Below are 242,982 nucleotides of genomic sequence, written 5' to 3' on the forward strand. Positions count from 1 at the left end.
CTGGGTCTAAGCCCCCCCAGGTTGAAGCAGTCGGGTAGAAGATATAGTCCAGAAGCATCTACAGAACTTCTGCTCTAGGTGACACCAGAACCAAAGCTACGGGACATTTCCCAATGGAAAAACCTAAATCCCACAGTAAATGATAAAATCCATAGTAATAAAAAGACCCGGCAAGAGAAAAGAAAACATTAGGGCACTGCCAGTTATCCCGAGCCCTGCGGGAACAAACTATTCATTAAGGAGAACTCCTAGGAAGCACTAGAGAGGAGGACAGAAAAACAGCTATTAAAAAAAGTTATTTCTAAACCTGTTTTTCCAGACTCCAGATCTGGCAATCTGTTCATCCCTGAGGACTGAGCAGTCCTTGCCCCCGTGTCTCAGATACTTTACCATCATTAGGAGCGTGGGCAGACTCTGGTGTCCGTATCGCTGATGGATCAGTGGGGCTTTGTAGGAAGCGGATGCCTCCCCCTCCTCACCCCCTGGCACACATCAGAAGGGCTGACTCTGAGCTTTCCCCCTTACTTTTGTAACGGTGTGTTGTCATAATATTGAATCTCAAGCCTTAACTTTTGTAACAGATGTTTTAAAGGACAATTTATATTGTCCAAAGTGTTTGCTTTTAGAAAACTTGGGTAACTCTCGGGAAGCTTTTTCCTAGTGCACAGAAGGAGCCTGCTAAGGCTTCTAGCTTTGTTTTGTATCTGACTGGATTCTCTGTATTTCTCCAGCTGCCCTCTAGTTTACTTTGTGGTTTACTGAAATATTTTTTCCTCTTTTTATAATGGTCTCTCTCCTCTGGTGCTCTGTGTAGGAGTCAGGCAGACAGAGAAACTGATTAAACGGAGAAATGCTGAAAATAATTCCGTATAAAGCATTTCAAGATGTACGCGAGGACTCTCTCCCCCTCAGTTCTTCTGATTTTACTGCTAGGTGATGCTCGTGATGAAGGAAGTCGGCGAGAAGCACACTCTTTAAAGTGTTAATATTCTGTGCTTTTACAGCGCTCGGCTCAGCAGCTGAACAGACTTTGTATCCGTCATGCCTTTGCGTGAGAAATGATACTGCATTAAACAACTATGGCAAAGCTTGAGTGTTTTTAGTAACAAATTTTACTGTACACACAGTCTGATGCCACTTAAATGGAACATACCCTTGGTGTTTAAAGACTTTGATTCATTATTGTTAAGTTTTCTTTGGCTTTTGTTATTCAGCTCAGGTACTCAAGTTTCCTCATAAAAGCATCTCGGGCACTTTTTCCTGCGTGGCTATTGCAGCACACTTGGAAGCAAGTTGATGTTAACTGGAATACATTTATTTTTCTAATCATAGATTTTATTTTCTTGTACCTGTTGTTACACGGTGGGATTCCTCTTTCTTACATTAGCTGCCATGGAGGAGAAAAAGAGAGAGATTGGGTAGCCAGAACTGATGTGTCCCACTTTTCCCCACTTCTTTCATGCACAGCACCCACCCAGCGTCTAAATCCAGTAGCCACCCCAATGCAGAGAGACAATTCCAATGGCTAAGGACCTGGTTAACGGACCTTGCCCTGGGGTCTTAGCATCTCCTTCCAAAAAATAGCCTTAGCCGGGGCAGGGTTGTGCCGGCAGGATGGGTAGCTCCTTCTGGAGCACCCAGAAGACCCGACCCTTAGACATCTCCCTGCACGCTGCTTGGCCCCGGCGTAGCTTTTTGTATGGGAGTGCTGCGGCTCCTTGAGCCACAGCTCTTGACTCCCTGTTTCCAGTAGGGAACTCTACAAAGACATGTCTAGCGCTGTCTAAGGCCTTGGTCCACGAGTCTTTTGGGAGATGCTCTTCCAGCAGCGTAGGCTTCTGGGGATGCTCACGGCACTCCGCAGTGGTACACGAATGCACAGCGCCTGTAGTGTCTGTGAGAGGTGGGAGCTCAGACAAGAACATGTGGAGCTGGGGCATCACCTCCTCCTCCATGCTGGGGCTCGCCGTGGTGGAGCAGCTCCTCCGTGCTGGGGCTCGCCGTGGTGGAGCAGCTCTGTGCTGGGGCTCACCGTGGTGGAGCAGCTCCTCCGTGCTGGGGCTCGCCGTGGTGGAGCAGCTCTGTGCTGGGGCTCGCCGTGGTGGAGCAGCTCCTCCGTGCTGGGGCTCGCCGTGGTGGAGCAGCTCCTCCGTGCTGGGGCTCACCGTGGTGGAGCAGCTCTGTGCTGGGGCTCACCGTGGTGGAGCAGCTCCTCCGTGCTGGGGCTCGCCGTGGTGGAGCAGCTCCTCCGTGCTGGGGCTCGCCGTGGTGGAGCAGCTCTGTGCTGGGGCTCGCCGTGGTGGAGCAGCTCCTCCGTGCTGGGGCTCACCGTGGTGGAGCAGCTCCGTGCTGGGGCTCGCCGTGGTGGAGCAGCTCCGTGCTGGGGCTCGCTGTGGTGGAGCAGCTCCGTGCCGGGGCTCACTGTGGTGGAGCAGCTCTGTGCCAGGGCTCGCCGTGGTGGAGCAGCTCCTCTGTGCTGGGGCTTGCCGTGGTGGAGCAGCTCCATGCTGGGGCTCGCCGTGGTGGAGCAGCTCCGTGCCGGGGCTCACCGTGGTGGAGCAGCTCTGTGCCAGGGCTCGCCGTGGTGGAGCAGCTCCGTGCTGGGGCTCGCCGTTGTGGAGCAGCTCCTGCCCGTTTGTTGTTCTTCCATGGCAGCGCACCAGAGGCAGGTGGACTAGGCTCGTTCTGGGGCCATCTTTCCTACCCACTCGTCCCCTCCAGCCAGCAGTCGAGAGGAAATGAATGTTTTGGCCTGTAGGATAGGTGCTCCAGTAACCCCGTAAATTTGCCTCCAAGAAGTGGTTTTGTTCAGTGGTGGGTCATGCGGGGAGTTTCCGTGCCCATCCCATATGGCAGGAGATGCTAACCCAGAGTCCCAGGTTTTGTGAACAAATCCGCCTTACTTTGGCACCATATGGCCTCCCGGCCACGTCCCCTTGTCTGAATAAACGTACGCCAGGGAGGAATGCGGCTGTCGGGCAATCCCAATTGTTTCACAGTGCAAGCCAAATTTCGGATCAGATGCTTCCTCTCATGAGCTCCAGAGTTCAATGTCCTTTCACTGCGAGCATTTATGCTCTGAATGAAAAATGCCGGTACGCTGCTTTGCATCTCGTTATCTGGTAACGGCATGTGCCCAGACAGCGTGTAAGCGATTCTTTCTACAGGGCCGGGGACCAGATTTGGATCTGTCTGCGTCTCCGTCGGTGGGATTGCATTCCGTGTACTGGGGCAACTCTAGCTTTATACTCCTTCACGATTGACATATCCCAAAATACATAATTTTTAAGAATGCTTTACGAGAGTGGCTCCTGCTTTTCAGAGCTGTGGCTGCAGATAGTCAGAACTCTGTGCTGGGTAACAAGACTGCACGTTATTTTGGGATACTCATCCTAACACAAGACTGAGTATCCAGACGTACTGTGCCTTGAACCGTATAATTAACGAGACAGTCTAGAGTATGCAAATGTACATTTTTAATTAGTTCTGAATACATACAACCACCTGTATGGATGTTCAAGTAGGGGAGAGGACAGAGCACCACAGCTACACCCCAGACAGTCAGTCGTTGTGTCAGAGACACCTACACCGTCGTGTACATTTAATTGTGTGCTCAGCAATCAGCTGATTTCAGATTACAAAACGCGTCCGGTTTGTGCTGCCCGTCTTGTTCCAGTTCTTCAACAGCAAAACAGAACAAATGAAAACAGAACCATGTCAAAAAGAGACTCGGGAGGTCATGAGACGCATTAGCAAGCTTGACAAAATTAACCCCTGCAGGTAATGAGCAACACAGGTTAAAATTAAATGTGTCAAAAAAAGTGGATGGAGTGGGAAGTAAAAGAAATCCATAAATTAAGCACTGGATTATGCCCTTCAGATATGATTTACAAATCCAGACTAACTCTCGTCAGCAGGATCCTGAGTGCGACCTCAACAGGGTCTGCTGGAGCAGGGCTGTGCAGGGAGGGTGAAATAGTTGTGTCCACGCAGCCGGGACTTACGGTGAGGGCGGCAGGAGCACCGTCAGCAACGGTTCCCGCTTCTTCACTGGGTAAGGGCTTTTCTCCCTGCCAGAGTGGTGTGCAATATTGTTGGCAATTCAGAGTTTCACCTGAAATATGGGACTTGCTGTACTATTTTGAAGTGTTGCCCCATCAGCTCTTTTCCTCCCCTAAATGGTACCAAATACCCGTTTTTTTCTAACGACAAGGTGATTAAAGTAGGAGATACTTGAAGAATTGCACAGTCCTTGCCCCAATCCCAGCACCTATGGTTTATTTAAAAGCAGAGGCACCTGAAGCTCTGCAGCTGGAGCGCAGGGCTCGAGGATGGATCGAGAAGCACCTCTGGAGAGGAAGACTCAAAGACAAGAGATGCTCCTGGGACTGACAGCAAAAGCGTGACAGAGGAGAGGCCCGTGCATCCAGGGGCATTGGCTAGGACCAGGCTAGCAGCCGGCCTCACAGGGGGATGCCAGAGGAGCCCCTGGTCCTGCTCCCTGCTCCCTCACCCCTCTGGCTGCGAGCAGCTTGCCTTTTGGGGTGTTTTCTAGAGAATTCTGCTTCCTCTGGGATTAACCTCCAAAGGGGTTAACGGTGCCTTTGGGAGTGATCAGAGGCAGAAACGTCCTTTGCTCCCAGGCGTGTGTCCCACTCACAGCGGATCCTGTTTTACTTCTACGTGTAAGAGCAGAGGTTTGCCCTGGTACCCAAATGTGATACCAGGATGCTCCTGCCTCAGGATCACTGACGCTATGTTGGTATGGTTTGCAATTAACACTGCATCGGAGAAGATTGCCTGAATTTCCCGTTTTAACAGTGTCTTTAAGAAAATGTTTCCTTCGGTTTTCCTTGTCTTGCTTTTTTTGTATGTGTTTCAAATCTGCCACAGTATGACTTAAAGCAAATTCCCCAAACGGTAAGGAAGCGTCCTCTCCCGTGCAAACCTGGGCAAGCTCTGTTTCTGATTACACACTTGTTGGACAAGTAGGATAGGATAGGCCCTGCATGGGTGTTTTGTGGCTTCACTCATGTTTATTAACTACTCTGAGATCTTCAGATGAAAAAGGATTTACGAGTGCAAAACAATAAGTTGCCAAACTGTTTCTAGCCTCATAAACAGATAATTTTAAATTCGAGGAGACACCGAGGAGGGCAAGATTGCACAAGTGGGCTGGGAGCAGTTTCCATCACCCGTCCTGGGAGCTCAAAATGCAGAATTCCCTCCATTGCTGTAAACCCAGGTAGTGTTTTATCATAAATTGAGAAAAACCTGTCTAAATTTATTTTCTAAGTTTTAGAAATGGAAAACTCATTGGTTTTTAGCTGGCCTCCTCCTTCTTTTGTTTCTCTATTTGTGCTGTATTCACATGGCATTAGAACAAAGCTGCCTGTAAATATTAACTGAAATACGGGAATCAGTTCAGCTCAGTTTGTTCCTCTATTTCACATAAACTACAGCAAACGGGTTTGTTGTGGGGCCACTCACCGAAACAGCTAATTCAAACAATTGTGCAAGCTGAGCTGGGATCCCGCGTCTTCACTCCTCCTCCCGCTTACAGTCTTGCAGTCGGAAAGCCGAAATCGGTGGGCAGGCAGCGTGCGAGCCGCCCGGGGCAGAGCCAGCCCCTGCCAGCCACGCACGGTACTTAGCAAACGATGAACATGTTGGGGAAGTTTATGAGTTATTCATGGGCCATTTTACAAACAGAGCGAGCTGATCAATAATTAACCGGAGGCAGCGGTGGGCACGTGGGCTGGACCAGTATGTGGCTCGGTGGCCACGAGCTGCTTGCCCGACCACCCTGGGCTTCCCTCTCCTGGGGAGCGCTCGTCCTCAGCCCCCCTGATTCCTTCAAGGATGCGTGTCCCCTCCCTGGGCCGATGCTTTCTGAGTTTTTCTGCCTGCAAAGGCAGAAGCTGCCCCCGGCCCCGAGTAGAGCAAATCTCCAGGCAGAGCGTTTCCCCGCAGAGCGTTTCGGAGGCTCCTTCCAGCAGGTACAGCAAAGCTTTCGCAATCAGTGGGAGTCCAGCGTGCCCACGGGGAGGCACCTGCCCCTGGGTGCTCCTCACCGGGGCCAAAGACGGAGGATGGGGAGCCTCCACGCAAGCCACGGTGCTCCTCGGGCGCTCGGGTGGACGACTGGCAGCAGAGCTCCCTTCCAGAAACAGGCTGTTCTCCGTGCGATGGAGGCTGCGCTATTTAATATTTTAACAGAAGGCTTACATAATTACAGCTTAATCTAATTAATGAATCCTGATAAGAGCCGTTGTAATATTTCCCGTTCAATACTTGCACTGCAGTTGGTGTTGGGCGCTCGGCACAGAGCAATGAGTTGGCAAGGCAAAACTGGTCACCCATGGCAAGGGACACTGCGCACATGCGGACGCTGCGGCCAAATGGGGGAAAATGCAAAATAAACAGCGTGGACGACCATCTGCCACTTCCGAAGCAGCAGCCAGCGCTAACACCCCATTAGGACACGGACCAAAAGCACAAATCTGGTGGTTTGGCCACTGGCAATTTTCATTTTTCTACAGAAAAGGCTTCTGGCATTTGTTAAAAAAGAAAAAAAAGAAAAAGGAAGAGAGCCAAGGCATTTGAGGACTTGTTTAAATAATAGAAAGGCGGCTGCTGCCCATTTTGTTTATGTCATCAAAAAAGGTTACAGCTTTGAACTTACTCATGGGCAACCACAGCTCTGACTTAAAAATGCAGCAGAGCTGCGATGCTGCTGGTTTGCTCGCCTTTCCGGAGCGGAGCCTCTCCCGGGGTGACTGCATCCGAGCAGGCTGGTTGCTCCCTCCCCTGTGTCTGAACCAGGGCTGCTGACCTCAGAACTAGCTGATTATTTTTAATATAGAAAAAGGAGAGGGCAAGAATCGTAACATTTCCCTTCCCCAAAACGTTTGATGTGCTACAGCCGACTCCTCTGTCTATGAAATGCCACTGGAAATCCAATAAAGCACAAACCAGGGGTGAGTGTCACCCGTCCGGGCTATAACCGAAGCACATCCTCCTGGTCTGAGACCTCCTCCACATACCGGGGCTGACTAACTGATTTTTAAAAACATTTTACTCTGTTTTGTAACATTAAACCCTCAGGTGATTCTGTTATAATTCTATAAATCACAAATCTTTTCTTATGATAGAGTTATTTCTGTTACTGAGCTATCCTACATTCTCCCAGTTCCAATCTCCAGCCAGTGAGAAACTCCAAGAAAATGCATTCATGCAGTCCATCTTGTGTTTTACCTTTATTTCTAAATAAATCCAGGCAGGATTATATACGTAGGATAAATGTGTGTGAAATAGCGCAGTGACATAGCCAGCCTGGTTTCCACGAGATAGTGATTTATCAGGAGTTATTTAATTAACAGAAGCAGCATCGTTTCTGCCGGCATAACCTCCGCTTTGCCAGGTCCGGCCAGGTAAGGGTTTCGCCTGCTGCAGTCCTGCGACGGCGATGAGGCCAGGCCAGGGAGAGGGGAGGAAGGCTTCCCCGTGCTGTCATTACCAGAGAAGCACGTGGATGTGTAAATGCCTGATCTTGACGTGTTGGTATTGTCGAATAATTCCTGTTTAACCACTTCTAACTCGCTGCATTTCCCCATCAAATACTGGATGGGTCATTTGAATACGTTTTCTCGCATCTCCCTGTCTCTTATTTGTGTTGAAACTCAAACTATTCTCCCTTGCCAGAATCTCGAAAAATGAGTATAATGAGGAAATGAGTGTATGAGTTGAAATACTGCGTCACACGAGTTTTCTTCATGTTTAAAAAGACGTTATTTCATTGCTGCTCCAGAAATAGACTTGCATGACGTTTTCTGCTGGACACGGTGTGGGTTTGGCCGGCTTGGCTGGGGAGGAGAGCAGGCGCTGGGGTGGCTGCTGGGCCGTACGGGATCTAGTGTGCATTTAGTAACTACCCAAAAATGAACGTCCTCTTGTCCGAAAGGTTGTGCTTAAAATAGCTCTGCGGTTAAAGCACTACAGGTCCTCTTTCGGTTGCACCGCCACTACTTCAAAGTCCCACCGGGGGCTTCAGCTGAACTACTCCAGGTTTACACTCTGGGCAGGAGCTGGCCCTGTCCGCTCACCAAACCGTGGTTCGCATCGGTACGGGGCAACTGAGCTCATGAGAAGATGCCGTAACGGCTTGAACGGCTCCATCGCTCCTGCTTCTAACTCAGGAACAAAGGCTCAGCAGAGCTTACTGCAACGCCTTAGCGCAGGAGTGTGAACAACCGTGGGGTTCTCGGGGTTGTTAGTATTATTACTTTTATCCTTATTATTGCAATTATTGATGTTAATGTATCACAGAAGGTTGCTGGAAGGACTCCACTATTACAGCGGGGTTTTCTAGTAGCGTCACTAATACTAGTGCTAATGTGCAGGAGTGATTTGTATGATTGACAGTTCAGGCAATAAAGTTGACCTTGTTTCAGTGTGGGGCTTGATGGGTTCATGACGGGACGGGGCTCTGGCTCTGGTGACCAGGCAGGTCCCACCAGTGCCACCTCCCAAAGTCCAGGAGGACGGCGGTGCCGTGTTCCGCTGCTGGGCACCACTGCCGTGCTTGGGAAAGAACTGCTCCATCACGGGGGATGCCTGCTCTGAAGATCATCCCGGTCGGAGGGAACAGACGTTAACCGTTGCTGCTTCTTACGTATTTTAGAGGAAAGAAAACTCAGTTAAAAAAGCTGGAGGAATGTCACTGACTGCATTCTACATCTGTTACATCTCAGAATCATTTATTTTAACCTCTGAAGATACAAGGGAAAATATTTGAAGGAGATGGAGACTTGCCAGTATTTCCAGTTCATTATAATCAAAGAACTGTTGCTTATAGCACTTTTTTGGAGCAGAGAGTAGTCTGGTTTTAAATCCCTCAAGCAATGAGGAATCATGTACTTGCCAATGGAAACTGTTCTCCAGTAAAGAATTTACTAATTAAAAAAGTCTAATTTTTAAATTCAGCCTAAATTTCCTCCCTGCACATGAATGTGCTGTCTGCTTTCTACGGGCATTGCTGGGTCCCTGCTCACCTCAGCTGGGGTTCACTCAAATGTCTTGCCCGGTCTCGGCACGCAGGCTCGCGCAGCGGGGCCGGCTCCCCGCAGGGAGCAAAACCCCGGGCTTGGGTGTGCTCAGGGCCGGAGGGCTGCAGGAAGCGGGGCAGGGGCAGCTGCAATTGTAATTGTCTCGAAAGATGCTAAAACTCTCTAAACGTTGCAGTCAAGAGGCAGAGGTGAGGCCAAGGACAAGTGATGGAGCTGCATTTCGGCCCCGTTGGGGACCGGCAGACCGCGTGTCACCCATCCCCGGTGGCAGCGGTGGGTGCTGCTGAGCAAGGCGTGCTCCACACAAGAGGTGGCAGACGTGGCCCCTCCGCAGCCCCCTCCGTGACCAGCCCACGCAGCCCTGGCTCTGCCAACAACAAAGTGCAAATTAGCTAAAGACGGCTATTTTCCAGCTGCAGACTTTGCTTGTTCAGTAGCGCCTGGCGCAGGACCGCGAGCACGGCCCTGTGAACCGGGGTGCACAACCAGGCAGCTTCTCCCCGCTCTGTTTGTGTGGGAGAGGAGTAAAGCATCTGGGGGACAGAGGGACTTGCTCAAGCAGGATCATCGCCAGCTGGGCTGTGTGAGAAGATGCGAGCAGGCTTGATGATGAGTGGCCAGCCAACTGAATCGAGAAGACCCAGAGACATAAATAGTGAAGCAGCTTTGCTTGAAGATGACACTGTATAAGCAGATATGTATGAGTGTTACCAAGATTAAAGTTTAATTAAATTCCTGCAAGATTTTTGGGTCTTCATAAATTTCCTTTGAGCTTTCTGCCAACTAGGATATGCTCGCTGGCTTCAGAATATAAAAGCAAGTGTTGTTGTGTTTTGCAAATATGTTTTATAATGCATGCAAGTGCTGACTATGCAAAAGTCTCACTGGTTTCCACGATTAACAAAATTACAAAAGCACAAAGGGTAGCAGTTCTTCTTGTTTTTGAGTATCCTTTAAAAACAAGAGATGGATCAAAGTATCCTGTGATTAAGTTCATTAATCACACCCACATCATGAAAAACCATTGACTCTTCTGAACCCGCTTTTCACAGAGGGAGGACGTGAGGAGTTGCCCAGAGTGGATTCTGGTGTGGGTTGGTTGTTTATTTACTTGTTTTTCCCAAACGAGGACCTGGATGGGTTGGCACGTCCAGGAGGCGGGGATGTCTCTGGCCGGGAGCAGCCGGGTGGGCGAGCAGCGGCCAACTCCCTGCCCGGCCCTCGGGGATGGGGGTGCACAAAAAGCTCTGCTGCTTTTAGCCCGTTTCTGGGTAATCCCAGAAGGGAGGGACTGAGCTGCAGGGGCAAGGGTTCAGCGGGCAGGATGGGCGCAGAGATGTCCGTCCTGAACACGGCAGGAGTGGACTGACGGACAGCGATGCACTGGAAACCCACCCCAGGAGCGGGATTCCCCTGCCCTGTTGTGCCACTCCCGTAAGGCTTGTATCTTCATTGCTTCTAATCCAGTGCTTGTCCTTGTCAACACAGCAACGGCTTATCTAACGTAAAGACCTTTTATCTGGTGTATCTGGTAACTGAGTGCTACACAAGCCTTCGCGAGAGGGACATGCAGATCGTCACCTCTGGGCTCAGTCGTGTGTGTGTCCCATGCTCATTTAAAAGGCTGCTGTAAATGTGCTCTCTCTGGGACGCCACAGCAATCTTGCTAGACGCGTGTTAAAGCACTTGGAAAATTCAACAGCAAACTGACAGTAACGTTCCCAAGCTTGCAGATAAGCAAGAAAGGGATTTCACGTGAATTCAAGGGAGGACCACAGCTCCGTTCCTACAAGCGGCATCTGACTGCAGGAGGTACGTTTGTGCTTCTCCGAGTGATGGAGTCGGAGGAGCTTCCAACCAGCCGGGAAATCACAGCAACCCACGTAGGATGTAAATGTCACCTGCTATGTTTAGCATAAACCCAAAGCTTTTATAGATGCCTTTTGAAGCCTGACAATTAAGTGGACACTGAGAAGGACGTGTACTTATGAAGGTCCTCCCTGTCGTGCAAACATAAACCGACTGGCTCTGGGTTCTGGCCAAAGACATCCCTGTACGAACTGCGCATCCCAGCACAGACCAGGCAGTGACCTGTGCTACATCCTGCCCCTTCTAAAACTAGCCCACGGATGCGTTTTTTGATCAAATCCTACCTTTCTGCCCTCAAAAGCAAATCTGCGTCAGCGTCGGTGGGGCAAGGGTCCAGGTCTGCCGCTTACGTTGGCTGCAGAGACCCGCGGGAGCGATACGAGGGGGGCTGGCTGGGGGAAGAAGGGAACATTTTCTCCCCCCACCCTCCAAAAATGTTTTAAAGTGCTTTACCACTTCTGCGGCTGGCTGATAGAGACACCCTCTTTTTAATTCTGAGTTTCATTGAATTACAAATAATAGTAACGGAACTTGTTTGCTGGTAAATGGTGATGTCGAGGTCTTTCCCTAGCCCAGCTGCTTTTGGGTCCAGCCCCTCTGAAATGGCCGGCAGGGTCCCACCCGGCAGCCACGGCAAGGAAGGGCACGCGCGGTGACAGAGCTCAGCGCTGTCTGACCTGACGGCGTGGGCTGCGTTCTCTGTCCACGCTTACGATCTGGGGATTTCAGCTGGAAAAGAGATTAAGATTTAAAAGACGGGCGAACCAAAGGTCCAGCTAGCTTTCTGTCTCTGGGAATGGCCGGCAGAGGATATATTGGGAAATGTATAACCAAGAGGGATATTCTTCCCCTGGTGATTTGCCGTCTCGAGCATCCTCCAGTCCAGGGATGGGACCTTCTCACTCTGAGGTTGCACCTGCACTGCTCCGCTCAATAACCCTTCTCCTCCATGAATTAAGCCAGTTTGGCATCCCACAATTTAATAATTTTTGAGAATTAGTGAGCAACCTCCCATGATCGTACAGACTTCTATCACGCGCCCTCTTCGTCATCTCCCCGCGTGGAGATGTCCCACCTTCTACAATCTCTCTGCCCCAAGCCTTTCACCATCCTCCTGTCCCTCTGCCTCCATCTCTCGCGCTGGCCTCCCCGACACGGAGCCAAGCCGGGGTCCCCTGCAGCCCACGGAGAGACGAAGGTGTCCGATATCGGATATCCAGGAAAGCTGCTTGCCCAGCAAACAGCAGCCCAGGTTGAGCAAGAGAAAACAAGGAGGGCAAGGTTTGACTTTAACCCTTCTCCAGGGTTTAAGTGCCTAAATCCGGAGTGCCGAGCACTGTGTGGGATTCACCGCCCTGAATGCTTTGCTGGAACTGAGCTCACCAAGGAGAGAGCTGAGCGCGTCCCATGCACCGCAGTAAGTGATCTGCTACCGAGACACTGGATAAAATACCCAATACGCTTCGCCCCTGGCTGCTTTCTGGAGGGGACCAGGCCCAGCGATTGTGAAGATTGTGAAGACTGTAATTTTGTACACGTTAAAAAAATTCCTTCAGCCCACACCCATAGATTAAGCCGCAACCAGAGATGAAAACACCTGATTCTGGGTGGATTTGTGGGTGGATTTGCACCAAACTGTGAATACTCCGCACACGGAGGATGAGTTGTTTTCAGTGAGTGGCATTGCACCACCCTGTCATCCCACTTGATCTGCCATTTGCAAGGTGCAAAATAAGCCTTTACATGATGCCGCTATTTTTTTAAATCTAAATTAACGATAGGGCAGGGACTGCAGAGTTTAAATCTCGGGTGCAGCATCGAAGGGGTTATACTGATAAGCCAGCAGCTCCACGTGGAACAAAGCTGGCATTTCAGGGAGAAGACAATGGATTGTATTTTCTGTGTTCATTTTAGTCATCCATTTGGCATTGAGACTGAGGTCACCCGCCCAATCGTGCACTGCAGCATCGCTGTTCTAGCTAGCAAGGAGAAGCAAAACAAAGAGGAGCTGAGTCGGCAGGAATCGGATAGCAATCATGTATGGAAAAGTGCTCCGTTAAATGGCTTTTAGATAACGTTGTTGCAGTCCATTTCAGGACACTGTTTAAAATCCTTCTGAATAAGCATTTTCTCTGACACACATCTTAGCACTTTGCATGGCCACTGGTCACACTCAATTCCCGTTTCACATCCCAAGCAATAATTACTAGCTTGGCCTGGTTTTGTGGCTGAATGATACGATTTGCAATGCAAGCATTCAAACACCAGCCAAAAGGATGTAGCGACTGCTATCCATCTGTAAATATTTTCTCTAGCAACAGCTTCATTTCCTTTGAAACATTAAAAAGGTTGTAGTTCAAACATGCATGCATATGCAGGCACGTGTCTTAAAAAATATACAACAGGCACGCACATACACACGTCTTGGTTTAGCCTGAGTTTTGCACCATGCAAAGAGGAGGCTCAATTCGTGACCCCGTCCTGTTTTCTGGGCAATGTGCTTTAATTATGTTACCAACAACTCGGAAACCTGCATTCTCCGTCGTATGGCTTTATCCCCAGGGAGGCGGCGCTGCGAGCTCCTCCGCCTCGTCAGCCGAAAGTGCAGACAGTCAAGGACGAGGTGCAATCCTTCTGGCTGTGCAACTGCTGCTGGTAAGCAGAGGAGAGCATGCAACGGGCTCCAAAGCAGTGCTTTAGCATTTGTTCCTCGCTTTACTCTGAAACAAATCAGGTGTGAGCCGGTACGGGACTACTCCAACACCATCCTTTTCGAAGCTCACCGAAGCAGGTATCTTGGTGCAGGCTGGGTGCAGCTGCACACACAGAGAAGTGCCCTGAGGTAGGGGATGCCTCGAGACTTTCCGTGAACCCCGGCCAACCAACATCACAGGCATCCCTCCAGATGCAGGAGGGTTTGGGGTGCGCCTTTCCAAGGCTATGCTGGTACCCACGGCGGTGTTATGGCGCACGCACAACCGTAACCATCAGACATAGCTGTACAGTGGGCCAGAAAGCGATGGCGACTTTGAAAGTCATATCAGCTGGTATCTCCAAACCCTCACAGCTGGTTTCTTAAAAAAGCTATTAAAGATGCAGCAAGTCTTCTTCACGCTCCCTGCATCTAACATCGTTTCACTCTTGTCTGGGTTCAGCCAAAGCGAGCCAGTCTGCCTTCAGTCCCCTGTTTCACTGAGGTAGTAAATAATTCAGCGTGAACTTCTGTTATCCTTGTCTTATAACAGAAGCGGAGATGTTTAGAATTGGTTGGAAAGGGGAAATTTTTGTTTTATGGGAAAACCTGCATTGTTGACCTTTCATTTAATTTAGCATCGGAACAAAACCTGGCACTGTGGGACCTGGAGGGAAAGGGACCCGTTCACATCCCAGCCCGCCGTGCCCCTGCCTGCCTGCCAGCCATGGGTCAGGAGCAAAGCAATGACTTGTCCAAGTGTCCAGCTCCCAGCAAGCTCACCGGGCAGCTGAGGAACTCCAGGTTCATGTACCTGAGCTCGCATGGCATTGCTTTTTGCTCCCCTGAGAAGCCATCAGATGAGAGATTGATTAATCTCAGGCCAGTATCCACTACAAATAGGCCCTTAGAGGTGAAGGCAGCCATACCAGTTTGGTGAAAATCAGACCCGTTGAAGCCTGTGACACCCCTTATCCTCCTAACGACCCTACACACACCGTGCGACCAGGTGGGACCTCACAGGCTACAGCAACGCGCAGAGACCCCATACCCCGGCTTTACATGATCATCTCTTTAGCGAGCAATGGGAAGCATTCCCAGCAGAGCTCACACCCCACACTTTTCGAGCTGCCAGGGACGCGGACATGGATGCAGGCAACTCTCTCACTTGGGAAATGCAGAAGAGTCCCTAAATTTAAAACAAAAGCAAAAAGAGGGCCACAGTGCCGCCCGCCCTGCCTTGCCCTGGTGTCTGCGGAGCACCCCGGGGGCACCGGCTACATGGGAAGGAGGGGGCTGAGGCAGGGGTCATGCCCAGCGCAGCCCCGGCGAGGGGAGCTCGGCGCTGCCGGGAGCTTCGACCGCAGTGATACGACAATAAAGAGAGAGCTGGTGAGATTAGAAAACGCGCTTTAAAACGCAAGGTCTGGAAAAGGTGCTTCCAGTGACTGCAGAACTCCGGCTCTGGCAAATCCTCCCCCTCCCCCTGCCTTGCTGGGAGACGAATGTTATTAATCAGTCCTGTAAATTGAAATCCATATTTTTCTCATGAGTTCTGAAACCCATTTAAGGCCTCTAAACAGCTTCTATCAGCTGAAAAAACTAAATTAATTTTATTCCTAACCATCCTCGGGAGTTCTTTGTCAAGACCCTTTGGTGGAAAAACAATGGAAACTTGTGCGGCATTTCTGTCCGAAGCCTGCGTGGAAGCACACCGAGCTTTTCTCCTGCCGCGGGTACAATGGCCGGCATTGTCCCACGGCTGTCGTTTGGAGCGACGAGCCAGCTGAGGGCTGAGGAGCCGACTGAACGACAGCCCCTCCATTCCACACGCTGGTAACTCTTCCGGGGACAAAAAAAAAGAGAGAAAAATCTTTTTGCGATTAGTAACAACAGTCCACAAAGGTTAGAAGATGTCCCCGTCTTAAAAAACGATTCTGATGCTTCTGTCCTAGCTATGGTTTTTCCAGCCAGTTTAAAGCTGACAGATAGGCACACAGACACACATCTAGTCTAGCCTCTGTCTCCGAGTTCAGAAAGTGCTGCTTTACACTCAGATATAAGCTTTATTAAATATTGACTCATTCCCTACCATTATTTTCGGCTCCATTATCTCAGCTTCATTAGCATTTACAATCCTTCACCTTTCTGGGAATTCAGAAGTTGTGTTTCGTCTGCTTGCCTTCCTGCCAATAAATCATGACCGAGCTCCCGGCCAGGGCGCATCATACCAGAAAACAACACTCGTGTGACATTTGCTCACGAGCGAGATGGCGTGAGACTGAACACGGAGATCCCATGCCTCGCTCCGGAGCGTCACCGTCGCGGGCTCTTCGCACCACCCCAGTCTGGAAGGGCACGTGCTGGGGGGCTCCTCTGGGGAGCACTGCCTGCGGGCTGGAGGCTCCCGACGCTGGCAAGGGCTCCGAGGTGCACGGGCTGCTCTGCGCTCTCCAGCCCTAGGTGCACGTCTTCACTCTCCGGTGCTCTTCTGGGGGATTCTCCACCTCAGCCTTTGCACCCTGTTTTAAAGTGCAATGCTCAAAATTATTTGCAAAGGTGGGAGGGAGCGGGATGGAGGAGGCGAGGTGTGTAGGTTGTGTGCTGGCTGGGGTCCTCATGCTGGGGAGACCCCCCGTGTCCCCTTAGCTCAGCTTTGCTGGCTTGCTATTTGCTTTTATTTGAGCAAGTTTGCAGGCTCTGAGCCACCTGCCAGAGTCCAGACCCTGCTCAACAGCTCACCTCCTCCATCAGGCAGCCCAGCCCAGCAGCAAACCTTCCGTGTGCTGTCCGAGCGCCTCCCAGTCAGTGCACGTCCTGGGAGCCTCTCTGGTGTGCACAGATACAGGCTGAGTGAGGATCACAAATCTGTATCCTCTCGTTTTCAGTGCACGGAAAATTTTAGCCTTGAATTGCATTAATTTCTTGAAGAAGTGTAACAGATGAGCGAGCACCCCGTGTTTGTTAGTGCCTCTCTCAGGGACACGTTTTAAAAGCAGACACTCTCTGTACTCCATCCCACAGAACAAATGCTTGTGCTGTTTTCTGTAACTGATTTTTTTCTCCAAACTGTAGCAAATCCTTCAGACTAGCTGTCCGGAGGAGAAGAATAATCTGAGCTTTGCTAAAAATAAATTGGACTGGGTCCTCAGCAGCCCGTGGTGCCGGGCAGCTTTGCACTTGACTGAGGAGAACAATCCCAGTTTTGCTGAAACAGAGTGGCCTCACCTTTAAAAATGAACGGGATCCTGGGGTCGTGATCCAGCAGGGTGGAGGGGGGTGGCCTGCAGCACCCCTCTTCTGCTGCTTGCTCGGAGGCAGAGGGAGCCGGGCTTGCCGGAGGTGTTTTCCCAGAAGCCATTCCAGCACTGATCTGGGGCTGGAGTGCTGCTGGTCTGTGCCGGACTATAGACAGGGAAAGGTGAGGGTCCCATGCGCATCCTTCCCCGAGGTCCACCTCAACCGTATGGTGCCACCGAGGGCACCTGGGTCTGCAGGCAAGAGATGTGTTCCCTCAAATGCAGCTCTCAACCTCTGCAGCCACAGGGCATTTGCGAAGGTGGAAGGTGCTGTAAGACAGAGCGTCCAGGCAGGACTGATGAAAAAGCTGCTGCAAAAATCAGACGACCTCCATCGTGGTCTTGTGATCCTGCACCCGCTCTTCCTACCAGGCTTCCCTCCATAGGAGAGGGAAAGGGTCACAGACTGCTCGCCCCTTCCCTCGCATAGGGGGAAAAAAGAGAAAAGGAGGAGGAAAGAAAAAAGACCACTCTCCCACAGGGCTGCCCACCGGCCTCCCCGCTGGTTTTAACAGATGGCAGCAGCATGGACCAGGACCAGGACGAGGCACGAGCATTTAAGGACAGCATCAGGCTCTGGGTCCCCGCCTGAAGCAATCAGATAAGGCCTGTGGTCCAAGCCCAGCCCTTGAGTCGGCCAGGCGGGACGGGCTGACTCCGCAGCTCTGCCTTCCACCTAGGGAGCGGGCAGAAAACCAGGCGTGTGCCCCACGGAGAAATGGCCAACAAGTTTGGGGGCAGTACTTTGCATCTCAGAAATCCAGGTCAGTAAACCGGCAGTGGCAGAAACAGGGCTGCTGTTTGCCATTACTGCAGCTTTTCTGCTACACGCATCTGCTCAAGCTTCCTCTGAAAATCACACTCTCCAGACTAGCGAGAGCTCTCACTGCTGAGCCCTGACCCGCCCTCCTGGTGCCACGCTGCCCTCGCACACATGGCCCTCGCTTACCGATTAAGCCTGTATATTTTTAAGGAACAAATCAAAAGTCAGAAGAAAGATGCAAAATCATTGTGCTAAATATTTCCACGTGGTGCTTCTCCTCAAAGCTGAGAAAAAGCGACATCCCGTAGGTACCGTCAGGGTTGCAGTAAACCCTCTTGCGTGTTGCTGTGTGTCATCAGACGCTCGGTGCTGGGCTCGCACATAGCCGAGCTTCAGGCTCGTCAGCCCAGTACCACGGGCTGGGAGGTGTCCTCGCGCCTCGGAAAGAAGCAGCAAGACTGAAAGGATCGATTGGTCTTGGATTAAGCAGGCGTAACTCTATGCACCCTCCTGTAGGAGATCTGGATGTGCTATTTAGTGCTTGGTGCTGGTAGAGGAGTGGTCCTGAGCAGAAAGCGGGGGCTGATCTCATCGCTATTGACATCACAGTTTGCTTTGATGAAGCTGCATCTGATCTACACAAACAAGTGTTGGAAGTAAGGCTGAGGACGTCAGCACAGTTAAACCAGAGCATAGCTGCTGCAAGTAAATCAGATTCAAAGTTAATAATTTAATTTCTAGCAGACAGAGAAAAATCAGAGGGCTAATAAGATATGAACCTAATAACTCGGTGTGCTGGGACTGAGCATTTCCATCTGTTATCACAAGCTCAGATCTCAGTACAAGACGCAGAAAGAGCAATTGCGCAATGAGGATGTGGACGCAGGCGTGAAGTGTGAGAGTAGAAGACAGGCAGACATGCCCACCTGCATGGCAGCAGGTAGGATCAAAGCCGACGAGGCTTTATGTGCTGACGTACAGGTGGTTGTAGAAAATGTAGAAATCGATACGGCAATCGGTAAGGTCCTTCGGAATGACTGCGAACTTTTCAGGTTCCAGGTGGTTTTTAGATTTGTATTTAATTAATTCACAAACAAAATATGTGCTGTTCTAACGTAACCCACAATAACACTAAGGCTAACGGGCCTGACCATTATTTTGCAACTTATTTGTACAATCTGTTGAGGCTAAATAAGGCAGGTTTCTGGTACTTGTAGGAAATTGCTATAAATAAAAGACTAATAGGTACTGAAGTAGATAGCAGATATGTTGTACTAGGTAAAACATGATGAACCGAAGTGAAACCGCCTCTTCTTTAACAGTGGATGTCCACGAGGATAAAGACTATCAAGTATTTATTTCCCATCGTCAGGAAATCCCTGCAGAAGCTGATTTTCCTTGAGAAGACTGCTCTCAGAAAGCAGCCTATTATTTTTTTTTTTTGCGTTTATTACAGAAAAAGTCCTCTGTAGTCTTCTAGGCAAGGTCAGCTGTTCGTGTGCTGCAATCAATAATCTCTTCTTAAGTGTACACCGCTCAGCTCTCGCAATGGAGTTTACGGTTGCACTACATCTTTATTATGAATGAATACTACCTTTGCCACTGCTGAGCTGGGATCTAGCTATTTATTAAAGCCTGACGCTGACCCTCCAGCTTTAAGAACATTATATCAGATCACCTGGAACTCCACGGAAATGTCAGCTCAGGATCTATCTGGAAATGCTGAGCACTGGGCGAAAATGAGGGTTCATAAAACAATCTTCTTTTCCCTTCAGAGTTTCTTCCATAGATAGATAAGTAGACACTGGTTCAGGGGAATTTAAGAAAGACTTGGCCCCAAACTTCCACCTTTGTTTTAATGTGGAGATTTTGGTGACAAACAGAGCTACCAGTTAGCTTCAGTAAAGGCTGAGAAGTATTTGTCTCATTTTCCAGTGAAATTCCACACACGCTCGTGGCACAGAGCCCTTGCAGAGCTGGTATGGCCATTAATCCCGGTGCAGACAATGACTTCCCCGGTGGCATCACCCAGTGTGAATCGCCCAGGTGCCTGGCATGAGCTCTGCAAATTATGCATTGTGTAGCTCGGTATTTAATTTAAATAAATAAATGTAAAAACGAAGGTCTTGTTTATTAATTTTTATCCCAGAATAATTTCTTTAGCTTAAGTGTGAGCCAGCTAAGTAGCTTTTTTATTTAGCAATGCTGCCACACTAATTTTGACATTTGCAAATGTCGACATCCCAGTTACAGACTACAATAAATTGCTCAAAACTCATCTTGTTCTCTTAAAAGAATTCCTTTCCTTTGCACTACTGCATTGATGTTAAACAGTCACCATACGTATGGATGGTTAGTTTCATTACAAATTTTGCAAGTCTGGTTTTGAACTGAATATGCCTTATATCGTGATTTAGAGCTGCCTTTGGCTTCTTGCCTAAATATAAGCCAAAGAATCCAGTTTGTCCTGCAATTATCCTAACCTTTCCCAGGTATGTGTGGCTAGCAGCGGCTGCCAGTCCCCGAACGTCTCCCTTCGTCCAGAGGGACTTAAAAATGCTGAAATGATTTCCCGTTGATTCAGAAAACTAAGGCTGCTGAGTGCTTCCATGGTGGGAGTTACTGACTGGGAAAATGCTGGGACTCCTCATATTGGAGTAAGTTTGTCGTCATAGGTAATTAACAGCGACACTCAGGTTTATTTGTAAAGCTGTGTCATGTTCACTTTCCTTTATGCAATATAAGGCAGGTTACACTTCCCTACACCACACAACTGTTGTGTCTGGGATACTTAAGCACCACGTTTTCTGCTGGGTTTGAAAGGGAGCTGAGGGTAACGGTGGGTGAGTTCTGACTTGCAGTGCTCAGCTTCAGGCACCTGGGACCCCTTCGGGGTGTCGGTGAGGTCCTGCTCCCCAACACGAGCCCGGGGAGTGGCGGGCGCTCAGCACAGCTGGCAATCCGCTGCTGGGAGAGGGAAGGATCCTTGGCTAGAGACTGTCTGCAGCGCCCTGTACCCTGACCCTCATCTGTTCTCTGCGATAGTCTAATGCTCCCTTATCTCACAGCAGTGTTGTGAAGCTTAATTAACTAATTAATCTTTCAAAGAATTGTGATAGTCTTAGATAAAAGACATCAGGCAAAGTATCTGTTACTATTTCCTTCACTATCGACAGTAACATCATTATTAACTCCCAAGAACTGTCTAGGGTTTTAAAACTTTGTTTATTAAGGATATTGCAAGAATTTTAGGCTTTTAACAAAGCAGTTGTATGAAATTCTGACCTGTCCCTGGGGTAACACCCGCCCCGGCGCCTGCGGAGCAGGAATCCACACCTTCAGCATCGCTCGGGGTCCCGGGCCAAGTCCTGCACTGGCTGACGCTCCATGGGCAAGGTGCCCCGGTGGGGTGTAAGCCAGGACAGGGTGTGTCACTCACCGTCCCAGTCGTGAACGTATTACATCTTTTTTTAATTAGAATGAGCACATTTAATTAGCAGTGGGTTTAGAGCACACACAGAGAAAATCTTACTGTCACTTCCTTGGGTTTCGACTGCAGGATTGCGTGTGTTGCAGCGCATGACTCCCAACGCGTTGCTTTTGTGGCAGCTTTCTAAGCTGTGACTCTAGCACAATTGTCATCCTAGATAATGTAAATTAAGAAATGGTCATTTTCTAAACAGTAACGCTTATCTTCTTGCTTTTTTACCCCCAAATTAATCTCCATGTGGATAGTTACCATCTCCTACCAGGCAAAGCCAGAAATGCTCCCACATCCCAGCAGAAATTTACGGATCCGGTCAAATCCCATTGCAGAGCCTGCTGGTACATTTACTGCCAGCCACCAGGTACCAGCGTTAGTAAATCATTGTGTAGCTTGATTCACGAGATTTGCTGAATTTCCTCAACTAGCTGGCAGCAAAAGGCAGAACTTCACAGATAATCACTGAAAGCCTTTAACGATGTTTGTAATTTTATCCGTAATTGTGAGCTGGCACAATGCAGAGCACTAAAGCGGTGCACGCACACACTCCTGCGCTGGGACGCCAAAGCGAGGATGCACTGAAGGCAGCAATGACCAGGAGGAGAAACAGCAGTAGGAGTGTCGTCGTGAAGGTGAAAGCTGAGTGAAAATCGTTCTTCCCTGGAAGCCTAATCGAATGTTAATATAAGACAGTGGGATATGGATTAGCGGGGTGTGACAGAAAGGGAATTAGGTCTTGGACTGGGGAATAAAACAGATATAAATGCAATACGGCACAGTCACCAAATGGGTCAATACCATCTCAAGCTGAGCTGCAGAATTTTCTTCGAACTGGAGGGAGGTACCGAGGTACCGTGCCGCTGGGGCTGGTGTTTCTAACACGGCCCCTGCACAACGGCCCAGATTAAAACATTAATGGGGTCTGGGTTTGACCACCACAATGCTTAAACACTGTGTTGGAGAGAACTTGCAGGAAATGATAAAGAAATGGAAAATAACATCTGAAGAGCAGGCAGCTTTGATACGCTTGGGAGAAGGATGATCCTCCCGATTACACCGAGGCGGCGTTGTCTCGATTACGGATCTGTTTGGGTGGCGTCACCCTGAACCTACGGAGATTTATCATCCCGTTGTTCCGACTGCAGGACACCAAGATGGGGGCCGTGGGGTCGGTAAGTGGGGCCGCGACTCCTTGAAAGCCCCTCAGCGCGGCAGAAACCTTCCCCGCCATTCGAAGCCAACAGGCCCCGGAGCCGCAGAGGCAGCGTCTGTCAGCCCAACTACCGACACCACTTCAGGTATCTGGAGATACGCACCCCGCGCCCTACTAGCCCCGGCACACGCAGACCCCCAGGACTCCTGCCCGGGGGTCGCCGGTGCCACTCTGGATGAGGAAGGCCGCAAGGGCGGGCACAGCCCGCTGAGGTAAAATGGACGCCGAAGGGTCGCCACCAGCTCCCGCCCGCCCCCGGCGGGTCCGTAGCCGGCCCCTTCCCCCGCCGGCCCTCCCCCAGACGGCGGCGGGACTACGAGTCCCAGCGCGCCCCGGGCCGGGGGCGGAGCGGGGCTTTGTGCGGGCCGTGCCGGCCGCGGGGCGGCATGCGGGGGAGCCGCCGCCGAGCCGGAGCCGGAGCCGTAGCGAGCCCGCCCCGGGGGGAGGGCGAGGGCGGCGAGCCATGACGGGCGGCGGCGCGGCGTTCCGCCGTCGGTGCTAGAGGGCGACCGCGGGGCGCGGAGCCCGCCTGGCTCGGCGGCGCGGAGCGCGGAGGCAGCGCGGAGGGGCCGCCGCCGCCGCCGCCGCCATGGGCAACGCGGGGAGCGTGGACTCGCAGCAGACGGAGTTCAGGGCGCACAGCGTGCCCCTCAAGCTGCCCATGCCCGAGCCCGGTGAGCTGGAGGAGCGCTTCGCCGTCGTCCTGGTAAGTGCCGGCCCCCATTGTCTGTGGGGAGCGGGTCGGGCCGCCGGGGAGGGGGCGCCGCGTTCCGCCGGCCGGCCGCCGCCCGCGGGCCTCCGCGGAGAGCGGAGGGGCCGAGGAGGAGTTGCGGGGCCCCGCGCCTGGCCCGGGGGCGTGCGCGGGGGGCGGCTGGTGCGCGGCTGGGAATCGGGGAAAAGTTGGAGACCGAGACGGGAGCTGCCCCGCCGCCCTCTCCCCTCAGCGGCGGCCGCCCCAGCACCCGCCGGCGGCCGGCGGCACAGGTGGGCTCGGCGGGGCGGTGCCGCCCGCACCTCGCGGCCCGGCCGGAGGCGGCGGGACGGGGGCGGGAGGGGAGCGGAGAAGGGGGTAAGGCGTGTGTGCCGGCGGCGGTTCTTTGTCTCGGGAACCCCCCCAAAGAGCCGCCTTCCCCCGAGGCGAGGCGGTTCCCCCCACGCCGGGATCTGCCCCTCCTCGCGGGCCAACCTGTGAGGAACCGCCGGGAGAGAAAAGCCCGCGGCGGCTCGTTGGCGGTGCCGGTCCCGGCCGTCGGCGGAGAGGAGTCCGCGGGGAGCCTTGGTGCGGCCTCGCCTCGGCCTGGCGGCTTTCAGGAGCCCGGGCTGGAAAGGGGCCCGCACCTTTCGGCCGGCTGTGGGGCGGTGGGCCCCCTCGGGACACGCCGGTCCTACCGTCCCCACGTCCCCGGCGTGTGTGTGCGCGGTTCACCTGGGGCTGGTTCTGGGCTGCCAGCGTTTCTGTCGGGCTCTGGTTTTTGTGTCGCTCTTTTCCCCTCACCTGAGTAGCACGATGGACTCGGTGTTTGAGATCACCTTCCCAGGAGAACTTCCCAAGGAAGGGCAGTGGTTCCCTTGGCGCTGCATGGGAGTGTTTTGGGCAAACGTCCTGTTTTCTTTCAGGTATCTAAGTAGTGCGAGCAGATTATCACAACCTGTCTATTCTTCCATGTCCTTTTTTCTTTTGAGCAACATTTACCTGAAAAACAGAAGCTAGGGGAGGAGAACGAATAAAACCCATGTGCGTGCCATGCCCTGCGTTCCCCGTAATGCCGTGTGAAACACAGCAAGGCGAGCTGTTGCGAGAGTAATTCCCATATCAGATACTAGAGCAGCCCCCCCGGTATTTGAAATATTCCTGGTGCTGAGCGAGGATTCGCAAACTGGTGTGTGTTGGGGATTATTTCTGGTTAGACCCAATTAGATTATCATGTCTAAGAAAAGAATAAGCCTCTTCAGTCAGGAACCCCCACTGATGAGCCAAATGGCAAGTGAGATGTTACGATTATTAGGCACAGTGGAAAAAGCCTGATGTCGCATTGCTCTTGTCGGGGAAACCCATGGTCAAACGTGATGCCCCCACAAGCAGCGCATGGCTCGGAATCAAGTCTTGATTCATCTTAACCTACCAAAAGGGTGCCTGGCTTAATTCGTGTGCGTGGTCTGTGGGAGAAAATTAGTGGTTTTGAGTTAGGACCGATTGATTAGATCAGTAAAAGGAAGAGACATCATTTAGGAAAATGGAGTGCGTTAGGTATGTATAACGTAAATATGGGAGATAACAGGACCACGCCTGTAATTTCTTGAGGTACTTGAAAGGAGTAGATGGCATCTGTTTTTAGAAGATGGACTTAAAATTAAGGGTCAGAGGACGAGTGCTGTAGCTTTGCTGGAGGGAGCAGCAGGCTGTGCAGATGCATGTCGGTACAAATGGGGTGTTGGATGGTCTGCTCCCATCGGGAGGAGCTGCAAGATGGGGCCCAAGCACCACTGCTGGAACAGCCAAAAATCGCCTTCAGCCTGTTCTCGAAGCCAGCTGGGGATGGCTGGTGTTTGTTGCAGCTTCCAGGAAATATCTGACCAGTTTATGAAAGAATAAACTCCTAGGCTGTTATTATTTTGTTTTCTCTGTGGCTCTGAGGGGAAGATGACTGTGCCACTGGTCAAACCCCAGAACAGAGTAGGCAGTAGAACAGCAGAGATTAATGAGAAAGGAATGGTGGTCAGGCGAAAAAAAGATGAGGAATATTTTCTGTAGGGAGAGAGGATTAGTCAGCAGATGAGAGTATGAAGAAGGAGATGCTGAAGGTTATAGGGCTAAATCTCACCTTCTTTACACGCTGTCTTAAGAAATTAGCCTGGCACAAGCATCGCTCGTGCACTCGGAGAGCCCTGGTGAGGTCCCGAAGGGCTTTGCTGACAATAGCAATTTTCATACCGCTAATGAACTTTCCAAGACTGTTTTTGACGTTGATGAACATGCAGCTCAGTTGAGTTGCAGCTGCATACAGGTATACAGTCATCACGCTGAGCGGTTCGTTTCCGTTTCTGTATGTAAAGAGTGGGGCCGTGTGAGAAAGGTTCCTCCTGTGCAGCCTCACAAAAGTATTTTGAAGTTTTATTCTTCTCTCCTTGTGCAGAACCAGCACAGTGAGCCATAGCCCTCTAAAACATGTGTGTGTCCATGAGGAGAGCACAGATTGGCCACATTTTTACCGCAAGTGCCGTGACATTGACTGTTGTTTTATTTTTTTCCGCTTTGAACATACTCTCCTGATCTTCTCCAGGAGCTCTGTGGTCTCTTCAGCAAGGGGATGGATGAGCAGCGATGCGCCTGGAGGTGATGCATATGTGCGCTAGCTTGCGTTTGCTGGGTTGTTAGCAGCCTTAGTCTTGAGGAAGGTCCCTGGTGAAGTAGTTTGTCCACTTCAAACGTACATAGTCACCTTACTGCCTCCTTGGTTAGCCTCGCTCTTTGAGGTTTGAGGTGCATAAATTGCAGGAGATGAGGGGAAGTGCTCCAGGTCACGCTTTTCTGGTGAAGCTCTCAAATCTAACTGTGCTAACACGCTCCTCCAGTCTGTAACAGTGCCATCGGCATTACTGAGGATGCGCCGAGCACGTGTGCGGCAGTGCCCGACCGAGGTGAAGGACAGCGATGCTGGGTCTGGCTGCGTCACACCTCTTGGTCTGCTGGGCAAATAACATGAGAGGATTTTCCCTGTGGGTCTGTGTCTCCTGGTACTGTTTTTGGGACTGGTGTAGTAAATGTGCTTCCCTGGCTTGTTTGTTGCATTGAGATTTGTACTCATGTCCACTAGTGAGGACCAGGGTCTGTCTGTGTGTTTCAGGAAGACGTGGTATTTGATGGGATGTACTTTGAGGAGAAAAATGTGGAGGGTAGCCCAAGAGAGATCCAGGTTTCTGTCTGTAAGCTAAGTGTTGTTTTTTCTATCCCCTCAAACTGATGTGAAGTCTCCCCTTTTGGTAGGACATGTGAAATAATTCCCTTAGTTTCAGGTTTACGCAAGAGTGTAAAGTCCAGGGAAGCGGCGGCTTGTTATTGCCACCAAGTTCCCAGTTTGCCCGTGAGGGGTGCAGGGTAAACTGAGAGCCAGCTCCCAGCTCTGGCACTGACTGTGAGCTTGCCAGCACTGGCACAGCCCCTCGGGTGCAAGTCTGCAGGAACCTCCTGCCGTTATCCCTTCCCCAACATGCTCACTTTTCCTCCTCAGCTGTGTTGGATTTTTTTCCTGGCTTTATCGTATGGACACATGGGGCAAGTGTGCATAAATCTTGAATTCTGGTAACCAATCCTAGTTTATTGCATAGGAAACCATTGTTCAGCGTGTGTGAGCGCCGTTGCAAACCAAGTGCGCTGAATGCGTCTGTAGACATTATGGCACCGCTATCCGATGCAGTGAGTTGTGAGGTTGGAGATGTGGGGGTAAAAGCCAGGCTTCCAGCTCCTGCAGCAGGGTGGTCTTTCTCTGAACCGGTAACGGGGTTGCACGTTTGCAAATGACACGTGGTTTGGAGGAAGCAGCCAGGACAGAGTTGGCAGGGTAAATTGTTGCCTAATGAGCTGTGATTGACATAATTTGACTGCTGGATTACAAATCTGCGGTGAGGTTAACAGGAAATATCCTCTTACCCCCACCAAGTGGTGTTTCATTTTACAAAGGAGTCTTCTGTGCCCGGTCCTGTAGGACGGAGGGAAGCGTCTGAAGGGTGAGGGGAGCATGGAGGGAGGAGGTGTTTCTGCCATCCCGCTCCCGGCCCTGCTGTGCTCTGTCCTCAGTTGAATGTGACGGTACCTACCTGGAGGCAGGGCATCAGCTCTGCTTTTGTTGAATACACGCGAGGCTTTGCCAATAGGAACTTCTTCGTTCCACTAGAATTTCCTTCTTCACAGTGGATTTTGTCTGAGCATCGTTTTCCATACCAGTCAAGGGAGTTTTAGTGTCTATTGCTAAAGAATTTGAAAGCTCAGTGTGAAAACTCTGTAACGTTTCCCAGCTGTTTTCCATTCCTCTTCCTAATCCTCTATCAAATATATTATGCATTGTTTTATAATATATACGGTTTAGAGTCTGCAAATCATTAAAGAGCATGACATGGTTGCAGGAGATATCTGCGAGGTAGTATTAGTTCCCTCGCTTTGGTGGAGTTGGTGGGGCACTGGATTCCTTGTTGTAATTCCTAAATTTAACAGAACTCTTGTGGGACGAATTTCAATTGAGATCCTGGACTCTCATATCAGGTGTAATTTGTATTGGTTTTGTGGCATTTGAAAGCAATACTATGGAAGTTGAGAGACACTAAATTAGATTTAGGAACCACCTTCAGGAAAGGGAGATTTCTGAAATTCAGATATTGAAAAGACCTGTTGTGTTTTGTTGTTCAGACCTCGTCTCTGACAAGCTTCTGCTGCTGGGCTCTTCCTTCAAGGTCTCGTGTAAATGATTCAAGCAATGACACCTTTTGCTTGAAGAAACAATCTAATAAATCGCATTGTTAAATGTATGTATTTCTGACGGATTAAATTCACAGAGTGAAGTAGTACTTGGTGGTGGCACATCTATCAAGCTGCCTTTTAAATCAGTAAACGGCATTTGTAAGTTTTTCCACCTAGACATCGCAGGAGAACATTTTTGTAAAACTATTTTTTTTTTTTTTTTTTTTTGAGTGTCTGGAATACAAGGATACCATGGTGGGTATTTAGCTACTAGAAAGTTAGTCACATTCCTAAAATTGATTTCAGATCCTGGAAACCTGGAAGACTTAAAAAATGGCTAAGCTGATGTAGACGCATATATTCTTCTGTGTACCATCTTTCTATATAAAATAATCTCCTTAATTTATTGGGCTATAATGATGGAGGTATGAACTCATTCTGTCAAACTGCGTGTGTCACTTGTTCATAAGCTCCGAGTAGCCTGAGAGAAAGTAGTAGGCTTTTTGTCAAAAGACCCAGGTGAAAGGGATTGATTGCTGTTTGATGCCCACACAGCAGGGCTGGATCCGCGCCTCGCCTCTCCCTCTCCCCAAAGGGCGTGGGCTGTCCCAGGAGGGGGCTGTGTCTGGGGGTGCTCGGCAGGGGCATCGTGGGTGGGTGTGAAAGCCTGAATCTGGAAATCCAGTTATGGTAATGATGGCAAAGAGGTTTCCTAATTGTTTTTGTGCTGTGTGCTGTATAAACCCATCATCATGTCGTGTTTCCTTCCAAATTACACTGCGCTTTTGTCTAAGGCGAATAACAACAGGTCGATCAACTTCTTAAAGTGGAAAACAAAATGGGGTGAGAAATGTGTGCATCTATGAACTTGGCAAGGTTGTTACTTTTCTTTCCTTTAGGTGTGCACAGCTTTTTTTTGCAGTACAGACCCTGCTTCCCACCTGCAGCTCCCATGCTGTGCAGGGCTCTGGGGAGGACCCCATAGCCGCTGTGTGTGGTGGCCAAAGTCCCGTGTTTCTTCTGGGGAGGGGACAGGCCTCTGCACGGCGCTGGTGGGGTTAGCTGATGGTGGGGTAAGGTCCTTGCCCTGGCTGTGCCTGCGTCTGGGGTGGCTTGTGTGCAGTGACCCTTGGACTCACCGGGAGATCGCTCCTGCGGGTGCTGAATTCCTCCTGCTGAGCACGAGCTAGCAGACCCCTTGCCTTTACCCTTAACCTGCACCATCATCTTTCCACCGGTGCACTGAAGCTTTATCAAGCATCTCTATCAACTTCCTTAACCTTGTGTGCAAGATAAAGTGGGGTTTTTTTGTTTTGTTTTTTTTATTTTGTCTTCACAAGCAAGGTCATGCAAAACTTGGCCCCGAGGTGTTAAATGGTCTCTTCAGCGGTACTGTATGTAGTGGGTGATGCTTGGGAAAGAATTTGAGACACAAAATGAAACTCAGAGTTTACAAGATGATCTGAAAAAAAACAGTAGCTGTTGAATTGTTTTCGATTGCTGATTGAATGACTTGGAGCCACTGGAGTCTGCCTTTAGTCTTTAATTTAAAAAAAAAAAAAATCACTTTAGCTTTTCACGCTGCGTGAAACGGTATTAAAGTCTACAGAAACTCCTCCCCCTCCCCCCCCCCCCCCCCCCCGAATAGCAAAAGTCAGCAGAAACACAAAACTAAACAAAAATGTTTGATTTCCCCTATGTGTTCATTTGAAAGTACGTGGTGGTACTTGTTATTGTATTTTTGCATCATTCGGCAAAGTTTGTAAATTATTCAAGCAACTTTTTAAAGAGTCCATATCCTTTTTGAAATAAAAGAGCTGTCTGAAGGTATGCATGCTAATTATCAACCCATGTCCTTTACTTGTATGGCTACTTAAGAGAAGAAGGGGAGTAGTTTTCCCTGCTGGGGTTTGGGTACTGGGTGCTCTTTACAGTTGCAAAAGAGACCAGTCTGGTGCTTCGTCTCAGATAAACACCGCCTCTGTTTTTAACAGGGTCCTGGCAGTCTTTTGCTCTTATTTTTGAGGCCTGCACCTGCTGAATAAAAGAATTTTTTTTTTTTTCCAGTCTGTTAGAAAAGGTGGTTTAAATCTGTCGTCTTGGTCTGTGAGTTCTTATGCTAAGGGAGTGAAAGACCCTACAGGAGTAGCTGGTTTTTTTTCCTCATTATTTGTAGCTTGGAACATATCCTGAAGTGAAACCAAGCTTTGACATTCACTTTCTGATCTTTTGTTTGGTCATTGGGGTGTTACTAAAAGACAAACCTAGTGCCAGTTCCTGCCTCTTCCCCCAAATACCTTTTTAGTCTTGAGCTTTCAGCACTTCGGCTCGTTTTTCGGTGTTGTTGCTGTTCTTCTTCCAACTCGGTAACAGAGAATTGAGAATGAATACAGCCTACTGTTCATTTTTAGGAGTGGAAAATCCCTGTGATTGATTTCAGTTTTGCTTTTGCTTTTCTTTGCTGACCCAACTACTGGTCTTTCTACAATGTGTGTCACTTGCTTTTGAGCAGCAGCTTCTTGAGTGGGTGTGAGTGGGAGGTGGCCGGGGAAGGGTCTCACGGGGCAGGTTTATGCTCCAGTGGCACCATCTCTGCTTATGTCCAGATGAAATGGTGCCACGTCGCCACTGATGCTCAGTGCTGAGTTGTAGCATGGGGAAGTTAAATCGACCGCTTCGTTTTTGCTGTAGATTCTGCTGCAGAAGTTGTTGTCAGGAGTCGGTGATGTCCCTCGGTAGAGTTTAGTGCTGTTGACACCACAGCTTGCCGGTGTGCTTTGGCGTGCGAGGGGACATGTCTGCCAGATGTTGGTGAGCTGACTTGTGCCTAACCAAATGTGAAGCTTCCTGTGAAAGGGCGTCATCAACTTGACTCTTTTTTGCGCTCCTTTTAAATCAAGGTGCTAACAGGGTACTCCTAAATAGAGTGTTCTTAGATAACAGAAACTGCAAATTTGAAATTATTTAAAAAATGCTAAGTTCTTTGTCCTGCTTATAGTTTTCAAGGGTGGTCTTGCAGGAGAGATAGTGAAACAGGCCTGGAAATCATGCCAGCACTCCCGCAGCCGCCCCCTGCCTCGCTTGCAGACCTCCTCCTCGGCTTGATTCGGTCGGGCAGGGAAGGCTGACACCCGGCTCTGCCCCAAGGAAGTCGTGGAGGAGCACGTGCTTGTGCTGCCATCGTGACCTTGCACGGAGCGGGAACTGAAGAGCTCTCCACAGCACGATGAAATGAATTATGCAAAACATGCTAATGCAGCAACGCTCTTCGGCACCGGTTTATTTTTAAGCATCTGGGCTGCCTCTTGAGTTTGAATTAAGCACATTATGATCAGGATCAAAATACTTTCCAGTTCAGGAAGCCATAAAGAAAACCTCAAGAGAAGCGGCTGTTTTTCCTGGTCGCTTTCGGTTGCTGTGTCCTCGGGAGGTGTGCGTGACAGCAGAAGGCACGGCTGTTTCAGACAGGCTTTGCAGGGTGGCAGTCGGTGCCCCGGGAGCACTTGTGGATGGAGTGTGCCCCACTCCGGAGTGTTTTCTCACTGCTGGGAGAGGTAAACATGATTTTCTTTGGTAAGCAGAAGATTAGACCTTAAAACTAGCTGAGGAGCAAAGCCGTACGTTGCCTGTTGTGAGAGGAACAGTTTGAAATGCAGTTCCAGGCAGCGGCAGTGAAGCAGCCATTCCAGCCACTGGAAGACGTCCGCAGTGAGCAGTGTGCAGCCGCATTTTAGACAAAATGAGCTGAATTATTGTTTGTTTTCTTCTTTGTTTGTTTGAAAGAGTCCGTTTGGGAATTTGGTATGGGAAATAAGTGACACCAACTCATTCAATTTGATTTATAATTGTGTTAAGAAAAAAAAAAATATCTAGCCCAAGCCTCCAACAGTCAGGAGCTGCAGCATCACTGGAACCAAAGGCCTCTGCCTGCTAGTCAGGTAAAAGCACTTTCAGCTTCCGTTGCTTAAAAAGCAGTAATTTCCCATTTATCACATCCTGCCAATTTCAATTCTGAAGGGTCAGTGTAGTAAACGAGCAAGTTTTTAGTGCTTGGACTTCATATGATCGCATCAGTTGAAACTGAAGGGCTGCGCTCTTACCCACATAGCATTGTCGCTGGGAAATGCCGTGTTCCCAGTTACTTCTGCAAAGGGCTCCTAGTTTGTAGGTGGTGAAGGGTATGTGACGTGCACCCCTGTTTTAATTGAATATTGTTTCACTTGCGCTGATTATTTTGACCTTGATGGTCTGCTTTGTAGTTTTAATAAGTCCAGATGCACATTATATATAGATATATTGGAAAATGTAAGCATTAATTTGTCCCAGGCTTTGTCTCTTCCTGAAATAATGTCTTACTGCCTTTCACAAGTGTTTCATTGCATAAAGACTTGGATAATGTATAACTTGCCCATACTCTGTTATAACTAACTTACTGTAGAAATTCAACGTGTGTTCATTTTCAATTTACCATGGGATCTCCAACAAAACAAGTGTTTGTCTTCTGTAACTGTGCAGCGTTAAACATATATTTGGGGAGGATATTCATAAAGGAACATAATAGTCGTATTGTATTGGAAATGAATGGTCTTCAGATGAGTGCTGCGCGATGCGTGGACCTCCAGGACTCTGCATTGCAACTCTCGAGAGCAACTGCGTGTACTTGATCATGAGCTGGAAACATGCCCAACCGCTTCCCAGCTGAAGCGCTGGAGAGGCAAGCGGGGACGCCTCCGCACGGGCACCCTGTGGCCGTTTGCCCTGGGAATTGTCCTGCAATGTGCTGGGACTGCTTGGGTGACGGCAGCCAGTGTAGCCTGGTCTGTGCCCCAGAGAAAACTCCCATGTTAGAAGGATCCTCGGGAAAACCCTTAGCAGATGTGACTTCTCTTGTCATGTTGGCTGGACAGTGCAGAGAGAGCAGTATGAACTGCCTCCTGCCCTTTCAGAAGTCGTATCCTGGTCCAGCAGGCAGAAGTGCTTGGTGATGGCAGCAGGAGCCCACAGAGCTGCCCTTGCCTTTTCCAATGTTTGTGGTCTGTTCTGGCCGCTCTCCTCCATACGGATGTTGGCTGAGGGCAGAAGTTGCTCCTGGGCAGAAGATCCTTGAGGCCTCCAGGAGCATACGAAGAAGTCTTAGGTTTTTTTAGTGTGTGTTTGGGTGTTGTGGGAGATATCTTAAAATACACGAATTAGTGAATTAGTGGGGTGGTTTTTGTGTTTGGTTTTTTTTTTTTTTTAAATATACATTATTTGGCCAGAAGTCATTTTACTATAAAAGGACTTGGGGTGAATATAGATTGTACATCTGTTACTTGTTTGTCTGCGAAATGACTGTGCAGTTGAGGCCAAAAGTGAAGAATAGAGGGTTGCACAAATTGGCAAAGTCTTTCAGAAGCCGGTAATTAAAATGAAGAAGCAAATTGTTCAATCCAGAAATTCTGGTTGTTCATCCATCTAATGCTCTGGCATGTCCCTGTACTGACTCCTCTCATCCTGCTTTCCATCTTGTAAGAGAGGCAAATGAATTGACACATGTCTACCTCCGGCAGTTTTGAAGCCTGCTGTTCCGGCAGAGGTAGGTGGCACTGTTATCGGAAGGGTCTGTGAAGCGATGGTGATAGCTTGGCGGAGTCTATACAGCAGTTTTCTGACAAATGTTTCCAATAATTTAGTGTGTTTGGGAGTGCTTCAAAAGGCTTTCTGCCCAGCTCTGTCAGCCTTGCAAATACAGAAGATCAAATAAATTAACTATCACAAATATTTAACTTCAAGCGCGGTCAGATAGGAGCTTTGATGTTTTATGCATATATGAGAGCCTCTGTGTATCTGTACACTCTCACAGATATGTTAGGTCAACGTTGTATTTGTCTCTTCTCTCAGATATAATAACCCTAGTGCTGCAAATCTAAATAATTATGTTCTGCCCTCATAGGGAGGCATGTTACCTGGTGTCAAAACGAAATACGGTGTACAGAGTTTTACTGGGGAGCTGATGGTAAGCAAATTATTGCCTGGTGTAGTCATACTTTTGAGGATTGTGGGGTTGGTTGGCATGTCACCCCTACAAAAGGCATTGGCTCGTAGGTTATCTTGCATTGCATTTGCATAAGGTGTTGCATGATGGCCAGCAACACTCTTCAGGTAAAATGAATAAGTCAGTTTGACGTAGTGATAATTATTAAAGCACACCATGGATTGAGTCAGGAAGCGTTTGATAATAACTTTAATCCTTTTGTGATAGCATCTAGCTTACAGGTAACTCTGATGAATTGTTGTGAATCTTGTTCTCTAAAAATTGCAGCTTCTTAAAATAGTCTAGGAGTTGTCATGTCTTCTCAGTGATCCTTTCCCAGCGCACAGGGAAGCGACAGTGTGTCTGCGAAAACGCAGTTCTGCTCCGTGTCAGAGCTTCAAGTACAAATGCCTGTTCTCTTGATCATGTAAATGAATATCTAAATGTGGCAAATGTACAATATTCTTTTTGGTAAATAAGAACTTTTGTACTTTACGCCATTTTTTTATCCATGAATCTTTCACAAGCCTCACAGTGCTGCAGAGGAAGACGAAGAGTGAGAGTTACACTTGTTACCTCTTGAAAAAGGAAGCCTGAATTGCTGTGAGCCCCCCAAAACTGAGCAACAGGACAGAGATTAGAAATAATGTCTCCCAACTTCCCAGCACTTGCCGTAACCCCTGGGAACAGAAAATGGGAATGTTGGCTGCCTCCCACTGTGAACATGTGTTTGACACATTGGGAAGCCTGCTGTGTCTCTCTCCAGCTAGCGTGGGGATCTGGGACTTGGCAGCTGGCATTTGGCTCTTTGAAGTCACCTTTGCAGATCGATGTCAGCTTTCCTTTAAAGTCTTTCATTTGTGTAGCTCAGTTACACAGAAGCTGAAGAGCAGCATTTTAGTTTGTTTATTTTCTGGTGTTTCAGGGCATCTTTTCTCTTTGATGTATTTTAAAAAATCTCATTTTGTACTGGTTTTGGCTGGGACAAAGTTAATGGCTTTGTTTGCTTCTCGCCTTCTCTTCCAGTTTTTAATTTTCTGTTGTATTCTGGAGGCGAGATGAGGTTTTTGTCCCTCTGTGTATGCACATGTGTATGAATTGAAACATGGTGTGGTGGTTTTTTTTTTTTTTTTTTGATGACCGCGAGGCTTATTTCCAAAGATAATTGGCCTGTGGGTCCAAATGAAGGTGGTAGAGGTTATATTCATCCACAGATGCTCCAGTCTGAAAAAGCTGGTTGGTACTGCAGTCCGTTCAGCACACCCTGTGAAGTGCTACGGCACCAGTGCCACGTAGAAGACCTCTCTTTTGGAGAAGTAAAGGCAGTATAAAAGCTGTGGTGGAGCTTGTTTCAGGAGAGAAAACGAGGATGAAAGGAGGCTGTGAGGGTCTGAAGAATCATCTTGACTTGGAAATTAATTCTGTGCTTTCTATCAGTAGAAAACAAATTTCTTCTTTAATGTAGAACTGTGTGAGCAGATGAATGATGTACACAAAACACTGAGGGGGAAATGCTTTTCTCTTTAATTTTTTTTTTAAATTATTTTATTTGAGAACCTGTAATACTTGGGATAGATAGTTAACAGTGTTTTCCTTGTGCGTGTTTACCGTGCTGAATGCATTCATGAAAAGTAAGAGATTCAGCTGACTGGGATCAAATGGCAAAAGAATGGGAGAAGAGGGATGTAGGAAGGTAAGTCTCAGACTTTGTACGGTTTAAAATGAAATGACCTTTCAGATCAGCACACGTGAAGGTTTACGTGATCAGGTATGTGACCGATGAGCTTTCCTCCTAAGTGAGGCATCTCTCGCGCACAGTGAGTCTGCAAAAGCTTTGTACAGCAAATCATTGGTACTGTACCATATCGTTACCACAGTTGTCCAGCTCTCTGTTTGTAGGCCATCACTTGGTTTGTGAGCAACAGAGATGTTTTCCAGAAATAAAGCTGTGCATACGCCTGTAAATCCAGACTGGTGTTCAGACCAGAAGGCAGGTGGGCTTTCGCTGTCCTAGAGAAGGATTTTGGCAGAAGGTTAAATGCTTCAATTAGAATATAAAAGAAATTGTGCAAGAGTTTACATGAGCTGAGTCCTTCCGTGTTCAGCAGCAGCATCCTTCATCAGCAAGTGTGATGCAAATGAATTCATCATTTCACGGAGCAGGGCAGGAAAACCCACTCACAGTTTTCACGTGCTGATACTGCTCCTGCAGCCTCAGATACTGCAGTAATTACAGAGGGCAGTCAGTGCATCGTGAGCATGCTGGATTTTCAGTTAAGATGAGGAACTCGAATACCTACAAATGTGAGTGAGGCAAAAATTGATTAAGCATGAAATTCTTCTCTGGCAGTGAATTCTTGGTTGGCTCAGAGACAAAAGGTTGCACAACTGAAAGGGAAAAGTACTTTTACTTAGAAAGCTCAAAGCTATTGTTTGTTTGGTTTTGCTAATGTTTATTTTATGTCTGATGGCAAATCTTTCTTAAAGGTGAATTATCCCTTCTCTTTAGCAAGTGGAGTGAAAACTACCCAGATGCACTTGTAAGGCATTCAGTCAATTGTTAAAACCGGATCCATTTTAGGTGCTCTGAGGAAGTGGTCATCCTTGAGGTGCAATAGCCCATGTAGACCGGAGTATTACTTGTGTTTCTAGTACAAAGCACAGCACTGAATCAACCCAGGCAATATACATAAATAAGCATATAGATGTATAGATGCATTGAAACAGAAAAAAGAATACCTGTTATAATATTTTTAAGGTTAATCTACAAGCTTATTTGGGTACATTCTCCCAATTGCTACAGCTGTGCCGAAACGTATTCCACAGAAAAGACGTGTAAGGAGAAAACCACCTCCTCATAACACGGAAAAAATCCCTATTGAGAAATGGTGGGTTTAGGAATTACTTGTTAAGAAGATACTCCTCATGCGAGAGCTCTGCATTGGCACTGCATGCGTTGCATCTGCCCAAGTCCACCCTTCCCGGCAGGGCTGGTGGCTCACAGAAGAGCTGTGTTTTAACTCTTTGGTAGAACCGTAAGCACCGTGGTTTACTGCAGCGAAAACTTTTCTCAGAAAGATACTAGTGAAAAACAGGGAATCTTTTGCTGAACTGTAAAGCAGTGTAGCCAAAACACTGATTAAGGCCTTGAATGTGGCTGCTCTTATCCTGCTGAGCTTTTAGCGTGGCTGACCTTGTGCTCTGTGATACCACGTCCATGGACACATGTCTGCCGTTCTTCTGTGGAAGCTGTATACACTGACTCTCTGGCGCTTAGTAATGACCTAGTTTTGGTTTCCAAGTTGCTGCTACTTACTCAAGGTGCCGGGGGCCTGGCTGTGGGCTGCTTCCTCCTCTTTCAATTAGTAGAGATTTTTAGTTTTCTGCTTATTCCCTTGATTAGCAATTTTTGGGTTGAAACTTTCCTCACAGGAGCGCGAATCAGCAACTATTGCAGCATCTCAGTGCACTATAATAATAAAGGCTTTAGTGGTTAAAAGAGAACAGATCAGTAGATTTATGGATTTTTCTGGCCAAACTCCATCCTTGGAGATGTCTGTGCAGGTCCTCCTGCAGGGACTTCTCGGAAGTTGTGCACAGCTGAGAGTGGAGTTTGGTCCTCAGCAAAGGCTGTGTTTGCATCGCTGTTACTGCCACGTTAACTGCCAGCACAGGACAGAGACTTTTTAAAATGATGGAGATCTTAAAGTCTTTGCGTTTCCATCTTACACTCCAGGAGTTTTACCAGATGGCATCTTCTAGCTACCAAGCAGTCCTTTCTGGTGGGGTGGCCTTCGCTCCTGTTGAACTGCCAGGCCTGTGGGGCAGGAGAGACCTAACAGGGCTCTTGGAGGGGTTGCAAGCGTTATTTATTACCTGCGTGGGTACCTTAAAGGCATTTTAGTACTTTCATGAGTACATGTGCTTTTTTTGTGGATCCATGCAGTGATGTGGGAAGGGTTGTGGTCTTGCATGGAAAAGTTAGGAGGAGCTGGGCGGCAAGTTGGCACATTCAGTATGTTTATTAGAAAAGCGAAGGGCACCCTAGCTTCATTGCCGGCATAGATTTCACATTAACAGGACACTTCAAATGCGGCTGAGGAACTAACTTAGCTGCCTGCTCCGTCTCCCCTCAGTTATCTTGGAGGCATTTCTAACTTTGTGGGAGGGAATGTGGCTGAAGAAATATCAACATGCCATGAGCAAGTACACTTCATTAGGCAACAGAGTTTAAAATGTTTTGCATTAGTAGGAGGCTGAACTGTGTTGTTTTTGTCTTGTTTGTGTACTTGGTGGCGGATGGTGGATGGAGGGAAGGATCTTGCATACTGTGCGTTTGAGCAGCAGGGAGCAATTTGACAATATATAATAAAAATCCATCATAATGATAAAGTTTAAAAAAAAAAAAAGAAAAAAAATTTGGGTTTGCTGTCCCACAGCCATGCCAGCCCCTGACTTGCTGGAGCAACTGTCCCTCGCTGGGCACCCTGAGATGCGCAGGAGGCTGGCACGGCTGTGGGAAGCAATGGTCCTCTTCAGGGGATGCTGGGGTTTAAGGAAGTGGTGTTTAACCGTGACTTCACTGATGCTGTTATCTTGTCTGTCAGCTGAGGATGTGTGTCCTGTGATAGGCCATGTGATCTGTTACGCCACATTTTTATCACGTTAGGATTACTTGTACTCTCTTCATTCTCTTTATTTTTGATCGGAGCAGCCTGTAGCTTACAAAACAGCTAAGCTTTTTGAGCACTATCCCTGTGTTTTTTGTCATGAGAACCCGGTGGTGTTTGCACATCGTCTTCATAGCATGCATTTGTGCAGCATATGTTTTTGCAAATCTCATGTAACTGTGATGGCATTTTTTTCTACTTTTATGTCACGTTATGATCTCTGGAAAATGTCACCAAGTGTTTCAGCTGAATAAGAAATCAAAAGACAAGTCCTTTCTTTTTAGGATAATTGCCTGCCTTTGCTGCTCCATCCCCAGGGAGTAAAAGCACTTGTACGGCTGTGGGCTCTGCCTCGTGCAGGTCTGTATCCCGCAGGCTTATCCGGGTGTTAAAATAGTCCCTCAGGTCCCCTGCAAGTGACCAAAGGCACAGGTGTGGGCTAACACTGAAGTGTATTTGTCTTAAAAACAGGATTTGTGTCTCCTGAATGCTTCCTCCGACCCCAGTGGGCGCAGGTCTGAGCGGAGGTCAGGCAGGGCTGAGTGGCTGGTTATCAGGCCGTGCCGTGTCAGACCGGTGAGCAGATGCAGCCCGGAGTGTAGGAGATAGCGGCAGGGAGAGGGGACAGCCTTGGCCCCCGGCAGTGAGGACGCCCTCGCCTTCCTGACCTGGCATGGCCGCAGACGAGGTCGACTCAATCAAAGGTGATACTCATCAAAAAAATTAGCCTTGTACAGGTGCCCTGATGCACTAATGAGTTGGGTTTTTTTTAATTACTGGGAGGCTGTGTGTATCTGAGCACTCCATGTGTAAGCAAGAAGGTCAGCTGAAGCAAATGTCATTCCCCTGACCTGATGGTATTTGCCATCTGAAACGTATGGCTTGCTTGTAACATCTGGTGGATATCTCTTTTAATTTGAATGCCACTGATGTTTCTGAAAGATGCTTTTCATTACATTCATGGGGCCTGATTTTGCTGGTGTTAAAGGCTCTTCCACTTCTAGAGGGATACACGGGCGTGTTGAGGAGATAAGAATTGGGCTCTTAGTTTATTTAAAATTATGCCATCTGGTTGTGCTGGGGGCGAGAAGCAACAGCAGCTAAAAGGGACTAACTTGCAAGAAGTCTTTGTATCTAGCTTGGTGAGGACTGTTGGTGGTTGTGTGTCTGTAGATGCAAATCTAATCTGTTGTCCTAATCTGACAAATTTAGGAGGAGTTGATGGACTCCAGAGGTGATCTCTGCTCCTCCTTCTCGGTGAAAAATACAGTCTTTCTTGCAAGTGTGGTAATTCTCTGCATTATGAGATGGGACAAATGGTTTTTGTTCTCTTGTCTGGATGCGTAAGATGAAATTAATACGCGCAGTTCTCTCAGAGAGCTTTACTGATGCAGGTGAGGGCTGAATTTGGCCTGTGTTTTCTTAGTTTTGATCTACAACAGTCTGCATTCCTAAATTAGAGAAGATTTGCACTAGAAATATACACCGTGAGCATTTTGAAATACCCCGAGCCTGGGATGGGGAGCAGGGGGTGTCACGGGGTGGGTGGCTGGTTTAAGTCCCTCCATCCCACGCAGCAGGCAAGCATTACTGCCCTCCTTGTCTGGTAGTGTCAGGTAAAGCACCAATTCCCTGTTCTTCTCTTTTTCTCCTACCGTCAGGTTTCATCTGAAGGGGTTTGTGCATTTTACTATCCCCAAAGCACTTTTGATGGGGTGTAAAACAACTCAGTTTTCCTTGCCTGGCTCTTGTAAGAAACAGAAAAGTCTTGGGTTGAATATTCAGCCTGAGACAGACCCAACATAGAGACCTCAATGAACTAGTCAATGCACGTCACAGTTAAAAGCATCTGGAGATGGGCTGGCAAGAAGGACAGAATAATAAATTGTGTTATTAGCCTAGCGATATAGACTTCTGTGTAACTATAAGTACAAATTTAATTGGAAATTTAGGAGTGAAACCAACTCCTGGCTGTTTACAATGTTATCTCCTTCCGTAATGGGAAAAGCATGTATTTATTTTTGAATATAGCATATTATATATGAGCTCCTGTAAAATGAAAAGGTTTTATTTTACTTTAGATAAAACAATAACCATACTTATAAACCTCTATGAGTGGACTTCTTTGGATAGTGTTTTACACTGGATTCTTTACTTCCTTCTTTCTGTTAAGTGCTCAAACCCTCAGATTACATGAAAATATAAAACTTTCATTTTAACATGCAACATCTTTTCTGAAGATTTCCCAGAGTCTGTGGCTTGTGGTAGCACCATATTGTGCAGAGGTTATGTTACACGAATAACCATTTCACTTGTAATCTTAGTCATACACGATTTAGGATCTATAGAGTTTTTTACTGTTCTTTTACTTAATAGTTGAATCATCTGGAAAACATATTTAAATTTTTACATCGTGTATTTTTTTCTGATGTTAAACCAGTCTAAAAGTCAGCGTAAGTTTTCTTCAGCACGCAGCCCGGAGCACTCAGGAATGATGTCCCGCCTCAGCAGAGCATCTGCGGTCAGCACGGGATACATCAGAAACAGCTTAATAGGTTTTAAAATCTGGTGCACAAGTTCCAGGTGATGAGAAATTCTCTTTACCTGGTAAGCTTTCAGACTGCTCTGCCTGAGTGTAGTTGCTCTAAGCTTCCTTTCTAAAGACTGTAATATTATTATAGTACGAAGAATAAGCCCACAGCACAGGTTTTTCTCTTTCTTTCTAAATAGATGTTGTAACTGAGAACCAGGTAGAAGCAGATGTTATTTCAGGAGCACAGAAATAAAAAAATCCTAGCCTTTTATTTTAAAGCTCATGTGCCAGGGAATAGTAATTTACATGAGGATGCAGAAGCGCTGTTCCAGTCTGACACGTCCCCTGGCACTCGGCTCTGCCTCCACAGCGGACTTGCCCTGCTCAGAGATAATGGCACACGGGGTTTCGCCCCTGCCTTTCCTTTGCTGTCCTGGAAGGCAGGCAGGGAGTTAGCTGGATGGTGTGAACAGAAGATGCTAAAAGGCTGCTGGGATGCAGTGACTTTGGTACCAGCGGGTGTTCGGGGTCCGTTTCGGTACCAGTCTGGTACCAAAACAGTCTCGTAACTGTGAATGCAGTTTTTCAGGCTGTCCCCCGCCTGTGCAAGCGGTGACAAAGCAGAAACTGTGTGCTGAGGTCATGTGAACGCTCTTACTGCTGCCAGCCTGAGCTGCTGCCCTCCTGCATGCCGTAGTCCATGCTGCATCACGAGCCTTCGAGGCTTCACCGTGACTTGGTGCCTGTGACGCTTACGTCAAGAGCTTGTGTTGATTCACATAAGGGCTTGGGGTTTTGGTAAATTGCACTGTGGTTTTTCTCCTCCGTTAGTTCATATTGTTAGTGAAATCAGTATCGTATTGCCGGGGGGGTTGGGAGACTGGGCAGGCTAATGCATAGGAGAGGCACTGATGGGCCTGGGAATGGCTGACCTGACCTCTGTTGCTAGAGTTTCTGTGCCAGGATCGCGTTTTCTGTTAGAAATAAGGAGTTGAAGTGCCCACACTCTCTGTGCATCCCTAACAGCCTCCGCCCTGCTCATGCTTCCATTTTGACGGCATATGGTATAAATGTCATTGCTTGCGTTCTGTAAGCAGGGGCCAGCAGTGACTTGGGACGGAGATGACAGACTTACCATTTTAGCTTCTCATTAAAATACACTGGTGTAATTCTTAAAGTGAAGGCAAAACCTAAGGTCTTTAATACAAGGAAGTTCACTTCAAAAGGAAATTGACGGGTACTGTAGCAAGTCCATTGCTGCTCCATCATAGGTATTATTGAAGTACTGTGTATGGTGGTCACACTCCTGGTATTATTGTATAGTTGAAAAATGCAAGAGAAGAGCAGTCTGGATGCACAGCCCAAGGGCATTTAATACTCAGAAGCAGTTACCAGTAGAAGAGATTTCTAAATAATGGTGAAACCATTTACTTATATCGGAATTTTAGTTTAAATTACTTAGAATCAGAGTTTCTGGCCATCCTGTTAGAAAAGTTCATGTACTGGCATACACATCATACCCAAGTTCAGCGCAGTCACGGCAGTAACTTGGTTTTGGTTGTCAATAGATTGATTATACATGTTGCAAATAGGTACTTTAGCACTTTGTGTGTGAACTTCACCTTTCCTTAGAACTACCTCACAGCCAAAGATACGTTGTTATCAAATTTCGTACATTGAATCCTCAAAAGCTGTTCTTTTAAACATCAAGTAATTTTTGTTAATTTATGAATTGTGAAGCCAGGAAAACCTCAAATGAGATTTGATAAATGCTATTACCAGTATATATGCATAAGATGAATTGAATAATAGAAAAAAACCAAAGAGTTTTGTTCATGTATTCCCTTTCTTCTTAGTATCCTGAAAATGAGTTAGGAGGGCCGAGTGCGATGGAGACAGTGCTTCGAACAGAAGAATTTATGCTAATTGACAGCTAATGGATCAGCTACTTTCCAAATAAAGACTGGGAACAGGCAGCCTTACATTCTGCTAGGTCAAGTTTAATAATCATTTGGAGTAGAAATCCAGGGAGAAGTAAAGCACTCTCACATTCAAATATAGCACTAGAGTGCTAAAAAATGCAAGAAGTTTGTAGGTTTTGGTAATTTGACAGTAATGTGCAAGCCATTTGGGATGGTCAGTCCCAAGTCAGTCACATTTCTCACCAGACCAAATGAGATTTTGTCTCTGAAAATGTGTAATTTAAAGAGTGACTTCCAGCTCTCCAAGTAGAGTATTATTTTCATCTTAACATATGAATATTAGAACTGAAAATCCACCAAAGGTGCAGCCAATTGTTTAGATTCATGAGGGACAGATGCCTGGAAGAAGTGCTGGGTATTAAATGAAAAGGCTTTATGTTAAATGTCGGTATTTAGGAGAGGGTTCTGCAATCTGTTTTCTAGGAGGTAATCCAGGAAAAGGAATCCGGTCCTGCGGAAGGAGCTGGGAGTGAAACGAGGCTGTCTTGATATGGGGAGCTAATGGGAGCTAGGGAAGAGCAAGTCTCTTCATCGGATGCTCTTTGCCAGGTTTTGTGCTCTGGAGGGCTGCAAAATGCAGGTCAGAGTAACTGCAGATTGGGTGTAAGCGTTACCTGTTGCTCTAGGAAGGACTGAAAAGGTGGTTCCTAAATACAGATATGGCCAGGTAGTTCTGCATTTTTCATGTGCTTTTTTAATTTAATAGGATTATTAATTTTCATTAGGATTTTAACATTTATCCCAGAGAACAAGGGGGGCTGAGGGACAGCCCTGCGGTGGCCCTTTCCCGGTACGACCTCCGCAGAGGAGCCTTGCGCCAGTCTCCAGCTGTGGGCTTATTGCCAGCTCGAGCACTGGAGAAATGAATCTATTCCCCAGCCTGGGGGCAAGGGAGCATTGAGGAACACTGTTGTATGTATGAGGGAGATGCTGTTTAATTACATAGCACATTTCTCCATGAAATTATCCAGTGGTGATTATCATTACCAGTATAGGTGTGCATCAGTGGTATATTTTTTTCCTCCTTAACTGCTTCTCAGGATATTCTAAAGCTCTTAAAAACAAGGAAAAAAGGGAATGCCGTTGTTTCCAAACAGTAAATAACCTGTGAGTAAGTAGACCTGTTACATATTATTTAATACTCATGTTGTTCATCACTTGCAGCAACAACTTTAGCAGTTTATTTTAAGGTTTGGGCAGTCTAGGAAGAGATTGCTTTTGTCTGTTCCTTTTGTTGAATTTCTCAGGTACATTGGTCTTAGATACCCCCTTTTCTTTCTGTTTCTTTGGTGACTGTGCAAGGGTATCTCTCTCTTCCTTTTTTTCCCATTTGGAGCCTGGTGTCACAGTCCATCCCTACCTCTCCTCTTCCAGGAGAATGCAGTTTTTCTTAACCTTTTAAAATGAGTAGGACTCCGGAACTGTGAGTATTCTGATGCCATCTACCATCTCTAGCTTTGTAAAATCCTTCCTGATGATGAAATGACTTGGTTTTACTATTGCGTGTGGCATTTCTTGTCTCCTCATTTTCTGCATCCCAGCGGTTTACAGACTTCTGTTCTTCCTTTATGCTTTGCTCAAACCTTAATCTGAAGATTGGGGAGTTTAATTCATCAAATCTCAGTTTCATTTGCTCTTAGGTGGTTGGTAAGCCTAACATGGTTTCTGAAAATGCTCCTTTACTTTGTATATTCTCTTCCCTTGACTGACTCGCCACCTGCCTTCCAGTGGTCCTCTCCCTCTCCACCCCAGACTAGTTCTCCTGCACTTCCCGCATGCTCATGCCCAGCTGTGAGTCTCACAGCTTGTTATTCCTTCTGCAGGTTTTTATGTTGTATCTGACTCCTTTTGTCTGGGCTGAGCTACAAGAGCTACTTTTCCATATCTTAATCCTCATCTGTCTAAATCAGCCCTTTTTTTTTTTGCTTGCAGATGATATTATCCCCTGGTTGTCCCTGTTGAATACTCTGCAGGTTTACTTGCATGTCCCTTAAGCAGCTTACATATAAAAATGAGGATAATTTTCTAGTAATTTCCTGGGTTACCCAATTAAAATTTAGTTGTTCCCGTAATTCAGTGAAAGAGTTATTCATAGCACAATCAATCGTGGAGTCTCGGAGTAGCCTGGAGTGCTCAAGCTCGCTCAGCTCCACAACACCCTGGCCAGGGAAGGAGCGACCGCACGCACCCGGCAGGAACGTGCTGCCCGTGCAGGCACCACTGTGACTTGCTTGGCTTCTTGCAAGTGCATCTGGGCGAACGGGCAGAAAATGCAATATATCTTCTCCGTTTATAGGAATGCCTTAGCCTGTATTTTCATAGCGGAGCACGTTGCAGAGAGGGATTAGTGGGCTGCAGCATGGCTGGCAATGTGTTGGGAGTTAGCAGGGAGCACTGCAGCGAGGCAAACTGTTCTCAGCTGCGCCGTTCCCGCTGGATGAAGCGCTGGGGCTGGCTGTCATTCCCCTTTTGCCAAGAGACCTGGTTGGAAACCAACTTAAACACAGCCTAATGTAAAGAAGCGTGGCTCTGGCCCACAGATGTTTAAAATGAATCATGCTGCTTGTCTTTATTTCTCAGCTGGGGTTAACTCCTGGACTATGGAAAATAAAAATGGTCTTTTTATTGCTTTGGAGGCTGCATTGTTGAGCTAATGCCGTGGATGCTTGGTGATGAATACTGTAGCACCAAACAGCTGTCTGTGAGAGCAATACAATTGTGAGGCAATATGCAGCGAGATGATGTGATTGAATCGCAAATAGATAAACAGAGCTTTGTTTTCTCCGTGTATTTTCTGAACAGGGGCTTCTCTTCCCCATGATTTCCAAAAGATTAAAACTTACAGAAATAAGTAATATTTTAGCTAAGCAGCACAACACTCCCAGCAATACTCTTCCCTGCTAGATTTCTTATAATAAATCTCCATAAATTTCTTTGAAGGCAGTAGCATTAATGACATATGACTACTCAAAAGCAGTAATAATAATCTTTCTGGTCATTAATTTAGGACATGGATTGGAAAGGCTTAGGAGTCCTAAAAGCTAGGATGTTTCTAGGCTCTGTCAGCCCTCCCGTTTGCCTGATGCTTTTGGCTCTCACCCAGGTATCTAACAACACCTGGCCTTTAAGGTAGTGTGCTTTGACAGACCTTGACTGATGGAGGAATATATGCATAAATATAAGCATACATGATTCAGAGTTGATTGACTAATACTTTTATTATGGCATTAGTTGAGAATACTAGTAGAGGCGGATAGTTAATACAATTGAATGGATGTTCTTATGAAAATCATTCTAGTAAATGTTTTTAATGTAGGCTAAAACATATTAAAATACATGAAATTCATTTTAACTTTAAAATTTAACTTTCTCGACAGCAAACCCAGATCTAGGCTTATCAGTGCAAAATGATCCTTACTGAGAGCTGTTTATCGACTCAGCACTGTAATAAATCTTTCTTCGTAGTTTTTGGCAATCATTGCCTAGACTCAGCTGTACAGCAGGGAGTTAGGACCACAGTCTTGTTTCTGAAAGCAGTTGTTAGGGAAGATGGGACACAAGTGGTTAAGGGCAACTTACGAAAAATTAAGGATTGAAGATGGATGAGATGCAGTGAAAAGAGAAGACATTATTTTAAATACTACCCACACTTTCACCAATATGAAGCTTTATCTGGTTTGGCCTGTTTGTAGAAATTGCCCAGTGGAGCTGATGGAGTGGAGCACTGTGAGAGAGACTTTACTGCAAGATGCTTATTGTTGAATGTGGAAGGTGTTAATCAGGAAAATGGGATGTTCTCATAAAGTAAATTAATTTAATTGCAGTTCAGATTTTCTGTGCAAAGAGGGAGTAATCAAAGTAATTTCACTCAACTGGAGCACAGCATGGATAGACATCTCTTTTTGGTAGGCAGTGTATTAGTGATAGTTACCGCGAGAGCACTGTAGTTCAAAGAGTTTCTGTAATCTGGTGCATATTTTGCTGTGCTTCAGCCATTAACACTTTGGGACAAAAATTTCACCCTAATTAGGCCTTATTTCTCAACTGGCCATCTGTTCATTGAACTCTCTCTAAATCTTCCTCTGCTGCAAACTGTCCTCTGGCTGCATTGAGATCCTGGCTGTCTCGGCTGCTTTTGTAAAGCGAAACAGACTGAGCTGAAACAAGTTGATGTTGAGTCTTCGTACCCTGAACCTGTGAGTAGCTTGCACTGCAGAACTGTTTTTGGATGGACTTAATAAATGAGTCTATCTGGACAAGAAAAGACCCAAAAGACACACATGACAGCGAGTTAATAAACAGCTATTGAAGACAATGGCCTTTTCCCCAGCCTCAGACTGCATGTCTCTCTGGCTCCCTTTTCTTTTTGTGAAATGCCAGGGTTCTTTTCTCTTCCTCTGCCCCCCTTTTAAACTCCGGTTTTCTCTCCAAAACCTTCATTTAACTCTCATAAGACTAGTGCTTTTGGGATGTCTACTGCAGTATTTTTTTGCAGGCGGTGCGTGCACTAGAGATTAGTCCAGTTGATCGGCTTTCCCTAAGCGCAGTGGGAAATGTCTTTGCTGTTATGGCTTAACAAAGAGAAACGAGAAATCTGGGAAGGTTTCACCTTCCTAATCTGTGTTTTGTGTGACAGCCCCCTAAACTGTGCTCTGTTTGGGTAGATAGCCTGAGGTTATATACCGAGGTACAGGTACACCTGCAAATTCCCTGCCTGACCAGGTCTCAGAAACCTTCCTGTCTAGCTGGCATATTAGATCTGAATATGCCTGCAATCTTCTGGCCTCAGGGGGCTCGAGATGTATTTAATAATAACAATTATTCTTTTTTAACCTGTGTAGTTCCCTTTGCCAATGAATGCTTTACAGTGCTAGTGTTAATACACCTTAAGGAGTGAATCCTCCCTGCAAAGGCAGCCCAGGCAGTTGCATATGGTGCTGAGTTCAGCTCTGCTGCTTTGGGGGTGAATTTTGTTGTGAGCGCTCCCCCTGTCTTTAAGGGAGCTTTCACAACTTGAAGGATAATACCACACTGGCAGTGATACTTATTCCCCCCCCCCCCCCTTTTCAGTTTGTTTCATAATCACTGCAGATAGAAAAGGAAAGCAAAGAACAAGAAAAGTAGTTGAGTACCAAAAGGTTTGCAGATCATTAGACATAGTGATAGTAATAGCTGGTGTTACCTTCTCTCATAAAATAGAACAGAGAGAGGAAATACAGATCTGACAAAGAAACAAAACCCTAAATAAAGCTTTTTTGACATTGGATTAGAAGACACATTTCTATCTAGTGATGTTTGTTTTACATAGCATTTATTCAGTTGAGACAAATGTAGGTGCACAGCGAGAAGCAACGTTCCCGTGCCCCGAACAGAGCACCTTCCTCTCTCCTCACGGTCACGCCATGCCCTGTGCGATGCTGCTGTGCAGCTTTGTGTGGAGCACGGCGGCCCCTCTCTTTTTCATGGAAATGTACACCATAACGGTTGAGGGAGTCCATGCTGCTCCTGTGCTGTTAACCCACCTCCGCGCACCAGTGTGGCACATCTTTTCTTTTCGTGGCATCCTTGGGTGAAATTTGTGGATCGTGTCCCAAAAATCCCTTGTAGCCATGTAGGCTCTGCATCTGCTGTCTTGGGAAGAGCTTGGACGAGTCGCTGTGCCAGCCCTGTGACTTTCAAAATTGACATTACATGGAAAGACTCTCAGGGTCAGTGGTCGAGCTGTCTTCCTGCTGACTTGGTAGTGGGCACCAGCTGGAGCAGCCACCTGCTCTTTCTTTGCAGCCAGTTTTGTAATTATCAGCCATCTATACAGACACATTCCTGGGGGTCCTCATTTGGTGCCCTGGGGTCCTGTCAGCGCTGCGAAGGACAGGGGCTCGGAAGTAAAGGTGGTGGTGCAATCCCAGAGCATAAGCAAGCTGCAAAAGAATGAGTTATTTCCAATTTTCAGGAGTAGTAGTGGGATTTGGTGTCAGTAGGTAATAAAAAGTGCTTACCCTAAGTGAGTTATCTCTGAAAATATGTTAGTAATATCAGTTTAGACTGTTGGGGATTTTTCTTCTTGCTAACACTCAACAAGAGAGTGAAAGGCATTTGCCATTTCTGTTAAGTAAATGTGAGCCTGAGTTTAGTGATCCTTTATCTGGGAATAGTTTTACAATGGGATGAGCTGTGCTTTGGTCAGTTTTGCCACGTTTTGTTTTTGACCATCAAGGCGTAAGTTAACACTGCTCAGGGGATCCAGGCACGCTTTATTTTATTTTTGGGGGGGTCTCTCAGCAATGGTTTGAGGTTAGCCTCTCTCTTTTCCCAGGCTGTTGCAACATGCTATCCCATTCTTTAGGACATGATAGATGATGGCATAACGTAATACTTCGTTCATAATATCATTGTGTATCTTATAACTGTAGAACTATATAATAAGTTTAGGGATACATATGAAAGGTTTCTATTTTCTAGCCATTGCATAAGAGTTAGATTTGTGTATATGCAATTTATGATTTATTTTCAGGAAGGATGGAAATTTTGTCCCTGTGGTAGCTTCTCTTGAGTAATCAGTTTCATCCTTCATATTTCCTGTGTTTTCTTTTTCAGCAGAATACAGTCTCTTTAGAAGAGTTCAATTTACATTTAATTCATGTTCATTTCTGTATATATTCATGGTCAAATTCTGGTTTTAGTTAACTTATAGACAACTTCATTGACGTCAAGAGAAGCTGGATGCATGTAACAGTATGGCTCTCCATGATTTTATGCATTTATTGCTTTCGTTTTGGCTCACAGATGCAGATCTCTGGTGTCTGCCATTACAAAGAACAGATGCCCCTCATTTCAGACCCAAATTTATTCCTATCCCACACAGATCTGGTTAGTGTTCTTGCCCTGTTATTGTTGTACGCCGCGCAAATGCATTTGAAGTTGGAGGTCAAGGAATAGAGTACAAACAATGCTATATGTTTAAATTTTGCAATCTTATAATATTAAGTTTCTTGCTTTGCTCTTTCCACATTCTTTGTTTGGGGTTCTTTCGCTTGGGAGAAAGCTAGGGACTTGGTTCACATTTGTGTATTTGTATGTGTTTGCGTTTGTTGTCCTGTATTTAGTGACGTGTTTTTGGGTGCTGGGATACACATTTGTCACTTTCAAAATGAAGTGGCTTTAAAAGCATGGACCAAATTCTGTTCCCTGGCTAGGTACAGATTTGCAGACTTGCATAGATGTAAATGAATTTGGAATTGCACCTTTCAGCTTTGATGCTGTCCCACTTCTTTGATATCTTATTTTCAAAGCAGAGTGACCTGTGAGCACTGCCTGTGTGCCCCGAAGGTATTGCATGTGCACTGGGCAGGGCCAGGAGCAGCGGGACCCTTCCCTTCGTGCTGGAATTGCTCTTGCAGATGTGCAGTGTCCGAACCTGCTGGCACATGGCGGGGGTGCAAGCTGAAAACGGGCTGTTGGTTCTCCTGGTGGGATGCTCTGAACTGTGAAGTGGAAGCCCAAAAGGAATAGCTCTTTAGTTGGCATGAGGGTAACACCTTCTGAATCAAGTATGGCTGGATTAAGTATCAGCCCTCCAAAAAAAAAAAAACAAACCCCCAAACAAAACCAAACCTTTTTAACACTTAAAAAAAATTAAATAATACTTTGCATCTGAGTTCCTGGAGAAGAGCAGGAGGGGATTTGCAGCAGTTGTGACGTGGTTCCTGTTTGACCACAGAAAATCTGTCCAAGCTGCTGGGCTCTGTCCTCACTCAACCCTTGCCTGCGTGGGCCATGCCTGATGGATGCGGTGGGCCTTTCGATTCTTGGCATCTGCAGAAGGTGCTGGCAAAGATGGCATTAGTGCCGTCTGTCACGCCGATTTCAACACAAATGCTTGCAGGCTGCTGTACTGGAGCACGCTGTGTGCACCCTCGCGGCAGTTGTCGGTGCTGGCACGGGGATCTTCACCAGTCGTGCCACTTCGTGCCCTTGAAGCACCTCTCTGCTTTTGCCTTTAGATGAGTAAAATGGGGGTCTCAGAGAAAGCAGCAGAAATCTCATCTTGGGAGCCATTAGGCGTTAGGATGGGCGTAGCCACTTCAGACAGTCTTGCATCCCTTTAGTGTGATGAACGTGAAGATTTGGCAAGGCTTCTGCAAGAGATGGGCTGGGGTCTGGGGAAAGTGGCAGAACCGTAGCACTGCAGGGCCGTGGTGGCGGTGGGATGGTGGCAGGACAGCCGGGGCTGCCTGCAGCCACCTTGTGCCTGCGCCTGTTCCACTCCGGACATGCGTGCTTGCAACGGGATCACGGGAATGGCGGGGGGGGGGACTGGAGCAAGGCAGAAATCGGCTGTCTCCTTCCCTTCTTCTCTTTATTACTAGGGGTAATTTATAGATGCTGATACAAAAGCTCCCTGTTGAAGCCTCATTGAGTTTAATGAAGTGAGTTTGCTGTGCTTGGAAATGAAATAAAAACCCTAACAAGTCAGTAACCTTCAAATGAACAAGAGGGTGATTAAAATGCTTTATTCTGAACTGCCTGGGATTCTGAGCCATTTACCAGATATACTTACTGATTAAATAGAGTCCTAACTAAAAATTAAGGATCAGCAAAAGATTGTATTTCAAAAAATAATAAAAAAGGATACTGATACCAGGGGAGTAACATCTTTCCTGAACCACTTTTCCAGAATCGCACCATAAACCCGTTGGTGCTTCCAAGTCAGACCACATGTCTGAACATATACTTTTTGCATTTTTTGCGCTGGGATAACTGTAAATACCCGCCTGCATTCACGGAAAGGCGTTTCACAGGAGCTGCTTCCTTCTGTGAAATTACAACTTCAGCACTGGACTTGCCTAAACATATTCTTGTCCCCAGAGCTGCTTGTGTCTTGCTGTCCCGCTGGCAGGGGAGCCCCGGTGCCGAGTCTCGGGAAGGGGGATGCCGCGTGACTGGGGGTGCCGGCAGGGCTGCCGTGGTACGGCGGCACGGCTTGGCCAAAACCGCGGGGGGGGGGGGGGGGGGAACCGAAGGGGCACGGAGCAGGTTGGAAATCCGGGCTCTGTATCTGGATATCTGCTTTGGGAGGTGAATGCTGTAATACCCCGGCCTCGGTTACAGCTGAGGACCTTTACAAAGTCTGGAGCATTAACATATTAATAAATCTCAGCTGTAAAGATAAAACAAGCTTAACTTTCCCTGGTTCCCCTCAAATTCAGAAAATATTGTAATGCACATATCCATCTTAATAAAACATTTAGAGATCTGAGGATGAAAAGTAAAATGTGAGTGCAAAATCATTATTGTAAAGTAAAATCTCAGTGGAAAACCTTACTACTGTAAGGTAGGTGTAGTCCTTTCAAAAAATAATGTATTTTGTGGAGCCATTAACAGTGAACTCAGGAATGTTAATTTCTGTATGATTGTCATAGGCAAGGGATATTATCTGTAATAATTATGTGGATTACACATAATAGCAGAAATAATATTAGCCTGAATTCAGCCAAGCACACTCTGATTTAACTTGATGAGAATGACATAGATTTAAAGTCTGAAATCAGGCCTTTGCGAAATGGGCAGCTGGGCTCATGTTCAAGTCTCCGCCTGCATCAGAGCTTCTGTAGAGATTGCTAATTCTGGTTTTATTTAAGCAGCGTAAAAATGCATCAAAGGTGCCTTTTTGAAAAGAGGCAGTGAATTCTGACTCGGGTGTTTGGTTGAAGCATGAGCTGCTTTTGAAGATGTGTTGTAAGAGAATGCAGGACTTCTAAGTGACTTGAAGAAACGTAAACCACTTCAAATTGTAGTGACTTGAAAACAGTTTTGTGAATTCTTGAGATGTTGCGTTGCTGGATTTTTGGGTGTTTTTATATGCAAAGTGCTCCACTCCGATGCCGAGAGGATGAGGCTCTGACAGGCTTTGATGTGGTTGCACGAACACGCGCTCTCGTGTTCGGTTGCATAGCTGTTTGCTTTTCTAGCAGATGAAGTGAAAGGAGGAAAGCGAGCCTGGACTTCTTCAACCCCTTACATTTAGAGGAGACGTGTAGTCAGTTCGGTTTTTATTTCCTATTGGACATCTGGAAAAACCCTTTTAAATGCGTTTCTGATTCGTCACTAAATGTCCCCTTTGTGGAGAGGAGCCTGTAGATTACCTGGCATGGGGCTGGCCCCGGGGTGGAGGCTCCAGGAGATGTTGCTTTGGCTCCTGGCCCAAGGCAGTTGATGCATAAGCTCTTGATCCAAAACCAGTAGGGAGATTTGCAGCGGCAGGCTGGGAAACTAAAAGTGAAAGAAAACCGCAAGCCCTTCTCATCTATAGACAAAACTCCCCTGTGCGGGGATCCGGGCAGAGAGGAGTTGGGTGGCGAGGGAGCTGCAGGGAGCGCCGGCGAGGAGGATCTCCTGGGCTTTGTGATCCTTGTGAGCACTTTAAAAGACCTTGGTCACGGGGCAGCATGTTGCTGGATGCTCACCTTGGAAAGAAGGTGTATACCAGCCTCACGTTTTCCCTCCTTTCCTTTGCTTGATTATCTGAGGGAGCTGGAGTTTGAGGAAGCATTTTTTTTCTTTTGCTCGGCCTCTGTCCCCTGTGAGATTGGGTGGGAGCAGGCTCTGCTTGCTGGGGAGCACCAGGAGCTGCCTCCTGTGCCACCCTCCTACCAGCACACCCTATGGTCCCCTCCCTGGGGCTCGGTGGGTGACAGATGCAGAGTGGCCAAAAGAAGACAAGGAAGAGGGGGAAAACTCATGAATCTTCAGCATCACCAACACTTTCCCTCCACATTTTTGAGATCTCTGTCTTCCAGTCAGGAGTAATTTTTAGACCAGCACAATGTTGTGTCAGGAGCCCGCTGACAGCTGATGGATGAGGCACGAGACCAGAGTCCCTAGGTGGGAAAATGTGGTGCTGCACCATAGGGGAGGGATTTCAACGGGTCAAGAAAGTTACTTTTTTGGTGGAAATCTGTTGGTGTTTAGAGGTTGCTGCAGTGAAAAAGTCCCCCTTGCTGCTTGGGATGACAGTTAGTGAGTGACTACATTACCTTGCTTGCAGGTTTCATTGAACTGTTCGATGCAGTCATTATCTGTGTCTTTGCAGCTCGCGGTAAACTGGGCTCCCAAGGGAGGGTGGGCGCTCCAGTGAATGTGGAGTGGATTTGCCACATCATACGATAACTGTGGGCCAGAATTACTCATTATTCCTTAATTAGCTATACAGCCAGGGAAACTTTGTTACCTTTAAATTTACCATTTATGCTGCCATTGATGGCAGTGACACAACTCCGTCCCAGTTGTTTCCTCTTGTACCTTCCAGTCCCCAAGTGATGTGGCTCTGGGTTTTGACTTCCCCTTGTCTGAAGGCAGAGCAGAGAGACAGCAAAGTGGAAGGTCTTCTCACAGCGTGTGCCAAACAGCCCGTGTATTGCTGCACCAGCTGCGTGTTACGTTTCAGACAACATGATGGGCCAAACCCTGGGTTCAGCTGTGATCCTGCACCCTCTCTAGAGCTGGCAGGAGATGCTGGCACTATTGGAGTATCAGTAGACACAGAACTGGCGTGAGGGAGAGGCCAGAGTGGGAGCCCTGTTGGGTTGCTATGTTGGTGCTCACCAGAAGCGCTGCAGGTCTGAGCCGCTTCTGAGCCGCTGAGACTATTTTCCTGCATGTCTCTGGATAAGATGGAGGCAAGGGAAGAGGCACAACATGAACTTCCTCCCCCAAATTTTCCATAAGGCTTCAGCAATGCTTTAAAGTCAACCCAGAGCTGCAGTCAGTGGGTGTAACTGCAGTGGCTTCAGGAGGGCTTCCCGGAGATAGCAGAAAGGAGGTTTTAAGGGGGTAACTGAGGGGTGCGGGTTTTGTGCACGTTTCAGAGACACCCCTACCCACTCACGCTGCGAAACGTCGGACCGGCCAAGTACGAAACAGCAGAAGCACGCCTGGATTTTCTTGTTTCAGAGATTATGTTAAGTGTTGCTTAAATGAAAAGGCTTTATTTTCTTACACCCACGTGTGTGTTTACTTCCTTCATACCTTCTGGAGTTGAAAGGGCTCTTTCATTAAAAAAAATTCCCCTGCAAACCAACACTTTTGTTGTGGTTTTGTATGATGATGGACCAGTGAGTGTGTGTCTGCGTTTCCACTAAGAGCTCGGCGGATCCTGGGATCCATGGGCTCCTTTCTGTCCCTGTGCCATTGAGTCAACATGTGCCGGTGACTTGATGATGGTTCCTATGGGAACGGGTTATGGATCCTCCTAACGAGGGGAGGAGGAGTGGGCAGAGGGACGAGGGCTTCTGCTGAAACGTGGCCAGGATTTCAAGGAAAACATGATGGCACGAGTACTTGAGCATGTGTTTGTGCTCTATTGAGCACTGCTGCTCCTGGTTTTCTATGGGCTATCACTAATATTGCTGTTTTTAAGTAAGATGAGAGGGGGGACAGACAGACGGAGCAGTGATGCCAGCTCCTTGCTGGGTCTGGTGCAGGCTATAAAATGAGGTCAAACTCGCCTTACAATTTGGTTTCCAGAAGCAGTGTGTAACATGGGAACAGTGTTTTGTGTTGTCTGTCAAACTTGTCCCCCGGAAGCCTGTGCCAGGTTTGGGTTGTGTAAAAATGCTTTGTTACAACCTGACAATAAGTGCTGCTGTCACCCGCAGGGGACTTTGCAAGCAGGCACTACACCTATCGGGCTGCTCCTGTCAAGGTGCCTTGATTAAATTTTTATCCCTTCCTTCTTTCCTTCCTAAGTGCCCGAGGAAACACAGGGACAGCATCCACTGCAGGGTCGGAGCTCAGGCATGCTCAGCACCTCGTGCCACCTCAGCATTGCTACTAACACTGTTAGTGTTTTGCTGGACCACCTCGGGCCTGCCTCATCGGGGGACACCTCTCGGTGTCTTCATAGGTCATCGTCTTGGCAAGCGCTTTGGTCCATTTCCGTGCAGTTGATTTTTTGGCAAATAAGAAAATTGTGACTTTAATAATAAAGATGTAACCCCTCAGAAATACAAGACCCTTCCTGGTAGTACTTGAATGTTTGCTTCTATATTGTTTCAGAGAAATTAAAATAACCTCCGGTCAGTTGGGAGGGTTTGCAGTGAAAGGCCTGTGTCTATAAGATTTGCTCCTGGAATTTTTCATCATAAAATGTAAGAAAAAAATCAAAGGCATAAAGTGTGCATCTGTGCTTGTGATGCAAATAAATTAGTGTAAGAAAATAAGAGAGAAAACAGGTTAGTGTTGATACTATTCTGGAAACAGTTTTGTCATTATATATGTGGGTGCGTCTGTTTTTATTATGAACAAGTCTCCTATTTTAAAGATTATGCCAGTAAATAAAGGGAAATGTCATTGTCTCAGATCGATAAAGACCAAGTACCCAAACCTCGCTAACATCCTGCACAGGCCAGATACTCAGTAGTGCTCAGTGAGGATTGCAACGCAATAATCAAATTTAGGATGGGAGCTGAACAGTTAGGACCCATGCCTGACATCTCTCTCAAATCAGATAGGTAATTTAAGCTCCAGTGATGCAGTGAACCCCTTGTGTCCTTGTGCCAGTAATTCTGGTGATGTGTAGAAGGATGCGAATCCCAGCCCGTGACATTTGCTGTGTGTTAGGAGACTGTCGAGGCTCAGGGACTTGCAGTGGCACTGGGGCTGGAAGGGACCTGAGGATGTCTCTGGTCCTCCTGCTCAAAGTGGGGTCAAGACTAAAATCAGACCATGAGATATTATTGAGCATGAGAAGAACACTGCCTTTCTGCTGCTGCTGTATTTGATGATCTTGAGGAAAGAATGCAAACAGGGAGGGCTTTTCTAAAACTTTATACTTACTTTTTTCCCCTTTGGCCCAGCTGCACATACAGCTTTTGGGGCTTGGTGATGCTTGTTCTCCTGGAGTTGTGACTGGGTGGTTTACAGTGCTGCAGAGCATTGCTTGTATGAAAACCTTTACTGCAAATGAGCCAGCAAACACGTTTCCTTTTAAACATTAAAAGTGTGTGTGGGTAAACAACTTTGGAATATGGCTCCAGTAGACAGAAACATTTTTTTTTTTTTTCCCTGTCTTCTGGTTACGTTGCAGGAGTCCCTTTCCCAGAGTACAGGAGCATTAGCCAACGCAGCCTCTCCTGATTCATCTCTCGGTTTTACCTGTGGGAGCACCTTACGTGCTCCTTTAAGAGGTCTGGTGTCGCTGGAGGTGCTTGTCTCATGTCAGCGCTGGGGCTGCACGTGCCTGCAGTTAGTGTGTTACTGGGTTAGTGGCACATCTATATCCTCAGCTGGCACCGAGCGCTGCGTTGCAGAGGTTTAAGATAATTTTGGACAAGCTGCGTGGCATCATGCCATGTTTTTTCCAGGCTCACCATCGCTCAGTGTCAAGAAGCTCTTTCTGAGCACTAATAACTTCCTGCGGTACGTGCAGAAGGACCGGGGAGGCGTTGGTGGCATGGGTGGGACAGGGACGCTTCCCTGGGTTCACCTGTGCTCATCCCTTGATATACCTGTGTACATCGCAGCTGTGGATGCGGTACGTGGGCATGAAGGAGTCCTGCAGCAGGCGAGCGTGCTGGAGGTGGCAGGGAGGGCAGAGCAAAAGTCTGTACGACTATAAACATCCGAAGAGGGCAAGCCGTCTTGCAGAAAGCTGGAAGAATGGGCCAGATGTTAATGCTCCTGCCATTAAATGTTGCTCAGAGTACCTGGGGAGAAAATTTCAGCCTAGCACTTCCACAAAGTGAGCGACGCCTTTGTTCAGCTACCTCTGTGCCCAAACAGCCTTCTCGGGTTTGTTTGTAGAGGGTTTCTAGATGTCTGCCTGGGAAATGCTCGGCCCTCAAGGGTATAACAGAAAAATTAAAGGTTTTCATTTGAGCTGTACGCCTCTCCTCCTTGCTTGTAAATTGCTGGCGATGCACTTTCTTATGGCTTTTAAGCCTTTGGGATAAAACGGGAAACAATCAGAGGTCAAGTGAAAAAAGAAATAGTTTTGCTGGGGAAGTAAAGAATGAGGCCGGGATGTAGGTCAGATGCACACAGTACAGGACTTCAAGAGCTATTTTCTACAGCTAAATTGTATTTAGAGACTTTTTGAAGTTCACATCTGGTGAGCAGATTTAAGGTACAAGCCTCTAGTGTTTGCATAGTAGTTTCTTTGCTTGCTTTCTAAAAATATGACCTGGAGACCTCCCTTTTGGTGAAAATGTTGAGAATCTTGCTGGGCTTCTCTCCCTTGCACATTGCAGAAGTGACTGTGGAGGCTCCAGAAATGCAGCAGGCAGATTAAGGCTTCCTGTTTTCAGATTACCAACCACCTGCCGCTCAGATTTTGTAAGTCCAGCCCTGGACGAGGGAGCAGAGAGCCTCCGGGAGCATCCTCAGAGACCTTCGGCATGTCGGATGGTACAGTGTTATCTCCCCATGACCCAGCCACCCGGGAGGGCTGTGGGGCTGCCCGCTGGCAGCCTGGTGAGAGAGGCAAAGGGATTTGGGTGAAGCCTTTGGGAGGAGAGGAGTGGTAGGAGATCATATGCGTGGGTTATGCCCGATTCTTCCCTCGCTCCGGTGTTGCTGTCGTGTTTGATCTCGCTGGAGTTGCTCCAGGCTTGCATCAGAGTCAGCCCCAGCTCTCCTTTCCTCCAACAGAAATCTGGAAGAGCTCTGTTAAAGGCAGCAGAGCAGCAGAAAAATATTTATAGACAGGAAGGGAATCTGGTCTCCCCCCACCCTTTGGCAGAGTAACTATCAGTTTCCTTAAGATACATGCTTGGCAGCAGGGAAATGTAATTCATCCCAGTGAGTATACTTCTCCTCAGCATTCATCAGATGTAAAATGTCATGGATTTGTCATGTAATTTAATTTCTTCCATTCGGATATATGTTAGGAATGAAGTCAGCTGAGGAGATTACAAAAGGAGTATTGATGCTGTGGTCCCCACACATATTTGATGGGAGGAATGAAATGCCAGTCAGCTGGCAGTGCGTGCTGCGCCGCAGCCCGGGGACCGCCTGCCACGTCTGCCCGTCCCCAATGCCTGGGACTAGCGAGTTGGACCAAGAGATGCGATGGATGCAATGTGGACATCCCAAGAAACTGGGAGGTGCAGGTGTTTATTGAGCTCCTGTGCAGGGCTGGGTGCAGGCTCTCTCCAGGCAGCCCAGGCAGAGCTGCGTGGAAAGCCCCTCGCTGTCCCAGGCAAGCATCCCTACTTGTAGGCTGCAAATGCTGGTTTAAAAAATGTTTGAAAGAATCAATAAAAGCATCTTATGAGTTTACTGGGTATTTTGGAAACTGTCACATTCCTCCTGTAAACCGTAGCTGTAGGTTCATGTTTTATTCTGCCTTTGCTTTTAAGACAAGACAGGCTACGACTTGATGGTGGTTCTGTCACCACTTGTAACATTTGAGGAAAAACCCTGCATTGTTTCTTCACTTTTAATAGGAATATTATTCACCTTGAAGCAATGGCAATAATCACTCCTTTCGAAATAGATGAGAACTGAAGTGACTTTATGGGAAGAATTAGAGCAGTGAAAATACTGTTTTATATGTAACGAGGATCTGGTTTGAGAAGGGGGATGCTATTGCCTTCATGCAGAGAAATTCTTGGCCAGATCTGCGGTGCCATCAAGCCTACGGGGAGCTGGTTGCGGTGCCTTCCATCAGCTGAGATCTGTATGGCGCCAGAGGCAATTTTATCTTTTGGCTGCTAGGACTGGGAAGGAGGCTTAGTCCCGCTCCTCCTCCGGCTTGTCTCAGCCTCAGTGAGTGCGTGGAGTACCAGCTCTGCTTCACAGGAGAGCAGTCAGGTTTCCGAGCCGCCCAGCAGAAAAGTGCCTGGTGCGAGCCCTTGAGGAGTGGATGATGCTTCAGAGAATGAGATTTGAGGCATAAGCACCCTGGGGAGGAAGGCACAGAGGAGTGAAGCAGGACACAAAGCTGTGATTTGGGTGTATGGCTTACGGGGAGCCCCATCCTGCACCACTGCTGTGGGTGCCAATAGCTGCGGTGGGTGCTGGGCTGGCCCTGAGCTGGAGGTTGCAAACCAGACCTCAGTGGGCACTGCAGGCTTCCTGATTGCGTGGGGCTAATCCCAAACAGATGCAGAGGCAGCAGAAGAGGGCTCTTCCCCGCGTTGGTTGCACTTGGCAGGGACGGCTTTGCGGGACCCTGCCCGGGGCAGTGCCACGCATTCCTGGTGTTCCTGTGGAGAGCCCCAGTTCCTGCCGGGGCTGGCTGATGCCCTGGAAGTGCCTGTGCCAAACAATAGTTATCCCCATGAAACGCTCCGTTGATGGTTTTCCACGCCTGCTGCGGCTGACCAAACAGCACGTATGTTATTCCTCCGTGCGGGGAGCCTGGCAGCAGGGGCAGGCTGAGCAGACCGGGGTCAATCCTGGAGGTGTGCGCCAGCCCCAGAGAGACCTGCCTTGCTGTGGATCAGAAAATAGATGATTAAGGGGACGAGTATGGGTTAACGTGGACATGCAAGGATGCACTAAGTACTTAGTCATAGCAGGAACAAGCAGTATCTCAGGGAGGGGTCAACAAGTGTGCAGTGTTTTCTATGGAAAACTCAAAGGAAGTTATTTGCTTTCGTGACTCACAGGAGGGGAAACAAAAGTTGTGAAAGACGGGGACCGGTGCTGGCTGAAGCATGGGACAACCTTGGCAGGCTGGTGGCTGCCAGCCGCAAGGCAGAGGATGAGCCAAGGATATATATCCATTTATTTATGTTTTTAATGCAATTCAGTGTTTGGCTTAAAGTTATGTTTTTATATAAACAGCTTTAGTGGGCTTCACATGAAGCAGAATCCACTTAATCATTGCAGTCTCCTCCGTGCCTGCTTGCTGCTCAGCTTTATTTTCAGGAGTCGCTGCTCTGTGGAGCTGGGGCTTGGGCACCGCCTGGATGGGGAGTTTCAAAGATGGGAGTGGGCTGCAAAGGTGCAAAGCTGATCCCTCAGTGTGCATTGTATTTGCTAAGGCAAAATATGGGTTACCCTTCTAGAACAGGTCGTCATTTGGTGGGAATCGGTGTGGCTGCGTTCATTCCAGTGCATCATTACCTCTTTACACCAGATGGGGATCTGGATATGATGGTCACACGCTGCATATTTAATTGGTGTAGCTGTAGCACTGTAACAGTTAATTAATTACTAGTTTGTGACCCCCTTGAGTTGCCCCAGCTCCTGGCTTTGATCCATCATGTTACTGTTCCTGGTGTGGGGTTTTCCTGGGGTTGGGGACCTGCTGGGGCAGCAGCGGGGATGTGTGATCAGGGTCAACTTCTGCAGCAGGAGAAGGTCCTGTGCCTGAGGAGTTGCTCAGCGCCCAGAGGGAGGATATGGTACTTAAGGTAAGAAAAGGGTGACAGGAAAGATCTACACTTTACGAGAACACCCAGCTGTGGGAGTCTTGCGACAGCAACCTCTGCTGAGGGCTGCCGGCGGAGCCCATCTCGGGGGAAAGTGATTTCAGTGCTGTGGCTCCTGCCAAGTGGATGTGGTCACTGCTGACAACAACGGCGGCAGTCTTCCCCCAGACAAGTGCACAACCTTCAGTCAGAGGCGCCTTTTCACATGCTGGTAGGCTAGCTGTGTGTGTATTTCTGTTTGTTTATCATTTCTTCTTTTTCTAGTTAAAATATGTAGCGATTTTTATGCCTGTGAAAGTGAAAGACTGTGCGCGTTGGTGCAGGTGACCTTGCATGACTGCGCTGTGGGATCCAGGGCTAACCAGTCTGCCCAGTCCCTCCTCCCTCCCCCATCCCTGCTTTTTCCTGCACAGCTCTTCTGTGCCAGAACGTGCAGGGATTTTGTGCTTGGGATGCATATCCCTCCTGGGATTAATTTAAGGCTTGTTTTATTAGTGACCTAATCCATATCTGCATCCATTTCCCTGGTCAGTGGATGCACTAGTCAGGCCTCCTAACTCAGCTGTGGTTTCTCCTCCCTGCAGCTCTGGTGTAGGAGACTGCTGGACAACTGGTGTGACCATCTGTGACCACCACCAGCAGATATAGATAGACCTTCTCCTGTTCCCTGTCTGTTGGACACGATGAGGAGTTGAGGGAATACTGTGGGAAAGGGGATGAGAAGACTCTTACCCTGCTGCCTATGGTCTTACTGCGCAATGGCCATGAAATGAGAGTTGTCCTGTAGATAACAATGATATGCTTTCTGTTGTGGGGTATGCCCCATGGCTTTCTTCTTGGGGAGCATACGTTTTCTGAGCAATGCCATTGTATGTATCACTGAAGATAATACTTGCACAATCCTTCCTAGGAAGGGAAACTGAGTGCAGTTTGCCTGACAGAGCCCCGGTGGAGGAGGTTTATATATTAAATACCTTTTAATTAAAGGTGAGGAAACCAAGATGTGGAGAGATTAAGGACCAGTTTTCTAAAGAAGCTCAGTGGCTAGTCAGGACTAGATTTTCAAAAGAGCTCAGCTCCTATTGAAGTAGTAAATGAACAACCGGATTTTCAAAGCACCCGATCATGTTAGATGCTGAGCCCTTCCAGCTGGGCTGTAATTGCCGGTGGGAGCTGCCCACCCCGGGCGAAGGGAGGGTGTTCCTCTCCTGCTGTAGTCAGTAATGGAGTTGTTTACATCTGAACTAGCCCCTTGTAGCATGGGGAGAAACAGGCACTCAGGGCTGTGAGAGTTTTGACTGTATTAGTTTTGCATGGAGGAGGTGGATGCTGGACGTGCTCGTTCCTCTGCGTTGGCCACAAAGGACCAGGACCTCAGAGGTACATGTCTGTATGGAGAGGCCATGTCTATAGGGGAGGTGAACCCCCATCCTTTCTGTTGCGCTCTGTCAGCCTCAGCATCATCTACGTTGAAGCTCAATGTCATCTACATTGAAGGTCCTAAGTGCTTCGTGAGCGAGAGGGCTGTGTGGGTAGTTGTAAGCAGATGCTTAAACCAAGCATCTACGAAAGAAGACATTAAAATTATTGAAGACACTGTAATCTAGTTTGGTGCCTTTATTGAATTAGTACTGGAAATGTTTTCTGTTTTCCCTGAAAGCCATTGAATTCTATGAAAAATAAAAGGACATGAAATAGTCTGTAAGCAGTATGCTGGATTATGGCCGTTAAAAATACTGAATCTGAAGAACAGAAAGTGACCGAGACATCACGAAAGCTTTTCTTTTCCAGTAATTACCTAGTTTTGAGTGGAGACCCCAGTGCGGCAGAACTGCCCAAGGAAGGAAGGAGGAATGTGGTGTGTATTGTCCCTTTATATATAAATTAAAGAAGATGTATTTTCCTGTGGAGATGCTTAAACCCATGCTGTGTATGCCTGAAAGGCTGCTGCAGGAAGCTCCATGTCAAAGGGGAATGACAAATAAGGAAAATTTTGCCATTATGCTCAGAACTTGCATCCATATCCTGCGTTTATTGCCGGGTGGGAGGGGGACGTGGTCGTCTCTGCCTCTCCCTTGCCTCCGTCGTTCAGAGCAGCCCTGTGGCACGTGTGGCTGCTCTGCGTGAGGTTGGGCCACTAGTCACGGCGCAGCTTGGGTAACTCCATCGTGCCCGAGTGCGCTGCCCCAGTAGTGGGAAGCGAAGTTTCCTCGTCTTAATTCTTCTGGCCCTTTCCCGTGGCTCTGCTGTGGACTCCGCCAGCTGCAGCCATCCTCGCTTGATGTGGCTGCCTTCAGATGGCTTCCATCAGCTCCACTAATGAGCAGTGCAGCTTTTTTATTAAAAAGCACATGAAAGATGCCCGCGGAAGTTGCTGATTTCCCTCCCTGGCCTCTTCTAAAATCATAAAATGAAATCTTGGGTTGTCTGTCGTGGCACAGATGCCAGCAGTAGTTCTGCTACGCAGCTCCAGCGCTTTTGAGAGAGTGCTTTTTTCTTTTTTTTTCTTTTTCTTTTTTCTCTTCTTTTTTTTTCCTCTTTTCCTTTTTCTTTTTTCTTTTTTTTTTTTTTCGTTTTCTGTTTTTCCTGTTTGTGTGGTTTTTTTCCCCTGGATTTTTTTTCTCCTGTTTTTTGTGGTGGGTTTTGGTTTGTTTTGTTTTTTTTTCCTTTTCTGTATATACCTCCTAAATAATAAGAAATTGAGGAGAACGTAGCACAGAGGAAGCCTGTGTTATTCTCCTAGTTTCCATCCTGAGGGACATCATGTGCTGCGTTTTACATCCGTGGAGCAGAGTCCGTGGCCTGCAGCTCTGCCGCGTGCAAGTTGTCACCAGCCCAAGTGCAGCAAAACTTCTCCTGCTCTGAAAATTGGTTCCCTTGAGTGGAAGTGGGCAGGACTGTCTCCACTGGCAGCTCATCCTTTGACAGAGACATGGTGCAGTGTTCTGTGCTCATGTAATTAATTAGGCAAACTGAAAAACAGAGCTGCCTCGTTTCATCCAGGTAGCTCTTGATGCCGCTTTGCACAGTGGGGTGTTGTAGCTGTGAGAAATGGCATCATTGCCCCTCAGTTTTCAACCAAGAAGGAGACGTACATGGTACTTGTGGAAGGCTAGTTTTTGGGGTTTGACAGTTCCACAGCAGAGGGGGTTTGGGTAAAGTGGTGTCCGGACGAGCCGAGCTCCTCTGGTGGAAAGCACGGCCATCGTGTGCTGCTGAAGGAGAGCTGCTGTGTTTGGCTGTCCGCAGCCAGCCTAAGGCTAGGGAAGCCGAGGTAACCCGCCACATCATTTCCCATATGTTTCCAATCAATATTTTTTTGGCCGCCTCCGAGAATTAGCTGGTCTGACCTCACTGTGGCGCGAGGGCTGCGAGGAACAACGCCGCCTTCACCCTGCAGCAGCGTCCAGCCCGGGGGGCCGGGGCCGGGGGCGAGCACGGCGTGCCAGCCCCCGCGGTGCCCTGCTCTGAAGAAGGGGGACCTTTTCCCTGTGTTGCATAATGCACAAAAAACCTCGCTGAAGAAATTACTTTTTTTTTTTTTTTTTATAATTTCTGTTTTACTACCTGGAGGAGATGTATCTCCCCAAGGCAGTACATTACAGCTGAGAGCGTTGCTATTTTGAGGGGCACGGTACCATAGATCGTTGCTGCTGAAGGGCCCAGTGAACGGGCTGGTTTGCTCCCGAACAGGCATAACCCACTTCTCTGGGTAAGTGACAGAATGAACTAGATGGTGATCTTAGCAAATCCTCCGAAAAGGGGAGTGGGCAAGGGAAAGAGGAAAAACTCAAACAGATTAGAAGTTAATAGCAAGTTATTGTAAATTTGTCAGAAGCAAGATCAGGAAGGAAAACCTTTTTCATGCATTTTTTTTCCTCTCCTAAACTCACAGATGCCAATCTTTTATTTTACACGGGTGCACAACCAGCAGGAGCCCAGCACAAAGGGGTAGAAGGGATCTGAACCCCCAAAATGGAGCTGGGTTAAAGAAAACACCAATATGACAATAATTCCCTTTGTAATTAGAGACCAGCTTTTTCTGCAGGGCAGATCTTAAACTGACTTGCACAGTCACTTGAGCAGGTTCAGCAGTGCAATACCGTTTTCATCAGTCCAGATTAGGAGCTGGGGGAAGCAAAGGACCTGAGTTAGCCCGTGCGGGGTGAGAGCCGGCAGCCTGCCTTGGAGGTTGGTTGCATGAACCACTGTGGCCGAGCGGCCAGTGGAGCACCGTGCGTGCCGGTGGGGTGCCGGCGGGACGAGGCTTGCCGTGGGAGAGTGGAGGATATGTGTGTGGGCAGCTGGAGCGGCAGGAGCAGGAGACCGCAGGGAGTCTGCCTCCTTTGGGGAAAGGAACCTGGTCAAACTTGTGATGGGCTTGTGCAGAATCACTCCCAGGTCCATTTCAGCCAGGTTTTTAGCTGGCAGAATATTTGAACGTGCATGTAGGGACTCTTAGAAAGATGGAAGTGAAAGCAATGGTATAGTCATGAAATTACGGACTCCTTTTGCTTGTACTTCGTCCTGGATAGGCTTGTTGTTAGATGCATTTGGTTCGCAGGTGCAGACAATAATCATGTTTCTCACTGAGGAGAGCATTGCATGTGTTTTTTTTTTTTTAATATATTACAGCTTTTAAATGTCACAGCAATAAGATTTTAAACAATTAATATGTGAAGCAAATCAATAGGAACCGTTTTCATCAGTCTGGATTGGGAGATGAGGGAAACGGGGGACCTGAGGGAGAGTGGGACAGATGCTGTTTGGTTATTCACAGCAGTGCTGTTGGAAGGGTGGCTAGATGCACAGCTGCAACGTGCTTTAGGAGTAGATCCAGCATGCAGGATCTGGCCTTTCTGAAGGTGGGTGGAAGCCCCACTGCATCCAAAAGCTGCCCAGCCCCATGGCTGTGCCTGCAGCACGTGGCTGGGACTCGTGCCAACCCGGCCGTGCTATTAAATCTAACTAATTAGTTTCTGCTTAAAGTACCTGTAGCCAGAGTGATACATCTGGAAAACACACAGAGTATCAGTGGGAAAGGCTGAAAATCCCTTCACTACTGCCTGCTCTTGCCTTTATGTGAGGAGGGAAAGGGTGACTTGCTGGCTTCAAGCATTAAGGTTATATATTATAAAACTGCTCGTCGGGAGTGTCAGATTCGGTGTTGTTGGCGAAAGCTCATCCCCCGTCCGCTCACCACCCCTCTGCACAGGGCTGCAGCTGTGGGTGCTGCTGCTGGAGGAGAGCTGCTCTGGGATGGTTTCACGCCAGACGTGTTAGCGTGGGCCAAACCAGTCTGACTGGCTGCGGTGCATAAGGCAGATCCTGCTCTTGCTCTGTCCCCTTTGCTCTGATTTAGACTAGTCCCTCCAGTCCACAGTGCAGAACTGGTAGCCACCACCTTTCCAGGCACCCTCTAAATGAAGTAGGTGGCCACCACAGCTTTGTTTAACCTCCGCTCTGGCCGCCACAACTTGTGCTGTCTCTGCAGCATCCCCAGGTCTCCAGCAGTGCACCAGCTTCCATGTGCCTGATCTTGCCTTCCTCCATTGCGCTGTGACCCGAAGGGGAGCTGTGTACAGCTCTGTGCCTTTTTAAAAGTGCTTTTTAGCATGAAACACTTACTGTTTTCTTGTTCTCCTGGGCTAGATACTGTGCACAGTCCTCGCCTGCGTTATAGCTGCAGTTACGGAAAGGGTTCTTGGGCTGAACTCATGACCCAAAGCTCTTGTGGGTGTAGGATGGCCTTGTGTGAATTGGAGCGTACAGCAGCGGCAGCGTCCAGCTTCCTGCTCTCCAGTGGTTATTTGTCTTTGCTTTATATACAATCACTGGCTGAACACTCTTTTTCAGGTTTTAAATTGGAGGAGGATTTCTGAAGGTAGTGTGTGTTTTGAAGGCAGAGCTGACGTGTCCAAGAGTTAAATGATGGCCTGGAGTATTGAAGCATTGAGAATTTTCCATAGATAATAAAGGAGACGTTATCGCAAAAATAGCTGTTATTAAAAACAGTCACAAAACAAACTGTCGGGAGATTTTTTTGTATCTCATAAGGAAAGTAAGAAGATAAAATGTTAGATCCAGGCAGTGAAATCTTAGCTTAATTTAAGCTCAGAGGGATTTTTGCTGTTTTCTTCTCAATGGCCACGATTTCAGTTCTCTACTCAGACTTTTTCCAAATTTCCAGGCTTGGTTTATAATTTAAGGGCCACTTCCCATCTTGCGTCAGACCAGTCATAACTTCACGGAGCAGTTCCTGCATCTGTGTGAGCTGGACGGCCTCTTGCAGGAAGAGGGCCCATTCGGCGACGAGCCTGACTTGCAGTCCCACACAGGGAAAATTCCCAGTGACATCAAAAGGAAGTATATGGAGAGCAGGGAACACAGCATCAAACCCAAGAGATTATAATTTTTTATGTAAATCTGTTCTGATGAGCCACTGAAACACCTAAAAGCAACAAGCTGGCTAAATAGTCTTTTTGCATATTGCATTTATTTATCTTGTAGGTGGCTCACCAGTTTGGAAGGAGGGCCGTGTTTCATATTAATTTGTGCAAGAGCCTAAGGTTGCTCCAGTTGCTCCCTAGCCTCTCCTCACCTTTTGTCGTCCTAGATGGCAGTTTAATTGGGTCAAGAACAGTATTTTTGTCTTAGCTGGGGAAACAATGAGCTCAAGCAGCAACAGCAGCCATAATAAAAAGCCAAATTAATTCCTGATGAATTTGCATCACTTTGCATCGGTTGTGGTTCTGGCAGTTTGGTTCTTGCAGAGCACAAATTACATATATGGATGAGTAAAGCTGCTCAGCTGCAAGCTGCTTTGGAGCTTTTTCAGCCTTGAGCTCCCAGGAACACGAGCATCGCCTGTCCTGCTCGCGGGGTTGTGCCCCTTCTTTACTGAATGCACGCAGAGAGTTTTGAGCTCCCTAGATGAAAAATGCTCTTGTGAGTGCCATGTGTTGTGATAGTCACTGGCAGGGCAGCAGAGCACCTGGAGCAAGATTCGGTGGAGCCAAGGTAGCACGGAAAAGTGAACAGTATCTTGCTGAGACCTTGGTCTTGTGTCGTGAGTTGAGAGGTTTTGCAGTGCTCTGTGCTGGGAGAGGCATGACCGAACAGCTTGGCATCAGGCCTGTTCTCTGCTTCAGCAGGCAGAAAGTAACGGCAGGGTGACCGCTGCAGGCTACTCGATTTCTTTAAATAGCAGTAATGCAGCAATAGGATTTTAGGGTAACGTTTATAAAGCATGTAACCAACGCAACCTAGTCGGGCGTCTTCAGGTGCTACTAGAAAAATACAATACCTTGCCACTGAAGAGAGTTCACAGGTACAAGCGTGCGGTGGGCAGAGCTCAGGATTTGTATGCAATATTCTTAATATTGCAAGAACAGGTTTACTTAAAAGAGCTTTTATTACCTTTTTCTAGTTGTGTTCGGTTTTCATTTCCACAGTAATTTTTTAACCACAGATTTGTATTTTTGCTGCATGAATAGCTAACTAAAAGAATGCCAAAAGCCTAACTTTAAGTTGTTATTCTGATTTCTGTCCAAAAAGTAATTGTTTACTTTACCATTGCAAATATGTACACATGGCACCAGCAGCTGGCTGAAATTATTTTGGGCCAGATTCTGCTTTCATTGAAAGTGGTGTAATTTCAAAATAGTCCCTTCATCTGGATTCTCACTGGGCAAAGGCTCTGAACCCAGGAGGGTTGCGGGTATGTGTGTTGTGTGTGTATATACAAAATTTTTGTGTTAGTACATGGTAAACCAGCAAAATATTTTGTTGACACTTTAAAATGGGTTTGTCAGCATTTTCCTGATATTTTATTGCAAAATAGAACAAAGTAAGAGCCCTGTAGTCAGACACAAAAAAACCCCCCTCTGTCTTCTCTTTCACCCAGATGCCTGGATCAAACGGGTTTGCTTTTTGGGCTGCCAAGGAGGGTCAGAAAGTTTACAGGACTTATCTAATGGAGCAGCTGGGACACAGCACACGTACTCTGTGTACTCCGTACACACGGCATGTAGGAAGTAACGGCATGAAAATTGAAATACTTTTCTTGTGCTTCTCTTTCACAGGGTAGAAACAAAATGATCGGAGTTAGTTGTGATGGGAATGAGAAAATGCATTCTGTGAGTGAAAGCTGATGTTGGATCGGAGTACTACAGAATAGCAGTTTTGGTTTTTTCCGACTTATCGGGAATGCTTTTCTCCTGAGCACATTTACATGCATGCCAGGCACTACTCTTCGAACCCAGGTATATTCCAGAGTTGGATAAATGGTGCTGTAGTAGTTAGTATCTGAGGTAAACTGTGGGCACGCCACAGCCGGCCAACAAGTGCTAGTCCCGTTGCCTTCAAAGGAGACTATTTCTTAGAAGACCACACAAGAATACAGAGAGTGTATATTTACAGTGCTTGTTTTTTTGATTTCCCCCCCCCCAAGGTCCCTACAGTTTTCATTGACTTATGCATTGGTGGAGGTGCGGGATGCTGTGGTCAGGTTTTCCAGTGCTGTTCTTGCAGTTGGGACTGCAGGTGGGGAAGCGTCAGGCACCGGCAGTGGCCGAGCAGAGGCAGTCAGCGATCATCACCTGGGCCGCGCGTTGGAGCTGGCGGTGCCGTGATGCCCCACGTGCAGCTCATAGCATCCAGAAGCGACTCAGCGCTGCTTTACAGCGGAGCCATCCTAATGCGTTAGCTTTTAAAGCTCTTTTCAGAGCCTTAAGGATTGTTAAACTTTGAAGGCAACAAAACTAGTGTGGTAATTAGTTATGCAAATAGAGTTAAGGAGAGGGTCAAACTATGGGAAAGAAATTGAGAGAAATACACCTTCCCTGGATGGTGTCAGGGCATGAGGCTGTATTGCAAGTATATCCTGTGTTTTCACAGTTTTCAATATAAACTTATGACTTTTTGAAACATCCTATAGAACTTGCAGTGATCCTGAATAACTAAATAATCTTCAAAGGAACATTAGTGTGTCTCCTCTCAAACTCAGTTTGGCAGAAAGCTCTGCTTGAAGAAATATTAATAAAATGGTGCGTGATTCACATAGGCTTTGTGAAGCTTAATTGATTCAGGTTTATAAAGAACTTTGATCCAAGAATGAAAGGCATTCAACAGATGTGAACAATTTCAAGTGACAATTATCCTTTATTTGGAGGTACTCCCTTGTTTTGCTGTAATTAGTTTGTATTCTTCATACACAAGCAGTGATGGGGATGATTTTTCCCAGTTCACAGATGACTCCTGTTGAGTTCAGGCTCTCGGGGTGAGTCTGGAACGAGTGTCTGCCCTTGCTGCACCTCTCCCCTACACCCACACCGTCTGCTCGCCTGGGCTCACTAAGCATGTTAAAGCTTGACATCACCGTTCAGTCCCATCCTGATTTCGCAATAATAAAAAGCAGAATTTGGAGAGCGAGCTGCTACTTTTAATAAGCACTGAAACACACCCAGCCAAGTTTACTTTATTGTTCTTGGGATACACAAAAAAAAATTTGTTTTTACAATAACATATTTTGGAGGGTTTGGCTGATTCCAGCCTTTCCTGCCTCCTCCTTTGTTTTCCGGATGCATCAGCAGATGTCCATGAAAGTGCTAAATCTGCACCCTGCCTGACCTTTACCACTGAGGAAGGTAAATCACTTCTGGCAGGAGGCTTCCCAGAATATCTCCAGAACGATACTATTGCTATTGTAAACAAATCTAATTAAAGAGCAATCTTAAGAAGGTTTGGTTTTTTTTTTTTTTTTTCTTTTTTCCTGCTAATGTTTTAATTAGTAACCTACATTGTCGCAGTGCCTACGTGAAATTTTACACTTTGGTGCTTTCTCAAGAGGTGAAAAATTTGCTAATGATTTGAATTTTAGGGTTTTTGGCTGTTGTTTCTTTAAAGACATTTTTTTGGGGCAGAGAATAACTTAGAGATTAGGCCACCAAAATGAGAAATGATACTAGAAATATTAAGTCTGCATTTGGCACATGTGGTAGTGGTGAACTCCTCTGGGCTCTCCTAACCTGGTCCCTGGTGCTTCAGGACTAGAGGACTTTAGCCGGAAGGAGCAGAGGATGGGAGCAGTTATCCAAGCACCCAGCCTCAAAGCAGTGGATGTTGAGTCTCTGGATACATCTCGTCAGATGGATCTTCTGCTATTGCTGTATGTCCACGGATCGTTCTTCTGTCAGTCCTGTCACTCTTATTAACAATTTGGCCACTTCTTCATCAGTGATTAAGAAAGCTTTCTGGGATCTAAAGATAGGTTCCTAAATCTGTATGTGATCACATAAATAAGCATATTCCTTTCCCAAGGGTGTGTCTTTAGGTTCTTAAGTACAGATCTGGTCAGCTGCCAACTTTGAAAGCTGGGCTCAGCCCTTCTTTGAGGATGTCCTGGTCCTTGTCTTGCTCCTAGTCCTGTCCCTGGAGCACGTTCAAGTGAGTTTTGCAAAGTTCCCCGAGCAGGAAGAGAGGGGGAGCCCCAAGTCCCCAGGTCCTGTCTTCTGCAGGTGTGACCCTGGGAGTGGCTGCGTTGATCTCCAAGAGGGTTCATCTGGAATATCTTACAAGTCAAATCTTCCAACGTATGTGTGTATGTCGGTTTAGAAAGTGAATTACAGCAGAATGAGTGGTTATATGTAAGGGTAGGGAATGGTGTTCATCTAAAGTGCTGGTTGGGAAAATGACCAGGATGACAAAGGCTTCCTGCTGACTTTCATGGGAGTTTTTGGCACGTACTGTTTGCCAGATAGCTCTTGACCCTAAGAAATGTAATCAAATTATTCTGTTGGTTTTTTTTTTTTTTGGTTAATAAAAATAAACCCACTATTTTTAAATTGTGACATGAACATATTAGCAACATGAACCTCAGCGCGACTATGAGACTTTGTACTTCGGCTTAAAACAACTCATACAGGAAGCTAATACCAACGCCCATTTCAACAGATGTCGTGTGCCAGGAAATCAATATAATACGTTTCTAAATAAGAGCCATGTTCTGCATGAGAATTGAGTAATGAAGTATGACTTAACACACGGATAGTGTCAGAGCCCTTCAAAAGTGTGAATTATTTGCCATGGGGAAGAGCAGCGCATGCAGGTACGTGCACGGAGGGTGTTGAAGATGACGGGCTTCATGTTTGGTCCCCACCTCCCCTAAATGCTGTGTCATATTGCTCCCACAACTGGCATTTTGTCTGAACGTGCAATTCCCTGCCCCGGGATGGGGAGGAAGACTGTGCCTGGGGGAGCGTTGGATGTATCTTCTCCTATGGATCATCCAGGCCAGAGAACAGTCTTATTGTTGATCAGATAAATTGCACTTAAATATCCGCAGGGCGCTGGGTGGCAGTCCTCTTTCTTGACCCAGGATTGTTACAAATATCGTCTATGCTCACCTTAGTCTCAGCACGACCTAATGCCAGATTTTCGCCGGCTGCCAGGAGCTCCTGGGCTGTAGTACTGCAGCAACACATTTTCAGGAATAGGAACTCCCGCTTTGGGCTTCCATTGAAGCAGCTGTGCAGTCCTGTGCTTAACCCCCAAGAACAAAAATGGTCCCACTGGATTTTGGAGCTCAAGTGGGGTTTTTGGTGCGAGGAATGTCCGTTCCCCCTCTGTGTTTGTAGATGCTCCAACTCCATAGGTACGGGACCGAGAAGGAAGGGTGTGTAGGCACATGGGTGCTTTGCATGTCCCTTCCCCGGGGTGAGCTTGGCAGTGGCTCTGCAAAGCAGGGGTTCATTGAGCAATGTAGCAATCGCTTCTGTGAAAGATGAGCTGCGCTAGAGGGCTTTGGGGAAAAGCAAGCGAAAGCTTTGAAATGCAAACTGAAGGGGATAAAGATGTCAGGGTGCGGTACGGTGGTTGGAAATTTGGGGTGCGATAGGCACCTTGTTTATGCTTTGCAGGGGTGGAGGGCAGTAAGGGGAGCGCTTCCCGGGCATGTTGAGGCGTCTGTGCGGTTTTGGCTCCGGATCCCCTCTTATGGAGCAGCCGAAACAGGGGAGATACAATCAAGATGCTGTGCCTTTTTTTAGTTGGTAAGACTGGCCAAGTTTATGAAGATAAATATACATGAAATTTGCATAACTGGCAAAAGAAGACTGTTTACTGAATCCTGAGAAAATTGCCTGTCTTTTTATTAGTAATGCATTAAAATAACTGAACGCACAGCCGGAGCTCCCTCCGGGTTGGTTCTGGCGTACAGGATGGGTCCCTGGGATGCGGTCCCTCCCCACGCTGAGCCCCACCTCAGGACCCCTCTGGGCATCGTCCTTGCGTTGTCCTTCCTCCAGAGGCCGAGGATCACTGAGCCTGGCTGCAGAACTCAGGACATCAGAGAACCCCAAAAATGCAAAGAGCGGCTGGATGGAGATTGAAATGTCATAGAAGAGGATTATGGAGCTTGTTTTACTGCTGCATTTTGAGGGTGCGTTTGCACCCTATTGCTGCTGCTCTGCCTCCGTGTCGGGAGCTGTGCTGATGTTTGCCTGTGCAACCGCCTGAACACCCGTGCTGCTTGTGCTCCAGTCACTGGTTGTGTCATTCATCGCCACAGGCACGATGTCTGCTTTGCTGTCACACCGCTTGGCTTTTTTTCACAATTTGCGTCATCAGTATCTAGCATGTTTTTTGGACAGAGATTCACCTGATAAATAGGTGCTGTAAGAGTTTGGCTGATGTAGCTTGGATTGAGAAATTAGAAGAGGAACATGCTGAAATGGATTCCGATCTTTAAAATACTTTGGATTTGAGGTGGGATGGGTGGCTGTCCCGTCTGTATGTACCAATAATGAGGCTAAAAGAGTCAGTAAGGCTGTCAGACTTCGGTAGGAACAAAAGTAAGCTAAATACTGATAAATACATCTCCCTTAAGACTGTGTTGAAATCAAGTGACAATAAAGACGATATGAATTAGTTTTAAAATCTGCTTGGTAACGCCATTAGGAGTGTCTTCTGACTTGGGAAGAAATCAGAGTCCTGTTGTGTCCTGACCTCATTTATATGCTGCATCCTCAAGGACATTTGCCATTTTAGTAATTTTTACTGAGGTACCATCAGAAATGGTCCTTAACATACCCGAGATGTGGAAGCAAGGAGCATCCTGTGCTCTGACACATTTACGTGCAGAATAACTACAGTCGTTCCTTGTACGGGGCAGAAACAGCCGTGGCTGCCAGTGTGGAGTCAAACTCCGTGAGCTTGTTATGCTTGATTGAATAGCACAGGGTGGGAAGGAGTTTTTGTTTTAATAACAGGCAGAATGGTTCCCATTTTCTGCTAAATGAAATTGTAACAGGCCTTGATCAATGCTAATATCTCTGCATTATTCATAATTCTCTAGTATTCCTCCCTTAACAGCCTTTGCCAAGCACCCGCATAGGTGTTTGGTACAGAAGCCAGCCATCTCCCTCCCTGGGCAGCTCTGAGGAGCCAGAGATTTTTATACCTCTCGGAGCAGAAAATGTCCATGGCAGAGCTCGTATATGGAAAGTTGCAACAGAAGAAAATCCTGGGATGAAATAGAGTAATGAAGTTTTAAACATACCTAAATGGGGAAATGGCATGACTTGGATAACAAGGGGCTATAATTAATTAAATGCACTTAGGCAGGCTTCACGGGGTTCTGATGACAGTGTTGCAGCCAGGAGAAGAAAGGACCCACGGCTTGAGATAGTATCTGTAAAACCCCGATAACGCGTGTCAAGCTTTATTAATGGCTTTGCTGTGTTGTGTTGCATGTTTTGATGGATATCACAAGGTCCTAATTGGTAAAACATGTTTTATTAAAATAGCCCTCTGCCCTCATGCTTGGCTTTCTGCAGAGACAGTGTTTGTCAGAGAAGATGGGAAGCGCAGGAACGCTGAAATCCCCGCAGGGCTACGCCTGGATTTCACTGGCGTGAGGTTTGCATGGGTGTATCTGCGAGGAGCTCAGGTCCAGCTGGACTCCGGGCTGCAGTCCCAGCCGGCCGCCGCACAGCTCGCCCCGCTTCGTTTGCAAGCCACAAGCTGTCTTAGCTAATAGGCTGTGAAAACTCCACCGGGTTTTTCTCACACTTGCAAAGTCACGTCCTTCGCGGCAGGGCTGGCAGCGCCGGGAGGTGCAGCAGGTACCTAGGCAGAGGCTGGAGCCTTGGCTACGCCGGGAGCTGCCGGGGAGCTGCCGTATCCCTCAAACACACTAATGACCTCGTCTCTGCCTGGTCCTGCTTGACTGGCAGAATAAGCATCTTCCTGGGTACCTGGTGTAACACCACAGGCTGGGGCTTTCCTTGCTCTTTGTATTTTTATAGCATGTTCTGGAGGTCCTCAGCCTCTTGCCCTTTAGGCATCCCATAATGACGGTTTAAGTGTGCCAGCAGTCACGCTGCCTGTTGGTGGTCTGTGGTGGGGAAGGGAAAACAATGTCAGATTTAGAGATTCAAATGCAATTCCGTTGTTTATGTTATTTCTCATAGAAGTATTTTTTCTAGTGCAGCAGTTGTCTTTATAGACATAAGTACTCAGGATCCTACTTTTGGAGTGGTTTGTAGCAGTAAGTGTCACAGTCAGTTCGTATTTGGTGCTTTTTAGCGTAAAGGTGTTTTCTCTGGTTTTTCTTTCCATGGAAGGTATCGGGGGGTAGCATAACTCCCACTGTCAGCTCAGCCTCTGCTTGTTGGGAAACTATGTCTCGCTGGTAGAAGTATTGTCAAACTGCGGAAAACACTGCATAAATCCCTCTCTGGGCTTTTTCATTCATTAGTTTTCGGGCATCTCAGCCTGCTTTTGATGAAGACATCCATCCCTGACTTCTGCTGCTTGCTTACCCTTTCTCTTTTTTAAGTAGTTGAGTGATGTTCAATTTTGGGTGGTTCTGTTTTTCTTCTGACATATGTTTTTGGACAAAGGCGTGTGTTTCTCAGAGTGGCGGAGAACTCGATTGCACAAGCTGATTAATCACCACCGGCAGCAGGGGCCCAAAGAGCCAGATCGGGGTGCGGGGCTGTGGTTTCTCAGGGTTGATGTCTGCTGGGGCAGGCAGTACCCGATTCCTGCTTTCCAGTTAAACTGAGAGTGATCTGAAGCAGTGTTCCTGGTGCTGTGTGTCCAGAAGTGATCTGATCACTTCTTTTCTGGTATCAATAATAATGATTACATTTAACCTGGAAAGTCAGAGCACTTGCTAAAAATGTATTAATGAAACACTATGAGAGGTGTTTTCACAGCCCTGTTACAGAGGCACAAAGGCAGATGCAAGAAATACATTACAGTGTTGTATTGTTCTCCTCTTTCACAGATGGTTATTTTTTTTGTCCAGCATGACCTTTTGTGTCTGATCCTGTGTGTTTTCTGGTATTTCTTTGTCATTTTAGGGAATACAGGGTCTTCTTTTGCATGTAGATGCTCTTCTTCAGCTGCAAGCACGGCTTTCTGACTGCAGGGTGAAAGATGGGAAGCTGTTGTTTCTCAGCGTACCTTCTCCAGTTTGCTGTGCTCCTGCTCTAGCAGAAGGAATTTGCAAGTGCAAATGAGCATAGCCACATCTGTGATAATATTATGAATGCCATCAGAGAACTGGAGGTTCCCCTGCTCAGGAGGGCGCTGCTCGGGGATCCCTGCTGCTGCTCCAAAAGTCGTTTGCTGCAGACGGTTGACCATCAGCTCCCTGATGTCTTGGGAGTGAATGTGTCTGCCTGGAAGAAGCATTAATTATGATGTTTTGAGTGATGTGATTTGGGAGTTGATCATCTTTTCTAATCCCGCAGCGCTGTAACGTATCTGGTTGCTTTGTGTTTTTCTTGGCAAAGTGTTAGGATGGGCATTACCCAGCCAGATCCTGCATTTGCTCCTGCGGAGAGGAATTAAGATGGATGTGGTGTTCAGAGGGTTTCACACTGGCTTTATAATAGTCTCTTTCTGTCTCATTTTAAACCAACAGCCCATAATTTTAACTGGTATTAATTGTGTAACTGATGAGTAAGACTACCCATTTTAATGGTATGAATATTTGCTGTGAAATCATAACGTTTACCTCCAAACATTTACATTCCCTTTTCCTAATGACCTGGCTAGTGGGCATTTTGGGGAAAGCAATAGTCAGGAATTCCTTCTTGGCTGGCCCAAGGACATTTCAGGGTTAGCTGGAATGAGCAAATGGCTTGAAATCAGTGCGCCTTCAGGCAAAGAGGTAGTAAGGTGCCATTTGTTTGCAGAGGATGGGTGGTATTCTTGTTTAGCTGCCTGGTACTCGGTGTCTACACAGCCTGGTAGCACGGACCCAGTTTTGCAAGGGAACCGCTGCAGCCTGCACAGAGGTGAGCATGCCCTGCAGCTCCAGCTCCACTGGGAAATAAAGCCGAGCCAAGAAATTGAGAAAAGCGTTAGTTTTCACGGCACTGCCAGTTTTGATGTCACGAGGGGATTGAAGCAGCGACAGTGTTTGTCCTTCTGGGAGAACTACTGAGGCAGGAGGGGATCCCATGCCCCGCTGGTGTTTTTAAGGACTGGTGGAGGTCTGTGCTAGAGAATTGCTGCTTCACCTCAGGGCTCCAAGCTTTGCCCCTGGTCATACCTTTGCTGATCATATCAGTTCATTTGAGAAACTGTGAACTAGGAGAAGCTGACCCCGATGCCTGTGAAGAAGTGTATGTTTGTCCATGGCCAGTAGTGGTGGGTGTTTAACGAGCGTTGGGTGTTTAATATCAGTGCACAAACTGGCCTGGAAGTGGGGTAAACCTGATCGGTGCTGATGTCTCTCTCTTCCCATCCTCTTTTCCTGCAGAGAAGGAGGACCTGACTCATGCGCCTATTTTAGAAGCTGATTTTTAAAATGTTCTCTAACAGGCATTCAGAAAGCAGGATTTCATGTTGTTCTTTTCCATTACCATTTTTTCTGGGATGGTCTTGCCTCTCCTAACCCTGACGGTGCTGGCCATGCTTCTGCACTTGTGGCTGTCTCTGGTGTTGGTGTGGTAACCCTGGTTCTTCAAGGTTTTGAAGCTTGGCCCTGTTGGCTTGCTCCTGGCTGAAAGCTGATGGGCAAGGTATGAGCCTGGGAGGGGATTTTTGTCGTGTAAAATTAAATTAAGCCTTATGAGCATCGAGCACATTTTTGTATTCCTGCAAATCCCAGAACTTCTGTGTTCTGTGTTTGTGGAGTGAAACAAGGTAATCTGCAGCCTGACTGTGCCCTGGCAGCTCTGAGCCCATGGCAGCCCCGTGCACAGCATCGTCTGTGGGGTGAGCCGAGGCCGCTCGGCATCCCGGGGTGCTGGGGACAGTCCTGGCTGGCGTCACCCCACAGCAGCATCCAGGGCCTCGCTCAGGCTTGTTTTGGGAATGGAGTTGGTGTTGGAGACTGCTCCCAGATAAAGCATACCAGGATGAGGAGAAACACAGTGTTCTGGAGACAGTCAAGGTCCTGCATGCGTGGGCGAGTGGACGGCATGGCAGCCAGTGGCACGGGTTTCTTGGGGTTTGCCGGCATCCTCCGACTGCCCTGGATGCGGTACCCGAGCGCTGCTGTCACGTCGATGTGGCCTCCTGCTCCGTGATGGTCCGGCGGAGCCATGCGTCCATCTGGGGTGAGGGTGTTCCCATCTGCCTCGCAAAGGGTGCTGGCTGCGGCCAAGCACAGCAGCACTCCGGCCACCCACCTGCCTCTGAACCGACACAGAGCGGTTTCGCCACTCCTTTTTCTCTGTCCTAATTTTTTCTTTTATCTGTGCTTGTTTTCCTGTCTGTGTTTGGACAGAGAAGCTGGTTCAGCGTCCGCTTTTTGCTTTTAACTTGTTTACGGAGAGTTTGCATTTCAGCGTATGGTGCGTGCGGCGCTCCAGTTGTTTGGGTTTCAAGTGCTACAAGGGAATCTTTAGCAACAGGTTTCGATTGTCACTTTCTAGGAGGAAAAAAATGTTTTGAGTATTTCCGTTGTTATTAGGCTTTGCAAATATTTATAAAAATAACATTTTGGCCCCAGTCTTCCCTGAAGTGAAACCTCCCGGTCTGTTAGCCTGAAGCAAGGAGCGATTCCCCTGGCCCTGTCCCAGGAGGGGTGCTTGTTTTCCTTCCCAAAGCGTGAGCTGGGGAGGAGGACGGGGAAGCCAAGAAGCAGGTGAGGAGGCAGAGCAGAGCCTCGGCATGCCCGGACTGCAGAGGTCCTCCAGCAGCCGGGCAGAGGGCCTGCCGCCGGCTCTGCCGGGGCGGCCGTGGCTTCGTTCCCCCCTCCGCAGCACCTGTACCTGCTGGCGGTGGGCTGGGGCCATGAGCGGCGGTGGAGGGTGGGCACCAAAGAGCAAAAAGGAACCAGTTTTTTCTAAATACTGGATTTGTTTTAGCTATTTTGCTGCACTAAAGAAAAAAGTGGCCAGGTATTTAGGCTCCAGACACTCTGTCTTGATTATATTATGATCTTATAGGCAAAACCAAAATGTTAGAGACATCTGCAGAATGAAGACTGCATTAACTGATGGGAGTGCAGGTACAGTATGCCGAAGGTACTCCCTTACGGGTGCTACAGTACAGATCAGCCTGGATGCATGCTAAGCCCCTAGCACATGCAGTATTTTATCTTTTATCCATGCAAAATTTTCTCACTTCCCATTGAAAACAGCCTTGTTCATAAGTTGGCATGGTGTAGAAGTAAATATGTGTGCCAGCTGCGGGGAGAAATTCCTGTGTGGGGGAATGCTGGGGTCAGTGCTCAGACTCCTGCTGCTCCTGTGAGCTGGTATTTCTTTCAGGGGATGTAAATCTTGTTTCAAGGCATGAGCCAAACTCCTGACTTATGACTGTGAGGTGTAAACATTGCCTGGGGGCGAGGGCTTCTGTCTGCCTTCTGCAAAGTGCCGTACATCCACCTCTGCTGCCCCTGGTGAAGGTGGGTGTCGGAGGGAGGACCTCCAGCAGCTGAAGCTCGCGGGGCGGTGAAGGTGTTTCCTGGTCTTCGAGGTGGTTGGGTCCCATCAGCAGCACACGTGCCAAATTATTTTCTGATTGCAGGCATGAGTTCTGCTCATCTTCTGCCTTGCTGGCAGGAAAGGTGGCTGCTCTGCAGTTAGGCAGCTACTGCTGGTGGTTTCTACCCTTCCGAGGAGACTGATTAATGCAGGGGTTTTAATTGTGAACTAAGGCCTGTTTCGGTGACCCATTTCCCAGCTGGAGCAGTCCCAACCGCTCTTCTTGTTCCTCTGTGGATCCTTAGTAGACTGACAGCTCTTGTGTCAAGCGAGCATGGATTTGTATACATCACCGTTTCACTTTTGGGGTTGGATCAAAACTTGCTTTTTAAGCATTTGCAGGAGTTGTGGCAGAGTCCTTTGTATTGCTGGTTCCCTGGCTTTCCCTGCGCTCAGCCTGGGAGCCTTAGCAGAGTCGGTGTCAGACGACAGTACAGAAAATTGCATATTCTGGTGTGTGACATTTGGGAAGATGGGCCTGTGGTGTAACTTTTAGGACTCAACCATTTCTTTAGTTGATTATTTTTAAATCACAACACTTTAGTTCGTTAGAGAAATAAAGGATGACCAGTGCGTTTGGAGATGGAGCCGAACTTCCCCAGTGTTTAGGTGACTTTGAGTCTGAGGTTTTGGGTTGAATTCCCTGAATTCTGCATAGATTTGAAAGGCAGAGAGTTCTGACCATCCCTTGTCAGAATGTGCTGTGCTGGTGATTTGAGCTGCTGCCCGGTGCCCCCTCTTCCTTGGTACACCTGCATCCTCAGCAGCAACATCCATTCATCCCACCAAACTTAGCTGTCTATATATTTTTACTGGAATCTATTGTGTGAATCAGTTTCCACTATTTTGCTCAAATTTAAGGATTTGTTCTCACTTTGAACTGTGAGGAGTTCCTGGCATAAATCCTGGTCCATCAAATCAACCTTGTACCTTAGCAATATAAGATAAACTGCTGTTTAAGTCCAGTGTATGAGCTCAGATCCCCCAAATAGCTGCTGAAAGTACAGGAAAAGGCCATGTCCTGGTCCTGGCCTAATTCGACAATCATTATTCGTGCAAAGTCAGTGTTGATGCCACGTAATTTTCAAATAAAGTTCAAAGAAAGCCTGTGGAAACCAGGCTTTCTGCTTGCTGCCTTTCCTTTCATCTGTCCATCCTGGATTCCTACTTCTCTAACGTCTTTTATGGGTGACATTTGAAATAAAGGTGCCCTGGGGCTGCCCTGCGCTCTCCTGGTTGCTCTGGCTGAGGGTTGTCCACCTGTGAAGCAGCTGTGCACTCGTATCATACGCACCAGCATGAGCTCCTTTGAAATGCAGACATTTAAGAGGGATTAAAGGTGTGGCTTTATCTTACATTATTTAGAAGGCTAAAGTACAATCAGAGAAACATGGAAATAAAATGGGTTATGCAAAAGCGTATTAGGATTGAGCCACTGGCCTTTTAAAGCTAGCAGAGACTTCACCGACCAAAGGAAATATGAAGATGTGTGTTATAAAATTGACTGCTGCTTTTATGTGAGGTTTGGTTGGTGAGGTTTGGTTTGGCTGTGCGTAATAGATTTCGTTACTGATAGCCCCAAATGCGCTCACTGTGCACCATTTGTCTGTAGGAAAATCATCTCGATTGGGCATCCATCCGTGCACGGTAAAGAAGAAATGATGTCTCTAATTCAGGACTTTTTGTCCCTGCTGGGGTCAAGCGATCCTCTATGTGTGTAAGGGCAGCATGTTTAATTGCTCTTCAGTACTGTCATCCTTTGAAACACGGAGAGAGGTTTGCTTCTCTCCCACGCCTGCCCGTGGAGGTGTGAGGACCTGTCCCCTGTCGCCGTGCAGAACAAACTTATCCCAGTCCTTTACTCAGCCGAGCAGCTCAAGCCGGGAAAACTTTCACATCAGCCGTCCTGAAATACAGACATCACAGTGACAGTGCAGTGCTCGTTTCCCACCCTCATTAGCTTAGCAGAAAAGGAAGACTAATTAGCCTGTGCTGTGCTCAGTGTGGGTCTGCTGTGTGCTGTTCCTAGGAGCGGAGCCAGCCTCCCTCGTTGGCGTTGCCCTCTGCTGCCTGGCTGTCTGGGTGTGTTCAGGCAGGCTGCCCTGAGCTGCCCGGACACCCATCCTGCGCGAGTGCGGGGCTGTAGCTGCCATCGAGCGTGCTCTCTCTGCTTTGTGGCGGTCCCACATTCCCCCCACCCCACCCCAATTTCACCCTGCAGGTAGTCCCCCTGTGCATTTACGGAGGCTGGCTGGCGTAGGTGCTTTCCTGAGCAGGGAGTCAGCAGCCCAGCGCAATGCAGCAGTTGTGGGGCTGCAGGCACTCAAAGGCTCTCTCTGCACTTCCAAATTTCAAGCAGTATCTGTCGAGCACGTGGGAAGGGCTGCACTGGGGGTTAAGAAAGGGTTTTCCTTTACACTTGTCTGTATGACATGCCTCCACACCCTTCTTGTAATGTTAATGAAAATAGTCAAGATACTGAGTGACCTGGTAGGTCCTGCTGCTTCTCATGAGGACCAGGAGTTGTTATCTTTTATAAAAATACACAGTTATTATTTGAAGCATACTTTATGATGCTTGCTTGAGTTTCCAGTGCCATGCATAATGTGGAAAGTAACTTGACCACAGGATGACTGCAATTTGTGTTAGCAACATACAGCCCAAACTCATTCCTGTAACGTATGAATTTCAATTGATGCATAAATAAATGTACAGAGTGGATAGGCGGGAGACCGCACGATCAGGAAAGCTGAGGTTCCTTTTGTAGTTGTTTTCCCCAATGTGTCGGCCTCAGCTTCATTCTCTGCTGGTGTTATTTCTGAATACTTGGTCGATTAAACATTAGGGTGGTATTTGTCTCGCCTCTCTTTAGTTTTAAAGTTAGGTATTTGGCCTCAGCTCTCCATACCTCTGTGTGCAGTCAGCGTAGCAAGACAGTCATGAATTACCTATCCTGTCGCGCCTCTGAAAGTTTAGGCCACTAAAACCTGAATTTAGGTGCTTAATTTTAAGTAGGTAAGGTTTTGAAAACTTTCACCCCAGTCTTTCTGTGCCTATTTTGTACTTTCCGTAGTAGAGGCGTGAGGATGCAGAAGTCCCGAGGATGCCGTGGCGTACTGCTGTGCAGCACCCCCAGTGCCTCTGATGAAATGCAGTGTTTCACATCAGGAGTGTGAAATCCCGTTTGTGGGACTGCTGCTGGTACTGTTCTGCTTCGTCTGCTTTCAAAGCCTACTTTGTATTTAATGACAGAAGGCTGAGCATATGTTCAGAAGGGGCGTTATTAGGAGCAATTGGTTGCAACCTTGGTAATACTGGGATTTACAGTCTTCCAGTAATCTCTGGTGCCCATCAGGGTTGAGAAGACGCTCCCCAAGGCGGCTGAGGGCTTGAAGCCTTCTGAAAGGTTGTGTCTGGCTGATGCCCGGCCATCTCCGGGGATGGGGCTGCTGGTGGCACCCCACCGGCTAGGAGTCTGGCAGGGGGCTGGTGGTGCCACCCCGCCGTGGGCTCTGTATCCTGCCACCCTGCTGAAACGCCATCCAAGAGAGCCGTCGCCGTCTGTGATTGCATCTGCATTTATTACGAAGGCTGTCGCCATGCCGGCTGTGCCGTCACTCCCCCAGTCCTGCGGGATGTCAGCGTCGCTGCCCCAAAGAGTTGGCTGTGTGGGCTGGTGGGTGCCGGCCAGACCACGGCTCCGTGTTTGTTTCTGGTGCTCTCTTCTTTCCTGTGACTTTGTGCTACAAAAATTAACCCGCAAGTCATGCTGGCCATCCCTTAGAGGTTCCCAAAGAGCTGGAAGGGCAGGTGAGGAGCGTGGGGGAGGCTGGGGAGGAGGGAAGCACTGGGGCGAGATTTCCGAAAGCTCTGGGTGCGCGCCACATCGCATTGCATGAGGCCCAAAATTTGGGTCCCATAGGAATACTTCAAACAAGGGTTCCAGACACCGTCACTTGGTTTTAAGAGCTGCAAAGGTCACGGGCCGGTCTTGTGTTGAAGCACTGGAGCTGACACACCACCCCGATGGAAGCACGGCAGCTCCAGGGAGCACACGGCTCCCAGGCAGGAATCGTCTCCATCGCGGCCCAGGAGCTTTTGTTGGCAGTGGGACCTGTGCCGAGGCTTGGAAAGGGAGCTGGCCTGGCTGCTTTCCAATACTCCATATAAAGCAAGTACATCTGAACTCATACATGTGAATTTGACTCTTTTTTTTTTTTTTTGACATTTCTTCCCTGAAGCGTCGTCAGCCACGGCAGCGCGTAGTAGGGACCTGGCCGATAGCATCTCTGAGTTTTTGCAGATAAGGATAATGAAGCGTGAGTATGATAAGGAGGTACGATTGCTGGGAAGAATATATTTTTCCTTGCCAACTCCAACTAAGGGTAAAGGCTGTTTGTGATCTGGAGCACAAAACTTCCTCTTGGTCTGTCTGTCAGAGGAAATGTGCTTTGCTGTGGGGTTGGTGCTGCTTCTCCCATCACCGGCAGATCCTGTGAGCTTTCCTGTGGTGGTTCACTCAAGTCAATGATGGGCTGAGGTGGTCCCAGCCCCGGTGCAAGGCAGGTTGCTCAGGACTGGGTCCCGTTTGGCCTCCGAGGATGGGGGCTGCACAGCCTCTCTGGGCAGCCTGTGCCAGTGTTGGGTCATACTTACTGTATAAAAGGTTTGTTTGTTTGGTTGGGTTTTTTAAATGTTTAAGTGGAATTTGAGGTATTTCAGCCTGTGCCCATTGCTTCTTGTCCCGATGCCGGGTTGGAGGCTGGTTGCTGTCGGTGCCAGTGTGGGATTAATTCTGCTGGTCATCTCGGTCATATGACGGCTGAGAGCTTTTGCTTGCGTGCAGGCTCGTTTTCATTCAGTGCCATGCTCTGCTTCGGCGTGAGCCCATGAGCTGTTTAACCTAATTACCATCCCAGGGATGGCCTGAGCTCCCGCGTGGGAAGCTGAGGAAAGCCGGAGCTCGATTTAACAAAGATATCTTCATTTCAGCAATTCTGAAGAGCTCTGACTGCAGTGCGTGCTCAAGTGACTTAGACATTAAAAAAACAGACTTTCACTCATGCGTGATGATGCCTTGCATGTAGGTGCCACTTGGGGTGTGTAGCAGGCTGTACCGGTAAATAAATAAACATGCCTCCAGGTGAAGGAATTATGCAGCATGCAACAGGGGCTAAAATATGCTTGTTACCAGAAAAGAGTCTCCTTATAAATAGCTGTTTTCAGATGTTTCTTTCTCTTGGTATTGTTAAGCTCAAATCTATTCAGTTTACTGATTTTGCTGACAGCCAGCCCAGCTCCTTCTGCCTGGGATCTGCAAGTCAAGGTCCTTGGTTATTTAGTCAAAGACTGTGAAGCGTAATTGAATCCAGCTTCCTCCTCTGTAACCATCCTGACTCTCTAAGTAATTAAGAGGCAGTTTATAGTCAGCAATTAAGGACAGCAGCTCTGGCTTAAAGAAGCCGAGGAAGAGCATGTATGCAGAGTAAGTTTCCCATTTCTGTGCCATGGGCTGGGGCTGCGATGGAGCGTGGGGTGCTGCCGAGCCTTCCAGCTCAGGCTTCCACGTGACAGTACCGTCCCTGCTCCCTGCCGGTACTTCAGTGAAAGGCGTGGAAACGGCGAGTTAGGAAACGTGCTCAAGCTATTTTAAAAACTGGGGTTTCTCCATTCAGTAGCCAGATTCACAGGCTGATAGCCACAAACCCAGGCAACCTCCTCATGCGGAGCGCAGCTTTTTAATCGCTTGTGGAGCGCCTGGAGGCTTGTTTGCTGCTCCATAAGCATTGGGCTGTTAAATGGTGACAGCTAGGTTGGCTTGAGGTCTCTGCTGGTAGACCTCATCCTGGCAATGCTGTACTGGATAACTGATTTTAGGGATGATTTAGGGAGGAAATGCTGGTGACGTGTTGGAGATAAGGACAGGAGAGGCATTAGCCTGGGTTTGCCTGCCTTGTTTGAAGTGTGCTGCTGCTGCGTAATGATCGCAGCTGCGTGACTGCTGCACAGAAGATGCAGGCGAGGAGATCTGCTAAAAAGATGAGAAGTTGTTTTTCTAGGAGTAATGATTTTGCTGAGTCTGTGTGCTTGGGTGTGTGTTGCATGGACAGCACAAAACCGATGGGCTGGGGAGAACCTGCAGACCCCCCCCAGCCCCTTTTGCAAAAAGCAATAATGCAGATACCTTGGCAGTAAAATCGAAACCCGTTTGCACAGTGAGCAGGTCTGTGACTCCTCTCTGATTAGGGGCACTGCTGAACTAAGGCCCTGTCCTAAAAGGGAGGCCCGATTCAGGCCAGCGATAACTGGATGTTACTTGCTGTCAAGCAGCATCTGAAGATGCTAGCTGTGCCCCTGTGCATAAATAAAACCCCGCAGACGTGCTGCTTCGCGCTGCCCTGGCAGCTCCTTCTGCACACTGTTGAAGTTGTTAGGGTTCACATACTGGTGCGGTCACTGCTTAAATAAATCCAAACCCTTGTATAAAGGAAATGGGCAGTGCTTTTGGTTTTCCAGCAATTTTCTGAGCCAGCCTAGTAGGTTGGCATTTCAATGAGAGAGCAAGTGGTCAGGAGTCAGCTGCCCTCTCCCTGGGCTTGGGCGCAGCGAGGGTCGGTAGGCATGGTTCAGCCCATTCCCCTCCTCCTTCCTTTGCTGTCCTTGGGTTTAGAGACACTTAAAAACCTCTTGCAAATGGCCTTCTCTTGTTAATGGGGGTTAATCAGAAGAACCTTACTGCTTAATTTGGGGCTCTTAAAGAGGAGCAGAGCCTTCTGGAAAGGCATTAGATAGCTTAGCCACCTCTTTTTTTTCCTGTTCTTTTGTTGATATTTACAGTGTCAAGGTCATAAAAAGAGAATTACAGGTGGGGCATGGGAGGGCTGTGTGCTCTGAGCTTTCTTGCATAGGGGTGAGATATTTGCCATTTGTGCGAGAGTATTTCCCAGGAAACCCAGTCTGGTTCTCCTGGGATGTCCTGTCTGGATGGTTGTGCAACAGCCTCCCACTCGCTGTTACCCAATTTAAGTTTCACTGCAATGACAAAGCATGAAGGGCTTAATAACGCAGTGGGTCGGATTTTCAGCCGGTGTGAACTGATGCTGTATCTTGCCAGAGCTGAGAGCCTGGAGGAGCAGAGCTGTAGTGCTTGCTGGGAGCTTGCAGGGAGAGAGCTTTTCCAGGTGATGTTGGGAGCTGGTAACGTTGCCACGTGCTGTAGGGAGCCCAGACAAAGCTCACCTACGGCTCCATCCTCGCGAAGGGAAGGTGGTTGGTTTGTAGGGCTAGGGTGGTAGGTGCTGGCCTTTGCTGAGCACTGAGCTCCGCACTGAGGGTTTGTACCAGCCGGGCTGCCTCCCCGTGCTCCTGCGCTGCAGCAGCGGGAAGGACCACTGAATCCATGTGCTTTTGATCAGAGCGTAGGCTTTACAGCTTCTTTCCCGGTTAAATGGCAAGTATTATGATTAACTCAGGGAGAGACGCTTGTGGTCAAGTAGGAGGCAGCTTCCAAAGCATAAGCTAGACAATGATAAAATTTGTATATTTTCTTCTAATATCAATATGACCTGAGTTTTGTGAACACCTGTGGATTTTCTCCATCTCTTTGGCAGTGAGGGAGGGATTTTAGGAGGATTCAGAGGTTCGGTCACCTAAACGTCTTTTTAAGCACCATGGGTAACCTGCTTGCCTTCCAGCTCCTGCTCCACAAGTGCACAGTGAGTCCTGTTTCCTACCTGCCCACCCTGTGCTGGTGCCCTGGGAACTCCAGGATATCCTTAACAGACATCGTCAGAGAGACACCGATATTTAGGCAATTGAATCCTGCCCTTGACAGCCAGCATCCTTGGTGTGCTCCAGGCAGGAGATGTAAGTGTGCGGCGTTGCAGTGTAATGCTCTGTCACGTTTCCGGTTGCTCTATAGTTTATAAACATTCATCAAAGGGATTTTTGATGAAATACAAGTTTCCTCTGTTTACAGTCTTCATGCACTGGGAGAATCACGAGGTGGATATCTGGGAGGGTGAGCAGGTGAAGTATCTCCAAGATGAAAAGATTAAATTAGAAACATATTTGTGGGTAAACAAAGGCCATTGTAGTACATGTGTTATCATCAGGTGAGAAATCCTGTGGGAATCGGTAATAAAGACGACCCTGCGAACATGACTGGAGCTAGAGAGAAATCCACCAGCTGGCATGTTGGAGTAAGCCCTTTGGGCAGTGGCTTTTCTCCTTGTGTCCTGGCACATCCTATCTATCGATGAGGAATCAGATGATAACTTTTGTCCTGCAGTAAGGAGTGAAGCAAAGAAAAACAAAAAAAGAAATATATCCATTGCGGTGGGTGTGCCGTGGATTTAATTTGTGTACAGCACCTGCCCAGGGTTAAGCCCTGATGGAACACACAAAGCGGTTTTAGCTATTTGTACATAGCATATATAAAGAATTAAGCCTGTATTTCTGTGTATAGGTATCCATGTATGTGTGGTACAGATGGGAAATTTCCAGAAATTTGGTATTCGTCTTCTTGCAGAGATTAAAAATAGCATCCAGAATTGCCTCATCATTTTCCAACATATGCATTTTAAGCAAGTTAACTTTAGCACACGAGTGTCTGCATTAACAACACTTTATTCGGTTCATGTCTGAGTGTGGCGTTAGGTAACATGTATCGTAGATGACTTGCTGACTTACTGTGAAAGTTTATTAGAAGTGAATTAGAAACCATGCGAGGAAAGCTGAGGTCTATGAAGTGTCAGTGACTCTGGTGCGCACTGGAAACTTCAGCATGCTGATCATAAGCAGGAGCCCAGAAAATGCGGTTAGGGCTTTATTTGGAAAAAGTAACCTAGTAGAAACTTTTACGGGAGAGTTCAAACATTTATTGGTCTAGCATCTACCTTTAGGACTGGTTTTGGGATGGCCGCAGTAAAAGTGCTTAAAGAATAACCAAATTGTGTTTACCGAAGTGGAGCTTTTCTGAGGAGGGTTTTGTCCCACGCCTGGGAGCTCAGCAGGCTTTCTGTAAGGCTGCGACCCTCTGGGTACCGCACGGCCAGCTCAGCGTGCCAGACTGCGGGTCTTTGATCCCAGGTTTTGGGGAGGAGAACAAATGAAGCACCTCTAGGATGAGGGGGATCAGCTGTGTCCACACTGGTCCTTAATGCTGCTTATATTAAGAGCAGCATCCTGAGGCTTCAGGCTTAAAACCCATGCGGGATGAGTGAGGAAAGTTTACACTTGTAAAAATTGATTTTAGTTAACCAAAGAGCTGGTGGCTTTGTAGCATCTTGGGTCACACTGTGAACTCTGCTTGCCTGCTACGGGAGCTATTAGTATGGCAATAAATACTTGTAGAAAAAATGATGGAGACTGATGTAATGCACGTGTCTGAATTCCCAATGCACTTTCGGTTGGTTTAGTACAAAATAACGTGTACTGTGACCGGGTCGCAATAGTGAATTCTGTTTCTGCGAGAGGCAGGGGAATATTTTTGCAGCACACGTGCCGTGTTGTGGTTGCATGTAGGACAGCGTTGTGTGTGCCCTCGTGCAAGGAGCCGCGCGCAGCAAGTCGGCGTTTCAGCAAACCTGTGCGCAGCGCTTGAGGCCATTTCCCCGCTTGCAGCAACTCTTCATTTATATTTCATGTCAAGTTGTCTGGCAGGGTGTGCGCTACATAAACGCTAATGTATTGTTCAGTTTGACATCCGTAGTGCTGTAAAATATCTGTCTCGAGCAGGGAGGATGAGGAGGAGGGAGCGGGAGCTTGGCGACGAGGGCTACCCAGGCGAGACATGTGGACACGTTCGGGATTAGGACACAGCAAGGGCACCCGGTGCCCATCAAGCACGGGTTTTCTAGGAAGGGAGCAAAGGGAGCAAAGACAGAGGTGTTTGCTCAGCGGCCACGTGTGATTGTTCAGTCAAATCCTGATGCCTCATACTTGGCAAATACTTGGAGCTTAACACTTGAACACTGAAAGGCAATGAGAAAAAAAATGCTTCAAGAAGGTTACATGAAAGTGTGAGTGGTGAAACAGCAAATATCAGGGCTGGTAGTTTGAAGATGCATAATTTTTAGGCACTTAAAATTATTCATATGATGTGCATGCGTATATGTGTGCGCTTGTGTGTCATACATTTTTACTGACTCTTTTGTTGTCAACCCAGGCAGACATAATGTAAGGGAGCCTGGGGGGTCAGTTATAACGGAGTAAAAGACAAAGCAATCTTGCTCTATGAAGTGTTTCTCATTATGGCTAGAAGGTCACACGTTTGTGGTTTACTTTGGCTTCCCGTACACCTCTTCTGTTGGGTTGCGGTGGTGCCTGCAGTATTTAGACCTGTAAATATTTCCAATATAAACCAAAGTTTATAACGTGCTTTTAAAAATTCAGTTGGGATTGAAGCTTGGCATATGAGAGCCTTTTCTTGTGTTTACATTTTTACGTGTAACAAACTTTCAGATAAATTCCTTTCACTGTTCATCAGGTACTTGAGTGTAGAAAAGAGGGACGTAAATAATTTGCAATTTTCAAAAAGTGCTTATCACTTATCTACTCCTTTCTGGGCAGCGTGAAGCAAGCCGCAGAGACCTGGACTCGCTGGCAATATGGGAGGACTGTCAGGCAGAGAAGAGAGCTCAGCTATGTACAGGGAAAATTAAAAATAGGCACTGAAGGCTACTTTTGCTTAAGTGAACTCTGAGCACCTGATCAGTGAGTTCACGTCTGCTTCAGAAGCAGAGTTTTGTCTGAGACGTGGTTTTGCAAGGAGGGCTTGTGCTGACATCCGTCAGAGACATAAAACCTGGGACCGGGACGGGGGCCAGGCTTTTTATCCCTGAGTTCATTTATTTTTCTTGGTTTATTCAGCCCTTAATATTATTCAAATGAAGATTTCATTTCTAGACCAACATAAATCAGGGAAGCTGCCAACCTACACTGTTTCCTCTGTGTCCTAGGACTAAAACGCGGTGGCCGTGTGGGTTTTATTTGCATTTAGTTTTTATTTGTTGTCCATTTTGAATGTGTATCAACTTAAGCAGGAGCAGAAGGATGGGCAAGCAGCCTTTCTATTGCACTTACGGGTACCTATGTGCTCGCCCATGCGAGGGGTGCGGAGCGAGTGTGCATCCCCACGGGGCCCTTGTCCCAGCCTGCGGGTGACGATGAAGTGGAGGAGATGGAGGCGGCCGGGTCCATCGCCCCGCCGGAGCGACCGGCTGCCTGCCCGCCCGCCCTCTGCGTGAAATAGTCTGTTCTTAGCTTTTAAGTGGAATCTCCTGTATTTCAGTTTGTGCCCACCGTATGTGTCGCTGTATTTTATTTTTGTTTGGGGGGGCTTTTATGCATATGTTTGTGTGTTGATGGTGTTTGGATTTTGCCGTCTGTTTTTTTTGTGGGCAATTTAAAATAGAATAGTTTAAATATCAATATGCATTTGCATAAGAAACTCACTCTGAATAAATTACATATATTTATATCCATATGTGTATAGCGGAAAAGGTGCATTCATATGTATATGAAACTGTTCAAACTTTCACTGAATTCAGGCTTTTTTGTGCTACCATACTAATCTAGCTGTGCAATTATAATCTTCAATGTGATATATATTCTTAAATGGTAGGTTGAGAAAGGGAGTGCTTTCTTTTTTTGTTTAATGTACACTAACGTGAAAAATAAAAGCTCTTCTGTGTTTTGGAAACATTCTTACGGATTCCTGATAGAAATAGCTATGTTTTTCCTTCCTATATAGACGTTCAGTGGAGCGATAATACAAGGGCATGAGAGGAAAAGAAGGTGCATGTGATAACACAAAGCCCACTTTTTGTTAGTTTTGTCATCTAATTCCAGAGCACTTCTTCCACTGTATTTTTGCAGGGAAGAAGCTTCAGTGATGTTGGAGTATGTTTTTGCTGAACGCCTTTAGCGCAGGCCCGGTGCTAAATTGAAGAGTTTCTGGGCAGCAGCTTGAACGTGTGGGGACAGTGATACCCGCCCGGGCAGCGTGGGCTTTGCCGTTTCACCCGTCTCTGCTGAAATAGCAGGATCGCTGCTTTCACCGGAGAAGTTTCCTGCTTGTACGTGTGTGCACGACCAGTGTGAAAAGTGCCAAGCTCTGGACTCGAGGCACAGGCGAGCGCGGGCATGATTGCTCCTTCTCTTGTTTCCCATTGTTTCTGCATAAGGGAGTTGTCCCTCTGTTGCTGTTGAAGCGGCGTATTGTGGCTCTTTGAAACATGTGGGCTTACCCTACATCACCTGTGTATTTATGTGGGAAAAGACTTGTTTTTTCTATGGAAGAAGTGCATGTAGGATAATTTGTGATCATCAGCTGCTTTTAAAATAGCAGTTAGATGAAGTTTAACTGCTGTTTTCATGAGAGCTTGCAGCTTTTCCCCAACGAGGTTGACTTTGCGGACTGTCTGTGACCAGGTCATTGCTTTAGGTGGTGGGGAAGTTAGGAGTCCTCCGTGCGGGAGGGGAGGTCAGAGGTATTGCATTCCACCCACCCTCTGCAAATCACTTCTCTCGTCCTCAGGGATGTAATGTAAAATGGTGCTCCAAAATGTTCAGGATGTGTATGGGTAGCATCCTTCTCACCCCGTTACCCTGCTGACTGGGTCATCCTGGTTGACTCCTGCCCCGAGGCATCCCCTCACCACCCAAGCTTTTCCTGCAGGGTGCTCGGGGCTGACTCTCCTCTTGAAATCAAGGGGCTGTTACGCAGCACCGCTTTATTTCGTAGACAAGATTTACACCATTGGAAAGAACGTGGCCTTTGAACTGGCTGTTCTTTGCAGCTGCTTTTACGCTGAGATGCTGCAGTCGTCTTGCGTGCACAGATGGCAGATGGTTTTTGGCAGCTGCTGATAGGTGCTGCTGCCCTTAATTTTCGTTTTTCTTTTCAACAGAGTGATTGATGAACAGCAGTTCAGTTACACATGTAGCTCTGCAACATTTGCTCTTATTTCCATAGGGTTTGTAGTGAACAACGTCACAAGGAGATGGGATCCTCTGATTTATGGTGAAGCTTTTTTTCAATGAGATCCAGATAGAAGTTTAAGACGACAACCAAAACCCATCAGCATGTTTGGGATAACTGTTGAGATGCTCAGGCTTCACCCCTCTGTACTGCTGTGTGCCAGTGCAGCGTCAGAAAAAGTGTCAAAATCGCTGAAAACCCTTGTCTGTATGTCTTCCACTGTTTCCCTGTCCTGCAGCATCCAGCAGCCGGGGTGAGTGCGTGGTGCCGTGGTCGGCTGCCCGCAGTGAGGACACCTCTCGCCCCGAGCCGCTGGGATCATGCAGACTGACCACAATCTGTGCAAGTCCAAGCACAGCCTTTGAGGTATATATTTTGGTTCTTTGGAAGACACTTTCTCAGACATTTCACTAAAACAGCTTTAATTTTGGATTTTGTGGTTTGCCTTATCAGCAGCGAGTGCCTTTGAATGATTTAATAAAGCCGTGGGGCTTGCTTGGAGCAATCTTCCAGGCTGGGTGAGTCAGTGGTGAGTTGGGCTTTGAAGCTTTTGTAGCATGAAACTATTTTTCAGTGGTGAATTAATGAGGTTTCAGCTTTTCCAAAATGTGAAACGCACTAGGCCGAGTCTGAATTTTCGAAAGGAACCAACAGCTCTGTGGGAGCAGCAGCCGTCCTTGGCCACCAAAACCTTCGAGAGGTTTCCCAGATGAAGTTTCAGCAGCGCCGTCAGAGGCATCGTGACTGCCCAGCGAGACCCCACTCGCCGTGTGCTCCCACGCAGAGGCAAAGGGGTTTTGACCCAGGGCACGAGCTGTGGCTGTGTTTGCTTGGGGACGAGCCCACAGCGGCAGGGGGGAAATGCCAAGATTCCCGCTCGCACCTGCAGCTTTGTGTGCAGCAGCATTAAACGTCTCCGTGTTGGTGCTTTCATCTGTACAATGCTCGTGCTACTATTTATATGTGTGGGGATGAACCTCTGTGAAGAGCTTTGAAGTTAAATGCTAATTTATCATAAATCTGCAAATGATAATGCTGATAAAGCAGAGAAATGAAGTGAACAGCAGCAGCGCGTGGAAGGTCAGAGGAGGGGTGATGAGCGTGGCCAGACGTGGAGGGGCTCGGGGAAGTCGTGGAGAACCGCAGTGATGGTAAAACACAGGCATCGAAACAAGCCTCTTGGCATCTGAGTGTCAGCCTTGCACGTGGATGTCGTCCGCTGCCGCTGCGTGGGGCAGGGACCCCTCAGCTCTCTTGCTTGGAATGTCTCCGGGCTGTGCTCCGTCAGGATTCAGGGCTGATGTGCTGCCAGCAGAACTGCTGCTAGCAGGGCCGTTTGTCTGTAAACACCCAGGAGGTGGCTAACCTCCCAAGAAGTATTTACCCTTCCCTGCCGCTGGATTTCTGCATGGTTTAGTCCTTCCTTGTCTGCTGGGGAACAGCAGGTACTCACAGCAGTTTTCTGGATCCCACCTTTCTCCTTCGATGTGTAAAGTAGACGTTGCTGGACGACCTCATCAGGCCCACTGAGATGTGTGTGGGGAATCACGGATCCAGAGTTAAAGAGTGTCCCTTGTTTTTTTCCAATGGTGTTTCTGAGGATGAGCTCCGTGCGAGTGTCCCCACCGCAGCCCCGGCCTGTGATGACCCCCCATGTGCCGTGTCCTCGGAGCGGGCACGCTGCAGCCCTCAGTAAGTCACCCCGTGCTGGTGAGTCTGATCCTGCTCTTCGCAGTGCTCTCCCTGCAGAACCGGGGTGTGTTTAGGAGGAGAAAGGACTCATGCAGCGAGACCATTGGTATTTTTAGATCAAAGACCAGTTTGATAAAAAAAAAAAGAAAAAAAGAAGAAGGAGGATTAGAACAATAAGTACATTTAATTTTAGCCTAGCTTGGATTCCTCATAAAGTCAACGAACTTTGAGATTGCTTGACTTGCCTCTAGCTTTCCTAAATAAACACACCATAGCAGGACTGAGAAGTTAAGTAGCACAGCAAATGGCACAAAGTTAAATTTTAATATTGTAGAAGAATATTAAGGGCTGTTTTACAGGCCAGGTCCTGGAATTAAATTTTAATACTGTACAAAAATATCGAGGGTTGTTTTAGTAGGCAGCTACTGAAGTTAGCAATAGACTTTTTTCTTCCTTTCCCTTGCAGAAAGGGTCAGAGTTAGGGGCAGGGTGAGGGATGGGACGAGGAGGTCTCCTCCTGGGCAGCACGATGCGGCAGTGCTGCGAGCTGACCTTCTCCAGCGATGGCAAGTGAGGCGGGTTTTGGGGCCAGAGTCTAGTTCTTACGGAGTTTTACCCCAGGTTAAACAGACCAGATTGCAACCAACCTCTTGCATCGCAGTGTTGGGTGATCTGGTCGGTGTGTGTTTCGCTTGGGGAGTGTTTTGAGATGAAGAATGCTGTACCAAGGCTTTAGATGTCGTAGACCTTTAGTAGACGTCAAGTCAGGAGTAACTTAAGTGAGTGGGATGAGTAAGGAGGTCTCACTTGTGATGGCTTTATGGCCCTGAGTCAACATCAAACAGTCACTGTCTCCTCTGGAGTTGGTTATCCCATCAGAGGACAAGAGCTGAGTAGGTGCGAGTCATCCTTCATCACTCAAGCCTTAAAGGATGAGTACAAAACCCTGGCCTGCCACAGCTGCCTGTGCATCCTCTGTTCAGTAAAGAAGATGTCTCTTTGTAACATTACAAACTGCTTTCTTTTCACACCGACTAAATTTAGAAAATGTGGAGGAACATTTACAAACTCAAAAATCATACATATCTGACAACAAAGGGTGACAATGTCAATGTCTTTGTGAATATACATGAACAGATCTGAACTGCATGTTATGTTGCTTTCCATTCTCTTTTTATTGTTTTTGGAATTTGCTTACTTTTGGATGCTGGTTTCTGGGAAGACGTAGGCACCTCACAGTGCCAAGAAGTAAACCTGGATCCACTCAGGAGCCGGTGTTTCATTCTCAGGCTTGCTCCAGCCAGGGAAGGGGGCTGCTCTTTCTCAGTTTTATGAAGGTGGGAGGTATGGATTTGACTTATGAACCAATTTTGGATTTACTTTGTAAGAACTCACTAGATATTAATAAAAGCTTAAAATAGTCCAGGCTCTGCCTTAAAACAGCCCTGACTGTAATGCAGAAAAAATTAAGATTGTAGCTCATCGTGGTGGAGAAAGTGGAGATAAAACCAGGAGAGCTGGAGGCAAAATGCAATAGACATAGCTGTTATGAAACTCTGTGAGGAATTGAGAAGTTTAACTGATGAGCTGGAGAATAAGCTCAGATTAGGAAATTCCAGGTGAGGACAGGGGGTCCTTGAAGTCTGCAATTGCTGGAGTAACAAGCAGAGCTTTGATGTCGGTATGTAAATCTGAATCTAATTTACAAGGGCCAAGAATATTATTTTAAATGTATTAAAGCCCTGATCTTTTTCATCAATGCTGTGGTGAAGCCAAAAACTACCCAGGTTTGTTTTTCTATCTCTCTGGTAGTAGTGCAAGTCAGGAATAGTCCCAATCAGGGGAAGGGTGGGAGGAGAAAGCGAGCTGGGAATTAAGTCTCAGGAATATAAGCTACTCTGCCGTGTCTCATAGAGGAGTGGGTATTAACCTGCACCCTTCCCTGCCACACTGGAGATGCTGTAGTTGCACATAACGTTTTCTTGGGATACCTTTATTTCATTTAAAGTTAACAGTGCCATTATGGAAGTGGGAAATTTAACTCTTTGCTGAAACGGCTTTTAAATTTTGCCTTCCTCCAGCTCTGAAATTCGCAGCATTGGCTGACTCGCCTTGCCTTGCCAGGCTGAGCTTTGCTGCCGTACCAGCGCCTGGAGTGATGCAGGGCTGGCTTTATCCATCACCATCTGGCAGATAGGAGTAGGCTGGTGGAAACATCTCATATTTTAGGGGTACACGTGCTCCAATTGTCTTACTAACGCATGCAGGGCCGTTCATAGGAACAAATGGCTCAGGAGGACGCTGTCATGTTTGTTGCTAGCACATTAATGTCGTGATTCATAAATAAAAGGGATTTAGACTTAAAGACGATAAGATTAATAAGAAAGAGCGGCAGCCTAATGCTATTAATTAGCAATGCTTATGCTTTTGAGTCAGTGAAGTTGCTGCTACACTTGTTTTCCAAAACATTGAGCCTTTTAATTCTCATTAAAACGAGGAATAAGTTAGAAAAAATACAGCTCAGTCGTCCCACCACCAGCATCTAGCGTGCGGTTCTGATGCTGGTGGGACCTAGTCTGCAGTTCAAATCTGTATTTATGTGCTGGTCCTTTCCTTAGCGAAACCACAAATCGTGCTGAACGTTTTGATATTTCTGTAATGTGAATAAACTCAGCCAGTTGGGCGCTTTATCGCTCTGCAGCGTGTGGGCTACTATTTTAGCATTTTCTCTGCATGATGCTGATAATACGTGGTGCTACGGGAGCGCTTTGCCCCCGAGGCTTGGGGCCACCACGCGTGGCCACCGGCGCCTGCGTGGGCCGAGCTGGTGCCTCCCTTTTCCATGGAAGGGGACGGCATGCAGATCCCCAAGGGCCAAGTTCGAGGTCAAGGGCGAAGCCAAGCATCGTGGCGGTGGTGCCCAACTCCTGCAAATCGGTCTACAAAAATAGATTTTAGTGCCAAAAAGTGGAAATGGAGGCTACGCAATTTCTGTAGTAAATTCAGATGCTCTGTCGACTCAAAACCTAGTTTGAAACCGCTTTTCTATGGACACTTCTGGAGGACAGAGGTAAGAGGGTTACAACCAGCAAGCCAGCCGGTCATAGCAAACGGCACAAAATTTGTTCAGTTTTGAACAAGGCAGCCAAGTGCAACTCACAGCTTTTACCTTGAGTTACGGAGGAGTTTGGCTCTCAGCAACGAAGCTGTATTTACAGTCGCTCTCTTTCTCAGGGGTGGCAGGTGAAGTGCAAAGCTGAGATGCCTGCACTAGCGTCCTGCTTTCCTCCGGCTGCTCGCGGCCAGAAGATAACGCTGCTGTGTGGGAAACAGAGAGTGTTTTCCTGCCCCGTGCTGGACCGCTGCTCTCGCTGTCACACTGAGACGGGTGAAATCATCTCCTCGAGATGAGGCTAAATCTCGACGCGTCCCGGTACACAGCGCTGTTACAGAGTCATCTGGCCCCGTGCTTCAGAGACGCTGTCGGGGCTGCCAGTTTGGACGGAGCTGGGCTTTGTTTCATAGGTTAAAAATACATATATTTCCTTGATGCGCTATTGGTTTTATTTTTAACTCTTAAGCAATTTAGTATTTTGTAGGTCTGCTAGTATTTCCCTCAGTTTTCCATCTGCTACTGTGATTAATTTAAGTTCTAGCTTTATAATGCCAACCCAGAGCAAACGGAATGGAAACCTTACCTATATTATTTGGCAAGTAGCAGTAGACATGAATAACTTTGGAATTTGTGGGGAAAAAGAGAAGTTATGTGTTTTTGGAGCCAAAACATGATTGGAAACGGGCCCTCGCAGACAGCACGATGCCGTGTAGGATCTAGCTGCAGTTACTTTTGAGTGCAGTGCTCCAGATTTGTGTTTGTAGGTGTTTCTGAGGAGTCGGAAACCTCACTCGGAGGCTGTAAAGCAGCGGTGCGCACCGATTTCCTATTGCCTCGCAGACATTGAGGGAGAATGACGTGCCAGAGGTTTGCTTTTTTTTCTCTTCAGTCCTAGAAGCGGTGTGATGTAATGGAAATTTGCAGTGTGGTGAGGAAGGTGGGACTGATTTCCGAAGGCTGTGAATCTGTGGGAGGAAGGAGTGGAGGAAAGCTGCAGAGCTCACCTGGGCGCAGATGCTCGGCCAGGACCGGTGGGCGTCAGCGTTTTACACAGGGCTGCGTGACCCGGGGTAATGACAGGGTGCAAGAGGCAAAAACCCAAACATAGGGAGGTTGTATCATGGCTACTACGCGGTCCAGCATGGGAGCTGTGGCATGGCCCCGGCAGCCTCTCAGTTCGTGCAACCGTGCAGCTTGTTGGACTCATGGTAGTGACTTGAATTAAAAATAGCTTGACCAGAAACGGTTATTTTTAATCTAGACCGTGTTCAGTATGAGCCATGCAGGCGCGTGCACGGGGCCAGTTGGGGATGGGGATGCAGAGCAGTGGGGTACAAGACAGTGGGGCTGCTTCAACTGCTGTTGCCACTAAAAGAAATGGTGTTTTAGGGCCCAAGATAGCATCTTAATGGAAGATGGGTATCCACTATAAAGGTGCAGTTCTTCTTCCTGAGCTGATCAAAGTCTGCTCTGCTGGCAAAGGGCCTCCAGCTGCATAAGTGCTGGTGGTGACACAGGGGATGATAAGGGATGACCTGGCTGGGGACACGGGCAGGAGAGGAGAGAGTAGGGCCATCCCTTCTGGCAGCAGCAGGGATTTAGATTGTATCAGGAGCGGAATAATTACGTTATCAAAAGCCTTCAGAGCATGAACTGTAGGGTAAAGATGGAAAGAGAAATCACGGGTCATAGACCTGTAGTTAACTAAAAAATGCTGGTATGTGTGAAGCCCATAGTCATAAGAGCTAGAAGTGGCCAGGAGACATTTGTGAGTCATTTCACTGGTCCACAGAGAACAAGAAATCCAGACTATTAATGCATCTGGTAAAGTTGTGACTAGAGTCAAAACTATTGCAACCAGTAAGGTCAAGCCAGCCAATTCAGTAGCCTTCTTTGCCATAGTTACTGATGCAACAGCTAAAGGTTATGCAATTAGATATAGCACACTTGGATTTCAGAAAGCTGATTGGTATAGTGCCATACATAAACATAAAGAAAATATACTGCTTCCTATTTAAGTAAAAATATCATGGTTTAGAAACTAGTTTTCCAGCAGGGAATGGTTGTTAACAGTAAGACCAACTGAAGAACAGCATTAGTCCAGGTTTTAGAGAAGGTGTGATCTACACCTGTGTTATTCTGTACAAAGAAACAAGGGTTATTTGGTACAGCCGCTGAGGGGCTTGACGAAGGCATACGTTGAGCGGGGTCAGGTGTGCTGGGGCACCGGCCTGGAGGCTGCAGGAGAGCCGAGCCGAAGGACAGGGAGCTCCGGGGGATCAGGAGATCCAATTCAGCAGATGTCTCCTAGATGGGGAGAAGGGAATAAACCTGCACGACAAGCAGAGAGCTTCAGGTTGTGAGGGAGAACGTCTTGCGATTAGTTTCCAGTAAATGAGTGCAATTTGATCCAGTTGCCAAGAAAGCCATTCAAACTGATTTATGTATAAAACATAAAAGTTAATGTCAAACTGACTCTGCCAGCGTGAAAAGCCCTGGTCCAAGTGCATTCCCTCCTTCCCGCGTGAGTGATGAGGCCAGAGGGGCAGCAGACAACAGAAGTAGTAGTTTCCTTCCCAGTTGCCTCCAGAAGAGACGAAGGAAGGGGCTAGAGGGGCTGCTGGGGTTGACCCGCCTCAGCAAAGTGTCCTGTTTATAGCATGGTAATGGACTTGTGCACAAGCAGGTTTCAAAAGTGCTTTAAATCTCTTACTGAGAAGTGAGTAGGTGCAAATCATCCACTGCTTACACGCAGGGATTTGAACCTGGTTGCACATGATGTGTTCATAAATAATTTCACCTGTCAGACCAGGGCAGGGGTATCTGAAGTGAGTTGCAGTATATGTTGAAATACATGAAATGGTTGTGTACAGCAAAAAGACGCGGAGCGAAGGAGTTCACATTTCAGAATGAGATCAGATTTAATTCATTTTGAAATGAGATCACTGGAACCTGCTGCCTGCATCTTGTTTTCCCTGTTTCAGGCTTTCATCCATGCTGAACTCTTGCCATGGCTGAATTCTGCAAAGGTTTCCAGGCAGGTTTCTTGTCCAAGCACCAGCCTGGTTGGCTAAACTGATTAGCTATAAGATCAGAGTTTGACAAGGGCTGTTTTGCAGGTAAACAGTGAAGCTTTTCCTACAGCTGAGATTTAGCATAGCTATGAAATATGTTTGCATCCTCAGAGGTAAGGAATGGTGCTTGAAGAAGCCCCAGGAAAAATACCAAGAAGTGCATTAAAATGATAAGTAGAACTGATAAGGTACATGGTGAAAGACTGAGAGGAGAATCAAGCGCAGATATGATCACAGCCTATAAATACTGTCAACATGACAGCACAGATGAGCAAAAGGAAGAGTATTTGTTATCTGATGGAAAACAAGCTTTAGGAAGAGCAGTCATCACAGCAGCAGGGTGGTGGAGGGGATCCCCAGGAGCGGGTGACACTTGTCAGCCATGATGGAGGGAGATAAGGTCCTGTGGGACAATAGTAAATATGTCTGCAACATGCAGATGGTGAGATCGGCTGGAGACCCACGCTGTCCTTGCCTCCCTCGGTGGTCGTGCATGGACCAGGAGGTACAAGTGCACCAGAGGGGTCCCTCAGGGGTCCGCAGTATTCCCGGTAAGGAGAGACATTTGCTGTCACACCAAAGATGTGGAAGGACCGCGTTCGGGGCATGAGCCTCTCTCTCTGTTCCTGCCTGTGCTCCTGTGCTTTCAGGCTCCGGCAGAGTGGTGGAAGGGGAGGTGGTGGCTGCATCGCGCCGGGATGCCCTTGGGCGAGGGGGACCCCTGTGCCGAGCCTCATGGAGGGGCTGCTTCCTCCGGGCATGGGGAAGGCAGATGGCTGCAGCAGCCTCTGCTCCTCTGCCCTGCCTCCTCGCAGCTACTGCCTGCGGGCAGGAATGCCACATCTGCTCCTGGATCACATCCGAGTCCTCCTGGTTTCCAGCCCGGGCTGCACAAGTAAACCCAAGGAGAGGGAAATCTGAAACTGCAGCTTTGAGGGAGCTGGGTCAGGAGCATCCCCGGCGCTGCGCCTGCCTCCCCCCAGGGCTGGGCTGGGCTGAGCTGGGCTGAGCCAAGCTGGGCTGGGAGCAGGCTGACAGTCAGCCTGGCCTGTGAGTTAGCAAGGCAACCAAGGCATGAAAGCCTTGGGGAAGTGTAGGGGAAGGTAGTCCTGCGTTGCACCCGAGTGCTGGAATACAAGCGGGGAAAGCCTTGTCTTTGTGACGGGGATGTAGCACTCAGCAAGCCAGAAAAGGTGCTGGAAAGCTTTGCCATGGATGGCCAGCCACTGCCAGTTAACTTCTTGGCTCTCCTTCAAAGCCCGTCATCCCCCAAAGCTCGCCCGGTTGTTGCGCTGCCCGTCGGTGCAGTCAGTGCTATACTCACCGTCCCAGCAGCATGGGGATTGCCCTTAGCACCTGCGGTCCCGTCCGGGGACTTACTTAAATATTGATTTTATAGTGTGCCACTCAGGGTAAGCAGACTGGGGAATCAGCAGGCTGGGCTGGTCAGAACAGATGCTCTTGTTGGTGTTTGTGGCAGCTTGGGCTATCTGCATCCCTCCTCTTTTGTTACCTGGGACAGGGTTTGTGTGAGGAAATGGAGGAGGTCTGGGCCCCAGGCTGTGCGAGTCCGGCTGTAGCAGAGTATGGGTCCGGGAGTGTTTCTGAGGATCCCCAGGACAGCCTGCTTTTAATAAATCTGTAAAACTGCCTATTGCACAGGTTGTGAAGATGGGTGCTTCTAGAGCAGAGTGTTACGGTATCTAAACACCGGTTCATTGATTACCGCTTTGCTGCGGGATTATTTAACAGCCTTTGGTTCTGGCCTCTTTTTGTGCCTCCCGCAGCCTTTTTAAAATTAAATGTGGAAGGGTAGTGCCTGCCGGCGCTGGAGATGTGTACAGCACCGGCCTGACTGGCCTCTGGTGTGCGGTGCTGCAGGGACCGCCTGGCACTTCGCTCCCATCCCAGCAGCAGTCCGGGATGGACCGCCAGAGGCTTGTGGTCCTGAAGGGTTAATTGGGGATAACTTGGCAGGTCTGGGAATGCGAGCTGGAGACCAAGAGGTGCTGGAGACCAAGAGGTGCTTAGCGGGTTTTTCATTTAGCCACTTCACCTTGCTGCGCGCCGCTGGGCTGATAGGGAGGCTCTCCAGACCTGGTGTTTGCGAAGCTCTTGAGGCATTCTTCGTTCTCCGGGAGCGTAAGCATGACAGTTATGCTGCGCATTTAGAGACATAGCTCTTAGGAAAACTGCCTTGGGAGCGAGTAGCCAGCCTGTGCCGCCCTACCCCAGACAGCTGGCCATGGAAAGATATCTCAACTGACATCAAAGGAGCCAGCAAATGATAGGCATCATCTAATTGCTGCCTCTCCCCTGCCTTCTGACTCGGTACTGCAGGTTGTCATTCACAGTCTCGGGATCGTTATCTTTGAGTGTGCGAGTAGCACAACGTCATGATGGGCAGCAGCAGTCCTACCTCCGGGATCCATATTATCCAGATAAGGTTGCATGCAGTGACATTTAAAAACCTGAACAGCGTCCCGCTGTTGAAATAAAATGAAATGGCATTTCAAAATCTTGTTTGGAGAGAACTGGCCTTCTGCAGTCCCCAGCCCGCAGCTGGAGTATGTGTTTCCCTTATGAGTGTGCTCAGGCGGGGGCAGGCGAAGGGAAGAGGGGATGTGGTGTACCACACGGACCCGTCTGGAGTGGAAGGTGGCTCCTGTGCTGTGGCAGCATGGGGAAGCCCTGTCCTCTCCCCCGGACAGAGGTGGCTGGTCCTGAGCTCCAGTTGCTCGCCTCCTCCTGTGTCGCAGCATGGCCCAGCACTGAGCCCTGCCCTTCAGTGCCTTGTGATTCGCTGGCACTTTTGGGGCCAAAGATGACATTTAGAGGGAATGTTTCTGAATAACCCTGTCAACAGGAATTCACATAAAACAATTAAGGCAACCGCAGCCACGTTGTCTCGGTTTGCTCGTGTCTGACTCCATCGGAGCCTGAGCCCTCTGTGGTCCCTCACGTTTGCTTTCTCTTTCTCTGCAGAATGCGATGAACTTGCCGCCCGACAAAGCCCGGCTGCTGCGGCAGTACGACAACGAGAAGAAGTGGGAGCTCATCTGTGACCAGGTAAGGGAGGTCTGGAGGGCTTTTGGCAGACATCTCGTTGAGAGCACCAACTGGGTTTCATCAGCAATATCCGTAGACTTAGAAAGGGACCTTGCAGAGAACAAGTATTTGAATAGTTTCAAACACTCATTTTCTTTGGCCTTATGCTCCATTATTGGTAACAACTCGTAGAAGCCTTGCAATAATAATTCCCTTTTTTGCCACAGAGCAATATTTCTTTCCCCTCTGATCTTACCATCACTGCTGTGCCTGTTTTCTCTGGGCAGTGAAGGCTGCTTATTTTGCGTGGCACAGACTCGAAGAGACTGACCTTCAGCCACCTCTCAGCGAGTGCTTTGAGTTTGGTCTGTCTTGACCTGTGTAACGTGAACGAATGGTCTCGATCCAGTGTGTATTTGGCTTTCCACATCACGAGCCGTTGTCGCAGTTGGCCTTCAGGGAGAGACGAATGGTGATGCAGCCTGAACTCCTCTTCGCCTCCAGAGGTTGAACAACAACCTCGGATTAAGCAGCACCATATGCTGAGGCATCTTTTGTGTATGAGCTCTGCTGTGGCATGCAGACTTGGCAGCAATATAGAACAATTAACAGGTTGGCTCTGCCGTGACGAATGAACAGAAACGGCATCATTTAGAGAAAGTGAAGCATGCAAAAGGTAGGACGTGCGTTTGTGAGCCAACAGCAAAATCAGGTTCTGCCATAAACTTCAGAAGTAATTGCTAATGAAAATAATTGATCCAGGACTGAAAAAGTGGGATGTTTCCTTGAAATGTAAACACAGTGGTACCAGGATGAGAGTTTGGCGGAAGGTACAGTCATGCTGTGAGGTCAGGAACATTTTAATAAATAGATTTGTGGGACATTTCCTATTTAGCTGTTACAGTGGTGGAGCCTCTGATAAAATCCAGCTACCTTAAAGTAAAGCTGAATAAAGAGTTACTTGCTTTTTTCCATGAGATTTCTGTGCAGAGAATATAAAGCATTGAGCTATTTTAAGTTTCAGTTTAGTGAGACACTGAACAAATTGCTTAATCTACTGTAAGCGATTTGTTTCATGGATATTTGCTTAGAGCATGCACGCTCAGAGCATGGACGTATAAGTGTGAGCTTTGTGCTGGAGTCTGCATGCTGTCTTTGCACTGAATTGGCAGCGGGGCAGGCAGAAGCAGTTAGATCATAGCCTCGATGTGCAAACTCCCACCTCAGAGCTGATCCACCCTTTGCAACGTGCAGCTGCTGCTGATTCACTCCTGAGCTCTACAGCAGGATAGGAGGGATGAGCAGATGGAAACGCAGTGAAGGAAATTTGCAATCTGGAGTAATCGCCTATCTTAATAGCTCCTTGCACAACACCGAGTCCACCCCCGGGATGCTTCCCATCGCTTGGAGAGGGTAGGCAGAGAAGCAGTGCAGGACTGTTGTAACCAGCGCTGCGGAGCCCAGTACTGTGAGGATCCCGAAGGGGACGGGAGGGGACGGTGTGCCACCCTTCCAGGGTCCGGCCATCCAAGGGGACATGCAATAAGGGGCTGCGTATCTGTGATCTGTCACAACTGCCCGGCTGCCCTGGCATCCCTGGTGGGTGCTTGCCAGCCTCTGTAAATTAGAGCAACGTGAAGCAGGTGTCTGTAAAAGCACCATAATACAGCATATGGGGTGTGAAATATTTATATCTGTCCACATAATTGTGGTGTGTGGCTAAAAGTACTTTCAGGAATGGATTTTGTACAGAATGTATGTTTTTAGTGTGGATGCAAATTTTGACCACTATTTTCTATTCGTGTCACCCATTGCACCATTTTCACCCGTTTTTGCTTAGGGAAGGACTGAGGATGTAAATTAATGTAACAGCTTGAGGAAATTAACTCTTACCCTGCTGTGCTGGTTTTCAACTCTATGTGTGAAAGGAAAAAGTGTCCAGAGGTTGCTCTTAAATGATATTTTCCAAACAGTCTGTAAAGCAGACCCTGGCCATTTGTCTGTGAAATATTTTGAGAATGTTAGGGGAGAGAGTTGGGCCCCAAAAGGAACTCTCACTTTTGCAGAAGTGAGATTAACAGAAGTGGAGAGCCACCAGTCTCATCATGATGATGATGATGGTAATAATAATAATAACAACAACAACAATAATAATAATCTGCCGTGAGTAGGATTGTGCATGTTGTAGTGAATCATTGTAAGGGTTCCTGGGCTGGTTGTGGAGGACTCATCCCATGTGGTATTTTCTGTTCCTTTGTCTATAAACCTTGCAAGTCATCTAAGCGTTGCTGCTGGTGTCCTGAAATCTTGCTCCCTACCTCTCTGGCTTGGTGTACAAGGAGGAGGAGAAGAGCAGCAAAGCCAGTAAACCTGTTGCCCATCCTGGAGAGGGCCGAGCGATGGTCGTCTGCGGGGTGAGCGTTGGGAAGGGTCCCGACGGGGAAGACGATACCGTTTCCTGGCATGGCGAGCCACCCTTTTGGTGTACTGTAGGCCTCTTTATCCGGCCGTGTGCCATGAGGCGTTACAGAGGGGGCACGGATCTTGAGGGAAGAGGTTGGGGACATCTTACAAAGTTCTTCGTTGCCCTCTAATGGCAAATTGTGGCAGGGGCATCACCATGTCCTCACCTTTGGAGACACTGGAGGTGTGTGTGGGGAATAACGAATTAAGAGACCTAAGATGAAAGTCGTGTGGTTTACATCCAAAATATCCTCACTGAGGTATTTGTAGAACTCTCTCCCTTTCCGGATGAAACTCCAAATGAAGGCAGCTGCCGGCTGTTTCGGAGGCTGGTGGCCGGTGTGGAGCTCACTGGGATGGCGGTGGGTTTCTCCAGCAACCTCCCAGGCAGGTGGTCCTCCGCCATCCCTCAGCTTTGCTTCCAGGGGGCTCGGGCCCCTCCATGCCTGTGTCAGGGGTAATTTCACCTGAAACAAGGCCACATGTGTTGCGTTGGCGGGGCACCATGTTCCGCTTTAGGGCTTATTTGTGACTAAAAAAGTGGAGGTACAGGCCCTGTTGGAAACACGACCCCAGGTGAGAAGGTTGTGCTGTGACAGTCCCCAAGCCCTCCAGCTCTCTGGGTGAAACCCTGGCTCTCCCAAGACCGGAGTGGCGTTCCCCTGGGAGGGCAGGGTGACCTGGGCTCACTGCCTGGTGGAGCATCGTGGTGGAGGGGGAGCCCGAGCACAGAAATCTGGTGGTGTGAGGTTAGGCTGTCAAAAATAGACAGCGTTCAAGATAGCCTGGAGAAAGAGAACATCTGAAACCACAGAGGGACCCTCGGACTTGTGTTCATTCACGCTTAGGTTCAACAGGCATTGACTGTAGCCGTTAGATCCCTTCTCTAAATGAGGCAAAAATGTTAATCACTAAGCTCTCTGTTATATCGTAAGAGGTCAGTGCACACTAGCGTGTGCCACACACCCGCACGCCCTTTAAGCCAGGCTTGCTTCTGTGCCCCTTCCTCCTCTGCCACTGTTCATCAAGCTCTGCAAAGGGAAAATGGCATGCAGCCTTCCCAGCCTTCCCCTCCATAAACCAGGTCTGGGAGGGGCAGGTTCTTGATATTGTTTTTATTTTTGGGTTTTTTTTGTGAGAGTGTGCACTATGGACTGGTTGAGAGTGTGACCACACCGACCGTGGTGGTCCGTGCCTGCTGCTTTAAAGTCCAGAGCACCGGGGTGTGCTGACAAATACCTGCATGTCCTTTGGATTCGGGCTGGGAGTTACTTTAAAGGCATACTGGGCCATGTCCAGGCTGCAGGCAGTGGAGTGGTGCAGGCAGCCCTCCTGTGTGCTGCCTGTGGGTCTCGGTGGATGGCTGATGAAGAAGGGGGCAGGCAGTGACCGCTGGATGGGACTGAGCGAGGATCAGGGTTTCGTGGGGATGCTGTGCTATTTGTTGTTTGACACAAATATCTCGGGTGAGCCCCAAACGTCTCCTCAGAAATGTGTTGAAGGGACGGTGATTGAAAAGTGGCACCTCATGCTGTGTGTTACCGTATGGTGCCGTTGACCCTTTTGCAGCAGAGATCTGGATTTTTTTGACAGCATTCAACCAAGCATTTTCCCTATCTTTGCACATGCTTCAGTAGCCATTTACAGCTGTGTTTTGAGAGCCTTTGCATAAAAACAATGCTTTGTATACCATTGAATCTCTCCTGTTGTGGGTAAAGTACAGGCTAGAATGTCCAGTGTTTTATTGAACTCACGAGCATTTGGATGGTAGAGATGCTCATGGCTTCATTTATCTGACTTGCTGGCTCTGAGAGAGGTGGCTCACTGGAAATCAGACAGTGAGTGATGGAGCAGTTGGAGGTACGTGCACGGGGCACGAGGGATCCAAGGCTCAGCAGCGCGGGGCTGGGCAGGGGTCAGCATCTCCGGCCTCGGAGGGAGCATCTGCGGCTCTCACGCCTCTTGGCCAGGTCCCTTACAGAAGCGCTGGTGATGTGGTTTTGCAGAAAATTAATAGTGGTGGAAGCAGATCCCTCTGCCCCCTAATTAGTGCAGAGATGAACGGCTGCTGTCATTTCATTCCATAATAAGACATATAAAGTGACATACTGTCCTGCTGGTGGGCTTGGCTGGATTGCTGGGGCCAGGGCTGAGCCACCCTCCAGGTCTGTGTGGGATGGGGGACGGGTGGTGGACATGTACACCATGTTTACAACATGTTTGTGCCTTGGGAGTGAGAAGACGCTGGTCTCCAGCCCTGCTTGTCCACCTCCTTTCACCAGCATTCACCATCCATGTGCTTTATGCACTCCTAGCAGTGACTGCCTGCCTGCTGGGGTTTCTGACAAGCCTGGGTACCGAGTCGGGTGCGCTGTGTGCTTACCTAACATATATGAATCCTAAGAGTGAAACAAGTTAGCGAGGGTAATAATAATAATAACATATGTCACTAATGCAGAAATGTCCTGAATGTTTTTGGAAGCAAAAGATCTCTGGAAAAGCCACAATTTCCTGGTTACGGAATTAATATGTTTTCCAGATTTGGGTGAACAAGATATGTGTCGAGTTCTTTGTAGGATCACATGGAAGAGGAAATGCAGAAATCGGGCAGTTCCTCTTTGCTGCTGAAGTAAAGCCCCCCCCAGCCCCCTTTTTTTTGGTACCCATCAGAAAAGAAAGTGCTAATTCTGGAGATTGCTGGTAAAAGAAGCACAGGAGTGGTTGTTGTGCTCCCTGTCCAAGCTTTTCCCCTGAATTCTCATCATTTATTACCCTAAAGGGAGGTGCTAGGGACCAGGTCATCTCACTGCTCTCCGGTCTGGTGCCACTGCCAGTGGCTCTTTGCATGTGCTTTTCTGCGCTTGTCTGTCGTTCTGGCTTGTAGCACCACTCCTCAGCAATTTTTCAAGTAAGAAAGAGCCTTTTATCCTTGGGAAATTAAGTTAGTTTGCTTTCTAGGTGGCTGACAAAGGCAGGGTTGAGTTATTGCTAGTCTGCGCCTTTCTCCTTTCAGGGCTGTAGACAGTGTTGGTGCTTATATGAGTCACGTAGTGGAGATAAAATAGGTTTAATCGGGATTTATTAACTTTGTTGTGTCTGAATGGCCCAGTCCTGGGGCGACCGGGAGGGGAAGCCACCATGTCCCAGTCGTGATGTCACCCACTGGCTTACGCTTTTTGCTCAGCGAAGTTTGGAGACTCAAATAGGGATTTTAAACTTTATACGTGTGTGGTAAAAATCCCCAACCTCCTCGTTCAAATAGCGTTAAACCCCTTGCAGTATAAGTTCTTATTTTGAAAGCAGATTTGGCCAGTGAGCAATTGCCGATTGCCAAAAGTAGAGAGGAGGAGCAAACAGGAAAAAGCAACAATTTTTAACTCATTATTTACGGTATCGAAGGCAAGTGGATTACGTGTGAACAGCAGTGCCTCAGTGTTAGCCGGGAAGTGTGTTTGTCTCTACAGGGAAGTAAATGCTCTCAAGAAGGACCAGAAGGACCTTGAGAGGACCCTGGGCTGGCCAACCTGCACAGTCACGTACAACATTCATGGCAAGTGAAATACCAGACTGCAATCACGCTGGTCCGACGAGCACCGGGCCTTCCCACCCTGTGTGAGCTCTGGCAGAGCCTCAGTTTTTTTGGGAGGGCGATGGCTGCAAGCAGACGTTCAGGGTGTCCCAGAGGCGTCAGGGAGCCTCGGGCTGCCGTCGCTGCACAGCACCGAGCCCTGGTTCTTGCAGCTTGCGACGTATCAGCCTCTAATATAAACCAGTCAAAGCTGAATAAACCGAGACAGTGATCATAGTCCAGAAAGGGCAATTTTAAAGGGTAATCCCTCATGGCTTTCGAAAGCAGAAAAAACAGTTTAAGGGGCTATAAAAATGTTTCCAGGACTAGTAGATGTTTGCCACAAGTGGTTCTTGGTCACTTGTTAGAGACGAGCATTGCTGGTATCTGCTGTTCATGGATAATGTCTTTAAAATCCTTCAACCCAAATAATTCCACTATACAGTAATGAGCAGCATCTTTTTTAATGAAGTCGCTGTAGAGATTATTACATAAATACATAATTACAGCTAGGTTTTAAGAAAACAAACAAAAACATATAGTATCTGCATCGCAGACTATGAAATGTGCTCGTTGAGTCTCTTTGAGCATTTAATTTTGAAGACTTGAGATATTAAAACTGGCAGTTAGGAAAAGCTCCTGTCACTTTAGCAGATGATGGCTGATTAGTTAGTGAGAGAAATAAATCCATAAGGGTAAAATAGCTTCTCTGGAGGATTAGACTAAACACAGCCGAGCTACATTGGCATGAGAGAACCCCCCAAAAAGGGGAGGAATAAATAGGAGAGCTAACGTGGAGCCTTGTTAGTCTGGGACTGTGCTGTCAGGAGGAGCAGGCTCCTGCCGTGCCTGCTGCTTGCTGGCGCTCTCACGTCGCCCACCGTTCTTCAGGAGTGGACCTTCAGCTTGGTGCTCCACCACTTCGCTCCGTCCCTTGCAGATGCAAAGAATAATATTTGGACATGGTTATCAAGTGGCACAGTGAAAACACTTCTACCTTCGTAGTTTTTTGTAGAGAAGGACATGGTTATTCAAATGCTATAGTGTCTCTGGAGCTGATATAAAACTGTTGAGGGAAAATGAGAAATGGTGGTGGTCTCCAAGGTCCAGATACCTCTATTAACTCTTTACTAGTCTACAGAGGGCCAGATTCTCATTTACAGCAAAGTGTGCTTTTTTGTCTGTCTGCCAGTGTGAAGAAGTTCTAAAATGGGTTAATGGATGGAAATCACTTCTAAATAACTTATATTTATGCCCGCTGTAAAGCCACAGTATCCTGAGGGGGCTGTAAGTCTGACTGAGAAACTGGCCTAACAGTGTCCTGTAAAAAGTGCAAAAATTAAGCAAGCAGTTAGGGTAGTTTGAATATTGACATCTTATTCTTTTGACTGATTTATTTTATGTGCTTTTATATTTTTGTTTTTAATTTTTCCACTTCCTTTAAAGCCCCTGTCAAGGTCTGTGGGTGTTCCTGCTTCCATTTTCCGGAGAGCTGGATGCTAGGGCTTACCATTGCACACCTCTCGGGATGTGGCAGATGATTTCTGCTTGTGCCGCTGGAGCTGTGTGATGGAGCCCTGGCACATCGTGCCAAACCCTGTCTGTAGCTCCGTGCATCTGTCTCGTGCATCTGTCTTTCCCGACACACTGGTAGCAGTTCCAGTTAGCAGCAAATTTAACTACAAGGGTGTGAAAAGGACTGTCTGACCCGTGGGGGCCGGCTGAGACGAGACTGGCTGCAAGCGTCTGTGCCTGTAGAGCCGAGAGGAAGCCATGGCGGTGGGCATGGTGCTGGGGGAGGATGGAGCAGGACAGACACTGTTGGCATCACTTTGGCCAGAGAGGAACTGGCAACGAAGAACTTTGCATTTTCTGAACTGTTTTTTAGATAAAAAGGAAATGCCAATTCCAGGACTGTGTTTGGCCTGTACACGTGAAGGTGCATGGAAAAAAAATTCTGGTTGTAAAAGAGGAAAGAAATGTCTGCTCTGTGTCTTACAGAGCTCTCGCCCAGGGCTGATGGACCACAGAGCAGACTTTTTAGTTCATTTTTTCCTGCTGACCATGATGACTTAGTTTTTTTTACAGCATGCAGCAAGATAATAACAGGAACAACTTTTGGTGTTCAGACAGTACGTTCTGGTGACTGGGCAGCAGTGTCCTATTCATTATGAAATAACTTTCAGATAATGTAGTCAAAATTGCATCCTGACCTAATAAAGGGAGGTTTCAGATATCAGTTATTAAATGTGAAATTTCAGGAGGAAATTGGTATGAGATCTTTCCTCAAGGGAAAGGGCAGAATAGTTTAAAATTCTTCCAAGATACAAATAGTATCAGAACTTTTGGTAATGCTCTTAACAGGTTTGAACACAGCATACTCCTCGCAGAACAATTCGTGTTTCACAGCAGCTTTGTAGGATAAATTTCAAGCTGGCCGTGCAACTGGTAAAAAAGCAAGCAAAAATCAAGCTGCTCTCAGAATACAAACCTTGCAGACCTTGTATTTCTCATCAAAATCTTTAATTTAGTTCTGAATGTGGCTGATGCTGGATTGCAGATCAAGTGTCCCCCTGTAAGGTTAGGCGTTGGGAAACCTTCAGAGGGAAATGGGTCTCGAAGGCAGGTCGGAATTTCTTGGCACTGGACTAGCAGCAGGTGAGTGAGATGTGGAGGGGAAATCAGGCACGCTGCTGGTGTACGACAGAAAGCAGGAAAGCAGGCATGGGTAGTGAGATGTTTTACACGGGTAAAGCCCACAATCACAGGAACCTGCCTTCCTCCATGTCCTGAGGTTGGTAAGACTCCAGCCTTAGCGGGGAGGAGAGGCACGTGGTGGTTCCCAGGCTTTCCCAGTGGGATGGGGATGGGCGTCTGGTCCATAATTTCTCTGGTAAGTGTAACGGTGGCCTCGGTAGCACTTGCTGGCTTGCTTCCCACCACGCTGGAGATCCCTCCGCTCTGCCCTCGTGTGACACAGGGGCGGAAGAAAACCCTCCAAATCGCTGGGAGCCCTGGGTGGCTGGGACAGGCTCAACCACCAGTGCTCTCCCCATGCGAGCGGTGCTGGTAGAAAATGGTGCAGGGAGCGGATCGCAAGGCATGATGAGCGTGTTGGTGCTCAAGCGTTGTGTTGATGTAGGAAGCGGGATGCCACTGTGATTGGGTGTATTTACGTAGAATAAACAAGCCCTCCTGTGTGGTGGCTGGGTAGGGCTGGTAACGAAGTCTGCATCGTTACTGCCAGGAGAGGTGGCCAGCCTTGTGCGTGCTTTGTAATGGAAATAAAGACCAGGACGAGCTGAACTCACCATGGCCCAAATACTGTGTAATCACTTTGTGCCGGTGGCGGGGAGGCTTTGCCTGTGCCCGTGTGGCACTCCTGCCTCGCCGGTCCAGTGCCTGTCCCTGTAAACGGGAACCTGCAGTAAGGGATGGGCTGGGAGCTGGTGGGCCGCTTACAAAGACAATCCAATTTAATATCATGGAGTTAAAATATTACCTGTTTATTGCTAACATACTACTCTTGCATTCATTTTTCTGGAATTGGAACAATGAAATGATGAGAATTCTCCCATGACTAGACCATGCGGTGTTTTTAGGCTTGTTCCAAGTGATAAAAAAGGTGTCTTGGCTTTTGCAGTGATGGCTTTCAGTCAAACATGGACATATGTCCGCTCTTCTAAGGCTTCTCTTTCCTCTCAGTACTCCTGGCTGGCAGAAACCCTGTTATTTCAGATGCGTGTGTTTGTATGTGCAACTAAAATTCAAAATTGTCATTGAATATGTAACGTATATTTTTGTGTCCTATATAAATATCAAATTTCAGAATATCAAGATACATGTAAATATATTTTATTTGCATGCATATTGTATATGCATAGATTATATACTTATGAATATAAGGTGTGTACATATAAAACTATATTATAAATATATACTGTTTAAATATATATGTGTGTGCATCCATTTTATATATATAGTAAGTAAATATAGAAGATGTTATAAAATGGCTGATGTTTATTCTTGTATCCTTTGCAGGAAAGATTTCAAGTGAAGAATCCTCCACATACATACATCCAGAAGTTGAAAGGCTATCTGGACCCGGCTGTAACCAGGAAGGTGAGGAGCGTCCTGTTTCCTCTCACTCGTTCCTCGGCGAGGATGGTCCCGGGGTCCGGGTTCCTTCCTGCCTTTGTGTAAAAGGCCCCGTAAAAGTCTCTGAGAAGAGTCTCGGAGATGTAACAAAGTGCAGAGAGAAGCAAAGAGACATTGGAAAGACGCTGCGGTTTTCGCAGCTCAGAAAGGAGAACAGATGTTGCAAAGAAAAGGACCATCTGACACATGAAACAACTTGTTTTAATAACTTTAGCTTCAAGAAATAGTCTGACAGATTATCACTGAGCTGTACTCTAGGCCTGACTTTTCATGTGGGCAGTGCTGGTGGTGAATAAAACCTCTGTCAGATGGCACTTTTCTCACCCATGTGAAGGGGATGTTGAACTTTTGAGTCCTTTTCTCTGAGCGTTTGCATGACAGACGTTCAGTACAGCTGGCACAGTTCACCTCTCGCTTGCAGTCTCATCTGAGGTTTCACAGTTGTGAAGTAAAGACGTAACCTGGGGTGTATTTACATGGCAGAGCCTCATCCCTCCTTCCGCATATTATTTTGTCCAAAATAGTGTGGTAATCACTCATGAAAGACTCAGGCACTTCACTTGGCCTTTCATGTGAACATCATGCATCCCTGAATGTGGCTTGTGTACCGGCATGTATTTGTGGCTGGTTCTGATATTTCTGCACCGTTCTGATGGGCTTAGTAACAGCCTCCAGGATTTTAGAATAACAGTAAACCTACATCCCATTTAGAGGACTGTCGCTGGACCTTTGGTATTTAACCGATTTGGATATCGGCTCATATCCTGTGTTGCTAGTTATAATAGCCTTTAAAACAAAACAAAACAAAAAAAGGCAGCGAGAGCATAGCAGATCCTGCCGTTGACTGGCTCTGCCTTGTCCTCAACAATCGCTGCTTTGTGTTGCCGTACAATTAGCTGAGGTTGGTGCCCTGTGGTAAAATACGTATCCTGACACAGGGCTTCCAGGCCGGGGCCGGCTCCAGCCGCAGCAGAGGTGTACCTCTGTCCCTGCAAAAGGCGAGGGGCAAACACTGGGTACCCTGTGCTTCCAGCGCGCCGTTGCTAGCTCGTGTCTTCAAGGCTGCAGTAATATCTTCTGACAGTGCTTCTCTTGTTGGAGGCTCTGACAAGGAGTAGGAAACCATTTAGTAGGAAACCTTTAAATTTGCCTGTAGCTGATTATAGGTTTTTTTTAAAAAAATGGTGAACAGGGGTCTTTGTGTTTTTCTCCTGAAGGGTTTTTGAAATTCGTTTAGTGTTTGGCTTTGCTCTGTGGTTACTCCGTGGGCACACATTGAAGCCTTTCTTATCCTAATACCACTATAAGAGTCCCATGACAAATGACAAAACTGAAGGAGCCTAAAAATAACTCCATTGAGTTCCTCTCTTTTGTTGCGTTATTCTGTATCACCAGCAGCCTTTCCTCAGCTTGGGCTGCGAGGCGGAAAGATTTACAAATCGGCTTCTGGACGGACGTGCGATATTGTGGGGAGAGCTCATCTTACCAGGATTATTGCTATAATTGAGGTGGTGTCAGCGTTTTTGCTGATGATCCCCAGTGTGGCCAAGAGAAGGTGGCTCCAAACGCTGCTGCAAAATGTGTGGTTCCGCTTGTAATTGGAGTCATAATAGCTCTTCCCGGGAAAACAATTGCTTTTCGTCTGAGCTGAATTTTGAAACAGGAAAATGAAAGTGTTGAAATTACACATTTTTAAAGAAATTGCAGTTTGGTGGCTCCTAGAGCCCAGCAAAGCACCGAGCTGGTTCATTGCTCTCTGCCGTGGTTGCAAAGAGCAGCCTGGCCTCGCTGGGGGATGACGGTCCCGTGTGGGGCATGTGGGAAAGTGCTGCCTATTTCTGCCATGCCCTCCCACCCCAGTCTCCTCTCTGCCTCTTGCTACATCAGTATTTTACCTTTACTTCTAGAGAGGCGAAGTTTTATATTGCTTGCATTTATATTGTGTAAACTCTCTCGGGAGAGAAGGCACTGTGTTTTTGTACTCTGAGCTAATTAACTGAGGTCCAAAGAAACTGTATATCTGATCTCAACTAGCTGTTTCAAAGTAAAAATTAATAGTGCCTTGTGTCTACTAGGACTTTACAGTGAGACATCTATTTCAGTCTGCCAGTGGCTTTCTGAGCTGGGATTTAGTCTTACCTCAGGTAAGCCAGTGGTGCTAACCAGCATGTGATAAAACCCTGGTGAAAAAGGCAGCTGATAATTTTCACATAGGTCAGCAAGGCAAGGTAAATCCTATCCTTTCATCATCTTTGCCTCAATAAATAAACTCATGAGAATTATTAACTGCCAAGTAGTCCCCTTGATTTCATTGTGGGTTTATTGTGGTGCACTGAGAACAAACCCTTTTCCCCCTAGTATTCAGAGCATAGTCCTACTTGCAGCAGCATTGCTTGCGTCCTGAACACTTATAAGCCCTTTCCAAACACATCAAGTCTGTGTGTGTGATAAGTGATGACCAAGCTGGTTGTTAAGTACTGCAATTCCAAGATGATTATCGTTGTCCATCCACTTCTGCTCTCATTTACCTTGTTCACAAATGAGAATTTACCAAAACAACTGCTCCAGAGTAATTTATCCAGCTGTTTTAGTACATTTCCATGGGCAGGGAGCAGCAGGCAGGAGAGAAGACGACAGTCTTTCTCCAGCTGGGAGAGGAGGAGGCATCGCTGGCTCGCTCTGTCTGCACACTGAAGGTAGCCTTGGTGTAAGCTGGTTTTGCAGAGGATGGAGAGGAGCTGCTTGACTGGACTCGAGACGCGTCAGTGTGCATTTAGAGGTCTTCTGCCGTGACCGGTGCCTGCTTTGAGCCGTGAAGTGGGGCTCTCACTGCGTCCCAGTGAGGTTTTGCCAGGTCGGCCTTTCTCCTCCCATATGGAGATGACACAAAACCTCATCTCCTTTCTGCTGCAGTGTTTTACTTCTGCCATTTTATGGCCTTTTCCTAGCATCTAATTTTGCAGATACAATTTAGCATGCACAAATTATTAAAGCGTGCAGATGGCAGCACATGCGTATTTCATTATTGGCTCATGTCCACAGGTTTGGTAATTATACAGAAATCATGGCAGGTTTTTTGGTGTGGGTGTAAAGTCGCGAAAGCGAGATTAAGGCACCAGGCTGAGAATGAAGCCCAAATGCTGTAGTTCTCAATGGAGAGTTTGATACTAAAACAAAGCTTGTATTGTAAAGAAATGTTTATTTATCTACAGGCTTTTAATGTTCTTAATCCTGGAAACTCAAAAATGTGCATGGGAACAGAAGCTGTTTTTCTGAGTATGTTTTTGTTGACTGCTGGACTATTGTTGTTGCATTCCTCAGGATTTAGAGGGATTCTCAGTTTACCTTAATGTTTTATTTATTCATTCTGCACTGCGTGAGATGTTGATTTTTTTAATAGCATCACATGAGTCTAATTGTTATTTTTGCCTGCTCACTCAATTACAGAAATTCAGAAGACGAGTCCAAGAGTCTACTCAAGTACTCAGAGAACTGGAAATTTCTTTAAGAACAAATCACATTGGGTAAGAATTTTTATGACCTCTGGTCTAAGATTTTTTTTTTTACATCTACTGATGGATGTCTTTGAGAAAATATCTCTTTGCGTGTCAAGCAGTGATACCACTTGATTGATCGTTAAAGCCTGAAGAGCTCAGTTAAGGGATAGCTGGGCATCTCAGGAGAATAATTCAGCTTTAATCCTTTCATGATAGGGTTCATCCACATCTCTGTGAAGGCTGCGAAAAGATTGCAGTCAACTTCTGCTCACCCTAAGTCAATCAGAGCTGGAGTGAGCATGATTATATCTAGAATAGTAATAGTATTGCAGCTATAAATATATATATTAAAAAATCCCATGCTGTTTTATAGCTTTAACACGATGCAGTTCATGAAGCCTGGCTGTGAGTAACGTTACCAGGATTTTACTTCCACAAAGCAGAAAATTCCTCTCAAATAGCAAAAGTAAAGGAATCACCAGAGACTTAGTTTTTTTATTGAACATGCTGTTCCCATCCGTGTTTCCACTGGTCTCACCTCTCTGCTTTGGGTCTCGGGACCAGAAGCCGGTTCAGCACTGGTACATCAGCCAGGAAGTTTTCTTCAGCGTTTTGTTTCATGATCACACACGGTGTCCAGCTCAATTACATCGATTTTACAGGATGCTGCTCTTATTTTGAGGAAACAAGGGTGTTTTTAACTGTGGGAGGAATAGCCGTTCTCTCTCTCTGGGAGCTGGCTCCCCAGCGTGGCATGCATGGACAGCGTGCATGGCAGTGGGGGACCCTCCTGCAAGCTGCACCGTCGCAAATATTTCCAACAAACTTCTCCCATACCCCTGCTCTGCCTCCTGCTATGTCTTCCCTCGTTTTCCAACACAAAGGATTCCCCACCAAAGACTTAGGCCATCCGAAGCATGACACTCTGCAGATTTATGATGGCTCACGAGTGCGCAGAAGGAACCGTGATGGTGCACCAGCTAAATAAAAGAGGCTGACAAGACCAATGTTTATTTATTTGGTTCACTTGGCTGAACGATGTGTTTCAAAATACGTTTTATAAAAATGCCAGGTTGTTTATTTTAGCAGGTAAACAGCAAAAGGTTTAAAGCCTGAAGACTAGAATAACTCAGACGTAATGAATTCCCGCTCTGCTGAGAGCAGGGGAACCATAGCTGTGAGGCCCCAGAGGCAGAGGAGCCCGGAGCCCCAGTTCCCTCCCTGGGTCCCCACTCGTTCCAGTGGCACCTAACCCACTCCGGGTGGGGTTTCGGCTGCCCCAGTTGGAGTTGGGAGGAGAGCTGAGCTGGGGCTGTGCTGAGGCTCCTTGCTTGCCTGGGTTTGCTGCCAGATGGATGGATTTTCAAACTTTACTTGGCATTTTTGAGTTTTTGAAAGCTTTGGAAGATAATAGACTTTTCTGAATTGCAGATTATTTTGCATAACTCTCAGGGGCCAAAATTCACAGTAGCAGGTTAACACCTTTTAAAAAGAGAAGGCAAAATTACTGTTAAATGTACATCCAGGATGTCAGATTACCCTTTTGCTGGTCTATATGCTTTTAAAGACTGCTAGAGACCAGGATGTGACAAAAAATTAACCAGGTCCCTGCGACTCGTGTTAGAAGGCGGCTGTAACCACTGCTTGGTGGTTTGCGCAGCAGTGTGTGCCAGAGAGGAGATGGGCCTGGGTTGGGAGCGAAGCCGGGCGGCAGCCGAGCTCCCCAGCGCACCCGTGGCCCTCTTGCAGCAACGCCGCTATGGTGGGAAAGGCACTTGCCAACTCCGGAGCTCAGTACTTAGAAGAGCAAACGTCTAGTTTCTGAGCAATGCAGAGTGCGCATAGCCGTTTTTACACTTTTTTTTTTTTTTGGTGGAATGTTTTTCCCATCATAGTGCTGCAAAAAAGCTCGTCTCAGTACATTTGTAAAGTCCTCTAAAGGACTGTTTTAAAGTCCTCTACATAATAAAGTGCATTTTTAAAAAGTCCTCTTTTCCTGAGTGAGAAAGCAAAATTTTGCTCAGCAGTGCTGCCTTTCCTGCAATGGATCTGTCTCTAGTTTATCTGACAAGAATTCCAGTAACTGCACAAAGCCCATGAAATGCTCTGATGTCTAATGATTTTTCTAACAGATGGGTCAGGGAGTTCCTGAATGAAGAAAACAAAGGCCTGGATGTTCTGGTGGAGTACTTGTCGTTTGCACAGTATGCAGTCACGTAAGTAAGACATGCCTGGTACTCTCTGGGCTTGCAAGGCAAAGCAAGAATCCTGCCATCTCTGCAGAGCAAGAGAGGGAAATGCCAGGGCAGATGCTCAGCTTTCCCTGTAGCAGAGCCTTCCTGCTAGTAGCTTGGTACAGTACTATGCACGTACCTTAGAGCAGAGAAAATGGTAACGTTAGTCCAAAACTATTGTATCGTAATGTTTTGCAGAGAAAAAAAAAGCCTAAGTTTAAGCCTTGAGATTCTTTATCTCTAAGAGTGTACTGACATATTTTTTAGCTTTGGCCTGTAACCATCTTAGGGGTACCGTGCAAAAAACATTCAACAAATGTGTGGAAGCATGCAGGCTTCGTTAGAAATAGGCTTGCAATTAGTGCCCAACCCCAAGGCATTATAATACTGCCTACCATGTTCAAAGCAACATCCACACATGAGCCGCTTCTCACAAGGCTCCTGGCAAACAAAGTTGTCCGCATCCTGTGCAGTAGATCTGCTGCAAGACAACAGTAGGAATTTCAAGGTGATTTTGCAAGTTGGGAAGACTACAAAACAAGCTTTTTCAATTCTGACGTCTGGTTAGTTGGGAGTCAGATGTAGTCGTTTATTTAATAAATCATTAAAGGTACTCTATTAAAACAAATTGGGAAAAAATCAGCTTCTATTAGTCATTATATCACACAATTTGAAATAGATGTTCAGCTGAGGATTTTTTGTATATCCACAGGCTTTCATCCAGGATATTGTAGCAGTAGATTTGTGTATAAAAGTGTATGAAAAGAAGCGGTAGGTTAAAGATACTGTTGTAGTTAGGAACTCAAGCTGAGTAGAGTTGATATTTTATTTTTAGAGAAGATGCCATCAGATGTATGTATATCGTCGCACAGAAAAGAGATTTTTGGTGGGGTTGCAGTAAAATTAATGAAGGAAAATTATATGTTTTAAGATGTTACTAACACTGGAAAAAACGGTGCACAGCAAAAAGAAGTGTTTGTATAAAGACTTTCTTCCTAAAATTATACAAATGTACGCAAGTTAGGTTGCTGGGTTTTTCCCCTCTCTAACGTGGTAAACATGAGTAATAACCTCAAAAGCTGTAAGGGGAACAAGCAATTTTTGCTTGAAAGAGCAGTACAATGGGCAATGAGTCAGAAATCAAAGAAAATCTGTAATGATTATGGTAATATATTACATATGCTGGGAGATTCATGAGGGCCAACAAGGCAGTATAAATACTCGGTCACATATTGATGGAGGAAACTGAATTAGTACTTGCACAAGATACTTATTGAAATAAAATGGAGACAGCTTTAAGCATTCCCCCTCTTTCCTTCAAGGCAGGGTTATTCATCAGCAAAGCAGCCAATGTTGTATTTACTGTACGCTGAAGTAGAATAATACGTAGCTGTTTGATCCTTCTGAAATTGTACGCTCGTGTGGTCAGTTGCTCCCTTTGTCAAGGCCCAAATTTGCTGGAGTATGCATTTGAAGCTCGCACCGAATTGCAGCCGAAGGGAAGTTAGCCTGCATTGCTTTCTTCCTTTCTTTTTTGTAATCTTTTGGGACCTACTGAAATCTGCAGATGTTGAACAGAAAGGAAAATGCTATGTGCATCTTTTCTGTCTAACCTGGCGTTGGAATTTCTATTTCCTTTCAGGTTTGACTTTGAAAGTTTGGAGAACAATGTGGAAAACTCGATGGACAAGTCCAAACCTTGGAGCCGATCTATTGAGGACCTGCACAGAGGCAGTAATTTACCCTCGCCTGTTGGCAACAGCATTTCCCGCTCTGGCAGACATTCGACTTTACGGTAAGGCATTTAATCAGGCAGTGGGTGACCTGCAAACAGCGAGTGCCCAAGTGAGAAGAGTCAGTATGGTTTTCCAATTAGAATATTTTTCATCTTCCCTCTTTCCGCAGTGTAAACTTGACATATATAGGAAATGTGTCATTGTACTGATGGTTTTGAGGTGGAAAGAAGTGCTAAGCTAGTAACACGGGGCAGCATTACACAGCAATTGAGGAAGAGACAAGAATAACTCTGCCTCCCTTTCCAATGGCAGAATGATCTAAGGATGCATGATACGTTTCCATCAGGTACAATGTGGCTTGCACAGAGGAAGCAATTCCTCTTCTCCAAAATGTATCTCAGGATTTCCATGGACCCAGCCAGTCTGGGGCTCTGATCTGGTGTCTCATCCAAAAAGGTCTCTTCTAGCAGCACATTCCTTCCATGCTGCTGTGAACAAGATTTTTTTTTTTTTTTTGAAAGGCCACTGCTGTTAATTCTAGCACCGTCCTGGGCTTTACTATGAAGTCTCTCTTTCCAAATACTGGGTTTTTTGGTTTTTGGTTTTTTTTGTTTTGTTTTGTTTGTGGAAAAGGCAACTCTGTTACATTCCTTTGATGCTTCACAATTATAAAACGTACTAAACACCATCTTTAGACTAGCAGTACTGTTACCTCGGGGCACAGCTCAGAGTGCTGAATGCTTTTTGACTTGTTTTGGCTTTTATGGAGTTTTGTTACATAGTACTGTGAGCACAGAAGAGTCCAAAAAAGATGGAGCCAGTGAGGACTTGCAGCTTTTTCCTACATCTTCCAGCAGAGGTTCAGTTTTGGTTTGTCAGTCAAAGGTAATGTTGGCTCTTTAGTTGATGGTAAGTGAGTGCCGTCCACCTACAGCCTGAGTGATAGCGGATGTCATACCTGGAGGATGTAGTTCACAGACATCAGGCAGTGGAGAGGAGGAGACAGACACACAGTTCTGGTAAAGAAATACAGGCTGTGGAATGCAGCAAAATCACTTGACCAGTTGATTTTTTTTTTTTTTTTTTAAATGTTGCAAATGTGTTCTTAGTGTTTTTGGTTTTCTTTGATCTTTAACTACTATGGCAGAGAAATGGTAGAGTCTTGTGCTTGCAGGAGGATGTCTGATTCTGCTCTCTGTCTTTGGGAGGCATGCTTATGGTTAGTTACACTAGAAATGCAGAATTCAGGTATATATGACATGTCTCTTACATTTTTTCTCTTCATTTCCTTCCATCCTTTTTCCTTTTTCACATCCCCCTTTATTCCTTACCTTTTTTATTTTCCATTTCAATGTCTCCTTCCTTGCATCCTTCATTCCCCGCCCTCTTTTAAACGCTCTTCTCCAATTCTCTCGCATCCTTCCCTCCTCTGCTCTCATCCGCCTTTCACATACCATCAGATTGGTTTCTCTGCCTGAGCAACTTCAGTTCAAACGCTGCCAGAGCTGCTTTTCAGCCAACTGCCTCTGGAGCGGCTTCACTTTGCGCTCTGCTGATGAGGCTTCGAGCCGGAAGATCTCGTAAGTCCCAGGTGCAAGGTTACACGCAGCACGGGCTGTTGCAGGGCATGGGAGCCGCGTGGCTAGCACTGCTCCTCATGCCTTATAATCTGGTAATCATACGTCTTGGTAAAGCGACCGCCTGAGCATCGGGGGAGTTTTCAGCCTCCAAAACGCGTGGTTATCACATTATAACTTCAAAGTGTAGTTTGCTTCCGTAGAGTGGGATTTTCTGAAAGAAAATAAAATGTGTTTTACTTTGAAACAAGATACTAGTTTTCTTGATCGTATTGCAAATAGTATTATTAGTTTCATACCTAAGACATAGAGCCCTTAGTCATTGTCCATGTTATTTCATCTTTTTTATTACAAATAGAGACTTCACTCATGTCCAAAACTGGCACAGAAATGTAACCTAGTACAGTGTTTTTCAGCCAATGCCCCCTCCTGCCTGCAGAGCCATCTTTGTACCGGGGCAGCTTCGGCAGAAACTGTCCAGCATTTAAGTGGAATTAGCATCTTTGGTTTGTGTTTCATAAAAAAAAAAAATATTCTGTGTTTTAAAATGTGTATTTTTTCAATAGCTGGGGACTATGTGTATTAAAAAAAGCAAAAGCTAAAAGTGCATGGGAAGTTTTTAAGAAAGTTTCTTTTGTATAATTAGTAAATATTGGTTAACTGAAACAGAATCTTTTCCTGCGAACAAGCTAGGTGCTGATCAGATGAGGAGGGTGTGCAGGATGGCGTTTCTGGTCAAAACCAGGAGATTCCTGCCCCGTCGCTGGGTAGACAATGTGTCTGGGACATGCAGAGACCCAGGCCGTAGGTTCTTCTGTGTGGAAGCTCCTCTTCTGTCTTTGTTATGGAAACCATTAAAATGGAGAGAAAGGAAGAAGCGGTCCTCCCTCTTGGATGAAAAAGGAGAAGTCTGACAATCTTAACAGGGTAATTTAAAATTCAGGAGCTGGACTCATCCCTGCAATGCCATAGCAGTATGAAAAATGAGAAGATTTGGCCTGGATTCCTTTTTATTAAAACAGCAAGAAGGTTTGGGGAGATGGTGTTTCGTGCCAGCTTTAACACCGTTTTTTCTCATTTTTGGTGCCTGTATGGCAGTGTCGTGGCACCAGCTCTCCTGCCTGTCCTCAGGGTTCAAGAGCAGTAAACCTGCGGTAGCCCTCAGAACCCTGTACGGTCCCAGCTGATGTGTGCTGCACACATTTAATGATAGCAAAAGGAATAGGAGGTAAGCACAAAGCAACACTAGGAAGTACTGGCAGGGTCATACCCCTTGCAGGCTTGCAAACGATGCGGCTCCATCGTAGTGAGCAGTTCCCTTGCAACCAGCCAGGGCAAGCTTGCTGCGGTGTGAACTCACCCGGCGGTGACGTGGGCGCGGAGGCTTTCTGTCTGCTCGTTTGCGTGGCTGAGGCTATCCATTTCTAACTGTGACTTTAACTGGCTTCCCGTAGCTCTTTTTAGTAGTGCTAAACCCTGCCAATTCCCTGCTCACTGGGTTTCCTTGGCAACTGAGGTTTTTTTTTTTTTTTAAGAGGAGGCACAGGGATTTGGGAAGCAAACACCAAAATGAGGGCAGAAGGATAAAAACGAGGATGAACCTTTGGGGATTTTATTGCTGCTTTTTTGGGGAGAAAGAGCATTACTTTCACATGAGAGTCATACTCTCCTGTCAGATAAATATTAATGCAGACTTTGTAGTGTCCCAGCCCATTAGAAATTCCCTTTCTTCCGAGTCAAATACTTCAGTTTTTATGTGGATTGAACTGAGAAACTTCATTTCTTTCTTCAAAATCTGTGGAGTCCGTAATGAGAGAGCGATTCAGGCAAAAGTATCTTAATCCATAAATGGACTTTGAATACATTCAATAATTGGACTCAAATTTAATGCTGCTTTGTATGCTACAATGATTTAATTTGGACTTTGTCATTAACACTCTCACTGCTCAGGGACCAGCTGACTTTGTCATCATAATTTTTGTCATAAACTTGCTAATTTAATGGAGTATATTTTTGAGCAGCCAGTTGTCGATCTTGTGATTCTTCTGGTTTCTCTGCCTGAAGACCATGATTTTTACAAACCTCGGACAGGCATTAGTCAGGCAGTGGTGTGTCTGGCAGCTGAGGGTAGCTCCAGTGCAGCGTGCACCCGTTTTCATGTAGCCTGCTTGGTGGTGTTTGTAGGTAACTGTCCTGGTCGAACTGGGTGAGAATCCCCTACAGCACCTAGCTGTGTTTGCGTACAGAGGTGAAGAAACACGCTCATTCCCTTGCTGGAAGTTACGTGGGATGTGCACGGCATGGCAGAGCTGAGCTCCACCTGGGTGTGCATTTCCATCTGTAGTCACGCACTGGCTGCGTAGCCTGGGAGGAGGGAGGGGAGACCAAAACCAGCTGTTTCGGTTTCTTTTCTCGCCTTTTTTAAGCAGCAAATACCTCCTCAGCTTTATGGAGTAATAATTTTCCCAGATTCTGTCAGATGAAAACAAAACAAGCAGGCTCAAAGTCATTTATTTTCTTGACATTTGTGGCACAAACCAGCTTTGTCACCCCTGTTTGACCTGGCAGAAAGGAGACATTTTCGGGCAGCACAGCTACCTGCTCGGCCTTCCCTTGCACGAGCGGAGGAGCTGATTGCACCTCACTGGTTTTAATGCTTATGGGGGCCACCACTGAGCACAGGCTCGTGGTCTTTCCCTCTCTGGGCCTCGTCCCCTGCAGAAGGGTGCAAGTTCAGGGTCCCCACATCCAGCAGACCCAGCTTGTAACTTGCTCTAAGAGATCAGAGAAATCCAAAGTTAGTAGGAAGCACCAAGACCTTCCTCTTCCAAAGTCCCTTTCTGTTGTCGGAAGGACATTCATAATACAAACACCACGACCTCCAAAGCAACAACAAAATTGCAGAAATGCAATCCAAAAACCACCAAACCCCAATGAAAACCAGCAGTCCCAGCCCACGCGGAGCTGGGCGAGCTGCCACGGGAGTGGTGAGGTTCACCCTGGGCTGTCCTCTGCTCTCCTTGCTCCTACTCTGAGGGAGCCAGTGTAGACAAATGAGGGCATGATATTCTTTAGCAGATAATAAGATAAAAATGATAGGAGAAACCAGTTGTAATTTGTATTCATTATTAACGCGGTGCATTAGAAGTCTACACCATTGGACTGGGCACACGTCCTCCTTTTAAGCATGAAAGTCCTCCCATTGCAGTTGGTGGAGATGGCGGGAGTTTGCGTTGAGGTTTGTGCTCACTTACCATGGTGGAAAGGGCTTTTATTTACTTTGAGTATCCCAATTTGTTGTGTAGGTGTTCTTATTATCCATCTGTGGGTCTTCAGTGTCAGTGTGAGCTGTTTTGCACCAGAAGACGCCCTTGCGTGTTGCATTTTCTAGGTCTTGGTTGTACAAAGTGCTGGATGAGTCCGGGACACACGGAACATTTTCAGCAGTTCTGGCTGATCACGTTAACAAAGTAACGTGGACGTGGGGGCGGGAGTAGTTTAGCAAAATTAATTTCTTCAGGCTGGCTGGGCTGAGTGGTCCTTTTCACCTTTCTGTAGGAGGCTGGTGGGTGAAAGCACAGCCTGGTCTCCAGAGACATCATGGCAGTGCCTTTACAAGCACCGAATTAACTAAATTGTTAACAAATTGAATAAAAATGATGAATGAGTTATTCTTGAACAGAAATGTCCTTCTGTTAGATCTGGGTGAGAAAAAACCTTAAACCGTACTGTGTATTTCAGTACAAGTTTAGCCTCGGTTTTAACGGTTGTTGGTTTTCCCACGTGGGTGCAGTGTCCCGGCTGTGGAAATGCCGGATCCTGTGTGCCTCCCCCCAGCCTCCAGCAGCAAAGGCATGAAGCTGTGGAGTAGCTCCCTCCCCACGTGTGACATCCCGTACCCACCGCTGGTGGCTGGGAGGAGGAAAGCATTACACGCTGCAGGAGCTTGCACATGGTCAGGTTTTCTGTTTCTGCTTTTTTCAGAAGTAAGGTTTTATAGTTCTTCTTTAAAGGAGGGGCAGAGGAAATAAAAGAGGAACCATCTGAATTTAATTACCAGGATAAATATACTCTTGGTGACATAATCTTTGACCTGCAGCAGACAGGAAATCAAAACCAACCATTCGTCCAGATGCTCGGATCAGCCTAATGTTTAGTAACAAGAAATGAAATAAAAGCAAAAGAAGATCATCCATTCTGGCTTGGCTCATGTTGCATAAAGGGAGGTGTTAGAGCTACTGCCAGTCTGCCCTGCCTTTAGGAAGGAAACAAATAACATCAGGGGTTGTTGCAGTTGCCACTAATACAGAGAAAGCATCTTGAGCCTTAGTTCCAGTATGCAGAGTCATCGTGAAAGAGTTTCTGTACAAAAATTCCTCATTAATTCTTGGCATTCATGTCTGTGTGAAGAAATTTGCATCTGTTGAAGGGAAGCGATCTAAATCTAGGGCAGAATCCCATCTGTGCTGGAGATATTTTCTCTGCACTGCAGCTCTTGATTGCATATTCTGTACCAGTTTCTCAGCCTAATCGTAAACTAACACGGGTGGAAGCTCTGCGAGCTGGAGGGTGTGGGCTCTGAATATCACTGATGATATCACTGAATAACACACCACCAAAGAGGGATGTGCGGGACGGTGGGGAAGGCAGGAGGACTGCTGCGGAGAGAGCCCAGAGCAAGGTGTGCAGCCTGGGGCTGGAGCTGTGTACCTGCCCTGGGGCAGAGTCCCCAGAGATGAGGGTCGTCTTGGGTTTTGGGAGGAGAACACAACAGCTACCTCTGACTTTGCCTATTTGGCTGGTCATGAGACTCCTCCAAGTGAACATCTCCAGGCTTCAAAACAGCAGTTTTCCTGCCTGTGGGCAGGTAGTGCCGTACGGGATGTCTGCAGCCCTTGTTGGGTTTCTGTGGGTCTTTTCCACCTCTTCAGAAGAGGCGAATATTGTCTCCACCTCAAACCTTCCTTTTGGTGCCTGCGTTGCTCTGCAGTACGGGGGTTTGATTAGGTGCCCGGAAAGCCGTGCAGGTAGTGAGAGGTGTAGAGGGGAGCATCTCTCAGCCTGGGAAGACTCCGTCCAGGTGGCTGGATCCCAAGCTGAATTCCCGGGGAAATCAGACCCAGCGTGCTCCAGGGTCCTGCTGCGTTGCAGAGTATCCTTGCTCCCCGATTCTGTTTCTCCTCGCTCCCCAAGCAGCTGGAAATGCCAAATTCTGGCTTTATGGTCATCTTTTATTAGTTTAAGGAGACTTGCTCCCATTTGTTACAGCTGACAAAACTCTGTCAGATGTTTAAAGGCATTCTGAAATTTAAGGAGTTGATACACCAGGCACTGAGGAAGATTTTTTTCTTCTATCAGTGGCATGATAAAGATCTAATTACTCTGCTTATTTAAAATTTAAAGGAAAATAATGTATGCAGCCTTTAGTAGTTTAAAACTGAGATAAGTCATTGTAGGAACAATCTCTGTATGACTAGAAATGACTTTTAAATCTTTTTATTGCAGTGTTTTTCATATTTAGTGAAATGAATGTATGGAAATACGCTAGCACGGTGTGGTTACACGTTCTCCAGCCAACACTGGCAGCGCTTCTGCACTTTCCAGTTCAGACTTAATGTAAGGCTCCCAGTTAAAGGTTGCACTGCTCCTCTTTTGTCTCGGGAAGGGAGGTTTGGAAGATGAACGAGACCCCGAGCGCAGGGTCTGTGTGTGGGCAGCCACCCCGTCCGTGGGGACGGAGGCAGGACGGCAGGACAACCCCGGCTGGAGCTCCTTGGCAAGCCCCATTCCCACCAGGAGCAGCCAGACAGTGTCGTGGAGCCCAGGGGCAAGGTGCAGTGCAGCACCCCATCCAAAGTGCTCGTGGTGGCTTGGGGCCAGCCGGGACAGCCCCGCAGCACGGGGAGCAGCCTAATCCTGTCCTGGTCCTCCAAGAAACAGCCTGCACCCCTCCTTGGGGTCCGGTCCCCAAAACCCGGCTCCCGTGCTTTAACTGCTCGCTGTTCTCAGGCAAAACTAGGTCATGTTTCCTGCAAACCTGAAATCCGTCTGGAGTGCCCTCAGCTGATTCATGCCTTCATATATATATAAGGGAAAAAAAAAAAAAAGCAGTTTGACTGAATTCTGCTTTGAATTTTGGGGTTTCTTTCATCTCGGCACTCCTAGAAAATGAAAGCAAAGGGAAGTAATTGCTGAAGCCTGAGAGTCGCCGGCTCTCCGTGGGCAGGGTGGTTTAGCACCGCGCTCCGGAGCTCACCGTGCGTTCCTCTCTCATCCCGCACCGGAGCTGCGGAGTGGGAAAGATTCCTGCAGCCGCAGAGGCGGACACAGCAAGGGTGCTGCTGAGCTGTGATCGCTGCCCAGCACAGGGTCCGCCCAGACTCTTGTACGAGCTACCTCCTTCGTTTTGTACATGTGAAGTGGGAAAACGGGCAAGTACGTTCTTTGTGTCAGAGAGTGAGCTAGTGAGTCAGAATAAAACAAGTCTGTTATTACTTGTTCGTGTATTTATTATTAATCTTTACTATTATTATTAATAATAATAATGTTAATCGTTGATTTTAAAAGCTGCACCTCTTTTTTTAAACAAAATGAGTAGCATGGATTAGACAAGTAACTGCACAGTAGCATCAGCAATAAACAGGGCAACCCCCCAAATGCACTCAAAATATGCAGAGGAAGGAAAGAGGAAAACAGTGAAGTATGATAACACCAAGGCCGTATCTAATACCCTCTCTGACGTTGCCCAGGAGCAGACGATTAGTGCAGGAGATGCTTAGAGCACTCCCTTAAAATGAGCAAGGCAGATACCCAGTGATGTTTCTCCTGGTACGCGCTCCTGCTTTCAGCAGTCTGTAGATTTAAGCATCCTGATCTAAGCATTGCATCTTGTGTTTAATAGTTCTTGATGGATTTTTTCCTCTGTGAAGTGGTATAAGTGCTTTTGGAGCCCGTGCCAGGCTCTGGGCTCTGCAGCAGTCATGCTGAAGAGCTCCTGCTCTCCGGAGCACTGTGCAGAGGAGTGCCTTGAAAATTAGCACGTTTGCTTTGATCCTGTCACCTGATAATTATATGTGATGCCACATAGTTCCCGTGTTACGAGAAACAATGACAGATCGTTCCCCATTGACTCCCTCCATGCCGCTCAGCTTTCTTGGAGTGTCGGGATAGTTCTCAGATGGAAAAGCCTGGGTCTGCATGTCCCCTGGAAGCTCTGCGGTTCTCCACCTCACCTTCTCACCCTGCCTTGGCGTGTGTTTGCAGTTGTGCTTTGAGTCATTGCTGTGTACCAGCACCGATTCGTTTAACTCCTGGTTAGGGACTGTGGTGAGAGCTAAGGATGCTGTAATCCAGAAGCTTTCCCCACTGCAGTTGTTTTCCCGAATCAAAGAGAAGAAAAGCCTTCCCTTGTATGTTCTCCAGGCTGCAAAGGTGGCATTGGCAAGTGTGAGGCCAACTGCAGTTGTCTGAAGAAGCCTTGTTTTTACTGGAGGTTGTATTTACTCCACCAGTCAAGCTTCGTCTATGAATTTCACTTTCCTCCCCCAGTGGAGTTGCTCTTTGCATAACAAATGTCAGAATTCGCGCATCGCTGCACGTGCATCACGTCATTTTTCTTTCCGTCTTCCTGTCAGCAGATTTTTATTCTTCCTTCCTCCATTTTCAGGCCTGAGTGTGATAGTTGGAAATGCAGAAGGATTACTGTGCCTGCCTAGAGGTTTTGTTAGCCTCTGAGCAGGAGAGCCGATGCCCTTTTGGTCTCTGCTCTCACCTGCATAGGTGGAAATCAGGAGCAAATCTCTGGATGCTGCAGCCCTGTGACTAATTGAGAACCTGCCTGGACCTTCTCTCCCGGCTGTTTTTACACTGTATATTGGAGGAGCGGGATAAATAATGTGTTTTTCCAACCCCAAACACCACCCATCACCTTCGCTGTCAGCATCACCCGCGGTGCCGCCAGCTGGGGCTGCTCAGGGCAGCCTGCACAGCTTTGCAGAGAGCCTCTGTGTCCCTGGCACAGCCCGGGGGGCCCCACAGGCCCCCCACAGTTTGGATAGGGCTTGTCCTGCAGTGTGCTGGTCCCGGGGCTTGCCGGGGTAGCGTGGCGGCACCAAGGACACCATCGGCCGATTGCAGCAGTTAGTGGATCACTGTCAAAAGAGTTTCGTGACCATAATCGTAATCTTCTTGTTGCTCATTCAGTTTCACGTATGTAAGAACATATATGTATTTCATATGGCAGGCCGTCTCCTTGTCTCCGATTTCCTGTGCTCAGCTCGTGAAGCATGTTTTTTCTTAAAGAAAATAAGCAGTATCTCAGAAAGAGCTGAAATGTGGTTTTCATTTACTATGCCGTAGAAATGACAGGTTTAAAGATTTCCCTTTGTGTTTATTCCGTGTACTTATGTAATTGAATTCAAGGTTGATTTACCAGTTAGGGGTTACAATTAAAATAATTAATGCCTCTGTTCTGAGGAAGGTTCCTAAGGGCTGTATTTTCCTCAAATAATTTGGAGGGCTTTCAGAAAGCTCAGCTGCAGAATAGAAGAGAGGCACCATTCTTAAATGAAATGCAGTGGGAATTAATACATTTGCTGATGCCTACGAATGTTCAGTTCCATTAAAAGTCTGTGCCGTTGCTCGTGCAGAGTAAAGTGCGTGGAAAAAAAAGTCCGGAATACACCTGCTTGCGGGTGGATCGTTCTTTCCCTGTTGCATGCCACGAGAGGTGGAGGTACCTGGCGTTGGATGAGTTGTGCCGTGGCTGGCGGCATCGGCTGCGCCGGGTGGAAGGGCTGAGAGCGGCAGCTCGTGGTCTGTGCTGGCCCTGGACTGGGCAGCGGTGGCCAGCAGGCAGTCGTGGAGCCGTGCATCTGGAGCTTCGTACGCTGCCAATGTAAACAGCCCGTGACCTTTTTTCTCCTTTATTTGCATGTGTATTGTCCGATGGTTGTATCCTCTGCAGAACTGAAAGATGTCTGCGTTTTCACCCAGTGGAGGAATATTTCCATTCCTTTATTCTTACCACCTAAAAATAGTCTTGTGATTGATGAGAGCTGTTTTTTGTTTGCAGGTATAACACCTTGCCAAGCCGAAGAACACTAAAAAATTCCAGATTAGTGAGTAAAAAAGATGATGTTCATGTCTGCATCATGTGTTTGCGGGCCATAATGAATTACCAGGTATTTCCCTTGTTGTTCTTTTGGGCCACATAACTATTTTGTTGTTGGGAGGCGGGAGGAAAAGGTTAGTGGTGAATTGTTAAGGTAAAACTGACGCAAAGGTTTAAATTCTTACTCATTCTTAGGCAGTGTAGCTGGGAAGCAATGTAACATAGTCCTTGTGTACCCATGCAGAAGATTTAGTACGGATGTGAAGACACACGTAGATAAGAGCATATGCGTATCGGGCCAGTTCCTGTTTGCAGTGGTGGGCTCAGTTTGCACTAACGGATTAGACGTGCAGCTACACAACTGAAGTTATAATTTGTCTCATAATTTAGTACTAACACTTAGGAAATACGAGAATTTTTCAGAAGAGCTATACGCTGATGGAAAATCCAAGCTTTCACTCTTGTTACATGCTTATGGCAAGGCAATTGCAAAAACTGCAAGTCAAAGAATGAACTAGACCAAAGCTAATCTTATTTTCATGAGTTTCGTTTCTCTTCAGTGGGATGCTGTGATCATACGGCATGCCCAGGTAGCTTGAGAGACTTGGGATTTTTTGCTAAAACAGTAACAGCTAAAAGCTACATGCTTCAAAGAAAATCTGTGGTGAACACCTTTATTACGAGTTGTATGGTTGTACGAGGTATTTCTTAACACCGCTGCGTATGTGAACTCTGCCCTTGGGGGTACTAGCTCCCTGGGATTTACAGGGGTTTTTTACCTCTGATGGGAAGGATGCAAACAACGATCTTGTGCTAGTAACGAATACAGTGTTTTCCAAAGCAGTTCTTTTTTCATTTTTGGAGAGCAAAGCCAGCAGTACTTGTGCAGTAACTGCATGATGGCATGTGCCGCTCTGTGGCAGCATGCATGCGGGAAAAGAAGTGATTTTGGCAGGTGAATTGCAAATTCCTCTTTAGAGAGTAAATGATGCACTTGACTGTCAGAATTAGAAAGGGTTGGAGGGAGGAAAGGACGAGCAGAGGGGTTGGCAGTGGTGTAGGAACAGCTCTTGGACCCCTTTTTGTTGGCTGACATGGCCAAACCAAGTACTTTAGACACTGTTAGTGGCAGAGAAGTTGTTAGGCACGGTGGTAGATGGAAATGTTCTGGCTGACTTGGTAAAATTGACAATATTTTGTTTGGTTTACAGCATTGTGAAAAGACTGCTGCCAGATCTGGTCAGAGATATGTAGTTTGTTGGATTTTAAAAAAAACACTTTCAGTCTCAAAACTGAAACAATATTTTCCCCTTCTCTTTTCAGTATGGATTCAATATGGTCATGTCGCATCCACATGCCGTTAATGAAATTGCACTAAGTTTGAACAACAAGAATCCCAGGTAGGCTGCACTTGCTTTTAGACAGTTTAAGAAGTAGGTAAGTAAAGAGTACTTGGAAAGGGATTTTCAGGGCTGTGTTTGTGCCCAAACCTGTAGCAAAAATCAGACTTCATTCTGAATCAGATTAAATCTGTATAATGGTGCAAATAGATGAGCAGTTGCCATCTAGTTCCATTAGTTTCAGAAGCTACTGACTCTTCAGCTGGAAGTTTGCTGCTTAAGCACTCCAGCTCTATTGCAGTGCAGTGAAGACCCTGCTGATAATGAGCAGCTGAGCACGGGATTTTCCTGAAGAGTAGGAAAATCTTCTTGAGGAAGTTTTGTCCGAAGGGTCCTTAGGTTTGAATTTCTTTGAGAGAGGGTTTCATTCTTGTTCTGTGTTGGGTTGCTGTTCAGCCACAGCAATAATGTTGTAATTGCACAGTGGAACTGGTGGCTGCGAGGCTGTCCCCCCTCCTCTCCCCGCACACACTTGTGACCCTGGCAGCCACTTCCAGCAAAACCTGGAGCTGTGGACCTCTTGCATGTCTAACGAAACCAAATCTGACATACTGATGTTTGCAAGGAAAGGTAAAACCAGGGGATGAGACAAAACTAAACAGCACTATATATATATATATATAGCCCTTGCTTAGGCTGTCTGCTTGCCTTACAGTGCACTGCTTGAAATCTTGGTCCTGATGGAAGTAGGTACTTCCTTTCTGTTATTTAGCCCTAAGTCAGCAAGCCTAGGCACAGGATAAATGGGAAGGATATAGGAAGTTTATTGTTTTTATCATTTTTGGTGTCCTCTGCCTGGAAATCAGGTGATCAAGAGAGAGCCTAAGTTTTCATTTTTGGAAGAAGTGGGTTATTTAGATTTCTGTTTATAAAAGAAAAAACAAGCTTTCAAATGTAGCTAAAATAATCTGAAGACAAAACTTAATGTTAGTGCTGTTCAAAACCTGATTTGTTTTAGCCCCATCATGATTTTTGAAGAAACCGGAGGTTTGAGTACTTAGGGTTGGCGGAGATGTGCAAAAAGGGAAGCAGCAGCTCTGAGCGATGCTGCAGAGCTGATCCCATCCCCGGACCGTGCACAGTGCGGAGCTAAGTGCCACAGGAGCGGGCAGGCCAGGTGGAGGATGGGTGTAGCGACTCCGTCTCCTCTGGTTGTGCTCAAACAGATGCCACCGACACAGCCGTAACTGTCCTCTCCCCATCCCACCCCAGATGCGTGGGCAGCCGGTGGGTGAGCGCTCCGGCCAGCATCGGAGACCTGGGCATCCCCCTGGGCTCTCCGCTCATGGAGATTGTCCTCCCCTCTCCCCGCACACACGGCTCGTAGCCCACCCTCGGAGGGATATTACTGAAGATCTGTAGTAAGAGCTCCTTGATCCTGTCTGAAAGAGCTTGGATTTTCTTCTTGTGGCAGGAAAAAAATCATTGATGAGTAAGAATTGAAAATGATACATTTAAAATTTCCTAGGAAAGTGAACATTTTATCTGGTTTCCAAAGATAACCTTGACACTTTCAAAGCCAAAAGGTATTTCTTTTTCTGTAACATCTGGTTTGAGTCAATGCTTTAGCATGAGACTAATTTCATATGTGTCTGCATGATTTTAATATCTGCTCAGAGCTCCTCTGACCATAAAGTCCGGTTGGTGCTTTTGCCTTATGTGAACCCTATAAGAAAGTACTGGGGATTATTTATACTGGAGTTACACTGAGTCTATTGCATGCTTTTCTTTCAGTAATCTGTTGTCTTCTCTCATTAACGTGCCTGTGTTAGCACTGCTGTCAATCAGTTGCCCAGATTTCTGATGCAAGAGAGGAAAGACGTGCTAAGGCATCCTATACTTACTTCAGCAAACCACGTCTTTTTTTTTTTTTTTTTTTGTGGCTATCAATAATACAAATTACCATAGAAAATAATTCAGATTTGTATCAGGAAAAATATGGATTTGAATTATAAGCACATTCATTGTAAAAACTGGGCTCAGAGGAAATGGGCTGCGTTGCGGTGAAGACAGCTGACTAATGGCTGATGTGTGGTGATCCTGGCTTGTGTAAAGCTGCCTCCTCTCCGGGTTTGTGCAGGTGAACTCTCCGGGAGTACAAGCTGTCGAAGGCTGACGTGGTCTGCCTTTACCTGAGTTATGCAACTGCCTTTGGTTTGCTTGAATTTCCACAAGTACAATTTGTGATTTAAATTTTTGCATGTTTTGAGAAGCATTAAAATGGGGGAAAACTGCATGATCCTGGGAGAGTCAAAATGCCCTGGATCAGATGATGCTCAGCATTATGCATCTTGCAGGTTTACTAGTTTCAAGGGATTAAAACTACACGGGATGCAAAGTACGTCTCGCAGTGTCTCCACATCTGTTTTGCAAGCAGGTAGAAAGAAGGTGGTTCAGCACGTGGTGGTCATTGACTGTCACCGTTCCTTTTCTTCACAGGACAAAGGCCCTTGTCTTAGAACTTTTAGCAGCTGTTTGCCTCGTCAGAGGAGGACATGAAATCATTTTATCCGCGTTCGATAACTTTAAGGAGGTACGTTATTCTGCTTTATTAGAATTTGGTGCGCGTGTCAATAGTTCTCTTACTATTGTCTGGAGCTTTCTCATTCAGCTAAATTTCCTAGAGTAAGGATTTTCCATAAACTGCAGATTTTCCATAAGTCACTTTGAGCTGCAAAGAAGTAGACAGTGGTGTCGATGCCATCATTTTGTTCATGTTTGCATAAAAGAGCCATAATCCCAACAAGATTAATCCAGACTGTGAATTGCTCCCTTTACCTTTTGGTCAGTTGAGCTGTGTCCCCGAAGTGGAAAACTCATGGAGATCTGGAGAGCTTTACTCCATGAAACAACCAGGAATGGTGTATTAGATCTTCCATTTTCACAGCCATTTACACAAGCCCTTGAAATGCAAAACTCCTGGTTTTACTATCAGTAGGAATTTTACTTGTGAAGAAATGACAAAATCAAGTCTCTGTGATGGAACACTGACTGCTGAAATTAATACAAGTATTCCAGTTGGCCCAAGTGGGGCAAAACAGCGTCATTCAGAGGTGTGTACATTCAGGTGTATCACATGTTTGCATACAGTGGTTAATGGGATTTGAGAACATTGTATGAAGGTTCAGAAGCACTAGTGTGGGAATCAAGTCCTAGAAAGCTGCTCTTGTAGTTTATTTTGAATATTGGATATATGTGTGGATTTATTATCAAAGAAAAAATGAATCTAGACTTACCAGTTCAAAAATTGTTAGACTTGATGAGTCCCAACTGGACTGTGTATAAACATGTAGCATGTTTTTCCTTAATGCCACTGTTGCTCTGAGTGGGTTAATGCAGATGATCAACAAGCCAAGTTGTTAATTTTTTTTTTTTTACTTTTTGTGTTTTGGGAGTTATTTCTGATGGAGAGATACTAATCTCTGATTTGCATCCAGTGTAAATATTTGCATGTCATAGACAAATAACTGTATTTCTGAGCTGCTCATCATTATACAGAGCCAGAGCAAAAGGTTTGAAGTAATCTCCAGTGTGGGCCTGTTGTAGAAACCTCAGCTTTGCAAGACCAGACCTGTCCTAGATGTGAGCTGTGTTGTGTACGTAGAGCTACCTGAGGACAGAGGCAACGGGAATGGCACGGCTGCTGGCGAGGCTTCCCGGCTGTGAAGTGGAAGTCGAGTTGGCAGTATTGTGTGACCGTGGAGAGAGCCTTGTTTCTGGGTTACGCCAGCGGAAATGAGACATTCCGCTTCCAGCTGGGGAAAGGTCTGCAGTCCTTTAATGCAGGCACAGAACTGGAACTGGCAATTGTAGTTTGATTCTTTCATTTATTCATCTGTAGCCTTGGGGCTAGCTGCCGGTATCTTTGTCTTTATTTGCACCTTGGTGAAATGAAGGAATCACGGAAGCAAATGCAGATGAGATTGTTATGAAGAACAATTGGGTAATATGAGAGAAGTGCTTTAAATAGGAAAAGCACTGTAAACATGCAAAGTACAATGTTGTTATTCCAGGCTTAAATTCTTCTGGCTTATTACTACTCTATTATAGAAGAAATATGACTCATTAGGGAGGACGGTGTGAGGGATTACTGGTAAGTTGGGCAAATGACTACAGCCAAAATACCACTGGTCGGGACGGTCTGTAAGGCTCGTTAAACAGGCCCTTTGCATGCCACAGGGAAGGATGTGTAAAGTCCCATTTGCTTTCTTACCTTCCTGACACCTTTAGTCGAGGTTTTGCTCCTTCATTTTCTTCCAAGTGCTCTATCATCTCTCTTTTCTCCTGCTGACATTCAAAAATTCCTATGTAACACATTCAGTTTTTCTGCCATGATTTATTTATTCCATTCCTGTTTGTGTTTGATCAAGTCGTTTGCTATAGTGCAACTGTCGGGTGTCGCCGGTGAAACGAGTGTGCACGGAGGGGATTTTACCTTTCTCAATTCTGCATGTAGCTGTTCTTCTCTTTATCCAATTATGCTGCTTATTTCTTGCTCTCTGCTGTTGTTTTCCAGTTTCCTCCTGGGCAAGTTTTCAGTAATGGTTTCAAGTTTTCGTGTTTATAACTCATTCAACTGGTGTATCAAAAATCTCTGAGTTGCTGACATCTGAAGTACCCAGGGTTAGATTTCTAGCAGTATACTTCCAATTTAAATTGCTGTAAGCTCAATAATATTTGTGTGGCTTCTGTAACTATGTGTTGCAGGGCTGCCACAGCTTCTCTGTGGTTCTTTCATCAGACACTGTGTGCATATTTAGAACAGATTAGACTCGTCGAACTAGATCTCTGCCACTCTATCTCCTTGCCATAAAATAACTTCAAAAGAAACCTGAACTCCTGCCTAACACTCACCCTGTAATAAAGTCAGTAGGGAAAACAGGATATTTTGGACCAAATTCTGCTCTCATTTACATCAGGGTGAACATCAAATATTTCATTAGGTTTTGAGCTTTGCTCTGATGTAAATGAGAACGGAATTTGGTTCTCGGGGTCTGACTGAGCTGGAAAACCGCAGTTGATCTGAATCTTGTCAAGAATTCTTTTTGAAAATGACTTTTCGTTTGAAAATGATTTTACAGGCCAATCTTTTTCTGGCTGGGCTCAGGATATTCAAATGGAGGATGGTTTTTTTTGTTAAGCTGTCTCTTGGAAATTATTCTTGTCCAGTTACTTCACCTGAAATCATTGATTCTTGTGTGCAGGTTGTTTCTCTTTGCCGGGGACTTGGCTCTGTGCATTACAGACGTAGCCCAGTGCTCGCTTTTCAGTACAGGGTTCAGATTGTGTTGAACAGGTCAATTCTGAAAACAGAAACACGGGGCTATTGCGAAGCCACCAAGAAGGTACAACAAACAAGGAGCTTGAGATGGAATTGGATAAAGCTGAACTCAACAGGAAAAAAAAGTGGAACCATTGTTACTGACGGGGAATGGAGACCAGGAGAGGGAAGGAGTAGGTTGGGGTGGATGGAAGGAAAGGCAGGTGTTGATGCAAAGTTCAGTAGAGCCGAGGAAGCCAGACTTCACGCAGTCGCACTGGTGGTAGGAAACGTGAGCACCCTGTTTCAGGCCAGTGAGAGGCAGAGCGGTTGAATACTTTTTTTTTTTTTTAATTTTGCCAAAAGGCAGGAAGCGGTTACAATAAAATCCTCATCCGTATTGTACGGAATGAATCAGTAATTTTAAGGGAGACATCAGTATTAGTTTCTCATCCGCCTTTGTATTTCTCCTTTGTGTTCCCTGTAATGTTGAAGGAGTTTGCATGTTGAGTACAAGCAGGGGATGGTTTAGGTCAGTCTCTCGTGGTGCACGTGTCTTCTTTCTGTGGCCTGCTCTACGTTTTGGGAAATATTTGGCATTGACAGAATGGCAACTTCCAGCTCTCCGAGAGAGAAATACCCCAAATGTACGCACACCTTCTGGGTTTAGTCGTTCCTTCCAGGCCAGTGCAGACGTTGGGTGAATCATCTCCAGTTTCCAGCCTAAATTCAGCTCATCTGTTTTCAGGAAGTCTTGATCTGGGCTGAAAGTGAAAGAAAGTTAAAATTAAACTGCAAAGACCCTGTCCCTGCTTGTTCCTGAGCAAGGTGGATTTTTACACCATCCCGTGTTTCTCTTTTCGAAAATGTTACTTTCATAACTCTCATCACTTTTGAAGTCCAGGTGCTGCTTAGCCTCTACGTCTAGATAAGGCTCAGCTGCTCAGCTAAGTTTGTAGTTGCAGGACGGTCAGATCTTGGTTGTGAGGAGCTCCCGTTAGCCAGGAAGGCCAGCACACATTTTGGTTTGGCCGCAGCCACTCTCAGTGTCATCAGGCCTCAAACAGCTTCTGAGATGTCCCGGAGCAGAAGAAGTGCGAGGAGGTTGGGGTGGTGCTGGAGCCTGCTGCTCAGCCCCGTCGGCAGGAGCAGGGCTTTGCCTTCGCCTACAGCAAGCAGCTCTGGGTGTGCTCCGGCCACCCGCACTCTGCAGCTGGAAAACTTCCTTTTTCTGAGTGATGCTTGACTGAATTCTGCTGTATTTACAGGAAATAGTTTGGAGTTACTGTGCCACAGGTGATGCACGGGAATAGCTGGGGCGTTTGGCTATTCCCTTATCTTTTTGATACGTTCTGGCCTGTTGCCGGTTCTGTTTGCAGCCACCTCTTATTCCCAGCACCTCCCACTGAAGGCAAACGCTGCTTGAATGGGGTATCGCAGCCTTGGTTGGGTGAGCTCTTCGGCACGGCCGCGGCCCCTGCCTTTACCCGCTTGCCAGTGGGCTTCCTTAGCAGTGTTCCTGGCCCTTTGTGCTTGTTTCCATGGATTTGTGAGAACTGGCTATGCGGTTTTATCCGAGTTGCCTGGGATTTGTGTTGCAGGACGAGCAAATGCACTTCAGCAGAATGCCAGGGGAAGAAAAGGAGAGCGGAGTTAGCCGCAAGACAGCTTTGGGGAGCTCCGAGGGTCGCAGACCAGATGCTAAGAGCTTGTGCCCCATTTAAAGTGAAGCAAGCTGAGTGCGCTGTTGGAAAACAAGATATATTTTCCTGATGCTTATTCTGAGTAGTAAATTAATTTTAATTGTGTGATTGTATGTGTGGGTATACAGAGAATTAAGCTGCCGTCTTTTACTGCCAACAATAAAACTTTGTTTTACTATTGTTTCGTTGCTTACTCCCCTTACTGTTTCCTGGAAACACTGTTTTGAATTCGCAAAAGCGCGTTGCGCTGGAGCTTAGGCGTCTCGGTGTCCTGGTGAATCTGCCCGTGGCCATCAGAAATGGTGAGAGCCAGCATGCTGCATGCGTGCGGCTTCTCACACGCTTCTGCTCACTTCGCGTAGGCATGGCGGGGAGACGGTGCTGCTTAAACCGCAGCGTGGCCACACGGTGGTAACTCACTCGGGACCCAAAACGAGCATCGTTCCAAAGCTGCCCTTGCTCTCTGTCGTTTTACTGACATCTTGCCATAATCAAAATGCTTTCGTTCATTGCTGCCTTGTCAAGGAAGGATGTTTTCGTGTTGATGAGATTCTACAGATCGAGAAGGTCTTTTAATCGTCACTGCCATTGACTGGATACTTCCAATATACTTGTATGCCGAGAGCGAATTGCGTACGAAATGTTTTGCTGCAGTTGATACTGGTTGGAAGATGAAGAAGGTTTTACAGAGCTGAGAAAAAGGATATGAGGCTAACCAAAACTACTGTTCTCATGTCAAGATTTTTATGGTGAGGTGAAGGTGTCTTCGGCAGGTTGAAGACCCAAGCGCTTTCCGTCTGAGAGGGCAGCTCTAGTTTGAGTCACCTGCACCCTGCCAGGTCTTGGTCCAGCAGGCGTGAGACAGCGAGTGGGTAAATTCGGCTTTCCACATGGCTGGCGTTTTGAATTGGGGAAAAAATACATTTTAAATGTAGCAAAATATTCAAGAGGGAAATTCCAAAGCACTGAACTCTAGTGCTGACGTGTGTGACCGGGATAACGAACGGCTGATCCCTGGCTGTCCCTGTCTGCAGGGCAGGTGGGGAAGCACGGGAGGCTGGGCAGCGTGGTGTCTGCCTGTGCAATCGCAGCGTGTCGGCCTCCGGCTCACACCTTGGCAAAGCAATCCCTTGGGTATAAGAGCGGTTTTTAAACTCGCTGTGCATTTTTCTCTCTCTTTTCTAATCTGAGTGCCGAAACCCCGCGTTGCTTTGTGTTCCGCTTGGAAGCGCAGCTCAGAAAGGAGTTTCTGCTCTCCCAGCTGACCTGCGTTGTGTTCTACTGAAGACCAGTGTACCTGTTAACTGGGGACAGCTCTGTCTTGGAGCCCCTTCCCAGGGAGCCTGAAGCGAGCGTGGATGGGAACCTGATAAGGATGTTATCAGGTGCTGCCCTGATGGAGACCGTGGCTTGGACTCCTCAGGGGCCAGCTCCGAGCTGTGCTATGGGTTAGGTCTGCTTCACGGTGAAGTTTCTTATGATTGCATGTTCCTAGTAAGAATTACGTAATGCTTTGCCCATTATATATCCGTATTTATCTACATACATATATGTGTGTATATACACCTTGGACTCTTGGGTTAGAAGGAATTTGTGCTTACAGTCAGAGCCGGAGTCTCTCAGCCCATTTCTCTTTAGTTGTAGAAAACATCACTGACAGAGCCTGGAGGCAGAGGTTGTAGTGCACCATATATCCCCAGAAACACCTGAATTAGCTTAATTGCATGTGGAGCTGGGGCGTCATCGTGGGGCGTCCCTGGGAAGCAGGCGACGAGACCTCCCGTGGCACCGCCACCCAAAATAAACCCAGTCCCCAGCTCCAAGACTGCACATTTGGTCGCAGGCTATCAGAGAATTACAAAACCTAAACGAGGATTTGCTAGAGCTAAGGCACAAAAATAATGTGGACTGGCGAACTGTGAGCAAGGTTATGAAATCTGGTGAGAACATCCAGAAATAGAAATAACACAAAAGTTCTAGTTCAACAGAACTAAAGCTTGTTGAGGCTATGAGTGCAGAAAGCTGTTTTCCAACTCACTTATGGCCTTGCTTCAAAGTTGAAAATTGTTGCGGCATTTCTAGTTAGCTGTTTTATTTACATGGTTTATATGTTTTTCATTTACTGAAAGTGTAGCAGCCAATAAACAAATAGCGTCAGTTAGTTTACAGATATGTTGAAAAAAATCACAACCCAACAGCGCTAATGTGATTGCATAATGAAAACAGTTACAAAGAAATTTTGGGTTTTTTTGTTTGGTTTTTTTTTTTTTTTTTTCAAATATTAATTTCCTCAGCTTTAGTGAAGATCTGGAAATGACAGTTTTTGAATATACTTCACAGCACTCCGAACTAACATTTTTAAGGAGCACAATCTTAGATCCTTATGCAGCTTTTCATTAATCTCCATTTTAAACATAGGAGAATTTACTTTAATAACAACTGAATGTTTCTGGGAAAAGACCAGAGGACTCTAGCAATCTTTTTTTTTTTTTTTTTAATAAGCACAATAGCAGTTTTAAAACGGATCCAAACCGAGGAGGCAAAAGAATTGACTGAGATCTGTAGTGAGACAGAAAGCCAGCCAGAAATAATCCTGGCTCTCTGCAGGGAACAATTCCTGACTTTGGCTCTAATCCAGCAAAGCGGTTAATTTGCTTATTGTACAAGCATATACCAGAATAATTGAATTCAGTGAGGTGAGTGTATGCTTGTGTGCTTCTCCATATGGGAAATAATTTTAGTATTTAAAAATGAAAACGGAATTGAGGTGCTTTTCCTAAGATGAACCGTACCTTTCAAGAAACCACCTTGTTTTGCTCCAAGACAAGAAGAAATGCCAAGAAATAAATTGGAATTCAGGTAATCCAGAAAACTTTTGGGAAGCTCATTCTCTGGTGGTTATTCCAGCATCTGAACTTCCCCACGTGCTGGGGAGAGAAGAGCTGGCCTAACTTATTGGAGACCAGGGGATGAGAGAGGAGCGGGGTCCAGCATGCCAGTGCTCCCTCTTGTTTTAACATCAGTTTAATTGACTTATGTGTTTGCTGCTCTGCAATATCTTGACAGGTGAGAAGAATTGCAATCCCCTCACGCGTCGCCTGGTTATGACTATTAATGCTGAGCTTACGGAGGCCGGGTTCATCTGAATTGCTGGGCAGCGAGCTGAAAGGCAGGGGCATGACAAATGAACCTCATTGTTTACCTCCATCAGTTTTCACTCCGGCGAAGTGAGACAATATTGTTCAGCCCTCAGTTTTCACAATGCTTAATTCAGAGTCAGATTTCTCTATTTGAATAATGAATGCCAGCACTGAAAACAGCAGTTCTGAATTATTCTTACGGGCCATTATAATAACTCAGTACTAGAAGAAACTGTTTGCCAGTGCTGGAAAATGTAAATGCATTTGTTGTCTTTTGCACTGCAGCAGTATTTTGAGAGTGCCTTAACCCTGCTGGTAGAGAAGTAAAAGGTATTTTAACCTAGTAAGTATTAAATAATTGTTTACTTAACCAGTAACTTATGGGAAAACTGATTTTTTTGTTCTTCAGCAAACTGCAAAAATGTCAGCGCGATCAGTCCAAACAAAGTGTTCCTGTGGAGTGCTGCTTGCCGGTGGTGGGATCTGCTGATCACAGTGGGCTGTTGTGGGGGAGAGAAAGCCAGCATTGTGCCGCCGGACAAAGGAGCACAGACAGGAGAGAAGGTTCACAAAGGGTCCCATGAATTTTTGGGTTGCATATACATCAGGCTATTTATAACACCACATCCAGTACGGGCTGCGTTAATGTACACAGTGCATATTTTCTGTGAAATTGTGCTACCGCTTCTTGCTCTTACAGAACTCAAAAGGTTATTGAAGGAGGAGGGAGCAGCTTAAAACAACCTTTGGGCAACACATGGTAGATGCTCATTTTAATGTTTGCACTGACAGAAAATGCCCTGTATTGCAAAGCCTTTCCTAAGGTTTAGGTATTTTAAATTTGGTCCTCCAGAGAATTGTTTTCCCTGCCTTGAGGTCACTGTTAGCTGCCTTTGCCATGCCAGACCATACTCACCTCAAGCATAAACGCAGCCAAAATGATTTCATTTTATGTAAGGAGTTTGGGACCACCAGGCGTTACCCGCTTCCTGGCACAGGGGCATTTTGTGAGTTGGTGAGCTTACTAATGTCTTTTCTACGAACGTGTGTTGCTAGCTCAGAGCTGTCGTTCTCTCTCCCCCACTTTGCTGACAGACTGACGCTCGCATCGAGGCAGTTGCTGTGTCTGGATGGGGCACTGCATCTCAGGAGCATCAGTCCTCCAGATGCAGAGGAGATAGTGGTCTGGCAGCTGTGTCTCACGGTGTGCGTTCCGTACTGTTGGCCAACAAGCTGCAGCTCCAAAGCCTGAAACACTGCCTGTGTTCACTGCCATCTCCATATGGAACACCCTATATTTGCTTGTGGTGAGGTTTAGTTACGAGCTTCATTCTCCAACAAAATGAGGTGGTGCTTCGTGTCATTAGATAACTGTCTGAGGTAGGAGGATGATGGATGTGCTTCGATCAGCCTGGATTTTCACTTTCTGCCTGACACTGCGCATGAAAACATCTTCAGTTTTTCCAGAATACCCTCGTTGTCTTTTGCTGTCTGCCTAGGTTGCCTTTCTGGAGCATCTTACAGTAATCCTGCCACGTGAGCAGGAGCAACGCGAGGGTTGTTGTAGTTGAACTTTGCTCTTGGGTGGTCTGGATGTGAACTGTATGACCTGAGAGCGTTGCCAGGTGGATATGGATATAATCGTCACTGAATTTTTCATAATGGATCCTTCTGCTTCCTTACAGGATCATATTGTACCTTTGTAATAGATCTGTGATGGGTTTACTTCGTTAGCACCCAAAGCCTTTCCGGAGAAAGGACCCTTCGTGGGTGGTTTTCCATAAAGCCACATTGTTCTTCTAGAATGACGTGGGCTTAATGCAACCTAAAAAGTTTTTTTCACAGCCTAAGTAGAGACAGAGGTTTTTTATAGCTGTGGTAACTCATTTAATCTTGCTTCTTACACAGAATAATGCTAATAAAAGAAAGATCAGCCTTTCTTAGTCCCAGCCATACTTTCAAATGACAGACCTTGGAAATTTATTCAAATATAAATGGCAACATATGGTTTTATGTGGTGGGATTTGATTTCAGCCTTCGTCTTGGATTTTGGCCAATCTTCAGGCTGTAGGCTTCATCTACAGTTTCACTCTCTTTAATCTTCCAGGATAAATTATATCATTTCATGAAAGTCAGCTCGCTGTCTCTTGAAACGCATGTGTTCCCAGCACTGACTCATCTGATGATAGTGTGAAATATCTGCGAGCAGCCACCGAAAGCCGCAGGTGGTTGGTGCTTTTCCTCTTGCTATCAGCTGCTGTATCCCAGCCAGCCGGGGCTGCTTGCATCCTGGGATCGGCAATTCTCTGCCAGAGGTGTATCACTTCGGGTTGTTCCTTAATTTAATTAGTCAGCCATAAACGGCTTGTAGTTGTTTATGTCAGCTTTTCCCATCCATGTGGAACGGTTCACATTAGATTTCCCAGAAATCAGTCCTTCTGGCTTTTGTTGTTGAGTGATCGTATGCGCCATTGTTATGTTTGTTTCCACAATACATGATTTTGTTTAAATCGGCTCCATTTTTTCTGAAGTGGGTACAAGAGGGACGCGATTGTTTAGAGCACAAAGTTGAGATGAGCCTGCTTTTTTCTTCTGTAATATTGACTCTTAACTGTTCTGTGGGGAGGGGAGAGCACGGAAAGCACTGGAAGAGTTTGCAGTTGGTTGAACTGAAATACCATCCCATTTACTATAGTAGGAAAAAAAATGGCTTGGGATAATAACGTAGGGACGAGTGCATCTAAGCAGCCTGTGGTGCAAGTGAAGGAGAGGGTTCCTTGGGTTTGCTTTGAGCGGGAGTTGGATCAGGCCCAGAGTACGCCTCCGAAATCAAATTATATCAGCGGGCAGCTGCTGCCTTTGATCTTTACAGTGCCAGTAGGTTCCTGAAACTCGGCCAGATTCTGGTTTTCTCTTTGGCTCTTCTTGATGGAGGCCGGCTTCTTCGCAGCGTTTCATCTCTTTTCCTCCTGAAGGGCGTGCTGCTCCTGCATGAAAGCATACGTGTCCCAGGAGGGGCGTACGCCACAGCAGAGCTGTATGCCTGCAGGCTGCACTCTGCCAGGAGTGCTTTTGGTGGGCCCTCAGTAAGAAGGTGCCTGGTAGGGCATTCGTGGTGAGTGACCAGAGTAGGTCACATTGCTGCATGTTCAATGAACGTGATCTTCTTCATGACCAAACCATTCCTGGTCCTGCACACGGAGAGCAGGGGAGCCGGACGGGATGCCGGCAGGCGCTGGTGCTGTCGTCTGGTGTGGAGATGCTGTGGTCCCTGCCAGAGTGTGCTCATCCCACCTCTTGCTTTTTGAACGCACGCTTGTGAAACCAGGATAGTCATGCCAAAACGCTCACGATGATCTCCCTGTTTTCCCAAGGGTGCTCCTGGCCATTTTGAATTTGAGTTTGGACATTTGGTGGCTTTGCAGAGCCTAAGGCTCTTCACCAGTGACGCCGGCTCTCGAGCCACCCACTGCAAAGCAAATGCGCTGGGAGGCTGGGGCAGGGGCTCACTCACTTGCCCTCAGTTTTTGTTGGAGCTGCTCTAACCATCAGCAATGTGTGTGCGGTGTTTGGGCTTTGATCTCCCAGCAAGGCGATTTCTGATGCTGTAGGGAGGCTTTATGAGGATTACTCTTGAAGAAAAGCCGAAGATTAGACTGAAGATTTACAACCTGAAGCTGAATGGCAGTGAGTCTCCAAACTCACCCATCCTTTCCGTGTCCCAGGGACCTCATCTCTGCTAAGCAGAGAGACAGGTTGTGCATGCTTCACCCCTTGCACAACTGCAGGCCAGGCAATACCAAGGAGACTTGCTCCATCCAAGAGTGGGTCTGTCTCGGCTCTGTTTTACTCTATCTTAGACCTTAATGTGTGTTTTATGGTGAAGCAGCACATGTAAAGGTATTTAATGCTTCAAAACCACTTTCATGGCATAGGCTGTAGAGAGCGCAGAGTCCTTTGGGTTTATGATGATAATTTGCTTGACCAACAAGTGTAATCTGTTTTTCATGAGGGTGCATGCTTTGTTGTTTAAGTGTGTTTATTCTACCTTGTGAGTCTTTAAGGTTCAGCTGGAAGCATTTAAATACAACTTTAGCAAGTGTTTGTGTGTGGCTTCAGCGCCCTGCCTACCAGAGGCTGTGTGAGCGGGGGTTGCTGAGCCTGCACGGAGCCCATTAGTTGCAACTTGTCGGATTGTGGCCATGAATATTAATGGTAATGTTATCAAATAGTTCATCATAACCAGTGTCCCTGTCCTCTCACAGAGATCCCGTGGCAGAATTCCCATTGACGTCAGGTACTGACCACAAATATCTGAATAATAACCCAGTTGTGGCAATTTTGCTTAGGAATGACAGAAGATGTATCACATACACCACAAGTATGTTTTATTCAGTCATAACAGACAGCAGAAAGCATGGCGAGAGGTCACCCAGCAGGCCACTACTCGCAGTGCCGTGCAGATCTCGTGATCAGCTCAGTTTAGGTCCCACTAAACTCTGTGTGACTTCAGTGAGGTCTGCTCAGTGCCTTAATCTTTGTGTAGGTACGTGCTATAAGGTAGACACAGTTAGAAAGAGGAAGCCGATACGGGAATAGTAATAATAATGCATACTTTGTGAAGAACTTGCTTTTTGGGAGTATCTAGAAACCCCAGTTGGGAATTTGGTCTCCTTGTGGGAGACACAAACGTAGAAATACGTACAAAGAACCGGCCCCTGCCGCAGAGAGGATAATTTCTAAAGAAGTAGCCAGTGCTCCCACCAATCCTTAATTACCATTTGCTGGCTAATCTCACGTAACTACTGTGCCGTGAGCTGGCTGCTAAGGGAAATGGCAGCTGATGTCTCAGGGGGGTGTGCCGCTCAGAGGCTGGCGGAACCTAACCGGACAGCCCGGGCTGGAGGTCCCACTGCCGTGTCCCCTGCTCCTGATCAGTAGCCCCCAGCGCTCCTGGGACGTTTGGGTGAAATCTGGTTAAGGAACAAAGGAGCCTCATGGGCTCACTGAGGGTTTTGTTCCTCAGCAGAAGTGAAGTTTCAGTCCTCCAGATGATCGGACTCTGTTTTTCAGGACCTTTAAGAGCAAACCAGCTTTTTTTCAGAGCTTCTTCTGTCCCTCTGCAAAGAACCAGCATCTGAGGAGGGTGAAGCTGGGAACAGCATTTAACATCGTTCGTGCGCGGATGTGCCTACCCAGGCGCTTACCGCTTTCTTCAGAAGAGCATGCCTGTGCTCTTCCTGAATTCACTGCTCAGTTTGGCACCAAAATCCAGCAAGCGAGAAGTCGGCTCGTGGTGCAGGGTATGAGGAAGCTCTCAGTGAATTTGGGAGCATGTGGGACACTTTCCACTGCCCCCATCACCTCCCATCTGACCGTGCTGGGATGGTAGGGCTCGCTGGGACGGCTGGGCTCGGGGCGGCTGCCGTGCACCGGCTCCTACCCCTATAGCTGAGGTGTTTGGTGTAGTCTGTTCATGCGGGGATAGAAAAAGTACGCCGAACGATGCACCACAGAGGGAGGAGTTGCAGTTGCTAAGTAGGGAGGATGGGGAAATGGGTGCACCTACCTCCTGGTGCTCACCTCTGCTCCTTTTCGCTTTCCAACTTACTTAATATTTTGTGATTTTGGTGTGGATTACTCTAGATCATTTGTGTGCTGGGAAAAGCAGGTCTGAGACAGAGAAGCTACTGGGAAGTAATAAGATTTAAACAATATCCTGAGACTTGTTTTATCTTAGATCTTCTCCCTCAAGTTGCTTGTGTTTCCTGCCAGCACCCCTGTATTACAGCTCTGGAATTCTGACCAGCTGATAGTTACGCTGATGTATTTCACTCCTCATTTAGCCAGTGATAATTTTCTTTTTTTCCTCCCTGTAATTTGTTCTTCTTCCTAATTACAGTATATTACAGTGGAACACCAATTCTGAACTGTGAAAGAGACCGAGTCTTCCTGTAGCATAGCCTGGTGCAACTCGGTTGCTTACATTCTTACCGTCAGTGGGTATGATTAAATTTTTAGGGGGAAGAGAGATACAAAGAGTTATGTTATAATTGTATCTGACCCCTCAGACTTGCAGCACAGGTGTTCAGCTGTGATTCCTCCGCTGGATTTGTCATGAAGAAGAACATTTTTAACAAGAGAGGAAACCTGGATGGAGAGGTTTTGAGCAAGCAGATGAGCTACTTTTTAAATGTTTTTCATACTCTTTCTTGCAAGCTGTAGTTTAACAAACACGTGGTGATTCTGTTGTAGGTGTGTGGAGAGAAACAGCGCTTTGAGAAGCTGATGGAGCACTTCCGAAATGAAGACAACAATATAGACTTTATGGTGAGTGCTATTTATCGTCAGCAAACTTTGGTTGCCGTGTTTACTGTGTCTGGTCCTGCTGTTGTAGGCAGAGATTTACCTGCCTTCTGATCCTTGGCCTAAAATTACCACAATACATTTTTTTTTTTTTTTTTAAATATTCCAAACTACATAATGTGCGTTTCATTTTTAGCATCTGTTCAATTCAGTTATCGTCAAGAAATGCCTTGTACCATAGTGAAGGTAAGAGGAAAGTGGCCTTTTGGTCGTGCGTGCTATTTCGCTGCGGTGAAGCAGCAGCTTCTGCAATGTCAAGATGCGTATTCTGTCCGAGTGCCAACATCCTCAGAGTCACAGACAGGGAAGTGTGGGAGAGACTCGCTGCAGCTGCTGTCTGTCCTTATCTGCCGATAAATATAGCAGTAGTTTGCACCACTTTTGGTTCCTCAGTGTGCATATGCATGATTATTCACGAAATCCACTTCCCCTGGAGCACAAGAGAGAACGGTGAGAGAGGAAGCTCTGGCTGGCACCCACATACACCAGCGCCAGCTTGCACGTTGGCAGCACGTGAAAGGCAGAGGTCGTGACAGTAAGGATGAGCTAGCTGGTTACATGTCCAATATCAACAATACTTCTGTATCCATTTTTTTTTTAAAGTCTATGGCAAGTGAGTGCTCGTGTCAGAAGTGTGAGAAATTTAAGTCCTATTTTTAATTAGAAAACAAATGCTGGCATGGTCAGTGCGGTCTCCCTTGCACCGCTCGTGCTCAGTGCCTTGGATCTGACATGATCCTGTTTAGAGGTGAGAGCAGAGCGGGAGGGCTTTCCACCCGGTCACACTGGCCGGTCTGCTGAGGCCTCTGTTAAGCATCTGTGACACTTTATACTGTTTTAGTGCTGAGCTTTGTGTTAAAGGCCTCTTTGTGCCAGGAATTAGGTGTTAAAGCACCCAGTGTGGTGTTTTCTACAGGCTTTGAACACTCTGGTGTCAGTGGCTTGCAGCCCTGATGGCAAGGGCAGGCTTGCACCGTTGAGGGAACAGCAGAATAAAAAGGTGGTGTGAGTGAGATAGGATGGCCTCTTTCTTGTATTTAAAAAGAAAAAAAAAGTTACAGTGATTCCCTGCAATTTTACTCAAGTTAGCAAGCTGCTCTCAGTAACTCTCTGACATTTTACAGTTGGTTTTGTTCCTTATTACTGCAGTCCCAGTAAGGACATGTTGGTAGTCACAGTATACATTAAGTGTTCTCAGATGTACATACAATTTAGTCTATAATTTAACAGAAAGATTTGTCAGTCCTCAACACCCGACTCTTAGTCATTTTTCCCGTGCTCACAGGCAGGGGTAATCGTATGTGGGGAGCGGGAGAGTAGCACAGCTCAGTGCAGCCTGGAAGCAAGACAGCGGCTGCAGCCTGCAGCCAGCCACCTTGCTGTGAGCTACGGGATTTGTCTACTCTCTTTAAAAAAAAATCATCCCTCATCTTTATTTAAGATATGAAGTGGTGCATTGTAAGGATGTAGTAGGGAATATGCATGTGAGTGTGTGTCTGTACAAGCCCGGTGAGCTGTGAATATTCAGCATCCATTTGGACGGCCTGTAAGAAAATCCCCTGGTCCTCTCAGGCCATAGGTTGAAGGTAGTGGTGAAATTTGCTTGAAAAAGGATAAATACATCTTTTTCAGGACTTGCCCAAGTACTAATAAAATCTGCATCTTTGGGCTGCTTCCACCGACTAAGGGCTTGACTACATGACAAGCCTAAAGCTAGAAGGGAGAGCTCATGACAAATGATTTGGCAGATCTGCTCCTTCTTGTCGCCATCTGGCCCTAAGGAGCTCCGCGTGCTGCTGCGAGCGAGAGCGCTTCGGGGGGCGAGCGGGCAGTGCCTCGGGCCCCTGCGGGTTGCACCAGGGTGTGCCCAGGGCAAACATCGCTCCTTTCCACAGGACGGGATAAAACGAGTGCTGGAGCTCAGGCTCCGGGATGTAACGTTAAAGCTTGAGTAATTCAAGGAGTTGCAACGACTGAACATAAACAAAGAGCTGTTCCTGCAGGACCTGGCTTTCACGCTGCCCTAAATGGAGAAACTGAGAGCTGTCTGGGAAGCTGTAGCTGGAAGGGGCTGCGGATAATTGCATGGATCGACAGGGAGGAAAGAGCAACAAAAAGGCAGAAGTATTTTAGAGAAGGTTCCTGTTGTTGACATTGACTTACTTCATTTTAAAAGCAACTTTCTTAGATTAGTTTTCTTTGACTTGATAAATTCCTTAGTTGTGTATGTAAGGATCTGAGAAAGGAAATGAGAATTTGGCCCTAACATTGCAAGAGCCAAAGCAAGTAGAACAAAAGCGCTTTTGAGATAGGGGAGTTTGGCTCTGGGTGATAGGACAGGACAGCAGGGTTCAGCTGGCGAAGGCCAGTATCAGTGCTAGGAGGAACCAGGGTTTGCCACAGGAACTGGAAAGGGTCCTGCAAAGACTCGAAACCTGAAGTTAGGTTTCCAACTGCATGGATCAGGTTGTTCGTATAAGAGATGGCTGCACACTGAGAGGTAGGGATGAGGCATCACAGGAGCTCCTGGATGAGTCTTCAGACCGTCTTCCTTCCTCTCTTCCTTGGGGTTATCCCTGTTACCACTCTCACAACTTTGCGTTATCTAGGGTTAAAGTCATTTTGGAAACAGAGTGGTTAAAGCTGGTCAGGATCTACATGGGAAGATGTAGCTGAAAGGTTTTGACTGACCTTTGTTTAACCATTTTGGCTTGTTGTGTCCTTGTGGTCCTGACTCCAAAGCTGGGCAGTACTGGGCAGTTCAGCCAGGAAAGTTTTTATGGCAGCTCAGCGGCTGCTGGGAGCTCTGGCTGGGAGGAGCAGCCCGGGGCCTCCTGGCCAGACCTGTAGTCAAAGGCCACCATGCAGCAGATGCCTGCCCACGAGTTTATCCTCTGGGCCCTGTAGCAGATCACAGAGAACTGGCCAATTTCCTGTAGCAAACTGGTAATCCAGAGAGTGGCCTTCGGTTCTTTCTTCCCACAAAATGACCTAGAGACGTGGGGTCTCCTGGAGGCTTGTCCAGCAGGTAAAATCAGGTTGCTTTGATTTTATCTTCGATTTGTTCTAGAACTACTGAGGTACTTCCCAGATATGTTGAGAAGCTTGGTATTACCCCTGGTGCAGTGTTGCTGGCAGGATAGGGTTATGCCCTTTGAAAACCCAGCAAGGACCAGGCAAACCCTTTCTTAAAGCAGCTCAGAGGGTGACAGACGTGGTCATCTGTGAGCTGAAAGAGGGTTGGGGACACTTGTGCAGAGCAGGATTTAGCCGTGCCTTATATTCAAGTAAAGGGCAAACCTTTTGGGGTTTTTAGCCCGATTCCTGCTGCTCTGCAGGAGGTTTCCCCCACTGCTCCTTCTGCTCACCACCCGCTTCGCTCGAGAGCCTTTTCCTTTCCTTCACTGTGCTTGGACGTGTTTGGATGCCAGCTCCTATGATCTGGTCCCTTGTTCAGTTACCAAACCACAGCTTTGGAAATATGCTTTCTGCAAACAACAAAGCGCCTTTTGTGAAAGTCCCCTTTCCTAAGCTAGGGGTTCCAGTTGCAAAATTAATCTCACTTTTACAGGCCGTTTCAGAAACAGCATTGTTTTCTTAAGAGCTTGTGTGCTTGTACGATGTCTGGCCGTGCGAGCTGGCATGGAAAGCATTCACCAGCACGCAGTAAAGGTAGACTCTGCAGACATGACTTAATTTCTGGAACCCGTGTTTGCCTTTATCACAGCAGACAAACGCCCCGTAAGCCCGAATCCAGCACCGGCTTGGAAAAAAGCTGCGGAATAGCGGATCACAGTTTCCCCTTGTAGTAAACGCGAGGAAATGTGGTCATTCACTGTGTCTGACCCATGGGGCCCCGGGAGAGCCTGCTCCGACCCCGTGCCTGGGGCTTTCGGGGGGCAGCCGGGGCCGTGCCGTCGCCTCCTCTCATGTGCAGCGGTTCTCCTTGCAGGTGGCCTGCATGCAGTTCATCAACATCGTTGTCCACTCGGTGGAGGACATGAACTTCAGAGTCCACCTGCAGTACGAATTTACAAAGCTTGGCCTGGACGAGTACTTGGATGTGAGTATGACCTGGGTCTCCAGCGTGGATCTGCTCCCCCGGCTGGGCGTACGTGCGAGCTGGGCCCACCTGCAGCCATGGTGGGTCCACACCACATCCCCCAGCTCTGCCGCTGCCCAGCTTAGCCTTAAACCTCCTTAAACCCCCTCACCCGAGAGTTTTTGGGAGGGCAGAGCAGGGTCGTCCCATAGTCTCTGCTAAAAATGCAGTGCCTTGGCTGCTGACTGGGGGCTGTGGCCTGGAGCCACCCCTGCAGAAGAAAAATCATCTGCAACTAACTGCAATTACAGACTGGAAGCTAAATTTGTAGCTTCGCCTTATAACAAAGGGAGGATGAACCGCAGTCGTCCTCGCCCGTGCCACGTCCCTGACCTCCAGCCGCGGGCTGCAGGCCTCGTGTCGGCCCCAGCTCAGGTGTCGCCAGGGTCCCCTCCATCTCTGTGCGAAAAAAATCCTCCTTTGAGTTTTCTCCTGACAGCCAGCCATTTTCTGGCGTCCTGTGGGAAATGCTCTCTTTCAGAAGAAAGCCGCTTTTTTATTTCCCCTTTTGCATTTTTTCTCTCTCTCTCTGTCCCTGCCCTTGGGAGCGCACACATAAAAACAGTACTCGTGTTGACGGGGGATTGATTTGTCCCTGCTGACTTCTGCTCAGCAGTAACCAGAAGAGAGGTTTTTTGCTGTCTGCAAGAAGTGTTTGTACATGGCAGTAATGAGCACAGGTCTGTTTGGGGTCCCAGGGTGGCCCAAACCCTGCAGTCCATCGGGAACAGGCAGAGCAGTTCAAAGCGTGCTCTGATGTTATCTTTGGAGATAAAGCACGCTCATTTTGAACACAGCAAACCCAACGCAAGGTCAGCGAGAGCAAATCGGAGCATTTGCCCCGGGCCATGCGGCTGCTTCGAACCCAAACACAGGCTTCACCTCTGCCTACTGGCCACTGAGCTGGTGGCTACCATGGGCAGCAGCAGGGTCGCCCCCACCGGCCGCCTGCCTCGCTGGCCTCACACCGTCCCAGGGCCAGGCGGTGGATTCAGAGCTTGCGACGGTCAAGGAGCAAGCACGGAGGAAAGCAGTAATACCCTCTGTAGTAACAGAAGATAAGACACTGCTTAACTTTATTTGAAAGCTCTGGATGTTTGGTCTTAAAAAAATGACTGTTTATCACTTGTGACCCCAGCTAACATTAAAATGCAAAGTGTTTTCCTGGGTGATGGAAGTGGCTTGAGCTCCCACCGCTCTCCCCACCCTGTTTGCTGCCTGCAGCCCTCCTGCTGCAAAGGGCTGCCAGTGCTGAGTGACACCCTTGTCTTCTTGGATTTGCAGAAACTGAAACACACGGAGAGCGACAAACTGCAGGTGCAAATTCAAGCTTACCTGGATAACGTTTTTGATGTGGGAGCTTTACTGGAGGATGCTGAAACCAAGAATGCAGCCCTGGAAAGAGTTGAAGAACTGGAAGAAAACATTTCCCATGTTAGTACCACACTTGGTCATGCTTTGTCTCTGAAGTAGTTCAGAGCCCGCTCTGCGCATGGGCTTTGCTACTGCCCATTTTGAGAGGTGGAAGCACAGGCGCAGCGGGGCTACAGCCTTTGGGGTGAGGTTCACTTAGAAAAAGCCTTAGGACGACTGTGCTTCTGTATCGGGGGAATAATCAGATATTTGGCAAATGAAGGAATTCGGGAGATCTCAGGCAGGTAAACTTCCTGGGTGCTTTCATGCTATATCCTGAACCTCATATTCTGCATGTTTTAGTTAATGGGTGCTCCACTTGCTACAAAGATTTGTTCATAAGCCGTTTACTGACCTGATGAGAAAATGTCTTATTCTGTCGTTTTATTTACTCTCCTATCTGACACAACCCCCAGCTTCTTACAAAGGAGTAGCGTTGCCTTGTTAATGTGGGGCTTGACACGCCGTTTCCGTGTACGTCAAGGGACAGTTTGGCCCGTGCTGTGCGATGCCTGCCCATCTAACTGCTAACATGGCCACGGCTGCAGCGCTCGCACACCTCAATAGCATCAGCCGGTTTATCCCTCGAAAGCCGGGATGCGCTGGGAAGAGATGATCCCCCATGCTGGGGACCAGCTGAGCAGAGGGTCGCACCCCCCGAGGCCCTGGCACGGCAGCTTTGCAGCTTCGGAGGCTTCAGCTTCAGTTCGGTTGCGGTTCCAGGTGGAGTCACTTGGCGCGCGGAACCTCTGCGCAGAGTTCTTATGAGCTGGGAAAGCTAATTTACGTAGAAATTGCAAATTCCTCAGCAATGCAGTACCGGTAAATAGAGCAGATAGCTATCCTGTCTGTGTCTTAAAACACGTTACTGGGCTCAAGAGGGAAGGGACTGAAAAATAGCGCTGTGCAGGTGCTCAGTGTTTGCTCAATTCAGTGTTTACTCACGGCTTTTGTGTCCCGTACCTTCTTGGTGTCAGTTACTTTAGGCCAGAAAACATGGCTTGGCTTTTTTAAAATCAAAGTGTTTTTCCATACTTAAAAAAAAAAATCATAAAAGTGTCATCATTCTCTTACCATTCCTGTATTGCCATCACTTAGAATAAATATGTTCTTAAAACAACTTGCTGTGCAGTATTTGCCCCTCTGAGGTGCTCTTCTGCTAGAGACAAGCGATTTAGTAGAAATGGTACTGTTTGCTTCGTAGATCTACTCCTTTTAGCTGTTTAGAAACTTCATGGTTTACTCTGGTGGCAAGTTTTTAAGGGCTTGCTTCTGATTTCTTGTTACATAAACTAGACTCATCCCAGGAGTATGGGCATAATTTTCTGTCGCGTGTTGACAGAAATACTAACAGAATTACTAATAGAATACTAATAATAGAATTGCAGAAGTTTTGTCTCAAAAACACAGCAACCAGTGCCACCTCACCACCTCTGTAGCCTCGCCTGAGTCGGTGTCATTGGTGGTGGTGGAAAAAGCCAACAAGAACTGCGGGGCTTTCAGATCTCAGGTTTGTGGGGCTGGCCAAAAATAAAAATAAATCAAAAGGCAATGGAGGAAAAAAGAAAATAAACTCTTTCATTCATTAATAAGCAAATTAGCCTCATTGTGAGAGGTGGTATTTATAGGTTCCACCATTTCAGCATCTGTTGGTTTTGCAACAGTGCCATTGTGGTATTCTGTGGGGTTTGGGGGTTTCAGCTCTGACTTAGTGTGTATGAAAATAATTGCATTTTAAGTGCTTTACTGTAGCTTTCTTACCTGGTCAGGTTCATAGCTACAGTCCAGCCAGGTTACCTGCTGGTCATAGCTGAAGGATAACATTCATCATCAGAGGAACCTTCAGCAGGGCACTCAGAGCCCTCCGATTGCGTGCAGGAACCTTTTCTCTTTCCAAAGAAAGACTTCAGGGTTTGGTGGAATTATCAATAATTTACCACGTACCACCGCTCCAACAGGCGTTCCTGACATTTTGGTTGAGAAAACTACTGTTATCCACTTACATAATCTATTTCTCTTTTGAATAATAGTTATCTGAAAAACTCCAAGATACGGAGAATGAAGCCATGGCGAAGATTGTGGAACTGGAAAAACAACTTATGCAAAGAAACAAAGAACTAGATGTGATTCGGGTAAGTGCGATGGGAAAGCTCTGGCTGGGTGTCACGCTTCAAGGGAGCGATCTCCTTTGCGCTTGGTGTATGGGAGGTAATGACTCTTTTAACGGGCCAAGTGACTTCTGTTGGCTTCCTAATTTTGAACCTAGGACAGATTTCAAGTAGAATTACTAGTGTGTGCACTCAAAGATGGACATAAAACTCTTTGAACGTGCCAGCAAATCAGTGAATGAGTCAGGTACTTCTTGTCGCTCAGGTCTGTAGCATCTGTGTTTGGAGTTTTGCACGCGTGGTTGGCTGCGGAGGGGCGTTGGAGGTGGACCTGAAGTCCTTCAGACTTGGGCTGCACAGCAACAGGACGGGAGCAAGTGCCCTGTGTTTGTGCTGTCAAGTGTAGCCAGCTTTCTGTGCACAATCCAGACTCGTTACTTCTTCATGTAGAATTTTAGTAACAAAAATTATGAATAGAATATTAACTAACTTCAGCCTAAATGTCATCCCAAAGTCCAGCTGCTTCTGGGGTTCCTTCTGAGTATCTGCCCTGGGTACTTGCAGGTACAATCTCCCCTCCAGATCAGGAGCTCCGTTCCTGCTTCCCTTTACGGGTCAGCATCTGCTCATAGGCACAGTAACCAGCAAGGCGTCAGATACTCTCTGTTGAAGTCAAAATCGAGGAAGCATACCTACACTATATATTTAAGGCTAGCATAAGAAATGGGAGGCATCATGAAAAAGTGATGATGTGAAATTCTGCACTCCCAGGTGTTGGTGCCCACAGGTGAGATTTCTCCCAGGACTCAGTACTGTGCACAACCTTGCTGCTACCTTGGGAAAAATACAAAATGAATTCTTCCTCACCAATGAAGATGTACGGTTTGCTTCAGAGCTCATTGTTAGATAGAGCCTGGCGCAGTGACCGTCCCGTGTCAGGCTGTTCTGTTTCTGGTATTGGTATTCTGTTTTGTGAGGACAAGTGCAAATCCCTTGTTTCTCTGGCACTCTCAGGAAATCTACAAAGATGCAAATACCCAGGTTCACACCTTGAGAAAAATGGTGAAAGAAAAAGAAGAAGCCATCCAGCGACAGTCAACGCTGGAGAAAAAGATCCATGAACTGGAGAAGCAGGGAACCATTAAGATCCAGAAGAAAGGTGATGGTGACATCTCTATCCTTCCTGTTGCTCTGGCCTCTGGGATGGTGCCGGCAGGCTCAGAGGCTGTGGCTGGCACATGTGTCGCACCGGTTGCTGGAGCTGCATCTTCAGTACCATTGCCACCACCTCCGCCACCATTACCTGCCTTAGCAGCGGCATCTGAGGCAGGTAAGAAGCGTTTTGTGCCCGAGAGATGGGCTGGCCAGGAGCTGGAGGTGGAGTTTGTTGTGCTGGGGACAGTCACAGCAGCCTTATGCTGACAAAAACACCTTCAATTGTAAGGAGCCTGCAGGTCATGGCACCTTGCAGCAGCCGAGGATGCTGAGGTCCCCCAGCTGTGTTTACACAGCTCATGGGTGGCTCTCATGTTTGTCTGATCAATTTCTGAGCCCTTCAGTTGATAGAAAAAAATACTAGCTTCTTTCATTAGAGTAGTTTCCTCCCGTGTTAATACACTGAAGTACTTTGGTGAATGGTCCAAAAAATGCTTGGGCCAGTATAGCGGTGGAGAGGAGATGTATAGCGGGGGACAAGATGGATGTTGTGACTTTTTCTGCAGGTGCTTGTGACATATCGATTGGAGTTCACGGTAACGCCTCGTTTTTCCTTCATTTCGTAGTGCAAAACGGTCCTGTGTTGGTGCCGATGCCACCTCCACCGCCACCTCCACCACCGCCTCCACCACCACCACCACCGCCTCCTCTCCCAGGTCCATCTTTGGAGACGGCTCCTGCGGCTCCGCTGCCCCCACCGCCCCCGCCATCGGCACCCCCCCTGCCCGGGACAGCCTCTCCCACCGTGGTGTTCAACTCAGGGCTTGCAGGTAAAACACCCGTGCATCTCCTCGGCGTGCTGCGCATTGCTGGTAAAGTAAGCAAAGGCAAGGTCAGGGCATGTCAGGTAGAGCGGACCGGGTACCGAGGTGGGACTTCATTACTTAGTCACCTAAGTAACACCCATTATCTCTTATTGGTATTATACTTAGAGGGGTTTGTAAAAGGAAAGAGCATTTATCAACCAAACGCCTTTGGTTTGGTCTGGAAGAGATGGCTTCTTCAGTGAAACTAAAACTATTGCCAAAAATATTTTTCAAACACGATCATTTTTGGCTTTAAGCAAACAAAATATGGCTTTGAAAGAAACGCAAAACTTCATGGTTTTGATTTCTTCTGAGAACTTGATGAAGAAATATCTGTGCAAAAAAATGGCAAACTTTGTGTAATTGTTTGGAAGGAAGAAAAATTTACTGACTGTCTTTAATCATGGTTTTATGCACTTTCTGACATGTGCCAAGCAAGTAAATGCTAATTGGTATCGCACCGCTCCCCCCCAGGAAATCTCAAGAGCACGATATGAGTCCGGAAAGAGACCGAGGAGCTCTGATTAATAGCTTTTTTTTTTTTTTTTTTTGAAAACTGATTAAGTATTCCAGCCTTTAAAGTTTCCTCTGAAAACGAAAAGCATCATGGAATTAGAGGGTCCCAGGGTGCATTACAAAAAAAAGACAGCACAAAAGGCGTGACACCGCTGAAGTTACGGGCTGATCCCTCCCCGGTGGGTTTGGCAGAGCAGGCAGTGGTCCTGTGGTGTGCGGTGCAGAGTGGCAGGGGTGCTGGATGTGGCCATGGTGGTGCTGGGGGCACCGGAGCTGCCGCGAGCAGCAGGGGTTGTGCCGCCCGGTGCCCAGACACCGTGCCTTAGCCCAACGTCCTTGCGGTATTAATTGGGTACAGGAGGAGCGGAGCAAGTGCTGCTTCTGCGTGTGGCTCCTCTCGGCTGCACCGATGGCAGGGGCAAGCCCCCGCAGCCGAGCTCCTCGCTTAGGTGCTTGGGTGAGATGCCCAAAGCCAGGCAGGGTGGATATTTTGTCCTTCAGTGGGTTAGGAGAGGGAAGGAGAGTGAAAGTGCCTTTTCTTGATACAATGGCTGCACAGAAAGGAGCGTTTCCCAGGGCCGGAACCTTCTGGGTCCGAGGGGAGTCAGTGAAATAACAAATTTTGCTTTTCTGACCATTGCTAACATTTTTTTCTCTATTCTTTCTGCTTCCTGGTAAGATGGGCCAATCAAGCTCTTCTGTAGGTTGCTTTCTGCTAAGTATTTACCTACCTCTCCGTGTTTCCCCCTGTGCTGTGCCCGTGTGTGTGCCCGTGGACTCGTGTGGGCGATGGGGAGGCGGTGGGGAGGGGGGAGGCTGGTGCAGGGGGCTTGCTGGCTGGAGCCAGAGCCGGAGCACGCGGTAGCTTTGGGGATGCTGCCAGCCGTCAGGATTTGGCACCCAGGAGGCCCTGATTCCGCAAAGCACTTCAGCAAGTAATTAAGACATACGGTTTCTTTTGAGCCATCCTCGAGCCGCGCTGTCAGCACCGGTCATGCCGAGGATAGGCTTTTCCCACCGAGGCCAAGCGCTGAGCTGCGGCAGCTTTCGCTGGCTGCGAGTACCCTCTGCGAGGTCAGGTCCCCAGCCGTGACCGCGTCCCCACTGCGCTGCCGGCAGCGGCACGACTCCTTGCCAGGGCTCTGTAATGGAGGAGGAAGGGAAATTTTAAGAGATTTTGATTAGCTACATCAGGAACTGGCCCACGAGGCAGTTAGCTTCCTTTCCTGTCCTGAAATAACCCAGGAGCAGTTAATAATCTATTCTAATGTATGCGCAAGTGGAAAATGGTTTTTTTCATGGGTGTTTCGGATGGAAAAAGTGATTTCTTTTTTTTTTTTTTTACTTTAGGAATTATTTTGAAGTAACCACATTAATTAAGCAGAGAGTAAAACTCTGTTTAGTTTAGATGAGCAGAAGTTGATCATGTGTGTTCGTGTCTTCCAGTTGGATAAATATAATTCTCAAAATACACAGCTGAATATTGTGTATGTTCCCTGTTACTTGCTTACGATTCTTTGTTTCAAGCAACTACTCTTGCCAGTAATTTATTCTTTGTGATGTCCCTGCAAAATGAGCACGACCATGAAAGGGACATGGACACACAACTCGATTCTTGTTTTAAAAGTGGAATGACAAAGCGAGAGAAATGTTTTCAGCATTCACCCAGCTCCGGTGCACAACAGGACTGTCCCCTGAAATAGGTCTTCTCTGTCCTGGCAAAAACATACATACAGAATCGTTATGGGAAAGTAAAATAATTATTTGCTCAAGTGCTTTGCAGCCTGGGAAGCCAGCCACCTTCTGAAACCGAGAGGAAAAAATCTAGCACCTCTACAGAGCATCGAATATTTTGCGAGATTGCTCCTGCTACAGATGCAGGGTAGGCAGGAGTCAGGAGCAAACACTGGACTGAACTGAACCAGACGTGATCCGTCCTCGGCGGGGGGGAGCGGTGAGCCTGCACGGGCATGCTGCGGGGCTGAGCGTCCCCAGCGGGGACTGTCCCCTGCATGCCTCCCTGCCGCTGACCGCCGCTGCGGGCTGCATGGCTCTTTTTTCCCAGCACTGGAGAGGAAGGACCAGGGTTTCTGTTTCATGTTTGCAGCTTGGAAAGAAACAGTTTATTTTCTAAGTAATTCAGGAGCAAAATGTTGATTGATCACTTTAATGAACATCCTGATTTTGTAGCAACTAACAACTTCATGTTTACATCAAGATACAAAGAAATGAGAACTGAATTACAGACATTATTCATGTACCTTCCAGACCTGTTAATAGGAATAGAAAAGTGTTGTTTTCCTTGCTCCAACATTGCTTTCTTCTACTCTGTTCACAGATTAATGAGAGTAGTCAGTCTTCATTTTCATAGCTTCTCTGTGTGAGTTACTAAATCGTTTACTGGTTCTGCACAGCGCAGGAAGATTAAACCTGTTATTTCAACCGTGTTAAAGCTCACGTGTGCTGCAGCCCACCCCCTTTTGCTTTAAAAGACAAACCTGGTGAGAAGCAGCTCTGCCCCATTGCAGCAGGCAGTGGCGGGGGGCCACTCCCTATTACCAAAACCTTGGGAAAGAGGCTTTTTTTCTTCTTGTCACCTGTTCTGCATTGAGTTTTGTGACACAGATCACAGATCGGTTGTGCGTGGCTGTGCATCAGCTCACGCAGGGGTGGGGTCTGCAACCAGCAGGACAGGGTTAAATTCGACCACTTTCCATTTTCTGTAGCGTTTAAAAATAGCCTGGGCTTTTAAATCAATCCAGACAACGTGCAGTAATAAAGTAATAACACATTTCCTTTAGTGAAGTTTTCACAGCCTCTGGCGTTTAGTCCAGTTCTGCAGAGGCCGGGCCTGAAACAGCTGAGGGACTGGATGAAAGCCTCTCGGTGCTGTTTGCCTGTCGAGGCAGCAAGATCTTTCCAGTGTGATAATTTAGCTCTGGCCAATTCTTCCTCCAGTGCTGAAATGCCGACTCGAAAGCTGCAGTCTGGGCACGCGGGGTGTTTTTCAGCGGTTGGGGAATTTGTCATTTCTTCTCCTCTGCTGTCTTTAGCTGTGAAAATCAAGAAGCCGATCAAGACCAAGTTCCGCATGCCGGTGTTCAACTGGGTCGCTCTCAAACCCAACCAGATCAATGGGACGGTCTTCAACGAAATAGATGACGAAAGGATCCTGGAGGTATGAGTGCTGCTTGCTGCCTTCTGCCTCCCACCTCTGTCCGTAACACAAGTGGATATCGGTCTTGGCAGGGATAGATTGCCGCAATTATTTTGGCAAACAGCTCATCCAGTGGCCCCTGGTACCCAGTAGGTCAGCGTGAGCGGCTTGGTTGAGAATTAGGGATGGTAGTTGGTAGTATCAAGTATAAAGGGTGCATAGCTGTTGTGTGCATTTGTTTAAAACAGATCAACCAAGGTGAGGGAGATGCATTTTTCCCAGCCTAAAATCGCTGGTCCGGTCCGTAGGAGTTAGGCTTGGGTGGGTGGCTGCGCGCCAGGGAAGGAAGCCTGAAGCAGCACAGAGCAGAGCTGAGTAGGCAGGTCTCGCATGCTCCCCGTGCCCTGAAGGTGCACATGGCTGGACAAAGCCTGAGTGCGAACGTGAATATTTTCCTGAACTTTTGAATGTGTCTGGGGCTATTAGGGGTGGAGGCCAGATTTCCTGCTCACTAACTCAGGAGTGCCTGTTTGTTACGTCCTGCAACCCCTGCTCGAAGTACTCTGCTATAGCCTCAGCCGCCGCAAGGTTTTTACTGCAGTTCTGGCACGATATTAGGCAGCACGGGTTTTAGTGTTCGCTGCGGGAGGGATAAATCATTTTCTTTCCTTTTTAGGATTTAAATGTGGATGAATTTGAAGAAATATTCAAAACAAAAGCCCAAGGTCCAGCCATTGATCTTACTTCAAGCAAGCAAAAGATAACTCAGAAAGGGTCAAACAAAGTCACGTTACTGGATGCCAACAGGGCCAAAAATCTTGCCATTACTTTAAGAAAAGCTGGAAAGACAGCAGATGAAATATGCAAAGCTATTCACGTGTAAGTAAAACACTTGTCAGCAAAGAAATCATGTTTAAGATTTACTGTGATTTTTGGTATGTGGAAAGGTTTGGAATTGGCAGTTGATGTAAATGTTTTTGCATCTGGAAAAAATCCAGGAGTAAGGAGGGAATCATTCTGAATTCCCAGAAATCAGATTCCCTTGAACTAAAATAAAAAACTTGTATCACTATTTAGGCTTAACAAATTAACACTTCTTTTATTAAAGAAGCTAATTCATGTATAGCCACAGTACGCCATTGCATACTGCATCTCTCACTCTGTTTGCACAGTACTTTTTGTTATAATGAACACTCAAGAGCCAGAGTATCGGGAAGAGGCAACTATTTTAGTTTGCTCCGTGAAGCACGAGTTTAGTCCAAGTGCACTGGAAGGGTTTTGCATAGAATTAGGTTTATGTAATGGCCCCAGGCAGTGCCAAACCTCGATGTGATGCAGGTGGACCCGAGGTACGCGGCAGACCCCTGCCGCAGGAGCTCAGCAAGGGGCTCGGCTGCGCCCCATCCCGCGCTGATACGGACTGCCGACTCCAGCAGCTCCCGGGGACGGAGCGCAGGTGTACCTGCTCCTCAGGGCCGATCCTGAATCCATCCAGAAGCACTTAATACTTGTGGCCATGACAAACATCTGCCATTTCTCCGTTAAGGAATATCTGCAAAATTTTGGATGCACGAGCGTTACCTTTGGGCTGGTGAGGAGGGTGACCCAAACCTGCTGCAGATGGAGGCAGGTTCAGCAGTTGGGGCTCTGGCCCAATTAAATAAAACTGCTATTTGCTCCTCCCCACCTATCTTCTCTGATGAAAATGAGATGTGGCCATGGAAGGGTGGGGGGAATGACCACGTCTTTGGAAACAGAAACAGGGTGCCCAGCAGCACCATTCACATCAGCACAGTACCTTGTTCACATCTTCATGTGCACAGAGCTTCACGTGCAGGACCGTGCCCCCCACCCCAGGGCAACAAGAGCAGGAGTAACTTCACAGCTTCTTCAGAGTTTCTCATTGCTTTACTGACCCAGGCTCACGTGTAGCTGAGCAGCGTAGGAGGCAGAGCTGCCTTTGGCAGCTTTCTCACTTCTTTTACTTTTCCATCATTTTGTGTAGAGCCTTGTCGTAACACCACTTCTTCTGGTTTGTTATCACGCAGGTTTGACCTAAAAACGTTGCCTGTGGATTTTGTTGAATGCCTCATGCGGTTCCTGCCCACCGAGAATGAAGTGAAAGTGCTGCGGCTCTACGAGCGGGAAAGGAAACCCATCGAGAACCTGTCCGACGAAGACCGGTTCATGATGCAGTTCAGCAAGATTGAGAGGCTGATGCAGAAGATGACCATCATGGCATTTATAGGCAACTTTGCAGAAAGCATCCAGATGCTGACCCCGGTGAGTGAGGGGCAAGCTCTGGGGACACCGGGGCGATGCATTGGCTGTGCGGGGATCAGGGCTTCCCGGGGGTTCAGCCTCTGCCTAAAAGCTGCGCTCTGCAGCACGGGTCAGCTTGGGGGGAGCATTGCAGCCACGCGCTGGTGTGGGGCAGTTGGTGAAGGTTATAGAGATTTTAATTTTTCTAAGACAAGAGGGATCGTTTGAGTGTCGTCGGGTGATTGTGAGTTCTCATGGGGACAGAACAAGAAGCACTTACACAAATGAAAATGTAGTTTTCTAGCTATATTTTCATATATCAGTGAGTCCGATATCCCTGGTGCTGTTTGTATGGCAGCTTGTAGCCTGGACTGTTAGGGAAAGTTATTATCAGTGCTGGTCCGTGGGCTCTTTGAAGTGTGTCCCATTCAGCCTGATGCGTCTTTCACAGTCATAAGGATTGAAATGTAAATACACTTTTACCCAACCACATCTGAGTGTGGCAAATCTGTGGTGCAAATGAATTGTTTGAAATCCTCATGTGTCAGGGCAGGATAACATTCATGCTAGTGTCCACGGTATGGATGAAAAACAAGAGTTTTTTTTCAGAATGAGAGTGTTCAGATTTTAATTTTACTCTTGGGTTGGACATGCATTAACCAAAGCTCTTCCTGTGTTTACCTGCAGCAACTTCACGCAATAATAGCTGCATCTGTCTCAATAAAGTCATCCCAAAAGCTTAAGAAAATACTGGAGGTAGGTCTGATTTTAGATATATTCAATAGCTCCGTCACTCACTGGTGCATCCCCTTACGTACACTGAAAGCATACCTGGATGCTGACGTACCAGCTCTCCTTCCAGAGGTTTCTAAAGCATCGTGCATTTGTCCTGAAAATTCATGCTCTGCTCTGTTTCATCCTGGCAGATAATCTTGGCTCTTGGAAACTACATGAACAGCAGTAAACGAGGAGCTGTGTATGGATTTAAGCTACAGAGTTTAGACCTGGTAAGTAAACCAGAGGTGCCTTGTGGGGACCAGGTGGGAATGCATTTCATGTACATGGCGAGTGCCTGCTGGGGAACTCGGTCGGTGCCTTCCAGCCGGTGAAGGCAGAGAGCGGCAGCAGGGAAGGTGATCCCTGCCGGGCGGTGTGAGTTTGCTTTGCTTATCGTTGTTTTGGGGGGCTGGTTAGGAGAAGGCACGTGTCTTCAGAGGCTCTGCAGACCACAGCTTGAAAACCACCTGCTGAAGAATTAAAAGAGCTTTTACAGCCATCCCTATCAGATGGAGAAGCACTGGCTGAGTCGCTTTGCTTGGAGCCTGCTGCAACCTCCACCCAGCAATCTCTTTGCCTTTTCTCCCCAGCTCCTAGAAACCAAGTCAACAGACCGAAAGCAGACCCTGCTGCACTATATTTCTAATGTGGTCAAGGAGAAGTACCAGCACGTATCCCTCTTCTACAACGAACTTCATTACGTGGAGAAGGCTGCCGCAGGTACCGTGACCCTCCTGTGTCTGGTGAGCGGTGGTGGCATGCATGGCATGCGAGGGACTTCACGGCACACCACGCATGGGCTGGGGGGGCTCTTCTCGGTGGGGAATTGTTCAAGCTGTGGGTTCAGGCACTTGCGCAGCAGGAGCGATGCAGCATTTTTGTTTTATTTCCTAGTGTCTCTTGAAAACGTCCTCTTGGACGTGAAGGAGCTGCAGAGGGGCCTGGATCTGACGAAGCGCGAGTACACCATGCATGACCACAACACGATGCTGAAGGAGTTCATTCAGAACAACGAAGGGAAGCTAAAGAAACTGCAGGACGATGCCAAAATAGCCCAGGTATTTCTTTATTCGCGTGGTTTGGCGAGAGGGTGTGAGTGACACAGCGAACAGTAGCATGTCACTGCAAAGGACGTGCTTTATATACACAGCAGGGAGGAGAAGAGGCAGCAATGTTGTGTATTTGTTCCTGAGTTCAAGTGCTAGGCGTAGGCATGCCGGTCTCAGCCAAGGGTTTCACGCACGGAGGAAATCTAGACCCTTTACACTGAATACTGCGGTAATGGATGGTGAGTTTATCTTCAGATATGTGGAACACAGAAAATCTCTGCGTTTTGTAGGATGCCTTTGATGATGCTGTGAAGTACTTTGGGGAGAATCCCAAGACGACACCCCCCTCGGTCTTTTTCCCAGTGTTTGTCCGGTTTGTGAAGGCCTACAAGGTAAACAGGAGCATCCTCCTCTTCTCTTCTGTCCTTCTGAACCCGATTTGGTACCTGCATGGCTCGGGGCTCCCAGCAAAACAGCTTGTGGCTCCCTCTAGCTTTGTCACAATGTGAGCCATCCCCGACAGCACGGCAACAGCAGCCCGGGGCAGCACACATAGTTGTTTTGGGATTATTTTCAGGGCTGAAAGACAACACGGCTGTCTGAGACGCTGGAGGATTCCTCAGAAACTGAATGTTTGGGCAGCTGCAGCTTACACCTTTAACCCTGAATACATGTCTTTTGGGACTGGGAGAGGATGGTTTGTGTGACTACAAACTGTCTCTGCCAGCCCAGTTTTTTCAGACTGTGTTCAGAGGCAGCTAAATTGCTACACCTAGTCTTGCTTCCTTGGAAAGCCCCGTGGTAGCAAGTGATAGTGTTACTCATTTGTAATATTTAGGTTCCCCATAGCAACTGGAAGCTATAACCTGTGTTTTTTGTGATAAATAGCAAGCAGAAGAAGAGAATGAGTTGAGAAAAAAGCAGGAACAGGCCTTAATGGAAAAACTTATGGAGCAAGAAGCATTGATGGAGCAGCAGGACCAAAAGGTATGGAACAGATATGTCTTACAGGCAGGAGCCATCATGTTCATGCGTTTTTCCTGATAGCTCAGAAACCTCAGCTCTGTGTAAGAACTTTAGTTGCCCAACTTATAGTTGCCTAGAAACAGAGTCTCTGGAAGTTTTCTCCTTATCAGTTCTCAGGAGAGAACTGAAATAAGCTGGAAGAGTTATGGTGTATGGTTCTGCTACTTTTGAAGTCTGCAAAACTAAGAAAAACTGAACAGACAGGAGGTCATCTCGTCCACATTGCCATTAGCTAAACTTTGTTCTTCTCTGGCCTTGTCTCTGTTAAAACCCTGCCGGTGTTCAGTGTGCAGAGCTTCCCATCGCTTACAGGGACAAGGAACGATCCTCCCCAGACCCTTCCCTGTCAGAGCGTGGCAGCAGGACTGAGCCCCACGTTACTGTTTTATAGGTAGTTTCCTGACGTGGTTTTTTTTTCGGAGGTAACACTTTAGATTTGCTGGAGGAAGTTTCCCATGGCTCTAGAACAGCCACTTTCTCGGCTGGTGCTGCTTCCCGTGGCTGTTGTTGGGATCTTTAATCCCAGCCAAGCTTTTTCCCTTGGAAGGAAAGCCTGTTCTCCTTGTTCCCCTAATGCTTTTCAGAGGTAAGAGCTTGGAGCTCCAGCTCCAAGTGATGAGAAGGCTTGGAAATAGATTACGAACGTAAGAAAGAAAAGCAGCTTGGCAGCCAGGTTAACTTGTGACTCTGCCCGTCCTCTCCACTGGATGTGAGCTAACCGCACACGTGTGTTTTATTGGGCAGCAAACTGGCCGTTACTGTTTGCTGGTGGCTACCAGTGGGATCACTTGGTGTTTCACGTTCGGGAAGAGAGAAACGGGATAGCTGGAGGTCAGTCCTTACAAATCCTCTCTTCTTTGCTTTCAGTCTCCTTCACATAAAACAAAGAGACAGCAGCAAGAGCTGATTGCAGAGCTCAGACGGCGGCAAGTCAAGGATAACAGGCATGTGTACGAAGGGAAGGATGGTGCTATTGAAGATATTATAACAGGTAAACACCTTTTGTTCTGTAATCTCAGAGGCCCTTTCATGAAGGATAACAATGTTTATCTGCCTAGTAGCTATTGTAAATGCTTCGTGTACTTCTTAAAAAAGTGTTACTCGAGCACAGCTTAGGACATTGTTTATATGATGTGAACCAAGTATAGAAACTTTTGCTAATGGTAGATAACAAACAAACCCAGTAACCTGCCTTTACGTGTCCACGGCCAATGCTGCGTGCGCAGACCTCGGACACATGCTCGGTTTCTTAGTTCTTCTTTTTCAGCATGTGGGGATGTACTCGTTCTTTGATCTTTAGAGTAGCCAGTTCAGTGCCTGATCTCAGCAGATGCTCCGGTGGGGATATGCATGCCGTGCAGATCTTTCCCAGAAACCTTTTTTTCCCCATAAATGGAATGAATGACGGATGTTTAACATTATTAAGAGCCTACTTTTTCATTAAAATGTACTAACAGTAATTGCACCACATTATTGCACAGTTACAACAAATCATTTAGTCCAACCTGAATGATTTATGACCCTAAACTGCTTCTGGTTTTACTGCTTCTCAGATTGGTAGGCAAAGTCTGCGCTGATCCCAACCTAGGGCTGGAGGGAGAGGCACAGAACCCGCTGTCGTAGCCAAACACAGTCAGGACTTTGGTGCAAATATTTGCTCATAAAAAGAGCCGCCTTCTAAACGGCATCTTGCTCAGGAGTCAAATCATTGTTAATCTATACAGCTGCTCCGACTGCAGCACTTTGATTTTACTGCATGTTCTTCACCTGTGGTGTGGAAGCAACACGATTTTAAGACTTCGATAGCTTTACAGTAATTTGTTTCCATTGCACAGAAGCTCAAAAAAAGGTCTTTGGGCAGGATTTCCTTGGCTACTGCTCCTGAATGTTTTTCACATGAGTTTTTCCTGCAGGAGGGCAGGAGAGCTGTTTTACCACTCGCTAAGGAAAGCCAGGGAATTTTTGCCCAATGCTGAAATGCTTGAAGCTTTCACAACTTTTTTTAAGCTTGATTAATAGCTTCCTAAGATAATATTCTTTATTTAAAGGACAGAGTTGCTATAATATCTAATCTGTTACTGCTTCTACAACTCCTTCAGACTCCTGGAAGCTTGTTTAATTGGTAAAGTGGTTCTCCTGCTCTGTGGGAGAAACAGATTGTGTGGCAGAAGACCATCCACATGCAAAAGGCAGTCCAGTGGAGGGAGTGCCAGACTCAAATTAAACATTTCCTATGGTCTCGTGCCTAGTATTTCCCATTATGGGGGTGTCTCTGAGGGCCTCAAGCCGTGTAATAATAAAGGTTAGGCACAGAAAGTCAGGTAGGACCGAGGTCACTTGAATACGGCCCGTGAGATCTCTGTCAATGGTATGGAAATGGTCGAGAGTGTCATTTTAAATTGGATAGTACCTCCTCAGATGCACAGGAAAGCTCCGCTGATCCGGAGCAGAGCACTGTCTAACACCACACGCTTTTCTGGAGCACGTTTAGCAATAGGCTCTCAGACCCATTGACAAGGATGTAAGAGAAGAAATACCTGTCCAAAGACTGACAACTGCCTTGTTGCCAAAGCCTGTTGAAGTGCAGTGCTATTAGACAGCTGGTTGGAACATGTAAAGCCATCCCTGGGCGTCCGTAACCGAGCACTAACACTGTACTAATGCGATAGATCCGCTTCTCACGGCTCTGTTTGTCTGTTTGGCTGTTATTCCCATGCAGTGCTGAAGACTGTGCCCTTTACCGCTCGAACCGCCAAGCGGGGCTCTCGGTTTTTCTGCGAACCTGTTCTCACTGAGGAATTCCATTACTAAACTATTCCTCTTTCACATCTGATGCTCTTAGAAAAAAGAAAGGTTGCTGTAGATTTTTGACACTTCTCCATTTGTACGGATCTCAGCCAGGATCATGTGAATGTTGAGTGTATAGTAATGTCCAGCGTCCACCTGAAAGTTGTATTTATGTCATCTCTGTTGCATGTTCTCGTGGTTCAGTAACTTTTTATTCCATCCCATCGACTTTGCGCTTGATGCTTTTGGCCATCTTTGCGTTTCAAAGGCATCTCTCGCCCTCCTGACAAATGGCATAGAACAGCAAGTGGTGGAAGTCACGGCAGATTTGGTGCAGGTTTCATACAGTTCACAAGACTTGGGAGACCAAATGCAGTCATAAAGTGACAGTTCACTTGCCTTTTCTATGTCATCTCTTCCGGCCTGCAGATCGTTTCTCTGTATGCCGATCTGCCTATGTAAAATGCATGTAATACATCAGCTGTATGCCAAAGCAAAATTACGGGCTGCATGAACTAAGTGGGACTTCCTTGGGGTTTGCTTTCTGGCTTGGAAGGGTCGTCTGTAATAACGTACGTCCTCTGCGAGGAGTGTTTTGTTTTAGACTTTTTAACCAGCACCTGCATGTTTGTCTGCATGTGAGATACGGGATAAAATGAACAGCGTAAGATCTTTTCTCATTCGGTCACATCCATCTTTAACATTTTTCAGTTCCATGCCAACTTTATCTAAGTGAAATCAGAGATGTTCACTGAGCACTAACCAGTTCCAATTCACTTGGACTTTGTGCAGTGCTGGGGTTGGGCTCGGTAGCGGCAGCGGTGCGGGAGGCAGGGGGGAGAGGGAAGGAGCGGAGCTGGGGAAACACTTAGCTACGTGCCAGAACCGCAGAAATCGTGGCGATGAAAAGCTTGACATGGAACTGAGCAATTTACATCGTGTGGTGTAAAGTGTAAGAAGGGTGTGTTTAACCCAGCATGTCTGTTAACACTGTTGTCTTGAATTAAGGACTGAGCGGCTTAAGAAGACAACAGTGTTTCACTTTTGCGATATGTATTTTTATGAATGCTTCTAATAAAATTGCAAACTACGATCAGCTCAACGGTTATTTGCTCTTTCGAGTTAATTGCTGTATCACCTTCCTGGAGCCAATCTTCAAAGCAGCTTGGAATTTGGTTAGCGAGAGGCGAGGGTGGCCCTCCTGTCCTTTCCTCTCCGTGTCTAACCTCCTCTCGTAGCCTTGGCCTTACCCCCTCTTGCTCTGTTGGCTAACGTGCCTGGGAGTTTTGAACGCTGAGTTGACTTGCTCTTCATTTTCCATCCCATTTTTTACTTAACCATCATTTTGTGTTTTGTTTTGTTTTGTTTTTTTCTGTTTAGCCCTAAAGAAGAATAATATCACTAAATTTCCAAATGTTCACTCGAGGGTAAGGATTTCTTCTAGCACACCGGTGGTGGAGGATACACAGAGCTGGCAAGCATCACTTTTTACTTAGCTTCCTCCTCTCTCTGTATGCCAGACAGCCTGTTGGTAGATGTGGCTAAGCGTAATACTGGTGAGAGCCTAAAGGCCAGTGGAGACTGAGAGTGTTTATTTTCACCCTCTGTGGTGCCGGAGATCCATAGGCCGTTGGCTGGTGACCGTCTTCACACTCTCTCCGTTTTGGCCCTTTCTCTTCCAAGTTTAGCCCGAGATAGGCAGTCTTGTCCCCGGGTTGTTTCAGCCCCGTAGCTCCCTGGACAGTCAGCTGCCCCCGTCTCGGTCCTGCGACGGGGGGCACGAGAGGCGGACAGCCAGCAGCTCGAGGTGCGGAGACGGGAGAGGGCAGCCTCGAACAAAGGCACCGGCTGCTGGGGTACGCCAGGAGCTGAGAAGTTTGGGAGTTGTATTCAAACCCAGACGTAAGTCATCCAGGAAATGTGAGGGAGGGCTGGCCCAGTCCAACGCAAATTTGTTTTCCAGGAGAGAAATATTTTAACTTGAATTAGCCTTCAGGTGTACCAAGTGTGCTTGTTCTATCATAGCCGCACATATGTAACAGCACATGTAACGGGCTTTCATCAACACGTCCATCTCCACCTTTCTCCACTGTTCGATCCATCGCATGCTCAGTGTTCCCTCCTCTTCCCTCCCGAGCTCTCACCTCCCCAGCGGCAGCGGCAGGGCAGGTTGGGCTGGGCTTTGCCGCCAGCGAGGAAGAGGAGGGAGGGGGCTGGCCGCTCCGCTGCCTTCGGCTAACAGAGCATCTCTGCAGCCGGGCGAGAAGGTGGCAGTGGGGCAGGGCGGCAGCTGGAGCTTTGCAAGCCGGTTGCAGCGCGCCAGCTGCTTTTTCTCAGGGCGCCCTCTTTTAGATCAGTGGGTCTGTACAGGGAGCATAGATCCATCCCGGTGTTGCTAAACACTTGCGCCATTGTAGCCGGGGTCACACATCTCCAGCGAGCTTCATCCCGCTTTAGAAAGCTCCTTCAGCTCACGCTGGTGTTTGAAAGGCCGCGTGAAGGACCAAGGCAGACGTCAAGCAAACTGATGGCAGTTGATGTTGCCTTCCTTACCGACGTTAATGAACACTAGCGGCCCGTGGGCGAGGAGACGTTCACGCTAACTTGACGGCATCACTCCATTTAGTTTCACCAGCGTTTTCAGCGCATGTCACCAGTATTACCTGCTGCTTGGGTGCGTAGTAAAAGGGCACGTCAGTATTTGCTCACTTCTGCTCTCGTTGGGGTGAAGTCCCTTCTCCTGTTCCTACACAAGCTGCTTTGATTGGCTTCCAGCAGGACTTTTCCTTGTCTAGACTGCGTGTGTGCGTGTGTGCGCGTGCGTGCGTGCGTGTGCGTGCACGTGGGCGAGCCATGCGTGTTTACGAACGCCGCTTTCCTCTCCGCAGATCTTAGAAACCAGCCGTACCGACGGGCCGACGCGGTGAGGAGAAGCGTCCGGCGGCGCTTTGATGATCAGAACTTGCGCTCTGCAAACGGTGCTGAAATAACCATGTGAGCTGGAGGCCCGCGGGTGTCGAGTAAAGGGGGTGCTTGAACGATACCTTGTCCGTGTGAACTCTGTGTTCTGCCACTCATTTACAGCCTTGGGGACAGTCAAATTTACCTTCTAAAGGGCTCAAAGACCTAGAAAATGCATAGGAACGTCGGCGATGGGCTCTCCACTCAACCGTAGCTAACAAGTGCCTAAAATTGAAGTACCTGCTCAAATTAATCAAAGCAATAGGACTTGATTTGATTGGGTATCTTTTTACACCAATACATTACTCAGTATTTTTAACCAAAATGTAAAATACGTGTTGTTTTTGGGTGTTTAGTTTGGTTTGATTATATAAAAGTTTAGCGACTGGTCTCCTGTGGACCTGACCTGCGTCCCGACTGGTTGTGAACAGGTAATGCTTGGACGTGCTCTGCTTTTAAACGCGTTCCTGTGCTGTCCACCGAGGGATTAACCTTGGCTTCAGCTGCACTTACTGGCCTTTTTTTCTTTTTAAAAAAAAAAAAAAAAAAAAAAAAAAAAAAAAAAGGAAGACATTTAAGGGCTTTCTCTATGGCATACGGAAAGAATTCCAAGAAGAGACCCGTCCCTTTTCCCGCCCCACGCAGACAGACTCCACGCCGCCATAGCTAGGATGTGGTGCCACGTCCGTCAGCGATGACGAGATGCACGGCAAACGAACACAAGTCTTCGCCTTGAGGTTGCGACGTTTGCGGCGTGCAACGCAGGGCGGAGGCGCGGGGGGTGCTGGGGGGGGGCAAACGCGTGGCGAACGCACGGAACGAGGAGGGTGGCTAAGGCACGTACTGCGTTCTTCAGCTAGAAGGCAGCTTTTGAATAACAGTGTATTTATTAATTAGCACTAAGGTATTAACATCTCAATAATCAGTATTAGGATTCTGAGGACGGTTGCGGTTCAGTTACTCGCGCAGAGAACCATCCTGTGCCCTGCTCTGTAGGATTAATACCCCGCTCCAACTCCGCGTTCCTTGGACAATCCAGTTCAAATTCCCTGCTAAGGATCACTTGGTCAGCGAAGGGAAGCCCAGCCTAAAAATCCCGGTAGGTTATAGGTTATACATCGCATTTTTAAAGCTTAAAAAGGGACATGAGACTCACTTCAGCAACGTTACACACCCCCCCGCTGCTAGTTTGCACCAGGATGCCGGAGCAGCAAGACGAAGCCGAATTCGTGCCGGCAGGGTACGCGATCTTCTCGGCAGTGAAGAACTGGACTGAAGAGAAATTTGTACTTTCCAAGATACGTTTTGCTTACAGCTTACCTTTCCTGGTCTCACTGCATCAGTATGTTAATTGTAAAATTTATTGTATAGTATTTAACCACTGAATTTCTTTTTCTTTTATGTTGTGCTTATGTGAACCACTGGTGAAGGTCCCATTTTTTTTTTCCTTGGATAATGTGTAGTTATATGATAATCTGTTTTTAAATGTACAGATATTTTGCTACAAAATTGGTGCAGTTTTTTATGGTTTTTACACTTCTCTTTTATTCCCACTTCAGCCTCTGGGTAATATTGTAAATATTGTTTAAAAAAAAAAAAAATGCATCAGCCTGTGCTATACAATCTGAATGTTATTTTAACTTATAGTTTTTGTTTTTATATTTAACTAAATGGACAGTTTGGGGCTCAAAGCTACCACATTGACCTCTGCTTACCTATTTACAGGAAGTTTACTTTAAAAACTGCCACCTTCTTGCATTTACAGCAACGTGTACTTGACATGCTAAAGAGAACATGCCAAATCGCCTCTTGCTTCACTGACAAGTGACAGAAGAGTATTTTAATCTGCGTAAGAAAATTGGACAATTAATTTAATAAATCGTTAGGCAAATGGTTAAAAGCACTAGCTCTCACATTCTTAAGCTCAAAGGTATTCTTTTAATTGAAGACGAAAATTATCGTACAACTAGAATATAATGCTGGCATGTTCTCTTTAATATTTTTCTAGTAATAGACCTGCTTCTTAGCAATATTAGAAGTGTTTTATAAAAGCAGTTCATGTTACTTTCCTGGTCTGTTCCTGGCATAAGATCAAATAAACTATTTACACTACTACACAGGAATCCATAGGGGCGTTTTTGTCACTTTTATGTGGTATTTCGCAGGTGCACACCTGGAGCCGTCAGCGGGGGCAGAGAAAGCCTGGCTGCTCCTTTGGTCTGGGGGCTTTTTGTTGTTGGTTTTTTTTTTCTTCTAAAACCACTCACTGTTTGCTTTTGTACCTCAGGTCACTCAGTGACTGTAAATGCCCCCGGGGCTTTTTTTTTTTTGCCCCCCCCCTTCTCTTGACCGAAGCGTGATCCTTTGGGGCTGTTGGGGAAAGGAAGGACGGGAACCCCCCAGGCCCTTTCGCACCCCCCTGCGGCGATCGCACCCTGGGCCGAGGCCGCCTTCACGGCAGGTTCACTGCCTGACCTCTGCTGCCAGCGATTAGCGACGCTGAAATCGTTCTCCAGGTAATTTGCAACATCAGTTTACTCCCAGCTATGGCACAGCCAGGCGAGCAAGAGGCCGAGGGGACCGAGTTCTGGATCGCTGTTCCTGCGGCGGGCACGTGCCGGGAGGTTCCTGGCCCAGGAAGAGAGACCTGCTGGTCCAGCAGATGCCAGCCCCTGTGTGAAAACGAGGGGCGAGGAGTATTTTGCCCTAAATACATGAAAAACGACAGTACAAATAGAGAAGTACTAAACTTCTAAGAGAACAACTTCGTACTTTAGCCAAAAATTCAGATTTAGTGTTTAGAAGGGTTTAACAAAATCACGCCAACGGAGCGCGGGGTGAGAGCGGGTGCGGAGCTGGCGCCCGGGGGCTGCGGGCTGGCAGTGGAACGAAAGCGGCACCGAGGGGCCCGGGAGCTGCGCAAGGGCTGTGCAGAACCAAGCGCAAATCAAATGCGGTCCAATTTAAACACGGTGACAGACACCGTTAACGCTTAAAAAGAACCACTCTTGCTAAAAATCCTTTCAAGGCAGAAATACGGAGTTTGAGCTCAGAGCTTCATTGTGCCGGCCAGGCAGGAGAGCACGCTGCCATGTAAGAGCACGGCTGGGCAGCACGGGCGAGGCTACAAAGAGGAGGCTGTGACACAGGAAAGAGGAGGAAAAAACCAAACCAAACCCTGCAAGAAAGCCCGGACTCATTTCCCTTAAAAATTAAATTATGCCTTGCCAGGATTGTTTTAAAAGCAGTCTCCTTTTCAGGTGCATTTCTTTTGCAAGACCCAATTAAGACATACAAAAAAAATCCATTAGAATAATTTATATTTACAGGGGCTTTTTATTTTTAATGGAAAAATAAAGGCAAACCTTTTAAAAGTAGTATTTACTTAGAAACAATTTTTTACTTAGGCAAGTTATGCAAACGCAAGGCAATAGCAAAACATGGTATGTAAATTCTAATGTGCTTGCAAACCATTATGAGCTGTCGAGTTCTAAATTAGTTCAGCACGCTCTGCCTTCCAGCAGAGCAGCAACGTAAAAACCCACGTGGGACACGGCGAAGGGTTCCCCTCAGCTGCTCTGAACGCTCTCTTGGTCCGTTTTCCACTTGGGCATTGCTGCCTGCTACACTGTCTACAGGTTTCCATTTTCGAATATAAATCCAGGGAAGGGAATTTACAAGGTTAGCAAAATACGTATTTAAAAAGTCTCGGCCGATTGTAAATAGTCCTGGGAGCGCCAACTGCTGCCCAGCCTTCCGTGCCTGGGAGAGCCACTTGCTACAGGGAGAAGCCGGGAACAAAGCTGCCACCAACACTTCCGTCGGCCCCTTCCCAGACTTTGACATGAAACGCCACTGGATACAAAGAATTACCGCAAGTCCTGTTTGACCCAACTCGGGTCTTTTTTTTCCCCTCTAAAAATGGGTGATGAGCAACTACAATTCACTCCGCAGGGAAAACTGCCCCTATCAGAACGTGCTCTGTACGGATCAGCCTGGGAATCCCACATCCTCTCGGTAAAAAAAGGTGATGGGTTCCCGCTGAGTACGGCAGATCAGCTGTCACCCGCATTCTAGATTTCGAATGACTGATTTCAATCTCAAATCGTGTTCTTGAGAATGAGGTCAGCCCCCTCGCAAGCCAGCACGCTGTGAACTGCATCTTCAGGGTGTTTGTGCACTGGTAACAGCTCTCGTACGTTAGGGAAAAATGCACTGAAAAGGAAGCTGAACGCTGAAGCCAGTCTTCAAATAGGTTCTGTGAGCACACACATTGCTTAAATCCAGCAAATCAGAAGACAGCGATAATTTCTCAGAGCTGTACAGAGCATTTAAAACCAGGAATAAATACTAGTACACACTAGAAGACAAGGTTTAATAATTGATAAAAATGTACAAAAATATTCCAATCAATCAGCGAGGTTTCCGACCGTGTACCACAGCAGCCCCTGCCTGCCACGCCGAGCAGGGCTGCAAAACCGTCCGGACCTGGCCAGAGGCGAGCAAAGAGGAGACGGGGCGCAAGCTTCTTCCTTCTCCCTTTTTAAGGGAGGTTCTAGACCCGGCTGCGCGGCTGCTGTTGAAACGCGGTGGTACATTCTTCAGCAGGCTCTTAAGGCAACACATTGAAATTCACTTACAATTTCATTTTTTAAGTTTTCTTAACGTGAAGATAAAACGCTGAAATAACACCCGTAGCTGTTCCGGATCGGGTTTTAGGGGAACAGGGGAGGCGGCTGTGACGGGCAGCATCCTCTGCTGGCGCCGCAACGAAGGGCCGGCCGCGTTCCCGTCAACCGCATTTCCAGGGCTTTGAAAATTTACCGTAAAAATTCACTCCGCGACGGTCCTTGGACAGGAATCCCAGCCAGGAAGTCGCGTCTTCGCCCAGGAGCTCAGCGTGGGTTTGGCCAGTGACGCAGTTCACAGAAGAGCAGTTCCCGTATCTGGGGTGGGTTTTTTTTTTTTTTGCAGTACAGATCAAGAAATGGATTCATTACTCCCCTTCCATCGCCTTCCCCTTTTCCAACATAAAAAACAAATCCATAAAACAAATTAAACCACAAGAAACTATATTAAGAATCTCTTTCTAAAAATGAAAAACTTTTACCTGGCTACAGCAGCCAGGAAAACCAGCGTTACTACCTTTCTAGGAAGGACCGTACTTAAGAGATGCTTTGCTAGAAAGGTGCCAACACTTCCCTGGGCCTGCGGACAAGCTCCAGCGAGCGCTGAAATGCCTTCCATCGTGGTGTTCCCTTCGGAGGGCTGCCTCCGCCGTGAGCCGAGCGCCCATCCTGCCCGGCAGGCCCAGGACAGACGCTCGAGCTTCGCACTCGGAATTTCATTCGCTTTTCTAGATTTGATGCCAGGCCCGTAATAATAGTACTTGAATGTATTGATGCGGTAAAACGAAAACCCCCTGGTATTTCAACAATGGAACTCAGGATATCGGAACCCACGTCCTGAATTAGACATTGGTTTCTTTTATTATGCCACAATGTAAACATATTTGGTATAAATAATGTTCTCATTGATCTTCATCCAGTTGTTCCAAAAGAGTCCTCCTCTGTTTTTCCAACTCCCCTTCACTCAGTTCGCTGCCAGAAGTATCCCAGTTCCCCTGCAGAGAGAAGCGAGGTTAGTGGCAAGCACCGTGTATTTTCCGTGCCGTACGGGCTCGCTGGCGGCAGGGCCCATGCCCCGCCGTTACCCTCACGGCCCGCGGCGGCAGCACCGGGACAGCAAGTCGGGGAGCGCGCGGCGCAGAAGGCTGCTGGCTGCCCTGCTCGGGAACCCCGAGGGCAGCGGCGGCGGCGGCGGCAGCCGGAACAAGAAGCGGGGAGGGCAAGGGGGAAACCGCAAGCTAAGCCGAGGTCCTCCGGCTGACCGCGTCGGCTCCATCACACCTGAGTTCACCTTCTCAACAGAAGATGCCCGCGTTAGGCCGTGTAACTGGGTTTTTCAAAGGCATCTGGAGGCCAAAGCAGCTTATTTTAAGAAGATAATACAAAAAGCAGACATCCGCCCTCCCATCTCCTCTCGGAAGGCGGAATGTATGGGGCGTTATCCAGAAGGACACCACCACCACCTAAATAACCAGAGCGAGGCACAGAACTGCCGCCTGAAGAGACCCCAAAAGATGCTGAACCAAAAGTAGTTTATATTTTTCATTCAAACGCTTTTATGCGTCTTTGAAAACACTGTTCTAAGCCCCTTCCAAAACAAGTTACCCCCAGGAGCACCACAGCAACGAGCAGGACTGCAATCGCAAGCGCGCTCCCGCACGACTTCCCAGCTTGAGAAGTGCAAGAATTGCGGAACTCTGTTCCGCCAAGATTTTCTTCCGGTGTCAGCCTAGCACCAGCCCAGCGCTGCAACGGCTAAAATTTCAGAATGCAGGTGCCACACAGTCACTCCAATGTTTAACCACCTGCGCTGCTCATCTCTTTTGAGATCAGTCTGGCCAACGGGATGGCAAAAAGAACGGCAGTTTTGCCATAAATACTGCTTTGTCACAGTACGGACCAAGCTTCGGTACTGTCTATAAAACAACGTGCCTCATGCACACTTTACATCAACCAGCAACAATAAATAGCATTTAATCAAACAGTAATTTCACCCATCAGTAACAAAACACTAAATGAGGGCATAGGATCTGTATGATTAAACTCGGCTTGAACATTTGGTCCTTTTCATCTATAAATGGAACATAAATAGAGCTTTAGCACCTTACTTAAAGTGCACCTATAAAGCTTGCATACTATGCTATAGCATCCCACGGATACGTAAAGCCCAAAACATCAGATAAAAAGGAAACAAGAAAGCTTACAGAATCTTTTCCAGGTCGTTTTTTAGTAGGAGATTTATGTTTTGATTCAGATCTTTGTCTAGCTCTATCCTTTTCGCTCTCTCTCTCTCTTTCTTTTTTGTCTTTTTCTCGTTCCATATCTGATTCCGGTGAATCCTGTGTAAGGAAAGGGGAAAATATTAAATATATTAAGTATTAATTCCTAGAATAACCACACCTCAGAAAAGTCTGACTTCATTTCAATATAGACCATATTAGAAAAACTGCTTAAAGTGGTTACTAATTAAGCACGTCCTATTAACCACTGCAGAAATAAGTAATGCAAAAACATTACTGAAGTGATTTGAAAAGAAAAGGAGAGAGGTTTCTTCAATACGGAAGAACTTTCACCATTCTCAGGGCACGCAAAGATGGGGCATGCTGGATGCCATACAGTAAATCTCTTCTGTGCACAAACGTCATTCCTTCAGTAAGATCTCTGGAAAGGGTGAAAGCTGGGAAACCTTTTCCTGTTACATGGCTGCTCGGCCATACTTGATTGCTTTAAAGCTGCTGGGCTTTTACTGGGCATTAACCATACTGTGAGGGATGAGGTGGCACTGGATATTAACCATACTGTGAGGGATCGGGTGGCACGCCTGTGCTTTTATTCCACGTTTCATCCCCATGTTGCTAAGCTTGTGTGACCCTGTTTGTGTTGCAACCCGTTAGCACTAGTATCTTAACTCAATGGCTAGCAATTAGAGCAGCCTGCCAGTACCTGAAGGGGCCTACAGGAAAGCTGGGGAGGGACTTTTCACAAGGGCCTGTAGTGACAGGACAAGGGCTAATGGCTTTAGACTGAAAGAGGGGAGATTTAGATCAGATGCAAGGAAGAAGTTCTTCACTGTGAGGTGGTGAGGCACTGGCACAGGCTGCCCAAAGAGGCTGTGGACGCCCCATCCCTGGAAGTGTTCAAGGCCAGGTTGGATGGGGCTTTGAGCAGCCTGGTCTAGTGGAAGGTGTCCCTGCCCGTGGCAGGGGGGTTGGAACTGGGTGATCTTTAAGGTCCCTTCCAACCCAAACCATTCTGTGATTCTATGAATTAATATCCCCCCTCCTTGTGAACACTGTCCACTGAAGGACACAGCTAACCGCTCAGAAATTACAGAAACAAAAGAATACATCAGTTTTGAAGAGTTCTGCAGCCAACATGAGTTCAGAGACCCAAGCTTCTTTCCTTACCCAGGACAAAAAACATTCTTTGGCCTCAACTGACACAGAGTGAAAGCTCTCTTTCTGCTTTTTAGGTCCTTTTGATGCTCCAGTACATTCAATATCAGAGCTTCTAACACAACCCTGACACTCAAGCAGACAAAAGGAATGACGTTCAGCATAAGGCAAAAGCAAAAGATGGCTGGGATCCTTCCCAGCTCTCCACAGTAAAAGCGAACGCCAAGATTTGCCATGATAAACAGCAAATACCAGGCTACTAGTACAGTCCTTCACATCTGCTTGCATGGTTGCAGTTAAAACCCTCGAATTTAGCAGTCTTAAACGGTTTAATACTAAGGTCTATATAACAGAAAGTTATGATGTTGCCAATACCCTCCTCCAGTCTGATCTCACACAGTCCCTCTTACAAAGGCAGCTGGATGACTGCAGATACCTAAAAAGGATTACTGAAACCATAAGGTGTCAAGCTGTCCATTAGCCAACTCAAAGAAGTTAACGGCACTTACAGACTTATGTCTTCTCTTCTTGCTCTTTTTCTTGTGTTTTTTTGACTTCTTGTAACTTCTCTCTGCAGACATAGGAAGAAACAAAAAATACATCAATAAAATTATACAGACCCAGCAATAGAACAGCAAGACTAATTTAAAAACAAACAAAATCTCATACCGGATTCTGCACTGGAAGAACGCTCGGAAACGGATCTAGATTCTGAACGCTGCCTTTTCTTCTTTGAGTGGCTATCATCATCCTCAGACTCTGAGCCCTTGAGATACAAAACCAACGTTGATTAGCAAGACGACAGCATTACGAATAGTTACAGAAGTAGATTTTAAGACATCATGAAACACCTTACCGAACGAGAACGCGATCGCTTCCTGTGATGTTTTTTAGACTTTTTAGAATGTTTCTTGTTCTTTGAATGATGATGCTGACACTCGTGCTAGGGTACAAGAGAAGGCAAACGTTATAATTGGTCAGTAAAACACAGCGAGAAACTGTAATGATGTTTCTCATCATCCACAAGGCATTATGGCTAGCAGTGGTTAAAAAAAAAAAATAAAAATCAAGCATTTATTGTGTCAAACCCCATAAACAGCTACCAGCGTTGCCATGTTAAAGTTGTAATAAGAAGCATTTAGAAGCAAGGAAGCATACAACTTTAGGCGTGGATGCACACAGCTTCTATTACCTGCATCCCTGTTTCAACGCTTCCAATTAAAGCCCCTGCTCAAGATGGCCTAGAATATACTGCGTACCTTGCTTTGCCAAATTTCAAGTTCTGAAATTAAGCCATTTTAAAATCTCTTACAAACTCCAGAAAATGAAACGAAAAACCCACAGAGCATGTGCTGCAAATCACATTATCTAGGAAGAGACAGCACCTTATTCAACAAGAATGACTTATCAAAACTTCTGCAGCTCAACTCTTACTGTGGCCTATCCAAAAGCTGAGTGAAACTAAACTACATCATCCCTTTTGCACATCAGCAAAAAAATCAGCTGCAGTAATAATAATAATAATAATAAAAGCAGCTGTATCTGCAGAGCTTAGTATGTTCGTGAAGTTCCAGACTGGTAGCGAATAAAATACTGCAGACGTTCTATTGCTCATTTCATCACATTTTATATGAAATCACAGCAAGAAACAATTTTTCTAAAATAAAACAGGAAATTTTGATGTTAAATTAACTTCCAAAAATTCTTGTAGGGAAGCAGATTAAAAGAACAACTATGTATCAAATAATATCCAATAATTGTGACATGTTTCTTCAGTTCCTTACTTTCAAGATGAGGTTTTAATACCCATTACTTTTAGGTAACACACAATATCCACTGTAACAGAAATCAGTATTCTGTTAAATCACTCTCCCTTCCCACACAATTTAAGAGCCTATCAAGAATTTTTTTGTATATTTTCTAATCAGGAAAAAAATAAAGTAATAATTGTAATAATTACCTCTAGTACATGCATGAAATCTTTAAATATTCTTTTTCTTTCAGACTCCAGAGTGATGTCTTCAAATGCTGGTTCCTTCACAAATCTATCTCTGATCTGAAAGAAAAATAGCAACGAAATACTAATACGAAATACAGCCACTCGCAAATAATAATAATAATAATAAAAAAAAAGACATGATTTCACCGGTTGAAAAAGCCATTGTACTGTTACAAGGCTAAACTTTTTTTATGCCATCTTCACAACCAGAACAGTCTCCAGTAAAACTGTAACAGATGGAAGCACGCAGAATCAGACTGTTTTTTCCTGCGTATACCATTTAAGTCATGCAAGCTCATTAAAGCATGCATTTTTATACAAAGTATACTTTGAGAGGAAAGGTTTTTAAAGGTTATCTTAACCAGAACAAAGTTACAGACTTTTAACTAAGCAGAGTGCTTTATCTCCATTTAAATTAAGTTTGGGGGCTTTGTGTGATAATTTTTTTGGGAGGTGGTGGTGGTTTTTGTTTGGCTGGCTGGGTTTAGGTTTTTTTTGTTTTTGTTTTAAATTGTATTCAAACAAAAGTATCAATAGAATGAAGTTATTCACATCAAAGTCCAAATTTTACTAAGAAATAACAGGACAATTTTTATGGGTCTAAGTTACATAAACAGAAACATGAAGAGCTTAGAGAATCTAGGTTTGCTTATGAAAGCATTAGCATACAGCAGCCTCTTAAATATATTTGGAGAGACTTTCATCATTAAGTGGCGATACATACATCTTCCCAGACAGCGTCCAATTCAATTGGAGGAGTAGCTTGCTTCAACATACTCTTGAAGGCAGACTCTTTCCGCTTCATTTTGCGAGCTTCTTCTTTTTCCCTCTCTCTTTCACGGGCTTCTGCCTTTTCTAGCAGCTATATCAAACAAAAGTCATAAGATCATTTGAAAGATATCAAAATGGAAGACGAGTAATTCAGTTTAATGCAATTTTTGGAAGGCCCAATGACAGTTCACGTTTAGAGTTTTCTACTAGTCACTTGGGCGTACAGGAAAATTAACCAATTACTTATTTTTAAAGCATGCAACTGCTGTTTCTCAAACAGAATCTAAAATAGAGTTAATACATAACGCAAGCCAGAACTACAGAAGCAGACACGCACACAAAAAAAAATCCCTCATGAGAAAAGTTATGTATACATGAGAGAACATTACTTAATTCCTGCCACAGAATTTCTCAAGTCGAAATGTTTACGTTTTGAATAAAGATATACCTCTGCGATCTTTATTTTGGGAACTGATATCAGGATAAGCAACTCTAAAGCACAGCATCTCTCTCAAATGTTACGAAAGTAGTCATAGCAATACAGTGATATTAAATGCCAATTCTTGTTTTTACAAGAGATTTCATATTATAAGTTTTCGAACATTCCTATATATTAATACTTACACTGTTGAAAGCCAGCTTAATATTTCCTGCATCTAAAGTAGTAGCCCTTTTAGTTGAACTGATGACGGTAACAAAATCTTCAAAAGAAGTATTCACTTCAACCACAAATCCTTTATCCTGTAAGAAAATTGCTTTTTTGGCATCAGGGAAGTCAGGAACTCTCACTTCAGTGCTAATGCACGTGACATTAACACAATGTGAAATCCCACCTCCCAGTAGCAAAGAGCTCACTTGAATGATATATTTGGCATTAAAAGAAGAAACCACATAATGGAGCGTTCTCCCCTCTTACCTTTAAGATATCTTTTATTATCTTCTTTTCATCATGGTAACGTGCTTTCAAGTCTTCAACATAGAACTTGAAAAGATCAAGTGCTGTTGATCCTGATGAAAAAACTAGATAAGTCAAAAGCTAGCTCTAATAAAAGAGCTGCATTTTTTTAGACATTTAGAAAATATACAAATAACCCTGCTCTATTCTGCCCCAAATCCGAGACCTTTACCTTACTTTCTACAGGGTTGGAAGAGACAGTATTCTTACCAGGCTGACCAAGCATATTAGTGAATCTGATGTCAGAGCTTATGGTTGGGTACAACTCCATCCAAGAGGACATCGAATGTAATTGCCCATGCTCGTGCAGTTCATCTAAAAATAGCTACAAAATAGAAGTGAAATGGAAGTTTGTAGTCACTCATCATACTTTTACTGGGCTAACAGCTGGAATGGATACCCTTGATAACTGGAATGCCATTTCTGTTGAAATGCGATTGAAAAAATCATTTTTTACATCATCATTTCTTCCTGCCTTCCTCCACCATTTACAATGTTCCAATTGCATTTCTTTTCCATTCAAATCTATTTCCCCTTACTTTCCCCTACTCTTGCAGCTTTCTGGCAAACAGACGTATTATACAGCAGACAAAATGCTACAACACTGATAACTGATGCATTAAACGCACCCCGTTAGCCTACTCTAAGAAAGAAAAACACACACAGAATATCTAATCACATGACATGTCTAGGACAGAAAAAGAAAGTCCACCAACCTGAAAAGATTCTCTATTTTTACGCTGTCGTCTTCTTTCTCTAAGCAAACTTTTCTGTTTTTCTTCTTCCTCCTCTTTCTCCAATGCCCTGATATGTTCCTCAAAACAGATCAGTGCATCCTCCTTATCCATGTCTAACAACAGAGTGATAAGAGTAAAAATTAGGTATTTCTTCCCACTAACTGTAGAAAGTTTCTTACTGAGATAACGGTTGCCAATTGTTACTGTGAGTGGAAGCTTCATTGAGCACTGAAATATATGAAGATCTGTGCAGCAGCAAAAACCAACCTCCCCCAACCTGGATAAATTATCATTGCCAACACAGAGCACAGAAGCCTTTGTAAGAAAAGGATTGTGGATCAGCACTTGTGCATCTCCCCGCATTACCGCCAGTATCTCAAAAAACACAGGACAGAGGTAAGAACGCAGAGCATCTTTGTCAAACGCTTTAGCAGTTGTGTAAATGCATATGCTGCTTTTAAAATACAGGATCAACTCATTTATAAGACAAATGTGCTCATAAGGGGAAAAACTGCCTTCTTACTCTAGAAAAGTAACAATTACTTTTCTATGAAAGCAAACACAGCAGGACCTCACTCAGTCTAGTAGAAGGTAGTGTATTTGCAACACAGATTACATTGTCATTAGGCTAACAACTACTAAGGCAATTCAAAATTGCCTTAATACCACGAAAAAGGTATCCTTTGCTTTATCATTAAGATTAATCAGTAATGATTTGTGAAGCTGACATCTGTTTCCTAGGAACCAAACAAGACAGGGTCCCTTGTACAGGCTGCTCAGCAGCTGGCATAGCGGCTCCGGACCGGGCAAGGGCAAGCCATACCCAGTCAGGAGTCCTCACTGCTAAAGACAATCCATTCCCTCTCCCAAAAGAAAAGCATGGACTTTTTACGTACTCTGAAGTTCCTCATCTTCTGCAAAGGTAGGATTGTCCATCAGATACTGCTGAGCCTCCGACCAAGTAGTACAGTAAGTGACATTAGCCATGTTATCTAGTATGTTCTTCAAAGCTTCCCAGTTCCTCTTTCGCAACTGTTTGGCTTGTTCCTGAGGAGAAAATGCATTTTTTTGGTTGTTGTTAAATTTGAGGTTGTATAGACAAAAATACATGACCCCTCAAGTTTGTTCTCAAAGAAAACACAGAATTAACCTTTCATTTACATGTAAAGCAACGTAATACAATTTGGACCTACATGCAATTTTTACATACTATTATTGCTTGCATCCACAGAGAAACCATTTCAGTACTATCATCTCTGACTGTTCCCGATAGATGGGAAAAGCTCATGAAACGGTGCTCATCTTTCAGAGATACTGCTAGGAAACTGCCAGTTACATTCAGTACACAGTCAGGGCTGCAACAAGGTACCATGGCCCACTGTGCTGCTGAAAAGCAGATCTAAACCAGATGAGCTAATCCTAGGCAATTTCTTAAGCAGTGCTGTTTGGATGGCTGGCCTCTTTCTGTTTGTTTTGCTTTTTGAGCAAGTGCAGACCTTAACGCTAGTCTCACTTAAATCAATTTCAGAAACAGTCTTGCCACACAATTTGTTTCTGATTGCCTGTTTTTTCGCCTACCCAAGGATGCTGGCCAGTGCTAGCATCACTACCAAATTTCAGTGAAGACGAACTGACCAGATACAGTTAGGGCCAGATCCTCACAGTCAGTATGGTACCACTGAGGTTAAAGGAAACACAGCTTTCTATAACAAGCCCATAATAGTTTCACAGTCTGATTCAGAGCAGTTCAGAATAAAAGCCATCATATAGTTTATTAAAATCACACTAAAAATTGAATGCATTGCAAAATTAGCAGCAACATATCTCAATAATCTCAATAAAAACAAAGACCTTTCAAAGAAACTGCTACTTTATCTGCCATACAGAGTCAAATCAGGGGCTCATCTTGTCCACCAGCAGACTGCAACAAACTAGGGAAAGATAACAAGAGCGATCCACTGCTAGCGTGCTTGCCCAGTTTCAGACAGGTAGCTTTTCAGGAAATTTTGATCTCCAAAATGTTACCCCGCAGCAGTTAGCTCCACAACTTCAGTTGGGTACTGTGCAGGAACAGAACTTCCAATAGTTTCTTTAGGTAAGGATTCATCACCTTCTGCCTGCTAACTCTGTTGAATACCCCTTATGTACTGTATAGTGAGAAATAAGGAACAACTGTCTCCAAATTCACGTCTACAAAATGAGTCACAGTTTTGAAGAGTTCCACCAATGCTTTTTTCCTTGTCCCCTTGCCCCATCACATCTTGCCAAACTGGAGCTCCCTCTCTATAGTGTCTCATAGTCAATAAACCTTGCCTCCACCTTCTGTTCTTTTCTCTCTCTCTCCCCCTTTGGAGAGAGGGTAAACTGACCTGGAACCAGTATATGGTTCACACTAATGCAACAACGTTCTCATTTGGTTCTCCATGCCTTTCCTGCAGATTCCTCCCCTGCTGTTAGCATTCTGACTGTCCCTGAACAACACTCAGAATTGCACTGCTTGCAAGATTTCTTCACTAAGAGGTATAAACTAATTTACAGATAACAAGTGAAAAGGTAAGTTTGAAAGAAAGTTACCTTCTCTTTCTTAGACAGAAAAAACAAGACATCTTCATAAATTTCAAGACGATCACGCTCAGATATTGCGTTCCAGACTTCCATCTCCCCAAACATTTGTTCAGCTTTTCTGTACAAAACAAAGAATACAATCATTTATTGGCGAACACTGACTTAAATTCTCCCATCGGCTTACAATAACATTAACGAACTCTGTTATAAGTAGTGATGCTTTTGTATGACATCTCCCTAATTTTCTCTCTTGGGCAACTTTTTCTGTGACACCTTTCCATCTCTTATAAACAAAGGAAACAATTAAAAATTACAGCTGATGCCACTATACACTCCTCTCCACAGAAGTGCAAGTTCACCTGCAGTGCATTACATTAGTATTTTTATCTGAGGGCTAGCACATGTTCAGGTCACCATTCTAGCAAACATTATACGAAATCAGATCTACGAAATTTTCAACAACAAACTTATTAGATATACCTCCCTTTGGGCGTGAACTTCCATGAACAAGCTATCAGAACTACTTTGTTCTTAATGGCAGATGTAATATAAAACTCCTCTCAGTGTTATCTTTCATTTCTACTTATTAGAAGCTCAACTCATTATCATTAGCACATCACTCATTTGAGTTGTTTTTTGCCTGGGTCTTAAATACATTCTATGAAAATTAAGACTATTTGTGTTCCTATAAAAATTTCAGTTACAGGCTTTTCCAGGCTGAGCGCGTCCAAAGGTTAGCATTCACCAAGAGCAAGCCAGGAAGATTTGATTATTAACTTGGCAAGCTAGTAAAGGCTGGAACTTCATTTAATATTGGTCTTACTTGTATCTTGTTGTGGATGTCATCTTTTCATGGTTTTCAAGAAAACGCTGGAAGGATTCTTTAGCTTCTTTGTATTTTGATCTTGCTTCTTCTTTCTCTTCTTTTTCCGTTTGAACTTTGTAAGCATTAAAGGCTTGCTTTTTTTCACTTAATTTTGCCAAAGCACTTCATATCAAAGAAAAAGAAAACAACAAGGTCAATTATACAGAAGGGAATTAAATTAGAAAAACAAAACCGAAGAACCAAAAGATAACATATTCGAATAATCCAGATTTTTGAGACAAAATTAAATACAATCTAAATGGCCAGTCACCACCCTGTCTCTCCCTCAGGATTAATGCAAGATCATTTAAAAAAAGCAATAAAAACAAGCACTTACTAATAAAAGCAGTTAATAACAAAACACAAGCTACTACCATGCTTTCATGGTATTGCATTTACACATTTCACATTACAATGCTATTTTTATCATAGATATCAACCACTCTTCTGCCAATGTTTGCAGCAGTTACTCATTTCAAAAAGTAACCTAGAAAGTCTTCAGCTCCATCATTGTAAATGCGTGCTTTTATTCCCAAGAAAATAATATAAACAGCATAAAATACAACCAACAACTGCCACATCTTTTCCAAATGAAAAATTAAGCCTAGGATTTGCATTTCTTTATGGAGGAAAGGAACAAAGTTCCCTGACAATGGTACATGTTCACAAATGCACAAATATCTATTAAAATAATCAAAAGTTATGTCAGTAAAGTCAAACTACCTAAAATAGTATTTGTGTAGAAATTTAAGGAGGAAAGAATCAAGCAGTACCTGTATCTGGGATCGTTAATGATCATTTTCATAGCTTGCTCCCAAGAAGCATTGGATGGTACTCGCTGTGAAAACATTAAATCATTAACTAATTAGATTTGGAACCAACATCCAACAAAGACCAATTCCTTAAAAAATAGCCCTTACAAAAAAAAGAAAAAAGCACTACACTTTCGAGGTTAAGACAATATTCTTTGTCACAATTTTTAAATTTTACTAACAGTCAACATGGAAAATGAAAAAAGGTACTTTTGGGATTATTGCCACTTCTACAATAAATTCTTCAGTAAGTTTGTCTGCTATACAACTATGTTGACTCACTATATAAAACACAAAACAGATCCCATATATTCTGAGGGAAAACCAAAGCCAGTCTCATTTTACTCCCACTTCATCTCCATCTTTAAAAAAAGATAGAAAATTGAGGGCTCAGACAATCGGGCAACACTTTTATTAGAAATGTACCTCACTGTCAGACAAAAATATTGGCAACCATAATTTCCACAACACTTAAATACAGTCTTAGAATTACTACTTCATAGGGAAAAAAAATGTGTCTTTAAATCAGACTAGCTTATAGAAACACTGCATACGAAGTCTAACAGTGTGTGCTTTTTCCATATGGACCTCTACACTGTCCATCTCTGAAGCATCTAGTGAAGCTGTCCATCAAATTACTCACCATTCCAGTTTGAATTTTGGACAAAGACCAGATTACAAGTTTGCATTAGTGTGGGGATCATGTAAAAGGAAGAAAATAAGAAAAAAACTGAACTGAGAGCCCTGAGGAAAATCCAACACCTCCCCACTCACCCAAAGAGCTGAAAAAAAGTTTAAACTGTGTATGGTTTTCACTGTAGCGTTCTTTTCCCTCACTTCTTGTCTAGTACAAAAGTCCTCTTCCACAACAGTGAGAAACCCTTCACAAAAAAAAAAAGTCTAGCAATTTCTGGCAAATGCAGTTTTTGTAGCTCAATAAAGCATTAAGAATAGTTGACCAAAATACCTTTTCTTTTAACAGTTCTTTAAATGCTTGCTTTGCTTCTTCCTTTGTATTCCATGTATAGGTTTTTTTAACTGGTTGGGCATCGTCATCCTCTTTCTTTGAAGCAGCACTATATAAAAAAATCAGTAATTTTATTATTTAAGCATTTTTTTCCTAAGTTAGAGCCACTGAAGCGTCATAAACCACCACAAACAGATAGAATGAGGTTTTTTTAATAGCAACTCAAAGAAAAATAATAATGCTACACAGGATAAACACTACAATTTGTACAAGACTTTTCCTTACAGACACCATACACAACTGATCAAAAAAAAGCAAACTATTTCAGAAAAGTATTATCACTTATGCAATTGGCTACCTGCTCAAGTTATCTAGAAATGATTCATAAAAATACAATGCTGAAATTTAGCAGGAATATTTATATTATAAAAAAATACAAAGGGGAGTGCCTAAAAATATGCCTCTTGCCCTTAATTATCTCCTGCTGGCTATAATCCCCCACAGCGTGTTTCTTTTTTGTTTGAACGATAAAAATCATAAGCTGTAATTCTCCATATAATCAATTCTCCATTACTAAAAAACAAAGGATCTCCTTTCTGGCAGAACAGATAAAGATCTATTTAGTATTGCATTTTCTTCTAATGATAACCAATTGCACAGATCTATGGGAGAGGAAACATACAGGGTAAGCATATAATGTTACCCCGGGAAACTCTTACAGCTATCGAAAATTTATGAAATGTTCATGCCACTAATGTTCTCTGTAGAGTTTAAGAACTTTGGGAGAGGGTTGGCAAGGGGAGGGCGTTCATTTTTCTAATTAATACTTCTTCCTCTCTTTCTTACTCATTATTCTTCTCTGCTGCCATTGATGCATGCTCACATTTCACTGAAGAAACAGCTAAGATAAATCAGATCCTAGAAGAAATACAAAACTGCAGCAAAGCCACACGCTTTGTAATTTCACTTACTCTGCCGAGGCTTCCTGCTTGGAAGAGTCGTCTGCTGCATTAGCTGCAGTTTCTGCACTCTGTTCCTGCGCAGCAGGGGCAGAAGTTGCTTGTCCCTGTTCCTCAGCTGTGGCCGTGCCACTACTCTCATTTTCTGCCACAGAAGAAGCTGCAGCAGTTTCTGCTTCGGGGGCTGCTGCTGCTGCAGAAGTGGCAGTGGTGGTAGTAACAGCTGCGGCAGCTTCAGCAGCAGTTGTGGCTGTGGTGGTCGTGTTTGTTGCTTCTGCTGCAGCGGCTGGAGCAGATGTCGTTGGAGTTGATTCTTCGGGCTTTGTGCTATAGGTATCAAAAAACAGGAACAGTCACATACAAGCATGGGACAACTTAATGGTTTAGGGAAACTCGTCGTTTACATAAAGTTAATAAAGTACAAAATGAGAGGTTTAGGTCTAGTTACAAAGATTCTATCTCAGAAGAACACAAAATAATCTTAGCTCAGAGAAAGGAAATGCTTTACTGAAACTGTGTATCTATGTAGATCAATCATTTCAAGTTAAAAAGAAACCTAGAATATATTATTTGAGTTTTTATATATTAAGCCATTATTTGGAATGAAAAGCTGCATGGAGAATGTTTTAAGATTCAAGGACTAGATTCCATTTTTAAGAAATAGGCAGCTTAACATAAAAAACATTAGCATACCATTAAAAACATACCTGTTTTCTTCAGCTTTAATCATTGCTAGAGGAGAAAGGGGAAAAAACAACCAAAATATAGCTTCAAAAATAGTTCATATACACATGGTAAAAAATTACTGTTAACGTGATTTAATAAAAGCATAGCTTTAAATATTTTTGTTACTATCAATAATTTTAATATTTATGCCTTTTAAAGACTGACTCAATTCAGACTAAAACCAAATTTAGAAATCCCACTAAAGAAAGATTAGGGTATATAAAGAATGACTTCTTTGTTTAAAATAATTATTTCAACTTTAAAAGACTAACTTAAAGAACAAGAAAGTCAGGCTTACTGAAACAGATCTTTCCTTCTTTTTTATTCTAACAGTCACTGATGCTTATTCTTTGCTGTACTTTTTTAAATACTCATTTCTTACCCCAGCTGATTTTCTAGGTTTTTTCATCACCTTACAATACCAAACAAAACCACGCTAAAAGTGAAAAACAGGAGCACAGCCTCATATGATGTTTGTACTAAAGGGGACACTACCTTTATAATACAGAAGGGCAATAAAAAACTACTATTTTTGCCACATCATAGTTCCTCAAAATAATTTTTGTCAAAAATTAAAAGCAAATCGATAACCTAAGCAAAGCCTTGCACACAATTTTGGCTTTCAGCAGCCAGCGCTACTGCTTTGAGCATAAAATACATGGCTGTTTTCAAAATTCTTCCAAGACACCAAAACAGAACGTAATTCTTACTCAATTATAAGCTATACTATATTACAGAAGTCCAGCAGCCTTTTACCCTGGTTTCCCAAGTGAATGAGGATTAGTACAGCCACCCCTCTGCCTCTTGTCTTCCCCCATCAACCTGAAGCCCTTCACAAAGCCTACTAAGTTCCTACAAGTTTCCAAAGGATTGGTGGCTAAGTAAGAGTCAAATCCTACAACAGCCCTAAAATGAAGACAGACTTGAAGCATTACCTACTGCTAACAGAGAGAGCCTGCACATAGCCCTGAACAAGCCACAGCACGTTCCATCCTAATCCAGTTCCTGTTTAGGGACACGAGGGGGAGCTGATGCTGCTGCCACATAAATAGGGAAGAACTAAGAGCATAATGGAAAAAGGGACGGTGATGAGGTGGTGAGGACACAGGAGACAAGACTGCTCCATCGAAATCTCAGACTGCATTAACTCTACTACATATAGCTTATTTCAGTAGATTTAATTTTAACAGAAGTTTAACCGCTATGCTTTGATACCAAATTTTTGCCAGAATTTACTCATATGCACAGCTTGCAACTCACTGCCACCCTCCCTACTCATTTTTGTTAACATTACCTTCAAGATCCTCAAGCTCTTTGGGTTTTGCCCAGCGCGATTCCTTTGTTTGGGAATTATAATAGTAGGGCTTTCCAGAATCAGATTTATACTCTTTCCAGGGACATTTAGACAACAATTGCTAATGGACAGAAAACAAAAACAGAAAATCAAACTTACAATGGTGTTTTAAAATTAAAAGGATAGCTAGAAGTGAGCCACAAACACTACACCAAGAAATAACTTAAGGATCAACAAATACAAGGCATATACTTTCCAAGGGAAAACCTTCCTAGTGATAAACAGGTTACTTACCTAAATATTAAAGCTATCTTTCTAATAAGGAAAATTTATCTAAAAATTGATGAAAACTGTCAAGAGTTTTGTCCATTTTGCAGCCTCAAGTTCCAACAACACAAGGAATATGATATAAACATTTTTACAACACTTCTTATTTTAAGAGTTTGCTCCCATTGGGGGAGGAATCTATTGGCACAGCTATCCTCCTGCATGATAGTTATGCTAGTAAATTCTTGCGTTCACACAAACTCACACAGTACAGTAATGTTCATCTGAATTTAGTTTACCTCAGCAGGTGTTTTGAGATCATCTGGCTTCTCCCATGTAGACTGCTTTGTTTCAGTATTATAGTAATATGTTCTTCCATCAGGTGATTTGTGTTCTGTCCATGTAGATTTCTAGGAAAAATAAAATATATCATTAATGATGAACAGTAATTATTGACTCAGATGCTATCAAAAGCCACTAAAAAAGTTAAATACAAGTGGAAAGCAGATAAACCTGTTTAGAGTGCTCTTCATTAACAGAACTGTTGGTTGTGGCGGTTTGCTGGGCTGCGCAAACTACGGGATGTGTTGTCTGAGGGCGAAACAAAACAGAGCTCTGAAAAGACATTCTGGTTAATATTTGTTTTTCATTTGAATGCATATATTAAATATACTAAGCAATTCAGCAGCAAAGGAAAGACAGCCAGCCAAAATCTAAACACACTTAAGTCAGTATTGTTTTCAAGAAACAACTACTTTGTGACAAGAGCTATTAAGAGTCTCTCTCATCCCCTCCCATTCAGCAATCCAAGGCAGCCAATTACCATCAGAAAAGAAAGCAAAAGTGAATGTGATCAGACACTAACAACTCCAAGTGAAAGTCCCAGAAGCACACCCTGTTTTCATAACTAAGAAAAATGTGCTTCAAGAAGATTCTGACTTCATGAGTCTAGTGTGAACTCAGGAGTACCTTCCTACTGCTTTTCATCAACAGTTTACACAGACTCTCTGAAATTAGGGCTGGCGGAATACAGCTTTAGCCATCTACTCTGTTTCAGTTGCTGGATATGGCTGAGGAGAAACAACTTCCTTACAGGCCCAACTGCCTGGTTCAATTACACAGAATGCAAATCTCAAATAAAAGGACAACTGATATTCACTGATACTTAATAATTAAGCTAGGTACAAGGTCCCCAAATTTTGAAGCAACAACCAAAAACTTACAATGGGGTATCTTCGAGGCCACGTGACTATTTTTACAGATTCCGCCTCTTAGTTATCTAGCCAAACTATTTTCTTCATCATCTTAAAAACTAAAGGTAAATGTCTGGGATATCTTCTAGAGAAGTAATTTAATATTTACAAAATTTTAAATAGAAATCTGATAGCGACTGAAAGTTATTCACAGTCATTCAAGGTGTCATGAAAGACAAATTTAAAATTTGAGACGACTTCCAGATGACCTGCCTACCTTAATACAAAGTTACATTGATTCATGATTCAAAAATTCCACTATTAAGATATACAGCACCAGTTCTGTTCCATCAGCGATTTCCCATCTGATGGAAAGGTGGAAGACTACTGAAAAATCACCTAATGAAGTAAGTTTGGCCTGCATGCCACCACCCTGTTTACAAGTTCAACCTACGTTAAATCACCTTCCATGCAACCTACCCAATATTTATTTCTATTTAAGTTACTGAATTACGCTATGTTCCCACACACATGGAAGGAGACACTAACAAAAGCAAATTTCAAATTATGTCAAGACATCAGGGTGAGAGGTGGGGGGAAGAGAGTTAAGCTAAATTACCAATGAGCAGCAAAACTGATGAAGTGGTGATAACCATTCTTTTGAGGTTAGTACTTTATATTCTTCAAAAACCACAGTGATGTTTTCAAAATTATTATGGGTAACTATATAGGCTATTCTCTTTTTATTGTTAAAGTGTTTGGTAACAAAACTGTCAGTAAGCTGACAATGCCAATAAAGGTTCCAATAAATCACACAGGCCTAAACAATACCAGAACCTTGACCTGGCTTCTCCTGCTAAGTGCAGGTCCGTCAAGGAACAGCAAGGAAGACTTAATCATTGCCTACCGAATTCTGCTATACACGTTAGAACTGCCAAAGCAAAATACTCATTAATGTGTAACAGGCAAAAAGTTACCCAAATGTAAGTGCAATAAAAATCTGCTTATAAACTGGTCACTGATATGGAAGGAAAAAAGAAAAAAAAAAAAGGAGGTGGGGGAACAGAAAGAGGAACAACCTTCAATCTTCTTCAGTGCAAATAAAACCCCAACTCTACCCTGAGTAACCATCTAGCCCAACACTTGCAAAGGTTTAAATCTGGAAACAGTCAGCTTTAAAGTAATGTAGGTATCTAGGCTACAATTCACTTGCTGCTCAGGTAGGGCAAAAAGACCTAAAAACATCACAAGAAACATCTCATATTGCTGACCTGCATCCTAGAAGAACTAGAAACAAATAGACTTCAATGCTCAGAAATTAGTGCAAATGTAACAGAAAACACACTTACTTTAACTATTAACATTAATTACTGGCAGTCAAATAAGCAAAGCAGCTCCACATAAGAAGAAAAATAAGATACAAGGTTTTCTTTTAAACCCCTGAAGCCATGTATGCACAACACCACACTGCCATTATAATCTGCTAGAATTTTGGTTTTCACGTACCTGAGTTCCAGGAGGTGTTACACCTAAAAAATAAAATAATAATAAAAAAATTTAAAAGAGGTTTGGTTGCTTTTTTTTTCTCTATAAAGACTCTAATTAATCAAAGTTTGAAAGAAAAAAAAATTTCTGGGAATCATTGAAGATGTCAGTTACTGAAATGCTGAATCACATTTTACAGAAAAGTATAATCTTTTTTTTTTTTTAAAATACTTCACCTGATTTTGGTGAAATACTTGGAAATGGTAACAAACTGTTCATACTTACCTACTTGCGCATCCATACTGTTCACCCCTGGCTGTAGAAACAATCAACAGACATTTCAGTGCTGAGTGCAATTGTAATTAAATCATCAATAAATACACTACATATCCAAACAAGTGCTTTCAGCAACAAAATGCTCTACTGCCTTAAATATGGATTCCTAGCTTCCCATCGCCCACTTAATTATTACTGCTCCTTAAATAAGCGATTAGGAACATCACGCTACTTTTCAGAAAGGCAATATATACCATAAATTACACCAAGGCGTCCCTTGCCATCATTCCAGTACCCATCTTTATCTCCCAAATGAGCAGGTTGGGAGGAAAAAAAGAGAGATTCTGATTTTCTGCTGGAGTAGCTTAGTAGGCTTCTGTTATAATTATGTGGCATAAGCCCTTGAATGTATTAGTGTTGCATTCATAAAACTGCTTGCAAGTAACCAAAGCTCTTACAGATACCCTTTTTGAAATGCTTTCAAACTAAGGAAAAAGATTAACAGAATTCAAATAGAGTTTTCCCAATTTCTTTCTTTCTCCGTAGGCAAAAATATAGCTTGCAGGTTTATCTTTTGCTAGGGTTTATCTCTCAGCTCTCTTCTACAAACTTTATTAAAGAAAACCCTCCTAAAGTAAAAAAGCAAAATTTGTTAAAAAGAGAAAAGAAATCATATTGGATCAATTATGTTTGATATTATCCAATAGGACTAAACTAGGTGAATCGTCAACAAACTTTAGGCCTTTAAAGTGCATTCTGTATGTTAAATATTTCAGCTACTCTGTGTGTGTGCATATGTCTATGAGCATAAGTACTGTCAGTTAAGCAAGGCCATAGTTAAATTTGTGTCCCCGGTAAGTAATCCTTCTAACATGTTTCTTTTCTTGTGCCTATGTTTACTTTTCCAAATTCCATTCTAATTCGCTGTGTATTGTAAGAGAACTAATCTGACTGAAATAATAATTTTGGGGAATTATACTGGTTCTCATCAGCTTTCTGGAAGTAAACACTTCTGTAGATCACAAAACAGATCGTGAACCTGCATAGGAGTGGTTTGAAAGACCACCATACTTGGATGAAACACTCAAGACCAAAGAGCACTGACATCAGTATAAATCATCCAGTTGGCCTCAGTGAGCTTTAGATTACATTTTACACTTGGAAAAGGTATTTTCCATCAGACAGCCAAAACTATAACAAGTCAATAATCTCATGAAGCTTACCAAGCAAATCATCAGGGCTGCAAAGAAGGTGATGATTTTTTTACTCATCTACAAATTATTTTAAATTAGGAAGTGGTAAAATGATTCTTTTATTTCTAAAACACTTTCCAGGCTGTGGTAGACATGCAATGGCAGAGAGGTACAAGAACGCTGCCATGACAGACAAACGCCTTCTCACACACATGCGCAAAGCTGTGAGCTCCTGCTATCACTGCCAAGAGGGTTAAGGGCAAAATTAAAAGTTGGAGTCCTCTGCCATGCTACTTTGCCTCCTAAATACCATATATCCACTGACTTAAATCAATCAATATTTATTCCTAATCCAGTATTAAAAAGCCAAATTATCTGCCTTCTTGCCAAAATATGTAAAAATGTACAGTAAAATTCAAAATTAGACTGATTTTAGCACTGATTCCTCCCTCTCCTTTTAAGTCTCTTTTGACCATAGCATTTTTAAGATTTTTTTTTTCTGAAGGTCTGAAATTCTTTCACAATTTTCCATTGACATGCATGAACATGCACTTCCACTGACAAGCACCACTTGTCAGAAATTCGTAATAACTTCTGTATGGGAAATGGAGGAAAATCACTAACATCCTTCCTACTTGGCAGCTTCTAGAATATTTAGTGCATTAGGAAGTAGCTACATGAGCACAAGAACTAATGAAGGATGGTTCCCAAGAATTTGCCTAATGAGTTACTGACTTTTACTTAAATTACACTAAGGCTGTAACATACACTCACATCTCATTAAACAGAGACCAACAGTGAGAAACAAACTTGTAACTAACAGGACGATTCACTAGTGTCTGATAAAGCCCAAGCACTAAATTTAAGTTTTTCCTCCACTGTTAAGGTAATTAACATCCCTTCTCTGGTATGAATTCTCAGTCACCTAGCACGTGTCAAGGTGACATTACATCCTTTTCCTAACAGTCCCTTCTCTACTTCTTTTGCAGAAACTTTGTATCTTTGTGACTTTTTTCTCATTACTCCAGAGGGCAGATGGACTGCTTAACACAATACATCTGGTTGCACATAGCATATTTAGTAGACGAATTAAAGATCTCTTTCAGCAAACCCTTAATGAAAACAAGCAAGTGCAATATTACCCAACTTCTTTTTTAAAATAATCAACAAAAGTAGTAGCAAAGGTTTTGCGCTTAGCACTGTAGAAAAATTCAGAGTTCTACAAGGATGAAATCTGACTTGGGGATGTAGTATCTGCATGGTAAGAAAACAAAAAATAATTTATTTCTAAATTTAAGTGGATAGAACTGTTTTTAAGTGGATCTCCTACAGTTACGTTAAATCTCCAAAAAGATTATGTTAATAGGAAAGAAGTTTAGTCTTTTCCACTTCAGAGAGAGACTTCATCTGTAATATCTGTTAACGCTTCCCTCTCCATTTCCACCCAAATAACTTCTTCATACCTTTACCGATTTCAGCAAACTTTACTCAAGATCTCAAATGTGCTGGATTTCAGAAACTTTTACGAAAAATCAGATATATAGTGGTCAGACAATTAGCCCTCCCTCCGAACAGCCAGAGTTCACACTGGTTCCTGCCAAAGCTACAAGCAGGTAAGGGACAAGGGAGGAAGCCAGGGGTGCAGGAAACATTATGGGAAGCAGAATCCAGAGAGAAAAAAGAAGAGAAAAGCAGACACAGATACAGAGAAGAGTTTAAAGACTGATGAAAATCCACAGGACACCAAGTATCACCAGCTCTACCTCTTGCACAAATCTTATTTTTTACAATAATTCAAGAGCTAGATAAAACTTCATTGCAATTAGCAGTAACTTTTTCATAATCCAGTTCAAGAAAACAAAGGCATACCCATACTGAAGTAATGACAGCAACTGACACAAAGACCTTTTAAAAACCAGAAAAGTTAAGTTAAACTCACCGGAACTGTAGGCTGCATAGCAGCTTGAGACATGTGAGACATCATCATTCCAGGCATTACTGACTGCATCATTCCAGGCATCTATAATTAAATAGTATTTCAGATATATTTTATGACATTTTAAACATAAAATATGAGGATTCTTTTATTTTTATTTAAAAGCAATTACCTGGTACTAGCTTTTAATTCAAAAAAACCCTTTTAAGCACTTGGCAACAAGAAGAAAGATAGGTTTGTAGAATTCTCATTCCTTTCATTACACTCCTACAAAATGGACATTAGGAATAACATGTCTACAGATTCCAAAGTCTGATAGGAAATATTAACAAAGACGACCATTTAAACTACAAAAGAACAACAGCAAATGATAAGGTGTGTGATCTGTTAATAAGCTATTACTGAAATCCTAAGTTAAAGCAGGAAAAATAAAGGTTGGGAAAGATTTCTGCAAAATTCCAAGGCCACACGGAACAAACTAAACAAAGGAAAGGTAAACTCAGAATCTAAAATCAGTTCTGCTCACATTTTTTGACAACTTTCAACCTGTCCCCCTTTCCTCTTACCTCACAAATAGGAAGAAACACTTTACAGGGACACTAGAAGAATGAATTTCTGCAAACAACTTCAAGATGAAGACAGCTATTAAATTTAAACATTAAAGCTCTAAACCAATTCTGAACTCTATTTTTAAGGGTCTGGGAAAAAACCCTTAATATAGACATACAATATTAAACCATGTAACAGCATGACTTAGTAATGGGGACATACCACACTACAGAAATGAAAAGTTTGAGTCTAGACTTGTATCTGAGTTTGTTGGGTGGTCCGATGAGACCAAAAAAACCACAGAACTGCTGCTCAGATAAGCTAGCTTTTGCTCAAATATTTATGCTTATAGTCTCAAAGGGATAGTTACGCAGAAGTTATGCATCACTGAAGTGATGCACTGAAAAGACGTCAAAAATGCTACTGAAAAAGTGTTTAATACCTTGCATGTTTCCCATTATTTTTGCTGATCCTGGCTTTTAAGAACTAGCAAGCCATAAAAAAAGTGGCAAAATGAACAAAATACATAATTTAGGTCATGACGAACATGAACTTTCGGCCACTCATCCCAAACAGGTCTCGAGAAGTCAACCCCCTTCAACCTTTCAGTTACGCCCCTTTACCTTTATTGTCCTTGGCAGGCTGGCCAAGTGACCCCATCCCCCTGTATCTTCAGGGAGCATCAGGATATGTGGTAGGGCTACTGCTCCACCCTCAAATCCACAAGGTTTTCTTGGGAGGGTGAGGGAGGAAGGAAAGACTGGAAGGCGGCCCCTCCTATTTCTCGCCATCCTGTAGAAGCAGGAGAAGAAAGCACTCTTGCCCCACCGCTACTTGCAACTAAGGGGGCTCTGAGCGTGTGAAACTTCTCAAAAGCCCTGGCTCAGGTCCTGAAGAAACCCTGCGCACCGCTCGGTTTCTGCGTAACACTAACCCAAAGTCAGCACAGGAAAAAAAATTGGGAAGGAGAGCGAATTCTTTTCCAAAAGACCTTCCTCTGAAGGATGCTGACAGGATCTGAATGATGCTATTATCTATGCAAAGTACCTGTCCTACAGGGGTTCACCTCAGAAAGGAGAAAAACAAGCTACAAAACATCCCATCCTGCAAAGTCTCACAAATAAACCTCTGATAATCTGCTGGAAGAAAGAGCTTATCGTTCAAGGAAACAAGCCAACATGGGCCGATACTTCTAGCACAATAGTTCCGGTGTGAGAATATCACTGTCCTGTCCCATCCTTAAGGCTGTATGGTAACTGAGTCCCTAATCTCCTCTCTGCCAAGTCATTTATCTTTAGCTTTTGCTCTACATCTACGAAGAAGTCCTGAGTTCTCTATATTGCTCACTAAAATATTCAAGATTGAAATATTCAGTGTATGAGAGTGAGAACAGTGGAACAGAAGCTACAAAAGAACTGTTAAGTAGAGGAATAAAATAGAATTGCTACTTAAGTTTCTAATGAACACACACAAAAGCTCATGCTATTAGCTATCATGCTAACGGTCAAATCCTCCTCCTCTTTTAAAACTGCATTATTTTTACAACGGAAGCTCTAACAGGGTGCAAAACCTTGCTGAAGAGATTCCTACCAAGCCTTTACACACCAGTTTAAAAAAAAAAAAAAAAAAAGAAAGAGACACACACACACACACACACACGCTCTATCCAAAGTACCGCAAAGGAAGATATTGAGCTGCCAGCATGACCTTGTACGCTATTCTCAAAGGGTTAATCTTTCTTGCCGTCCTCTGTCTGCTCTGGTCTACTCTGTGCCTCTGGTCTAGTTGATGACACTCAGTTTCTACTTATGTAAACCATCATCTCAGTAGTATCACTAGAACATTTATTATATCCAGGAAGAGAATTGTTTCTTTTACAAGTTCAGAATTTAATCAGAAACCACATAGGAAAGGATCTTTGATTATTGAAAACAAAAGCTTTAAATTTGCAAAAAGCATGGATATGATTCTGGCTACTCTACCTGTCAACCCAGGTTCACATCTGTCAATCTGAATGGCCAAGTTTATTTTTCAATCACATGACACTAGCAACAACAGTATATACACAGAACCATAAACAACTCCCTAGGATTCAAGAAGGAATTCTGCAAAAATTCATATGGTAATTATTTCTTCCCTTGCATCTCCCTATAATTTTCATCTGTGTAGATGTAAGAGTTAGCCAAGAATTAAAGAAACAGGAAGTTCTCTACTGCTACTACCTCTGAAAAGAACCACTACTTTATGTTTCTAGTATGTATTAGTAAGACAACCTTACTTCTTCAAAATCTAAAGAAAACTACTAAAAAGCTTTCATAAAAAACAAATCACAGATTCGTACCTATAGCTATTTCCAATTAAAGTTACACATGAGGTGCATCAATTACTTGTTACAAATGAGAAGAGTTTTTGCATGGATAGGAACTGTGGCATAAAATACCCTGAATGATTAACCTTACCATTTGCAAGCTACTGTATGAGACTTACCTACCTCAGGGATTACCTGACATCATTTTGGGAAGAAAGAAAGAAAACAATAATCCTGTAGAACTGTCTTACCTGCCCCATTGGTGGTCCTCCCATGGGGGGCATCATCTGAGGCATCATACCGTGTGGAACTGGCGGCATATTTGGTGGTCTCTGCCCCATAGGGTGCATTCCCATGGGAGGATAATGTGGCATGCCTGGGTGTCCCATCTGAAAGACAGCAACAAATGAGAAAAATCAGCCAACAACCCCAAACCCCCACAAAAGCATTAATAACAAAGAAGCGCTCAACACTGAACTGAAAATGATTTGGGCAACTTTAGACTGATACTGCAAAACAGCAAGCAAGATCATTCACTCTTCCAGGTCCTTCAGAGCCAGAGTTAATCATAATTAACAAATTCATTTAAAATTTCAAAACCAACATCCAAATGAAAAAAAAACCCAAACCTCCATAATCTTTCATCTTATGGTTTGTCACAGAAAAACATACTAAATTCAGGAATGCAACTACTTCTGCACGCTCTTCCACACAATTACAATTAACTCAAGTAACCTTGTGGCACAAAAGTCAATCAGAGAAACAAACTATCTTCTACTCCTGGTGTCCAAGTCTGAAATAGCTTCTACACCGACTGCCATCCCCGTCTCCGTATTTTCCTAAAAACCTGAATCCTGTTGGTGTTCTAGTACTTGGTATAGTCACACTGCTAGTACAAAAATGGATACGGAGATTTCTTCCTTTTTTTTTTTTAATTACCAAAACATATTAAGAGCTTTCTATTCTAGTCAGAAGCAACAGCTCTAAGAGTACCTTAAGATAAACCCTGGAAAGCATTTTACTTCGAAGAACGCATAACTTAAATATACACACCCAGAAATATGTCAGAAAAGTGCACTAGTTTATTAACATGAAAACTATTCTTAAGCAAAATACCATTTTAGAAGGCTCCTTAGCAAAAAAAAAAAAAAAAAGTAACGCTTCTTTTTGATGTGTTTAAAAACAATTTTTCTACGATTTTTTTTTTTTTGTACCAGAAGACTGTCTGAAGCTGGGAGTGGGTGGTTGACACACAGAAATCACAAACAACTAGAAAGGCTTGAAACTTCCGAATGTAACACTTGACCCCCCCGCCACATCCTTGAGTCTCACAGGACAGGCAGTGACAGCCTGCCCGTGCACTGCCTCTCAGATGCTGCCCAAACAACTCAAGATAGAAAAGCCATGTTTCCTCAAAACCTCCTCAGACCCTCCTCCGAGTGCAACCCCGTTTTCTTTCCCTTTCTGAGGGACCTCCCAACCAGGGGCCGTTTGTCACCTGCCAGCCCCTCCCTGCCGGTCGCTGTGGCAGGGGGGCTCGCACGGCGGGAACGGCACTGGCTAAGCCTCCACTCCCCTCAGCCGCACACCCATTCGCGGGGCTCGACAGCAACGCGCCGCCTCCGGAGGCGGAAGCCCGCCAAGACCGAGGGCCCTCACAGCTCTCTCCCGTTCACACGACAAAACCGGTCCCGCCACAAAGGGCCGCGGCCAAGGCGAGGCGGCCCCGGCCCGAGGTACGGCCGAGTGCCGCGAACCTCGGCGGGGCCGGGCAGGAGCGGGCCCACCCGGCGCCCCCCCACTCGCCCCCCCCCCCGCCGCCCCCCACTCACCATGAGGGAGCCGCGGTCGACGCCGCCGGGCCGCATCGAGGGGCTCAGCAGGCTGCCCCCGCTGCACCTGCCAAGAAGCCGCCCTCTGAGTGGCTGCCGCGACGAGGGGCCAAAGGGCATGAGCGGCTCGGGCTCCCCGCGGGGCGGGAGTAACGGGGCCAGAAGGCTGACTGGCTTCCCGGCCGGCCAATCCGGGCGGCCCGCCAGTCGGGTGCTCTTCGGCGATTGGTCCGCGGCGGAGGCGACGGGGCGGACGGCGTCCCCCGGCGTCAGCTGCATGAGGGGAGGGGGCTTCGGCAAGGAGAACGGGAGCGGCTGCGGGGAGGCGGTCGCCGCCGCCGCCGCCGCCGAGTCCCCACCTGACATCCTGGCCGCCGGCCCAGCCGCGAGGAGCTCTTCTCCGCCTCTCTTAGCGTCGGCCCCCGGCGCCGCCGCCGGCGGCAAGGACCAGGCGGATGCAGAGAGGCCCCGCGCCGGGGGGCGGGGGGGCTGCGGAGAAAAGGCGGCTCGCAGAACCGAACCGGGGACGCGGAGGGCCTGTGGCTCGGCGGCGGCGGCGAGCGGAGGCGCCTCCCGGAGAGAGCGGGCCGCTGCCGGCGGGGGACGGGGCGCAGGCCCGCCGGGCCGCGGAGCTCGCGCGGGGGGAAGTGGCTGCGGCGGGGGCCGAGCAGAGGGGACGCTGGGAAAGGGCTCACGTGGGCCGGGGGCGGGGCGCTAGGAGCCGGGCGGCACCAGGAGCGCCTGAAGGAGAGGGGGGGGAGGCGCCCAGCGCCTTCTTCTCCGCCCGTTCAAGCAGACCGGGAGGTGGCAGCCGTTCTCCCCTCCACCGTGCGGCAGGTGGTACGCGCCGGCCCGGACGCTTGGCCTCATTGTCCGCCCCCCCCCCCCCCCCCCCCGTGCTGTTCCGGGTTGGTACATGCCGAGTGGGGCTGCTGGAGGCGCGCGGCGGGGCGGCAGCACGCCCCCCGCCCTGGGCGCCCGGTGGTAGGTGCCTCCTGAGGAGGAGGAAGCGGGCCGCCATGGCGGGGGCGGCTCCTCAGGGCGGGAAGAGGCCCTCGGGCCGGGCCGGGCCGGGCCGGGCTAGCCCGCCCGCTCTCCCCGCCGTCGAACCGTAGCTGAGGGCGGGCAGCTTGGGGCTGCTCGGCCGGGAGGTCTGAGGTAGGCCCGGGGAGCCGCTCTGGGCTTAAGGCCGCTGAGGAGCTGCGCTCAGCCCACTCGGGACCCGTGTGGCTCGAGGGTCGGCTGCCACTGCCCTCAGGGTGGCTTTCTGCGGGCCTGGGGGTTGAGATCCGCACAGTGTGTGAGGGGTTTGTCGCCCTGGGAAAACCCTGCGTTGGCAGCTCTGTAAGTCTTCTTCCAGTTCAGAGAGGAAAAGTGTCCTGCCTTAAATTACAGTTGCTAGTTTGTTTAGGACAAGTCGAGGTGCTGATGTTGAGGTAGACACTCATTAAAAATCTTGTCGAGGGCAGTTTAAGTCAGGGCTTCTTCAAGCACTGCAGGCTTTGACCTTTTCCAAGGAGACTTGTGGAAAAGCCTGAGAGGTTTTATCCTTTTTAGGAATCCCGTTCTGCCGCCTCAAGTGAGAATTGAGTAGGAGAGGCTCAGTTGGGCAAGGTGTGACGTTGCAAATGTGTTGATGCTTTCACAGGTTCTGTGCAGCGTTTTTATTAAATCCATATTTTATGAACAAGTTGTTGAAAATACTGTTATAGGTAATATGATGGACATTGGTAGGGATTCAAAGTAATCTTAATTAAAAAAGCCCTACTTCCTGCTTTTTATTTAGATAATATAAACTGGGTTTGATAGGGCTTGACTTGAACCAACAGATGATCTTAAACATCAGTTTGGCACTGTTTCTTTGTGTCCTCTCTCTCCTTCTACTCTCTGCCCGGCTTCAGATCAGAATGTGCCTTACTACTTCAGTCCTGCAGCAGTAACTGTCCTGGTCCCTCTGCGCTCTTCGTAACTTGTGGTCAGATTCATTGCTGGGAATGGTGAGAGAAGGGGGGGGAAAAAGGCCAGAAAAGGGGAGCTGAAAATCGACCCCATGTTAAAGCTCGCTGTAACTTCAACTGAAATTAAGTGTAAAATGTAACTCTTGGTTTTCAATAAAATGGTAAAAACTGTGTCAAACTGGGATTTTTTGCATATAGTATGTAGCTAGCTTTTCATAAGAATATATACACCTACTGAAAAGTTTTTGGTGTGGAGGAAGGAGTTAATTTATTGTATCAAGCTAAAAATTGTACAGTATGTGTCTATATATAGTATCACCTCAATGTTTTATGTCTCAGTATCTGTAACTTGTAAGTAGAGGTGAGCAAAATACACATATTTTTGTAGGTTTTTAAAATCTGTTGCGAATGTGGTCCTTTAGATGTAATAGCGTGTAAGGTTGGGTTGTGGTTTTTTTGATACTGCAAATAAGTGTGCTAGCTTCTAAATGGGGAAGCATTTTGTACAGGTGTCCTACTCCTGTCACCTAACAAGTCTGTTTAATAGTAGTCTTCAGTTCCATATGATGACTGATAGGATTTGTGTAAGATGTGATCCTACAAGGATCGGAAGTTACGATCTCTGTGACCCTACGACAGGATCTTCCTACTGTAGTGATATTCTTGTGGTGGAACGTGGAATTTGTTGATAGAAACTGTTTCTAGTTCTGCCGCTGGTTTTCCTCTATACCTAATATACCTGTCAACTCAATTCGTTATCCCTTAATAAGGAGCAACACGTATATCAAAGCTTAATTTATTTTGTGTGAAATGCACAGATTATTTTAAAACACTGTAAATACGAATGTCCTGGTTTCAGCTGGGATAGAGTTAATTTTCTTCCTAGCAGCTTGTACAGTGCTGTGTTTTGGATTTAGGATGAGAATAATGTTGATAACACGCTGATGGTTTCAGTTGTTGCTGAGCAGTGTTTATACTCAGTCAAGGACTTTTCAGCTTCTCATGCCCAGCCAGCGAGAAGGCTGGAGGGACACAAGGAGCTGGGAGGGGACACTGCCAGGACAGCTGACCCCAACTGGCCAAAGGGATATTCCATACCATATGACGTCACGCCCAGTATATAAACTGGGGGGAGTTGGCTGGGAGGGGCGGATCGCTGCTGGGGAACTGGCTGGGCATTGGTGGGCAAGTGGTGAGCAATTGTGTTGTGCATCACTTGTTTTGTATATTCTAATTCTTTTAGTATTATTGTAATTTTATTATTATTACTATTATTTTCCTTTTCTGTCCTATTAAACTGTCTTTATCTCAACCCACGAGTTTGGGGGTTTTTGGGGTTTTTGTGGTTTTTTTCGTTTCTCTCCCCCATCCCACTGGGTAGGGGGGGAGTGAGCGAGCGGCTGCATGGTGCTGAGTTGCCGGCTGGAGTTAAACCATGACAACGAAATGCTGTATCCAGACTGAAAGAATACATGTCTAATGTCACTGGGCTTGGGTGAGAGTCTCTAATTAAGAGTTCTCATCTGAATAAGGTATTAAATTCCCATCTGGTTGTCCAATAAGAGCTGAAGAGAGCAGAATAGTGTGTGCGGCTCTGTCAAATTACTGTAGATAAGCATTATCTTAATGCTTTCAGCTGGCTTTTATAGATGTATTATAAAAAAAGTTAATCATATTAAGCAATTCTTCAGAATCGTGTTTTCAAGGAGACAAAAGCATTAGGCAAATGATATTTGAACCACATACTTTGCTTTGAACTTCCAGTGTCTTTTTGATGGAGTCTTCATTATCCTTTTATGAAGAAACTTGCTGAATTTGCTCAGGCTGATGTTAACTTTTACCGGGACCAAAAGAGGAAATTAAAAAGTAGGAATAATAATGCAGAAAGATTGAGTTGTTGATTTGTAACAGTGCTTTTGCTTTAATACGTGTTTTTACCATGTTGAAGTTTTGTACAGGTATCACCATGTGATAAAACAGGGCAGCTTGTGGACAGGGTATTAAAACTTGATTTCTATCATACGAAAAATTGGTGTATCTTCATCAGTTCATAAAGTCGGCATCCTTTCCTAACTGCTTGGCATGTCCTGCTGCATGATTTAAGACTTGATTCTTAGGCTTCAGTATGTTTTCAAATGCAAAATTATGTATTTCAGTCACTGCCACTTCAGCAAACTTAATTGTAAATTTGAAGTGATTATTTTGGAAACTGCTTGTATTTTGCAAACTGACCGATGTATACTTTTCTAGCCAGGTTCTGTGTAAACAGGGTGTATGTGCAGCTTTGTGGTGCATGGCTCAAATCCAATTGCAGGCAGCACGCTGCTTGGCGAAAGATGTCATCTGGTGTTCGTCATGTGAAGGAATCGTCACCGTCTGCAAAATCCTGGCTCTTTTGCTGGAGAAGTTATCGCTCCTGTTCACCTGTGTTGTCCATGTGATTTAGAGACGAGTAAAAGGCTACCGTCTGTGTCAGAAAAGCATTGGAAACTTAGCTTCATAACTATTTGTATCTAGTGTTCTCTTAAAGATGTGGTCAGAGCAACTGTGAAGATGCCGATGCTAACAGTAAGGGGTGTCTGTACGCAAGGCAAGGCATGTGGGTTCTGCTGCGGGTTTGACCGGACTGTGTGTTGCCCCTGAGGCAGTAGCTACCAAAAGATGGGATGCTGTCCCCTGCTTTCAGCACGGAAAGCTCCACTATGTTAATGCGCTGTCGTCTTCAGTAAAGAAGATGTTTGGGTTTAAAGTTCTGGAAAAACAGTTTCAGACATGGTTTCATGATTTTATTTTTTTTTTTTAAAGGGAGGAGCAAGCAGTGCTGTGAGCACTGGGAAAAATGTTTAAGTTTTACGGACTTGTGTTTGTGAATGAATTCCTGGATGATTTCTCTATTTTCTAGGGAGGGTTGAACTCATGCTGTGCCCTTAGGGAAGGCAACAAGTGTCTGCTCTTGATAGTTTTGTGCAAGTTACAGGAACTCGCTATAAAAAAGCCTATCAGTTTGTACTCAAAACTTAGAAGAGGGATGGATGCATATAAGAGATGTGAACAATATCCTAGAGACAATGGAGGTAAGAGTTTTGCCTGAAGTGAAGAATTTACCTAACCTCTTGTGTAAAAACATCTTGCAAAGTTGAGCAGTGTGTCTGGACAGAACCAGCTGTGTTACAGCTCTTCTGTGTTCTCATTATTGGTGTCTGCAGAGGGCGAGGGGGCGGATTTCTTCTTTTGCTGATTACATCAATACAATATAATCACCAGACAGCTTGATGAGCAAACCACTGAGAAGGGGTCTCAAAAGAAACCAGCCGTGATGATCTGACGTGTAGAGTTGTCCCTGTGGGCTGCCAGAATAGCTGGAAGCCTTTAGAATGGTTTTTAGAGTTGTTTTTTCTCTTTTTTTTCAGAAGGGTGGAAGGAACTAATGTTGATCTGTATTACGGCGATAGTAAGTAACTACAGTGTGTATGTGCGTGTAAGCTAGGGAGTCACTAAATAATTGTTAAAGCTCAGCAGTTAATACATATGGCCATTATAATGGCATCATCCATTTCGGTGCTGTCATTATTGCTGAAGTGTGTATTATTTAAAATATGATGCACTCATTAAACTTAGACGAAATGCTCTGGTTTTAGAGAAAACGAAGGAGTCTAATATGAACGTACAGGTGAAACTGCCTATGTAAGAAATCATTTCATATGACCTTAATACTAAAATTACTGCCAGTGAACTTAGTCAGGGGGGTAGATACTTGAATAAAGTGCGAGAAGGGCTGGAGGGGTGGTAAAGGTGGAAAAATCCCAAATAATTTATAATTTTGTTTTGTGCCACTTAATTGCAACACCAAATTTAGCTGTGGTGCAGGTTGTTTGCTAAGGTCCAGCTGTGGAAACAGCTGATGCAGCGGTAGTGTGGGAAAGGACTGAGGACTTTGAGGACAGTATAAGCTGAACTTGAGTGAACAGTGTCATGGTGCTGCAGAACAGGCAAATGCTGTCTTGCAATTCACAGGAGCGTAGTTTAAGAGATCCAGGGAGTAATCTCTGCTGTGCTCGGCATTGGCATGGCTTTGGTTGATCTGCTTGTCATCTTAAATGATCTGAATGAAGAACAAGCTGGTACAGAACTTGTACGGAGGTGAGATGCAGTGCTGAAGAAGCAGCTACTGCACATGTTCCTTGTGCCAAGACAGCAGCTTCTCAGGTTGAACTGTAATGGTGACACATTCACATTAAAAATTAATTTTAAAAGTTACTTTAGCGTAAACTCAAGTTGGAGAGTGAGGATTTATTTAAAATTGAAAAACTGGCGCTATTTTCTTGATGCTGTCGTGCATGGAGACTTGTTTTCTTACTTAACAGTTTTCGCTGAGATAATGTACTGCTAAAACGAGTTCAACAACTGTAGTCAAAAACTTCTGGAAATAGCTTCTGTAGGAACTAAAGAAAAAAGCACACAGACCTGCTCCCTTAGCTTTTGTTTATCTGTCAGAGTGATGTCATGTTTATCTTTCTGTCGCTACTATGCAACTATTGTAACTGGCATGTACTTCCTATAATTGCAAAACTTGTAATATGTTTTTCTTTTACTAGGATTGCACTGCATATCATATGTTACATCGTCTTCCCATTTGAAGAGAGTAGATATTCAGGGATGTGGATTTTATTTTTGCGCCTGTATAATGTCATCTGATTTCCACCCACCTCCCTTATTACCAGACACTATTAATATCGCACTTTGAGGGTACAGACATTTAAACCACTTTTCTGCAGTCAGACATGAGCTCGTTTAGGTAAGATGCTGAACTGGTGAGCTTTGAGCCACCCCCGATGGGGAGCTGGGCTGGCTCATTAGCACTGCTCTGAAGCTAATAAGAGGCAAGGCGCAGCAGCACCCAGCTGGAGCCAGTATCCCATGACTGGTTCCCAGTTTGGGGACAGCCCAAGTCCAGGTGGCTTAGAGCGAGGGCAGGGTGAGCCCGTACAGACCTATTTTCTCTGTGGACATATTGTAAGTGTCTTACGGTGTTCTGATGATGGAAGTAAGCGAGTACCCTTTGCCTTTTAATCTTTCTTGGATTGTGGGATCAAGGAAAAATTCTTTGTGAATATCCACTGTAGTTCCTAGGTTGTGGATAAGAGATTAAAAATGCAATCAGCTTGTATAATTTTAATTCAACTCTGTGTGTGTTTGCGCATGCATACATGTATTGAAGGAATGCATTATACACTGATTTTTACATTGTTCAGTATATGAAATAAAAGTATTCTGATGAGGGATTTATTTGCTATCTCTGACGGGGGTGTGTGTGTGTGTGTTAATGTTTTCTGTTGAATTCGGTATTACCCTTCAGCGCTAGAGAAGAAAGCCAGTTCTACCCCGTTTGTAGACATTGCTGCTTAAGTGTTTTAAGATTTGTTACAAACGGGGTGAAGTTCAGCCAAATGTTGTGACAGTATTACAATTGAACAGGCGGTGCTTTTGCTGTTTCCAGTGCCACACCAAGCCGGTTGTGCCACTTCAGGATGGAGATACTGATCTGTGTGAAATCGCTCCTCAATCACTATTTTACAAAATTCATACCTATCTTGAAATTAGAGTTACAACTATAAACCATAATCCTTGCACCTCTGGCAGAGTCCAAATTAACGGTCTCTAACCACATAAACATTAAAAGGCCTTTACTTCATCGAATTTTTCTGCCATGGTGGAATTAGTTTTTCAATCTCATATTTGCTGTCTAGAATTAATGGTGCTGCTAAAGCATCCCATTTAATCTGAAACTTCCTCCTATCCGAGCAAGATTGGCTCACCTCATACAAGTAGATAAGGGGTCTCATTCAAAATCTGAAAGCGGGTGCTTTGTCTTTTCCTGGCTCTGCCCAACCTTCCCTGGGTTACTCTCTTTAGCCTTGTGATTTACGAAGGGTTTAAGCGCCAATTACTATAAGCTGTAGGTGCAGTTCCTCATTTCTTGGGCACGTCTTCCCAAAGAAAGACACCTGAAAGATGTTCTTGCCCTCTTGCGTGAGCGCTTCACCCTCATTTTGCATGCTTTTGCCTCCTCAAGCTGTGACCCTCTCCCTGTGGCTGCTGCCCCGCTTCATCCTCTGGCGCTTCCCCTTCCCTGCCTGTCAGGTGCAGACTTCAACTCGCATGGTGCGAGAACCTCAGTTTGCCACAGGAGCCCCCAACCTGGAATGATTTCAAAACACACGTTGCCCTAAGGAGCGATGCGATTGGTTTTTTTACATTTGTGTTCAGGAGAGTTGAGTCTGACTGCTTTTGATTTCCTACAGTGAGCATAGCTTCAACAGGGGGTTAAAGTTGCCTTTGTTATCCCAAGTTGCAACTTTGCTATTTACAGTCTCTTTTTTTTTTTTTTTTGTTAAACATTGCTGCCCAAAATAAGTCTAAATCAAGTGATTTCCCCCCCAAAGTTTTTAACTTTTTGCATTGTTTTCCATATGTTTTGATGGAGCACATATCTTTCACCTTTCCTTCCTTTCTGGTCCTGTAGGAAAGTCCCCTGCCAGTACATCTGTATTTTGAAATACAGAATTTGTAGGAAGCTGGGGGGAGGAGGCGTGCTTAAGTTTCTTTTACAATGGAATGATGGCACTACTAGTTAGAGTATATTTAAATACACAGTGGTCTTTTATTTTTGCTCTTAGAAATGCACTTACATTTTCTATGTATAAACTAAATACAAAATTACGCTCAAATGTTTCCTAGACACCTGTCCCTTTATGTATAGATGATGATTTTTTGGAAATGCAGTGGTTTCCAAGGCAGACAGTCTGTGGTCTGGCCAGCAGGGTGAGGGCTTGTACACAGAATGTGCTGTAAGACTGTGAATCCAAAAGGAAATACCAGTGAAGCTTCCAGCTTGTCCGTCTTGGGATTCGGTTAATAAAACAGGAGAAGCTTGTTAAGGAAAAAACATTTGTAAGGTTTTTTAAATTTCGGAGTGCCATGTAGAATTCTGTCTCTCCTGCCTCATAGGCACTGGTAAAATATTTCCAAATGTTGGCATATTAAGCAAAGAGCAAGTGGGTCTAAAAGGCAGTGTTGCCTTAGCAACTACGGTCTTAGTTTCTGGATAGATTAGAACAATTGGCTTCTAACACGTTGAGTTAAAGAAATCTCTCTGGACATTAAAAAAATAAAAATAAAAGTGGGTAAAATTATATTCTACATGAAGCTGGTTATGTTTTTGGTTTGCTGGTGTGTCTGATTATTTCACAACAGATTTGCTATAAGTTATGCAGAAGGATTTTTTTTTCCCCCCATTAAAGCTTCATAAGTTATTCAAGAATTGAATTGATTTTGTTTTTTAAAAATACAGTTTTGATGTTGTGGTAAGGATGGTTTGGGTTTTTTTTTTTCCTTGCAAGGAGTCCCAGGGATGTCTGATATATTCTAGTTAGATTTATTCAGCACATAACCCCAGTCTCTTTCAAAAAGAGCCGTAGGGAGCTTTTTCCCATGTTCCAAATGTATTCTTTGCAGCTTATTTCTTCCCCTGAATAATTTTACTTAATTTTCACTCTTTAGTCTATGAAAAATGTATTCAAATTTTCCAGTAGTGTATTTTGCTTTGTAGACTGTGGGATTGTGTTTTATGCTGGGTGCTATATTGTCATGGCGTGTTATCATGATTGTGTTCTGCTTCCACTTGCACTGTCATCATGGAAAACGTCAGGCCAAGAGCAGGCTGGGTTCAGATCAGCCCAATGCAGGGAAAAGTAACAGGAGTATGTCTAACTTTTTTTCCAGAAAAGAAGTCTAAAGCTGAGAATGAATACAGTGTTATTTCTAGGGAGCGCTTCGTGCGATAGGTGTCAGAAGAAACAGAACGGGAATGCCTCTGGAAATGAGGTGTCATCTTTGGGGGGTCTGAAACTTCCTTTGAGCATCTTGATCGTGGAGGTGTCCGTTTCCTGAGATCCTTTTGGGAATTTGGGAGCCTGAAAAACTCAGGTTCTGGGGAAATCAGTTGAATCCCTACTTCTCTGTCAGCTCAGGAAGGTAAGAGTTTGGGTGTCAGGCGCCATGAGAAGCAGCACATCCTAAACCCGGTGCCACGGGAAGGATGCGAGGCCGTTGTAGCAAAGTTAAGGCAAAATGCAAAGTGCAAGTATGTGACAATTATAAAAAAAAATTGATACTCACCTTGGGTAGCTTACGGCTCTGTGAGTGTGTGTTATGCCCAGGGGAATTCTCACTCCAAGATGGATAATTTGTGTGTTTGCAGGTCTTGTATGGTAAATGTTGGGCTTTTTCCACCCGATTTGCTTTTTAGTAGAATCCCAGTTAAAATTCGATGCCAGTGACTAATTATTGATTTTGATAAAGCTAATAAGGGACTTTATGGTAAATAATTGCATATCCCACTTTATTGTTTTCATATGCTTGTTTTGTTTCATAAAAATCATGCAGTGAAACATAGATCAGTAATGCTTGTTGCTTGATCCTACTGCTGTATAGCTGATGAATTCATGGATTTAAGACAAATAATCCGTATTTCATTACTAGCAAGTGCTAGAAATAAAAATGTACTCTGGACTATTGGTTGAAAAACAAATCCTGAAGTCATAAGAGAGGATTAAAGTTGGGAAAAAAAAAATCTCTCAAGAGAAATGTTAAAAACCGAAGAGAGTAATGACATCTGCTTAATAGCATCCAGCCCTCTCAACCAACAGTTATGAACCTTTGAAGTCTTTACATATAGGAACTAAAAGCAGGGGGGGGGAAGCAATGTGTGAGAAAAATCAGAATAAACTAGCAGTCCAGGTTATCTGAAATTTTTATTTTCTACATGGGAAAGCTTTGAAGCCTGTCTGAAATGTGTTCTAGAGAGACTAATGAAGCTGAAGATAAAAGCATAGGGATAAAGCTTAAAGGGCAATAGAGCTACATTTAATTCACAAACAACGTTAGCAGTAGGAAGAGAAATCTTACAATGGCTGGACATTCTCCCTGTTTCTGAAGGTGGTTTCTTTCACTTCAGGGCACCTATCAGCAGGAAGGGTTTTTTAGTTGAGAGAAAAACAAAGACAGCCTTTCAAGTTAATGTCAAGTGTGATGGAAAAGTCAGAAGAAAAACCCTAAAAGAGTGTATTTGGAAATAGCTGTGGAAATGCAGCTCGCTCTGTACCTAAGTGTGGCCTGTCCTTCAGGAAGGCAAATTAATTCTTTGATAATCTTCCTGAATGCTATTTTGTCTGTCTTTCTTTCCTTCCCCCCCCAAAAAAAAGGTACTAAGTCTGATGTACCTTATTTCACTTCTGGAGTTCATTTCTTAGGGAAACTTCTTAATGCATGGAGAAAGGAATCAATTTGTTGTGATCCAGGAAGTTGTCTCTGCAGGTAATTGTTTTCTGTGAATTTAAGCCTGAAAATCAGGGTAAACGGAGCTTCGCCACACAGAAGAATGTTGTTCATCAGGCTTCTGATGAAAATGTATTTCCTTGTTTCTCATGGCCCTGATTTGAGCTTACATGGCTGAACACAGAAGGAGTATTATCAGTATAAGAGAATCAATGGTATTATGAATAGTTAAATTTTGGTCTAATGGGTCACGGAAAGTAGGCTTTACCATCCGTAATACTGTTGCATAAAAATGAGCTTAATCTTATTGTAGTTTTATTCACTTCCTAGGATGGTGTTTTACCATGACAGTCAATGTGAAAGTTGTCGGTTGTTGCAGAGGCTTTTATGGAAGTTGAGGTGAACCCCTGAAAGATGTAAAATCAGAGCATCGGTGTTTCAAAAATGGGATACCGCCTAGCAGGAGGGTCTACTTGGATTGCTTTAGCTAAATCTTCTAGTGTTACTTTGTGGTGAGTCCTGTTCAGAGTTCATTGGAAGGAAAGGTCCAGGCTTACCTTTGGGAACAAAAGTCACCGAGACTACAGATGATTAAATGTTTAAAAGAAACCATCCTATTTAATGGTGGGCTTTTTCTAAGCTGCTACTTAATCCTGCAAAAAATAGTATGGGAGGAACAAAAAAAACCCTAAAATGAATGTGTTCGTCTGTTGTTGAACATGAGAAATAAGTGAACGTGGGCAGGGGTATAGGTACATGGGGAAAGTAGGTTCCTTCTCTAGTCGCGTCCCACACCTGGGAAGAGCCCTGTCCCAGAGGGGTTAGGAGCGCCATCTCCAAAGTGATGTTCTCTATGGTCACTCAAAAAAGCTTTTTAATTACACTGGCATATGCCTGCAGAATGAAATAATGGGGAAATTGAAAATGGCTTTTTCAGTAATCCATTTGAGACAAGCCAACACTTCCCGGTTGGTCATCCTGTCATGTTTCTATTCAGCTTAAAAAGGCTTTTACAATTACTAACTTTTTTTTAGTGTTTCATTTGACTTTGACTTAAATGTTTGCTACCCCTTCCCCTTGCTATGGAGGCCTTTTTATAAAGAGAAGATTTCAGCCTGCATTGCTCTAAAGTGTTTTTGCTTATTTTTTCCATCGTGTTCAAGTGTTCTGGCAATCTGCATGGTGTGTAATGGAAAATGAAATCATTTTGACAGTACCAAATGTTATCTGTACACCTGCTTGCTTTTGGCACCGTTCAGCAGCTTTACTGTTCTTCCTAATGCATGATGGAAAAGTCCGTTAGAGGCAACTTTTCTAATGATGCCAACAATTAAAAATTTTAGTCAAATTTTCACCATTTCCTGCTGGTACGCCGCTTCCCGCCGGGTGTGCTCGCAGCCCGGGCAGCATGGAGAGCAGAACAGCCCATCCCACCACCAACACTTTCTGCCAGCTGTGTATTTTCGTGGGGAGCAGAAACCCACGGGGCTGTCACCTTGTCCAAAACCTGGGTTTGAAGAAGTGTTTGAGGGTGACTCTAGAGGAATGGGATTTCCTGGTGACCGGCTGATCCTGCAGATGGGCAAACCTGACAAATCAAAGCCTACTGTCATCATTAAGAAATGTAATTAAGTATTTTCTTATGCTTATGTAGTTAGCCATGATTATGGGAGAGTTCTTGAAGAATTTTTCAATTTTTGTAAGTATGTTTAAAGATGTTGGATGTAATCCAATTTTTTAGTTTGTATGCAAAATGCAAATAAAATATGTTGTATTTTAATTCTGGCAGTGTCTGCTCTATTGAGCTGGGCCTAAGTTCTGCACCGATGCTGTCCATTTTCATTGTTTCCCTCTCACTTCTTAAACAATCTCGATTTCAGCGAGTTCCTACGTATTTTCAGAAGGCAATCATACGATCGCTTGTGTTCGTGAACGCCCTTGATTCCATTTCTGAGGAAGGAAGGGGCCCCCGGAGGCCGCCTGGTCCGGGCCAGCACTGGAGCAGGGCCAGCTCTGCGGTGGGTTTGTCCTTGAAGGTCAGCTCGCTGGGGACCTTGGCTAGCAGGGTTCCAGCATCTCCCAGGGCGGAGGTCCCACGGTGGGACAGTTAGCCGCCTTCCTCTGTGCAAACGCTGTACTGGGAACTAATACTGCGTTAACTAATACTTCCCACAAGGTGGGTGTTGGGGATATAGCTATTTCATCACTAGTGGACAGCAAATGTGGCAATGATCTTTTTTTTTCTAGTACTTTATAGCATTAAAATAGCTCTTTCAGATCAGAGCGAAGCCGGCAGCAGCCGCAGCAGCAATCTGATAGTGATGTGTGGGCTCAGGCGCTTGTAGAGTCAGAGAGAGGCTTTTCGTTGTTGCTGTCCTTAATTGCGTTCTGGTTTTAGGACTCCTCCTTTTGCACTAGCACACTTTTTCTAAACGCAAAAAGTTTTCCCGACCAGAACTTCTCCCTGAATCCCACAGCGAGGAGTTTGCGGCTTAAATGTGTCTTCTGCAAAGATTACTTCTGAATTATTGTCATCATCGTACAGCACCGTCAGGGCCCCGATGAGTGCGAGCAGCGCTGATTGCGTATCAGAGCTATTGTTTCTGCTGCAGACTGGGAAGGAGCGGAGAGTGCAAGTAGGCTGCAGGACCTTGAAGATAATGCGTTATAAATAAACATCTAAAATTCATCTGAAGCCGCAGCATACGATGGCATGGAAGATTGGATCCTGACCATGTTATATAAAGATTGCTGCTAACAGCTTTTGGCAATGTAGTCTCTAAATTGGAAAGCTGAAATGATTGCAAATTGTCTGTTTCAATATGGATCCTACAGCTGCCTGGAAGATGGTGGAAGGAGAGTTTAATTAATGTTTGTTCTTGTCAATGTACTGATCAGGTTTTCATGCAAGGTTCTCTTCTTTTGTGCTTTTTTGGTCAAATTTTATTTTAAATTTGTTTGCTATGCTACACAGTAGCTCCAGTGGAAACAAGCATCTGCCAACGAGGAGCTTAAATTTAGGTCATGTTGCAGAAATCTGAGAACGTCTTTCTGTTTGGATAAAAATGTTTTCTGTGTTTTCCTCTTCCACTGCTGCTATGGGATGCTTTAAAACAATAATCCAAGATGTTTGCTTTCCAAAGTGTCTCCGTGCCCGTTCGGCCCTTTGTTTGTACTCCTCTGCTTGGCTGCACAGTGGGCAGTGGTCACACTTTGGTGGCTGCAGCCAGCAATTCCCTGTAAGCTGGAGCAACTGAACTGATTTCTGAACTCCTAGTCCTGCAAAGCCTTCAGATGATGGTTATTTTAGCTTCATGTCTGATAAAACGGGGCTTGTGAGACGAGGGCATTTGCCGTCTGTTTCTTCTCCTCTGTTCTGTTCCCCATCACCAGCCAGAAGAGACCTTTGGAGCCTGCTGGGCAGCTTCGGTGAAACTGGAAGGGTAGAGCTTGCAAAGACAAGGGGTCAGCCGAAAAGACAATATTTTTCCCCAGCTCGAAGGGAAAACTGTTGGGTGATCTCAGCTCTTATTGCAGAGCAGAAAACTCACATAGGGTATGTTATGAATGCCCAACCATTGGAAAATATCCAAGTTTGCCCTCTGTTATGCATATATATGTATATCAGAAGAGCACCTCACAACACGTATGCTTGTAGGAGGCTATAACACTATACACAGTGGTTGGTTTGCTTACTCATGGCTTTACCTGTTAAAACAGTGCTGTCATCTAGAGACTGAAGGAAGGAGTCCGCCATGAGTAAAGCCTTGGAGTTAATTTGTTTTAATGAATTTTGCTGTGTTAATTAGCATTCTGATTTCCTTCTGCGGGGACCGACAGGATATTCTTTCCATATCATTTGTGCCATGGCAGCCCCGAATGGTGGGGTGGCTGCTCGTGTGTTTTTATCGTACCCGATGCAGCTGGTGTGGTGACTCGATGATGTTCACTAATGCTTCCTTGAAGATGCACCCAGAGCCTACTGATGGAGTTTGATGTCTTAAATAACATTGCAGAGAATGATGGTTCAGGTCTTAAAATAGAATAGTTTGCTGTTCCCTGTGCATTTCAGATCTACAGACGGAGCCTTAGACTTAGTGGGTGTTATGTGTAAGGAAAAAGGAAAGGGGACGTATGCTTACATACAAAATATGACTATTTATCTTCCAGAAAAACAGACAATGTTTCAAACCCATAGGATTTTTTATGAAAATTTTTTTTTTGGTAGTATTTTTGTCTGTGCTTCTAGCTGTGCTATAGGGGTGCAGGTAAAAGGAGACAAAACTAATTTGCAATGAAAGATGTAATGAAGTCCAGTAGCTTTTTTTTCCACTGTTCTTGCTGTTTAACTTACACCTGATAAAAATCAGCAATTTTTAGTTCATATAGTCAAGTACTTGGGCTCTCTGATATTTTCTAACACTGCAGGAAATAAGTTATTTAAGCATTTTTATTGGATTCAGAGAAAATATATTTTCTTTTATATCTGAGTTTAGAAGTTACTCTTTCCTATGTTTTTTATAAGCAATCTCAATCTTGTGTGTAAACTACTTGATGTTGTGTTTACCTGCAAGGAATGCAGCTATGTGCTGCCATTATTGAATATGCAAAAATAATTGCACTAAGGATATAAGAAGATTTTGACAAAGAGACAAAGGATAAAAATGCTGCTGTGTTCTTATACACTTAAATCTTATATATATTAGTGTGTTTTAGAATTTCTTTGCAGATGTACGCACTGAAGAACTGCAGAAGGAACTATTATAGGGGTTTTTGTCTTTACAAAGTATATAAAACTGCTTTCTTTTTCTCCAGTATTTTTCCCATGCTTTGAGAAGATCAAGTCTGCCAGTCATGTATGGTGCAGTGATGGATGATGGAGTTTGGTTCGTCTCACTTAATTTGCTTAATATAATTTATCAGAAAGAAGACTGGTTTAGATAAATGTAAACTGGTTGTATGTCATAACTAAAATTGTGAAGAAGCATTCACTTCTAATAAATGTATACGATTTCAAAGTCAGTATTCTTAAGAATTTACAGTCTTGATATTTGATTTGACAAATGCCACAATAGCTGACTGTACTCTGAAACCTGTTTCTGTATGAAAGCACATGTATATGCAATTGAATTTTCGTTATGTAAACCTGTACATATAGCTGTCATCAAATGCAGTGAAAAAAGTCACTTTGCACTGCACAGAAAATACTACGGATCTAAATACTTTGTTAATAACCTGTATTTTCTGACCTAGATTGTTGCAGAACATTGTCGGTCTGTTTGTAAATACTTTTTCGAACACTGTTGGCGGGTGGAGCAGTTCAGCATTTCCACTCTGCATTCCTTAACCATGTGAACCTTTCCTCGGTTCGAAACCATTTTGTCTCGAATTATTCAAGCCCATAATTCTTATGTTCTCTGCTTAGGGCAGAATTGGGGTCTGTGTGCGCAGCACTGGTCTAATCGAGGTAGTGGTTGGTCTTGGTTAGAGAAAGTCTAATGTAATTCTCTTCAGCTGGTGCACATAAAGTGGTCTCCTTAAATTATGTTACATTGGAAATTAAATTTCTTAATTAAAATGGCTATATAAAATAGGATAAATATGTCTGTGATACAGTATGTATGGTAGGTGGGTGGGTCTGGAAGACTTTGTGTTGGTTTTAATGCTTTCTCCTGTGTGCTGTGTCCGATGCAGGTACTGAAAGACTGGCTGGCACGGGTGATTGCCAGGTGCCAGCTCGTGAATGACTTTGCAGCTGAGTGTAGCAGCTAAAATCCAGGCAGAGTTACAACACACTCCTTAACTTGCCCACAATTGGGAGTGAAGGCAAGACAACTCGTTGCTTCTCGGATCTGCTTGTGAGCAGCTGAAATGTCCAGCGTCCACCCAATTTGGTGTTAAAACTCTAGTGAGAAGATCCTTAAGTTCCTTTCTGAGCCCTTTTGGACGTGGGAGGCATGACCTGCAAAGCACTGTACGTTTGCAGTGACTGATGCAAGCAGCACAGGGAGCTGACCTGCTGCCGTTGGTTCGTCTTGTCCTGTTGCACACGTAAGGCAGAGATGAAACGGGAGCTCTGGTAAAGCCTGTAGCTCTCAGAACCTGTATTTGAGGCCCCCAGACCACGCAGCGAGTGTGGTATTTGCCTGAAATGCTGATTTGAGCACATGGGAGGCTTTTGCCCACAACTGGCTGGTTGGATGTGGCACAGACAGCTCTGTTCGGGGTGCTGCCAATGTTCAGAGCCTGGGCACTGCTCTCCAGGTCCTGCTCTCCGAAGTATTCCACGCAGAATAGGCACAGATGTGCACTCTTTGAGAGTCAGGCTTTTTTCTTGTCTTGCGAAAAGTTCAGAAGGAAGCGAGGTCTCTGCAATATATTTATACTTTCCTCCTCTTGTACCATCCACATCCTCCTAGTGTCGTATGAAATAGGTGTGATCCTTCCCTTTGCGCCTTTCAGCGTCTTTTTGGATTCCCGTTGTCCCTGTCCAGCGAAGCGCAGTTCCTTCAAAGGACGAGTAGCTGCAAAGTTTTGGTCGGCAGAGACAGCTTGAGGCAAAAGTGCCCGATTCTCTCGTAAACCAATCCTTTACGTGTTTGCCCTTCATTGCATGCTGCTCTATTACTGTTCAAGAAAGAAAAATAAGAAGTACACAGATGAAGTGGACTTTATTGGTATCACTGTGTAACGAGGTGGTTGATCTGGGAGAGGAGCTTTATTTAAAACGCAGCAGCATGGGAGGGTAAATTGCCACGCTATCAAAAGAGTATGCTGGATTTTTTGCTTTTCTTGCATCACAGTTGTATCGAGTGCAAGCTCACTGAAGAGGTGAGCTTTCTTTGAATTAGGCTGGTGGTCAGGTAGCGGTACCTTTCCCTTGCTCAGATCCCACCGAGAAAGGTGTTGCAATTATTTATGCGGCCTGCCTAACCCGCAGCCCCTGCCTGCCTGCCTGTTTGCCTGCCTGCCTGCCTGCCTGCAGGCTTCGGCGTTCGGCTTGTCATCCGAGTAACACTTTGTGCTTTACAGGGTAACCGTGAAAATGTGTCCGTCAAAGAATGTTTCTTCAAAGATGTGAATAAAAAGCAGCCATAATCACAGCAGGTATTTTATGACTGACAGCTCAAATAAAAAATGTATAAAAATACATTGTTGTTAATGCACACAATGTCTGTGAAATCTTATGCCAAGTTTTTATACTTGTTATATAAAGCAATCAAAGACGGTCTGTCCTGTTCCTCCTCCAGCTGTTGATGTCGCGGGTGGGAAAACAAACTGCTGCTCCCCTTTCAAGTCTCTCTCAACTATTGCTAATTTGAAGAATTCGAAAGAAATACATTTTAAAGTCAACATGATTCTGCAGGGCCTGGTTCCATTATTTCAGTAAATATTTCTATTAAATAAAATATATTTTGAAACTTAGCAGGACTGTTGCCAGAGCAGAGTCCTGCCCCGTCAGCGGGGAAGAGCTGAGCTGCTGCGGGGAGGAAGGCTGCGGCGCTCCCACGAGGGATGGAGACAAACCTCCTCCACGTGTGCGTGAGGCTAGCCAGCAAGCGATGCAAGGTGAATTACAGCTCGCTGGGGATAGTAGTCTGCAGAGTATTTTTCCATCTGCTGGTCCTGAAGTACACAAGTAGAGTGCTTGGATCCATTTACAGTGCAACTCCGAGGATGCTGTATGGGCTGTGGCTGCATTTGATAGAGACAGCCCATCCCTGGCACGGACCCTTGCACCCTTCTTTCTGAGCACAGTCGGATTTTCGCTATAGCTTTAAGATTTCTCTCACCACCCAGCTTTCTGCAAGCAAAGACAGTCGATACGGTCCAATTCCATGTCACTGAAAGAGTGTTGAGAGTTAATGCAATCGTGCTTGGCTGGCGTTATCCCTTCTGGCTTCTTTTTTACTCAACTGTGGATTGAAACGTGATCTTTCAGCCTAGTCATTCCACGTAACATCGTCCCCCTGGACGTGTCTGAAACGTCTTCAGCATTTGTAGGTGATTCACTATTTCTTTATTATACACTGTGTGAAATGGTTCTCTGCACTTCCTAGAGCATGCATAACATCCGCTGGGGATTTTTTAAAGTTTATTTTTAGCTTTTCCAAATAATTCACAGATTTGGATTAAATTTCACTCTATGTAGCAATTTAAAACAGTTGGTGTATGCGAAACGTCTGTCGCTGAAAACCGTGACCTACAAAAACTGTGTTATAATATCCTAAGCAATGAATTATTCAGATGCTCACACATACTGTAGATGCAAGAGTGGCTTCGGAAATCCAGACTGAGCTTTTGATCCCATCATTCCTCCCCTTCTGGCACTTGGCCTGCGCTACGGTCAGGGAAGAGGGCTACTGGAGGCCAAATAAAACCATGTGAAGTAAATGACAGAAAGAAGATGAAGAGACAGAAAAGGTAAACTGGCTATCATAAAGGAATGACGCTCAAGGGTGTTGCATACGGAGTCTCTGCTCACTGCCTTGGATTATAATGGACATGGGAAAGAGTTTTTTTGAGAAGGAATAAAAGAAGAGCAACTGGAAAAGCGGTTGATGCTGCAGCATTTACATATGCGAGTTTCCAGCCACTGCTGCCATGAATACACGAAACGGGATCAAACTTTATGCCTGAGGACCAGTTCTTTACCGGTGAAATATTAATATATGTTACAAAATTGTTAAGAGTTATAAGTATACATCTCAGAGTTAGGGAGCTGCTATGGTTTTGAGGGAGAATGGTTCAGTCTGAGGACACCAGATGATTGCCTGTGTTGGCTTTACGCGAGGAAAAAATTGACATTTCATAGCACTGTTGTCCCTGAGGAGTTGGTTTACGTATCTCATAACGGAGATAAGAGAGAGAAATGTTTCCTCTAGCTTCTTTCATTCATTTAAAAGAAAAACCTGATTAGGAAGAGGAGCTAAGGTTGGCGAGGTGTTTGAGCAGCATCTAGCTAAAACAAGACACCTTGATCAACCCCACCATTAAGAAATGTGGAGTGTCCGTGGGAATCCCGTCCCACCACGGGTGACGCGTATGCAGCTGACAGGGACCCCGGCCCTGGGCAGCCTCAGCTCCTCACGCAGGGTTGCAGATATTCCTAACCCTTCCTGGAGCACAGGGAGAGCTGCGTTCGTCTGTGCTCTTCATCACCAGCCAGCGGCAACACAGACATGGCCACAACGTTGCTCCTGGTAGCCGTTACTGCAGCAGGCGTCTGCGTTTTTCTTGGGGAGACTGAATTGGTACAGTGATTTATACGGACTGTGGGAACCGTGAGCTTAACTGTCGAGAAATCGGCTCACCTACAAACTTCTGACGTGGTGCATTGGCAATCCATCTGCTAATGGAGCCTGTGCAAAGAACTGAGCATGGAAGCAAGGAAAATGACTTTCTAGTAAAATATTTCTTTAAATAGGCTATTGCCTGTAATGTACTGTTCATTTGGGGTTTGTAAGACTTTTAAATGTTACCCGATTTTTTTTTCTTTTGGAAACTGAACTTGTTACTTGTTTTGATTTGCATTTTTGTAATTGACTGCACCGTGTGAGAACAAGCAAATTGTCCTCAAAAGCTGCAGGTAAAACAAGTGATGCAATTTTAGCTAATTTATTCATCACTATAGCTCTCTGCAAATTTACTGCAAACTAGATGACAATTTCTTCTTCTTTCAGCCATTCAAAACAGGTCTTTGCTGTCCTGCTTTGTCAGCAGTGAAATATTGTGCCTGTCTATTTTGAGATGCTTGCTGTTTTATTTTTTAAGCAATAAAAATGCATCACAAAAATACCCAGTGCATCTCGTGCAAAATCTTGAGAAAAAAGCAAGAACATAGCTCTTGATGGGAGAAGGCAGTAGTGCTGGTGAACTGAAAGAACTCTTACCCTTCTCCCGACGGGGCGACGTAGGTGTCCAGCAGTGAGAAGCACCAGTAAAGCCCTGTTGCTCTCTTTCTGGTCTTGCTAGAAAAGAAACGGTACTGCCGCCATGGATCCTTGCAAGCAGTACAGACCCACTGGCTGTACCCGCGACCAGCTTTTAGTCATGAATCTGACACTCCTTTCTATGCCATGCTTCGGGATGTATGTATATATGGTAGGAAGCCACGAGGCATGAGAATACCAGCTAGTGTAACTGGAACTACCCTTGGCATTAGACACTCGACAACACGATTAGCAGCACTGCAAGAAGTGTAACTGCCCAGTTCAGCCTTGCACTAAAGAAACCAGTACTAGGTCTTGGTTTTACGATACTGATGATACCGTAGATTTTCTTCACTCTTGTTGCCATGAGCAATGCGCCTCCCTTTCGTCACTCTGAGAGTGGTCCAAACGTCGGCTGTAGGTCTGCCACTGCTGATACCCCCGCGGTTACTGGGGGGGCTGCCGTGGCTGGGGCAAGAGAGTGAATACAGGCTAGGGGAGACTCAGCTTAAATAGAATCCTTTTCCCAGAGAGCTTTAGTCTTTATATTTTCTTGCTAGACTACGACATATGATTCTACTGCCAAATTTTATTGTATTAACTATAGACTGCTAGACCAAGTTCATATATGATCAAATAGCCTTTTGTCAATGCTGACTTCAGTCACATCAGGACCTGGAGACAGTCTCTGTGTTGCAGTATGATTTTTTCTACTATTTTACTTACTTTTGGGGCAGTAGTGGGGAAAGCTGTGTAAAGGAAGCGTGCGCCTTCAACCACAGCCTGCAGTGGCCCTCGTTCTGGTTTTTTGTGTTTCTTTTATCAAAGACAAAGTCTGAAATCATGAGTAAAAAGAAGGTTAAAAAGCCCTATTAATGTACTTCCTTCTTATCTTTTTAATGACACCTAAGACAGAATTCTATTATTAATCTGAAATTACTTAAAAGCTATCTATCTCAGTGGTTAAAATGCATTTTGCTGTCTTCTATGTTTTTGATATAAATAAATAGAAAGTTCTATTGTTTGGGGCTTTTATTTAAATATATTACCATTTTTAATGTGAAAAAATGATTCATCCGTGCCATTGGCATTTAAAAAATTCTAGTACGGATGCTTGTAAAATAACATTAAGTAGTACTTTGTGTTGAAATTATATATGGGTATTAAATGATTTCCCGAAGGCTGCTCTTCACATAATAATATCTTCAAAGCTCTCTGCAAATACGGCGTAATTAACGGTCACAACAGGCTTGTGAAGTAGCTGGGAAGTGTCGGGGCTGTTATGGCTCCCGGCCCCCATGCAGAAAACCCAGCGGGTTGCTGGCAGCCCGAGCTGCCGTCCCCAGCCCCGCTCGCCCGCCGCCGCCGCCACCACCACCGCCCCTCCTGATGGGTCTGATGGGCGCAGAAGAGCCTGGGCAGGAGGAAAAATCACGCGTATGGTGCCACCGAGGTGACTAGCAGTTTTCTTGGGAAGCGATTAAGAAAAATGTTTTCTTTGGTTTCTCTTTGGTCCTGAATGTAGTAACAGAAATAGATTTTGTAACCGAGATTAAGAGCATTGTTTTACAACGAAACCAAGCCTCCTGCATCCCTTGGTGTGCCAATACAAATAGGTTTTCTTCTTTGGGAGTCTGTAAAAGAGGAATGAGAGGGAGTGGTGTGTCTGATTATCGTGGCCATAATCTGATTTCTTAGGAACCTTTTAAAACTTCAGTTTGGGGAGGTCTGTGCAGCATATTCTTCCATTGAAAGGTAAACAGTTTGCAGAAGAAGCATGAGAAGCAGGAGGTGAAGCAAAATAGGAAAACACCCTTTTCTCTCCCTTTCTTTCTTTCTCGTTCTCTGATAAACTAAACTGCATTATAGTAGCGTTACTTTTGCTAAGCTTGTTGGCTGGTTTGTTGGCCAGTGGGTTACTGGGGGTCAGTGGCACATGCGGACCTTAGGAGAGTGGTGGAGCGGCAGTTTCATTTGGCACATCACTAGGGGAAATGAGGACTGACACAAGCGCAGACAATGACTGCTCTCCAGCGCTGCGCTTCAGGTCAAGAGCTGAACCCGTAGTGATTTTGCTAAATATACCTTTTGGCTTGTATCCCGACTCTACAAGAAAGCTGGGGAGGGACTTTTTACAGGGGCATGTAGTGACAGGACAAGGGGTCATGGCTTTAAACTGAAAGGGGAGATTTAGATCAGATGCAAGGAGGAAGTTCTTCACTGTGAGGTGGTGAGGCACTGGCACAGGCTGCCCAGAGAAGTTGTGGATGCCCCATCCATCCCTGGAAGTGTTCAAGGCCAGGTTGGATGGGGCTTTGAGCAACCTGGTCTAGTGGAAGGTGTCCCTGCCTGTGGCAGGGGGGTTGGAACTGGGTGATCTTTAAGGTCCCTTCCAACCCAAACCATTCTGTGATTCTATGACTCTTGCCTGCTGCTCCTCAGCCCAGATTTGTGGGCTGGTGCCAGAGCGTGGTGAAACGAGACGGCTGCCCCATCCCTGCAGCCGCTGCCGTAGGGTGAAGGCAGGTCACCCTGCACACACAGCGCCCGCCCGTCCCGGCAGCAAGCTCATCAAAGCTCTCTTTCCCTTCCCTAGAGCATCGTTTGCTGATTGAGCAGCTGAAGTATTACAAAAGGGTTTGCGAGCGATATAAAAGGATTGTGTTCCACTTTTGTCCAGTTGCAAAGTGGCTGAGTCTCATCTGTCAGCTATCTGCTCATTTTTATCTGAATTCCAGCGGCGCTTCCACTCGTATCGTACAAAGAACCATTGAAACAGATTAAAAAAATAGAAACTAGCAATCTGCACACCTTAGTGGCATCCATGGCAACAATTGTCCGGTTGCAATTAGGTAGACTCAGGAGACAATAAGAGTGTTTATCATGCTAAAGGAGATAAATAAAGGCTAATAGCCACCTTTTTAATAACGCTTCCCCCTTAAGTCTTCCATTTTTGCTGGATTAATATTCATGATTTATACTTAGGAATATGTTATCTTGCAGATCAGTGGTTTTTATTCAGATACTCGTCTTTTACATTTTTTGGCATCTGGTTGGTGTTATTTCCTAAGCAGAATTTCGTAAGATGAATACCCGGATCCACTTTGCCTACTTGAGTGATAAAGCACTAGTCTGTTTCCAAAAAGTATAAGCTGCGTGTGAAATATATGAGGTGAAGTCAACAGCATATACCAGTATTAATGGTCATTTCTCTTGATCATTTCAAAGAAAACTGTGTTTTACCTACTGAGCTGGACAGACGTGATTGTTGCAATCGCTATGCCTGTGAATTGAGCTAAAAACCCTGAAAAAGATCCAAGTAATTTGGCAGTAAAGGTTGCCATGAAACCCACGTCCTCGTTCCCTCCTCCGTGCATTAGTGCCCCTGCGACTGCCGTGCCGTCACCTTCTCTCCTGGTCCAGCCCTCCGGGGTCTGACCCAGATACTGCTGAGCCTGATCCTTCCTTCGCAGGCAAGACAGCCGCAGCGGCTGCGCTTGGCTGGCGAGTGCAGAGCTGAGCTGTGGTCCCACAGAACGGAGCTAATGGGGCTTCTTCAAAGACATTTTCCTTTTCTGTCCTTTTTTTTTGGAAAGCAGAGAGGGCAGGGAGCATCGATTCGCTGGGATCCAGGCAGCGCTTTTTTTCCACATGCGTTGTCCATTGCCACAGAAATCCCTTTCTTTGCTAGGTGCGTCTTAGGTCCAGGATAGTCTATTTTTCCAGACCCGAGAGCTTTCTGCTCTCAAATCGGTAGTAGTGTGCTGATCTGCTCTCTCTGCATCTGGGGCAGGGATGCAGAGCGAAGGGCTGAGTTAGGGGCTCCCACGGGGCAACTCCAAAATTAAGACATGACAATAGGGCAGAAAAATCAAGAGATCCTCTGTTTTCATTAGCACTGCACATGTTGCAGCACACAGGATGTAAGGATTATATATTTTTCAATAGCGCATCCCACAGTTTAGAGTGCCTTGAACTTTCTAAAGATCACCCTTTTTGAAACAGCTCCTCTGCTAATGCCAGGATGTTCATTTCAGTAAGCCTTCTTAACATAAATATTGCAGAAACTATCTGGTATTTTTTGGCAATGAACTATTTATAACAGATAACTAACACTGCAGTCCTTGCAAACTCTGATGCTTGATTAAAAGGCTCGGTGTCATCAAAATGATGGAAATGGATGTTCTCGGGGTTGTTAAGTCCTACAGAGAACAATCAAAAAGTCAAGTTATGATTCCTCAATTAGCTGCAGCATTAACTTCTGATGAAAATGAGGCATCCAAAATGCCTCAAACTGCGTTCGAGAAGGCTTTCTGTAATGAATCGCTCCGTGCTTTTGTGCTCTAGCAGCATTCTTGGTTTGCTAAGCTGCAGAGATGGTACATGTATGCTGGATTTTTTAAACCGGAGAATATAGGTTCTGGTTTTTGCTTACGCTATTGTGTCACAAGGAGTATAGAATATCATTGTTAAATACCAAATACTCATTGCGGAGAACAGCAATTATCATTTCTCTCACACCTCTAGAGCTGGGGACAGATGGCAGGCAGGGCTGGGTGTGCTCATTTGCTGGAGCTATATTCCAAGCAGGTCTTGCTCTGTTCGGATACCGGCCCCAAATACGCACAGCTGGGATCTCATCACTCAGAACCGAGGAAAAGATGCTGTGCCGATCCCACAGGGCAGAGGAGGACAAGGGGTAAATATAGAACGCAAAAATAATCCGAGCAGGCTGAGGGAGGGCAGAGGTGGGAAGAAGCAGCTGCGGGCAGGGGAGCTGCTGAAGGACACGGCAGCGCTTGTGTCAGTCCTCATTTCCCCCAGCGATGTGCCAAGGAACGTCTTCGGTATTTCTATCGTGTTTGCACCCATTTTAAGCCAGAGCATCACAGTTTAGGCTCCGCTGATAACACGGGCGTTACACATAGTCTATCTCCACAAAACGTACCAGGAATAGTGTTATACTATCGAGCTGGCACTGCCAAAAGGCAAAGTGTGACAGCAGGAGATCTGTGCAAGATAATTACGCTATGTCTTAATAAACTGGCTGTGTGAGGAAACATTAATATCTAGCTTGGATGGCTATGTCTAACATGGGAGTCCAAATGTGCCCTGAGAAAACGGCTCTGAGCGTGGTCAGGATTGATCTCTCCTGGTGTACAACTTTACTGATAGCAGCTCCAGCCTAACCCACTGGAGATTTATGAATTGCTTGGGAAAAAACAACTTAAGAAATTACTGGAAATAGGAAAAAGTGTTGCAGCCATTGAAATGTCTGGGAATTTTGCTGTTGATTTAAATGAGATGAGGGTGTTGCCCATGATACTCTGCTAAGCACCTTGAAAATACCTCACACAGTTTGCTAAGTAGGACTGTGGTTATTTTTAATTGCATGACTGCTGCTCATGCACAACACTTGCATTTTAAAACGAGTTCCAAAAGGGTTCCCGTTAATAGCCCTAGGACTTGTCTAGTATGTACAGCAAGTTGTTGGGCCGCGGAGAACATAAAGGATCCAAAATAAATCTCACTTTACAGGTGGATGATGGATATCTTAATGTCTCTGTAATTCACTGTAACAATATCAAACGATTAGAGCAAGCCCAGTCACTTGTTCCTGGGAAAAACTATTCATAGGAGAGATCACCATCAAAAGTTGTTTATTCCTTTGCTTCACAACATAAAGTAACACAATAATAACCAGATTTTCTCACTTATTCGCTGTTCCTGTTGCTGTAACTACCAGGAGGAAACAATGAAGATTTATTGTTGAGGAACTTTGTAATCAGGCTTGGCTACAGTCCTTGGCAAAAGAAACCTACATCTGTGTCTTTTAATTTTATCTATCTCAGTTATAAAGGCCCTAAAATTTAATTCTTCTTGTAAAATTTGCTGTTAATCTTCATCGAATTTCTTCAGTGGAATCTAAACAAAAAGAAATTAAAAAGCCACAAGTAAAACACCATCAGTATATCCAATTGTATAATAAAACATAAAATACATTTGTAGGTAACAGAAGAAAACCAAAAGCAGAAAATGAGAGAAGTGACAAGACTCATGGCAAAATGCACCTAAAATGCAGTTTCTTTAAAAGAAATGGCTAATCATTAGCAAAAGCAGAGCTTTGGCTTTATCTAAGTATTGCTGATTTTTATGTTTCCAAATTAGCAAAAAACCCCTTTAACAATTCGAGTGAGTTACTTTGAGACGGGGGTCATTCTCCCATCACTGCGGGCATCTCCTGCGCTTCTCATGCTGTCCAATTTAACAACCTGGGCTGATAGTAAAATGGTGTCTTAAACATTGATGAAGGTGGAGGAAAATGGCCCTTTTTAATTAGACATCAGAAGCAGACTGTGTCAGACTTTTTGATAGGAAAAGTAAGGACTTTTCTGGGGCAAATGCTGCCGATGTTTTTTCACACCTAGACAGCTCAGTGACAATTACTTGCTGGGTTTCAGTCATCTCAGAATTCGACTCATAAACAGAATTTGTGGTGGAAATGAATAATTTTTAAATGAGAATGGGTTTTAAAGTTCCTCATAGACTTGTTTTCTAACAAATAAAATGTAGCTGTCATTACAGTTACGTAAGGCATAAAGTTGATTACATTTCAAAACTTCTTAGGTGCTTTCCATTGCCTCTCAGGCTCCTGGTGCTTGAGGACTATGTCTGCAGAGCTTTGGAGCTGGACGGAGAACTTGGAGTGCACCCATGGGAGCAGACCACGGACCACCTGTAAAAACAACTGCCAGCAACGGGAAGATCCATTATGGCAGTAGTTCGGAGGACCAGAGTGGAGATTCCCAAATCTTGACTTGTGAGTAGATGGAAATGGAGGAATTCCCACGTCCCAGAGAATTTGGTGGCAGGGTGTTTGTCTTTCCTTGTTGGGATTGTTTTGTCGGGTTTGACTTGGAATGCAACTTGCAGCCTGGAGGTGACGGATGCTGGGAGAGCTGGGCTCAAATCTCTGAGTAATATTTATTTCTATGGAGTGCAGCTGTACGAGAAGAAGCGGCTGGGAGAAGGTCCCCCAGGTTGCTCCACAGCCTGATGTTTAGGGCACCTTGCTAGGACGCAAAACAGCTTCGTTTACATCCCTGCAGAATGGGGCTTAGAAATGGGGGCTGCGGAGTGTAAGTGGGTGCTCTGGCAACACGATAGGGACTGGGGTCCGTGTTTCTCTGTTTCTGCCATCCTTGCTTGTTAGAGTAGCTCAGTGTACACCAGTGAGTAAGGATTTGGATGCTGGGTCCTGGCAGAAGAACTCAGCCCATCACCTTTCTTACAAAACATTTTTCATGGAGAGATTTGTTTTCCCTTCCCCCCTTGCATATTTTTCCATCTTCTTCCAAGCTGTCAGAAAGACCCTCTGTGTGATATTCACGAGAGAAGGTAGATGAATACCATCCTGTCATCTCCCTTATTACAATGGATGGGCTGGAGATTTTTTGCTCGCGCTGTTCTTAAACCTGTTGGCGATTCAGTCAGAACTGCGAGTGGTTATAGGCACAAATGTAGAGATAATCCGTTTGCTGATGAATATCCCCCAGAAAGTGGTTTATCTACAAATTAGGAGCCTATGCTACAAAGTGAGAGCACTCTCTCGGTCAAATCTGGGCTTTATTTGAAGATTATCTAAAGAATAAACCAGATTCTCCATTGCCTGTGTTTAACAGTTGACAGCTGGAGCAGCTGAGATGTCTGAAGAGTGGTGCTGTGGTTCATAGCATTCATTACTGTGCCTCATTTATCAGTGAATTATGTCCTAATTTAAACCAGTAACAGCAATTCACATCTTCAAGGACAATTGTGGTGTTGGGGATGGGTTTCTTGTCACTTTGCTAGTTTTCATGTCAAAGTGGTCAGAGGACACAGCAAGTCAACCGGCAGAGCATCTGGTGCGCCACGAGTTGTGGCTTCCTCTGCTCTTGCTGCTTATTCAGCTTCAGTTGTCACCGCCGTCTAGTAGGAAGACACATTTAGAGCCATACTCCAAGCTCGTGTCAGCCACGCTGTCAGCTTTACGAGCAAGGCAATTAATTGAAATAGTGGCAGGCGCCAGCTTTATTAGTTAGACTTGCACACCACGTAGATACGCAGGTGTGTGAGAACAAAGCTGAAGAACCAGGGCTCACCGCAGCCCTGCGTGGTACCCGGGACTGGAGGGGCTGAGTACACGGCTGCTCTCCTCTAGCTGGTCCATCACCATCCCTTCCATCACAGGGAATCTTTAGGGGGATATAAAATATTGTGTCTGGAGAGCCCATTTCTGGGAGAGCTTTAATGCTGCTTTTTATTACAATGGCAAGAAAGCAAAAAGCCACCAGTGACGTGACCCTTTTGTTTATCTCTGGCTCTTCCACACCGACTTTAAATTCTTCACTGATTGGAAACTCTTGGACTGAGATCCCGAAAGTGCAATTTGGCTGGAGTTTACACAGCTGAATTCAAGAGTATGATCCAAGAAGCTTGGCTGATGGTGCGTAGATGCCATAACCAAGTTTCTGACAAACATGTCGCTGGGCACCTCCAAGTTCTTCTGTTGTACATACCCGGACTGGTCTGAGCGTTTAGGCTCATGTATCCCCTGATGGTGCTTGACGTTCAGAAAACTAATGGCCCTACACACTGGGCCCGCTGCAGGACCCCGTTGACAAGGTCTGAGTTGATCATGCTAACACAGACTGCCTGTGTCGAATTCTGCTTCAAGCGATGGTGGTCGTAACGGCCGTTTGTCCATTACCAGCCTAAAAGATGTAAGGGTCAAACCAAGAGTGCCCACTGTGGGGCCGGATCCTGGGCACGGAGCAGGCTATGGTCCCACTCCCCTCTGGCCACCCTGGCCCCAAACAGCATTGCCTGGAGAGCGGGTGGCAAAGCCGGTGCTCTTTGTTAGTCCTCAGGGAGGGGTTTCCCGAATGAAGGTCTTTGCTGGTGTCCCACTCTTCACTTTTTGTCTCCTTGGTCCTTGTCCCTCTCTATGGCAGGTTTGTATGTGCTCCCCTTGTCCCATGTTGCCCGTGCGTGTGTCCTAGGGCGGCAGGACGAATCGTCACCAGATGTGCAGCATCTGCGGTGGCTGAGGACTCGCTTTGCCCGGGCAGAGATTTCAGCTCCTGCCAGATGTTGATGCCACCACACATGAGAGAGAACCGAATGCGGTGCTGGCAGCTGCCTCCCCTTAGACGAGATGAGGATCAAGGTCTGGGGGCCGTTTCTGGCAGAAGAGGGGGGTTTGGGGCTCTTTGTCTACATCCCAACTTTGGAGGAGGACAAAGGCGAACAACATCCTGGGCAATATTCGCTCTCTGATTAGCGCCGGGAGATTAATTGCCAGTGAAGTGTTCACGGCTGAGCACACAGCGCAGCGCTGCGCTCAGGAGTCAGGAGGAGGGATCCGAAGGAGAAGGACGGGCTCCGGCAGCCCCCGCCACGCTCCCCGAGCCCACCCAGGGCCGCACGTGGGGATGCGCCGGTGGAGCGCGGCCAGCCAGCTTCGTTAGAGCTCGTTAGCTGCGCTTTCCTTCCTCGCAGCGTGCACGGGGAAAAGCACGGCATGCATATGTTTTTAAATATTTACTTAATTTCTGGCTGTTGCTCTCAGCATAGCTAGCCTGTGTTTTTTCCATCTTCTTTGATGCAGGTGGTTTCCGTGCTCTCTTGTACACCCCAACGCGATCTCTCGGCAGCGCCGGCGGTGCGGGTCCGGCTGTCCGGGCGGCCAGGCTGCCTTCCCCGTGCTCCTCAGAGCCCCGGCCCCGAGACTTTGTGCTGAAAAACCTGCCTGCAGCAGGCGACCGCTTTCACGAGTATTGCCGGTGTCCGCCTTTGCAAGTGCGCTAACTTGCCTTTTCCCAAATTCCGGTGAAAACACGGCTAAAGATCTTGTGCATGTGACAAAAATGCCTTTAAACTGCTTCAGCGGCGAAATCACTGAACCTCGTAGGGCAGGAGGTACCCCCCCTCGGGGGCAGCCGGGCTGGGGGGAGAGGCTGGGCTCTCTGCCCCTGCTGCGGAGCCCGGGTGCCGGGCAGGGGGAGGCTGTGGGGCGTTTGGCTTGGAGCAGAGCTAGCTCAGCTAACGGGAATTGTAAGAAATGGGGCCGGGATGGCCACGCTGGGATTTCCTTCCCTGCAATTTCTTCCTCCCATCCCTCAGTCCAAGGAACGCTCTGTGCACGCTTTCTGCAAGCACGCTGCTGGGATTTGTGTGTGTTGTGAAGCAGCAGCAGAGAAATCCGTTGGTGAGACAGCAAAAGCAAGTGGGGGGAAAAAAAAATCATTGCTCTTTTGTGGGGGGTAAGCTTATCTCCGGTCAGGAGAGGAAGGAGCGTTACGCATAACCACATCCCACTCAGAAAGAGGAGAAATCCAAGCCTTTTAAACACAAAAATAAACTGCTCCTTGTGCCATGACTAACCTGCCTTGAAATTCAAATTGTTTGATAATAGCATTTTCCTTCATCTGTTCCCGTAGCATTTAATGCATGTCTTCAGCCATCTCCCAGAAGCCGTGGTGTGCCATGCCTGCAGTTCCAGGACAAAAAGAAACAAAGAAATAAAAAAAAACCCAACAAGGGAAAAGTCTAATTCCCGCTGAAAGTGAAGCTGGCCACGCCAGCTTTTTGGGTGGTGTTGGCTCCCTGCTTTCTAATCCACTGTCAGGCTCCCTGCTTTTCTCCTCCTGCCATTTCTCGTTGCCTGCAGAAGTGCAGGATCCCGCTCAATGGGGTGTTTGGATTTGAAGAGCTGTATCAAAAACTAGAAACTTTAAAAATTGGCAGAACAAATATTTTAGGCCACGCTCTGTTGGCAGACTGATTCAATTAGTATTTGGCTGTGAAAAGATCTTATTGTAGGCAGGCTATTTGTCTGGCATGAAATTATCTAAGCACTTGCTCTTCTTTCACAATCATTTCCATTCAGAGCACCATGATCGTTATGTTTTATTATTTGTGGGACTAATGTGTTCCCGCGTGCCTTTATACAGCCTGGTTCTTGCTTACGTTGCCAGCTGACTTAATGGTGGAAACAAATGCTTCAGTTAATTTTAGGCATGTATTTGTACTTTTAAAAACTTTCAACTTTGTAATGAATGATTTGATATACAGTTACATGAATATACGTTTATATGAGAGTACAATATATACACGGTATATGTAAATATAATAATATATGATATACAGTATAGCTGCATTACTATGGCGGTTTGGGTTAAGTTCTCCCTTTAGATGTGAAAATTTAAATGTCTTTGCAATCAGCGGAGGTCTAATAACAGCCTGATAAATCTGACTCCCCGCCTGGATCGTGCTCTCGTGCAGCTCTTGTAAACCACGGGAAAAGCCACGGGGAGCGGAGCTGACGGCAAACCCACCCCGCGGCACCCTGACCCGGTGCCGGCACGGCACGGCACGGCACGGCTGCTGAACCAGGCACGGCGTGGGGTGTTTGTCCCCAGTCCCAGCGCCCAGTTCGCAGTGATGGAGGAGTTCCCAGTAGCCAAACTGCCGAACTGGGCAGCCGTGCCTGAAGCCTGCTGCGCTGGGGACATCAGCCCCAGGGGCTGTGTTGGGAGCCGTGTGGGAAGAAGGTGAATGTTTGGTTTGGTTTCAGCAGTTCATGCAAACAAAGCGAGTAAAACGATTTACCGAACAAGTTTTGCCAAAATTATGTAAGAATATCCATGATCCCTGAAAGTAGCTTTACGGTTTGGATCGGCTTACGACTACTTATTTTCCATCTGTAGTCTTTTTCACTGCTGGCTTTTAACGAGCTATTTGGTTTGGGTTTCATTTTGACTGCTTTCACACCCAATTGGAAAGCTTTGAATGTATTGACATCACCACAAAAAAGCTATTATTTTCAATTAGTTATTAAAGACGTCGGGATTTGACACTGCCTTGTAGTTCCGCCTGCCCGCGTTTCTTGAGGACTGTCTCTGTGGGCTTTGGGCTGTCAAATATGAATTACTAGTCTTGATCAAAGTCCAAACCAGTTCTTAATGAATTATTGAGTTCTTGGGAAAGCTGCGCGCCATTTAGAGGCACAGAGAACTCGAAATCTAAGACAAAACTTCACAAAAGGGCATGAAATGACATAACAGTTTGGTATTCTGAATATTCTGAATTCTCATTTTAATAGCGGAGAGCATAGCTTTGGATTATTGATTCCATTTTTTTTTATTTCCTGCAGCCCCCGTACTAAATTGAAAGAATAAAATCTGGAGAGCTGTCTTGGCATCTAGCAGAGATCTGAATGCTCAAGAAACTGTTTGAATAATGTATTGCTGCTTTCCTGACTGATGTCCTTAATATCAACTTCCCTGCTCTCAAGCACGTTGGAGAGACTCTTTTTAAATATTGTATTGCAAGGCCAAGTATATTAGGGCACAATATCCTGGCTGGAGTCAGAAGATCCTTTCAGCTGCCCCTTGAGTCACTGCAGTATGTCGGCACGGCTGCTGACCCCTCTCCCGCCTCCCCGTCTGCGCAACGGGGCAGTAGCGGTACCCAGTCATCCTGCGAAGCAATTTGGGACCCTGAGATGAGAAGCGTTAAGTGTCAGTATTAACCTTTCAATACCCGGTGCTATTGGTTTCAATGTTTTTCTTATATGCAGGGCGGTATTTCCTAAGAATTGAACTTTTTGTGAAGCGTATGTCACAGCATCGGTGGTTATCAGTGTGCCCATGAGCTGATTTAGCGATACGTATTAATTTTCGTAATTACGGTACATGTTAATATTCAGTGCTCTTCAACTCCATATGTAGACTTATGTCTTTATGGTCTCTTGATGACAGAGACCTCTCTGTTACTGCTAAGTTATTCACACCTCCTGCTTGTAAATGTCTTCACATATAAATAAATCTAACAAAATAAACAATAAAGATACAAAATAACCTAAGAGAAAATATTAAGATATAAAATAATCCAGGCCCTCAACCCTCTATATCTGGATCTGACTGGCGCAGAGCAGCGTACCCTGTGTAACTGTTGTGCTGCCGTCAGCGGGTGGAAAGGGATGCCAGTTTACACCAGCCAGGGATACCCTCTTGGGAAAGTAACTCTGGGTCAGAGGTTTTTCTGCTTCTAGGATTTCCGAGTCTGGGATTGATTATATTAACGGTTGAGTCTAAATCACTTTGACATCTGCTCGGGGATGAGTTGAGCCTCTTGTGTGTGAAGTTGATGCTAAGTGAAGATTTAGTCAGGCTTGTTGGTGAGGTACTGTAGTAGAATAGAGAGAAAAATGGTTAATCACTGTAAGGGCCACATTATCTGAACAACGGGAAGTAAAATCATAATCTGCAGAAATTAAAATGTTAAAAAAGAAGAGAAACCATGGCAGTTACTCCCTTTTCAGCTGCTATTGTTCTTATCTTTTCTGAACCATTAACTTATTACCAGCTAGAACGATCTGCTCCAATTTAGTTTTCTAGACACCACTTTAAAAATCCAATGTCACTAAAAATGAAGAAAATCTCATCAAGTTCTTGGGTAACATTTCTTCTTTTCGCTGATTGTTAACCTGCGTGCTGGAGCCGAGTTAGCCGCTGGCTCCTGCCGGAGGTGAGATTACTGCGTGGATAACTTGGGGATCTCTGTGATTACCCCCGTTTTGTGCTGATGAGTCTGCTCTGGCTTCTGCGGCTCCTGCCCGAGCAGGGACCTACAATCCCGCTCTGTTCAACAAAGTCAGTTTTTGCATGGCTTCTCTCTTGACCTTCCACCTTCAGCTCCTGCCTCCTAGCACGGGTGCGGCAGACCGCGCCCCGCTCCTAACGGCAAATTTCCCTATGGATTATACAGCTGGGGTGGGTGCCACGTCTGCCCACCGCGCCGTGTCACCGGAGGCTGCGGTCAGGATGAGTGCTGTGCCCCTGGCTGCAGCCAGACCTCCCCAGGAGCTCTGACCGTAGGTGGTCATCTCTTCCTTGGTGGCCTGGACTGTCCTCAGCCCCTGAGCTTAGCTTTATTAACCCTTGCTTGGGTACTCTCACGTGAGCTGCGGATACCAGATTTGGTACACAATAGGTAATGTCTATAAACCCAAAGCTTCCAAAGAAGCAGGCGAGCAGGGTGCTATTAAGGAGTGATTTTAACAACCCTTCTGTTGTTTTCTGTCAAACTTACTATTTCTAGTAGGCTTACCCTAACTTTTAGATCCTAACTCTACCAAAAATGTCTAATATTTTTAATTCTGTGTGCCTGACCTCAATATCTTACAGCCAGCTTCCACAGAAGGAGACCAGTCTGCTCATTCTGCCATTCGTTCTGCAAACCCTACTAACACACAAGAACTTGGAGATCATCAAGAGTTCAAATCCACCATCTTTCATGAGAAATGATTTATAAAGCGCTGTGGGCGTGGAGAACTTTCTAAAAGCAGGTCATGCTTTGCCTTAAAAAGTGGGCAGCCTGTGGGTCTAACTTTATGAGCTCTTCACGCGTGTACGTAACTCCTCAGTAAACAATGCAATCAAAGTCAGTGTGACCTGCACTTAAATAAGCGGACTGTGCCTCGTATAACGGGCCCTCGAAAGACAAACGGTGATTCTTCATCCCCTCCGGCAAACTGAACCCCCAAGACTAGTGGAACAAGTACAGCCATGCACTTAGTGTCAATAATTTATTCGTTCATTAGTGCATCCCAATTTGGTCCTGGGTCTCATTTAAAATGATGCTTAACTAAGTGACAGCCATTCTTCTGATGAGCATGTGTTGCAAATGCTTCTGCCAGTGCGTTGCAACGTCCGTTACCAGCGCCTGCAGGGATTCCTGCTTGTTTGGTACGTGGCCTTTCGTAAAGGACCAGGTCATTTTGCCAAAACTAGGCAAAATCCCACTGATTTTGACTGGAATCCCACTTCACTGAATGCAGGACTGGGGACTGCAGTCTGTGATGTCATCCAAAGACTTGAGGGTGAGGGTTTTTTCTTCCCTTGGTTGTCCTGTCTTCCTTCAGTGGGTGACCAGTCTGGTACAGCGAGTCAGCTTTGTCTTTGATATACCTATCTTTGAAGGTTATGTTTACATTTTGCCTTTGTACAAGCAAGAATACTTTAGTCCTAATAGAGATTTCCTCCATGTTGAGTGCATGAATACCATGCCATTTACGACATCTGATACCACGTAGAGTTAGCTCTGCGTGGATACATACCAAGGGGAATATGCCCAAAAAGAAAAGAAATGGAGAGGAAAGTCACATACTGAGCTGACCCACTGGATTTAGGGTCATTCAGAGATTTAAGAACCTTTTGCATGCACATATCTTGATGTTTGTGGTGTCAAGCAAAAATAAACTTCCAAGAGGTGAAAGCCTCGCGCGTACGATAGTCCCATGGTCGCAGCCTCCCACCTTCT

At 45.9% G+C, this 242,982-nt stretch overlaps 2 protein-coding genes across 8 annotated transcripts; one reads left to right on the forward strand and one right to left on the reverse strand.

Annotated features, from left to right (window-relative positions):
- The first annotated feature begins 22,977 nt into the window (after nt 1–22,977).
- Nucleotides 22,978–175,190, forward strand: FMNL2 (formin like 2). Of its 5 annotated transcripts, none has more exons than XM_050900226.1 (27): nt 22,978–23,094; nt 104,223–104,306; nt 114,358–114,438; nt 117,922–117,998; nt 120,104–120,187; nt 121,848–122,000; nt 132,592–132,700; nt 133,954–134,030; nt 136,470–136,563; nt 150,389–150,463; nt 154,452–154,562; nt 155,886–156,035; nt 158,045–158,146; nt 159,137–159,452; nt 159,904–160,107; nt 163,713–163,837; nt 164,493–164,695; nt 165,865–166,099; nt 166,766–166,834; nt 167,005–167,085; nt 167,446–167,575; nt 167,750–167,913; nt 168,195–168,296; nt 168,793–168,891; nt 169,798–169,921; nt 173,098–173,144; nt 174,606–174,717. In XM_050900226.1, the coding sequence occupies exons 1-27, from the start codon at nt 22,978–22,980 to the stop codon at nt 174,642–174,644; spliced, it is 3,252 nt and encodes a 1,083-aa protein (XP_050756183.1). In that variant the 3' UTR covers nt 174,645–174,717. The 5 variants fall into 5 exon arrangements, with proteins under 5 accessions (XP_050756183.1, XP_050756180.1, XP_050756182.1 ...); XM_050900223.1 differs by having other exon boundaries at nt 173,098–173,191; nt 174,606–174,661; XM_050900225.1 differs by lacking the exon at nt 173,098–173,144 and adding an exon at nt 171,650–171,783 and having other exon boundaries at nt 174,606–174,640.
- A 3,658-nt stretch (nt 175,191–178,848) lies between these two features.
- Nucleotides 178,849–206,816, reverse strand: PRPF40A (pre-mRNA processing factor 40 homolog A). 3 transcript variants are annotated; one of them, XM_050899581.1, is made up of 26 exons: nt 206,391–206,816; nt 204,810–204,947; nt 201,705–201,785; nt 198,582–198,612; nt 198,318–198,340; nt 196,132–196,209; nt 195,918–196,028; nt 195,352–195,472; nt 194,039–194,063; nt 193,344–193,658; nt 192,373–192,481; nt 191,367–191,431; nt 190,552–190,716; nt 189,738–189,846; nt 188,060–188,210; nt 187,143–187,276; nt 186,637–186,751; nt 186,388–186,479; nt 186,096–186,212; nt 185,425–185,562; nt 184,662–184,757; nt 183,558–183,644; nt 183,371–183,467; nt 183,211–183,272; nt 181,511–181,645; nt 178,849–180,301 (listed from the first exon to the last, which is right to left on the reverse strand). In XM_050899581.1, exons 1-26 carry the CDS (start codon nt 206,754–206,756, stop codon nt 180,209–180,211), a joined length of 3,054 nt encoding a protein of 1,017 aa, XP_050755538.1. In that variant the 5' UTR covers nt 206,757–206,816; the 3' UTR covers nt 178,849–180,208. The 3 variants fall into 3 exon arrangements, with proteins under 3 accessions (XP_050755538.1, XP_050755537.1, XP_050755536.1); XM_050899580.1 differs by having other exon boundaries at nt 196,132–196,233; XM_050899579.1 differs by having other exon boundaries at nt 186,388–186,491; nt 196,132–196,233.
- Nucleotides 206,817–242,982: the final 36,166 nt, after the last annotated feature.

This window comes from Gymnogyps californianus, chromosome 7 (assembly GCF_018139145.2).
Source record: "Gymnogyps californianus isolate 813 chromosome 7, ASM1813914v2, whole genome shotgun sequence".
Taxonomy (NCBI): domain Eukaryota; kingdom Metazoa; phylum Chordata; class Aves; order Accipitriformes; family Cathartidae; genus Gymnogyps; species Gymnogyps californianus.

What these genes read in the sequence shown, in the direction of transcription:
- FMNL2 (XM_050900222.1), top strand. Translation starts at nt 22,978, where the DNA reads ATGGGCAACGCGGGGAGCGTGGACTCGCAGCAGACGGAGTTCAGGGCG. An exon ending in ACCCGGCTGTAACCAGGAAG is followed by an intron (nt 114,439 to 117,921) that starts GTGAGGAGCGTC and finishes ACTCAATTACAG; the next exon opens with AAATTCAGAAGACGAGTCCA. An exon ending in TTAAGAACAAATCACATTGG is followed by an intron (nt 117,999 to 120,103) that starts GTAAGAATTTTT and finishes TTTTTCTAACAG; the next exon opens with ATGGGTCAGGGAGTTCCTGA.
- PRPF40A (XM_050899579.1), bottom strand. Translation starts at nt 206,756, where the DNA reads ATGTCAGGTGGGGACTCGGCGGCGGCGGCGGCGGCGACCGCCTCCCCG. An exon ending in AGAGCTTGAGGATCTTGAAG is followed by an intron (nt 194,064 to 195,351) that starts GTAATGTTAACA and finishes TTTCTCCTCTAG; the next exon opens with CAATGATTAAAGCTGAAGAA. An exon ending in TTCTGTCTAAGAAAGAGAAG is followed by an intron (nt 188,211 to 189,737) that starts GTAACTTTCTTT and finishes TTTTCTCCTCAG; the next exon opens with GAACAAGCCAAACAGTTGCG.